We start from the raw sequence: 288,358 nt of genomic DNA, 5'->3' as shown, positions 1-288,358 counted from the left end.
TAAGTGCAAATATTTTCAGGGTTGGTAGAAATCCCTCTCCGTTTTTCAAGAAATCCAAAGTAACTGAGTTAAGCTTCATTCAGAACCTCGAAATCAGTGGAATAAATTAGTAGTTTCAATTAGTCGTAGAAGTTTGTTCACCTAATTTTAATGTAAGCATTCAGAACGTCATAATTAGTGGTAGTAATTTTCAATTAGTGGAAAAAGTTAACAAACTTTTAACTTTTCCACTAATTATACTTCAAAATTTGCGAGGAATGTCATTTTGGCCTTTGAGTATCACCCGTCAAGAAAAATTTTGGTTAGAAATAAAAAGTTTATTGTTTTATAAACTAAATATTATGCTCTCACAATATTATGCTTTCACAATTATATCTCACAAGCTGTTGCTTATAGTTTACGATCATTCACAATGTCTAAAAAACACAGTTAAAATTAATAAAATATTATAGCAACAGCTTGCGGTAGGTATCCATAGAGAAAGCATAATATTTAGCTTATAAAACAATAAACTTTTGATTTGCAACCACAATTTTTCTTGACAGGTGATAATCAAAGGCCAAAATAACATTCCTCGCAAATTTTGAAGTATAATTAGTGGAAAAGTCAAAAGTTTGTTAGCTTTTTCCACTAATTGAAAATTACTACCACTAATTATTACGTTCTGAATGCTTATATTAAAATTAGGTGAACAAACTTCTATGGCTAATTGAAACTACTATTTTATTCCACTAATTCTGAATGAAGCTTTTATTTTTTAAATGGATGCAACATTTTGGCTTTTGAGAAAATTTGTTTGCACTTACTCTTTTTATTTCAAATTTAAAAAAAAATACAGAATATATTACAGATATTCATTGTTAAATATTAGAATAGAGAAGTTTTAGGTTTTCTGACATTAGTAAAGATCTCTAAGAGATATTGTTCAACGATATGGATTCTACGTTAAATTAACTATCGACAATAATATTTTAGTTGCAATATGACTGCAATACATCCAACTTTGGATTTTTTTTAATATTTTGGATGTACGTTTGATACTAACCTACGCGTATTAGTATTTTTTTTTAAACTAGCGATATAAAAATAAGTGCAGAATATTAATAATATACGGCCTCCTCAGTATGGCGCACAGATGTAATTCTATATTGTTTTAGTGTTTTGGCTTCCTAGCGGCTGCAACTCCCAACAACTTTTCAAAAACAAAGCAGTTTCAAATTTAGTTCGTAAACTCTACCGCAGATTAACTGAACTCTTAAAGTTTTTGTGTCGAATGCTTGTTTGGTTCTATTTTGTGCTTTTAGCACCAACAGAATTTAGTATTTAGTTTTAATGTTGGAAAATTCGAAATAAATTTATATGAAATTTAGCCAGGAAATATTTAAAAGGTTTGAGGCTTAAAGTTTCTATAGTTTTTTGTTACGTTAATTTAGTATTTTCTAAATTTGAGCTGAAATATTTTGTGTAATGTATTAACTAATTTTTTTATAAAGGAAAAGAGAAAAAAACTGGTTTGTATTGAATATTTTATATACTGATGTCTATTTGTGGTAATAAAAGACGTAGTTATAAAAGAAACAATAATTTTCTTTCCAGAATAGCGATCTAATCTCAAAATAGTCAGAGCTAAGTTGCTGAACTCTCATTAGCGTTAAGTAATTTAGAGTATGTGGGTTGCAGTACTCTAGGAAATTACAAATATATATCAAAGAAAAGCAAAACATTTGTGCATAAAGTTTAAGCAAAGTAATTAACTCAATAGATATACAATAATAAAAACACATACCAAGGCAATTAAATTTTAGTAAAAATAGAGTAAATAGTAAGTAATAGAGTAAATAATAAGTAATTAGTAAATAGAGTATCCATCTTTTCCAAGAAATGATTACTTTATTAACGGATTTTATAAATCAAGAAGCAAAGTATAATTGTCGATACTGCCAATACCCTGCAAACCCTACACCCCTATAACATTTTTATTTTTTTCAGACAAAAAACAGATTTACTATGTTAGTATATGACATAAATTAGGATTGATTGGCGTATTCAGTTGTTTTTGGTCACTTCCTGTTTCACCGGAAATGACTAGAACTTTTTATTTTTTAATGGCACTCTCGGTATTTTTTGCTTTATTCGATAAAAAACGACACTCTGAATAGAATGTCATTTTGACATTTTTGCATATATGATTTATTTGAAATTGTAACATGCGGTTCATCACGACAATTTTACTCGAACTATATATACCAAGTGTGTGATACCAAATTATTCATAAAAAATATTTTTCCAAATATGCTAATGAGCCACCCTTGTTCCGTTAGAAAAAAAATAAGATATGATTATACAATTACATATTATATAAAAATTTTCTTAAGCTAAAATATAAAAAGTTGACATATGATATGTCACTCTATTCCAAGTGTCATTTGAATAAAGTAAAAATATACCAAGGGTACCATTTAAAAATCGAAAGTTCTAATTATTTCTGGTGAAACAGGAAGTGACCAAAAACAATTGAATACCTCAATCAATCCTAATATATGTCATATATACTATATAATAAAAAGTTACAGGGAGTGGCTCACCATTTTGAGACGCACCCGGTATATCTAATAATTATTTCACAACTTATAAATTATACCGATCATACAAATTGTAAAGTATTTTTCGAGGTATGTGAATTTTGCTTAGCTAAAAAAAAGTTAAGTATCTTTAGCCCATGAAGGAGAAAAAATAAAAATGAACTTTTTTACTAATTATCTCTTTCTTTAAATCAATAATTATTACCTATCAGCATTTATAGTAACAGTATCAAAGATTATACTTTACTATTTAAATGATCAATATTTGGATTTAGTTTAAGCGACATACAATACCACACTTAATTTATCATGTGGAAAATTGTAAATGGATATTGCTTATTCTCGTTTATAGACAACAAAAGGTATATTAAAAAGAAGTATATAAAAAACTTCAAGTCTCGGTCTCAAAGCTTATATTAAGTTAAACAGTGACACGTGTTTCGTTCATACGAGCATCATCAGACAAATACAATAAAAGTCAATCCACACACACGTTCATATTTTACATATTAAAACAACACGAGAGGAGTGTTGTTGAGGTCTCTTTGAGAAGAATGGACGCCTTCTTTAAAAGGTATTTTGTTCAATCATGAATTTACTGTTTTACATTATTAGTTTTTATTTACAATATTTGTTATAGTATTAATGTCGGTATATATTTATGAATTCAAAGTGTACTAATGAAAACTCCCGCTCTGTCGGTCTAGAAAAACTTATATAGGAATATCTTTAACCCTTGAGTACTAACACTCCGTCTCACAGACGCAACAGGCTAGCTGGACATATGACATCTCGCCTCCACTCCGCTTCTAATTATCACCCAACTATGTAATTTCAATACGTATCAAAATATGTTAAAAGCCGGCAGGGCATTTTGCGAAAATGTGTAGTTTTCGAAATATTTTAGATCAAACTGTCGATGCCGTCTGACAGACGGAGAGTTAGCGTTAACGTAAGTTTTTTTTGAATTGTGGAATGAATAAAGCACCTAGTAGTTCAAAACATGTGAAGTATGGCGAGCAAAATTACAAGGATACTGCTCGGGATACTGTTCTTAAGTGGTTTGAAGAGACTGGGGCAGTGATAATAGCAAAATAGTGACATAGAATCCGAATGTGGCGAAAATTTTGCCATAGAGAGCAATCATAATTCTGAATTCGAATTAGAATGTAAAAAAACGGTTTTTGGCTAATATCTAATGGTATGTAGCTGTGTATGTTTTGTTATAGATTATGAAAATATGGATGTTTACGATTATTGGACTAATATCGAAGAAAGTGAAGAGAACAATTTGTTTGGGATGCGCAAAAAAGTGTGTAGGGAACAAGCCCATTTTTTTTATTTATACTTTCTTTTGCTTTTTTGTGCTTAATAGATATGTTTTTATATGCTAAATATAATACTAAATATATTTTTTCATTTTCCTTTCGTTTTTTTTTCTATCGGTGAGAAGCAAAGATATATCAAAAATCCAAAACTGGTACTTTTATTTCAAAAATATAAAACATCTTCGCATAATATAAGCATTAGATATTTTTCCCTGTAGTTTTAATGCTAATCATTCACTCCACTTACAAAAAATCTGTTAGACACAAACAAAATATGTATTTTTTTAATGCGACTCTCAGACGGTCTGTTAGTATAGGCACGACTATTTCAATATGTTAGTACTTAAGGGTTTTAATATTCCGGACTATTTATTTGATTTATACGAATTTATAAACTATCTACAATATCTATAGCACATCATAAATCGATTGATGTTGCTGGGCGCTAACATCTCCATTCTTATATTGGGCTAATGCTCGATATCTAATGTTTCCTATATAGTATACGATAGGGAGGCTTGCCAAATAATGATAGCCTTAGAGTAGGAATAAGAATGAATGAGGGTAAAAGCAAATGAGGATGAACGTGGCAAAAAAGATAGCTATATATTGGAAAGGGATAAAGGATATGATAATATTATTATGATGTATATTAAAGCTGCAGTCGGATTATGTGATAAGACTAATATGAATTTGATTTCATAGAAATATAGATATGGTTTTATATACTTTCGCATGATTGATATGGTTTGATGTTTACATATTTTTATTTTTGAATAATATCTTTACTTTTACTAGCAGGTAATGATTCGTTTATATATATATTTAACCTAGTAAATAGTTTTTTACCGTTTGTCTATATGATTAACTCTATGGTTAACTTAAATTAAAAGAGAAGAATTAACTTAAATTAAAAGAGGACTAACAATAATGTAGCAATAATTTTATTCTATTCAATTGTGAAGAATATATGTATTTTCTTTTTGTTTTTTGCTTCTGGAGACAAGAAGAAATATATCCTGTGTAAATTGTATGGGAGTGTTATTGTGTCCCCCCTTCTTAAGTTATAATCATACAGTCTCAGGGCTTTAACAAAGGCCATTGACATCTGAGAATCTTTTACAGATGTTAATTCAATCTAATCAGTCTTACCAAAGTTTATAGCACGAATGGTTTTTGCATCGGCGCCTTCAATGATGAGGTGTTCTGGTGTTCACCCATTTTTCCCACATGATCTGCATTCGCCATTGTTTCTTAGCTTCAGTCTACTGATGTGTTCATTGAGGAGCCAGTGATTCCTCAAGAATCTTTTCTCGGTGGTAAGTCCTGAAAAAGGTCTATGAATGAGTGTCTTGGATCGTTGAACCTTGTGTGACCTGGAATGTGAAACCTTGCGTGACCTGGAATGGGAAGGGTCGTATATGGATGCCAGATTCTTGGGTTCTGTTTAAAGCTGGTTTCCACTTGGAAACTGGAACTGGAACGAGAATGGTTATGGTCCAGTTAATGGAGTGTTCGCTCCTTTTCTAGCTAGATCGTTTGCTCTTTCGTTATCTTCTATCCCTTGATGGGCTGGTACCCAGAGTTGGAGGGGGACTTTATTAAAATATCCCTTGGAACATAATTTTTTCGCTAGGCAAATTTGTTTATCAGTAAAAGTCACTAAGAAGCTACTTAATACCGTCTAATTTTGGACCTAATAGCATTTTTACATAAAATAACTTATACGAGTATTATATTATTAGGTATCTGTTTCAGGTGGTAACATTTTTGTTTCAAGATTTAATAGTATTTATTAATTCAGAAAATCTATTATGTACAAAGTTAAGTTTTTAGATATCTAGAAAAAAATATGCACAATTTTGTTAAAATATGAAAATAAAGTTGAAAAGGTTTGTGGACAACGAATTTTGTATGTTAATTTTGCTGTATGTTAATTTTGCTGTATATACAATTTTATAGCAGTTTATTTTTGATTTGTTCATTCTTCATTTCAGTTGATAATTCCTCTAATAATACCGAGTGCGTCTCAAAAGTGACTCACCCTCTATAACTTTTTTATTTTTTCAGTTAAAAAACGAGATTTGGTATGTTAGTATATGACATAAATTAGGATTGATTGACGCATTCTGTCACTTCCTGTTTCACCGGAAATGACTGCAACTTATGATTTTTAAATGGCACCCTCGGTATTTTTTAGTTTATTCGATAGAACATAACACTCTGAATAGAATGACACATCATATATCAATTTTGACATTTTTGCATATGGGGTTTATTTGAAATTATAATATAAAAAAATAAATTATTCGTAAAAAATGATTTTTCCAAATATGCTAATGACCTTCGTTCCATTTGAAAAAATTGAAATATGATTAAAAATACGAAAATACGATTTGTGTATTTTTTAGTCGGCCAGGACAATTGACATTAGACGGTCGATTCTATTTTTCCAAGGCTCCTTGATTAAGAATTAGTGTTTTTAACATAATCATGGTACTCTTTAGAGGGAATGTCAAAAGTCGAAATATGATATGTCATTCTATTCAGAATGTCATTTGCTATCAGCGCCATTTAAAAATCAAAAGTTGTAGTAATTCTCGGTGAAACAGGAAGTGAAGAAAAACAATTGAATACGTTAATCAATCCTAATTTAGGTATGTCATATGCTAACATACCAAATCTCGTTTTTTTATCTGAAAAAATAAGAAAGTTAAAGGGGTGAGCCACTTTTGAGACGCACCCAGTATATCATCCAATATTACATAATTTAACATGTTATTGGAATTCTTTACTATTTTTATTCTAGAAATTTTATGTTAGTCAATATTTGGTATATCACTCCATGAAAGCTATTAAATTCGACAACAGCAATTTAGCTTTAACCGCTTTAAATGCATATATGTGGACGGCAATTTTAATATTAACTCCAAAGTGTATATGGCTATACAGATATTCACGCTTATACTGCGTCATAAAATAAGTTTATGTTTATCAAATTGTCACTGTTTTATATGGAATTAAATAGAGTGCAAGTAAGATAAGGTAAGATAGTTGAGAACATTTACCAAAAAATAATCAAATTTTTGTTTTAATGGAATCAATCTGTGTTTAATTTTTGTCAGTATAATTTCTCAAAATAATACTTTAAAACTGTATAAAAAATATAAAATTAGAAGCTTTTAGTAAAATTTATTATATTTAAGATAACTTTACAATAAAATAGTGCCCACAATATTTTATTTTTTATAATTATTTATGATTTAAAAACCTAATTAAATAATAAATTATACAGAGTCTTAAATAAGTACAAATATTTTTAGGCGTATTATATTTTGGCCCCAGAAACGCGTTTATGAGTTTTTATTCGCGAAAAAAAGTTAAGTTAATTTTAGTTAAAAACTTAAATTTCTGTCGAAATACCAAGTGTGTAGTATTAGAAAAAATATAAAAGATGCGCGAATTATCAAAAACTTTTGTATAAAAAAAGACACCAATGCCTAATCTTTGCAGACGATTTAGTTATCTTAGAAATATATGATGAGGCTTGAAGATCAAGCGCAAAAAGCAGGCTTATTATTTTATGACAAGAAAACTAAGTTTATGAAGTGGTCATATAGGGATTTTAAGAAGGAAAGATCTACAAATAAATTCCCAGTGGGAAAATCGATACTAAGTTGGAGAAAGTAGATACATTTATATATCCAGAAACAGTATTTATAAGTAACCCAAATATAATCCAGCAAATTATGTCAATGACAAATGTAGGAAATATATGTACAAACTCATACAGAAAATTATTAAGAGCAAGAACATCTCCAGAAGTTTAAAAGTCACAATATATCAAACAAACAATGATACGACCAATAGTACTATATGCATGTTAAACATGGACGCGAAAGGAAAATACTGAGGAAGATTTTTGGAGGAAAGGAGATAGATAACATCTGGACCAGAAGAACAAACAAAGAAATTAAGCAATTATATCGTTCACCGAGTATAACGGGAGTAGCAAGAGCACAAAGAGACATATTGAAAGAATGGCTGAAACAAGAGTTCCTAAATTGATAATGAGATGTGAAATAGGCGGAAAGAGAAGGAGGATATACCGAGAACTAGATGGAAAAGGTTTGTGGAAGAAGACTTGAGAAGGATAAAAGCTAATGGGTGTAGAATAAAGGAGAATGAGAGAAATAAGTGGAAAATATAATGAATCAAGCCATGAGAATTTTAGGTTTTTAGTGTTATTTTATATACAGAGTGTTTCTTAATTGCATGCTAATATTTAAGAGGACCTACTTTAAGAATAAAACTTTATATGAATGTGTGTCCTAAACGTCTTAACTTTTGAGATACAGGGTGGCAAAATTTTCTAAAAAAAATCATTTTTTCCTAATAAATGTTCTTAGATGTTATTATGGATATCTTTATAATAATATGAATACACATCCTTTATGCATGAAAACGCCTATTTTGATGAACAAACAATTTTATTTATTTCAACCAGTGGCAACCATAGGGGTTTTGCATTGAACATTTTTGAAGGAAAAATGATACGCCACTGACTTCTCTTAGAATAAAAATTATTTTCAAAATCTTTATTTATTTCTAAATAATTTTATACTCTTGAATTTTTTTCGTCTGACGCATAGATTTTGTTTAAAAAAATATCATTTTACTTCAGTGTCATATCACTAAAAATGTGATGCGGTTAATGTCGTGTTAAAATCGTTTCTATATCGACTGAATGGAAATTAAGAGATACGACACAGTTTTCTTTTGTACACCAAACAAATCATTTTTAAGCATAGAAGACGTGTATGAAATTTGATAAAGATATCTACAATAACATCAGAGTTACTATGAAAAAAAAATTTTTTAGAAAATTTTACCATCGTCGATTTCATAAGTTAAGATGTTTATGACAAATATTGATATGAAGTTTTTTCCTACAATAAGTCAAAGAATCACCCCTTAAATATTGGCAGGGCATTAACGAACACCCTGCATAAATATGTATTATTTATGACCAACAGACCATTTTAAAGAATGTTTATCATAACCTATTATGTTATGTAAATTATTTAAGTAGAGAATAATTTCACTTTATTAATCACTTTTTTTCTCGTATATAGATATGATAGCTGGCTTCTCTAAATTACGTCAGCTTACGACACCTGATCTCCGAGACCGCCGCAGCGTGGCCCTTCTTCGAAAAACAAAGCTGGAGCAATATTGCGAATGTTGCATCATTCTTATAAGTTTAGTCAGTTAAGATCGACTTTCGAACTGTTTGGTTTGAACGTATTTCTAAGCGGAATAAAACGTATTTTGAGGAATATAGTGGTTTGATTTAAGTAAAAAGACTAATTATCTGTCCCTAATCTAACAGATATATCTGTAATGCTCTTGAACAAAAACAAAAATCAATATCGTAAACACGTCATTTATTTAGCGCGACAAAGAAATATTAGAAATACCCATTGAAAGTTTAAAACATTTTTCTTAATGAAACATCTCAGAAGGCACTTCAATTTGTATATTTATTTTGCACAGTAAAGACATATTTCTCCTCCGTTACGTGCTCCTATTTTGTTGGAAACAGAACTTTCCCCTAGTTTAATATGTTATTGATTTTTAACCGCCTGACATGGAGCTGTGTGTGTTAATTTTAGAATGAATGTCTTACATGAGACCCTAATTTATTTGATGTGTATTTTATGTCTTGTATGGGGTGGTAGATAGTAGATAGAGCCATAAAACTGCTATAATAATTACTATGGGAGGTAGATATGTTTTTTGTGCTTAGATCAGTAAATTTCTTTGACTTTATCAAAAAATAGATTAATTGTAAAATATGTCAATTCAATAAACAGAAAACAAACTGGTAGGTTGAAAAAAAAAACAAAATAAAAAACCGTTTTTAATCTTTAAACGGAAGTCAAACCAACTTTTTTAATATGAATCTATCTTGTGTGGCACATCGTTGAAAAATTTATTTTTTTTCTCTTCAGGATTATAGTAATAGATATTTACGTCCGGTAAATGACAGTTTATATAGTATGAGTGGGATGTTCATATATTATTAGAAATTTCAAAACGAATTCTGTATTAATAGCGGACGAATGATGTACAGTGTTTTATTACATACTGTTCGGATGAAAATATTTTTAAATTCGTCCTTGGGTATTTTTAATATGCTATGTAAGTTTTGGATATTATTGTATTTGCCGGTAGGTCGATAAAATTTTTAACTAGACGAGGCAATGGCGAATCAAACTGAACGAGACAAAATGTGTGCATGATAATTTTAAAGACAGAAGAGATCAATATATTCCAATTGGCATAAACAATACTCAAGTACCATATACTAATACCGCGAAATATTTAGGAATGACATTGGATGCGAAGCTGCGTTATGTAAGCCACATCAAAAAGGAATAGGGAGAAGTAAAACGCAAATTTAAAAAGATGTAGGTATGTGTTTCTTGGGAGCGAGAAAATTCAAAGTTATCAATACTTAATAAATTACTATTCTACCAACAGATTCTTAAATCTGTATGGACATAAATGGTATAAAATTGTGGAGTTTTATACCATACCAGTGCTAGCAAAAGCAATCAAGAAATTATTCAACGATTTCAAAACAAAATACTGAGGAGCATTGTTAACACCCTCTGGCATTTCCGAAACTGTGACCTTCACAGGGACTTACAGGGAGTAGACACAATTACCCAAACTATTTCCTCATTAGCCAAGAGCCGCAAAGAACGACTTTTCTACCATGTCAACGTTCAGCTTATATAGCTACTCAAGAAACACCACCCACATCAGAAGGCTTAAACGGATCAAACCCTTAGAATTAGTTAACATGTGTTAGTGGAAAGGCAAATAGTGCTTGTGTACGCGTTAATATTAGTGTAATTAAGTTAATAGTAAAAAATAAGGAACCTTAGTGAGTAAGTCCATAGTATAAGTTATTTAAATACCGTATGATCGAATAAAAACGGCGTTAGCGATGGCTATGAAATGACGATCGATGACATTTTCCATATAATTTTACATATAAAATGACAGCGATCTTCATTTCATAGCCATCACTGACGCCGTTTTTTTTTTCGATCATACGGTATTAGTCATTTAGGTTAGAAAAAATACTATATCTATAATAGATCAGATTGTAATTATAGTGAATTCCCTTCAGGGTAATTTCCTAAAAAAATAGGAAATCTAGTAATTTTAACTTTTTCTTAGACAAAGAATTCTATAATAAAAGTGTCAATTGTGCATTTCTAAAATGTATTTATAATTATTATATTGGGACAACTGATGCTTCCGTTTTACATCAGCAGTATGCATTTAAGTGCTTCTTGATAGCATATTTTTTTCGTACCTTTATGTTAGTAATTGACACCTTGTATGCTGGTTAAAATTTATTTATAGTATACTGATTTTTTCTACTATTCTTAAGCTGTAGTATTACAGTGTTTTTAATAGGACACTAGTTTCTCGACAGCGAATGCAGAATCTCTGGCGAAAATGGGGAAACATCTCATAACTGAGTGCACCGTGACGACAACGATTTGTACCATAAACTTTGGTACGACTGATATGCGAGATGGAGAACTAACCTCTTTAAAATCTCTGATACTGTCTTTTGTCAGAGGCATGACAATAAATGATTAATCTATAAAAATAATGATAATTCAAGAAATATATATGCAGCTCCGGTATGGTGTAAGGCAATGGACAAAATATAAACAAAGCGAAAGATAATCGCTCTGCGGCGTAAATTATGTATTAGAGTTTCTAGCGCTTATAGAACTATATCTACTGAGGAAGTTGGTGTCATTGCGAGTATCCCTCCTGTCCACTTATTAGCTCATGAACAAGCGGATAGATACAAGGGAGAGCTCAAACAAATAACTAGGAAAACTGTAATGGAGAAGTGGCAGGATCAGTGGGATAAATGAAAACATGGAAGATGGACCTGGAAACTTATACCCAATATTGAAAAATGGATTGACAGATCATATGGTGAAGTGGGATACCACCTGACACAAATGCTGTCTGGACACGGGTGCTTCCAAAAATTCCTCTATAAGATTCGGCGGGCATGCTCTGAGTCATGTTTATTTTGTTGCGAAATAGAAGATGTTGAGCATGTATTCTATTGTCCCAGATGGAAAGATAAGAGAGATAATTTTAAGGACAGTGGACTGGATTTTACTGAAACGAATATGATGAGAAGCCTTGAAGTAGGTGAATTATTATGGGAAACAGCAAACAGTTGTATAAATAATTTACTAAGTTGAAAAGAAGGGGAACAACTAGCGTAGGCAGCCCTCCACGTCGAAGTATTGCGTAAGCGGTTCCGGCGTGGTGTGCTTACTTGAACCACTACGAGGAGGGTTTTTTAGCCGGTAGGAATCCGGCACTACCCAACTTTGGGTGTCTTATGGAAGATTTTTTTCTCTCTTCATCAAAAGAAAAGAATATCTCAAGAAAGGGAGACACAATTGATCTATAAGGTGATTAACTTCTAAGCTATATTGTCTGTTGACAAGCTTAAATCTAATTGCATCATTATTTTTCTGAGAATAACAAATGTCGCAAAATTTAAATACACCAATAAAATAATACCAAACTCTGAATAAAAGTAACAAAGTAAATCTAGAAATATAAATCACAAAAGCGGATTGCATAATTAATGATATCACCAATAGAAAGTCATATTTTAACCGCATCTACACCAGCCTCATACATTATTCCATATCTGTTCTTACTTAAAGCAAAACTGACTGACGAGACTTGAAAATCTGGACGAAATTTATTTTATGGGGCATAAAGTTTTAAAGAATTGTTCTCTGGAGTCCCACTGATACAAACAGTTCTCGGTCAGGCTTCGGGGTAGATCTGCAACTTTACTTTAAGAGCATGACCTGCATCTTTACGAGGACCTCTGATATAGAGTGGCTTTTTGTTGGAAAAATTGGCTTGGAGTTTTTTAAAGCTAAAATAAACCTTTTTCTTCATACAACTTTATGTTAGAATAGTTAATTAGGTCCAAAGTTTTTTCATATACATGGTGGCCCATTAGTGCGAGGAAGTCCAATATCGTCGAAGATATGAAAAAAAGTTTTATAAAAATGTTGCATGGTTTATAAATGAGTATATCCTAAAAATATTTTGTTATACAGGGTTGTTCACCACATACGACACGGGGTATTGTAGCTAAACGATTAGATTTTTACAAATTGTAAGTTTTGGATTAGTTGAAGGACTATTAGAGCTACAATTTTAAAATATTTTTACAAGATACAGAGTGTCCCAAATAAATAAAAAATATCAATGTTGTATTTTTTTAAATGGAACACCCTGTATATTATTGCATTTTTAGTTTCTACGATTAAAATAAAGGTAAATTTGATTAAGGTTTATTACACTTAAACCTTACCGTTTTTGAAATATTTTCAATTTTGCGAAATTGCAGTATAAATTTTAAGGCTTCATTTCGCCGAGGATATCAAAGTTTTTAATACTAAATATTTACTGAACTTTATTTATTGATCAGCTATTGTGTTTAACGGCTTTAAACGGCAATAACTTATTTAATTTAAATAGAACACCCTGTATATTTTATGAGAATCAGATGCACAATTTAATTGTCTATCAAATTGTATTATACCACTTCTTACCTACTCCTTCAAGTTTTCGTAGAATATGCATTTTCTTATAATTTAGACCTCATTTATCAATATACCCATGGAAAATTGACATTTTAGATTGTTTTTAAAACAACAAATGTACAAAATGTACAGGCTAGTAATATTATCGTTTTTAGTAAAACGATAATATTACTAGCCTATTTGTATGCAAAAAGAAAACTATTTAAATCTTTATAAAAGAGTGTACCATTAATTAAATATACCACCAGTATTTCTGCCCATATACTAATTAACTACATACTTAATTGTGTTCGTTAATAAATTATTCTAAATAAATGTGGATTTGAATCAGAAATCAATATAATAATAAGTTATGAAAATGAACGTCTCTGTTGTTAGAAATAAGCATTTGTCAAAAAATTAAATATCATTTTTAAGGTGTTACTTATTACCACACTGTCTAATACACATACATAATTCAGTTTTTTAGTTTTTGGAGCAATTATTATTAATCAACGCAAACAGTCAATTAATGTAGTTTGAATACTGGAATCATATTAATTGGTCCTCTTTAACAAATATTTAAACAGTTTTTTTTTATTTTTTAATGAAATAAACGAACTATGTCGACAATATTAGTATTTGTACTCTTTAAAAATTTGGTACATCTTTAAAAATAATCTAAAATATCAGTATTCCATGGGTATATTGATAAATGAGTTCTAAATTACAAGAAAATGCATTTTCTACGGAAACTTGAAGAGATAGGTAAAAAATGGTATAATACAATTTGATAGACAATTAAATTGTGCATCTGATTCTCACAAAACATATAGGGTGTTCCATTTAAATTAAACAAGTTATTGCCATTTAAAGCTAGTAATTATTTAAAATAAATTTTTAGACACTCTGTATAAGGTAGTAAAGTTTTTATTATTGCAACACAATAACTGATCAATAAATAAACTTCAGTAAATATTTAGTATTAAAAACTTTGATACTCTCGGAGAAATGAAGCCTTAAAATTTATAATGCAATATCACAAAATTGAAAATATTTCATAAACGGTCAGGTTTAAGTGTAATAAACCTTAATCAAATTTACCTTTATTTTAATCGTAGAAACTAAAAATGTAATAATATATAGGGTGTTCCATTTAAAAAAATACAACTTTGATATTTTTTATTTGGGACACTCTGTATCTTGTAAAAATATTTTTAAATTGTAGCTCTAATAGTCCTTCAACGAACCCAAAATTTACAATTTGTAAAAATCTAGTCGTTTAGCTACAATACTCCGTGTCGTATGTGGTGAACAACCCTGTATACACGGTCTCACAAAAAAGTTATGATTAAGTTTTATTTATTTTTTTAAATTGCAATTTAATTTTTTTTTAAATTGCAATTTTCTGTAGATAATTGGATTCAGCATAAAATTCTGCATCTAGTAGACTATTTTTATTTGAAGCACTATGTCGTGTCGCCATTCTATTTCTCATTTTACTAAAACTTATAAAAACACTATATATAAGTGGTTAAAAACTGGAGTGAGTTTAATTTTTTAATACTTAGTTATATAGTTTCCTAAATACCAAGGATGACAGAATAAACCCGCATAGAAAAAATTACATTATCTAATACAGAGTAATTTTTATGGTGTCGCCCACATCGCAATATTTAAATTGCTATATCTAATTTTTTTTTAAATACAACACCCTGTATATTATTTTTCTTTAAGATGCAGAATTAAAAATTGAACTTTTTGATATTTAAAGTGGTCCCAAATTTTTAACGGTTTCGCAGATATTTGCTGTATTATATTACATATGGCTTTTCCAACAGTTAATTTTTATAAAAACCACCTAATATGTGCTAATATGATCTTTGTCTGGTATTTTACTCCTGAAAACCCCATATGTAATATAATACAACGAATATCTGCAAAACCGCTAAAAATGAAAAACACTTTAAATACAAAAAATGTTCATCATTTAAGTCTGCATCTAAATAAAAAATAATATACAGGGTGTCGCATCTAAAAAAATAGAGATATAGCATTTTTTAAAATATTCCGATTTTGACGATTTTGGATGTAAATTTTTCTTCTTGGATTTATTCTGTTATCCTTAGCGCTTAGGAAATTAATGCTAAGTATTAATAAAGTTATATTCAATCCAGTGTTTAACCACTTTTCGGATATAGTGCTTTTAACCAAATTTTTAGTAAATATGAAATAGAATGGCAGCACAACAGTGTACTATATGCAGAATTTTATGCTGAATCTAACTCTCTATAGAAAATTGGGAGGTGTAATTTAAAAAAAAACTAAAATTTTATCATAATTTTTTTGGGACACCCTGTATACAACAAAACATTTTTAGGATATGCATAATTATAAACAAAATAAGATTTGTATTAAACTTTTTTCATATCTTCGGAAACAACGACGATATTGGACTTACTCGCACTAATGGGCCACCCTGTATATATAATTAAGTAAATTGTATGTTTTTGATATTGGGTATTGTAGTTGTGAAATTCGTGATTTTTAAATAATATATATATATATATATATATATATATATATATATATATATATATATATATATATATATATATATATATATATATATATATATATATATATATATATATATATATATATATATATATATATATATATATATATATTATTAAAAGGTTTGCTGCAGTCAATTCTACATAAAATTAACTATCAGTAAGAATATTTTAGTTAACTCGACAGGGGGGCGCCGAGGAAATTTTTGGAAAATTTTTGGAAAATCGATTTTGCTTATTTGGTAATATGTTGTAGTCCTGTATAATGTACAAAACCGTTTCGTTTTTGAGATTTAAAATTTTTGTTCCAGAGATATTCGTCATTTTAGTTCGATATTAGAGTAGGTAGCAGTAAGGGCTTAACGTTAATAATGCATTTAAATTTTCTGCAATACCACCGCATTTGCTAAGTTTATTTAGCACTATTAAAAGAACAATTTAAATATATACTGCCTAAAAAATTAAAACGTATGCTTTGTTTAATTCGTTTGAATAAAGACCGGCTCTGCTGATGCAATTTATTTTTATTTAAAGGGTACTATTATTTTAGTTTTTTTACCTGTTGTGTTGCCAGCCATAATAAAAAAAGTTACACGAAAAAATTTCTTGGAAAATGCCCGTATATTTCCCTGTTGAAGTTTAAAAAAAATAAAAAAAATTATATTGTATTGCAATCCAAATGGAAACCAACCGGAGAGGCATTTTACACGTAAATAAATTTTTATAATGAAGAAATAATGCTTAGATTTTTAGGGGGTATACCGGGCGCGTCTGAAAAGTGGCTCACCCCTATAACTTTAATTTTTCAGATAAAAAAACGAAATTTGGTATTTTAGTATATGACATAAATTAGTTAGTTAATAGAATGACATATGATTTGTCAAGTGTTGACATTTTGGGTTTATGTGAAATTGTACCATGCGGTTTATAACGATAATTTGAATACCAAGTGTGTGGTACCAAATTATTCGTAAAAATGCGTTTTCTAAATATGCTAATGAGCTGGTTCCATTTGAAAAAAATTGAGATATGATTAAAAATACGATTTGGGCATCTTTTAACCGGCCAGGACAAGAAACTAGAAACATCGATCAAATAGATTTATCAAATGCTCCTTGATTAAAAATTAGTGCTTTTAACACAGTCATGGCACTCTATATTGAAATTTAAAATACGATTTTTTTCTAAACGAAAATGTCACAAGTTGACATATGGTATGTCATTCTATTCAGAGTGTCATTTTCTATTAAATAAAGTAAACAAATTCCGAGAGTGCTATTTAAAAATCAAAAGTTAGAGTGAAACAGGAAGTGACCGAAAACAATTGAATGTGTCAATCAATCCTAATTTATATAATATACAAACATACCAAATCTCGTTTTTTTATCTTCAAAAATAAAAACAGTTATAAGGGTGAGACGTACCCGGTATTTACCTGCATTGGTAGAAGCAAATTATAAGAAGAATAAAGAAAAACTGTTTAGAATGTCTAAATAAAATAAGAAATCAAAGCAAAACCTCTGAAGGCGGGTAAGGGGACAAATAACTCACAATCTTTAAGATGTTCCGGAAACATGTCGCCCCCTTGCTTTTTTTGAAGCATTAAAATTTAAATAAACATCTTAAAGATTGTGAGCTATTTGTCACCTTACCCGCCTTCAGAGGTTTTGCTTTGATAATATGTACTCACACTGGGTTAGAGAACGTTTAGTTTTTAAAATAAGAAATAATAAAAAAAATATAAAAAAAATAATAAGTAAAATAAATTATAGAAAAAATAACAATTAAATTGAAATCTATCCTAATTTATGTCATATACAAACATACCAAATCTTGTTTTTATCTCTAAAAAAATATAGGTGTAAGCGAATTTTGAGATGCACTCAGTATTTCCGTGCACTGGTAAAATTAAATCATAAGAACAATAAAGAAAAACTGTTTAGAATGTCCAAATCAAATAAGAAACAATAAAAAAATATAAAATAAAAATTATAGAAAAGAAAATAATTAAATTGAAATCTATCCTAATTTATGTCATATACAAACATACCAAATCTCGTTTTTTATCTCAAAAAAAGTTACAGGTGTGAGCCACTTTTGAGGTGCACCCGGTATTTCCCTGCACTGGTAGAAGCAAATCATAAGAACAATAAAGAAAAACTGTTTAGAATGTCTAAATAAAATAAGAAATAATAAAAAAAACAGAAAAAATAACAAATAAAATAATAAAATTAAAATAACAGAAAAAAACAATTGAAATAATAGATAAGTAAGGAAAGAAAAACTGGCAAAACTATAGTGGGTCTATTAAAAGGGTACTGTAAGCCGGATAGGCATTTAAATGTAATGAGATGGATGGACGAAGCTATATGTAGATTCAATCAGGAACAGGCATATAGCTGCATCAAAAAATCTAATCTAATCTAAGTTTTTATTTTAGTTAATTTAAAAATTTCCAGTTAGAACTAATATGTGTATATTTTGATAACGTAGTCAGATTTAATGCTTAAACAGCAGGTGTTGGTTTTTGCCCATTAAGATAATGAAACAATATTAAAATAAAAACTTCGTTCTACTATATCCTTACAAAACTTCATTACGTCCGTAATTATTTCCTCGCAGTTAAGCTAGAAAATTGTAGTTTTTATCTTAATACAAATACCTGCAGTTTTTCATTTGAGCGCCGTGCAAATGGATTTTACGACTCTCAATGCAAACAACTTTTAACAACCTCAGTTTATTACGACGTCGCATAAAAGAAATTTACAGTTTTTAATTGAAAATCATGCCGTGTTAGTGGAAATCGATAATTAACTTTATGGTGACCGCACTTTATTATAACCGTTTTACTTTTAACAAAGCAATACGTAGTGTGTATTAAAAATTTAATCAGATGTTGAGTTAAAGGTAATAATTCTTTTAATCTTTCTATTTTTATCTTTATTCTATTTTAGCACAGGCAAAGTGGTGAGATATTTTATATTTTTGTCACATTTTATTGAGTATGAATATAAAAATATATTGAAAAAAATTATTTGTTTCCTGATTTTGAGATTTGAAATGACACTTTTCATAATCATTTGAGGTTTTGAAAAATATTTCACATCGCAATTAGTTACGAAGTATTTTTCTTTTTACAACTATTGAGGGAAATGAATGACTCGTTCTAGTTGCGTAAAAAAAGAAATAATTTTTAAGGTCATTTATTACAACCTTACAGTTGAGGGTTGGAACCTTAGGTGTTACACAGCAAAATAAAACACTAAATCACCACAATACACCAAAACACTTTTACTTTTACACTGGACGCGCGTTTCGCTAACCATGTTAGCATCATCAGCAGATGATTGACAGATCAACAGTTTATAATCATCTGCTGATGATGCTAACTTGGTTAGCGAAACGCGCGTCCAGTGTAAAAGTAAAAGTGCTTTGGTGTATTGTGGTGATTTAGTGTTTTATTTTGCTTTTATTATACACCTGTTTAAGGCCACAAATAACTTTAAGGATAATGATTTACTTATAATTACTGATTTTCCATTAAATATTAGTCTTGAAGATCTTAAATTTATTTAAAAAAAATATATATTTACGAATAACGTAGCAAGTGGCAACACTGCAAGGTTTAGATACACGAGAAATATCAGGTGAATAAACAAGTGGCACTAAAAAGTTTTTTATAATGTCCCGGAAAATATCAAGAAAAATTTAGAATTTTGAACAATTTTTTTTCGAAAAAAAAAAAGCTCATAGGCATGTTTCTGGGGTCGAAATACAGGGTGTCCCAGGCTGAGCGTGCATTAGAAGTTTCTGGAGAACCAAAACATCTAGCTCGGAGATTTTTGCACATCATATTTTCACAACGAGATCTATCGATTAAAAATATTTTCAATATGGCAGCACTTCCGGAAATACCGGAAGTTGACAGCAACTTCCTTATTTTAAATGGATGCTCACATTTTTTATTATGTACTTAAATTCTCTGTAAAATTTTATGAATTTTGATATTAGACACTCTATACCTAACATTAATCGTTTTTGCCTCTCAAAAATATGTGTACAGCCTAAATGTCAAATTTAGTGGTTACCACAGCCACTGTGCCATAAAGAGAAAAGATGTAGCTATCTATTTCAAAAATAATAAATTGTTCGAATGTCATATAATAATGGCCGCAGCTGTCATAGAATTGAGCGATTAAAAAATTATCATAAATCATTTTTTTCAAATGGAACTCCACTTTTTTGATTTCACTAGTGACTAGTGGCCACTGGCCGGCTTTTCAGTTCGTTACTTTTTAACGATACATGTCTCTACATCTAAAATAAATCGTTTTTAAGTTATTTAAGATTTAGTTTTAAAGCGTATATTTTTCTTGATTTTAACTAGTAGTCTATGACTTTAAACGTCAAGTGATCAAGCGTATTGTGACGCTTTGTTCAAAAAGCGGCATCATTTTCGAGCCAACTTTGTGCTTTTTTTTTCGATCATACAGAATATTATTAATAATATCAACTACATATTAGATATCACTAAAGAGCGAAAATACGAGATATATTTTTATAAATACACTTTTTAAACTCTTAATTAAAAAAAATATTTATTTTAGGTATCGGAATATGTATTGTATAGTTAAAAAGTAACAAATTGGAAACCGGTTCATTAGTGAAATAAAAAAGTGGGTTTCCATTTGAAAAAAATGATTTATGATAATTTTTTAATCACTCAATTCCACGACAACTACCGCCGTTATTAAATGACATTTGAACAATTGAATTTTTGAAATAGAGAGCCACATGTCTTCTCTTTATGTCAGAGGGGCCGTGGTAATTACTAAATTTGACTTTTAGGCTATACAAATTTTTTTAAAAAAAGGTAGTTTTTTTCGTCCAAAAATGTTAAATAATTTATTTTATAAAAACAGTTAATGTTAGATATAGAGCGTTTAACATCAATATTTAAATAAACATTTAAATTAAGAAAGTTGCTGGCAACTTTCGGTATATCCGAAAGTACCGCCATATTGAAAATATTTTTAATCGATAGGTTTCCTTGTAAAACAATGTGCAAAAAATCTCCGATCTAGATATTGTGGTTCTCTAGAAACTTCTAATGCACGCTCAGCTTGGGACACCCTGTATACTACCAGTTAAAATATCTGCACTCATTTATAAGACACCCTGTATATAAAGAATATAAGAACATTATTGCATCTATTTGTTCACTCATAGTTATATCATTTCATACAGAAAATAAACTATTTATTATACCGTCCCTAAGACTGAGGCAAATAAAGATCCCCTTTCTTACGGTAGGAATTACGTCAGATATTTCCACAGACAGACGGTGATATATTATGAGTGAAGACACCCTCGATGCCTTAGAGAGGAATTATCCATACTTGTCCTACCCAGTTGTATTTTTGAGGTCGACCATGTTTTTCTCGGATTTTTTTCATGTTTTTCATAAGAAAGAACAAATGCGTGTCATTAATCAAAAGATTACTTTTGTGGCTGGTCGGAATTTATTTTTCCGCCAAAGGGAGAATAAATAGAAATATAAAAAATATATTTCTTTTGACGCTTCATTAGCCGTCAGTGATTTGTGTCGAAATCAGATATGTGGAAGTTGATGAACCGAGGGTGATAAACACTATACAGGGTGAGTTTTCTACGATGTTCTCTACGGTTATCTCGGAAACTACTGGAGATACAGAGTCGGTTAAATGGGGAAAGGATTGCAGTTTTGTGGGGTCATAAATATGCTTCTTTCAGATTTTTGAAAAAGTTAATGAGTCTGTGTTCTCCGATTTTTTCTAAAGCCTGTCATTTCTGACATATGACACAAACATATGTTTTTTTTAATGGAAACCATAGTTGACCGTGACTTCATAAAAAGCGCAATTTTTTAAGCTTTTCAGCGATACCTATAAAATTTGTTTTTTTTTTTAAATTACTGAGTTATAGCCATTCTGATCTTTCTTGACACTTAGTTGGTATAGGTTGGTTGGCATTCTTATTCTGTTATGATTTATATCTTATAAAAAGACAGAATAATTTAATAAACGGTTCTTTACAATTTAATAATATTAATAGCTCCCGTATATATCGTTTAACGGCTGGCGAGTAGCAAAGGCGCATATTTATGACCCCACAAAACTGCAATTCTTTCCCCATTTATCTCCAGTATAAATAAATAATAAATAAATGCCTTTATTTATTTTTTTTTCCTATTTTTGGCCACTTGTCTATTACGACATTCAGCCAGCTTATTTCTTATTATTTAATTAGCGTTTAAAATTGGACAAATACAGACTCACACACACATTTAACACCCATGTCCGAGGCTGGAATCGAACCGGCGCACAGTAGTTCCCTCCCTTATAAAAATTTGGCCAAAACTCAATATATCGAAAAAAATTATTTTGATCATATATGATCAAATATTTTATAATCTATATTTAAAAACATGAAAGGTTTGTTATAAAAATATATTTTGGAAAAATGCACTTTAGAGCACCTATGTAATAACATTTTATATACAATAGTCTAAAAAAGCATTTAACTATTTTTGTATCGACAATGAATAAATTACTCGCTTAGTGTTTTCAAAATAATATAAAATAGTGCATATTATAATAAGACTATACTGCACGTATACTTTCCTCATATAATATCAGTTTTTGATAAATAAAATGAAAAAAAAAATAATACTAACCATTTCAAAATATCAAAATATATTGTACCTTTGAAATATATTTTTATACATAACTAAATCAAGGATATCGAAGCTGAACTAAGTGATTGTTTTTAACTTAAATGAAACTTCATAATGTCTTTTTTAAGAACCATGTCAAATTAGCTGCTAATATCTGCTATTCAGCATAAATTGTCTTCGTAAACAAAAGTTTTATATAAATGTTGCATGGCTAAGAAATGTGCATTTAAAAAATTGAAATAGAGTATTTTAAATATTACATTGTTAGCCACGCCATAAAAAAATAACCGGCACACATTAATGTGAGTTTTTCTTCACAAATTTATTCTCGTTTCTTTGGTGTTAAGAAAATATTGGTAAAGTTCAGGGTATTAACATAGTATAGTACTAGATATTAACAAATATAAATTAACTTCAGGTTTTAACCAATTTTCGGATATATGTAGGTACCTACTATTATTAACCAAAATTTTAATAAAGAAGAAATAGCATGGCAACACCGCATAGTTTTCCAAATAAAAATAGTGTCCTATATGCACAATTTTATGCTGAATCGAATTATGTACAGAAAAATGGGAGCTGTGATTTAAAAAAGACAACGCTTTATCATTACTTTTTTTGATACCCTGTATATAACAAAATATTTTTAGGATATGCACTGTTATAAACCATGCAAATATCTATATAATACTTTTTTTCATATTTTCGTCTACAACGATGATATTGGACTTTCTCACACTAATAGGCCACTCTGTATCTATCTATTTATTAGCTTATGAACTATATACCGGTTATGTTCTAACCATTCTTCAATCTGTTTTTTTTTTCAATTTTTGTTAAATACCTTTATAAAGTAATACCCTTGTAATTATTGGTAAATAATAACACTTTTAAATTCTAATGAACCATCATCATTGAAAACGCCTAATGATAAAGAACTTTTTTTATATGTTAGGCAACTCCAAACGCCTAAATATTTATAGATTTACTAAAAAATATTAACTGATACATTCATTTTCACTGATATAATAAAATACAGGTTTTGGCCACGTACGTCCATAAGAGCGAACCAGTGTGCGGCGACCTTGCGTCTACTAGAATGCGGCGCAATCATTTCGACCACAAGGCCGACTAAATGCCTTTATTGTCAAAAAATTTTTCAATTTGTAGACAAAGGTAAACTAACAAACAAAGTAAAAAAAAACAAGGTACACAAACAAACAAACAAAAGATAATACAAAACATTATACAAATAATATTGTCAGTCTTATTGTTAAAATAAATATTTATAAATGTTTACAATGTCAAAGAACAAAAAAAAAATTAAAATAATATTCAAAAATATTTAGCCAATTTACAGCAAAATATAAATGACCTCCAAATAAATTAATTTCGATGTCATTAGTAAATATAGCAATAGCAAACATTAGACCAGACCAATAGCAGACATTAGACCAGTGTTTTCAAGATCAAATTCGATTTTCAATTCAAATATAATTCATTTACGGCGTAGAAAGCCTTGTCTAGTAAATAAGAGTTCAATGCTTTACGAAATGAAAAAAATGATGTTATGGATTTGATTTCAAATGGCAGGTGATTGTGCATTTTCTTCGAGTTGTATAATATTGAACTTTTAACTAACTCTGAGCGTGGGGTAGGTAGATAAAGATCTTGCTCCGCGTTCCTGAGTGGATAAGTGTGAGATGGCCTTTCTTGAGAAGCTGATACATGTTTACGTATTAGGCAAACAGATTCAAATATAAATAAGGAAGGAAGAGTCAATATTTTTAATTCTTTAAAAAAGCCCCGGCAATGAGTTCTGCTGTTTAGTCCCAGTGAATATCGAACAGCTCTCTTCTGGAGCTTGAAAATGCGGTCAAATTGAGCCGCACAACACGTACTCCAGAATGGAAGGGCATACCTGAGGTGCGACTCAAAAAGTGCATAATAAACAGTTCTAGCCACTGACAAGTTAAGCTCCTTAGAAACAGACCTTAATGCAAAACAGGCAGAGCTCAATTTTTTCGACAAAGCTTCGATATGTATGTTATAGTTTCCGAGATATCCGAACATCGTAGGAAACTCACCTTGTAGATGAATATAGTTAATAAAAATAAATAATTTAAGTATTACTATAAGAATATATTTTGTTTGAGTTAAATACACTTACATGCATTATAGTTTTTAACTGAGGTCATAGTTGGTTGGCGTGTGACCTTGAAGCTTTAATTACAAGCATTTATTTCTTGAAAATATAGCCCACACACAACTGAAATACCCCAGGAATGTTACAAACATAATATTTTATTTTTGCTTTCAATGTTCTGTGTATATTGCATAACTCTTACATTTATTGGCAAAAAATACATGTTTTTTCATATTCTTTTTACATAATAATGGAATATTTTTTTCATAACGTTAGGGGTAAAAAATAACTCATAATATGACCTTTAAAAAAATATAAGTTATAAAAAATATATTAGATATTTCTCTTTGTTCTGCTTTCATTTATCTCTTGTTTGGTGATTTATTAAATTTTATACTTACTGCTATATCACAGTATTTCACATTAAATTAAAGGAGGAAATATTTGCTTTAAATATATTTAACAATAAGATTTTATTTGATTTCTTTTAAACATAAATTTAATTTGCTGGTAGAACAAAACCTTAAATTTGTTAAACCAATAACGGGCTTCGTTTCTTTTTTGTATTATACAGGGTGGTCCGAACTGTATTCCGGAAACTTCGGCAGCATATTCTGCAGATAAAAAGGAGTAAAAAAGTTTGTATAAATGTATGTCCTAAAATGCTTAGTTTCAGAGATACAGGGTGTAGAAGTTTCATTTTTATTTCGATATTTTCCAAATAATTTCTGAAGTAACGTCAATATTTGAATGAGATTTGGTGTCTAGAAGTTTTTTGACATGAAAATTTTTATTTTGATGTCAGTATGGTAGAGGGCGCCACCTGCATGTGTTTTAACTGTTTTAAAGCGTAATAACTTTTTGTCCGGACTTGTATAAAACTACAGAAGGAAAAAATATACTTCTCTGTGACTTTTTACAAAAAAAATGTTTCTTTGTAAAAATTGCTACGAGTAACCGTTCTCAAGATATTTAGAATGGAAATAGTCAATACATGTCATTATTGACGAAGAATAAACACGTTGAGTAGATAGATATTTCACTTCAATAATAAATTTAGGAAATTTTTATTTTTTTTAAATTAATCATAAATTTTTCTGTAAAAAAATGATGATAAAACAGTTTCTGTTGAACTTTTGGCACAAATTTATGATGTCAGTCTAATAACTATTTAGTCAACATGTTTAATTATGTCAATGATGACAGGTATTGATAATTTCGATTCCAGCTATCTCGAAAACCAATATTCGTAGCGATTTTTACTAAGTGACATTTTTTACTTAAAAAACGTCGTAAATGTATATTTTTTTACTCAGTAGTTTTATACAGGTACGGACGAAAAGTTATTACTCTTCAAACCACTTAAAAATATGTAGGTGCCGCCCTCTACTAGTTGGAGTCATATTGACATCAAAATCGAATTTATCATGTCAAAAAACTTCCAGACACCAATTTTCATTCAAATATTGCCGTTACTGCAGAAATTATTTAGAAAAAATCGAAATAAAAATGAAACTTCTACACCCTGTATCTCCGAAACTAAGCATTTTAGGACATATATTTATACGAACTTTTTTACTTTTTTTATCTGCAGAATATGCTGCCAAAGTTCCCGGAATACAGTTCGGACCACCCTGTATATCAACTCAGAAGTAAATGCCACATTATACACAATTTTTGAAAATTAACAAAAAAAATCAAACTGAGATGTAAAGCATTTAAGCAAAAGATTCATCGAAAAATTTGCTTTGTTAAATTTTAATATTGAAACAAATTTTTTAAGGTAATTCATGGAAACACAGAAATTTATATAAAATGCTATATTCTAGGAATCATAAAAAATACTAGTTTGGGATAGATTTTAGAACTATCTATCACAAGCCTGTTATACTGCGACCTTTTACATGCATTGTGGTCCTCTTCTGATCTTCAGGTTACTTTCTCCAGTCCTATCATTTTCAAAAAGTCTAATATATTGGAGATTAATTTAATTTTTAATTAAAGTTAAATTTGCTAATATTGATTTACCAAGAGAAATCCAAGAGTGGACATTTCAAAAGAGAGGACACCCAAGAAACGGGTTAACCTACAGCTATAAACCTATCTGTTTTACTGGTTTAATAACCATTTTAAAATATCTTTTATACTATACTTTCATAATGTCAAATAATTTTTCTTGCAATATTAATATCCAACACGTCCTTTGACAAACTGTATATATGAAAAAGAACCATAAAAGGATACCGAGGAAACATCGGAAAATACTTAATAAATCAATTGCTGTCTGCAACATTGACACATTTATCTCTGACATAAAAGTTCCAACATACAGCGCTGTACAAAGCACACGTTCAAAAGATATTATATATCCCGGACAAGTTTATTTTTTTAAAAAATATTTTAAAATATTGCACTTTATATATTATAGTGAACTGTCAGTGAACCCGAGAAAAAATATATATTTTCTTTCTGATGATTTATCTTTCTGAACGAACAAACCTATAGGAACACTAAAAAAATAAAATATCTTTTTATAGAGTTTAATAAAAAGGCATCTATCATTTCTACGTTATAAAAAACGTAGTGTTATTCTCAGACTCTCGGCTAACTATAAATTATATTCCTCTGTTTTTGATTATTTCATCCACGTTGATTTATAGAAATCATGATAAGGTTTCAAATAAAAAACAGCTTACCAGTTTATTATCTTTTAAGTCATAAACGTCCCCTACACTATGTCCGAAATGCATTTCTCGAAATATTTTCTGCAGTAAACTCACTGCTTTTTTTGTGCTACGGGGAATATCGGCCGCAAACTCTGAATTAGATCGAAATAGATTGTGTGTTTGTTAATAATCCAAAAGAATCAATCAACCACGGCGTGTCTCGGTCTATTTCGGGAAACGTTTCAATCAGTTTTGGCAAAATTTGAAAGAACATGCGTTTATATTCTTCGTACCACCTCGCGAAGCAATAGCGAGTAACCACAACGTTTGACATTGTGGTGGCTTCAGAAAAATAAGTAAACATGGAGTATGAAAAAATGTCATCTATATTAAACTGATATGAAATGCCAAAAACAGTGCATTTAGAAAACAGTTACCAGTTAATGTTATTAATTACATTATAATAAGAAAAATATTTTTTCTAAACTTAAAATCGTAAATCAGCAAGCCTTTTATAGGTTATAGCCCACAGTGATAAAACATTTAAAAAAAATGTCTAATTATTTCTTAGTTTCAAATGGATTTATATCACACCATGTTATTATTATATACAAAAGTATCTTTAACAGTCTTCTCTTTTTAAAAATGCCTGTGGACCATACTTTTATTGAACATCGGGTCAATCAATAATTTTCCCAATCAGCTCGATTAATTACTGTTATTATAATCAATTAAAGCCGTAAACAAACATAACATAATATACAATTTTAAATGTTATATACTAACTCATTATAGTAAAACTAAATATTAAAAGTATTGTAATTATATTCCTGCAGATTATGCGAAAATATTTGTTCTTTAATATCTACTACCTTTACATATGAGGACGAGTGCTCAAATATTAATCTTGTGGAATATATACATCAACATAAAACGAGATGGAATTAACGAAATATCATCGTCTAGGTTTACTTATTTCACTGAGATTTATGAAAAAAAGTCCTTTGCCTCGAGTATAGATACCGACACTACATGGTTCGAAAGAGATCACCCTAGCTCCGTGGAGATAGTTCGAAATGAAACGAAACTGAACGAGACAAGAGGAAACATCAGAAGAAATCCCCCACGCCCATCTCCGCAATTTCACAAGTAGTTTTCAGGCGCTTTTAAAAATCGAATATAGGTCGCAACAAACCGAAATAAGTCAAGACGATTGGAAATAAACCTATATGCGACGAAGTTGGGCAACAAAACGCGACTTTGACCTGCTTCGTTCTATTCTCCGCATTGTGTAGGGCGCGTTTAAGAATGTTAAAATTTACATCATTTTTTATGCTTGCGCACGTTACGCCAAAGTAAAATCCTACTTATAAATAAAATAATCACGAAAAACAAAGTCTAGTTTAAATTTAAAATAGTTAAGCATTTCAAGCTCTAAAAAATAAAGTGAAAAAATTATCATTAAAAACATCTTCAACTAGGAAATTCGTCATTGTTTACAACGTCCGACGACAAAGTGAGTTTGTGTAACTTTTCGGCGTGCTCTGGTAATTAAATTACGTTTTAAATGGAAGCAGATAACTTGGAAATACATTGTTAAGGTAAAGGACTTTCCGACTAGTTTTAACAAGATGTTAGAAAGTTTTTAAATTAAGAGCAACGGTAATATTTTTAATTTTAAGAACTGCAAACTGGTGGAAAAGGCTTTTTTTCCGATTACGCCAACTGTCGTCTCTCACTTCTGCTTAACTATTTTTTCAAACTTTCTTCCAAGATGGCAGGAACAGAAATTTCGTGGAAAGATTAAGTGCTTTATTAAGTTTCAATTAAGATCTTGCAAATTAAGTTGTAATTAAATCGCGTGAAAATAGTTTGGTGTTAAAAGTTTAATTTCGTTTAGGTTAAAATTATTTCTCTCTGAGCTGATTTCTAATTAAGTATTAAAACCATTTCGGCTCTAAATAAAATGAATTTCAAGTATTTCTTTAATAAAATAGACGCTATTAAAAATGTACGTTGTTTTATTAATATAGCTTAAATTTATTAATATGTTTATGACTGTATATCATACTATTGTGCTAGAAGCAGTTTTACATTAAAAATTATAAGATATTTTTTCAAAAAGAATAACCATATAAGCATTATCATATTATCAAAATTTTGGTGGTTGTTTTATCACAAATTTAAGAACTGCCATTAAGTTTTTTTAATATCTGTTAACTTGCTATCAAAATATTCGTTTTTAAGGATATTTCTGACTTTTAGCCTAACAAAAATACTTTTTTTAATTTTTGCTTCAGTATTTTCTGACGCAGTTACCGGAAAACTGGACCATTTCTTGTTGTGCTTCAATTTCAAATCACAATTATTCATAGAGATATGTTGGCAATTTGGATTTTACAATTATACAAATAAAAACAAAGAAGTGAACAAGAAAACTACTGCCATTCTAATCCAGCCAGATCTACGAAACTGTGGCGTAACATGGTCAAATTTTCGGTCATTAAAAGAAAATTATAAACATGCATTCTGCAATAAGTGAATGCTGTTTTTATCTTTGCTGATTAACGGAGGCCAACAAATTATGTTACAATAAGAAACATAACAAATAGTCTTTGTGCATATAAAGACTTTAATTTATTATAACACTTTTGGGTTAGTCTATTTACATGTGTATTGTGTATGTAACCGCATATCAGTATCAAAATATGAGCCTAAATTTTTGCAGGACTCAAACGTATATTTACTAATGACATCGAAATGAACTTATTTAGAGGTCATTGATATTTTGTCATGCATGTCATCGGCATAATGAAAATCGATTTCATTTTGTATGCAACATTATACTTGTATTGGACAAGTTATTTTAGTAAGTAAGTCAACTGGGCGCCTTTTTTCGATGATATGTTATAACAGTGCAACAATTTTTTGAAGTGATATAAATGTATCTCTAAAAATAGGACTAATATTTAAAAATATATTTTTTTTCAGCTTCATAGATTACAGTTGAGGGTTGGAACCTTTGATGTTACACAGCAAAATAAAAACACTAGCTTCATACCCAAAACTGTAAGATTTTGTTGACCTTATTTAAGATACATTTTGGCTGGTGCCCAGTGTTATCTATAATCAAAAATATTTGCGTAATTTGCGTTACGCTTCAAAATATTGTATGTTTTCCCTAGTTTGTATGCATTTCCTAGTTTTTCCCATTGTTTGAAACTAATAATTATGATTACATATATATGGAATAATGAGCATTGTCAAATTCGTGATATTCATTTCTAAACATAATTTGGACTGTTATTACATAGATAGGTAGCATACAATAGTAGAATAATTATGCATGATATATATAATTACTATTACAAAATCTAGGAACTAGTGGGGTTGCAGTCGGAAGGGTTTGGACTAGAATTAATACACTTTGTTAATTGTCAAGCTTTTGGAATTTATTTATTCGATCCTCAGGACATCAACGTGGTAAAAAGACCTTCATAAAAACTATTTTAAAAAATAGGCTTGATGGATACATTGAAAACTCCACAGTATAAACATCGCTGACCAGTCAACCACAGTAAGGGCTTTTCATTTAAAACATTGGAAATAATTGAGAGATCTTGGAGCAAATTTCAAATTCGTATCAATCTAAGGCGTGGAGGCGCAAAGCTTAATGTCCTGAGAATGGAATAAATAAATTCCGAAAGCTTGACAATTAACAAGTGTATTAATTCTAATCCAAACCCTTCCGACTTCAACCCCCCTAGTTTCTAGATTTTCTTTCTCGCTAGTGAGTCGATACTACTGTCTGCTTTACTATTACATGTATGGTACAATAGCAATTACTATTCAAAAGAGTTCTTGTAATGAAAATACCTATTTCTGAAATATGATTTGATACATTTTTGGACTATCAATTTCTTATAGTACTTACGTTTCTTTCTCTAGAAGATGCAATACCTTGTCGTTTGTGGGGAAGCACCTAGCTCAGGTGTTAGGGGGAGTTTTCTCTCTGGCTAGGTCTAAGGTGCATCCCACTGTCTTGTCTCTGGCTCTAGTGTCATAACTAGGGAATTATGGGAACAAGTTCACACTTGATAATAGTAAGAGCCTGCGCACACGGATCGTCTAGAACTCGAAGAGGAAGCGTCTCGCACTTGGAACGAATCTCCCTCCAATCTACTTTCTACGTAAATAATAGTAGGCTCACGAAAGCGCCGTTTGGCGGTCGACGCGGAGTTGACGTGATTGATGCTATTATTTACCTACGAAGCTAGAATGGAGGAAGATTCGCTCCGAGTTCAAGACGCTTCCGCTTCGAGAGACAGACGACCCGTGTCACAACGCCCTAAGACCGTGCACACACGGGTCGCCTCAAACTCGAAGCGGAAGCTTATCGAACTCTACTTCGTGTGTAAATAATAGTAGGTCCACGAATGGGTCATTTGTCGGTCGATTGATAAGTGACACCTCTGAACCAAACATTTTGTATGTTAAAATAAATAAAGACAATGGATGTCCGAAATTTTTTTATTATCAATATAGAATAATTAAAAGACAATTTTAATGAGATAGGAATTACGAATTATTCAATCTTCAGAAAAATATTAAGTGATTTAATAGATAATAGCAATTTGAAAAATAAAAGAATTACTAATATCTTATAATTTTAAACCAGTCTCAAACACATTAGCGGATATGAATAATCAAGGCCTAGCTAAAGGATGAATGGAGATTATATTCCCTATAATCGTATCCTCTAATAATAGAACGACTGCAAAACCCCGAGAATTAGGATTTGTAGGCGGATGATGATGGAGGGGATTCCGCTACTATCTAACTATAATTAATGACATTTTGCCAATAGACGCCGAAGTCGGCTTGATTACTTTGCAGTTTCCCGCCCAGTCTTGCAGTTCGAAATTGCATTATCAATTTTACAGTTTTAAAGACGCCCATGTAGATTAAGATTAATATTCTCAGTACTTTGAATGTGAATTATTACGGTGGTACAATTAGTCATTCTTTCTATTTCTTTACTCTTATTTTATCTAGTTAAAGCTTGTTACTATTAGTTTAGAAATTCATATTAATATACACGGTGTTTCAAAAAATATGTACCATTCCTCATATAAAAATAAGATTTATTTTTATATCAACATAGGTCCGATTCTACTTTGTTTCTACAGTGGGTTAAAGTCTAAAAATTTTTTTTCGACTTTCTTAATCCTTTTTTCGACTTATTATAACTTTCTTCCCAGTACGGAAGATGTTTGCACCAAACGTTAGCTTTTAACTTTAGCTTTTAGACTCGCATCAAATGACCTTAGTACCTGCGAGTGAGGACCCACTAAACTAACAATAACCTCTTCCGTTTTGAATGTAATAAATGTGGCATATTTTTTAATGTATTGAACCTCAAACCTTGGTATGAGAGCCAGTGTTTGTATTGTTATTATTTCTCTTGCATTAAAGTTCAGAACAGCATAGTTGGATTCTTTGAAATAATTATCAAGGTTTTCTCTGCCGTGCTCTTTTACTTGTGAATTACTCCATTTCATAACTCCCAGTGGATGACATACCAAGAATTTACAACTTTGAGAAACTCACTGTAGTATTGGGTAATAAAAAGGATTGGAAGAAAGAAACGCTTACTCGGCATATAAAAGACCATACCATCACGTGGTATACTGATGCTTCCAAAACCAAAGCAGGGACAGGGATAGGAGTATTTGGGCCGAAAACTGAATACTCCTAACCACTGGGCACCTACCCCAGTATCCTTCAGGCAGAAATTTGCGCTATCGAAAGATGCGTACAATTTATCTTAGATAGGAACTATCGAAAACAGGAAATTGCCATCCTATCCGATAGTCAAGCAGCACTTAACGCGATCAACTCAGTAACCATCAATTCGAAGTTGGTCAAAGAATGCCTAGAGAAGCTCAACAAATTAGGCAAAGAAAATAAAGTTCTCCTACTCTGGGTGCCTGCTCACCAAGGGATAGAAGGCAATGAAAAAGCAAATGATCTAGCTAGAAAAGGAGCGAACATTCCACTAACTGGACCAGAACCGTTCTGTTTTCCAAACGGGAACCAACTGAAAGCGGAACTGAAGAATCTGGAAGACTCCATCCGTAACTTGGAATGGGTGTCCTCCAACGGTCTAAGACACTCGAAAAAGTTCCTTAGAACTTATGACCGAGAAAAATCAAAGGTTTTCCTTGATTTAAGTAAAAACAATCTTCGGATTGTCACGGGGTTTCTAACAGGACACTGTCTCCTCAACGAACACCTCAGTAAGCTGAAACTGAGAAACAACGGCGAATGCAGATTTTGTGGGGAAAATTGGGAAACGCCAAAACACCTTATCACTGAGTGCGCCGAGACGACGACCATTCGTGCCATGAACCTTGGTACGTCTGATGTCGAGGATGGAGAGCTGGCCTCTTTGGAGCCGTCTCAGATACTGGCTTTTCTTAAAGCCCTGAGACTGTATGGTGAGTTATAACTCGTTATAACTTAAGAAAGGGGAACACACAGTAGATCTATAAGGTCGCGGTGATTAACTCCCCTCCTAAACTTTCTACATTCTACTCCATTTCATTTACTCTATACTATATTACCTCTTCAACTTTGTTGGACGACTCTGGGTTGTTATGCTACAATTTTTGTTTATTGCTTTTGCAATTTTAAGAAGATGTGGATGGTGAAGTGTTAAGCATTTGTTGGTTAGGAAAATTAATCTCCCATTAAAAAACTAAGCTGGTTTCCATTTGGATTTTAACACAGTTACGTTTTACAAAGGTTACTTTTTTTCAAATTTCTATTTTAGCAGCGAAATCCAAAGGTATTTGTCAAGAAATAGTTATTCACATTTACTATTAGAGCAACAAATAAATTAAATCCTATTATATTTCTTGTTCGTATTGAAACAGACGAAATATTCCGTTTGGCACACGAATTTAATAAATTCGGCATTAATGCTGCATTTCTATAACACTCAAAACTAATACTTCCTTTAAAGCAAAACGTTTCATAACGTACTGTGAACAAGATATTTGAAATCTGACGGGAATACTTGAGAATGAGCTTATTGCGACTCTGGGCATATAAGGCTAATTAATTTAAAATCTTATAACATTAAGACCTTCAAAGGTTCTAGGGCATAGAAATTGCGCAATAGAATTAGGAAAATATACCTTTGCAATTTGTGTATGAATAGAATTGAAAAATAGACTATAAGTAAGCAATAAAGCTATAAAACTGAGATATTTAATAACATTGAAAATTATAGGTCATATACTTAAAAATATCTGTAAAGATATTTGAACACTATATTTAAAACATTTCATGGCCATCTACTATGTCGTCTTATTTTTTTTATTATTGGAAAATAAAACCCATATTATTTTATGTTGGCGGAAAATAGGTAGCTCCTAAAAATTAAAAGGCTTTTCTAGGGTAATACCTTCGTTTGCAGAGCAGTCAAAAATAGTTTGCTTTGGTTTGGTTTGGTATATATATATATATATATATAATGGTCCAACACATGCGCCTTAAGTCTAAAGCGTTTGCAGAACAAAAGTTTGGAGTTTCCAACTCATCTCTAATCGTAAGTATAGTCCGCGTACTAATTTTACTAAATCTAAGAAATTTTTAGTTTTACTCATGAGCATTATTATCTACGAATTGACGCATGAGCAAAAACAAAATATTTTTCTGTCGACACGAATAAAACTGTTAAATGGGACAAAAATATTTTTATTTGCTTGAAACATTTTGTACTTAAGGTGCTATAATTGAACTCTTCTAAAAAAGGAACAATTTTTGTACCTAGAATTTCTTAATTTAGACTTAATCAAGCTTAATAAGACATGAATGATTTATGACAACTCATGAAAAATATTTATTTTATTTTTATTTTTTTTCAATTCAATCCACAAAATAAATTTTACAACTGTCAAGATTTTTCAAGAATTTTAGAACATTGTCAAGGGTTAATTGTCACGTCATTACTCGTTGATATTTTATTTCGATTGATCGTTCGGACGAGTATGTATAATCCAAAACCAGGTTTTAGGCCATTTGAAAACCAACGATCCGTAGAAACAAACTAAACAAACGGTTGGATATTTCGCCATGCAAACAAAGCTCATAGCATTTCGATTTCATTCTTTGATAGATGGTTATTATCTATTTTGATTAACGTGATATTTTCTTGCTGTTGTTATTCCCTGTTGTATTACATTTTCCGATAACTATTATCACTCCTTTCGTAGCATTGAACTAAATAAAATTTGTGCTTTTTTAACATTTCAAAACAGAAAACGTTAATTAAAATTCTATCAATAACAATATATCAAAAATAAAATCGAAATTATATTATCATAACGAGTTTTGATTTTTAGAACTTTTAGGAAAAACATTAACTATATTTTCATGTTTTTTTATTTTCTCTAAAATGGTATGGCAATTTGGAAAAATATAAACTGGATTAACCATTTTAGAAGAAGCAACATTTTTAATGAAAATGCATTTTACTCAAAATATCAATAATAAAAAGGTTTTTCCTCTTGTAAAAACAATTCGTGGACATACTGTATATGTATATTGTTTCATATTATTGCTTCAATACCTAGTTGCTAGCGTATGCTGAATATCGCCAATTTTCTCTTATTGTATTCATTGTATATGTTACAGTAAAAGTTGGAAATCAGTGATTGTTAACAATAATTACTATTAAAAGCTAACATTCACTGATTTGCTAAGACTACGCCAGTAAAAGTTCAACAGCTATTTTTGAAACCAACTTTTACTAGTGAATGCTAGAATTCCCTGGACGATAGCAATGAGTTTGAAAGATTCAGTTAGAGCGGTTGCCATATGTTGTAAAATATAAGGATAAATAAGTTGAATAATAGGTAATATAAGGATAACATTAAATTGGGCTAAACGTTGGCAACGTTGATAGACATCTGACGTAAAGTAGCTTTGTTTTTTTTGTGGTTATGTATAATTGTTTTGTTTTTTGTTATTGTTATAAAAAGTCGTGTGCGGTTCCCTACGGAAGAAATTTTTGTGAAAAATTAAGGTAAAATAGGCACTCGCTAGAATGTAATATTGCTTGTTTTTCATTTTTCCAATATAATGAAGTCATAGCAAAAGCTAAGCGTGCAAGAGAAAAATATATTAAAAAACCTAGTGACTATGAACTTATTAATTGTTTTGATATGCTTGAAGTAGCGGGTTTGAAAAAACGTTGAAGCGTCCCGTTGAAGAAGAAAATTTGAGCATACTTTATTTTGTCCACGATGAAGAACTTTATTAATATTAAAAAAAGCCGTGTACCAATAAGTAATCTTATGTTTATGAATGTTTCATAATGGTTTTGTATGCTTTAAAATGTTTGCAATGCTTTTCCTTTTAATATTTAGAAGGTTATGTCGTTATTTTCTATAATTTTTAATAAATATACTAGAGAAGTTAATTGTAATTTTAAGAATGAAGTGATCCAATATTCTTAAAAGTTTTATTTGCTCTAACTTCCACCAACGTTCTTCCCCTTCACACTCGCCCTGTACAATAGAATAACTTTTACTGACAACCTTTAGTAAATGTTACTTTCACTAGTGAATGTTAGAAATTACTAGGAAAAGTCGACAAATATCTTTAAAATACCACATTTACTGGTCCAATGCGTATTTGCTAGCATTTCCTAGTGAATGTTAACAATCACTGAATTTCCAACTTTCACTGTAACATATACAACTTATAAATAAATAAAGGCACGTATCATTATTATTATTGTGATATAAATTTAATCAAACTTAAGTAATCTTATTAGCTTCGATTAATTTAAAACATTAATAATAAAATTACGGTCTTTACAAGAGAAAAAACATTTAAAAAATGTCTATACGTCTCTGGCGGATTCATATCTTCAACAAAGTCTCAAACAGTCTCTACACTAGGCGGAAAACTTTTTGAAACAGGTCAAGGTCCCGTTTCATCGCCCAACTTTGTCGCATTTCGGTTTATTTCCAGTTGTCTTGGCCCACTTCGGTTTGCCTCGACCTACTTTCGATTCTTAAAAGCGCATGAAAACTACACGTGGGGAGGGCGTGGGAGGATTTTTTTTGGCGTTTCTTGTTGCCTCGTTCAATTTTGTTTCGTTATTTTGTTTCGATATTTCGTTAATTACATCTCGTTTTATGTTGATGCATATTCCACAAAATTAATATTTGAGCACTCGCTTATAATATGTAACGGTAGTAGATATTAAAGAACAAAACTTTTCACTTAATCTGCAGGAATTTTTTAAACACGCGTTCAGTTGAACTGCAGGAGTATAATTAATTACAATATTTAATTGTATTATAATGAATTAGTATATAAAATTTTATATGGTATGTTTGTTTACGGTTATATGATTAATATAAGAGTAGTATTGCTTGATGAGTAATACTGGTAACATTATCAATATATCGAGCTGATTGGGAAAATCATTGACCCCTTGTCAACAAAAATATGGTCGATGGATATTTTTTAAAAGCAATGTTCCTTTATTGTTTTTAAGAGAAATCTCTGTAATCGATACTTTTATTAGCACCCAGCATGGTTTGATATAAATCCATTCAACTAGTATTTATTATGCAGGGATTTAGACAACTAAAACTTGGATAACAAAACCAAATTCGTGAATTAAACTTTGCTACAGTATAAATGTTACTTTATTATAACCAGAAATAAGAAATTATTAGACGATTTTTTAAATAATTTTGTATATATTGAGGTGCAATACCGTGGATTATAAGCCATTAAATGGTAGACCGCTAGTTAGCCACTGTTTTATTTAGTTTTACTATATAATAATATTAGACAATGATTAAAAATAAATATTCTTGTATAACCTTCGAGGAATAGCCAATTTAATCTACCATCGGTAACTGTTTTCATATCAGTTTTTCCATGTTTACTAATTTTTCTGAAGCCACCACAACGTTTGACCTTGATTTCTTCGTGCTATTTCACAAAATAGAACGATAAATATATGCCCGTGTTATAAAGATTAGTTTCCATGTTTCTTGAAATAGATAATAGCCGTGATTGATTATTATAAAAAAAAATCAGTGACATGTTAAATCCACTGACATTTAACCAAAATCAATCTTTAATATTTTTTGGATTTTTACTTCATTGACAAAATAACTAGCTGGTGTATAGTTATTAAAGCAAATAACACTACACATACCAATTTTAGAAATAATATCTGAAAACATTTTTTGCGATATTTTTTTCCGTTTGGTCATGCAATACTGCAATAGCGAATCCCAAGGCATTTCAGTTTGGATAAAAATTTAATTAAATCTATAGGACGTTAAGCTGATCCGACAACAAATTGGATCACCGGACATGCTTCAGTACTAATTTAAAAGTCCTATGAAAATTCTAAAATTGTTCGACCACTGCTTTAAGTGAATTCGCATGTAATTGTCAAATGGGAATGCAATGTCTACGTCAGAAGAGAATCGGATTATCGGCGGATAGAATTCTATCCAGGTCGGCCGAAACATTCGCGAGAGGGACTTTTTTTTGGCTTCGGGGTATTTATTGAACCCTTTTGCGTTGTTTTTCTAGGGCTAGACCGTAGTGGATTTTGATCCAGGCGGGTGAATTTTGGCATTTCCGTGTTACATATTATAATACGATTAGGCACTCCTATTAAAATAGAATATTCAGCAGTGTTTACAAACATAGGTAGATAGATACAGAGTGAGAGTCTCTAAAGTAATAATCAGGAATATCTTTTAAAACAAAATACACTGCTCAAAACAATTATCGCATATTTGAATAAAGATAATTATTACATATTTCTAAATGAAGCATTCATTTTCTGCCTTTCTCCCGTGTTTTTTACGATAATTAGGGTACGCACTGACTTGCAATTTTTCGTCGGCCGACTATTTATTTGCAAAAGTGAAAATAATACATTTACCCAACAGCAACTACTTATACGAGTACAGACATTACTCACATGTATACATGCATATAAAATAAAATAACACACGCGTGAGTTTCTGAAGTTATAACAAACTAGTGTGTTATGAATTCCCTATCATATTCGCCACGAAACTTTTCTGGCAGTATTTTGTACTGTAGCCGCCTCTGCCTGGTTAATAATTTCTTGCGGAAGATCTTCCTGAATAATTTTTCTTTAAAATCTGACTTGCTGGTTGATAATTAACTATTTTATTGTTAAAAAATCGCGATTTATCTAAATGACGTCTTTAATCTCAGTGCTATTTATTATGTACAAAAAAACGCACATCTATATTACATAGTAACATAAACGTACCCTGATAATTTAATTAATTCGCAACAATGAAAGTAGAACTGGTAGATCCTTTTAAATCAATTATTCTTTAGAGATTGGATATGAAACAGTTCTGCTGTTTGATAAAATTTTGTATGGCACTTGCGTGTTATAACATATAAGTCACTTAAGATAACTGCTTGCTGAAAACTGCACATAGGCTGTGGCAACACTGCTACTACCACTTTTCCCCTCGCCAGCTGGTGCGTCTCGGCCGTGTGTCACGGCCTTGAATTTTTACTCCCAAAGCGTGCAAAGAAGTTTCACTTCAAAAATTGGAGAGAAAATCAAATAAGATAATATTTAAGTCACTTCTATTCAATTTTTTATATAGCCCAAGATTTTTAGCATATCTTCCCAGACCATTAATCGCATTCATTTGATGAACGATAAATTAATAGCTTTATCTAGTATTAGCAACACGTAACTTAACACACGCACATACAATTATAAATTAATTACAATATTTATTTGGTAGGACAAGTGCAATCAATTTACTAAATTATTTCATTACAGTTATTATAATACAAATACAATTATAATATTTACCTCATTCCTCTTTATTTTTTATAGAGCGGGAAAGTAAATTAATAGCTTTATCTGGTGAATTTCGTGACACGATAAACGTACATGCAATTATAAATTAAAATATTTATTTTTTAGAGCAAGTGCTAGAAGTTTAGAATGTTATTTCATTACAGTTTGAATAATACAAGTACAAGACGTAATAGTTAACTTGCGAAACAGTAAAATTTTAATTTTGGACGACTTTGTCTTGTAATATAAACCGAGAAGGATACGAATAGTGTCTGGTAAAGTATAGATGAACAGCTACAAAAATTTGTCGTCTGGGGAGCTTACCAAACAAGATGAAACATAGATTAATTAAATACTTAACAAAGGGTTCCTGTTTGACAACACATTTTTTAATAGGCAATAAGAAGTTTACTCTGATGGTTAGATCAATCAGCCACATCCTTAGTAATTACTAACTAACTAACTAAATTAGAACATAATATTTTATTTCTTCTGGATTTAACTAAAATTGTTTTAAAGTTAATTTAAAACTTTGCTTATTAGTGTCAATTTATTAAAAAATTGTTTATTAAATTTCATGAAATAATAAATTAAATATGTCAACAGAGGTAATGTCAACTAACTAAACTGTTGAGACCAAATATGTCATTGAAATTATATTTTTTAAAAACAAAGTGTTAATTTACAAACAATTTCAACTTTATTTACTTTCTTGTCAAATGTTAATTAAAATTTCAATTATGTAGTTAGTATAAATTTGTTAATAATTCGAACTAAAATTTGATAACTTCGAAAACAAGCAGGTTTATAAAATTATAATTAATTTTGACCTTTTTAATACAGAAAATTTAACAGCTTGCAATACAAATTTGAGTGCAATATTTGAATATAATTATAGATTTAGGTGTAAACTAGGATTATTGTATATAATTACTGCAAACAAATACATTATACATTTTGCACGTTTATTTTAATGTTTATTTTATTGTCCACTCATTTTTAGTTTTCTAAAACAATTAAAACTGCAATTTATTTGTGGTGTTTAAAAATAGTGTTGTCATAACTTCATAGATTATGAGTATCATTTCTTTGTTATAATGTAACTTTAGCTGGTATTAAAAAAACTATTAGTAACTATTACATTTATGCACACACGTTCGTTTGTACAGTATGTCCCCGAATTATCTTTAGAAGAGGAAAAACTTTTTTATTATGGACATTTTGTGAAAAAAAAAATTAAATAAAATTTTTACAAATTTCCGTACCGTTTTAGAGATAATTTCATTTTGATTTCATTCATTAAAACAAACATGAAAACAGTTGAAATTTTTCTAATTCGTAAAAATCAAAAGGTGTTTCTACGGTAATTTCATTTTGATTTCATTCTTTGGCAGATTGGTGTTAATAGAATTTTAATTCATATTTTTTGCTGTTTTAAAATTTTAAAGAAGTACAGAATTTATTTAGAAATATGACGTTAATGGAAATTACTAATAACCATCTATCAAAGAATGACGTCTAAATGATATTACCATAGAAACGCTTTTGGATTTTTAGAATTTTCTTTTTTTTAGGAAAAAATTCAACTATGTTTTTATGATTTTTTTAAATGTTCTATGTTCTCCAAATGTTCTGGAATTTTGAAAAAGTATGAACTATTAGAACAAGCAAATTTTTTTATGAAACTGCATTTCGTAAAAAATGCTCTTGTAAAGACAATCCGGGGACATACTGTATATCAAATTATGAAATTATTGTAATACATAATTAAAATATCATAATCATAATACAAATTTTACCGACTTTCAGATTCAGAATTTTTTTAATCCAATTGTAGTAAATTCTAGTTATTTTAGTTGTTAGAAATTTAAGTTTAGGCTATACTTTCTTATATAATTAACTTAAAACATTATATTATTTGAACCAAGTTTTAGCTCAGGAGATATACAAATCTTTTTTTATTTAAATAAATACAACAAAGTCGGTTAGTTACATCATTTACTCAAGAACGGCTGGACAGATATTAATGATTCATGACCGGTTGGATTTGCCTCCGCCTCGAATAGTAGCCTAGAATAGTAGAATATTATTATAATATAATCCTCCAACGGTCTAGGACACTCGAAAAAAATCCTCAGAACTTACGGCCAAGGAAAATCAAATATTTTCCTTGATTTAAGTAAAAACAATCTTCGGATTCTCATGAGGTCAGGATTCTAACAGGACACTGTCTCCTCAACGAACACTTCAGTAGATTGACGCTGAGAAAAAAAAACGGCGAATGCAGATTCTGTGGGGAAAATGGGGAAACACCAGAACACCTTATCACTGAGTGTGCCGAGACGACAATGATGAGTTATAACTCAAGAAAGGGGGGACACACAATAGATATGTAAAGTCGCGGTGATTAACCCCCCTTTTAAACATTTTACATTGCCTATAATGTACCGAAAAAAAAATGAAAAGAATAAAAATAGAACTTTAAAAATTTTTAAAAATTAAAAAAGGCTATCATTTTGTCGCCTTCCAAGAAAATGTCGTAACTAATAGTTTGAAAATGTAGAGTAGAGCGAAAAAAAACTAAAAGACGTTTAATGTGATCTAAAAATTATTGTTTGTTATATACACCATTTATTTTTTTTTGCTACAGCATTAGAGCCCTTACTGTTACAGTTTCGATCCTGTAGAGACTGTTAGATCACACTAAAAGACGTTTTTTTTTTCTTGTACTGTAAATATTTAAAATATTAGTTTCGACACTTTATATGGTAGATAACGAGAAATTATTTGGCCAATCAATCATATGTTGACAAAAAAAATCAGGCGGGTCAGCTAGTTGAAAATAATCTCCAGTATTTATATACTTGCATTAATAACAACCACCTTGCTATTTCATCCCAGATACAATCATATAATCAGACGGGGTAATTAGTGTTACGACTTTGTACGTTGTTTGGGTCTCGCTAGACTGTAAACTTGATTTGAGACGACTTTGTCTTGTAACAGAGACCGAGAAGATGAGAATAGTGTCTGGTGGTGTATAGACGGACAGCTCAAAAGTTTGTCATCTTGGGAACGTACTAACCAAGATGGAATATAGTTTAATTAAATGCTGAACAAAGGCATATGATCTGTTAAGCGTAATTTTAATATGGCAGTTATTGTATTATCCATAAATTTCTTAATAGGCTGTAAGAAGTTGACTATGATATTTTAGCTGCCATCAGTTTTAGTAAATTAGTAATTAAAATTAAAATTAATAAAAAATAATTAAACATTTTAAATTATAAAAATCGGTAGTAAATATTGCGTAAAACACGTTGCAAAAGTAATTTTTTGTTGTTATTTGCGTAACCTCGCTACGCTCGTCCAGAATAGGTACCCTCGTTACAAAAAATGATACATGGCGCAACTTGTTACATAAATATCTATTGTTCCATGTATAATTGTCTAAATTTCCAATTAATTATTAAATCAAATATTTTATATAAAAAAATGTTATCGAAATTGTTAGCTAATACTCAATATTTTTGTTTGGGATATTGTATCTGGGAAGTCCAAACCACTAAATGTTTGAAATAAGTAACTTTTATTAAATAAGGGCGATTTTTGATTTTGAATGGTGACAAATTTTTGTAAACATTTGTCACCATGCATGGGATAAAAGGCGCAGAGTAGATTTTAACGCTGCAAAAATTTTAAGTAAAGATTAGCTGTGAAACATGACTAAAACATGATTACCCGACACTCAGTGTTTCTGTCTTCCGGCTTCATCAATATGGGAGGAATCAGCAACGATGATAGTGATCCTGAAAAAAGGGAAGCAAACGAGGCACAAGGCACCATTTGCAGCCTAGTTAGGCAGTAGCTCACAATTCGCAAGCGTTACCACCGAAAAACCGTTGCGGAGGCATTCCAACACACCTCGCCGCTATCACCTTGGCCCAGAGAAAACAATAAACAAAATATGTTATCGTGGAGATTATAATAAAAAAGAAGAAAGAATCCTCATCAAAAAATACAAAAAATTCCTATAAACATGGGTGCAAAAATGCTTGTTTTAAAGCTACAGGATGTTAAAACTTTTAAAAAATAGGCCTTTTGTAATTATCTTAAAGTGGTGGGAATTTGCTGTAGGTATGTATATTATTACTTCACTGTATATTATTTGTGTTATAAATTTTAATAAAATTGTGTATCTAATAAATTATATTAAATAAATAATTTATTAACTGTCATAAACGGATAAAATATCAAGAGACAACTTCTAATCATCATTAAAGGGCCTACATACTTTAGTTAATAGGGGTAAAAAGTCACAAGTTATTTTAGAAAAATATTTCAGTCGCTGGTGAATCTTTGGAATTTTTTTAGCACTTTAGCACCCTGCAAATTTCATGCAAATCGCTAAAAGCACTTATTATAATAAATCGAAAAAAATATGACTTCAACCTCTTGTAGCTACGAAACAAAGCAGAATCCGACTCATGTTGATATGGAAAACAAATCGCAATTATTTGACGTGAGGAATTTTCACCGTTTGGTGAATGGCACCGTTTTTTGAAACACCATGTATATCTGATTGCTCATTAAAACAAACATTAAATATCAGTTAAATTGAATTAAAATAATGTGAAAAAATCTTCACAGCAGTAATTTAATTTGGATCACAAAAGGAACGCTGCTTATTCCAAGGATTTTACAGCTTTTCTGAATAATTTTTGTCATTAGTGCTATATTCTGAATTAAATGCTTTGCTTTAAAATGCATCAGAAAGGTCTGTCTGTTTTGTAAGAACGAAAAGTTTCCTTCAGTTTGTTGAATTAATTATCTGCATAATTGTATAAAAGCCGCCACAATACAAAGTTTTTGAAATTCCTTTATGACTATGACAAAAACAGACTTAATTTAACTCCGTTAGTTTTGAGTTGCTGAAATTCTAATAAACTATTTTGCAGTTTTGGTAGAAATCGGTCGTTGAATAGAGGGAGTCAAGAAATTAAATTTAAAACTTAATGTAACTGAGAATGTTCAGCATTAAATAATTAACTTTAGTCATGCCGTCCATGTGAATAAATAAAAACCTTATATTTTATAGTGTAAATTACGAGGAAACAGAAAATATTGTTATTTTGGTGAAAGTTTGGAACACCCGGTGAAATATATCAAAAAAGAATTTAAAAATAATTCATCTAGGCGCATCTTTTCTCAATGGTCCATTTTCTCGTTCTTCTCAATAGATATTTTTTGAGATATTTGCTTTTGAAGAAGACACTAACGTTTTTTCGTAATTTTTACATTTTAACTTCGCCCTTGCTTTTGGTCCCAGTTAACAGTAATAGTGCCTATAACATAATAATAGCGCCCGTATATAGCAGTTAACGCCTTGGGAGTAGCAAGGTACAGCTTGCCATGCTAGAGCCGTTCGGTATACAAGGAAGATAATGTGGCTAGCACTACGCTTCAACCGCCTATTATTACATCAGGATTGTAAATCCCAAGTACCCAATTAAGGCTGAGTCGACCTAGGCACCTAAACTATTTTTATTTCATTAAAAGCTGGAACTGCCGGCTGTAGGATTCGAACCCCCAACCTTTAGATTGGTAGACGAGAGCTGTACCTTTACGCCACCGGGCACCTTAAATAATGCTTGTGATTTATGTAGTTTCAATCATATTATTATTGCCTGTGGTTATTGGGCAGTTACTCTAGCAGAGATGGTTTTAAGTCCAGAAATTGTATTTGCTATAGTTGTTTTAATTGATGATGATAAAGATCAAAATTGTGTCGCTAACAGATTTAGTCGCTTCTTTGAGACAAGCTCATATGCTATAGATGTCCAGGAACCTTCGTATGAGAACTTTGAATCGAAACGATCGACTTATTGTATGAAACCGGCGTTTGCCAACTTTTCAAATTTATAATGAATTGCACCTAAGGAACGGACTGTGAAAAGAAGATTAAACGAAGCAATTCAAATGATAAGAAAGCCTGCTCCGGGATTACAACTTACTAGATCTGTTGACATGATTTTACAGCTTTATATATATAACGCGCGTCCAGTGTAAAAGTAAATGTGTTTTGGTGTATTGTGGTGATTTAATATTTATATATCTTTAATATATTTATAGATAATAATTTTAATGTAAAAAGGCATGGCTTTAATGTAAAAACTACGAAAAAATGTTAATATCTTCTTCAAAAGCGAATATCCCCAACAAAATTAAAGCTATTGAAATGAACCGAACAAAAAACTATCGAGAAAGGATATCCTTAGATGATGAAATAATTTTTAATTTCCTTACTATCTTAAAACATTCCACAGGTTGTTTCAAACTTTCACCACAATATCAACTTTTTGTTTTTCCTCGTTTGACAGATGCCAACTTTCATTTTTAATTTAGAAAGAGATACTAAAAATTCAAATAATTTAACTACATATTGCTTAAAAAATCATCAAAACGCCAGTCCACTAGAACAACAATATAATAAACTTTAAAAACATCAAGATTTTAAGTTGCCAATTTTTCGTGCTTGTGAGTGTATATTTGAGTACAAAAAGAATATAAAACAGAATACACAGAGGAATAGAATATACAGAAGAGAACGCTTAAAGTAAAAATTGTTGTCCAGCAAATAAATACAAACCATTCAACATTTTGTTATACTCCACATATAAACAGAAAATGCGAAGTATACCAAAATGGGCAAAAATCGAATATTGTAAATATAGGTTTCTCTTTCAAGAGCATTATAAAAAGAGCATCTTTCAAGAGCATATTTAATCTATGTCAGTAGCAATTCCAATAGATTGCGTTACATTCAATAGAAATATCAAAGGTCAACTATTTAATTTCATTTTAAAGATGTTTCTTCTTGTTCAGAGTATTATAGTGATTGCATTGAGGCGTATTGCAAGTTGGTCGATATTAAACGGTGCATCGAGAAAATAAATGTTTTAAGGTTTTAAGCAAGGTCAAGTTCAAAATGTTATAACGTTACCGAGGAGTTTAAGGATTTTTGCTTTTTATCTATTTTTATTTAGCGTTTTAACTGTTCAATACATTTTTCAAAGAAATTGATTTAGGGCTTTAGTACTTAAACTAATAAGGAAATGGTAGAATACTGATTTGTATGCCACTTCACCGTATTGGTTACGAAGTATTATTATATTGCATTACTTAATATTCAATATTTTCATACAGTTGTAAGGATTTTCTAAGTAATTTTTTTAAGTGAATAATTTTTTTTATAGCTTTTAATACTGGGTGGCCCGAATTGTATTCAGGAAACATCGGGTTGTTGTTACAAACATGATAGTTAAATGACTGAAATTATTAATTAAGTTTTTACTTTTTTCAATTAATCACAAATTTTTCTTCGAAAAAAATTATAATAAAACAGTTGAGCTTTTGGCACAAAAACATTTCAAATTTTTATTACTTCACTTTAATAACTATCTAGTCAACATGTTATATTATTACAGTATTGATAATTTCGATTCTAAATATCTCGAGAACCATTACTCGTACCAATTTTTACCAAGAAACCTTTTTTACCTAAAAAACGTCTCTAATGTATATTTTCTTACTCAGTAGTTGTATACAGGTACGGACATGGTACCCTTCTAAGTAGGAGTCATTTATTGACATCAAAATCAAATTCCTCATGAAAAAAAAACTTCCAGACACCAATTTTTATCCCAATTTCGACTTTAGTTCAGAAATTATTTCGAAAAATTCGAAATAAAAAATGAAATTTCTACACCCTGATCTCCGAAACTAAGCATTTTAGGACATACATTTACAAAAACTTTTTTTATCTACAAAATATGTTGCCGAAGTTTCCCGAATACACTTTATTATTATTTATACAATTTAGATCTGAAAAATATATTGAAAGATTCAGTGGTAACAGTTTAGAAGTAAAATATTTTCGTCCCAAATAACCGTATGCTCGAGAAAAACGGCAGCAGCGATGGCTGTGAAATGAAGATCGCTGTTAATTTATATGGGAAATGTCATCGATCGTCATTTCCCAGCCAACTGGACGCCGTTTTTTTATCATACCGTACAATTTTGACATAGATAATACAATTGTGATTATTTTATCATCTATCAGGGCCTACTAATAAAAGGATAGTATCCTTTAAATGTCGCAGTAAATAGTAAAAATATTTTTGGAAAGCTCATGGTTAGCCTAATCAGATGTGTTATAAATATACAGTGTGTTATTATATACAGCGTAAAAAATTCTACAAGAAACAGTTTGCACCTTCTCGGTATCTTTCACAATATCAGTGATACGGGCGGTGTCACAAATTTCAAAATTTCCAAAAAGTCCTTGAACCTCAGAAACGAAGAGGGCTATGAAAATTTAGCTTACATGTGGAACAGGTTGGTGCAACCGCATCCTCCTATCTTCACTAATAACAGAGTATGATTTCAACCAAAATAGAATAGACACTCTGTACGTAGAAAATATATTAAATGAATAATTAATAGCGGTAGTAGTATTAGATTAACAGCTAAATTCAGTGTGTAGAAATTTCAAAAGTTAGAGTCAATACTTTTTATTACGATCTGTTTCGCAAAGAATCAATTTTGTTTAATTTAAATGATCTTTTCTGGCATAAACGTTTATTCCATTCCTTCCACTCTACGATGTTGAAAATACCAACAGGGGGAGAATATAATTTGCTATAATATTTTAGATATGATATTGTAGTTAGTACTTTTAAATAAGAAAATTTAATGTGAAATTATGTTTCTGGGTTAGATCTTCACCAAACAGAGGTGGAAGAAATAATACGATTTTCAAAATATAAGGATATATTGTTTTGGTCGATATCATCATCATCACTTTCAGCTTATTCAACCATTTCCAATTATGGTGTAGCCTCCATCACATATTTAGATAGTCTTTTTATAGTTGGTCTTATTGTTGTCTATTGTTGACCACGCGGGCCCAATTTATCCCTGCTATAATCATGGTCCACATCTCAGGTTGATCTTTTTCTAGGTCTCTTAATTCTTTGTGGATACTATGCTGTATTTTTTGTGGTCCATCTGTGGTCCGTCCTTCTTGCTAGGTGTCTTGCTAATTGCCACCTGAGGGAATTTATTGTGATGGACATCTATTACCTGGGCCTTTTGTCTTATCCACTCTATTATTTTTTGGTCTATTTTTACTGGTTACTCCCAGGATATTTCGTTCCATGCAGTTCAAATATCAGATGATCATACAATTCGGGTTCTTACAGCTCCAGGAAGACGAGCGAGACTCCAGGCTGCCAAATCTGTTCCAAAATATAAACGAGGAACTGTAATGTTCTGCGAAGGTATTATGCTGCGATCAACTAGCTTCAACAAACTTTAACGGGTCGGAGGTATATTGATTTAGTGCTAAAACTAAACGTCAGTCTTTGGAAAGCTGCAATTGGAGATAATTTTAACTTCATGCACGATAATATACGAAGGTGTTATAGTTTTAGACTGGCCTGCATGTTCACCAGACCTAAACCCTATCGAACACTTGTGGGACCAGCTTAAAAGAAGGGTTAGAGATTGTCGAAATAATCCAGGAAATCTAGCACAGCCTATTGATACAGCATTAGCAGAATGGGAAAATATACACCAAGACAACGTTGATAAAATTATCAAATCCAAATCAGAAGCATGTCAGCGAGGATAGAAGCTTGCATATGGGCTAGAGGTGGCAATACGGATCTCGGTTTTTAATGTCATCTTTGTTCAAATATTTTTTTCATTGATATTATTTTCTGTTTAACCCTCGGGCGGGCGCGTACTTTAGAGTCAGAAGACCGGGCGGCACGGAGTACCGCAACTTCTGTAGTTTCTAGGTTTACGACAGAACTGCTACTGAACCAAAACTGCTGGATACGCAACTACTATGGCTCAGGGTGTCAAATATCCCTAAACAAAAATATTCAATGGCACCATCGAAGTGCGTCCAATGGATATTTTGTTTTAACGAAATTCGTAAAATTGTGGTACCAAATTCCGGACGCGTCCGCTCGATGGTTAATTTTAAGTATGTTGTATTTTATTTTTTATTATGTGTTACCCACTCTATAACTAGCGTAAGCTGTCGAGTGTTGTAGAATAAATAAATAAATAAAAGTCCATTTGTTATATAAGATTTCAAATTTAAAAACACAATTTAACCAAAAAAGATTATTTTACTGAATAAAATTTATATTTTTAAGGGGAAAATATCTGTGGTTACCCAGGGACAAACTTTTCAGTCAATTTTGATGCGAAATCAATAACTTTGTTACGAATTTAATCGATGGGACCGGGATGGACCCTTAATGTTCCAACGTTAATTCGGTTAGGTGATGTCGAGACCTGGGTCTACCGCGATCCATCTTATAATTAAAAATTTTCTCGAAATTTATGATTAAATAATGCCGAAGTGGAGATATTTAAAGCGACGGAAAACGGTCTCCGGCCCAACTGACCCCAATTATATAAACTCCTCGGAAACGCAATTTTCGTAATCCCGTCACGCTGGAAGTCCTATTAACTAATTACCGGGTTATACAGATACCGCCGAAGGCTGTAATTTATGTCGCTAATTGATTTGAACTGTATTTCGTGATGTTAGATAATATGGGGTGCGCGCCGATACGCGCTTGTTATAAACACAGAATATTTTGGTTGGTGAATATTTGCCTCGGAATAATTTGACTAATTCGAAATATGTGTACCATGAATAAAATCAAAATTATACCGCGTATTCCAGCGAAAACTATTGCCGTTTATTAACTATCGTTGTATGTTAATTTTGAATATTGACCCTATAATAATTTTTAAGCAACAACTACAATTAGGTCAGTAAATATCCAAGAAGAAACTTTTCAGTACACCGAATTATGTGAATTTTGATATTTTGTTTTATATATTGGACAATATGGATGCATATATAAGCGATACCAATTAAACTTTTAGTTACGTAATCGATAACATTATTTTTAAATTCATTGTTGCCAGCCATGGACATATTCGGCACCGCGCCGGCTAACGGTTAAAACATTTATTTAGTTATTTCCTGATATTATCATTCGTTTTAATGCTTTATTTGTATTTGGTTTAAATGAACTGTGTTGTGATACTTTAAACTTAAAAATTTATACTAGCAGATCTTGCAGTCGAACGTTGTTCTTTTTAGACCCTCTTGAGTCTCTTTTAATGTGATGTGTACAAGATAGGTTAATAGCCGTTGTAAAAATATCATCGCGACCTTATTAGAATATTTTGAATGAACAAGTACTGGTAATGACCCTTTATGCCCCTTAAGTGGTGAATTTTGTTGATGTAAATAATAACTGTTTATATATTTATAATTAATTTATTTTTGTTTTTTAAAATATTTTGAATAAAAGAAAATATGTAAAAATGGGCAACACTGTGCCTGTCAAGCTTAATGAAACTAACTAAAAGTTTCTTTGGTATTATTCAATACATATAAATCATACTCAGCTGTCATTAACAATATATTCTGTAGTAAATCCGTTTTAATATTAGGTACCTAGTTCAGAATTAAGAGATTCTTGGTGAACGACAAGATATAGCAACATAGAAATCCTGGAAAGATTTTTGCACTCAAGCTATTATAACTATATGCAACATTCCAAAATGCATCCACGACAACTATATTTTGCATGATGTGATGCTCAACACTGCGAAACAAGAAAAATTACTGCCCGAAGCCTAAAGTACCAACAAAAATTTACAACACATCTTAATGCTCTGGATGCTAATCTAACGGATTTTGGAAGTATCATTTGCTCAAGATTCAGAAGAAACAGCGTACCAAATATAATTATCCGATTCTCTAAAGAATACTGAGAATGGTAATTGGACAATTCCACTTGAAACAACATTAATCGTTTAGACAAAAAAATATACACATCTATATCTATCCTACACACACGATATCTCCTATTGGTCTATCGACGATTTTCCCTCTATGCAATTGGGTGCTTCTTTTATAGGGTAAACCTCTGCTTATAGAGCATTACAACTATTTGATCCTGATGTCTGAAGCCTTAAAAATGGTCAGTTGTATACTTCCTCTTAGAACCTGTGCCACCCGAAGTCAGGGAAACATCTGTATAGACTTGCTGTCTCGTGAGTATTCATCCCCAAGTTGCTTTCCTATTCTTCACTTGTCGAGATGCGAATCCTTATCTTTTCTCAAAAATCGTGTTATATCGTTTGTCAGTGAGTCTATTCCGTTTTCTGCTCTAGAAAATGTGGTGTCGTTTTCCCCATGATTTCCATATCATTGGAAATATCCTCGAGTGACCGTAGTTAGTCTGGTTCCACAGATTGGATTCCGTTATTCTTAGAGCTCTCTTAGCGGCCAGATCCCTCACGACCCAGTCGATTGATTGCAGGTCCAGGATTGTCCCTAGCGAAGCTTGCGCTGTGTTTTTACTTGCTCCAGTTTTACCTTGAGCTGCTAATCGATGTACTTTTGTGAGGCTATTTCTATTAGTCTCTTTAAGTACCGCTGTCTACCATACTAGTGCTTCATAGGATGATTGGTCTAACTACAGAAGTGTATCTCCAGTGTATAATATACTGTTGCAGACTCCATCTTCTTCTATACATTTTCTTGTATGCATAAAATGCATTTTTCATCCTTTATTCCATGTTCATTGCTTCCTGGAAAGCTTCGAGTCCAGTATGATTTCCAAATATTTCGTTTCCTTAGCAAGTACGAGTCTTCTTTCTTCCTTTCCAGCTTTTTTTCTAAATCATTTTTATTCATAATAAAAACAAATTGCAACATTCTTAAGACTATCTACTGGCAGTTAAAAAATGAAGAAGAGTACGGGCCAAGTAAATGACGTCTAGGGCTTGACCTCGCCAAAATTTTCATCTATTGTCATTCCACAGCCGTCTTTGACGCCGTTTTTCCGATCGTATTGTATTTATATGTATATAAGGATAAAATATTATTTGAATTGGCTGCTTTTGGTGTTAAAAGTTGAACGCGGATTTTATTAAAATACTTTTTATTGCTAACTATTACACATGTTGTTTTAAACAGAACCGTTAGTTAATTAGAGCCTGTTTTTGTAAATATGAAATTCATTCTGTGTTGCTAGTTTATTACAAACAGAACGCTCTGTTCGTGTTTATCCGCTGTCGAATAATTTGACTAATTCGAGAAATGTCAATATGGGGATATAATGTTTTTTGCTTTTGTGCCTTTTCATTGTGATATTGTTTTTTGGTTCGATAATTATGCAACTATTACTTTAACAAAGCGAAAAACAGAAATTTTATTTGGGTTTCCAAGTAAACAAAATATACACAACATGTAATTTATTGCATGAAATATGTTAAAGGTAATTATTCGATTCCAAAAAATATTTGATAATAGAATATATATAGATTGAATCTTAAATAAGTGCCAATAGTTTTAAGGTTAGTACAATTCAACCCCAAAAGCACGTTTATGAGGGTTTATCGCAAAAAAATAAATTTTTTGATTTATTTTTAATTTTTAGTTAAAAACGTATTATTTTGATAATACGCATGTGTGGTAGATTGAGTTCACAAGAAAGAAACCCCATTTTTTCATTTTCAATGTAAAATGACTCGGTTATTTTGGACTAATTTGAAAAACGCTAAAGAGAAAATATGGGTATTTTATCGAGATCTATCAGCCTATTATTTGGACTTATTTAAGACTCTCCCTGTATTCGTCAAATATCTAAGTACTTGAGTAAAATGTAATTTTCCAATGGACCTTCAACAGATTCGAGCTTCGGAAGTTATTGGAAGAACATTGTACAAAAAGCTAATATAAGATTATTAAAGAGAAGCATTGTATAAAAACAACCTTAAGCATATTGGGCCAAATAAGTACATTATTTGCGTAAATATCGGAAATAATATGACTCAGTAAAGAAACAATAAGCATAAAAAGGCAGATTATTAAGAAAATTGAGTAAAAACTACGCAGCATTTTCAAGTGATTGTGCAGTACCTCTTAGATCAAGTAAGGGAACTATACATTTTGACACCCAAAAAATTGTATAACACCCTCTACACTATGCCTGAAATGTTTCACGAAATATTTTTGGAAATATTTTGTGAAATATTTTGCGAAGCATTTTTCGAAATACGAATATTTTCAGATGTGAGCTCAATGTTCTTCTGATGTTGCGGCCATAATATTTATCGTACTCATTCGCGAAGTTACCAACGTTGGTCAAAAAGTCAAACGTTGTGATGGCTTCAGAAAAATAAACAAACATAGAGCATGAATAAATATAATTAGTTTGTAATGAAGGGTAATGTAATACCACTATCGTTACTTTGAATGTTGTAGACAATGATTCAGTATTAAAACTAAAAGAGTTTCGAACTTCCATTGCCTTTATTTATTTTGCTTACACAACGTTGAATTTGTTAGGGGCCGTCAAGCACGAGGTTTTCCACTAAGGAAACCTGCATTGGAGCGTTTTATGAGTGGTTGCCATATTGTTGAAATTTACATACACATACTAGGATTACTAAAGATTTTATTATTGTTAGAAACGAATACGGCCTCTTTAAATTTGTGCTTTTTCCAATGGTTTCTTTGTGGACAACCCGGGCTTCCGACCATTTTTATGTTGTGGTGCTTGGACCAAACATGATCTGCAATACCCGACTTCATTGTTTCACCTCTTTGCGTATGTTTTTTATGTTCGTCAAGTCTTCGTACATCTAGAAAAATATAATTAGTGGAAAACCTTATGCTTGACTGCACCCAACAAATTCACGGGTGAATGCTCGGTGAATGTGATAAGCTCAGTAGTTTTAGGATTTAGTTTTAGTTGACATTTGATAACGGTCCGTGGTACTTTTGACCGAAACGTTGTGTAAGCACAATAAATAAAAACAATGGAAATCCGAAACTCTTTTAGTTTTAATAGTAATACCTCTATATGAAACATCAAAAACAGTGCATTTAGAAAACAGTTACCGATGGTAGATTAAATTGGCTATTCCTCTAAGGTTACACAAGAATATTTAGTTTTAATCATTGTCTAATATTATTTATTACAATATAGTAAAAACATATATTCCAAAACTTAACATCGTAAAACTACCGGGCAACAGTGACTAAGTGTTCTGGCGGTCGGCCTTTTATAGGTTATAATCTATGTTATTAAACTATTTAAAAAATCCTCTAGTTATTTCCTATTTTTAAATGGATTTATATCAAACCATGTTATTATTATATAGAAAAGTATATTTTACAGTCTTCTCTTAAAACAGTAAGAGAACATTGCTTTTTAAAAATGTCCGTGGACCATACTTTTATTGACATATACATCAATAATTTTCCCTATCATCTAAATATATTGTTGATGTTGCCAGTATTACTCATCAAGCAATATTACTATTATATTAATCAATTAGGGCCGCGTAAACAAACATAATATAATAAACAACTTTATACTAGGATTGGCATTTCTGGTTTTGGGGGCCGATTTTCGTGTGTACGAAGAGTACGGTCAACACGCTTAGCAAAATAAGACGTACTGAGTAAAGACAGAAGACAAGTATTTTCCCAAGCGCATGGAACCTAGCGTCAGATTAAATGGTTATGGAATAAATACTTCGTATTTTTGCTCTCTCCAGCTTTCTAGATTGCCATAGCGATTCACTCCTATACATGTAAACGCCTACCCAAGATTTCGCTTGCCAGCAGGGTATATTAATTAATTATAATAAAATTAAATAATAAAGATATTGTAATTATATTCCTGCAGATTAAGTGTGAAGAGTTTTGTGTGTTCTTCAATATCTACTCTACATATATTATAAACGCTTGATCAAATCTGAATCTTGTAGAATAATATATCAACATAAAACGAGATGTAATTAACGAAATATCATCGTAACAACAGATCTTTTACAAACGTCTAGGTTTATTTATTTTACTGAGATTTATGAAAAAAAGACCTTTGCCTCGGATATAGATACCGCCACATTTGGAACTGTTTTGAAAAACCGAAATAGGTCAAGACAACCGGAGATAAGTCGAAAGCGACAAAGTTGGCCTACGAAACGCGGTATTGACCTGCTTCGTTCCTCCGAATAATGTAGAGCGTGTATATGGTTTTGAGCAAGTTTTATATCAGTCTACCTTACTAAAATCGAAGATCGAAAAGCAGATCAACGAGGACGAATTAATAACGAGAAGCTAGAATATATATTTTATGTAAACTTTTCCACTGAAAACTTTGATTATATTTTTTGTCAAGTTATTAGTATATGACTGGTTAAAATTGAATTATTTTGATATTTTGACTATTTTATACGTATGCCTATATTTTTACGTGTAAATTATTTATATAGGGAAATTAAAATAATTTTGGTTGAACATCATAATACGACCACCAGTAAACTCCATAAGACGACGTAGGGTGTCATTGATGACATGCAACGAAAGTTGTTTTAAGCCGGCTACGGACGATGAGCGATAATAATTATTTGTATAATATATAGCTCACATATTTTAAAAATATCGCTTTGCATTAAAAAGTGCAGGTTGTCGCGCATTGATGCTATAATACATATCTATATCCGGGCTATATCGAGCGATATATTTCATAAATGAACGAATATGCTTTCCGAGCGATTTTTAGGATGCATATTTCCCTCCTCTTGCGTTGCGGTGCCACCGAAGAAGGCAAATCGGCGCATGGAGTGTATTTTGCGTGATTTGATATAATTTTTTAATAGATCATGAAGTTCATAAAATTTAGTTTTGTCCATTCGAAAATAATTTGTAAATTTTTCGTAACTTAATTCGTTAAAAAGTGAAAATTCTCCTCGTTCTGTTCGGTATTTGATATGATTAGATAACCAGAATCTTGGTGCTTGTTTTTGGTTACTAACCATAATTGCTAATAAATTGTCGCTTTCAGCATCTGATTCACCTTCTGATGAGCATACCATTGATAGCAAGTAATAAAAAGTCTTTTGTCATCGCCATTTTCTACACCATATAGTTCACTAAATCAGTCTACTATATTGAAAAATAAAAAAATATATATTCTAGTGCACTGCAGTAATAATATAATATAATATTATAGCTTACTGCCGAGCTATAATATATATTATACCGTATGATCGAATAAAAACGGCTTCAGCGATGGCTATGAAATGAAGATCGCTGTCATTCTATATATAAATTTATATGGGAAATATCATCGATCGTCATTTCCAAGCCAACTGGACGCCGTTTTTATTCGATCATACGGTATTATCGCTCATTGTCTGTAGCCGGCTTTAATTTCCTTCATATATAGTTTAATATTTATACTGTAATATTTTTCTTTTGTAGATATACATCTCCTTAAGATATGGGTTTACTTATTGTACTACTACTTCCACCGAACATTTTATGCATACTTTTTTTTGTTTTTATATTACTTAAAAGCAATTTAGTTAAGTGCGCGTTTGTCCTTACGGGAATTTCATATTTATTACTTCCTGCTACAGGAACTGAAGCCCAGTTCCTACATTTTAAGTAATGCACAGTTTTAGTGAAAATTGAAGTATCCTAGTCTCTTGAAGTGAATACATTCTTGAGAACGTCTAAACTGTGTTTCAGCCACATTCATACGCTACAATCCATGCAAAAAGTATACAGGGAGGCGCAACTCATTCGCCTCGGTTGATTATACGAAAACGAAAAGATGTAGAAACAGAATATTTTATGGGTGTATGTGGGGAGGCAATGTGCACAATTTAAAATTATTTTGAAATATACAGGATGTTTCAAAACTAAGATGCACACTAAATTTATACTTTTTCTTATTGAACAGCCGGTATTTTATTTCATTTTTGGATTCTTGGGCTCAAAATAGGGTATATATTATAAGGGTTAAATCTGTTTAAAATCTTTGGTTTTTGAGATATTTGAAGATATTTTAATATGCATGCTACAATAAAATAGATTAATAACACCCTGTACATTACTTTTCAGAATTAGTTCTTGTGCTGAGTTTAAAGATGGAGAAATACACTTTTATATAATAATAAATGTTAACCAAATGTTATTATAACGATAAATGTTATTGCTTCCTTAAATTTATACAAGGGCACCAAAAATTGCCGATCTATTTTAAGGATTTATTCTCGCATTTACTTTATATAAAAACTTCGTTATTACAATCAAACCAAACACCCCGTATTTTTTTAAATAAATCGAAGCAGATTCAAATGCTCTTTCAAACTTTGTTAGGGTTTCCTATACCTCTCTAGCTCAGATTTTGAATAAAAAGCGATTTTTCAATAAAATAGCAATCAAGATGGCTGGTGTCGCCATGGCAATTTTCTAGTGACAGTTGGTAACGATTTACAAAATCGACATTAGTTTATGGACATTATTATTTAGATTTATAATAGTTTACTTAAATTTACCTACGATAGTTTAATAAACAAGTATTCATTATTTTATGAAGAAAAATAGAGCAGTATCTGGAAGCGGAATGAATGTCACTAGTGATTGTATTTTGTGAGAAAAATTGCTTCTTACCTTCAAGGGCTTATGCACAAATATATACAAAGAGGAATCTTCCTGATAAGCGTTCCTTTGAAAAACTACTTGTCCTGTTTCCTATTTCGCAGAATTGATAGTGTAGTTTATAAAAACCCTACTAGGCAGAAACCTGTCGTTCAGGGGCGGCTCGTAGCACTGGAAGATGGTGAGGCACATTAGAAGAGAATTTTTATTAGTATGTATATAGGGTGACCATTAGTACGAGGAAGTCCAATATCTTCGTAGTTGACAAATATATGAAGAAAAAGTTCTATATAAAAAAAGTGCATATCCTAAAAAAAATATTTTCTTTAAAATTACAATCGCATTACCATTTTTCTGTACAGAATTGGGTTCAGCATAAAATTCAGCATACATCACACTATTGATTTATTTGAAGCACTATATATGCGGGATTTGCATGATAATTCGATTTGAAAAATTTAATTTTTTTAAAAGTGGTAAAAACCTGGAGTGAATTTAACTTATTGATATATTATTGCTTAAGTATGTATATAGCGAGGTATGTAGGACAAAAGAAGAAATCCGAGAAACATTTTCATTATTTTATACAGGGATTTTTTTATGGCACGGCCAACATTGCAATATTATAATGCTATATCTCAATTTTTTTTAAATGCAATACACACTGTATATTATTTTTAGTATTTTAGATACCTACAGACTTAAAAAGCGCACATTTTTGTATTTAAAATATTTCTAAATATTTAGCAGTTGCCTTAAGCCTTATGTAATATAATTCGCAGTATTATACCGTATGATCGAATAAAAACGGCGTCAGCGATGGCTATGAAATGAAGACCGCTGTCATTTTATATGTAAAATTATATGGAAAATGTCATCGATCGTCATTTTCAAGCCAACTGGACGCCGTTTTTTTTCGATCATACGGTACCTATTACATAGCGCTATTGCAACAGTAAATTTTTATCAAAGCGACCTCAGGATATTTTGTCTTATATTTTACTCTGTATGGTAAAATTTTGTTTTTCTACCCATCCTATAAAAATAAAACAAAATTAAATCTCTGTAACAGGTTGCTTTACTTTTTCACTATACGAGTACACAATTTATCTAGAAATGATTCGAATTCGAAAAACTTTGCCTGGGAAAGTCCTCTGATGATGCATGGTCCCTCTAAATCATCATATCAATCAACAAGTCACTGCCCAATTTTTAGGTATTTACTTAATATGTTGTAATCAGTAAGACGAGTAATTAAACATGCAATTCACATTAAAAAACGTATATATTAATTAATTAGAGACAAAACAGTGCAATAACCGGCAGAGTTAATTCAAACTGTGATTCAAACTAATACAAATTCCCAAATAATACAATTCTGCATTTTCAGCCTGTCGCCTAAAATCTCTCGGACTGATCGGGAAGTGGTACATATTTTTAACGAACGGCTTTTAAGGTTTAAATTTACATTTGAGGCTCGCCTCAATACGGTCTTTTTACGCGCTACTACTCCATACATTTTATCTCTCTTCAACTAAAGGTTTTGCCTTTGCTTTTTCTTTTCATTCTATAGATTTAAGATTCAGTGAACGCTGTCGCTCCGTCAATGCGATATACCACAATACGTTAGACAAGGAAAGGCGAGAGGCAAACCTCTGCACATATACTTCTTAAAGAATAAATGAGATGGATATATATATCGTCGAGTTTGTCGCATATGGGAAAGGAATACATTTTTAATTTCTGGCGGATAGGCCATTTTTCTTGACAGTATTATAGAATGACGGATAAAAAATACAATTATTATTGATGCAAATAGGGAAAAAAATATAAAATTGTAATTAAAGATGTATCGATTAATACGTGTAATTCTTCAAATGTATTGGTGAGGCACTGCCTCATCTGCCTCATAGGACAAGCCGCCCCTGCTGTCGTTGGAAGTGAATAAAATGAATTTGCCATAATTGGCTCTTTTATAAAAAATCCAATATCTACAAGTTATCGTAAAACAAATCAAAGAACCACTTCTTCGTTTTTCATGATAGAATAATAAATTCATATTTAATAAATATTATTTATTAAACTATTATAGGTAAATTAAATAAAAGTAAACTGGTATAAATTTAAATAAAGTGCATAAACTAATTTCGATTTTGTAACTGTCACTTGAAACTTGTCATGTCGCGTCGGCACTAGCCCATTTTATTGACAAATTGCTCTTTATTCAAAATCTGAGCTAGATAGGGATAGGAAACCCTAATATAGTTTGAAAGAGCATTTGAATCTGCTTCGATTTATTTAAAAAATATACACAGGGTGTTGTATTTGAAATAACGAAGTTTTTATGTAAAATAAATATTTAAAATAGAGCAGCAATTTTTGATACCCCTGTATATATTAAACGAAGCAATCAAATATTTCAGTAAAGTTTATTTCTTTGGCTTAAAAGTCATCATAATAATTAATACTGAAAAGCAATGTACAGGGTGTTGACAATCTTTTTTATAATAGCATGCATATTTAAATATCTTTAAATATCTCAAAAACCAAAGCTTGTAAACACATACCCTGTACATTTAAAAATAATTTAAAATTATGCACATTGCCTTCTCACATATACTCATAAAATATTTTCTTCCTACAGCTTTCCGTTTTCGTATAATCAACCGAGGCGAATTAGGTGCGCCCCCCGGTATATAATTTAATTTCTGGCGAAGGAAAAACACGTATTTTAGTGAAATAAATTGATCAGAAAATAGTTTTATTCTCTCGGTTCATAAAGCAGTAAGAGCAATAGTGCTCCCAACTACAATAGTGTAATCCCTCAACTAAGATAACGGAAACATCTATATATCAAAAAGACAATACGAAGTTACTTTGGAGGATTTCAAGTTTAATGCATCGCTGCAATTTATCTTTTATCTAACTGATAAGTTTAAACCTTAATAATTGCTGCAAATTTTATATTCTCCTGCAGATGCATTTTCAGCTTATCGGAAAAGCAGTTTATGTTATTTATGGAATATAAATCTATATTCCATAAAACATATAATATATTAATGTTATATAGTTAGTTAAAATAGAAACATTTAATACTATTAATAATGTTTTAATTTAATTCTATTAATATATTTGTTCAAATATATACAGGGTGCTACAAATTCGAGGTTACAAACCGTAAAAGATACCAAGATGGTTAAATTGGGACAAAGTTGCGCTTTAGGATGTTCACCAGGATGCCATCAAAAAAGTTTTAAAAATTTCAATGTTTGCTGAGTTTTTTGGAAAAAGCGGTTAAAAATATGTTCAAAGATATATTATCTTCTTATTATACTTCCGAATGCATTCTGTACTCTTTACTGTAAATGTTGAAATGTATTGATTTCACTTTTAAAAATTACGTCAAGTAATGCCCAATAATTTTATATTATTTTATTGCATTTGATTTTCCGTATTCAATGTTTTACCCCACGTCGTTGTTAAGTTTGAAAGATTATCAATATAGTAACGATGAATAGATTAAATATTTAAAAAAAAAACAGAGCCGGACTTGAAATTAGTTTAATTAAATTGTGTTCAAATGTCCGAAACAAAAAAAATACATTGTACTCAGGAGACCGAGTTCTTCCAAAATCTGAAATAAAACATGCAGGTCCGTATTTAAAAAAATTAAGTTGGTATCTGTATCTCACAAATTATCAGCTAATTTGAAAATCTAAAAATACTATCAGATAAAGTGACAATGAGAATGTGCAATTAGTTTTTTGATTTTCTAAAATGTAACGACAGGAAAAAATAAAATTAATTTTCAAAAAAATTCCTTTTTTCGAAAAAACTCAGCAATCCTTGAAATTTTTAAAATTTTTTTGATTGCATCTTAGTGAACAACCTAAAGCGCAACTTTGCCCTAATTTAACCATCTCCGTATCTCTTATGGTTTCTGAGATACCAATGCTCGTATCTCGAATTTGTAGCACCCTGTAGAATAATTTACAGCCATGGCAGGATTATTTTGAAAATTTGGATTTTTGCATAAAGGCACCTGTTCCATCTGTCTGAAGTATTTTCAACATTACAGTGTTCATACTAAAAGTGGTAGCATCTTTGTTATTTTAAGTAGAACACCCGGTATATTAGTATATTTTTCGAAACTACTTTCACATCCTAGCATTTTTCAATTATACTAACCTATACCAATCTCTATAGTTTTCATCTCACAGTTATTTAGATAAAAAATAAAACATGTGTAAAACTGATAAAAACTTGATCTAGAATAAGTGTTGGTTAAATCATAAATTCGGCAAATTGAAACCTGAAATTTGGGTTATAACTTAACGAAAGTCGATATATCGATCTGTCTCAATCAACCGATTGGATATTCCACAGGGAGAGTAAAATTCATATCTATTTATGTTTGTTATGGAATTGTTCAAATCATTGTTATTTGAAATTCAAGCCTATGTATATTATTCACAAAAATTGAAACGCAATTAAAATTACTTTTCAACGTTAGATCATGTTCCTATATCTAAACCTTCTGGTTTATTCAGTAAAGCCATTAAAAAAATAATATTTCTATTTCTAAACTTTCGTTACCATGACAAATTACAATTTTCGAAATTTAAACTTCATTCACAGCCTTGCAATTAGTGGAATAAATTAGTGATTTCAATTAGCGTAGAAGTTTGTTCTTGTAATTTAAATATAAGCATTCAGAAGTCAAAATTAGTAGTAGGAATTTTCAATTAGTGAAAAAAGTTAACAAACTTTTAACTTTTTCACTAATTATACTTCGAAAATTACTAATACTTCTCAAAATTTGCGACGAATGTCATTTTGGCCGTCTAAGTATTAGGTAATAGGGCTTCTCTATAGATACAATCGACTACTGGAAGCTTTTGTTAGGATATTCTATTAATTTTAAATGTGTTTTTTAGACATTGTTAATGATCGTAAACTAAAAAGTATAAAGTGCAATTCAAACCACTAATTTATTAAATTGACAGGTTCTGAATGAAGCTTTACCACGTAAAATCTAATTGATACTTATAAAGTTTGAATTTTGGTTATGGTAACAATTTTTTTAAACGACATAATTATAATTATTATCTTTTAAATGGCTTTATTAGAGAAACCAGAAGGTTTAGATACATAAACATGATATATCGTTGAAAAGCAATTTTATTTGTGTTTAGATTTTTAAATAATATACGTAGGCTTGCATTTAAAATTACAATTATTTGAGGCATTTGAGGCACAAGACGAAATATTTTTTTGTCTCCCTGTTTGATATCCAATCGGTTAATTTAGACAGATCGAACATGTCGACTTTCCTTAACCTAACCGTTTAAACCGTTTCATAAACCAAATTTCAGCTTGCAATATGCCGAATTTATTATTTAACCAATGAATTATGTCTAGATCAAGTGTTTATCAATTCTTTATGCATGTTATATTTTTTATCTCAAAAACTATTAGAGAATGGTATTAGAAAAATTTTGAGACATGGAAGTATGACTAGGACTGGAGAAAGTAACCTAGAGATCAGAAGAGAATAATAGATGAAAAGGTTGCAGTTGAACAGACCGATAACCATTTCAAAAATATAATCTAATCTAAAAATACTCGTAGATGTCGCTATTTTAGTGGTTCTTTTTTATTGGTTGTTAGATCGAGTGATTCAGCAAAGTCAGATGGCCTTATGAACTTCATGTAGAAATTCGCACATATGTAGGGTTTCAGGCTTTTTACTTTGACAAAATACAATTCACCATAGTAAACCATAACCCTTGAAGTAGTGAACGCACCATGCTAGCATCACCAGAAAATTATTAAACTGTGTTTATTGTTTAATAAAATGTTTTGGTGTATTACGGTAAATTAGTGTTTTTATTTGCTCTCCAACCCTCAGTTACTTCTCTGTAAAATATTTTATATAATAATATAATATTAACAGAATACTAAATTGTTGCGGACCCGTGTGAACTCGGCTTAAGATGCCCGGTGCCGTTCGAGAAGTGTTCGAGAACAAATAGAAGCTGATGAAACGAAGAACGCGGCTAAGAATTTTCGAGTCAAATCGGGACTGTCTGTTTCTCTCATATATAAGCCGAGGGCGACGCTCGATGCCTGGAGCCTGAACAGGACAGAGAAAAACAACCGGTCGACGCGGACAGTTAGAGTTGCCGCGCTAAATTCAAAATAAATACCTTTTAGATAAATTTATAAATAGTTCTTTAAGTAGTTTTATCGTTATTATTTTGTTACTTTGTGCTAAATAAATTGTGTTTAAATAAATTAGACTTTCTATCCACACGAAACCGACGAAAAACGTAACAATATAGATAAAAAGAGCATTTCTTGTCAAAGCATTGAATGTGGTATTTACTGATATATTTATTATACTTTTTCAACATAAACGGACAGAATCGGCTTATTAAAATAAAAGCCATACAAGCTCTTAAAAAATAATAGAGCCAAAAAGAGCGGTACATCAAAGAGACCACGTAGTATAAGAGAAACAGAGAAAAGCGAAATATTCTCTGTACCTAGAGGCGTTGTCGTTTCTCGGCTAAATACAAAGGTATCCATTTCTCCGCAGGTAATGCCGGTGTGTGTTATCAAATGGTCTCAAACCGTTCGTGAAACCGACTGATTAGAAGGAAAACTATCGGGTAACAGGAGAATGGGGTGAGTTTTGATAGTATTTTGGCCGAGTATCGAGTGGTTTCGTTATTTGTGTGAGCGATTCGTGCGGAAAATTGGACGTGGCGCCATAGAATTTAACGAAAGACACGACGTTAGATTGGTTTAATTTTCTGGCTTATCCGCGATTGGTGTGCCGTTAAATATAGGAATTTAAAGGGGTTGATGTAATTTTGCAGCACACTAAAATAAAACAAGTCTGAACGAAACTAATTTATACTTTTTTCTTATTAACAAATAGAATTTTGTTTTATTATGAGTGAAAAAGATACTTTTATTGACGAGGCAGTACGTTTGGCTGCCGAGAATCAGCGAGTCCGACGTTACAGGCGAGGTAGAAGAGGTACATTTTTACTCATTTTTTTTAAATGCACAAATAATTTTTAAAAAATTTCGAACGTCGCAAATAATGTAAAAATTAATACCGTAAAACGGGCTACTTTGTCACCCGGGGTAACTTTGTCACCTTGTCCGCGCTGTTGGTTTTAATTTTTTTTTTAATTTTTTTTAATTTCTGCTTCCAATAAGGCTTGTTTCTATTTTCAGTTCTAATTGACTAGAAAAAAAAATGCGAACGTATGAAAACCAAACCCCGGGTGGCCGGACCTACCGCAATTTCACTGAAGAACAGTTGGCGGAAGCGGTGCGCGCAGTGCAAAATGGTATGAGCAAAAAACAGGCGTCCATGGTTTATCAAATTCCACGGAGCACCCTTACTAACAGATGCCTTGGCAGGTATACAAAACCTAGAGGTCATCCAACCATCCTGAGTCAGGAGGAAGAAACCATCATTGCAAGAACACTTGGCGTCGTTGCAGATTGGGGATTCCCGCTCACTAAACCCGATATCAAGCAAATAGTGAACATTTTTTAAAAAAATATTATTTTAAGTTTTCTTATTAATGTTACAGAATGTTTTTAAGACTTATTACCGTTTGATAATATTATTTTCCTGTTGGAAATAATGTATTTTGTAAAATGATTTGTTTTTTTCGCAATTTTATTTTAAAAATTATTAAAAAATATATATAGGTATATACATTTTTTTCCAGGGGTTCAATATCTGGGGTTACTTTGTCATTCTAGCTATTTCTATGCATTTTGCAAGCATTTTTAATAAGGTTGTCTCATCCTATTTTTTTCTAATTCCCTATGGATGCTAAGCAGCTGGTTTTGTGGCTGCGCATACAAAATGATACCGTCGGTATTCTTGATTTTTTTCAGGCCGAAAATCGAAAAAATAAAAAAGTTACAGGGTAAAACATGTTCAAATGGTGACAAAGTAACCTCGTTTTACGGTATCTTGTAAGTAATTATATGTCGAGCAATAACGAGTACAATTAAAGAGATGGCTGCAATAACCAGGCAGCTCCATTTTAACAAATTTTGCTAGTCTAGAAGCTGCCTATTCTTGCTACAGCCAAAAGCAAGGCAGCTCCAAACAATGTTGTCATTTTGTATGTATTGTTGAATAAAGATACCTGATTATTGCAAAAATCGGTCGGACTGTTTTTTAAATGGCAATTCAATAAATATCTCATTTTCTTAAAAAAGCGGAGCTGCTTGGTTATTGCAGCCGCCCCTTCAATTGTTTATTTTGACACTTAATGTCAGTTTAATATATTTTTGTACCTTTGTGCTTAGGGCATAACAGTTTTTTACTTTTATTCCTAAGCGGTAGTAACCTTTTTAATTGGCAGTTACGTCGCCAAAATTAATACCTTTGTGACGTTTGAAAAAAAAAAATTTGAATGTTATTAAAGGAAACGTGAATAATTTCTCAATATTTAACTTGTGCAACTTAATCATATTGTTTTTTATTGTTGCAATATTTTGTGTTTAGGCTTTTCTTTATTTAATTTATCTGAAAATAATATTACATAACATGCGTATGCATTTAATGGAATAGACTTATGTCGTGAATACAGAAAATAATCGTTGATTTACATATTATGCTATCATTAGAACACACCCATCAATAATATAATAATTAGTAGAATATATGAAAAAATATGATAATATTTACTGATATATTTACTATACTTGTCTGGAATAAACGAATGAAACGATTTACTAAAATAAAAGCCAGACAAGGTCTTAAAACATAATAGAGCCGCAAAGAGCGGTACATCAAAGAGACCGCGTAGTATAAGAGAAACGGAGAAAAGCGAAATATTCTCTGTACCTGTAGGCGTTGTCGTTTCTCGGCTTAATTCAAAGGTATCTCTGTGGATAATGCCGGTGTGTATTATCAAATGGTCCCCGTTCGTGAAGCCGACTGATTAGAAGAAAAACTATCGGGTAACACGAGAACGGGGTGAGTTTTGATAGTATTTCGGCCGAGTATCGAGTAGTTTCGTTATTTGTGTGAGCGATTCGTGCGGAAAATTGGACGTGGCGCCAGCGAATTTAACGAAAGACACGACGTTAAATTGGTTTCATTTTCTGGCTTATTCGCGATTGGTGTGCCGTTAAATATGGGGATTTAAAGGGGTTGATGTAATTTCGTAGCGGACTAAAATAAAACAAGTCTGAATGAAACCAATTTGTACGTTTTGATATTAACAAAATATTTTTTTGGAATGTGGGAGACAATGGTGAATTGAGAAATTAAAAATAATGTATATACCTTTGTGGTTGGTTCATTTCTTAAAAAAAATAATACAAAGTTATAAAGAAAGAGATATTTTAATAGAACATCAACGGTTTAAGCCACATCCTCTTATATCCATCTTACGTCTCAAGTGATGTACGGTAGAGCTACTACTCTTTCTTCGGCCAATGCATAAAATACTCATTTCATCTAATTCGGGCAGCCAAGGCATATCGGAAAGGTGTGGAACTGAAAGTGATAGTGTCGCAATATTAAAATATGTAATATCTGTAATACGTTTGACAAAAATATCTTTAGATGAAAAATCGAAACGCGGAAAGTTTTTATTGAATTGGTTACAACTTCTATGTGGAGGGGTTTGATCTTTTTTTGATATAATATAACAAAAAAAAGATTAACCCCCTCCGCATAGAAGTTGTAACCAATGCAATCAAAACTCTTTGCGGAGGGGTTTAATATTTTTTTGATATAATATAACAAATAAAAATTAACCTCCTCCGCATAGAAGTTGTAACCAATGCAATCAAAACTCTTTCGTGCAACTTCGTGGTTATAAATAGTTAGATCTCGTTGGTAAAATAGCAGTTATGCCAGGAAGGAGCCGTTCGTCTGGCGACTGCCTTTCGTAATCCTAGAATAAGCGAAAAAAAAAGCGCTAAACTTAGGTTTAGCATTGGCAACGTTGCTTTAAATGTCAGAAACATATAACCCAACATTTTCAGATTGTTTACAAATTTATTTTAGCAAATTTTGATCTCTTATACATCGAATTGGTTAAAAAAGTAACAGAAAATAACAAAAACCTCATTGTTTATTGAATACCTAACAAAATATGTGCTAGAAAATCTTAAAAATGACAAATTAAGAAAAATTTGATGTTGTAATAATTTTGCGTTTTTTTTTCGACCTCCGGAAAAAAAGTTCAGATTCATTACGAATCTGAACTTTTTTTTCTGAAAAACGATAAGAGACCGCCAGGAAAAAGCAAGATTCGTAATCTACGACCTCAAAATAGGGTGTATACCAATTTTGGTGAAAATTGGACGATTTCCAGTTTTCCCAATAATAACCTTTTATTTTATATTTTAAAACCAATAAATATCCATTATTTGTAACAAACATGCTATTTTAAACGAAAAAGAACCAGATACCTAAACATTCTCAAGCGCGACCCCATAAATCAGGATTGCAATATGTGTCAAAATAGTAATCTATAAGACCACTCAATAACAGATGATGTTAAGTAACGAGATATCGCAACATCAAAGGATAGTCGGTATACTGTATTAAACCGAGTCGTTATTAAACTGGGGAAATTTTAAGAAAATCACTAAACAATCTATCAAGCCAAAGCAGCGGCACGCGGTAAGGCAGGGAAGTAATTTGTTTTGAGAAAAACGACCGGAAAATTGAAACACGGTTTTAAATTACCAGCATTTATTTCCCGGATTATCTTTTCAGAAGTTCGCTATTACAAAAAGCGACATTCGCTTCCCCTTGTCACTCATTTTTTTTTGTTTTTGGGGATTATTTGATTATTTACATCGATTACTAACACGTTAACACCAAGGTTTAGAATGGGTAAATTTATCCAAAAAATATATATAAAAAAACATGTTATATTACTTTCTTATAGCTTATAGGTACTGATGTCTATAACTTTGTGGTCATTTAAAAATTCTTTAAAAAATCTGAGCATTTTGCAAGTGAGAAAAAAAAATTGGATATGAATTACAGTACGTCTGCTGGATCTGTGTCTATGAAAGGAATGCGGACAAAAAATATTTAAATAAACAACAATTTATTTTATACGTCGACTTAACGAGTACGTCACCGCAAATCGCTCCGCCCACTCATTTTATTGGCTACTTGCAAATTTGTTGAATTTTTATTGATGGGACGCGTCGTCTATTTTTTTACGAAAAACATCGAGAGAATATCGTTTCCCCTCTCACGGATACCCCGTAGCTACAGAACGAACAGACGTACTGTACATTCACTTTTAAATAAAAAATTGACTTTTTGAATAAAAATATTAAGAAAAGAGCATACCAGAAAACTTAAGGTCGAGAGCAATGGGGCCCTAATAGCTAACCTAAATTCCGGTATTATCGTTTATATGGTTTTACTGAAGAAACTAGAATGTTCAGGTTCCCCTATATCATGATACATTGTTAAAAAGCAATTTTATTTTTGTTTCGATTTTCTAAATACACTCAGTTCCGAAAAAAAAAACGCAACAGAATTTTATGATTTTTTTTAGCAAGCTGTATATAATGATATCAACTTTAATTTGTAATCTCAGTATTTTATAAACTTTAGTATTTGGCATATTACACAGGGTTAATCGAGGGGTTGTTTTTTACCCCAACTTTGACACACCCTGTGCAAAAATTTTCCTGAAATATAATTTTAGGGTCAGAACCATATCTCCTGAGCATTTTGTTTATTGGATCATGTCAATACATGCCTTGGTTAATTTTTAAAAGCAAAATGAACTTGCCACCTGTTGGTGTGATTGAGTTTATTTGCAATTTTTTCAATTACAAATTATTATTGTTGAAGTTTTTTTTTTTCAATATGACAAGGCAGCTTTGGTGATTATTGTGAACTATATACTATTATGAACTGCCCATCATGTTCGATGTTTGGGAAATTCTTGGCAGGAGGGTTAGAGGTCGCGAAGCAGGTCGTTATCAGCTTAATTAAATGAACTTTGCTTCGTACTTAAAGAAGAATGGAAAAACATAACGTAATATGATATATGCAGCCTCAATGACAGTATGAACAAACGTATACAGTCAGTTATAGCAGCCAGGGGAGGCAATACAAAGTATTAGGGTATTTTTACAATTTTTTTTCTGTTTGTATGCTTCAGTTCGTTATCGATATTAATGTTTATTAAAACTAGGACTGTATCGTTAGTCTTTAACGTTTTTTTTTAAATTTAGTATAGAGTATTCGATGCAGCGTGATATGACGTTATGATAATAGTCACCAAAACTATCTGATCTTTTTAAAAAATTACATCAAAAGTAATGATGACTGAAAAAATTGCAAATTGATCGTGATCAGTTCATTCACAGTTTCATAAAAATTAACCAAAGCATGCATTAATGTGATCCAAAAAGCAAAATACTCAGGAGACATGGTTCTTACCGTAAAATTATATTTTAGGAAAATTTACATACGAAACTATGGCACAGGGTGTTTTATAGACAGGATAAAAAAACAACCCCTCGATTAACCCTGTATAATATGCCAATTACTAAAGTTTACAAAAAACTGAGTTTACAAATTCATGTTGATTAGTTAGTAGATAGTTATATACAGTTTGTGGAAAAAATCATACAAATAGAGCTAAAAATAACAAAAATATAATACTTTAAATTTGACCAAAATTTTCTCTGTTGCGTTTTTTTGCATCTGAGCGTACTATGCGCAGGCTTGCATTTAAAATAACAGAAATGTTTTTTTTGATATCCTTGTTTGATATCCAATCGGTTGATTTAGACAGGTCGAACATGTCGATTTTCATTAATCTCAAAACCACAAACAATTTCAGCTTTAAATATGCAGAATTTATAATTTAATCAATGCTTATTCAAGATCATGTTTATGTCAATTTTACACATGTTTTATTTTTTATCTTGAAAACTATTAAGAGAGTGGTATAGGTTAGTATAACAGAAAAATTATCAAATATGAAGGTAGTTTCGAAGAAATAATAATAAACCATTTGTTCCATGGTCCGTGAGACCATAAACGTCTAACAGCGCTTTCAGATGGAGCTGAATGTCCGCGAGGGTTCGCCCGCGTGTTTTTTCAAGATAGCTGTCGCGTCTGACGAAATCATCCGGACGGAGCATACGCGACTCATGGTACGAACTCATGGTACTTGCTCGAAGTCGTGGACGGTCCGCTCCATTTGAAAGCGCTTTAACGGAACATGGCCGTGTATCACCCTGTATACTACCAATTAATTATATACTACGAAAAGGAACGAAACAAGAAAACGAAGAAAAAATATTTTATATTTTAAAAAGTTTGGCGTAGAATTTTGAACACCCTGTATGATTACGATATTTATATCAAAGTAAGTATAGACCATGTCAAGTTAATATATCTAATATAATTTTGATTTCAGAACAGTTCTTGTATTTGTAATATTTTTTTAAGAAAGACTGAAAAATATAATTTTTTTTATTAATATCTTTCAAACTATCGAAATATATTTACTCATATCTTAGGACTATGTAAAATGTCCTAAAAGGAAGCCAAAAATGCAGTAATATATATGGTATTCCTTAAAAAAAAATGATCCCGATCCACCCGATAAGAAATCATCCCGATCCACTCACACTTTTTTGAGCCCTCTTATAGAAGTTAAAATATTTTCCTGAAATAAATTCTAGTACGTACTTTAGATTTGCACTTATACAGAAATTACAGTTTTTTTATTCTAGGAGCTATAGATACCCGACGCACTATTGCTGAACCCTGTATATATTTCCTAGGCTTGTAGATCTTGACAAAACAAATATATTTTCTCTTTACCGTCCTCAAAAATTTTTTTTTAATTAAAAGTTTTATTACGTCGCATACACCATTTGATACATTATCAAAATATTGTTTAGTATATTTTAAGTGAAAAGTAGAAACATTTCAAAACATTATTTTAAAAAATGCAGGATTTGCATTCTTTTACAAAAAATCTCATAGACGTGCTCCTGAGATCGAAATATTCCAATTATAAAAATATGCACACTTATTTAAGACTCATCCTGTGTATAGTGTGTATATTATCACTACGGATACTAAAATAAGTGTAAAGAGTTTAAAAAAGCCGATCAATAAAATATAATAAATATACAAATAATATAATATATGTAAAATAATACAATTTAATAAGAATTTATTCAGGTAATATTACGTAGTGGGATTAAACCAGATTTGTTCTAAAAAGTAAAGCATTTATTGAACACAGACGTAAATTACCATAATTAATTTCATGTATTACATTTCAAAAGGTAATAAAAAGAGGCCTTTGTTCTCCCTTTATTGCGTTAATCAAAACGCCTATTTTGTATCGCACCAGTTTATAGAGCTTTATCACCAACCAGTCCATTAGAGATCGTTTATTATTTACACACTTAATACTGACTTTGAATAAAGTCTGGAAAATAGCTTGATTTTCTTGCAAAAATTCTTTTTTCTCAGGTAACTTATGCTAGTTAACGTTGACTTATTAATAATATCATTTGGATTATAAAATAACATATTTGTTAAACAAAATATATAAAAAAGTGGCAAAAGGACTTTTTTTTAAAATTATATAGACTATGTATTAGGGTGGGTAAAAAAACGACTATTTTTATTCACTTTATGCTCTGAAAAAAAGGTTGATACACACCTCAAAAGAATTCTCTCCAAATGTAAGCTCTTAATTTTAATAGGAAGGTCCTCCACCTTTCAGTTTTCTATTTTTTCCTTTATTTTTTGAAAGAAAATTTCATATCTCGGTATATACTATTTGGAAAAAAATATCTCGTTTCATATATTTGTAGGAAATTGAATCGTCTACAAAAAAGGTCTTCTACAATTTTTTGTGAACCTCGCCGATCGAAAATTATTAAAGGTTGAAATTTGATTATTTTAGGGCAGTTTTCTTTTTTCTTATGAACTTTAGAACTCGTTAACAAAAAATTTTGATGCGCGCAGTTCATGGTTTTGTAGGAAATTCACAGCTCTACAAAAATGGTTTCTTATAATTTAGTCGATTAAATTAACCGTCTAAAAGATATTCATCGCCAAAGTTCAATGCACAATAATTTTAACAGTTTTTGTTTAATAATTCGAACAATTCTAATTTATTTTATGAGTTTCGGAAAAATTTGTACAAATTTGAGTTTCTATAAACAAATAAATGTTTTAAATTTTTTTCTATTTTTTAAGTCCTAATCATGTTTGGGTACATTGAAACAAAATAATTGCATTTTTTCTAACTTAGAGTCAATGATTTATTGAATTTCGAATAAATAACGTTTTTGTGATAAATTTAATATAAAAGTATTGATATGGAAAATAAATTTTTGTATGGATTTTTTTTTATTTAATTTTATCAACTGAGATATAATTGGATTAGAATTGTTCTAATTATTAATCAAAACTTGTTAAAATTATTGTGATTTGAAATTTGATGATTTATTTTTTAAATGGTTAATTTAATCGATTTATCATAAGAAACCGTTTTTGTAGAGCATTGAATTTACTACAAAAACAATGAGAATCATTGTCTACCACATTCAAAGTAATGATAGAAACTAATTAGATATGTCAATCAATCCTGATTTTTGTTATATGTCATATTACTTACACATTACATTGTTATTACCATCGATACATACTAAATCTATTTATTTTTATCTAAAATAACATAAAAGTTATAGGGCTGAGCTAATTTAAAATACCCGCTATAAGCTTGATGCACTGAATTGGTAAAGAGTTGTTTTTTTCGACAATTCCAATGATAATGAAATTTCCGAAAAAAAAAATCAACACAAAAAGAAGGTAGTAATTGCATGTTCGCTGGTTGCAATAACACTCAATACAACTCTCTGGGAATAACATTTTACAGTTTGCCAGCTTTATCACTGTTTTAATAAAAAACAAAAATAGATCCAGGCAGTTAGACGAGAAAGTAAATGAAGTGCCCATTACAGACTAAAAAAACTAATGGGCAGAAATCTACTTACGAGGATAATTGATCAATATTAATTAATTAAATTTTTAATAAACTAGTGCTTCATTTTTTAATGAACTCTTCTGAAATTCTAATTATGTAACGAAAAAAAAGTTTAATTAGCTTCAATAATAAGTTATAAAATATGTTAGGCTTCTGAAGATATAAAAAAATTACCTTTTTATCTGTTTTTAGATTTTCCAAGCCTATAGAAGTTCTAAATTAAAATCTAAAATTAAATTTATTCTTTAAAGAAGTGTTAGAGACAACATTTATGTTAGAAACTACACTTTATTTAAGGAATATACCTTTTATGCTCCATAATAGATTTTTCAGATCACTTTATGGGCCCTTAACATCAACACCAAAAGTAGGTACTTACAATTTAATTACGTATGAAATATTAGAAATCAAGTTCTATAATAATTTATCTTAAGTATTTTTACTAAATTTATATAAAATTCTCATAATTTATTATGTTATGATGGTTAAATTCTAAATTTTCGGTAGACCTTAATAAATAACGAGTAATGGAAAATAATGGAAAACTTTTTAGGGCATATTATAATTAAATTGAATTTCATAAACAAAATGTAAGTGCATTTTAAACATTGCACTTTAAACATTGCATTTATTAAAAATTATATTGAAATTGAAATTATGAAAATTGGTAATGGACAGAATTTAATGGTATACGAATATTTAAAATAAAATTTTTGCGAGATAAAATATAATAGTCTAGAATATACAGGATGAGTCTTAAATAAGTACAAATATTTTTAGGGGTAGTATATTTTGACCCCAGAAACGCGATTATAAGGTTTTTTCGCGATTTTGTTTTGAAAATTTGAGATTTTTTTTAAATGTTGAAAATTTTTTAATTTTTATTTAAAAAAAACATAATTTCTTGATAATATGGAATCATAGGTAGTGGATTAAATTTACAAGAAAGAAAATCCAGAAAAGGTCGAATGGTTTCCAAAATTAAAGCAAAAAATATATTTTTTTAAATTTTTACAGCTTCCCACGCTAGAGCCATTCGGTATACAAGGAAGGTAATGTGGCTAGCACTACGCTTCAAACTGGGTTCTATTATTACCTCCGGATTGTGAATTCCAAGCAAGTACTCATTTAAGGCTGAGTCGACCTATAGGTACCCAAACTATTTTTATTTTAATAAAAATATAAGGCAGGGAAGTAATTTGTTTTGAGAAAAACGACCGGAAAATTGAAACACGGTTTTAAATTACCAGCATTTATTTCCCGGATTATCTTTTCAGAAGTTCGCTATTACAAAAAGCGACATTCGCTTCCCCTTGTCACTCATTTTTTTTTTGTTTTTGGGGATTATTTAATTATTTACATCGATTACTAACACGTTAACACCAAGGTTTAGAATGGGTAAATTTATCCAAAAAATATATATAAAAAAACATGTTCTATTACTTTCTTATAGCTTATAGGTACTGATGTCTATAACTTTGTGGTCATTTAAAAATTCTTTAAAAAATCTGAGCATTTTGCAAGTGAGAGAAAAAAAATTGGGATATGAATTACATTCACTTTTAAAGAAAATTGACTTTTTGAATAAAAATATTAAGAAAAGAGCATACCAGGAAACTTAAGTCGAGAGCAATGGGGCCCTAATAGCTAACCTAAATTCCGGTATTATCGTTTATATGATTTTACTGAAGAAACTAGAATGTTCAGGTTCCCCTATATCATGATACATTGTTAAAAAACAATTTTATTTTTGTTTCGATTTTCTAAATACACTCAGTTGTGAAAAAAAACGCAACAGAATTTCATGATTTTTTTAGCAAGCGATATATAATTATATCAACTTTAATTTGTAATCTCAGTATTTTATAAACTTTAGGATTTGGCATATTACACAGGGTTAATCGAGGGGTTGTTTTTTACCCTAACTTTGACACACCCTGTGCAATAATTTCGTGTGAAAATTTTCCTGAAATATAATTTTAGGGTCAGAACCATGTCTCCTGAGCATTTTGTTTATTGGATCATGTCAATACATGCCCTGGTTAATTTTTAAGAGCAAAATGAACTTGCCACCTGTTGGTGGCAAGTTTTTTATTTGCAATTTTTTCAATTATAAATTATTATTGTTGAAGTTTTTTTTTCAATATGACAAGGCAGCTTTGGTGATTACTGTGAACTATATACTATTATGAACTGCCCATCATGTTCGATGTTTGGGAAATGCTTGGCAGGAAGGTTAGAGGTCGCGAAGCAGGTCGTTATCAGCTTCATTAAATGAACTTTGCTTGGTCCTTAAAGAAGAATGGAAAAACATAACGTAATATGATATATGCAGCCTCAATGACAGTATGAACAAACGTATACAGTCAGTTAGAGCAGCCAGGGGAGGCAATACAAAGTATTAGGGTATTTTTACAATTTTTTTTTCTGTTTGTATGCTTCAGTTGGTTATCGTTATTAATGTTTATTAAAACCAGGACTGTATCGTTAGTCTTTAACGTTTTTTTTTTTAAATTTAGTATAGAGTATTCGATGCAGCGTAATATGACGTTATGATAATAGTCACCAAAACTATCTGATCTTTTTAAAAAATTACATCAAAAGTAATGATGACTGAAAAAATTGCAAATGGATCGTGATCAGTTCATTCACAGTTTCATAAAAATTAACCAAAGCATGCATTGATGTGATCCAAAAAGCAAAATACTCAGGAGATATGGTTCTTACCGTAAAATTATATTTTAGGAAAATTTACATACGAAACTATGGCACAGGGTGTTTTATAGATAGGATAAAAAAACAACCCCTCGATTAACCCTGTATAATATGCCAATTACTAAAGTTTACAAATTCATGTTGATTAGTTAGTAGATAGTTATATACAGTTTGTGGAAAAATTCATACAAATAGAGCTAAAAATAACAAAAATATAATACTTTAAATTTGACCAAAATTTTCTCTGTTGCGTTTTTTTGCATCTAAGCGTACTATGCGCAGGCTTGCATTTAAAATAACAGAAATGTTTTTTTTGATATCTTTGTTTGATATCCAATCGGTTGATTTAGACAGATCGAACATGTCGATTTTCATTAATCTGAAAACCACAAACAATTTCAGCTTTATGCTTATTCAAGATCATGTTTATGTCAATTTTACACATGTTTTATTTTTTATCTTGAAAACTATTAAGAGAGTGGTATAGGTTAGTATAACAGAAAAATTATCAAATATGAAGGTAGTTTCGAAGAAATAATAATAAACCATGGTCCGTTAGACCATAAACGTCTAACAGCGCTTTCAGATGGAGCTGAACGTCCGCGAGGGTTCGTCTGCGTGTTTTTTTATGATAGCCGTGGCGTAGGACGAAATCATCCGGACGGAGCATACGCGACCCATGTGAAATGTTCATATAAACTCCTGGTACTTGCTCGAAGTCGCGGACGGTCCGCTCCATTTGAAAGCGCTGTCACGGACCATGGCCGTGAATCACCCTGTATCACCCTGTAAAAGGAACGAAACAAGAAAACAAAGAAAAAATATTTTATATTTTAAAAAGTTTGGCGTAGAACCCTGTATGATTTAACTTACGATTTAACTGTATGAATACGATATTTATATCAAAGTAAGTATAAACCATGTAAAGTTAATATATCTAATATAATTTTGATTTCAGAACAGTTCTTGTATTTGTAATATTTTTTTTAAGAAAGACTGAAAAATATAATTTTTTTATTAATATCTTTCAAACTATCGAAATATATTTACTCATATCTTAGGACTATGTAAAATGTCCTAAAAGGGAGCCAAAAATGCAATAATATATATGGTGTTCCTTTAAAAAAAATGATCCCGATCCACCCGATAAGAAATCATCCCGATCCACTCACACTTTTTTGAGCCATCTTATAGAAGTTAAAATATTTTCCTGAAATACATTCTAGTACGTACTTTAGATTTGCACTTATACAGAAATTACAGTTTTTTTATTCTAGGAGCTATAGATACCCGACGCACTATTGCTGAACCCTGTATATATTTCCTAGGCTTGTAGATCTTGACAAAACAAATATATTTTCTCTTTACCGTCCTCAAAAAGTTTTTTTAATTAAAAGTTTTATTACGTCGCATACAGCATTTGATACATTATCAAAATATTGTTTAGTATATTTTAAGTGAAAAGTAAAAACATTTCAAAACATTATTTTAAAAAATGCAGGATTTGCATTCTTTTGCAAAAAATCTCATAGACGTGCTCCTGAGATCGAAATATTCCAATTATAAAAATATGCACACTTATTTAAGACTCATCCTGTGTATAGTGTGTATATTATCACTACGGATACTAAAATAAGTGTAGAGAGTTTAAAAAAGCCGATCAATAAAATATAATAAATATACAAATAATATGATATATATAAAATAATACAATTTAATAAGAATTTATTCAGGTAATATTACGTAGTGGGATTAAACCAGATTTGTTCTACAAAGTAAAGTATTTATTGAACACAGACGTAAATTACCATAATTAATTTCATGTATTACATTTTAAAAGGTATTAAAAAGAGGCCTTTGTTCTCCCTTTATTGCGTTAATCAAAACGCCTATTTTGTATCGCACCAGTTTATAGAGCTTTATCACCAACCAGTCCATTAGAGATCGTTTATTATTTACACACTTAATACTGACTTTGAATAAAGTCTGGAAAATAGCTTGATTTTCTTGCAAAAATTCTTTTCTCTCAGGTAACTTATGCTAGTTAACGTTGACTTATTAATAATATCATTTGGATTATAAAATAACATATTTGTTAACCAAAATTGACAAAAAAGTGGCAAAAGGACTTTTTTTAAAAATTATATAGACTATGTATTAGGGTGGGTAAAAAAACGACTATTTTTATTTACTTTATGCTCTGAAAAAAAGGTTGATACACACCTCAAAAAAATTCTCTCCATATGTAAGCTCTTAATTTTAATAGGAAGGTCCTCCACCTTTCAGTTTTCTATTTTTTCCTTTATTTTTAGAAAGAAAAATTCATATCTCGGTATATACTATTTGGAAAAAATATCTCGTTTCACATATTTGTAGGAAATTGAATCCCCTACAAAAAAGGTCTTCTACAATTTTTTGTGAACCTCGCCGTTCGAAAATTATTAAAGGTTGAAATTTGATTATTTTAGGGCAGTTTTCTTTTTTCTTATGAATTTTAGAACTCGTTAACAAAAAATTGTGATGCGCGCAGTTCATGGTTTTGTAGGAAACTCACAGCTCTACAAAAATGGTTTCTTATTAGTCGATTAAATTAACCGTTTAAAAGATATTCATCGCCAAAGTTCAATGCACAATAATTTTAACAGTTTTTGTTTAATAATTCGAACAATTCTAATTTATTTTATGAGTTTCGGAAAAATTTGTACAAATTTGAGTTTCTATAAACAAATAAATGTTTTAAATTTTTTTCTATTTTTTAAGTCCTAATCATGTTTGGGTACATTGAAACAAAAATAATTGCATTTTTTCTAACTTAGAGTCAATGATTTATTAAATTTCGAATAAATAACGTTTTTGTGATAAATTTAATATAAAAGTATTGATATGGAAAATAAATTTTTGTATGGATTTTTTTTTATTTAATTTTATCAACTGAGATATAATTGGATTAGAATTGTTCTAATTATTAATCAAAACTTGTTAAAATTATTGTGATTTGAAATTTGACGATTTATTTTTTAAACGGTTAATTTAATCGATTTATCATAAGAAACAATTTTTGTAGAGCATTGAATTTACTTCAAAAACAATGAGAATCATTGTCTACCACATTCAAAGTAATGATAGAAACGAATTAAATATGTCAATCAATCCTGATTTTTGTTATATGTCATATTACTTACACATTACATTATTATTACCATCGATACATACTAAATCTATTTATTTTTATCTAAAATAACATAAAAGGGGCTGAGCTAATTTAAAAATACCCGCATAAGCCCAATGCATTGAATTGGGAAAGAGTTGTTTTTTTCGACAATTCCAATGATAATGAAATTTCCGAAAAAAAAATCAACACGAAAAGAAGGTAGTAATTGCATGTTCGCTGGTTGCAATAACACTCAATACAACTCTCTGGGAACAACATTTTACAGTTTGCCAGCTTTATCACTGTTTTATTCAAAAGCAAAAATAGATCCAGGCAGTTCGACGAAAAGTAAACGAAGTGCCCATTACAGACTAAAAAAAACTAATGGGCAGAAATCTACTTACGAGCATAATTGATCAATATTAATTAATTAAATTTTTAATAAACTAGTGCTTCATTTTTTAATGAACTCTTCTGAAATTCTAATTATGTAACGTAAAAAAAGTTTAATTAGCTTCAATAATAAGTTATAAAATATGTTAGGCTTCTGAAGATATAAAAAAATTTACCTTTATATTTGTTTTTAGATTTTCCAAGACTATAGAAGTTCTAAATTAAAATCTAAAATTAAATTTATCCTTTAAAGAAGTGTTAGAGGCAACATTTATGTTAGAAACTACACTTAATTTTAGGAATATACCTTTTATGCTCCATAATAGATTTTTCAGATCACTTTATGGACCCTTAACATCAACACCAAAAGTAGGTACTTATAATTTAATTACGTATGAAATATTAGAAATCAAGATCTATAATAATTTATCTTAAGTATTTTTACTAAATTTATATAAAATTCTCATAATTTATTATGTTATGATGGTTAAATTCTAAATTTTCGGTAGACCTTAATAAATAACGAGTAATATTATAATTAAATTGAATTTCATAAACAAAATGTAAGTGCATTTTAAACATTACACTTTAAACATTGCATTTATTAAAAATTATATTGAAATTGAAATTATGAAAATTGGTAATGGACAGAATTTAATGGTATACGAATATTTAAAATAAAATTTTTGCGAGATAAAATACCGTATGATCGAGAAAAAACGACGTCAGCGATGGCTATGAAATGAAGATCGCTGTCATTTTATATGTAAAATTATATGGGGAATGTCGTCGATGTTCATTTCCAAGCCAACTGGACGCCGTTTTTATTCGATCATACGGTATAATAGTCTAGAATATACAGGATGAGTCTTAAATAAGTACAAATATTTTTAGGGGTAGTATATTTTGACCCCAGAAACGCGATTATAAGGTTTTTTCGCGATTTTGTTTTGAAAATTTGAGATTTTTTTTAAATGTTGAAATTTTTTTAATTTTTATTTAAAAAAAACATAATTTCTTGATAATATGGAATCATAGGTAGTGGATTAATTTTACAAGAAAGAAAATCCAGAAAAGATCGAATGGTTTCCAAAATTAAAGCAAAAAATATATTTTTTTAAATTTTTACAGCTTCCCACGCTAGAGCCATTCGGTATACAAGGAAGGTAATGTGGCTAGCACTACGCTTCAACCGTCTATTATTACCTCCGGATTGTGAATTCCAAGTACTCATTTAAGGCTGAGTCGACCTAGGTACCCAAACTATTTTTATTTTAATAAAAATAGTCGGATAATGAAATGTAAGGATTCGAACCCTCAACTTTGAGATTGGTAGACGAGAGCTGTACCTCTATGCCACCGGGCACTTAATATTACTTGTAATATTTTAGTGTCGATGCTATTTATAAAGTTGGTTTAGAATATTTAGAGAAACACAATATGCTATTCTTATAATATGATAAATAGATGTAGCGGCTTAAAGAAAAAACCTTTTATATCCATACTACTGTATTAGTTTCTTTAGTTAGTACGGATTTACTGTATACGGATTACTGTGCAGACTTTAGTGCGTCACGTGTATTATATTATTTATTTATAGGTTTGTTTTCTTTTCTAGAACTTCTACAGGAATGTTATATATTTAATCCGGGTTATATTATCTTACTTGCGCTGTTCTTTTATCTGGCGATAAAAAATGTTTTTGTGTATGTCAAATCACATGTATACAGGGTGTTCTAGATACATGTATACAAGGTGTGAAGATAGAAGGATGCGATTTGCACAAACCTGTCCCACTTTTTTAGGCGTCCCAAGTTTTTTTGCAATTTAGGACGCCCCCGTATATCTCTTATTGTGAAAGCTAGAAGATATAAAATGTTTAGTCCTTTATCTTAACTAATAACGGAGATACCGTATTATTTCAACCAAAATAGTACTCCCTGTAGAGGGTGTCTCATTTTGGTTGAATCATAATATCCTATAATCTTGACCTTCCGTACTGGGTGTCCCATTTTCAAACTCAGGGTGTATTCAGTTGCTTACCTTGGTTATGGTTTTATGTTCCGTTTCTATCGGTTCCCTGAAAGTTTTCTTATTACGGAACACGGTTCCTGAAAAATTCGGTTGTCATTGTCACCAAACTAGCCAGCGCGAGAAGGCCGTTTTTTCTGGTTTTGTTTGTCAATCAATGTCATTTATGTGACAGAAATCAAACAAATATTGGTTCGAGTGAAATTTTCATTTAATTTCTAAAATTTGTAATAATATTTTGTATTTACATTCAAAAGCAAGGGAGGTAGGCAGTAAAGGTAAATAAATTTCATTAACTAAATAGAATGACTTTTTAGGACCAATTAAACTTATCATGCAATCATTGTCTCTTAGAGTCAGGAACATTTAAAGAAAACATGAAAAACAAGACAACAAGTAATAGTGAATGTTTTGTAAGTTATAAAAATATAAATATTGAATAGATTTGTTTATTTATTATTAATCTGTTTTAATATTGGACCTGCAAATCTTCACTTGAGCTGTCTAACGAGTTTAACAGTTTATTAATAAAGTACTTTGCAATATTAAACTCCATTGAAAAAAAGAAGCAAACGTAAAAGCAGAGAATGGGTACACTGAAAATGCATAAACGAGGTATTGAATAATAGAGGTATTGAAATTTAGAAAACGTCAACATTTGACGTTTCCAGTATTTTACCAAACCGTTCCGTATCAAACCGATGTTTTTTAGGAACCGCAGTTTACCGGTCTGGTGCACCTAGTTTTGCAACGGAATACAGCCTCAGTTTTTACATTTTAGATAAGTTATAAGATAAGGAACCTGAGAAATGCAAAATTTTCATTTCAAGATATACCTGTGTGTAGCATCTTCAATTTCATAAAAAAAGAATCACAGTGATGTTAAAACTGCGGATGTGAATCTGTGACACCCTGTACATAAAAATGAATATGAAATCGCTAATATTTCTTTCTATACAAAAATCTTCGAAATTTCTAAACTCTTTATGTGGCATTTTGAACAACGAAATCGTACAAATAAATTTGGACTTTTTAATGTTTAGAATTATAAACATATACAGGGTGAGTCAACAATAGAGTAAAGTCCATTATCTCATTTGTTTCGAGTTTTACAAAAAAAAATATAAAAATTATAGGGACGGTTAAGATACACATTTTGAAATTATTATAGAGTATACAGGGTGCTTCAAAAAAGTTTGGCGAACATAACATGTTTTTTTTAAATACAACGCCTATTTTTTATTTTATTTTTAGATTCTGCATAAAATTTTATAACTTTTGTATATATCATGTTATATACCTAAAATTAATAGTTTTTGTAATATTTGAATTTGTTTAATCAAATGTTATATTGCAGTGTGATAAAAAATTGTCGGTGATGCCCTTGTTTCTTAAGTTGGACAACTAAAATTTGATAGGAGAATTTTATAGAGATATAGAAAAAGACCTATGTAAAGATATTTTAGTTAGATGGTACAGGGTGTTCAAAATATACTTATGAATTTCAACTACTTAAAATTAAGACATTTCAAATTTTTTAAATGGTACACTCTATATATTATTATTTTTTCTGGTAGATTTTGCAAAACTCTTCAACTTTCATTAAGTATGTCATATACCTATTTTTAATAGTTTGCGATTTATTCCAATTTTTTTCTATTTTTACCCATATTTTTAATACAACTATGTATAACATCATAGTTGCCATGACAATAAGTAATAATTATCAAAATTTCATGTCTTTTAAGCAAGTTAAGAACAAAATTTGAATTTTAGTTTAACTTGTAATAAGTATAAATTGGTAGAGATAATAGTTACACATTTTCCTTAAATGAATTAGTCAATGTGATTGATATACACGAACAAGTCAAGAAAAACATATTTTTTAGTTTAGTACTATTTATTATATAGTACTTTGCTAAGTACTATAAGAATAGATGTAGATTATCTAGAAAATATATTCAGTGTGTAATGAGACGGTTTTCATAGTTGTATATTGGCTTTACGAAATGAATTATAAACCAGAATTACTAATAGAAAAAACTTTACTGTATGTCGAAGAAGAAAATTTAAATGATTCTAATCAGTAGTCTTCAACATTTAGGTAATCTAGTATTACCCTAATCTGTCGCTTTTCGCTCCGACGGAAAATCCAAGTGTCATCTTTCATAATATAGAAATATTCCAAGAAATAGAGGACTACGATTTTAGTTTATGTGAGCAAAGTTAATTAATTTTAACTAATACCTGCAATTGCAACTAATTATTAAGCTGCTTGTTAAAGATAAGTAATAAATAGTTTTGTTTTGCTATGGTAACTATGATTTTATAGCGTAATTGTATTAAAAATATGGAATATAAATAGAAAAATTTGGAATAAATCGCAAACTATTAAAAATAGGTATATGATATACTTAATAAAATTTGAAGAGTTTTGAAAAATCTACCAGAGAAAATGATAACATATAGGGTTTTTTACATTTAAAAAATTTGAGATTTTTTAATTTTAAATAGTTGAAGTTCATAAATATATTATGAACACCCTGTATCATTTAACTAAAATATCTTACATGCATCTTTTTTTTTCATCTCTATAAAACTGTCCTACCAAATTTTGGTTCTCCAACTTCAGAAACAATGGCACCACTGACAATTTTTCAAAACCAAACCACGCTGCAATTTAACATTTGTTTAAACAAATTGAAATATTACCAAAACTATTCATTTTAGGTATATAACATTATATATAAAAAAGTTATAGAATTTTACGCAGAATCTAAAAATAAAATAAAAAATAGGTTGTTGCATTTAAAAAAACATATGTTATATTTGCCACACTTTTTTGGAACACCCTGTATACTCTATAATAATTTTAAAATGTGTATCTTAACCGTCCCTATAACTTTTATACTAAACATTTTTTGTGAACCTCGAAACAAATGAGATAATGGACTTTACTCTATCGTTGACTCACCCTGTACAACATTTTGGGCGACTTCAATATGATAAATTGAATTTGTAAATAGTTTTAAAACAGTATTTATGAAAATTTCTTTTCAATAACGTCTATTAAAATAAAATTGAAACGATTTGTATTTTATTTGCAACCATAATTCCTATATAATTTCTATTTAATTATCGTTATAAATTGTGTACACTGATACTTTAAAAGTATTGTTTTAATAACAATATAACTATGTTTACATTTATAATAATAAATAGAGATTACACGAATTAATTCTGCCACTCAACATACAGTATACTCAAACTCTGTTCAATAATACTAAATATAAATAAAATTTAATATTCAGTGAATGCGAGCTAATAAATATTAGCGCGTTTACATGCATATTTGAATTTATAACTGCTGTCATATAAATATATATTATGTAACTCTTGATCAAATCTAGATATTTAAATGTGTACCCCTGTTAATATACAGGATAAAAGTAAATAAATGTGATTTCTAGGATTCCGTACTTGGGAGATATTGAAAGTTAAAATTATAAACACATACTCAGATCTACAGTTCCTTGAAGCTGCTGTAAAAAATCAAACTTCTAATTTAACGCAAAAAAAAAAAGATTCAGCCGTTTATGTCACAAAAACGTAGATTTTGACACTCTCAAAATTTATAGGGTATTTTCTGTTGACTTGGACTATGAAATTTGGCAACAAATACCTTCTTATGCTAAAAGTATAGGGAAAAATATGAAATTTATAAATTTGTACATGAGTTATAAAACATACAGTAGGTATGTTTCCGGATTGTCTTTACAAGTGAAAAAGCTTGTTTATTATTGACATTTTGAAAAAAATGCATCCTTTATAAAAAAATTCCTTGCTCTATAATGATTAATCCCGTTTATGCTTTTCCAAATTTCCATGCCGTTTTAGAGAAAATGAAATAAAAAACTTGTACATATACTGGGTGCGTTTGAAAAGTGGTTCACTCTTATAGATTTTTAATTTTTTCAGATAAAAAAACGAAATTTTGTATTTTAGTATATGACATAAATTAGGATTGATGAATGACATATTCAATTGTTTTTGGTCACTTCCTGTTTCACCGGAAATGACTACATCTTTTGATTTTTAAATGGTACTCTCGGTATATTTTTACTTTATTCGGTAGAAAATGACACTCTGAATGCAATGACATATCATATGTCAACTATTGACATTTCACTTTAAAAATATCGTATTTTAATTTCATTCTAGAGGGCCATGAGTGTGTTAAAAACACTAATTTTAAATCCAGGAGCCTTGGAAAAATAGATTTGATTGATCCCCCCAAATCGACAAGCCCAAATACTATTTTTAATCATATCTCTTTTCAAATGGAACAAGGGTGGCTCATTGGCATCTTTGGAAAAATCATTTTTTTACGAATAATTTGGTACCATACACTTGGTATTTCGAGTCAAATTGTCGTTATGAACCGCATGTTACAATTTCAAATAAACCATATTCAAAAATGTCAAAAGTTGACATATGATATGTCATTCTATTCAGAGTATCATTCTCTATCGAATAAAGTAGAAGTATACTGAGGGTGCCATTTAAAAATCAAAAGTTGCAGTACTTTCCGGTGAAACAGGAAATGACAAAAAAACAATTGAATATGTCAATTATTCCTAATTTATGTTATATACTAACAAACCAAATCTCGTTTTTCTATCTGAAAAAATAAAAAAGTTATAGGGGTTTGGAGACGCATCCGGTATATGATTTATTTTTTTTATAAGTCCTACAAATGAAAACGCGTTGCTATGTATGTGTAGGTAATATAATTTCGTTTTTATTATTTCATAGATTGTTACGGATAGAATTTTAATTATTGTCGTATTTTTTGCTCTTTTAAAATATTGAAGAAGCACAAATTTTATTTAGTTCAATGCTACGGAAACAGTGAACATAGTTATCTGAAAATATAATACTTTAACAACAGGAATAAAATAATAAACGTTTAATAATAAAAAAAAATGAAATCAAAGTTATATTACCATAGAAACGCTTTTGATTTTTAGGACTTTCATTACGAGGCGGAAATTTGAATTCAAGAGTGATATAAAAATGAATATATTTTCAATTTTATCTCATTAGATCTGCATTTTATTTATTAATACAGAAATGTCTTTATCTGTAAATCTAATTTATTATCTGAAATACGCCGATTCTGTGGGAACAAGAATTACATACAAATTAACGTGTGATGAAAATAAACGTGATAATAATAGTGGGCATTAGTGCCACCGGATCAGATAAGACGATGTATAATCAAGTGATTAATGTGATATATAGGGAAGAAAAGGTAATATCAAATAGAGATCTGGGGCGGTTTGAACAGGACACAATTATTCAGAATAATTAATCATTATTTAAATTAATTAACTGTATTTAAGGAATACTCTTCAACCAAAGTTTTGATAAGAACAAGGAATAAAATAAAATTAAAAGTTAAATTGTATGTTTGATTTGTTAGTTATTCGTACAGTGTTAAATATGGTTTTAGTTTTAACTGTTTTAGTTCTAAAGGACTGAACTTGTACATTTTGCAGAATGTACTTCTTTTTGTAAATTCATACATAAGTTCTATAATTAACCATAGTGCCCAATTTTACTCGATTCTTTTTATTACCTAATGTAAACCAGCCGTCTATGTCAAAATGTCAAATAATGCATTTTGTTACCTTGTTTATGAAAATAAGTACAGAAGTGATAGTCCTTAGGTCACTTTGGCTAGATAGACAGTCGATATAGATAAATGTAGAAAAAGAAGAATGTAGAATGTTTAGGAGGGGAGTTATCACCGCGACCTTACAGACTTATTGTGTGTTCCCCTTTCTTGAGTTATAACGAGTAATAACTCATTATACAGTCTCAAGGCTTTAACAAAAGCCAGTGGTCTCAGAAGACGGCTCCACAGAAGCCAGCTCTCCATCCTTGACACCAGCCGTACCAAAGTTCATTGCATGAATGGTCGTCGTCTCGGCGCACTCAGTGATAAGCTGTTCTGGTGTTTTCCCATTTTCCCCACAGAATATGCATTCGCCGTTTTTTTTTTCTCAGCTTCAGCCTACTGAGGTGTTCGTTGAGGAGACTTCATTACCTTTGATTTTTCTCGGTCGTAAGTCCTAAGGAACTTTTTCGAGTGTCTTAGACCGCTGGAGGACACCCATTCTGAACTACGGATGGAGTCTTCCAGATTCTTCAGTTCCGCTTGGAAAGCATAACGGTTCTGGTCCAGTTAGTGGAGTGTTCGCTCCTTTTCTAGCTAGATCATTTGCTTTTTCGTTGCCTTCTATCCCTTGGTGAGCAAGCACCCAGAGTAGGAGGACTTTATTATCTTTGCCTAATTTGTTGAGCTTCTCTTGGCATTCTTTGACCCACTTCGAATTTATGGTTACTGAGTTGATCGCCTTTAGTACTGCTTAACTATCGGATAGGATGGCAATTTCCTGTTTTCGATAGCTCCTACCTAAGATAAATTGTACGCATCTTTCGATAGCGTAAATTTCTGCCTGAAGGATACTGGCTTAGATCCCCATGAGTTCGGAGTATTTAGTTTTCGGCCCAAATACTCCTATCCCTATCCCTGTTTTGGTTTTGGAAGCTAGCAGTATACCACGTTAAGGTATAGTCTTTTACATGCTGAGTAAACGTTTCTTCCTTCCAATCCTCTTTATTACTCAATACTACAGTGAGGTGCTTCTCAAAGTTGTAAATACTTGGTATGTCATCCACTGGGAGCTGGAGAAGTGGAATATTCTCTTTAATGGTGTTAGCTAACCAAGCCCTTGACCTGAAAATTCGCCCAGTACTGTGTCCGTCAATGACCATTCTAGTCATTGTCGTATTGGCATATCTACATATAGATAAATAGGAGGGTGATGTAAAACAGTTAAAAATGCAAATAAATAAGAATAAACAGGTCTAAACAACAAATAACCGCTTAAAACAAAAAACAACCAAAATGTTTAAACTAACAGACCCGCTTTTTCTTGTTTAAACAGATAGTTTTCTGTTTTTATATAAAAGGCTTATACCAAGATACAAATAAATTAATGGGGTAATAATAAAACGAGATAAACCATTTAAAAACAAAGTTTGTATCATATTTATTTGGAATCGAAATTATCAATACCTGTCATCATTGACAGAAATTAAACATGTTGACTAAATAGTTATTAGACTAAAATCATAAATTTAAAATGTTTTTGTGCCAAAAGTTCAAGAGAAACTGTTTTATCATTATTTTTTCGAAGAAAAATTTATGATTAATTTAAAAAATAAAAAGTTCCCAAATTTATAATTTTAGTCAAATAACTATCTAGGTAGGTACTCAATATTTTAACTTTATTTTTTGCTAATAATGACATGTTTTGATTATTTCCATTCTAAATATCTTGAGAACGTAGCTATAAGTACGTTACGCTATAAGAACGTAAGCTCGTAGCGATTTTTACCAAGAGAAAAAGTAATGTAAGAATATATATATATTGTTGCAAGAAATGTATATTGTTTCACTCGGTAGTTTTATACAGGTACGGACGAAAAGTTATTACTCTTCATAACAGTTAAAACACATGTAGGTAGCGCTCCCTACAAACAGGAGTCATATTAGCATCAAAATCAAATTTCTCATGACAAAAAACTCCCAGACACCAATTTTCATCCAAATATTGATGGTACTTCAGAAATTATTTGGAAAAAATCGAAATAAAAATGAAACTTCTACACCGTCTCTCCGAAACTAAGCATTTTAGGACATACATTTATACGAACTTTTTTACTTATTTTTATCTGCAGAATATGCTGCCGAAGTTTCCGGAATACAGTTCGGACCACCCTGTATGATAAAATGACTCATACACAGATAAATAATAATTATGACATTGAATTAATTTAATTTAAATAAAAAAACGTTTGCCGAAGCTCTAGATAACAAAGTTGGAAGTAAGAGGTAGGGAGTCGGGAATAAGAAACAAAGTTATATTGAACTTATCAATTCGAAAGCTTATTTCCAATATACCAACCAATTAAAAAGCTGGCTTATCAGAACTTTGCCCGCGTGAAAACTTTTCCCAGTTAACTTTTTGAAGATGGAGTGAGGGATAACAAAAGCAAGGATGTGGGTGAAAACTGACTAAATTTCGAAAAAGTTATATTGATATTGCAAAAGAAACAAACCCATCTTTTCTTTAAAAACGTCTTTTACATTTTTGTAAACACCACTGTGTTGCATCCAAATCGAAACCAACTTGTGTTTTTTTACTGGCAAAATATATTAAATCATAAATAAAATATATAAAAATTAATCAAAACATCTGTTTAAAATATCTAAATACATCTTTTCAAGGTAACTTTAGGTTTTAGCAGATAAGTTTATTATAAACTATTTAGGTTCTCAACTTGACTGTTGTTGTAATATGACTGTTGAGAACTTTTCAAAAAGAAAAAAAAAACGACCGTTTTATAATGGACCTATCTGTTAAAATTTAAAGTGTTAGTTTTGCTTGAACGAAAGGTGATATTCTTTTTGAAACATTAAGCATTTTATCGGTTAGGCAAATTTGTTTTATAAGTAAAAATCCACCGACAAGGAAGAACAGGAAAGCTTCCAAAATAACGGACAAAACAAAAATGTCCGTTTATCTTCCAGTGGATCCAAATCTTCATATCTTTATTTCCAAGGCTAACTGATACTGTTCTTGATTAATAGTATGTAAAGTTTGTTCTACAGGGTGGTCCAAATTGTATTCGGGAAACTTCGGTGGTATATTGTGCAGATAAAATTAAGTAAAAAAGTTCGTATAAACTTTTAACCTCAAATTCTTTTTTTCGGAGATACAGGGTGTAGAATTTTTTTTATTTTTGTCAAATAATTTCTGGTCTAACAACGATATTTGTATGAAAATTGATGTGTGGGTGTTTTTTGACATGATAAACTCGGATTTCTATGTTAATATGACTCCTGCTTCCAGGGGGCACCGCCTATATGTTTTTTAACCGATTTGAAGAGCAAAAACTGTTTGTCTGTACCTGTTGAACATACTTTTTTCTAACGTATCTTCCAAGGCTGCAAAGTTCTAACTTATATACTTACTTGTTAATTAAACTTTGAAAAAAGTTTAATTAATATTGAGAAGGTATATGTTATTTCCGATACAACTATTTAAAATATTTCTTTCTATTGCCCAAGCTGTGTACAGTGTGTCCCATTTTGGTTGAAATCATATGGTATCTCCGTTAATAGTGAAGATAGAAGGGTGCGGTTTGCAAAAACCGGTTTCACTTTTTTGTCAAACGGAAGATGCCGTAAACAAAATGTTCATAGCCCTCTTCGTTTCTGAGCTACAGGGTCATTTTGAAAATTTTGCAATTTGGGACACCCCCTGTATCTCTGTTATTGTTAAAGCTATCGAGAAGGTGAAAACTGTTTATTGTAGAACTTTTTACGTAGAATACAGTGGCGTAGTCTGTCAGTCTACGAAAAGAATATTTTTAAAGATATGGACTAAAGTTATGTTTTCCTAAATGCAACACCCTGTATATTTATAAATTATATGATCTGACTTACCATATGCTTCTCAAAAATATATATCACTCTATATTTATTTTCACTATTTATTGCAATATTTAAAAGTTTTTATTAAAATATCATATTTATTAGTAGGCCATGATTGAAAAATGATGAAACTAAAGAATTATTAAAAATATACTGCTATCTGTCTCTTGTTTTATTTTGGAAGCCACTAATAAATTCTTTATATATTAGAGAAACTTAACTCTCTACCGCTATTTGTAAATCTTGGAAGCTACCGCACAGGAAATTTTAGATATTCCTTTAGCTAATTTACGTGAATTATACTTTCAGCAAGATGAGGTTCCAGCTCACAACTTTGAAAATATTAGAATTTTGCTGAATTATTATTTCTCAAATTAATGAATTAATCCCAACATATGGAACCAATGAACCCATATGATGGCCCCCCTGATTTCCAGATTTGTTCGTTCTCGATTTCTGATTTTGTTTGTTTTTTGAAATATGAAGTATATCCTGGCAACTACAACAATGTCGAACACCTGAAAAATGCTTTAATAATGCAAGCTTTTAGATAGTTGCAAACGCATCCCGTTATAATAAATATCGTTATAATAAAAAGAAAAATATATTCACAGATTCAGTGGTAACAGTAACACACAGTGTAATACATCAATCCCAAATAAAATTTGAATATGTGTATGACTATTTTAGTAAATACCTACCCCTACTAATAAAAAAATGATATATTTTAAATATTGCGGTAAATACTGAAAATAAATATAGAGTGATATACATTTTTGAGAAGCTCATAGCAAGACAGATCATATTATTTATAAATATACAGGGTGTTCCATTTGAAAAAACTTAACTTTAGTTCATACTTTCAAAAATATTTTTTTCGTAGAAAAGCAGTCTACGCCACTGTATTCTACGTAAAAAATTCTACAATAAACAGTCTTCACCTTCTCGATACCTTTAACAATAACAGAGATACAGGGGGCGTCCTAAATTGCAAAATTTTCAAAAAGACCCTGTAGCTCAGCAGAAACGAAGAAAGCTATGAAAATTTTGTTTGTAGCATCTTCCGTTTGACAAAAAAGTGTGACAGGTTTGTTCAAACTGCATCCTCCTATCTTTACTAATAACGGAGATACCGTATGATTTCAACCAAAATGGGACACCCTGTACAGAGCGTAGATAATGTTTTTGGTAGTGATAAATAGAATATCATACTAGCTGATATTCGAAACCGGTATCTTCACACATCGGTCGTTGAACCACTGGTCATTTTATTTTTTTGAACTTAAAATTTTTCATATAACAATACAATAATCAAGACACTCATGACATTTTAACAAATTTTATACAAATTAATTAGGTACTCAGAGATTTTCAAATGAAAATGTATTTTAAAAATTGTCTTTGTTTTAAAATACTAACGTTATGCATAAGATAGTATAACCAAAAATAACTTCTGTTATCAGAAGCAGCAACACACAATATTTACCAAGTAAAAGGTAAAAATACCAAAATACACTAAAATAAACACCAGCCTATAATACGAAATATATTTTAAAGTATTTAAACCTATAGACTCTCTGCTAGAGCCAATGTAGATCTTTTTGAGCATTCGATACTTTTTTTTTATAAGACACATATCCATAATGAGCTTTTTTTCATAACCTTGCTGGATATTTATAGCAGGTTGTTTATATTTTCCGATAATTTTCTATCTTTAACACCCAATATTATAGCACATATGGTTTTCAATTATTTTGTGCAATTCTAGTGTTTCTTTGTCTTTCTTTCATTGGAAACGAAGATTTATAATCAAATCTTGTGCCAAATTTTTGAAAAATATGATCTCAACTAGAATCCTCTCCATTCCTATCTAATCCAATTTTAAGTGTATCTTCTAATGCTTTATATTTTTGCTAAATCTTATACAGCCACTTTGATCTAGAAGATTTGAGGCCCACTCTTCAAGTGTCGGGTCATTAACTATTTTATTTACTTCTTGTCCATAACCGCTAAAGTACTCCCACATTGCACTTCGCAAGATGCTGTTGTTAACTTTCTAAGAAACTTTGTTATCACATCTCCGAGAGGTACCTAGCTCCCTACTATGTATTTATGCTAAATTGTCACGTTGTAAGATAAAATATACTTACCGGGGTCCCACAGGCCGCACGTTAGCGCTTGAAGCTTAATGAACCTAGTAGACCTTTTTTTCCAGAAAATAAACTGCTTTTCCAATTAAATCCGGCTGGAACAATTAAAATAAACAAACGAAAAAATTCTTGATTCTCTCAGCTACCCTCGGAGAACAAAGCTCATAAGTATGTTATTTATGGAGTAATAAAAGGTCGTTTAGCGGTCGGAAGAAGTAAATTGTTAAAATTTATTAATGGCCGAATAGTAAAACATCCGCGCTTGATAAATTACTAAAGAATATTAGCCATAAAATAACATTTAAGGGCAATTTGGGTTTCGCACAGTGCCATTAATATTAATTAAAAGTGAACAGGGGATGTTGGCTCGATTGTCCTTTCCGTACTCTCTTTCCAATCGATATTCTTAATTGAATAAGCTCTGGCTCATTTTCAACTTTTAGTATAAGAGATTTGTCCTAGCAGTTTTTTGTACTGGAAAATACAGTTTCCTTAAAGCGTTTTGAGTGAACGAATTAAACTTCTATGTCCACATTGAAATATGATGTTAAACCTATTTATATGTTTATGACTTTGAATAAATTCAAATGGAATGGATTTTTGTTTCAAAACCGATTTACAAAAGATGAATTATTTATTTCAGATTTACAGATGACGAATAATTTGTAATAGAGAAATATGATAAGAAAAATGGCTTCTGGGGGCAATACAGGGTGAGGCTTAAATAAGTGCAAATATTTTCACGGCTGGTAGATCTCGATAATAGAAACATATTTTCTTTTGGCCGTTTTCCAAATAAGTCCAAAATAACCGAGTTATTTTATTTTGAAAATTTGGAAAAAAGTATATTTTCCTTAAATTCCTTATTTTCCTTATGAGAACCACTTGATCATTTGTGGGTTTTCTTTCTTGCAAATTTAATGTATTACCTATCTTGCCATATATAAAAAAATAATGTTTTTTTTAACTAAAGAAAATACCAAAAATTTTTCAAAAAATTACAAGTTTTTTTTGTGTTCAATTATCGTGTTTTCTGTATTAACTTTTATGATAAAGAGTGGAATTTTTTTCTATTTTTTTTACATAGTAATTCTGCTATTATTATATATAATATACTTCTTTATGAAACTTGATACGTGTCTCTTATGCATGAAAATACCTTTTTTAATGTACAAACAATAATATTTATTTTACCAGTAGGCGCTCATGTGAGTTTTACTTACATTACAATTGCATATTTTTAAGGAAAAAATGGTATACCACGGACTCCTACTAAAATAAACATTGTCAAAATCTTCATTCATATCTAAACAATTTTAATATCTTCATTTTTTTTTCGCCCGACGGATAGTTTTTGCTTAAAAAAATTTAATCATTTTACTTTCAGATCAAATCGCAAAAAATCTGATAGGTGACTGTTGCGTGCAAATCTTTTCTACATCCGCTGATAGAAATTAAGAGGTACAACAAGTATTTTTCTTGTACATCAAAATATTCATTGTTATGCATAGAAGACGTGTATGAAACTTGATAAAGATTACCATCAGAGTAACTATTAAAAAAAAAGTTATTTTAAAGAAAATAATACCACTCTGTATCTCCAAAGTTAACTTGATTACGACATACATTATGAAAGGTTTTTCCTCCGTACGTATTAGGATGTCATTAACCAACACTCTATATATTTGTACAAAATTAGGAAGAAAGTTACTGTTAGCTATTCTCTTTTTTTGAACTATTAGCGTTCTTATACAGGGTGGGCCACTGAGAACTTACAATGGCTATAATTTTAAAACCAAAAAAGATATAAAAAAAATAAAAAATGCCGTTTCTATAATATCGAGGGGGAATACATATGACGTATTTTTTGAACCACCCCGACCTACCCCTAAGGCGGCACCCCTACTCACTTGAAAATCTTAAATGGCAACACCCCACTTGTGGCGCCTTTTTGAAAAGCCCATGAAAAATAAAAAAAATAAGCAATTATGGCTTTCGGCATGATTGTTAATTATATGCACTAGGTCCATGCTTTGGTCAAATTGCCTGCAATACGCCCCTGGTATATAAATAACTATTGCCTGCGTCCATATGTAAAACAGCCAAAATAAAGGATCTATCGTGAGGTAAATAGCGTTAGTACAAACGATAAACAAAATGCTCTGAAAAACATTTTGTTTGGCAATAATCGCCCGATAACAAAGCTGTCGTCATAGCCAGTCAAATTAAAAAATCCTTTGACAACCAAATAAATAAAACAAGGTCGAATTAGTTACACCATTTGTAATCCAAAAAAGGCTGAACCGATTTTAATAATCTCGTTTGCGTTCTTAATAATAACAAAAGAGAAAGATAATAGGAAGTAAGCTCGAAAGGCAAAAATTAATTATCTCAATGTTATACGATGTCAGTTCGTTGGAAAAACCTGATTTAATTGTAATTATAGTTCTGTTTTCTCTCTTTACAGAGTTCTTTATTATTGCAAGAGGTTTAACTTTTTCAATAAATTTAAATTTGATAGTTTATTACCACCCATAATGCGCTCTATAATTTTCATACATATTTTGTTTAACAGCGAATTCCTTCATTTGCAACTATACCTGTACTTATATTCACACATAATTTAAATATAATATATATATTTGATTTTTTTATTACCGGCGGTGATATAACAATTGTTGAAATTCGTGCTTCTCGAAGTCGGAGTTCGGCGACTCGATGTATCTCTCGACTCGACGACGAAACATGTGTCGCATCTCACATGTGTGGGTGGAAAGGCGAAGTCCCATCACGAGCGTTCGGTAGTTGACGAGCGCTCGAAGTTCGCTAAATGCCGCATGTGCGGTTGAGGCATAGGATTTGAATTCGGCACACTTAAAACAATATATTACAGGGTGTTTTAAACAACATGTGCTATCTCTCGTGGGGAATTCCTCACATATAAATAAGATTTATTTTTTATATCAACACAGGTCCGATTCTGCTTTGTTTCGTAGCTAAAGTGTTAGTCTCGTAGTTCGGATGTTAAAGTTTTAATACTTTTTCGATTTATTATAATTTTCTTCCAAGTGCTTTTAGCGTTTATTAATTAAATTTTGAGGGTAAAATTTACTATAAATGCAACATATTCATCAGAAACGTGCATATGGGTTATCACTCATCAAAAAATATGAAAAAAAAGTTCCTATAAACATGGGTATGGAAATTAAATGTAAAATTTTTAAAATTAGTTTTTTTGTAATTATCTTAAACACCATTATTTTTTTTTATTTGAAATTGCTATAGGTTGGACTAATAGTAATAATCTCTAATAGCAATAACATTTAATAATAAATTAGGTAAAATACAAAAATAATTAATTTTATTTTTATTTTAAATTTATTAATTGTGATTAATAAAATTGCGTTTATCTGATCAAGAAGGCCGAATTCGACAAAATATTAAGAGATAATTCTTAATTGGCATTAAACAGCCTACATAATTTTGATATCAACAGAAAAAAAGTCAGTGGCGCACTTTTTTTTTAAATATTCCAATGATAACCCATATGCACGTCCCTGATAAATGTATCGACACTTTTTTAGTATTAAAATATCTTAGACTTATAGTAACTTTTACCCTCAAAATTTCATTCGAATCACTAAAAGTACTTAACACCCTGCAGCTACGAAACAAAGCAGAATCGGATCTATGTTGATATGAAAAATTAAACTTATTTTTTGACGTGAAGGATCTCCCCACGAGAGATGGCATATTTTTTTAAACACCCTGTATGGAAGACATTAGAACTACCCAAAAACCTTCCCCGAAGTGGCTTTTTTGAGAGTACAATTTGACTAGACTAAAGCCCGTGGTTACATTGAATGCGTGGCCGTACGTTTTTTTGGTCGTTCGTGCACGGACATGCACGCAACAAAAAACAAACAAATGCAATCTACGCAGGCGGTTACATTGCGTCGGAGTTTGCGCGTCCGAGCACGTACGTCAATTTCCGTTGGTCGGATGAAAACAAACTGGTTTGTTTTTTTAATACGTGCACGTCCGAGCGTTCGAATATTTCTTCCCTGATCCCAATACATTTCTGAAAAATTTGAATGTTTTTGAATACCAGGTTTAATTTTATTTGGGATATATTAATGTTGATGGAGAGACACAAAATATTCAAAAAATTTGACCGGTTGCTGTCTTAATCCACGAAATGTTTTACATATTAACTTTCTTCTCTTCTTGCATATAAATAATTTAGCCAACATTTTCTTCTTTTTTCATGAGTAGTTATTTTAACATTATATCCTCACACAGCATCAAAGTAGTGGCGTTGACAAACTCGACCCACAGGACACCATAAACGCGCATCTAATGTAACCACTACAATAAGATAGTCGTGCGAGTAAATTCCGTCAGAGCTCGCACGTATAAAAAACGCACGGACCCGCGTCCAATGTAACCGCGGGCTAAAAGTGTACGCGCACTGAATCGGTACCAGTCCGGCGAGAAACGGCGAAGGCGGTGACTCGACTATCGTAGATAGGTAGAGGTAGGAATCTGGCCTCTACAGGCCGAAATGTTTTAGTTAGCGGCGCCGTCTATATGTACGATGGTCGCAGTCGCTTTTGCTGGTCGGTCCGATCCGATGCAGTGCGCGCGGAGCTTAATAGGTATCGACGCACGACATGGTGTGTTGTGACTATGTTTTTAACTGCACAACTTTCCATTCGTGCATAATATGCTTCTCTCGGGATATTTTAGGTAATAATATACTATGAAAACTCCCATATTAACAATATATTTTCTTACAGCAGACAATCAATTTAAAATTCAAATTAACTATCAGTTCTCTTTAAAGTTCTCTTTAAATTAAATTGGTTTTTTTATATGTTACTTTTAATAACGAAGTACATCATCTATTTTTTAATATTTCAGTGTCCAAATGGATTGACGTTTGCTCAGTATAAACGTGCAGTGGTATTGAGTTGAAGAAGAACTCTGATTCAAGAATATACTTGTCATTAGAACGTTGCAGAACCAAACGTAGAGGAAGAAAATAAGGTAAGAATTAATAAATTAAAATCTAATATATTATAAAATTTTCGTGTCACAGTTTTTGTTGCTTTATTCCTCCGAAACGGCTTAACCGATTTTGATGAAATTTTATAATATAATCAGTGGGTCTGAGAATAGGTTGTTAGCTCGGTTGTTAGCTCACCCCAATTTATATTTTTTATTTTTTGGACAACATTTTTTTTTAATTTTTTATTATTTGGCATTAAAAAATACATACAACCCTAAATTTTCACCCTTCTACCATCAATCCCTATTTTTTAATAGAGGTTGTTTTTTGAATCTTTTATTACCCTACTCCTCCCCAACGGCTTGAGCTAGTTTGATGAAATTTTATATCTTTAATCAGTGGATCTGAGAATAAGTTGTTGACTACTATTTATACCCTAAGTGATAAGGGTGGCCCACCCCAATTTTTTTTGGACAAAAATTTTATACAACCCTAAATTTGAGATAATAAATTAAATAGAGATATTAGTAATTGAATAATTTTAAATTAAAAATTCTGTTAAAAAATTATTAGAATACCTTAAATTAAAAAAGGCTGGTACGATTGGGTATACTAGTATACCGGGTATAATGATATTTACCAAAATTTAATATACCTATTGACCTTTTGAGTAGATACCAGGTGCAAAAACTTGCAAATTTCAACATACCGGGTATTTGTCCATTACTGAACTTAGCCACAGCAACGCGTGGCCGGGTCTGCTAGTTATTATACAGGGTCGCTGTTATGTTTGGAAAGGGTCGATTATTAGGTAAAATATAGGAGGTACCGCAAAAAGTTAAATACAAAAATTATATAGGATTTTTTCTATTGGCGAGTAATAAATTTAAATATCAGGGTCCGTAAAGTCGTGACACATACAAATTTTATTTTTTTTTAAATAGAACCCCTTGTATATTATTGCTTATTACAATTCTAAGCAAAAATCGAAATACACATAATGTACCTCAAACCAACCGTTTCCGAGTTATTGACTTTTGAAAATACCACTTAAACAATTTGATTTAATTAATATGTTCAGTTTCATTTAACGATGCCATTCTGTCGAAGCTGTGATACTTAATAATATTTGACATTAGTTCTCAAGTTAGCATTTATAGATGTATAAAATGAGATTATATCAAGTCTGGAAATTACAAAATTTTCATTTAACATTTCAATTCTTCAATTTATGTACAGGGTGGGTCAAATTAGACGCTTTTAAATGGAAACACCCTTTTCTATAGGAGATAGACGAAAACTAATATCGGTGTCTGGAGCTCAATTTTCATCAAAAACATGATGGTGAAAACCGCACATCAATATCTGTTACCGTTTACGAGTTACGGGGTGTTTCTCAAAAATGTGCATTTTTAACGAATCGCTGTAACTTTTTTACTATGGAAAATTTTGTATTTCTACGAAGACATTTCCAAAGCACCTTTTTACGTAGAATGTAATGGTTTAAGTATAATTTTTTTAAAATTAATAATTTAAGAGTTATCAATAGAAAAATTGATTTTTTTATTTGGGTCACCCTCTATATTTTTAATTAACTGAAAAGAATTTAAAATTACCTTTCCAAAAATATAGCACACTTGATATTTTGTTATAATCCCCTTCGAAATACAGAATTTTTAAAAGTTCGCCACTTTTAACTACTAGGCTTTGGACTTTGGACCCCTTATTGATGATATGCCCTTAATGGAACTCGAAAACATATTTTTCCAGCAAGACGACGCACCGCCTCTTAACGCTGAAGTTATCAGCAAATTTTTGCAGCCAATTTCAAGAATAATTGAATAGCTAACCAAGACCCTATCCGTTGGCCGTCGAGGCCGCCTGATTTAGTGCCCATGGACCTAATCCTATGGATATATTTGCGGAAGAATAAAGGTTCCTTATTCTTCCGTATAAGCTAGACAAGAATTAGAAATACTTAGCAGTTATGAAAGGGTATCTTTCACACCTACTGTGTTAATGAATTCAGCGAGAAATGTTCAAAAACTGCCCAGTCTGTCCATAACAGAAGACGGTCGATATGTCGAACACCTGTAGCAAAATCTTATGTCTTGGTTTGCTATTTTTATTGTTATTAGATATAGTTTAAATGTGTTGATGTTGGTTAAATATCTTTTAAATTGTTATAAAATTCTGCATCTCTCATAGAAAATATTATTTTCGTTTTAATTGATGCTCACAGCTAGAATTTTGTTGCATTACAGCCGGTGCCGTTCAAAGACTACTTATTTAAAGCCGGCGAATTTTTATATACTCTATGTCTCGAAGAGGAATCGAGAAAAATATCAAGTGTGTTATATTTTTGGAAAGGTAACTTTAAAGTATTTTTAATAAATTAAAAATATATGGGGTGTCCCATATAAAAAATCAAAATTTTTTTTTCTGTTGATAATCCTTAAATTATTAATTTAAAAAAAAATATACATAAACCATTAAATTCTACGTAAAAAGGTGCTTTGGAAATGTTTTCATAAAAATACAAAATTTTCCATAGCAAAAAAGTTACAGCGATTTGTTAAAAATGCATATTTTTGAAAAACACATTGTAACTCCGAAACGGTAACAGATGTCGATATGCGGTTTTCACCATCATGTTTTTGACAAAAATTGAGCTCCAGACACCGATATTAGTTTTTGTCTATCTCCTATAGAAAAGGGTGTTTCCATTTAAAAGCGTCGAATTTGACCTACCCTGTACATTGTGTATTACGATTATTGCTTAAAATTGAAGGAAGAATTGAAATATGCAATAATATACAGGGGGTTTCATTTAAAAAAAATAAAGTTGTAAGTTGCCACAACTTTATAACCTCGTTTATAACCGACCCTGTATACTTAAATTTACTAGTAGCTAATAGGCATTTAAAAACTTAATACAACAGTAGCACAGTTTTTGCAGAATGGCATGAAAAGTCAATAACTCGGAAACGATTGGTTTGAGGTACATTGTGTATTTTGGTTTTTGCTTAGAATTGAAGGAAGAATTGAAATATGCAATAATATACAGGGGGTTCTATTTAAAAAAAATGAAACTTTTATGTGCCACGACTTTATGACCTACCCTGTATACTTAAATTTATTACTTGCTAATGGATAGTTAAAAATCCTATAAATTTTGTATTTCATTTTTTGCGGTACGATAAAATAAATAATCGACCATTTCCATACATAACAGCGACCCTGTATAAACCAGGAATACGCATACCCCCATCAATTTTAAGGTGTGTTATAACAAAAATACTAGACCATGCACCATCCGGTATATGAAAAAAAAATATTTATTTACAAATTTGACATATTTCTAATTGATCACGTGTTTATATGAAATTATGTTTCAGTTTGCTAAAATGATTTAAGCATTGGCATTTATTAGCTAAAGCGTTCAAAATTAACTTTAACTGGAAACAAAACGAACGCGATCTACATACGGATTAGAATATTTATGATAAAATTTCGCCACCAACATCGGACTAAATGTGTGAGAAGTGTGGGGAGGGGGTGAGTTTAGAAACTACACGTTGGGCTTAAATTTGAAATATTGTTGATTAAATTCTCGTTTCGGAAACTTACGTTTCCAACTATTCTGGACCGGAAACGCGACCATTTTCTAGAAGTTTGCGGTTTTCACTCGCTTTGACTCTTTGAATATAATTGGCCCGACAAAGTTATAAACCTAATTTCGTTCAGCATTTAGAAAAATTATTATTTTTTTTATCTATGGATAAATCCGGAATTTTTGTGATTTATTAGGTACTTTTATTCAAATAGATCAAGATAATTGGATATATTTAAAAAAAATTGCGTGTGGACTATGTGCGCATATTTGAAGTGAAACTTCTTACTAACTGCTATTAAATTGAAGGATTTGAAGGACACGTTTGAAAAAGTGTAGTTTGAAATCTTGAAAAAAGTAATAATTTATTAAATAATTTGATTCACTTTCACAAAATTTGTATTAAAACGGTCTTCTGTCCATCTGAGGACTCCATTTCGGATACCTCTATCCACATGCCGAATTTTGTTACAATCGACCCATAATTCGGTGGTTTTATGGCAAAAAATGTCATATGTCGAAATCTCATTGCGATGTTATTGTAACACGAAAAACGTGTTTTGTACAAAATTTCGAATTCCATAAAAATAATATGGTTCCATTTGGCCTCAAATGCCAAACCAAATCAAACGCAATGGAACTTATTGCCATATTATAATATTATGTAACAAGAAAAACGGCAAAATTTTGATTAGTACCTTTTACCATAAAACCACGGAATTAAGAAAAATCCTCACGATTTCGTCCATTTAGACTGTCCGAACAAGGGTCGTTTTCAAAGCTGAAGCGTCTCGAACTCCAAGCGTATCTCCCTCCACTCTACCTTGGTATGTAAATAATAGTATGAAACATATTGACACCGCGTCGACCGCCAAACGACCCGTTTGAGGACCTACTATTATTTACGTAGGAAGTAGAGTTTGATACGCTTCTGCTTCGAGTTTGAGACGATCCGTATGTGTACGGTCTTAAAGGCATTCGTTCGAAACGTTGAGGGCGTCATCCTGTAGCCCGTCCCAAATTATGCCGAAATCGACCCACATTTTTCTTCAATATCAAATCCTTAGTCCCACACTGATGAAAATGTAAGCAAAACGGCGTTCTAACTGGACGGTCGCACACGTAGGCTACCCACCAAATTAGGTCGCGATCGGACAACATCAACTTTTGATGTTTCTTACTTACTTACTGTCACAGTGACATGTGTTAGTTGGCCAATTTGTCCAATCTATCTATCTATATATCTACGTGTCGAACACTACAGTCAAGTCGGCCTTGTCCAATCTATCAACATACCAAATTTCATTTAAATCGGACTGTTTTCTTGTCATTGATGATGGGGTTTTATAGTGCATGAAACATCATCAATATACAATGAAGAGATGAGGCCACTAGCTCACATAGAGTCCGAATTACGACACTCCAAAGACCCATCTCATCTTCCTCATTGGCTTACCACTTTTCGTCACACGTGTCGTCTCGCTGGCCACTCGTGTGTCACGGCCTTGAATTTTTTCTCCCAACTTGCTGACCCGTCTAATTTCGTACCGCCTTACAAGTGAAGTGAAGTTTGGAATGAGATTGATTCTACACTTCACAAATTTTTTTACTGATTTTGGAGACGACATTACGCTCATCAAATTGTTTGATCATTCATATGTCAAATTAAAGCTTTTTTTATTCTGTGCAAGATGTTATAAGGGTGCATATCAAATGGCTTTTATACAAAATTCTTAAGTTTCTTATTATAGGAGATACAGATTAACGAATCACTGTTGCTGAGCCATGCCAGTAGGAAAAATTTTAAAACGTACCAACATCTATTTGCGGCAACTTTTTGATTCTCTTTATAATTCAAAAAACTCAATTTAATTATTAATTTTAATTCAAAAAAACTCTTTTTTTATTTATTCTATAGCCCTAGAAGCTATAGAATAAAATGAGTTTGATTTAGAACAGACCGCTTCCCGATAATACAGGGTCCGGCAATAGTGCGTCGGACATCTGTAGCTCTTAGAATAAAAAAAAGTTGGAAATTTTGTTTAAGTGCTAACCTTAAGTATGTACTAGGATGTATTTCAGGAAAATATTTTAAATCCTACAGGCTGGCTCAAAAAAGTGTGAGTGGATCGGAATTATTCTTTATAAATAGATTACCCTGTATATTATTACATTTTTGGTTTCCTTTCAGATCACTTTACATAATTATTCTAAGATATGAGTAGGTAGATATATTTGGATAGTTTCAGAGATATTAATAAATAAATAAAATATATGTATATATATTTTTTAGCCTTTCTTAAAAAATACAAGAACTATCCTGAAATTAAAACTATATTATATATTTACGTTAGATGGTCAGTACTTAATAATAATAATAGCTCCCGTATATAGCGTTCAACGCCTTGGGAGTAGCAAGGTACAGCTTGCTATACTAGAGCCGTTCGGTATACAAGGAAGGTAATGTGGCTAGCACTACGCTTCAACCGCCTATTATTACCTCAGGATTGTGAATCCCAAGTACTCATTTAAGGCTGAGTCGACCTAGGTATCCAAACTAGTATCCAAACTAAATAAAAATAGTCGGCTGATGAAATGCCGGGTGTGGGAGTCGAACCTACACCTTGAGATTGGTAGACGAGGGCCTGTACCTTTACGCCACCGGGGACCTAATGTTGGTCTGTACTTACTGTGCTATAAATATCGCAATCTTAAATCTTACAGGGTGTTCAAAATTCTACGCCAAACTTTCTAAAATATATAATAAATATTCTTCGTTTTATTTTTTAAATGGAACACCCTGTATATTATTTTTATAGTAAATGGAGAATTAAAAAATGAACATTTTTTGTATTTAGAGTATTTCAAAATTTTTAACGGTTTCGCAGATATTCGCGGTTTTATATTTCATATAGCATTTCCCGAGCATTTTCCATAATAAACTTTTATCAAAGCTACCCAATGACTTTTCTCTCGTATTTTACCATTGAAAGCGCCATATGAAATAATACTGTGTGTATCTGCGAAACCATTAAAAATTTTGAAATACCCTAAATACAAAAAATTTTAATTTTTTAATTCTCCAGAATTCTCCAGTCTCCAAAATCAGTTATTATTATTATTTAAACATAGTTGCAGCAACCTTTTGATAGGCATCTTCTTTAAAGTGTATTTTCCTCTTCATAAATATACGTAAAAATTAGATTTTAATGAGAAATACGATGAGCGTAATAATCCTGCAGCCGGATCTTAATCTATAAGGTTTGCGGCATTTACTGGAAGCTGTAGGAAAGTTCTCTCAGTGGGTTCAGCTTTTTTTTCAGCGTTTCAATTTAGATTTTTCAACCCGTTCAATTTAGATTTTTCAACATCAGATACACACAGATACGTCTAAAAAAATTAAAAAAAAAAATTAAAATTAATTAAAATTATTTTTTGGCTGTTTTAAAAAGTAAAGTGTTCTCGAATAGTTCAATTTAAATATTTTAAATAGTTTTTTTCTTGATTCTTTATATTTTATCTTTATATAGAAAGAGAAAACTTTCCGAAACGTTAAGCATTTTTTTCTTTGTTAGGCAAATTTTTATAACTGTAAACACAACTTCTGACAAGCAGCGTCCGCTCAGGTTTAACGCCAGAAGTGTTTACCAAAAATAACTATTTTATTTTGTAGATTTTTCTTGCAGTGCAGTGGCGAAAAGCCCATAGAGGATTTTTTTTCGATAGATGAATCCGCCACATAGGTATAGACATTTATTACGAATTTTATTTGACATTTGTCGTAAGTCAAAGAGAAGCAGCCGTGGCAACATTGCAACGTCCATTTGTCAAATACTTTGATTACATGAGCCGTTGAAAACGTCTAAGTCAAAAAATGTAGTTTTGAGAAATGTGACTTCAAAGTTAACGGCTTATTGTAAAATACTCACATAAGATATTAATATTGTAACTTTGGTATTGTAACAAAATTGTACCAACTTAAATTTTCGCATAAATGTAAATAGTATTTTTTCTGTTTATTTTGTATTTTTTGAATTTTTGACTTGGACCCTCCTGACTTTCAATTGATTGAGACTATTAGTGCATAATCTAAAATATGTATCTCTATGTGAATAAAAAAATATTTTTAAAATAATTAATAATATTATCCGTAACTTACAAATTAATATTAGTATGATAATATAACAGTTTAATAAGTTAAGAAATATATCTGATTGTATCAGAATTATCAAAAACACCCTAGTTAAGCTCTTCATAGATTATTTTTTAAAAGTTCTGTCATATTTGTCCTGGTTTAGAAAAAGAAAAGGTATATTTATGTGCTTCTACACCTTTAGGTTCTTAAAAACTCTAGATGCATTGGTGGTATAAACTGAGATAGTGGTCAGTTATTTACTTTTTTGCATTACAGACAACCAAAATTCATAACGACAGGTAATTGAATAGTTTTAGTCTGCCTCTGCCTTATTTACCAGCTGGATGTGTGCTCAATATCTAAATAGAAATTCTATCGAAATTTTGTGTGGGTCAGATATTTTAAAATGTAACCATTGTATTGCGAGCCAAGACTCGTTTAGAGGCACAACTTTTTGTTATCATTATTATGATAAATGAATTTTTGACGAGTAACTGTCTTATCCAATCAACTTTTTGAAGTAAAATTTATTCTGTTAATCACTCCACACCATAAGAAATATACTAACAAAATGCCAGAGTGGTTAATATGTGGTAAAGACTTATAATACCACTTTAGCTTTCTGATGTAACTCGTTGCGTCTTTACGGTTACAATTATTTTGAGTGAGATATATTAAAGTTTTATAAACTAACATTTTTAACACCTCGTGAGTAGTTAGAAAACTACATCAGGAATTGTAATATATTGAAAATAGAAAATCCAAAAATAAATTTACTTAACCGCTCTGGTTTTTAACGGCTCACATGCACGTGAAATTTGACTTATTTTCCTATACATGATGTATATATTTTAAAATATGTGAAGTTCTGCTCCTCCTCCTCCAACCATAGAGAGAGGCTAATCACTAGTTTATAAAAGAATAAACTTTTCCACCAATTGAAAATTACTACTACTAATTTTGATGTTCTGAATACTTACATTGGCATTAAAGAAACACACTTCTATGCTAATTGGAACCAATAATTTATTCCACTAATTTCGAGGTTCTAAATGAAGCTTAAAGTTGCCCAATTTTCAAAAATTTGTCACATTATTATTTTAAAAGTTGTTTACTATGTAAACCAAATAGGGATTCACATTTAAAATCACACCACATATTTTTTTTTTCTTTTTTTATTTATAGAATAATGGAGGTTGTGTATTATTTTTAGAAAATATAACTTCAATATCATTCGTTAATTAAATCATAAAATTTGAATTCAAAACAATATCGGAGTTGTGGGTGTAAATTAAATACACAATGAAAATATTTTGTTTAATAAAAACCAAATAATATTATCTGAATTGTAGAGAACTAAATAAACTCTATTTTTAATCTTTCCAACTATCAACGAAACAATTTGTAATATGACGAAACAATTTGTGATATGACTTTTGTTCCTTTGTAAAACATCCCAAACACGTGCATGTGGGCTCCTACCCACAGAGAGGATCATTTTAACATTAGCAATTTGAAAACAATAGTAAAGTTTTGTGTGGATCAAGTGACACTTTTTCTGTTTATTAAATGTGAAAATCTACTATTATGTACGCAAGTTTTCCATTGGTGTATATACTATGTATTTTTATCGTTATGCCCATTAACAAAAATAAACATGTCATGTGTCTACTGTCAAACGTCGATTTAAATAAACCGCAATTAAAATTGTAAAGAATGGACCTAATCCTAATTTATTAATTAAAAGGAATATAATAATAATCGTTTCCTATCCAAGAAGCATTTTTAGACATAAAATCGAGACAAAATACAGTGATGGTGTTTGTGTCAAGACACAAAAGTTCTGAAATTAATTCGACACATTTTTGATACATATGTTTCGTAACATAAATCGCTTTTTGTTTCGAAACATTTTACCAAAATATGGTTTCGCTACATCAGCTTTAACAATAAAAATCTTAGTGTTTTTTACTTAGTACAAAATTTTCGAAACTTTTAAGAAAAATATATGGCTCATATTTACAAAGGTTTCGTACCACCTTTTTGTGCCTGAAAAGTATCCATAATATATTTGATATTCTGTCAAATATGAGAATCTAACTTACTTTATTGTTTGAATTTTGCTCTGCAGTTTTTGCAAAATGGGAAAAACTTAACAATTTAAGCATTCTTCAAAAAAAAAAGTTTTTATATAGATATAATTAAAAGCCGAAGAAAGGACATATTATAGGGTGAGTACAAACACATATGTTTTTCTTATGCGATTTTATAACTATTTGTTATACGCATTTCAGAGATTATTTTTTTTAGGAATAAATGTAATAACAGCCACTACCCATACCCAACAGGAGACCGAAGAAAAATGTTACCAGCAAATGTTTTTTTTATCTTTTTTTGTCTCCACAATGAAATACATGTTTTTATGTTTTAATTGTGTTATAATAAGTAGATAAAAACGTTTTAATTATTTTGACCAGAAGTTTAGATTGGCGTTGTTGAAAGGTGACTTGTTCGAAATTTCTGCACATATAGCGCTTTTTGTTTTCGCCCCATTTGCTGCCTTCAGCAAAATTAAATCGCAACATTTTGGAAACATATTTAAGATTTCCATTTATTGTCGATTCATTTTCGAAACACGAGTTTCTCTCTTTTTAGACACAAATATGATATAATGTAGATGATTTGTGTCCCACTCCATGTCAATTTATCAATTAAATAATGAATTAAAATTCCGCCATGTTGGCTAATGATAGCGTTTTTAACGAAAAATGTGTGTTAATATGGATTGTTAAACTCATAAGAACGCGTTCTACTGATATTAATTTACATAGTTTTATTTTTAGAATCATGATATCGAAATAAAAATCTATATTTCAAACAAAAAAAAAATATTTTGTATATAAGTGAGAAAACCTAAACACAAAGATCTTAAGACAAAAACAAAAATATGGTGGAAGTCGACATTGTTGTTATAGATTTTTATATTTTTTGTTTTTATTTTGAAATCCACACATATAGAGAATATTTTAATTTTGGTGTTTTGTCCCGTTCTTTAATTCAAACATTCAAAGGTCTATATGTTTTACACATATAAGATTTCTCTTTTCTTAGATAATTATTAAGTCTAGGTAGACAATTAAACTAATTAGTATCACTAAAATTTACTCTATATTTATTCTTCTGTGAATTTCGTTATTGAAGTAATATATATGTTTAGTTGTTTGATCAGAAATTAAATGTGTTTCTATGATCTTATCTTGTATTTCTCTTATTAGTTCTCTCTAACAATGGTTTTTATAACATCCTATTTCTAAGTGAATAAAAGATGTGGACTGCTTAGGCACAAGCAAATTACGTAATTAACAAGTTATAATTAGTTTGAAAAGTATATAGGGGTTTGGTAGTAATGTTTGTATTTATTTTCCACATGAATGGAAAAAATCAAAGCAAATATAAATATAAAAAGTATTTCCCAATTCAATTTGCTTTTATTTTGTTGTTATTCTTTATAATTAGTTCATTATCAACTTTTATAATTAGTTAAGAGACAGTTGAAGAGAAAATTTAAAATCCAGACATCTGCTTATCGAAACTCCGTGGTCTGGATTTTAACTTTTAAAACAGTGATGTCGACATCTTAATAAAAAATCAAACGTATTAAAAAGATATAAAAGTTGGGTTGATACATTTCTTCTATGCGGTATTGCCGGATGTTGCATCAAGATTTCAAACCGCATAAGTAGGCGTTTATGAAAAATATTGCACCTAGGGTTGGAGCTTTATTTTGAACAATTAGTTACACATTTTCCAACAGCTGTAATAGATTATATTTAGCTTAGACATATTATGTTCATTTCAGTAGTACAAATGAAAGTTTTTAAAATACTTTATTTTTTCTACGCATATTTTCCTTCAAACGTAAAAACTGGCAACACTGTATGCCGCTTTTTATTTTGTATCTCTGTCTGTTAACCGGTCATTTATATTTATCTCTGTAGCATGCATTAAAATACAGGCTACGTAGATGAAGTGACCAGGAGTACTATATTATTTTCGTTAAGGTGGACTCTGACGACTCGTGTACTTGTTAATTAAAAAACGTTTTTTTTATTTATAATCGACAACAAAATTCGAGTTCACGCGGCGCTATGAGTGACAAGCAATTGCACAAGTAAACTACTCACACAACATGGCAAGTATATGCCAATAATAAACCTTTGTCAAGTACACGGGTCGTCAGATGTACTTTGTTTTGTGTAATAATTTTAAAAATAGAAATATATATATATATATATATATATATATATATATATATATATATATATATATATATATATATATATATATAATATTTAAAAAAAAAATCTAAAAATATTTAAATCATTTATATTTTTTGATACTACTATACAGGGTGCGTCTCAAAAGTGGCTCACCTCTATATTTTTTTATTTTTTTTTAGAAAAAAAAACGAGATCTGGTATGTTAGTATATGATATAAATTGGGATTGATTGACGTATTCATTTGTTTTTAGTCACTTCCTGTTTTACCGGAAATGACTACAACTTTTGATTTTTAAATGGTATTTTCGGTATTTTTTTAATTTATTCGATAAAAAATGACACTTTGAATAGAATGGCATATCACATGTCAACTTTTGACATTTTCTCATATGGTTTATTAGAAATTGTAACATGCGGTTCATAACTATAATTTGACTCAAAATACGAAGTGGTACCAAATTATTCTTAAAAAAATCCTTTTTCGAAATATGCTAATGAGCCACACTCGTTCAATTTGAAAAAAATGAGATATGATTTAAAATACGACTTGTTCATCTTTTAACTGGCCAGGACAAGACACGCAAAGCATTAGACGATCAAATGTATTTTTCCAAGGCTCCTTGAATAAAAATTAGTGTTTTTAACACAACCATGGCACTCTAGACTGAAAGTGAAGTGTCATTTTCTTTCGAATAAAGTAAAAAAATACCGAGGGTGCCATTTAAAAATCAAAAGTTATAGTCATTTTCGGCGAAACAGGAAGTCACCAAAAACCACAGAATACGTCAATCAATCCCAATTTACGTCATATACTAACACAAAATCTCGTTTTTTATCTGAAAAAATAAAAAGTTATAGGGGTGAGCCACTTTTGAGACGCACCCGGTATAGTTTATATAGTTTTTTTTGCATTTTAGCGCTATATATATATTAGCAATAATAAATTAATATTTTATTAGTAATATTTCGTTGTTGCAATCTATGTAACACACTTGGTTTTAAGAAAAAGAAATATAGGTATTAATCAATGCGATATTGATTTAAAAAAATAACTAGTGTTATTTTTTTTTTCTAAAAATGTTACTGTTGGAAGAGAAATGTCAAGTAATATCACGAAGTTTTGCAATCAATACTAGTGCATCAAATTTAGTTTATCGCTTTTGGATGCTGCAATTTCCGACTGACATGTTCAAATCCACCCCAGCGTTATCCATAGACAAATTGCTTGTTAGAAATGATTTAGAAATAGTAAAATTCCCTTTCGAGCACCGCAAGTAGATTTAAGGTTTTGGATAGTGCAATTTTGAAATGCCTTTTTAATAATTCTGTTAGAGCTTGGTATTTGCCAATTGTGAATTAATCATATTTACAAATAGGTAACATAGTTAAGTTTGTGACTTGATCTTTGTGCGCGTTGATTATTTTTAAATGTATTAAAATGCTAGTAAATTATTATTATAATATTTAAGAAATATATGTCTTTTTCATGATAAAATTTAAAAAATCAACTTTTTCTTTATTCACGTAGCTGTAAAAAGTAAACCAAAATATTATTATCCTATAATTGGTGAGGTGGCTTTTTTGTCACACAACTGGTGACGTTAGGTTATAAATATCAAGATTTTTTTCAGGTCCTCCTATTCCACTAAGGGTGGCTGCAACGACATCCCGTAATCCTGCTGTTAAAATATAAGAATTGCTGTTATGTTTTAACCGCAGGATTACGGGACGTCCGTCGTTGCAGCCACCCTAAATAGGAAATAAAATATTTTCTCAATGGAAATCTCTAGTTATTTTTAATGAATGGTTTTATAACTTTTCATTACGAAAACTTAATATATATAGAGTAGCTCTAAAAGCCTAAAATGCTCATAGCTTGATTGATTATCTTTCTCCACTTATTTCTGTCTTTCGACTTTATTCTCCACCCATCCACTCTTATCCTTTTCAAGTCCTCTTCTACATCCATTCTCCATCTGGTTCTTTGAGTATATAATCATCCAACCTCACCAGTTACTGGTTAGTAGGACTAACAAAGGAAATACAAGCTAAAATCAAAGAGATATATTCAAATTCCTGATAGCGCACGAATAACCGAAAACTTTAAGAGGTAAAAATGGCAATAAAAATAATTAAAACTCTGACTCTATATCTAAAAGATCAATAAAAAGTTTTTGTAATTTGATCAAATATCCTTAATGACCTTTCAATTTTCCCCGGTGATAGTTGTCACATGACATACAGGGTGGTCCGAACTGTATTCCGGAAACTTCGGCAGCATATTATGTAGAGAAAAATAAGTAAAAATTTCATATGTCCGAAAATGTTTAGTTTCGGGGTGTAGAATACATAAATGGAGTGGTGAACGGGGTGTAGAAGGGTGTAGAAAGTATAGGGTATACAGGGTGTAGAAGTTTCATTTTTATTTCGATTTTTTCCAAATAATTTCTGAAGTAACGTCAAAATTTGGATGAAATTTGGTGTTTAAAAGTTTTTTGGTATGAAAAATTTGATTTTGATATCAATACGACTCCTAATGTAGGGGGCGCCACTTACATGTGTTTTAACTGTTTCGAAAAGTAACAATTTTTTGTCCGTAACCGTATAAAGCTACTGAGTGAAAAAAACATACATTTCCATGATTTTTTACGTAAAAATGTTTTTTGGTAAAAATTGCTACGAGCAACCGTTTTCAAGATATTTAGAATGGAAATAGTCACTACATATCATTATTGGCAAAAAATAAATATGTTGAGTAGGTAGTTATTTGACTAAAATGATAAATTTGGGAACTTTTATTTTTTTAATTAGTCATAAATTATTTTTCTTCGAAAAAATGATGATAAAACAGTCTCTGTTGAACTTTTGGCATAAAATAATTTCAAATTTATACTTTCAGTATAATAACTATTTAGTCAAGATATTTAATTTATGTCAATAATGACAGGTATTGATAATTCGATTCCAAATATCTCGAGCAAAAACCTCGTAAATGTATTTTTTACATAAAAGTTTTATACAGGTATGAACAAAAAGTTATTACTCTCCAAACTAGTTAAAAATCTCTAGGTAGCGCCCTGTACAAGTAGAGGTCATATTGACATCAAAAGCAAACTTCTCATGTCAAGAAAACTCTCCCAGCCACCAATTTTCATCCCAATATTGACGTTATTTGAAATAATTTGGAAAAAATCGAAATAAAATAAAATTTCTACACTCTGTCTCTCACTAACCAAGCATTTTAGGACATACATTTATACGACCTTTTTTACTTATTTTAATCTAAAGAATATGGAATCCAATATGGAAAATTCCGGAATACAGTTCGGACCACCCTGTATATCAAAATGTTTTTTGTTATTGGGCATGCTTAATAAATTCCATATGAAATTCTGTATAAAACGAATATTATGCTAAAAGTTATATTTCATTATTAACTACTTATTTTTAGATAAAGAATTAGTTAGATTATTTAAGTTTAATAGATGTATTTTAGCGAATTTTATATTTTTATTTTCATACGTTAATCTAATTTCCCGCCGCAGAGTTTTCCACACTATTTTAATATTTCAAAGCAAATTCTACATAACTTGCTATGTCGCAATATGCTTGTATATTTCCCTATTTTTCGCAAATTTTAATATCAACTTACGAGATTTTATAGCTCAAATTCTAGAGCGACATAAAATCCGTCCAGGTCCTGGAACGCCAGCACATATTCAAACGTAATACTTTTGAAATAAAATATACAACTTTATTGTTGCGTCATTTAAATAATTTTTTTTTTCAACTAAAATATATTTTTAGGGTAACTAATTTAATTAATAAAATATATTATTAAGATAATAATTAAGATTTATAATATTACTTTTTAATTAAAACAATAAAAGACTAATTAAAAGTCCATTAAGAAACTTCTTCGGAGACTTGATTAATGTAATAAAAACGCCCAAACAACAAAAAAAATGGTTTAAATTTTTAATGCTTATTTGCTTTCATCATAGAAAAGTCATAAATTATAAAAAATTGAGTATATACAGCGTTGTTGTTGTTCACCATATACGGCACGGAGTACCTATTGTAGCTAAATGATTAGATTTTTGCAAATAGTCAGTTTTGGGTTCGTTGAAGTACTATTAGAGCTATTTTTTAGTGTTTGGAACAATTATTATTAATCAACGTATGCAGTCAATTAATGTAGTTTGAATACTGGGATCATATTAATTGGTACAGCAGTATCAAGTTCATTATAATGCTTTTCTTAACTTCAAATCAAATGTGTTTTGGCGTTTGCGCAATCCTTTCCTTTTCTTACTAGCTCGTGCGTCAAGGCATGGTCAAGGCCGTGTCGTGTCAACTGCCTTGAAGTGTTACTTGCATCCGGTATGTAGAAGTTTCACTTCAATAAAAGAAAAAAGGAAACAAGTTAAAGATGAAAGAAAATTCGAAATTAAATTTATCATGTTTTATTTTCTAATTATATTGTCAAATTTTATATATTTTGATATTAATCAAGTGTGCATACTTAATAAAACACTAACTCACCACAATACATCAAAACACTTACACACACTTTTAAACATTTGACGCGCGTTTCGCTATCCATGTTATATTTATCAGCAGATTAAAACGTTTTAATCACAAATAGGACGATTTTTTCGCCATTGATGATGGTGTTTCATAGTGCACGAATCGTCAAAATATCATGAAAAGATGGGACTCGAAGAGTACTTACTCTGAGTGAATATATTCCGAGTTTCAGCCCCCATCTTAACTTCCTCATTGGCTTACCACTTTTTTGATTCTTACAACTTTTCTTCCCCCTTTTCGCAAATCGCTAGCTCGTGTGTCACAGCCTTGAATTTTTACTTGCAGCGTGCGTAATGATGTTTTACTTCAAAAATAATATGTGTTTTGATTGTTTAGATACTAAGACCTCTTTCAGACGAGGACGCTGTATCCCAGACGCGCGTATCTCAGATACAGAAAAAGCATGTAGTTAAATTGTACCTTACACATTGCATTCGGCGACGCATACAGGTATAGCGCGGCCGAATTTTTGAATGTGGAATTTTCAGCCTCCCGGCGACGAAGGAGTATCCGGGATACAGAATTATCATACTAGCTTATGGACCTGTTCAGACTAGCATACTTTTGCGATACAAAAAGTTCGATTTCATAGGCGAACAGAATATTTATTGTAGGTTTATTATAGTAAAATAATAATTCAGTAGTAAGAGTGAGTTCGAACAATAAATAAGAGAATCATGGATCGTGCCGCTTTCGATAATGAAAAATTTATAAGCTTTGTATTATTATATATATATTATGCCACAGCAGAACGCACTGTTCAATATTCATTTTATAATACAATAATACAACTGCACCGCACTGAACTTTGTTTTAAACTAGAATATTCTTTTGTACCTAAAAAAAGTATGCCAAAAGAGTATCTCGAAAATATTCGACTGTAATTCTGTATCCCGTATACAGAATCTCACATACAGTATCCTCGTCTGAAAGAGCTCTAAACGTTTATATTTGATATCAATTAAACTTTTAGTTACGTAATCGAGGGCGCGATTTTTAAATTCATTGTTGCCAACCATGGAAATATTCGGCACCGGGCAGACTAACTGGAATTCAAATTTTGAGCTAGGGATTCAGGTGGTAGCTCTGCTGTACAATGTCAAGTTGACGTATTTATTTATTTATTTCCTTACGTTTGTCATTCGTTTTGACACTTTAGATATGTATTACGAGTTTTTGGTTTAAATAAATAATGTTGTGATACTTTTGCAACGTTTTAATAAAACGATACCATTGGCAACCCAACATACAGCCTACCGAATTAGTTCTGACTAATTTCGGATACTCTGTTGATCGTACTTGCCCTTGTCGGCGCAGAACTAGAGCATCTTTTTGACTATCGGAAGTCACCATTTTTGATTCATATTTCGTGGCTTAAACATCAACCATACTTATCTGAAGTCATCGGAAAAAGTTTCAACCTTTTTATAATTTCAAACTTTGGAATGTAGTCCTAATGGTTCCTGGCATTTGGAGAAGGAATCAATTTTTAGTTTTCATGGATATTTTTGTGGGTAAGTTTGATCTTCATCACATTTTTATTCTTTTGGTTCAACCTTATTTCTTTACAGATTTTCTAAACGTGGTTTTGGTTGTCCTGTCATGAACTTAATTTTTGAGTAAACCCTCAGCATGGCGAGGTAAGTTCTAAAATTGCTAAAATGCATTTTGTGTATAAGTTGTGTCGTTTCCAGGGTTTTACCGTCTAGTTACATGGCGACTTATATGTCGTGATTGGTGGTTTGAGGTACGAGGGCCTGTATCTATGATCCATGTTTGATTTCCACTATGCCGTAAAAAACTAATCGCAACTTGATTAGAATATTTTGGACTGGAAATCGGTAGTAATGGCCCTTTATGTCCCTTAAGTGCTGTTAAGAAGGTCACTTTTGTTAACGTAAATAATAACTGTTTATATATTTATAATTAATTTATTTTTGTTTTTTAAAATATTTTGAAAACGAAAATATTTAAAAGTGGGCAATGCTGTGCCGGTCAGGCTTAATCACGTGACTAAAAGTTTATTTGGTATGATCTGTATATTTTATATCTACCTTACATGTTATTTGTGTCTTTACTTCATTTCATTATCTAAATGAACACGAGTTATAAATTGGTAAACATATTCTGTTTTATACATCGCATAGTCCCCTTACCCAAAATACTTGTTTAAAATTTAGGGCAGTAAGAAGAAAGGTATACGAGCAAGGGGAGAGCTGTTTCCATTAATAATAAAACAAGCATCGCCCTGTTAGGGAGTCTAATAAAGTCTAATTTAGAAGTGTTTTATCAGGCTTAAAGACTTAATTAGATTAACAATGTGTAAAACAAATTATTTATAAATTATTTTCATGTATTTATAATGAGAAATGAATTTTTATATGTAGTATTATTTTGCATATAAAATAAATATATCGAACATTTTATTTTACTTTTATAGCCAGTATTTGAAATAAGATTGGTTTTTAGTGTTTTCTGCATAAAATAAGGTTGTTACACATACAGTACATCTGCTGGATCTGTGTGTATGAAAGGAATGCGGACAAAGAACATTTAAATAAACAGCAATATATTTTATACGTCGACTTGACGAGTACGTCACCGCAAATCGCTCCGCCCACTCATTTTATTCGCCACTTGCAAATTTGTCGAATTTTTATTGATGGGACGCGTCGTCTAATTTTTACGAAAAACATCGGGAGAATATCGTTTCCCATCGTTTCCCTCTCACGGATACCGCGTAGCTACAGAACGGACAGACGTACTATAAGATTTACCTTATCTTAAATAAAAGTGTGAACCATGCTGTATTTTTTTTTCTTTACATATTATGTAGTTTTGAATTTAAATTAGACGTAAAAATTATAAAAACAAATTGTACGTAGTTACGTTATAATAAAAAATTAGCGCCGGGAGGCACGTATAGCCGCCCATACTAAAATATATTAAGTTATGTTAGGTTAGGTTGCTGGGGTTTGGGATCATGTTTGATCCCTCACTCGGAGGTCTTGGGCCCATTGCGATACCCCTGTATTGTTTTACCAAACCTTCCTCTCATTCTTACTTTGCGTTAAAGCACTTCCAGCTCTTTGCAAAGTTCCCGTTGGTATGGGCGGCTAAAAACCTAAACCTAAACAATAATATAAAAAACTAGTTTTGTAATTGTTAAAGAACATGTCAAATATATTATATTGCAGTTTTTTTTCTAAAAAATGTCTATGCCTGTCCACTATTTGCGCATATTTGAAGTGAAACTTCTTACTGACAGCTATTAAATTGAAGGATTTGAAGGTTATTTATTTTTTTATGAATAATTTTTAAAATCCTCAAAAAATTAGAGTTGATATAAAACCGTATACTATTTCAGCTTTATATTTTTTTTTAATTTTTATTAAAAGACGATAATTTTATCACCCGGCCGGATAGCTGTGGCCATTAACTCTTAACTGCTACTAACCAAGAATTTGTTCCCTGTGGTCTGTTTTTGTTTAAATGTTTTCTGCATTATTCATGTGGGGGATATATTTTTAAATTAATGTTAATCGTTAGACAACCATTCTTTTCTAGACATATGTTACTCATCATTATTCAATTCATTATTCCAATTCTCAGAATGTTGTTAACAAAAGTTTCACCTTTAAATAAAGTTTTAATCAATCACAACTGTTTATCTCCATCATTTACCAGATTAATAATACAGCATAATTTTACAGCTCAATTACAAACAATTCATTATTTATAGTTATTTACAGCAATTTTACGAAATTATACGAATATTCTCGTTGATTATTGGTTTGAAATAAATATGACAGTGTCCTCCAATGAAAATGCGAGTTACTGACTCTAAAGTCTAATTCTGAGCTGGCAAATGAGCTAGATGCTTTACCTAGACCGTTATTCAGAAGCTGCAAACCTATCGATGAAAATATGCATGAAATCAAGGTTGGTATAGTATCAAATCAAGTTTATTATAGTGATTTTCTTAGCCGCGTATTGCACAGATCGTTAGCCAGTGTTGCCACAAGCTTATTTTTCATCGAGATAGATTATCACGAGATAGTGGTGTTAAATAATTGTTTTACAAAGGGGTAGATCTATCCCGAATAGGATAGCAGTGGCGATACTGCTGCTATCACTTTTCCTCTAGATGGCTCGCGCGTCACGGCCGCCTCGCGGTCATTACGCCCGTCACACGGCCGTCATTCAAGGCCAGTGTGTTACGGCCTTGCATTTTTAGCTTTAACACGCGTAAAGAAGTTTTACTTCAAAAGTATGAACTTTTAATGTGTTTAAATATTATTGGTATCACTATAAACTCTGTTTAATATGTATAGATATATAAAACTAGGATATGAATTCGAATGATTTTTTAAACACCTATTATGACAAACAACTATTAAAAGTGAACAGAAATTTGTAGAGATCTTCTGTCTCGAAATACAATAATATTTTGTCATATTATATTTATTTTTGTAAAAGTTAATATGTTGAAGCTTACTGAAACAGATTTCACAATGCAAGTTCACCTCAAATATGCATCTAATTGGTCATTGGCAAGTAGATTTTCGTTATACATTGAAATAAACATTTACTGATATGGGAAAACATTTCCGGGGGTACTCTGCCAACTAAACATTGATATTCTATTCAACATGTGATCTTATATCTTCCATTTTATTCAAATATTATTCGGATCTATTGATTAATCACCTGAAATCAGTTGAGGCTTTCCCGGACGCATAACTGCTGCTAAACGGTTAGCATCCCAATCGATAGGCTAATTGTGTCAATAATTCTCTAGCAACTTACATGGCACAATTCGAAGGCATGATGCCCGTACTGCACAGAATACTGTTTTCTGTACCAACATGTAATAATCAATCAAGAAACGTAAGTTAAACGCAATTTTCAGTATTCAATAATATCTCATTATCATCTCATTATCATCAAAACTTATGTAACCACAAAATACAGTTACCACCCATACCTGTCTGTTCGTATGCTACTAATTACCGTTTTATACATATCCTAAATAAGTCTTAAATAAGGCCGAATGGTTAAATAAAAAAAAATATACAGGGTTGTTTACCACATACGACACGGAGTATTGTAGCTAAACGAATAGATTTTTACAAATTAAAAGTTTTGGGTTCGAAGAAGGACTATTAGAGCTATAATTTAAAAATATTTTAGAAGATACAAGAGTGTCCCAAATAAATAAAAAATTCAAAGTTGTATTTTTTTTAAATGGAACACCCTGTATATTATTACATTTTTAGTTTTTACGATTAAAATAAAAGTAAATTTGATTAAGGTTTATCACACTTAAACCTTACCGTTTTTGAAATATTTTCAATGTTGTGAAATTGCAGTAAAATTTTAAGGGTTCATAATTTCTTCAAGGGTATCAAATTTTTTAATACTAAATATTTACTGAAGTTTATTTGTTGATCAGTTATTGTGTTGCAATAACAACAATAATACTACCTCATATTGAGTGTCTAAAAATTTATTTTAAATAATTTCAAGCTTTAAACGGCAATAACTTGTTTAATTTAAATGGGATGCTTTGTATATTTTAGGAGAATCAGATGCACAATTTAATTGTCTATCAAATTGTATTATACGATTTTTTACCTATCCCTTCAAGTTTTCGTTGAAAATACATTTTCTTATAATTTAGATTTTATTTATCAATATACCCATGGAATATTGACATTTTAGATTGTTTTTAGAGCAATAAATGTACCAAATGTACAGGTGTTAAAAACGCTAATATTACTAGCCCATTTGTATACAAAAAGAAAACGATTTAAATCTTTAGAAAAGAGTACACCATTAAATAAATATACCACCATTATTTCCGCCGAAATATTAATTAATTACATACTTAATTGTGTTAGTTAATAAATTATTCTAAATAGATGTGAATTTGAATCAGAAATCAATATAATAATAAGTTATGAAAATGAACGTCTCTGTTGTTATAAATAAGCATTTGTCAAAAATTGAAATAAAATTTTCAAGGTGTTACTTTTTACCACACTGTCTAATACACATACAAAATTCAGTTTTTTTTGTATTTCGAGCATTTATTATAATCAACGCAAACAGTCAATTAATGTAGTTTGAATACTGGATATTATCATATTAATTTTTTCCGTTTAACAAAAAATATTTAAACAAATTTTTTTAATGAAATAAAAAACGAACTATATGGACAATATTAGTAACTGTTCTAAATTTTTGACATCTTTAAAAATAATCTAAAATGTCAATATTCCATGGGTATATTGATAAATGAGGCCTAAATTATAAGAAAATATGCATTTTGTACGAAAACTTGAAGAGATAGGTAAAAAATGTTATAATACAATTTGATAGACAATTAAATTGTGCATCTGATTCTCATAAAATGTACAGGGTGGTCCATTTAAATTAAACAAGTTATTGCCGTTTAAATCTAGTAATTATTTAAAATAAATTTTTAGACACTCTGTATAAGGTAGTATAATTTTTATTATTGCAACACAAAATTTAGTCAATAGAAATACTTAGTACATTCTTTGGTTTTAAAAACTTAAATACGCCTAGAGAAATGAAGCATTAAATTTATTACTGTATTTTGACAAAAACCTAAATATTTCAAAAACGGTAAGATTAAAATGCTTTGCGACGTGCAACTTTTGCAACTTTGATATTTTTTATTTATTTGGGACATTCTGTATCTTGTAAAAATATTTTTAAATTGTAGCTCTAATAGTCCTTCAACGAACCCAAAACCTACAATTTGTAAAAATCTAATCGTTCAGCTGCAATACTCCGTGTCGTATATGGTGAACAACCCTGTATAAGCACTATGTGCGCATATTTGAAGTAAATCTTCTTCTGAAGGATATGTTTGAAAAATCTAGTTTGAAATGTTCATTCAAATGTTGGATTCACTTTTGAGGCTCCTAAAATGCTGAGGCTCCTAAAATAACAGACAAACGTTAATTTAATTTTATTTAATAACATCCTGTATAGTAGGCCTCCATGAATACCTCTTCCACAAATTAGGGGTAAACAAAATACCACAATAGTAATACTGCATTTTCCGAATACGGCAATGGACTATGGCATTTGTAAAATTTAACCTCAATTAAACGTTACAAAATCCCGGAGCGGCTTTCAAGCATGCTCTAGCTCTTAAGCGTCCATCGAGAAAAGTCCACCAAAGATTTATAGCATGACAAAGCAACTAAACGGTTGGCGGGACACTTTCAAGTTAACGATGTCGAATTGGTGCCGTTACTCGTCCAGAACGGCACAAAGTCAAAGATTAAAATGGAAATTCTTAAGTCTGCATAAAATATGAGGCTACTTTGTCGAGCGCAATATTTTATTTGGTTGGGGTTTTGTTATAGTTTATCGCCATATAACATAAAACACATTAAATAAAACGTTTTAAATCATATAGCATCACATAGACAGATATTAAAACTATCGAGAAAATGCAACTTTGTTTTTTAAATATACCAGTTATTCTTTATCAGAAATTATCGAAAAGTTATAATAGTTTTTTGAAATAATATACTTTTTGATACTTTAAGTTAATTAATAGCGATATAAACATATATTTTTAAGTCTTTGTAAAACTTAGCTCTATTTTTTCAAACATGGTGGCTTATTGGAATATTATATTCCAATGGTTCTCGGATTTTTATAGCATTGTTTTGATCTTCTGGGGGAGTGCACATGATTTTAGTTTTATCGATGTTCAGCTAAAGGCCCAAAGCCTCGTATGCCCAGCTATACAGGGTACGGCAATAGTGCGTCGGGCATCTGTAGCTCATAAAATAAAAAACTTGGGAATTTTGTTTAAGTGCAAACCTAAATTATGTACTAGGATGTATTTCAGGAAAATATTTTAAGTTCGATAGGGTGGCTCAAAACATTGTGAGGGGATCGGAATGATTTTTTTTAAATGGAACACCCTGTATATTATTGCATTTTTGGCTTCCTTTCAGGTCACTTTACATAATTCTAAGACATGCGTAAATATATTTCGATAATTTCAGAGATATTAATAAATAAATAAAAATTATATATTTTTCAGCTTTTCTTAAAAAAAATAGCCATGGAATTCTAGATTGGATTTTAAAATACGATTTTTTATTAAGCGAGAATGTCAAAAGTTTACATATGATATGTCATTCTATTCAGAATGTCATTTTCTATCGAACAAAGTAAAAAAAAATACAGAGGATGCCATTTGAAAATCAAAAGTTCTAGTAATTTCCGGTGTAACAGAAAGTGACCAAAAATAATTGAATACGTCAATCAATTCAAATTTATGTCATATATTAACATTTCGTTATTTTATCTGAAGAAATAAAAAAGTAAAGTTATAGGGGTGAGTCACTTTTGAGACGCACCCGGATATATATATATATATATATATATATATATATATATATATATATATATATATATATATATATATATATATATATATATATATATATATATATATATATATATATATATATATATATATATATATATATATATATATATATATATATATATATATATATATATATATATATATATATATATATAAAATAAAATTATATAAGAGTTTCTTTGCCTTGAACTGCTAATATAAGAAATTAATTCCACGCTGTGTTCGACATAATGTGGATCAACCTGCTCTCACTACCGGTTTCAGGGCCCTACCCCATTATCAGGTGAGCTTGGGTATTTCCACAATATGTCGAGCACAGCGCAGAGTATATAAACACGACTTGTCGTAAAGTAGCGGTAAGATATTAAGTCCCGCATCGCGAGATAGCGGCCTGCGTGCAATGGTAGTACTTTCGTACCACCGAGGCACAACTATCGATAGTAAATAAAGGCTTTTTCGGCTAGCCCAAATCATATAATGGATATATGTATATATATATATATATATATATATATATATATATATATATATATATATATATATATATATATATATATATATAGAAAATTTAGTCAATTGTTTTGCGCCTCCACGCTTCGGATTGAGACGCAAAAATTCTTTAATTTAAAAATTTCTAACATCTCTTAATTATTCTAATGTTCTAACTTATATTTGGCTGCTTAACCGCCTTATAAGAGTCCTTGTGGTTGACTGGTCAGCGATGCTTTCACGGTGGAGTTATCAACACAAACCATGTTTAATGTAGTTTTTATGAAGGTATTTTCTGTACCACGTTAATGTCCTGAGGAAGGAATAAATAAATTCCGAAAGCTTGACAATTAACAAAGTGTATTAATTCTTTGTCAAACCCTTCCGACTGCAACCCCACTAAATCCTAGATTTTCTTTCTCACTAGTCAGTCGAGACTACTTTACTTTGCTTATATATATATATATATATATATATATATATATATATATATATATATATATATATATATATATATATATATATATATATATATATATATATATTTCTGGAATAAACCCGTCAGAAAAGTTAGAAAGGTATTTACAAAAATAAATATATGAAATAAAATCAGAAATCGAATAGATGTTGGCTGTCAGTGTCTTATTTCAAACCGAGACTTGTTTCGATTCTAGCCGTTTCTTGCTTCAATTATTCAGAAAATTTATTTTCGACCCAATTCTCGACCACGGCAAACATTAAGATTGCAACGATGCCACTTCGTTGCTAGAGGCCTCCTAGCTGCCAGCAGCGCAGTTAATCACGTGATGTCGCCAACAGAGGGGCGCAATACAATGGAAAAATAGCCACCGTAAAAATAGAGTCAAGTGACACACGTTTACATGTGCCACAGCCTGATGTAAACTAAAACTGAACGGAAAAACGACTAGCCTCTCAAATTTCCTCTAGCCTGGCGTTCCTCGCCGCTTTTGTTTGTGGCACTAACGGCGCACACTTGACTCCGAAATGTAATTTTATTGTTTTCTTAAAAGTACTGAAGACCAATTTAAGAGACGACATTACGTGCACGTTTCTGTGAGGAATGGGTTTTTCGTTCGCCATTGTTTTCAAATACGGTTTCAGCGTTTGCATTTGAAAAGGCTTGAAGGTACGAGTGCTTTTTAGGTTTCACGTTTATTGTTCTACGTTTATCTTTCAAAAATTAACATTTTTAACGCTCTAACTTAATATAATGTATATTATATGTATATTTGCGACTTAAACAAACCACATAAAAATTAAAATACAGTGTGACAAATAATGTAAAGAGTTTAATGAAATTCCTCATATGATTTATTTGCTGTTGAAGTAACTACACGTCTTAAGCTTCATTCAGAACCTCGTAATCAGTGGAATAAATTAGTAGTTTCAATTAGCCGTAGAAATTTGTTCATCTAATTTTAATATAAGCATTCAGAACGTCATAATTAGTTGTAGTAATTTTCAATTAGTGGAAAAAGTTAACAAATTTTTGACTTTTCCACTAATTATACTTCAAAATTTGCGAGAAATGTAATTTTGGCTTTTGAATATTGTGCTATCCTGTTGTGACAACCAAACCAAACACAAATGAAACGATAATATTATGCAGTAATTTCTATTCACTGATTAGTAACAAACACTATAATAATAACAGCAATATTACAAAGTACGAATAATACAACTGTCTGTCATGACAATGAACTGTCTGTCATTACAACAATCAATTCTAATTCTCCGGTTTCCACAATCCGTCCTTTTTTCTTAACTTCAAAGGTTTTACTTTGTTTTGTCCCCCGGTATCCTCTAGACGGTACTTCTCGCTATGTTCTACGGTTTCTTCTTGGGAGGTTGGTCTGCTATATGTCTGTTCCATCTTCTTGTTCGGTGGCTGTCACTGTTGTAGCTGAAATATTAAGGGTTTGAAGTAGATATAAATGAGTTAGAATATTTTCTGGTAGATGGGGAATTTTCTTTAAGTGTGTAACATGACGTTTTATTATTTTTAATACCATTTGGTTGCCTTGTATCTGCTATATTGTACCTCATATTCTCTCTCTTCTCTCTTTGCCAAATATAGTTGTAAATTTGTGTGGCAAGACTAGATTTTCAACAAGACCTTCATCTTCTGGTTTAATATTTATGTATTTCGCCTCTCTTGCTACATCTTCCATCATTTTGCCTTTATGTTTGTTTAGTATATCATTATCTTTAACTACTTCGTCATCATTTTCTCCCATTAGATCGGTTACTGTCGGAATCTTGTCCCTAATACTTCGATTAAGAAAGTAATTCAGATGGTGACTTTTCTGTTGTTCCATGGGGGTAGCGTTATACATATATTAACACGAACTTATAAGTTCAGATTTGTAATCCAGACCATTGACATATCTATAGACGCTTTAGAGTATAGATTTATTTATATATGTATATAATCAAAAACCTTTCTACCCGAAGGTGTAAGGTATACTAATACTACTACATTAATACTACTACATGCTACACTAACGCTACACTATACACAAATTGTTTCCATTTATTTTTTTGTCTCTTGCTAAACTTTTGGCTTCTGTTAATGTTAGTCCTCTATCCTGCACTATCTTCTCTATTGTGTCATTCCATGTTTTAGTTGATCTTCCCCTTGGTCTCTTTTCCTGCATTTTAGCTTCCCACAGGCCTTTTACTGGTATGTCGTTGTTCTTCTAATCAGATAATACCACCATACCACCTAAGCCGACATTGCTCAATTTTATTCAGGATCGAATCTACTTTTAGTTCCTCTCTTATAAAGCTGTTCCTTAGTCTATCTTTCCTTGTTACCCCAAGTACTCTTCGTAGATATAACATCTCCATTCTTTGGATCTTACTCTTCAATCTTTTAGTTAATACCCAATTTCACAGCCAAAAATCAACGTCGGTATTAATACTGTCTTGTATACACTCATCTTCACTGCTCTCAAGATTTCTTTTTTTATTTAAAAAAAACTGTTCTTAATGATAGAATTATTTATACTTTTATTAAACCGTTAGCTTGTGGCCAGTATGGCGGTGACTTACTAATCTCAATAATTTAATGAATTCTCTGCTTACGAATTGTTTTCACCATCCGATCTAATGGATTTTGGAATAACAAATCTGAAATAATAATCAATTATAACCAAGATCTGTTCTAAATTTGGTCAAGCCCCATTTGATCGATAGCCAGACAATGTCATAGTGCCTGTGGAAATTTATGTTTTGTCATGGGTGGATATTTATTGGGGAAATAAGTGTAGCATCATACATCAGTATATGTTCTCAAACATTATAAACATGTAGCTCTTCGTCTCTACCAAATGATGGTTCGATTTCCAACTTGGACAGAGAATCTGCAATATTTAGTTTTCCGGGTTTGTACCTTGAATTTGAGCACTTGTAATCTGAGAACCCCATCGTTCAATTCTTGCATCTATTCCTTTGTTGGATAACTTGTGTCCCAAAATTGAATTTTATGAACTCTTATTAAACACTTTCAATGGTTAAGCCAGGTATTTTTTTCTTCAAACGTGACTAGCACTTTTTAGACTATATTTATTGTATTCTTTTTCTGTACGTCCAAATACAGTTAGTTAAAACAATTCTTGCAGGATGAAAATATCTCTTTAAATACACTTGAAACATTTCCATTGTGGAGTTTACAAAATGAAACGTTTGTATCGAAACGTTTACTTGTGAGTAATGAAAACTGTAATTGGTCTACTATCAGTGTCCAATTCTAATTGATGATAGGCGTTCAGTAGATCTAATTTTGAGAATAACTGACCATTTATCGGCATTGTCTTGAACTATTTGAATGTAAGAATTGGATAATTTTCCCTTAGGTTTCCTCCATGGGCTCGACGCATGTCGATGCATATCTGATATCTCCATTCGGTTTGAAAACGATTATCATTGATGATATCCGCCACTTAGTCCGGTTACCTGTTCTATTATATAGCTTTCCAGTGCTTCTTTGAACTTCTGCTTTACTTTCGTAGACGACTTACAATTTTTTTTTTTGAAACTGATCTCTGAAACTGACTCTTTGGAAACTGGTTTCTTTTCACCTTGGTCTAAAACATAGAATATAGTAATTATTTCCCGATACCCTGGTAAAGAGATTGCGGCCTGAAATCGGTTCCTTGCTACAATCGAGTTTCCCGTTCCATATGGTTTTAAAACATCTCCTATTTGGATCTCAATGTCCCATATTACAGTGTTTTTTTTAAGGATATTCCAATCTGACCTACATATAATATTTGCCTTTGAGCCGGAATGAATTAGCAATGTAATATTTATTTCGCCAACGTTACATTGTACTCAACCATCATTACTGTTATTTTTGATGATATGTTCTCAACTAGAAAACAATCAAAATTATTAATATTGTTGTTACCAGTTTTCTAAACGTCGTCGCCGAGTTCGTTCTCAACAAGTTTACTCGTCTTCGCTTATTAGCCTGATAATTTGGTTTTGATACATGTTTCTCTAATGGAGTTTTGTGATAAGCTGCAAAATCTCCTTTAAGACCGTATTTGTAACATGTTGACCTTTTGGCTTGGCAAAATTTGGAGAAACTTGGGTGTCCAGTTCAACCGCAGCACCTGCATTTATTGGGGTCGTTTACATTTTGGAACGTCACTTTTTAAGTAAGTGATGTACTCGGTCTCGCTGTAATTTCCATTGCCTTTGATTGACTGGTTATTTGCTCGTGAATTTGACACATGTCGATTATTTAATTAAGTGAATTAAGTGAGTGAATTTTATAATATGTTTGTCTTTAACTCTTTCTCTTTTCTCTCTAACTAATTTCGGTTACTTCCTCTCGAGTATTTCCAAGAGAACATTTTGCAGCTTGGTGTCGAACTTTCATAAGAAACCTGTTAAAAGCCTCTTCGTGGTCAACGTTTAGATTTCTGAGTACATCTTTCGAATGACGAATTTTGTCTCGGGGAAAAATACTCACCTATTTTCTTTTTACAGTAAAAAAAAAATGTTCCTGGTATATTTCATGAAACTTCTTGTAACTTTACTCCACCAATATGAAGTAATTTGTTTCTCTTTTTTTTTACATAATTAGTACCTAATGTCTTTTGCGGCTAAAACAGTTCCAATGATCTCAACTATTGCTTCTATTCATTTCCAATTAATTCTCTGTCTATGCTCCCACAGAGAAACGGTTTGATTCCAGAGTCCGCCATCATCTAAGTTAAGTGGATGACTAATCTGTTAAAATAAAGTAAGTACTTAGTAATTTTAGATAAAGAAACGCTGTATTTGTCGTGTTTGAATATATTCATGAATTTGTGTGCTTACATTTTTTTTAACTAAAAAAACTATGATTGTTATTCTGATCTAGATTGGTTAAAAACATATATTATGCAAACATATATACATACTACACCTATACACACCTATTCTACACCTATAAGTAATTATTTATTACTTTTTTTGTTTTATATAAGTAAATTAAGTAAGTTTTAATTTAATAGGGTACATATTGATTCTCTCTGCTAACAAAAGTTAGCCCAAATAATAAATTGTTATTAAATAACTCTAAAAAAACTATATTTAATCTATTTAATTAATTAATTATACGATCAAACGAACTTACCTGAAGTGAAGTTCGATCGTAATTATATGAGGCGTCCAGTCCGAATGTATTATCTTGATTTTTCTATACGTAGTACCGTCCCTGCGTGCACAATTTTAAAGCTATAAGCTAAATTCCCTCCCGCTACCAGTCTAGGTGGCATGGCGGCGCCGGCCCTGGCGCGGCGGTCGGTATTCATTTTTCAAAGATTTATTCATTAATTCAAGCGACCATGGGACAAAACGGGAGGGGTGGGAAGATAATACATTCGGACTGGACGCCTCATATAATTACGATCGAACTTCACTTCAGGTAAGTTCGTTTGATCGTATAATTATATTCGCGTCCGGTCCGAATGTATTATCTTGATTTTTCTATACGTAGATGTTTAAAGAACTGATGGTTGCAAATTAATGAATGCCGTGCAGAAAGCATTTTTTTGAGACAAAAATAGCTGAAATTATAAATATGTTTATTGAATGCAACCAAAATGAAACCAATTTAACGGCCATCAATACATGGATTTATTAAATTGTGACTATTTAACATATACATATATGCATACTAAGCAGAGACAGAAACCCAAAAGATGACACTTCCATAAAGGATTCTGCCAAAATTGTTCAATTATACTTTATAAACCAGTTAACTCATCGTGTCGATAGAAATCCCTGTCTCAATGTAGAACTGCGTGGATAACTCGACTATAGTGAGGTTTAACCGATATATATATTTTTTAAGGTGTTTCTAACCCATTGCTTAATATTTAAAAGGCCTTACTTTTTAAGCCATTAATATTAGACAACATTTGAATGTTAGACTTTGGTAGTAAGAAATTAAGATTCTCAATAATTTATTTTCCAAAATACTTTAATTACGTCGATGAATTAAACCAGAGTCATCATATATATTAGGTTTCGAACCAGACATTGGTATGGATATTGTGGACATTGATATAAAGTAGACACAGATATTGATCTGTGTCAATTTTATACCAGAAGTTTTATTATTATTTGTATTATTTATTTATTTTTTTTTTGTTGATAATTTTCAGTAACTATGATATGCATATATAATTATATACTGACTAAAAACAAACTGACATCTGTCTCTGATAAATAAGGTTAAACGTGAAACCAATATATGATTTATTATTTTTCATAGCAGTTCACGGCAAGAATTATGTAATCTATTTATATACGTAAAACTGCAAGAAAACTATTTCTACTTTATGATTTAATTGATATGTCTATTCTTTCCGAAATTTCTAGATAAGAAAGTAGAACTGTTAGGGAACATTTATGGTAAAATTTTATTGCAGTAAACCTTAGACACATCCTATCTTACAAAAGCCTCTTTCAAAGAGAAACCATCCAGATATATTTAAGAAAAAATTCAAAGTCTGCGAAAGTTTACATTAATGTTATTATAATCATCTCTTTCGAAAGTGTATTGTAGAGGAGAAAATATATATTATATACTGTAAGCTGTAAGAAAAAACTAACTTTTTGTTTCGATAATTTGCAAAAAGTCTGTCACTTTGTCAAAACGTATAAAGTATTGGCCAAAACACAACACTGCTTTTATAGACCGAAATGGGTAAATATAAACTCTAAATGTAGATGGTGAGTATTCCAACATATGAAAGTCAAAGATTTACATAAACAAATTAGCATTTAACAGCCGTTATCATAAGGATCTCCTTTTGAAATGAGACACAGTTACGTGTTTCATAAGATTTAGAATAAAACTTACATTTCCATTACAATAGCTTTAGCCAAAATAGAGAAATTTCTTTAGCCAAAATAGAGAAAAATAGGAGACGTTTTTATATATATATATATATATATATATATATACACATATATATATATATATATATATATATATATATATATATATATATATATATATATATATACACACACATACACATATTATATATTAGCTATGAAAATCTAGGATATTAGCTATTTTATTAATATATACATATTTGAGTTATTATTATTAGCTGGTCAGCTAAGTTGATTACTTTTAATGACTTGGAGATCAACGTTAAGTTGGTTGTCGCCTATTTTATGGTAGGAGGCTGCCAAGGCAGCACACTGGAGGGTACCTAATGAATTGGCCGCTCGTGCCTCATGTATCACCCCTTCTTTTCAAAGAAAGAAGGTAAAGACATATTCGAATATCTGTCACAAATATCTGATACATTCCGTTGTTTGTATCTTTTCCTCTAAGCAAGGTTCAAACGTAAATTTATCCAGAGGTCCTTCTTCCTCATGATTTTCATTTGAAAATCCTTCAGAGGGAAAAATAGTTGATACCTTTTGTACAAGATACCGTCAACCACATTAGGACTATGAGTCCGGTATCTATAACAACCGTCCATATTTGTTCCATGATATATTTATGAATATTTTTCTCTTCCTTTAAAAGAATATTGAGTCTACGACGACTATTGTTAAATTTTATAACCCAGATTTTTTTTTTTTAAGAGTTTGATTTCGAAAAAAAATATGCTGGACTTCATCTTAACAATTATGACACAGGAGAGGATAGGCGACATGCCATGGCTCCTTGGTAAATTAGGGAGTTAAAATATTTTCTCAGATATAAAAGTTGGACCTTGTTCTGTGCTGAAGCCAGATCATTGGCTAAGACTGAATTCGTCTCCCGAAGAAGAATGTATCATCATCGAAGAGTCGAATGTTCTGTAGTCTCTTTGGATTGCCCTTCCCCCAACAAACTGCACAAATCGCTAGATTTGGTTATTTTCCTCTTCCTAGTTGCTGACCTTGTGTTCGATCTGTTATGAGATAGTGACACTTAAATAACGACTGTCCTGCTTTTTGAACGTACAGCCTTATAAATATAATGTGTGGGGGAGTTTTCCTGTTGAAATATATCGTTTTTTTTTTGAGGGTCTAAAATTTTTAGATTTATCACTTGAAATTCTTTTGTGAAATCTACTTCTACGATAACGAGACCGAGAACGTCATTTATAAAGGAATCCCTTTCACACGGAGAAGGGCATTCACTAAAATTAAAAAATTTTGTATCATTGAGACAACAACACTTCGGTTATTATAATATTATCTCGATAGCGAGCTCTGGAATATCTTAAAAAAGGAATCCCTCTCACACGGAGTAGAGGATTATCTAAAAGTACTAACCTTTGTCTCGCTATGAAAAGAACACTGGGAGAAGAACAGTCCGTGTTTATACAATATTCCTCATCCCTTTGTTTTCTCCTTTCCTCTAATCCCCACATTTCGGGATGTACTTCTATTTATTTCCATCCAATATTCGTCTAAAAATAAATATTCTAAAAGACTTACATGTAATACGTGTAATTAATTTTTCGATAAGGCTATCGATAACGTATAAAAGAAATCCCTCCCACACGGAGATGGGCATTCTCTAAAAGTACGAAATTTTGTCTCACTGGGAGATACAAATATTTGGCACCTAAATATATAAATAATATTCCCTTGAGAGTGAGATCTAAAATCTCATAAAAAAAGAAATCCATTCCAGAGATAGGCATTTTCTAAAAGTACAAAATTTTGTTTCATACCTTATTTCATTGCTGGGAGATAAAACACTTCGGCATTTATAGTACTCTGTTGATTGCGAGATCTAGAATCTCATATAATAGGAATCCCTCTCACGAAGAGAAGGGCATTCTCTGTAAGTACGAAACTTTGTCTCACGGAGAGGACAACAGTTCGATATATATATGTTATTCTCATTTTTTCTTTTTGTCTAATTCCATTGTTTCCTCCTTGCCTCTAATTTCCATATTTCGAAATTTGCTTTTACTTTAATTATTTCCATTCATTATTTAATTTCCTAAAAATAAGTATTATAAGATACTCACCGGTAATACGTGTAATTAATATCTCGATAGGGGATATCAACAATGACTTATAAAAGGAATCCCTCACACGGAGACGGCCATTCTCGAAAAATGAGAAATTTGACTCCCTGGGTGATACAACACTTCGGCACAACTTCGGTATTTATAATATTCTCTTGATAGAGAGATTTAGAACCTCATACAATAGGAATCCCCCTCACGAGGAGAAGGGCATTCTCTATAAATAGGAAACTTTGCGTCACTGGGAAAACAACAGTTCGATATTTATAATATTATTTGATAGCCAGATTTCTAACCTCATATAATAGGAATCCCTTTCACGAGGAGAAGGGCATTCTCTAAATAGGAAACTTTGTCTCACTGGGAGCACAACAGTTCGATATATACGATATTCTTATTGCTTTCTCCATTTGTCTACTTCCATTGTCTCCTCCTTGCCTCTAATTTCTACATTTAGAGATTTGCTTCCACTTCAATTATTTCCCTCCATTATTTAATTACCTGAAAATAAATATTATAAGATACTTACCTGTGATACCTGTAATTTATCTCTCGATAGTGGGATATCAATATTGACTTATAAAAGGAATCTCTCTCATATGGCCATCCTCTAAAAGTACGAAATTTGACTCACTCGGAGATGCAACACTTTGGCATTTATAATATTCTCTTGACTGCGAGATATAGAACCTTATATAAATGAGAATTCCTCTTACAAGGAGAAGGACATTCTTTACACGTACGAACTTTGTCTCACTGAGAGTACAACAGTCCGATATATATATATAATATTCTTATTGTTTTCTTCTTTTATCTAATTCTAATATTCCGTTATTTACGTCCACTTCGTTTTTCTCTAAAAATAAAAATTATACAATACTTACATATTGTTCCTTGTGTTCTCCCTAGCTGTAGAACACCGTATATTATATAGTAATATCCAAAATGAGTAGAGAATAAACAAAATGGCTTCATCGATCTACGACGAAGAAATCAGAGAGCTACGATCCGCACTGCACCGTGCACGAAAGACGAATGAATACCGACCGCCGCGCCAGGGCCGGCGCCGCCATGCCACCTAGACTGGTAGCGGGAGGGAATGCAGCTTATAGCTTTAAAATTGTGCACGCAGGGACGGTACTACGTATAGAAAAATCAAGATAATACATTCGGACTGGACGCGAATATAATACTTAATACTCCTGTCAGATTTTTTTTTCTGTCAGATAATCAAATTCCTGTCAGATGATCAAACGTGAATAGTTGGTATTTATTCTATTCAGCGTTAATTTAATTAATATGTCAATCGATACATTATGTTAAATTTATTTTAAATTTTAGGAATAACTTACAACATTTATAATTTTATTTTTATTTTTCTCTGTAGTTTACAAACTCGTAGGTACATTTTACCTATATGGCTTACAGCATAAAATAGTTATGTGGCTCACTGACTACACGTGGCTCACTGACTACACGTGGCTCACTCACTACACGTGGCTCACTCACTACACGTGGCTCACTCACTACACGTGGCTCACTCCCTACACGTGGCTCACTCATTACATGTGGCTCACTCATTACATGTGGCTCACTCATTACATGTGGCTCACTCTAGATTCCTGTGGCTCACAACTTAACGATGGCTCACACTAGATTCCTGTGGCTCACAACTTAACTATGGCTCATATTAAATACCCGTGGCTCACAACTTTACTATGGCTTACATTTTTCCTTTTTTTTTAAAGAAAGTAACAATATGCTATTACTTTTCTTTTTATACCTTTTCTGGGCAGATCTTTCATTGTCATTATTATCTGATAGAATTATTATTATCTAGTACTTACTGTGGTTGCTTTTATCCTCGTCGCCAATTGTGCTATCCTGTTGTGGTTAGTTAACACAAATGAAACGATAATATTATGCAGTAATTTCTATTCACTGATTAGTAACAAACACTATAATAATAACAGCAATATTACAAAGTACGAATAATACAACTGTCTGTCATGACAATCAACTGTCTGTCATTACAACAATCAATTCTAATTCTCCGGTTTCCACAAATATCAACCGTCGAGAAAAAAAATTGGTTAGGAATGAAAAGTTTATTGTTTTATAAGCTAAATATTAAGCTTTCTCTATGGATACAATAGACTACCGTAAGCGGTTGGTAGGATGTTTTATTAATTTTAATTGTGATTTTTAGACATTGTGAATGATCGTAAACTAAAAAGTATAAAGTGTAATTGAAACCACTAATTTGTTCCACTAATTGGGAGGTTCTGAATGAGGTTTTAATGTTTCGACAGTGCAGTCCAAACTTTCGTTGGAATCTATTCAAGATTAGCGACCTTAACTTACAAATTAAACTAAGACTACTTAAATGGTATATTTACCCTGTGCTCCGCATAATGTACTGAACATTGACGGAAGCATCCACAACGAAACTTGAAGCCTTTGTGATGTGGCTATACAGACGAATTCTTAGAATATCCTGAGAGGACCACGAATTTAACAAGACCTTTTATAAATGTTTTAAAGGGAGACTGAAATAGTGGACATTATTAAAGAATGAAAATTAGAATATCTCGGGCACATAATTAGAAACAAAAAGACTTGCTTCAGTTGATACTCCAGGGAGAGGTCTTAGAAATTATATCTCTTAGTCATTTCAGAAATTTCCTTACCATCAAAATTTTATAATTTTAGCAAGTAAAGTCTAATTAACACTGTCTAACTTAATATAATGTTAAATATATTTTATACTGTCTTTCTACTATTTTATACTTTTCACTCTTTTATACTGTCTTTACTGAAAACACAGTGATGAAATATGTGGTTGAACAGAAATTTTATTTGTGTTTGGATTTTTTAAATAATGTACAGAGGATTAAATTTAAAATAACAATGAACAAACAAATGGAAATACATATTTTATGTTCCTGTTTGATATTCTATACGTTGATTTAGAGAGGTCGAATATGTAGACTTTTCTTAACCTATAAACCAAATTCCAGTTTTTAGTATGCCGAATTTATAATTTAACCAATGCTTATTCAAGATCATGTTTTGCTAATTTTACACATGTTTTTTTATCTCGCAAACTATTAGAAATGTAATATGCAAACATACATATATACAAACTATTAGAATATGTTAGCATAATAGAAAAGTTATGAGATATGAAGGTAGTTTCGAAAAATATAATGAAATATCGGTTGTTCCATTTAAAGTAACAAAAGATGCTATCACTTTTAGTATAGTTAAAGCGGCAACACTGTAGTGCTGAAAATATCTATCTATCTATCTATCGTATGGCTAAACATCACAACAAAACACGGAATCATAATCATTGTACAAGTAAAGAGCAGGAAATAAGAGCTGAAAGTAATTTAGACAGATGAAGCAGATGTCTTTTATGCAAAAATACAAATTAAAACAAAATCATTAATAAAGAAAATTCATAAACGTCTAACGTACCATGGTCGTAAATCACCCTGTATACTCGTACTTAGTAAAATCTAAACCAAATTCAGAAGTTAAATTGTTTTTAAATTTAGCCAGAAAGGATTTGCGAACTGTATAGACTAGGTTACGTTTGTATTTGGAACTTTTCTAATAGAAACTTTTTAATGAATAAATAATATTAAATATATGGTATTAATATTATTTATTCATTAAAAAGTTTATTAGTTAAAATTTAAATATTATTATAAATAAAAAATATTATGCTGGGGTTTAAGAGTAAATCTAAATAAAATGTATATCTGCGATATTATTATGAAAACAAAAAAGCAATATAATCCTCAAAATATTTTTCTTGGTTTAGAGATTACAGGCAAGTTTAGCAGGAGTTTTCATAACATCTGCAACAATGAAACTTTGCCAATTACTAATGCTAAAACTTTTTTCTTTAGAAAACTTCGGATTTTTTAAAACAATGTCGTAGTGAGCGAGCATTTTTTTCTATTTTATTATTCATTCTCCAAGAGATGAAAACAATTTTGAGGAATATGACACAATTAAAATGTCTTGAAATACATGTATAATTAGATGCGATTATATTAAGGAAATATTTATTGAAGTCACATATCCATCATAATTTAGTGAATAAAAAGTAAAAATAAGAATCAAAGAAGTTGTTCTTTTGTTTCAATGGATTTGACATTTTTTATTTACATTTTAGATTTTTATTTAAAAAGTAAGAGAAATTTACAAAATGTACAGATGCTAAAAACAATAATATTGCTAGACTATTTGTTTACAAAAATAAAACTATTTAAATATTTGGAAAGGAGTGTACCAATTAAATATACCACCATTATATCCGCCCAAATATACATACCCAATTGTGTTAGTTAATAAATTATTCTAAATAAATGTAGATTTGATTATAAATTTAAATAATAAGTTATGAATGTGAACGTCTCTGTTATTAGGTTAGGTTAGGTTTGGTTAGGTCAAAAAATGAAACAAACATTAGGTGTTACTTTTTACCTTACTGTCTAGTACATATATACATTATTATTTATAATACACATACATAGTTTTAGTATATGGAGCAATTATGAATAAACGCAAATCGTCAGTTTATATGGTATGGATACTAGAATCACACATATTAATTGGTCGTCTCTTACAAATACTGAAACAGTTTTTTTAAAGAAATAATCTAATTTATATCAACAATATTAGTGTCTGTACTCTTTCAAAATTTGTTATATCTTTAAAAATAATCTAAAATATCAATATTCTATGGGTATATTCATAAATAAGGTCTAAATTATAAGAAAATGCATTTTCTACGAAAACTTGAATAAATGACTAAAGAATGGCATGATACAATTTGATAGACAATTAAAATTGATATCTGATTTATGTAAAATACACAGCGTGTTCCGTTTAAATCAAACAAAAAAAGTTATTGCCGTTTAAAGTTAGTAATAATTATTTAAAATAAATTTTTAGACACTCTTCGTTTTTAGTATTATTTCTATTACTGCAAAACAAAATTTAGTAAATAGAAAAACTTCAGTAATGGGTCTTGTGAATAAAAGTTAAGCAAATGCTTTTACTTAAATTTCTTGAAATTGATTTATACAATTTGTAAACAACGAACAAAGATAGTTCTTTATCATTTAGCTACAATACTGCGGCGTATTTCAATATTATAAGAATTGTAGAATACTTCGACAAATAATAATAGATTCTTTGTGTCAAGAAAATATGTTTAGATTTACTTAAAACTCTGCATTAACTTGATTTGATATTTTAATCATGTTTTGTGCGTATTTCAATATTATAAGAATTGTAAAATACTTCGTAAATACGACAAATAATAGATTGTTTGTGTCAAGAAAAAATGTTTAGATTTACTTAAAACTCTCTGCATTAATTTGATTTGATATTTTAATCATGTTTTGTATTACGATATTTGTATTACATTTTAATTTTATATACAGGGTGAACCTTAAGTAAGAGCAACTATTTTCAGAGCTGGTAGATATCTATGAAAGAAACCCATGTTCTCTTAATAAGTCTAAAAAAGAGTTATTTTACATCGGAAAAAAAATTGATTAAATTTTGAAAATCTCTGGATCTTTTCTGGGTTTCTTTCTTGTAAATTTAATCTAATACCTACCTTTTCAAAAAATTCCAAATTTTCAAATTTGATTTTTTGCAAAAAAACTCATAGACGCGTTTCTAGGATCAAAATATACTACCCCTAAAATATGTTCACTTATTTAAGACTCACGCTAAATTTTAGGGTCCTGATGAAGATCATATACTTATCTAAACTTTGACACAAAAAAACTAAGAAATTGAAAATCTTTTACTGTTCGATAAATATTAAAAGTAGATATATTATGTTCTTTAGTTAATAATACATCGTTGATAGTATGTGGTGTTGAGATACTTGTGTCTAGATATTTGCCAGATAAATATTCATTTTGTTAATAAATAACATTTTGGTGTGTAAATACATGCTTATCAAAACTAATTAAATTAAAATGAACCCCACCATAGTTCAAATATTGTTTGAACATTTCAAAATATTAATGTTTCAGTATTATATTTCATAATTGCATATGATATGATTCACATTTTATAATAGACGTATGGCTCAAATAATATCTATATTTTATTATAAATTAATAATTAATTACAACCCTGTTCGATATTTTAACTTGATCTATGTACAGAATATGCCACAAATGGTTACCCATATTTGAAAAATAGTTTATATTACAGAGAACTAACTAACTAGTTGATTAATGAATTTATTTTCAAATTATATTGTCAATTTCAAAAAAAAAAATACTAGATATTTTATGCAGTGATGTTTCATAAAAAATATCTTATTTGTCACGATGTAAACCAGCCACAGAGGTTTAAACAAACAGATATACAGTGTTAGCATTTTAAATAGAATGCAGTATATTTTTCTACATTGATATAGAAGGTTGCAAATTTATATTAAACAGATAATAATATCATAATATAATACTTCCTGTATCTAAAGGTCCTCACGTTTCAAAAGTTTCTATAATAAAATACATTATTTTACTTGAATTGTTCAGTGTTTTGAATTTTGTATAATAAATGAACAAAATTTGTATTTAAATTTAATATAGTAGTTTCCATATTACAAAGATATATTAATTGAGAAATGCATTTATTCTTAAAAGACTGTTATTTGATTGCAAATAAATTTAGTACGTTTTAATGAAAATCTCGTCTGTCGTGTGTCGTCTGTCATCAAATTAAAGGCGGCTTGAATTACGAACAAAGGGTTCAGTTCCGGGACACTTTAGTGCTTAGCGGATGTGACAATGGCGTTTACGTTCGAACGATTCTTAGATGATATACACAAATACGACTTCACGCTAGATTAACCATTTAAAATAATGTTATCTGGTTACTCACCGCTGAATACCTGTACAGTTGTAATAGATTGAACAAAAGATTTAAAAAATGTCTATTCCTATGTGGCGGATTTTTGTCAGCATTCATGGGACACAGGGCACAGAATAAATTTTAATAACGCTAACATTATAATGAAAGGAGCGATAGCCTCTCAAAGAAAAATTTAATAAAAAAATGTACTGCTCATGCATCTGTAGATGTTAGTAATGTATGGCAATCGCTTCTTTGATTTTAAAGAACATAACATAAATAAACATAACATACGTAAAAATTAAAAATAATCATACAAAAAGCTTTGGGTTTTTCGGTTTTACCTTATTAAGTAATTGTTATCAGGTACCTAGTAATTATTAATTTTGAAGTTTATCTTGATATAATGTCATTTTAACAGAACGTCAACGGTTTTTGTCGACGTATCTGTTTTAAAAAACTAAAGTGTTCTCGAATAGTTGAATTTAAATATTTTAAATTGTTTTTTTCCTTATTCTTTGTATTTTTTGCTTCCGACGACGGTAAGAGAAAAACTTTCCGAAACGTTAAGCAAGTTTTTTGTTTGTCAGGCAAATTTGTATATCTGTAAACCTAACTTCTGACAAACAGTTTCGGTTTGGATTAACGCCGAGGTGTTTACAAGAAATAACTATTTTATTTTGTAGATTTTCTTCCAGTGGCGATATACCCATATAGGATTTTTTGGACGAAAGCTTAATGTAATGCTACATGTTAATCGATAATTTACAGAAAGCAGGCACGGTATCATATATAAGAAAGCAAAATATAGGGATCTTGTAAGTTAGGAGAGATACAACGATGATTAAATTAGGGAAAAGTTGCGTTTTGTTGAATCCTATAACGTCATGTTTCGGAATCTAAAAATTCCTTTTACTCCGAAGATATTTGAAAAAGCGTTTTATATAAAATATTATTTATTTAATACATCCTTTCTCAATAATTTGTTTTTTGGTTCATCTCCATAGTTTTATTTTTGTTGGAGATTTTGAAGAAGACACAAAATTTTTTCGTAATTTTTATTCTGCTAATAAGATGTTACAGAGTTACCGATTAAATACAGGAATAAAAACAAAAACATATAAGAAAATTATTACTAATACCTAGTATTGCTCTCCCGAGCTTCAATCGCACCTAAATCTGTTAGCGACATAATTTTGATCTGTAGCATCTTTAGTTAAAGCAACTTAGCGAATAAAACTTCTAGACTTAAAACCATTTCTGCTAGAGTAACTGAACAATAGACTATAATAAGGTTTTAAAAATAAAATAAAAATTTACATTTAAAAGAAGTTGATGATTCGTTATCTCAGACATAATTGTCAAGTTGAAAATTTAATAACTTCAACTTATATTGGATGTCTTCTTCTAAAATAGGTATTTTGTAACGACTAGGTAGTCGTTTTACGTATTTTAGAGGATTTGAAAAGACGTCAGTAGTAATATTATACTTGTGTAGACAGCTTATGAAAAAATGCAGGATTTATAACAATAATGACAATGAAAAGCAAATGTAAGTTGATAAGACGGATTTTGCTGTAGTAACGTAATTTATAGTGAATTTTATATAGGAACAAGCGACATTCAGTATTAATATACATACGTCATTAGGCCATTTCTTTTTAAAAATTGATAAAACGGGTTTGGAAACTTGACGCCTCATATATTCATTTTATGTTTATACGCATTTTATGTGAAAATAGACATATCATCAAAGATCAAACTTATTTTACTAGAAAATAGATGGATATTATTTAAATAAAAATAAAATTTTCTTGGAACGTAGCAGAATTGAGGAATTAAATTTTTTAGGTTTTCAAACCTTGTCGCATTTAAAACGGCTTTTAACTTTTTTTATCATTTGATTTACCGAAAAATTAGTTTGCAAAAAAAACTAAACTAATATTATAGATTTATACTACAGCAAATTGTTTTATTTTTTAAAGACTGGCAGCTTTACGTCGCATCGGCGTCGGTACAAATACAATAAAAAATTGCTGACCGTATATTCTCGGACTTAATTACAAAAATTCTTTGATTTTTCAAACGTAAATAATTACTGACGCAATCCACTTTATTTCGAAGTAATCTATACCCTTTAAAAGAGAAACATAGCTTTGTAAATCCACGCACCGCTGCACATAATTTTGTGATTTTTTTTACGTTCTCTTCCAATGAGTTTTGAAAACAAATACTGAAATAGAACATCTTTTTATTAAAAAAGCAGAATAATAAATTTCGAACAAAAGTGCCAACATACTTTTTGTAATTGTTTTATAAGTTAAGACGAAACTATAATTATTTTGAATGATGTCTATACCTTTATTGCGGATTCAATTCCTTCAAAACAAACTGTGTATTTTACTAATAAAACGGAAATCTGCAACATTTAAATGTTATTATTTCTAAACACTACTGTACAATCCGAACGGAAACCAGTTTGAGGAGGTGGGTAAAAACTGTGTAAAATGCTTAAATATAACTATTTAGAAAATAATTTTATAACTAATAATATTTAATAATATTTAGTAAGCTTCATTCAGAACCACGCAATTAATAGTTTCAATTAGCGTAAAATAATGGCAAAAGAACACATTTTTCGAAGAAAATGAATATAACCGTTTTTAAAGTGCTTGAAAATACCTTTTAAATGCTTTTTTAAAAGGTCTTTTCAAGTTCGTAGCTCAAAAACTCGCGGAGTTATGATAAAAATAAAATGGTCACCTCATTTTTTCGAAAAAAAAAACAACAAAATCTATGACTAAAATCATAAAAATAAAAACTATCAATTTGTAGGAAATTAAACGAGCTACAAATTAACCTCTATAGTTCAACAGTCTTGAACTCTTCATTTTTTCGAGATTCTTGGGTTTTAAGGGCTCAAAGAGGGTGGTCCTTACACGCAAGTCGAAGTAAAAAAACGTAATATATACGAAATAAAGAGATCTACTAAAAAATTGAAAGATAGCAAAAATATTGAAAAAAAGACCTTCAATTTTACTCTGTTGCACTTTTTACGTATCTTGCTTAGTTTTTGAGATATGTCAAAAAAATTTAAATTTTTCAAAAAATAAAAAAAAAATGTTTTCATTATTATTCTTAATTACTTTTTTCCAAATTTAGGCATTCTAAACCGCTCGAACTTGCAAAGCCAATTGTTAGTACCTAAATATAGACAACTGTACATGCATTACGCTTTGTTTTTATTTTAATGATTTTAGTCATAGATTTTGTTGTTATTTTTTTTCCGAAAAAATGAGGTGATCATTTTATTTTTATCATAACTCGGCGAGTTTTTAAGCTACGAACTTTTTTAAAAATAATTTAAAAGGTCTTTTCAAGCACTTAATAAAAGGTCATATTCATTTTCTTCGAAAAAAAAAGAAATGTTGCAATTTAGTTTTCGAAAAATAAAAAATCATATTTACAGAGTGTTAACTTTGCTATTGTTACACCTACTGTAATCAACAAAAAATTAATCGTTTAGTTATTCCAAAATCTTCATTTTTGCTTTATATGAATTTTGCGATGAAACGCAAGGTTCTGGAGTAATTTATAAAAAATGGCAGAAAAATATGCAGTTTTTAGATAAAACATCAACATTTTCAATCCTAAATAACTCGGAAAATAATATTTATATATTTTCTGAAAAAATGTTATAGAACATTTTTTGCTTAGAATTCATCCCTTTATTGATTTTTGCAATTAAAATGGGTGATTTAGTTTTCACCCCCGAGAAGGGGTGGCACTCATCCCCAGGGTGAAAGCACATATCGCTACTATGCAACTTTTGTTTTTTACAAATATCTCTATTCACTGTTAAAATTTTACGTCAATCAGAATTCAGACCCTAAAACCCTCGCTTACTAGCCTAATTCTATTAATTTTAATTGTGTTTTTTAAACATTGTGAATGATCGTAAATTAATAAGTATAAAGTGTAATTAAAACCACTAACTTATTCCACTAATTGTGAGATTCTGAATGAAGAATTAATAAAAAAATTAATTTAAAAAAACCGTCAACGAATTTTAATAGAGATATCTGCTAAAAACTAAAATGTTACCTGAATAACTATATTTAGACAATAGTGATTTATCTTTTTTTTTGCTTCTGACGACGCCGACGGAAGGGAATATTATCACAGTTTAAAGAATATAAATATATATTTATATTCTTTAAACTGTGATATTATGTCCTGAAATATTTGGAATGCTTAGACACACACCGGCAAAATCTGTGCCGTTATTTTTGTCTCACACGTTCCGAAAGTTGTATTTAATTCTATAGTAGTTGCCGGCCTATGCTGCCGGACCGAATAATTTACAGGATTGAACTATATGTGAAGGTGCTAACTTATTTATATTGTAATTGATTCCAAAACCGGCACCGTTTGCATAAGCGCTCTAAAGGTGAACACCCTACTAATGGGTATCCGTAGTTTTTTTTAAAGTGCGTTATTTTTAAGTTGGTGATCGCCAGTAGCCCTACTTTCTACATTCCACAAAATAAATTAAAAGATTATAAGAAAAAAAAATACCGAACATTAAAAAGGTAAATCCTGATAGCAGGTCGATATAGTTTTCACATCATAAATTTACATAAATACAACAAAGCATCCTCAACTTTTGAACCTTTCTCGAACTATTTGAAAAAAAAATAAAACCAAAATTAGCGAAATCGGACAATAATTTTAGTGAGACTAACAAACGTCAATTCATTTTTGTAATAGATTTTTCGAATGCCTAATAACCAATACTTTATTGAACATCATCAATCAAAACCAAAACTTGTCTTGAAATTGAAATAGCGATTCTCCTAAAACCAGCTTCCAACTTTTAGCAGCTTTATTGTTAGAAGTTTTTATTCGAGGAAAATTCATTATCCCCAAGAGTTCATAAAAAATACGAAGTAGCAAAGCGTACTTTGTATCAAGTATATTTTTCTTCCAGACCTGTAGGTTACTTCAAAATTAACTAAATTAAGTTAGAAGTTATTTACGTTTGAAAAATCAAAGTATAATTTTTATAATTAAGTTCAAGAATAAGTCGTAAGCAATGTTAGCTTACCGGTGCAGACATGGCTTTGTCATAACCTTAAGATTTAGAACAAAAGCCTTATTGTTCTATCTACTTTTTTACAATTTCCTCTTTTTCTGGCAAGATTTTCAACAAAGAGGAATAAAAACACTTACGCCCTTTATTTAAACTGGAAGCAGCTGTAATTTTTCCCCTTAAAAGCTTTTTATTTAAAATTTGAATTATTTTTCTTTAAAAAGAACCGTATTGTCTATTTAACTTATATTTATTTGTATAATAATAAAAGTGGCATTCTACATCGGCGGTCATAATTATTATATATTGTTTTCTTTTTCATATATTTTCTCAATTGATTCTAAATAGGTTAGGCTATACAAGATAGCGAGTTAACGATGAAGTTCATTATCTCGTTTGTTTTCAGAATTACAAAGAAAATGTTAGATGGAAAAATATTAATTAAGGTTAAGATGCACATCTTAAAATTTCTGAGTGTACAGGATACTTCAGATGACAATATAATATGTATTTTTAAATGCAACATTTATATTTTATTTTTAGATTTTGCGTAAAATTTTTAATAATCTTTTTAATACAATAAGTTCCCATAATATTTCAATTTCTTTCAAAATATATAAATTTTGGTATGGTAAACATTTGTCAGTGATGCTATTGTTTTTGTTAATTATTTTCTCAGTATTTCTCGTTAAATTTCTATTATACAGGGTGAGTCTTAAATAAGTGCAAATATTTTCAGGGCTGGTAGATCTCGATAAAAGAAACATATTTTCTCTTTACCGTTTTTTAAATAAATCCGAAATAACCGAGTTATTTCTACAACGTGGTTTTATTTATTTAGATTAGTTGAGTAATATTCTTTTGAGAATATATCTTTATAGGAGTGTTATTTTTGACTGAGCCGCTATAGTAAGACGTTAGTAAGTATATACCATACAACTTTATCTCTCCCAATATTAACAATTGTTTTTTAAGAAATAACTTTTAACTCAGAAAACTCAATGATTTATTTACTATTTTTTTAGTTTAAAATATAATTTTACTTTTAAATTATTGAATTAATAATACAGAAAAAATCGATATGGTGATTCGTTCTGCACTGCTTTAATTCAAGTCTGTCTTCGCCATTTATAGTGGAAGGGTAGCATCGCATCAGCATTGTGGAACAATAAAAGCTGGATACATAACTACAATTGAAAATAAAACGGCATCACAGATGGCTTGGAAATGAAGATTGCTGTGATTTCTTATATAAAAGTTATATGGGAAATTTTGGTGGCGTTTTTTCGATCTTGCGATATCAATTCATAAACTAATTACATTTTTAATTTAACTCCCTATTATTCTAAGTGATTCTCATTTTAAATTTAATTTTTCTAAAATTCTCTATGTCTTTACAAAATATTATCATCTTAATATCATAGACAAGATAGAAATAATAAAAATTTATGCACCTTTTTGTTAGAGGATCCTCGCTGAAGGTAATGCCATTTTTTCAACATCAAAGCCACTTCAAAGTTGCTGTTATTTTTAAATTACCAGATTTTGTCAGCAATCCCTTCCTGCCTCTATCGCGTGACGAAAACTTAGCGAAGAATAGAAAGGAAAGTTTCTCAAAGGCTGTCTGATGCCTCTGTCTCATTCTGTCTGGCACTTATAAAGCGTTCAACTTAATTTCGTTACGTAAAGTATACTGTGCTGTTGCCGCTCAAATTTCATAAAAGGGACCGTGAAGAAAATAGGCCAGTAATTCTGAAGATAGATCGGAAAATAGCTTCAGAGAGTGAGCGGAAACTTAGTTTAAAAGTTTCGCGCTATACGGCGAAAAGCTATATAAGTTTTTTAAATGAGCTGAAATCTGAAATAATTTTTAGAAAACAAAGCAGCTTTAGCGATGACTTTGATAATCGTAGCGCATTCTATATATATATATATATATATATATATATATATATATATATATATATATAAGTTGGAAATTGGATAAGTGGAAATCACTGATTTGCTAAGACTATACGCCAGTAAAAGTTGAGCAGCTATTTTTGAAACCAACTTTTATGAGTGAATGCATTCCCTGGACGATAGCATTGAGTTTGAAAGATTCAGTAGCGCGGTTGCCATATGCTGTAAAATATAAGGATAAATAAGGATAAGTTGAATAACAGACAATATAAGGATAACATTAAATTGGGCTAAACGTTGGCAACGTTGACAGGCATCTGCCGTAAATTCGCTTTTTTTGTGGTTACATATAATTAGTTTGTTAAAGTTGTAAAAAGTGCTGTGCAGTCTTTTCCCGATGGAAGAAATTTTCTGTGAAAAATTAAGGTAAACTAGGCACTCACAAGAATGTAACAGTGCTTGTTTTTCATTTTTGCAATATAATGAAGTCATAGCAAAAGTTAAACATGCAAGAGAAAAAGATATTAAGGAATCTAGTGATTATATATGATAAGTATGCTTGAAGTAGCGGGTTTGAAAAAACGATTAACTCCCGTTGAAGTAAATTCGGGCGTACTCTATTTTGTCCACGATTAAGAACTTTATTAAAAAAAACCTTGTAACATATATACCGTATATACCACATAACTGTTATAAATAAAAGTGAGACGTTTATTTAAAATTTCGAACCTAATACAGTAAAAGTTAATTGCGGACGAATGCCATGCAGTTTTATTTCATACTGTTTGGGTACAATATATATTCTGAAATAATTGAATATACTCGTACTTTAATATATACCGCTCATGTATGTTTTCGATACTATTGTACTTACTGGTGGAAACATTGTCAGTACAAACATAAAATTTGAATTTGGTGCAAAATATCTGGGATATTCACGCAACGTAACTGTTCGGATTTTATTTGAGTCTAATTGGAGTTACGTAACAGTAAGTGCTATTAAAGGAATTTACTTATCTTAAGAAAGTTGATAAAATGGAGTTGATAAGCATTGAAAATCTAATTCTGGAAGAAGTTATAGATAAATCTAACGAGGCTACAGGGCAGTTGATACCAAGGAAATCATCAGGACGGGATGGTGAGATGAATCGCCTATTTTTAAAAAATAGATATATTTCTTTAAATCTAAAATATTCAGTTTTAAGACAATGTATTCTGTTCTAATACATAAATAAAATTATTGATATTTACAATATGAGTTGCAAACTAGGGAGAGTAACTAGCTGGTGTCACCTGAAATAAGTATAGGGGCTTTCCCCGGACGCAAATCTGCAGCTAAACAGATTCACATCCCTAATAGTCAAAAAGACTCGCATCCCTAATAAAAAGACTCGCATCCTTAATAGTCATAAAGACTCGCATCCTAGTACACAAAAGACTCGCATCCTTCGTATCCTTAATAGTCATAAAGACTCGCATCCTAATAGTCAAAAGACTCGCATCTTTAATAGTCTTAAATACTCGCATCCTAATAAGCTTAAAGACTCGCATCCTTAATAGTCTTAAATACTCGCATCCTAATAAGTTTAAAGACTCGCATCCTTAATAGTCTTAAATACTCGCATCCTAATAAGCTTAAAGACTCGCATCCTTAATAGTCTTAAATACTCGTACCCTTAATAGTCAAAAGGACTCTCAACCTTAGTCCAAAGACTCGCAACCTACAAATGTCAGCTCTGTGACAAAACACAACACAACACTACTTAACAGCCGGCCGTCCCGTCTACTACTGACTGACCTGCCGCGCGCCGGCAAGCTAAGCCTCCTCTTACATCACATTTTTACCTGATCACAAATATTTACATCGCTTGCCAATGAATCATACTATTTTCTCTAATCGACTTTCAAATTAATAGAGTGTTCTAGCATTGATAGATAAATAAATAGAGAGTTTCCGAATTATAAAACCATTATTATAACCAACTTATTTTCCAAAGTTTTACATAGGGCTATTTACAAATTTAGCGTTTGTGTTACATAAACTATTCTCCTCAAATTTTCTCCCAAGTATTGCTTCTGTCAGGCGCATCCGAGGTAATCACAATAAAAGATATTTTTAATACAACGTAGGTTCCTTTATTTCATTTAAACTGTTTGTTATATAGTTGGCCAAAATACTACCTCTTCAACTTTGTTGACGACCCTGGGTTGTTACACTACAACGGTATGAAAAAGAACTTGCTTTATATAACCAACGAAAACAGGATCCTCCAGCCCTACCTTAAAAGTAAAATTTTACCTCGTTCGTTAACAAAAATCAGAGATGACTTGGAAATCAAGACTGAAAGATCGCTCTCTTTCAGTATATAAAAATTAGGCATATGGGGAATGTTATCGATAGTTATCTCCAAGCGAACTAGACGCCGTTTTCTGATCTACAGTAATCCCTTTCTTCAAAAATATTTAATACTCTTAGTAATTCGCATCTTGAGAAGAGGATAACATAATTTGAATCCAATCTTTCTAAAATTCTGTCTCCTACAGACACTATTATCTTAATACCCTAGACAATATAGAAATAATAAAAATTTAGGCACCTGTTTCTTAGCGGATCCCCGCTGAAGGTAATATAATTTTCTGAACATCAAAGCCTCTTCAAAGTTGCTGTTATTTTTTAATCACCAGATTTTGTAAGCAATCCCTTCCTGCCTCTACCGCGGAAACTTAGCGAAGAATAGAAAGGAAAGTTTCTCAAAGGCTGTCTGATGCCTGTGTCTCATTCTGCCTGGCACTTATAAAGCGCTCAACTTAATTTCGTTACGTAAAGTATACTGTGCTGTTACTGTTCAAATTTTATAAAAGGGACCGTCCGGACCGTGAAGAAAATAGTTGCGCGATTCTGAAGATAGATCGGAAAATTGCTTTAGAGAGTGAGCGGAAACTTAGTTTAAAAGTTTCGCATTATACGGCAGAAAGCTCTACAGAGTGTCCCAGAAATAAGTGCAGATATTTAAAGGGGTGGTAGATCTTATCAGAAGAAACATGTTTTCTTTTTACCATTTTTAAAATAAATTGAAAATAACCGAGTTATGTAACTTTGAAAATAAAAAAAAAAATAATTGCAACATTTTGGCAACCGCCGGCAGATATTATCGCCAACACTATTCAATTTTTCGGATCGGTGCCCGGATTTCAGATAATTCGACGCCCTCTGTTGCTGCATAGTCAAGAAAGTATATGCTTAAAAATAAATAGGAAACTCACACCACCTGAGGAGTTTAGCAGAAAGTAAAGTAAAAATTTCAGTTAACGTCTCCTTTTTGCTGCCAGGGCTAATCTGGACGAGGCCTACTTTGCTTACGCGGAATCCGAACAGCGGTCCTCGGCCATATTATGGTCAATGGCCTACCGACTTAGGAAGTGTCTAAATCAACTCTTACTCACGAGATATCCGATTTCCTCCGGCCTCGAACCGGCGTGAATGAGCAGTGTGTATCAATAGATTTTACACTTTTCTCTTGAACAACAGCACGATACAGAGTTTAGAACCGGTCACCCGTCCATCCATCAGTATCGCCTTACGTCGCTTAACTTCGGTGTTCTAATGGGAACCGGTGTGCATTACATTTTTAACATGTAGTTTATAAATTTTCCCGGAAAATGGGTGAACTTCAACAATCTTTTTCTGCATAAATAGTTTGTAGTACTGATATACAATAGACCCTCGCGGCTATAGTGGAGGGTCCTACTTTAGACCCATTCTTAGTTAATACAAATACAATTCTGTTGAGATGGATCAAAAAACAAGCTATCGAAAAAGGATGCACCATGATTATAAAGTAATTTTAAATTTTAATGCAATGTGATGTTTTGTTAAATATATTAACAAAAAATATTTTTATTTCTTATCGAAGAAATACCAAAACTATCAAAAGAATCAATAGTCGAATTTTACTGATACTCCCAATGCAATTCTTTTGTGGATTTTTTCCGGAAAAATATAATACCTAATCCTAAGTTTTTCGCCTCTCCGGCTTTTAGCATAAACCATATAAACTGCTAGACCTTCCTGGAGGCGGTAACTTCTTCTAGACCTCGGAAAAGTCCTATAATGGCCGAAGAAATTACGCAATATCGCCGCACCGATAAGATGTATAAAGATACAGTTCGCAGTGATAAAAGGCGATATTATTACCCTTAGAACGTCTCATCAGAGCCGCTTCGGAGCAATATATTTAAAAGAAGTATACTTTTCCGACCTTTTTATAGAAGGCCGGTAGTCTTAAAGATACCAGCTCGAGGGTATGAATGATATTAAATTATTTTATACATTTTTTTATTAGCTATGATTGCTTTAGTACAGAAGGGCTACATCGAGAAAAATAATATACAACCTTTTGAAATTATGAAAGGTTTATTATAAAATATGATTTTATTTTCTACGATAGTTTGATTGCCTCAACGATGCGCTTTCATGGGTAACTGATCTATAATACCGACACGTTAAGTTACACTAATGAGTTTTGATTACTTTGGTTTCAACTTTTATTTGTGATTCTTTATTTTTTTTGTAATATTAATACATTAGCGTCTCCAACCTACTAATCTACTAGGGCACCCAACGATGTTGCCAAATACTAAATCTTCATTTTCACTACATTTTATTCAAAGTGCACGTTAGTCAAATCATCTAAAATATTTTAATTATTTTTTTAATTCAAATATTATATTTTGTTTATAAAAATATAAGATATATTAGTAATATATATCAATATATAAGATAGTAATATAGTAATATATAATAATTTTGATAAAGTATTAAATTTATATTTTCACTGAATTTCAGTCAAAATGGCAAACAAACCATCTATAAATGAAAGCTTCTTTATTAAGCTGCATACAACCAACGCTACAAGTAACATTTGAGAATCGTGCAAACTTAAATTATGCATTTTATACAGTATCATATTATATATGATAAGGCTCTACAAGATAAAGGCATTGGCATAAAAATACATGGCGTCCCAATTAACAACCTTAGGTATGCAGACGACGCGACACCGCGATTATCGCTGATAACCCTGAGGCTCTTCAAGAACTTCTAGACGACATAGTTCGGGCGGGAGATCCCTTAATCTTAACCTTAAAATAAACACGGCAAAAACTAAGATAATGGTCGTTAGTAGGAGAAATATTCCACCACGGTAAATAAGTTCAAATACCTGCGATCCTGGCTAACATCGGACCTTGACCCCGACTTAAAAGTTACATCGCGTGTAGAACAAGCTAGATCAATGTTTAACAAAATGAGAAACCTATTATGTAACCGATCACTCAATATCAACATACGTCTGCGTTTAGTCCATTGTTATCTATATTCAATCCTTTTATACGGCTGTGAGACATGGACGATTAAAATGAACAACATTAGACGGTTGGATGCTTTTGCTTTTGACGGTTGGAAGCACTGGACGGATCATGTAGGCAATGAAGAGCTTCTTGGGAGGCTTAACAAGGAAAGGGAATTAATTCCAAATATAAAAAAAACCTGAGACAGCGTACCTGGGCGATGTCATGCGCAGTAGCAGAGCAATGCTTTTGAAGTTGATTATAGAAGGAAAGGTAGAAGGCAGAAGAGGACTTGGGAGACGCAAGCACTCTTGGTTGAAAAACTTACGAGACCGGACTGGACTGAACTCACACGAATTGTTTCGAGCTGCATAGGACAGACAGTGTTTCGCCGCGATTGTTGACAGCCTTCATTAGAAGATAGTACTATAAGAAGAAGATACAGTATTACTGATAAAGCCTCCATTTTTTTATCAATTTTTAAGTCAAATTTGATTTTACGTTATTATTTATCGATTGATGTAGTTATGAAATGGATTAAAATCAACATAATAAAACTCAACTTGTTGCTCTGGAGTCAAATAGACATTTGTAGTAATAAATGGATTTAAATTGCCCGATTTATTAAAAAACATTTGAGAAAGTTCTTTCTTTTTTTAATTTTACATAAGCATTAAGCATACCAATTTTTAGCTATCAAGATTATTTTTAAAATAATTAATTGCAGTCGTTTTTCGAGGTAGTAGTAAAAATTCGTTTCCTAATCAAAAATGATTAAAATAGTTACTTTGTTTTGATTAAAGATAAAATTAAGAAATTTGAATAAAAACAAACCAAAAATTAAATAATATGACTAATTTTTTAACAATATTTATATCCGTTTTCCTTAATATTGTGATAGTGGAACAAAGAGATTTAAACTCCAGGTTTTCTAATTTAATTTTTTAATAAGTATATTAAAAAATAGAGGTTTGGTTTGGTTTGGCATACGCATACTACGGTATCAAAGACAAGTTTTATTTGAAAAAAAAAATATTATAAGGTATCCAATATACAGGGTGAGTGTTAAATAAGTGAAAATATTTTCAGAGCTAGTATTTCTCGATAAAAGAAACACATTTTCTCTTTACCGTTTTTCAGATAAGTCAAAAATAACCAAGTTATTTTACTTTGAAAATTGAAAATTTAAAAAAAAATCTTTAAATTTTGAGAACCACTGGATGATTTTTGAGTTTTATTTCTTGTTAATTTGATTTACTACCTATGGTGCCATATTATCAAGAAAATATGTTTTTTAACTAAGTACTAAAAAAATTCAATTTTTTTTTCAAAAACCTCTTTCGTAAAACATCATAATCGTATTTTTGGGGTCGAAATATACTAACTTTAAAAATATTTGCACTTATTTAAGACTCGCCCTGTATAACGAAATAGGTTTGAAATTTGAAGTAAAAGTTCTGCACATTTTTATAAAATCAAATTTTGCCTTTAAATATTTGGTAAAAATTACGATTTTGATTACGTTCAATTTATAACTTTGTTTTGAACGCCGCCGCGCCGCTGGATGAAAACAAACTGTGATTATGTTAGTATTTTCTTTTTCATGTTGAGTGAATAGGTGTATAGAAAAATAGTAATTTTTTACATTGAAATAAAATCGATTTCACAAATAACAAAATAAAAACTTTTAAATTTTCAAAAAGATAAAAATTGAAAACTATATGAGCTATGGTTTTTATTTAAAAGTAATTTAGTAAATGGAATAATAGCAACTTGCAAAGAAATATTATGTTGTAACCGACAAAAAAATAACCTTCGAATGATTATTATGATATTGATTATTTTTATTATATCGCTACAACACATTTAAAATTTTATATAGGTACTAAGTTTCCAAGAATTTCCAATTACATATTAGCTCACATGCAACTGCTCGTTGATCTCGACATAAAAATATAAGGGGCTTTAAAACTGATAAAAAATACTTACCATGACCCAGTTTTGAAAACATAATATGAACTTGTTTAACGAATTGCATTTACGACGCATTTGTTCATAATGGCATGCAAGCAGTTGTGTAAAATGTCGGTATAAGAAAAACAATTTGACGATGGTAAATATAAAATTTATGAGAAAATATGTGGTGTACTCTATTATTTTTCCCAGTTATATTATTAATATGCCTTTGTGGTTGGTTTATTTCTTCAAAAAAAAACTTCATACTTTAAAATTTAATTTTGTAATTTGTCTTCTTATAATGTCGTTTTAAAGGTCAACGGTTTATAATAGACGCATCTGCCTAAAAAAATTAAAGTGTTCTTGAATACTAAGTGCTGTTTCATATAGAGCGGACCGTCCGCGTTGATCGTCCGTTGGATAAACTAGTACCATGGGCTTATATATTTTCATATGGGCACGAATGATGCGTCTGGATTGCTACGACGGACCATCTGCACTCGGACGTACTGTACGAATGATTAAAAACGTTATGTCACATGCGCAGATTGACAGCACAGGCGAAAGTATTCCGTATTTTTTAGGTAATATTTTTGTATCCTATGTAATACACACAACCAAACTTATTGGAATCATTCTTTATTTCTGACTAAATTTCTTGCAAGGATAAAAATTGGTATATAACTTTAAGATAAGGCTTTTTGTTGTCAATAAACATGATAATAAAGAATAAATGACTCCCGCGATTTATTTTCTTTTGAATTTTGTGTTCAGTAGTAAAATCATGATTGTCCGGTAATTTTCATTCGATCCAAAAAAATAAAAAAAATGCCTTATGTTGGATTAACAGATGTACAGAAGGGAAGGATTATTGCGAAAAAGGATTATCGAAAACATATGCAAGTTACTTGGAATTAGGAACACACAAGGATAAGCCCAGACAAAGTCGCCAAAGAGTCACAACTGAACAACAAGACCGCCATGTGTGCCAAATTGCTAGAATAAATCCCAATGTTTCTCATCGAGAGCTAAAAAGACAACTTCCGGCAGGTACAGGTGTGAACGTTTCAGTTGAAACCATAAGAAAAAGGCTTCGTGCTCGAGGGTTTTGCAGTAGGAGAGAGTTAGGGATACAACTGTTATCTCGGCAAAATAAAATTGACCTGCTAAATTGCCTTCAACATCAAAACTGGATAACTGAGAATTGACAAAATGTTCTTTTTTCAGATGTGACCAGAATTGCCCTAAGATCAGATAACCATCGAATTCGAATTCTCAGAGCTACAGGACGAGCGAGACTTCAGGCTGCCAAATATGTATCAAGATATAAAGGAGGAACTGTAATGTTCTGGGGAGGTATTATACTGAGAGCAAAAACTCCATTGCTACCACTTCAAATTTTAACGGGTCGGAGATATGTTGATCTGGTGCTAGAACCAATTGTTAGGAGAGCTGCAATTGGGAATAATTTTAGCTTTTTGTACGATTGTGCACCTCCCCACACCAGCAGAGTGACTAGAGAATGTCTTGAAAGGGAAGATGGCATAGTTTTGGACTGGCCTACATGTTCACCAGATCTAAACCCTACCGAACACTTGTGGGACTAGCTCAAAAGAAGGGTTAGAGCTCGTCGAAACAATCTAGAAAATCTTGAACAGCTTATTGATGCAGCATTAGCAGAATGGGAAAATATACCCCAAGGCAACATTGACAATTTAATAACAAGCATGCCAGCGAGGATAGAAGCTTGCATAAGGGCTAGAGTTGGCAACAAGGAACATTAAAATTATGCTTTTTGGCTTTTGGCCATTAAATATTTAAATCTTAATTTCGTTTTAGAAAACAAAAAAATACCATTGTGTTTATTTTGGGAACTGATTAGTTTTTTTTATAGCTATATGGATTATTTTTCATTAAAACTGAGTTTTCATAAACTTTCATAAACACAAAATTTTCATACGTCTCAAAAATTATGAAAAATAATAGATGATTTCATATCAAGTTTGGTTGTGTGTATTTTTAAGCTGTTATATAAATAAATTTATGTATATTTATAAGAACAAACGACTTACCTGTAGGAAGTTCGTTCTGAATTATATGAGTATCCTCGTCCAAATAGATATACACCCGTAGTATCATTATCATACTTTATCGAGCACATTTTATTCCCAATTACGTAAAGAATGCATTTTTTGTTAGCCATAGACCTTAGTCATCCGTACCCGACCGTCAGCCTTCTCATAACATTATTTTGCTTTTAAATCCAAAAAAAAAAAGAATTTCTTGGGAGGGCTAGTATCAGTAGGGTCGGGACCTATCTATTTGGACGAGGATACTCATATAATTCAGAACGAACTTCCTACAGGTAAGTCGTTTGTTCTTATAATTATATTTCGTATCCTCGTCCAAATAGATATACACCCGTAGATGTTGAAAGAAAAGAAATTCTTTTGTGGCAGTTTATATTTTGCTATTTTTTCCAACAGGTGATGTAAAATATACATAATCGTATGACATTTAATTATTTGACATTTAACACATTTGATTAATTTAATACAATTTATAGTAACATAACTATAAACGTATATTTAAATATAATATGTCAAACCCACAAAACAAAAATATATATAATCTACTCCGATACATGTTATTATATTATATAACAAAATAGCAAAAAAAAATTTAATGTAATATAATATGCATCACATAATTATGATTCTAAATTAGTATAACACATAGTAGTAGTATAACACATACATATTATACTAAGGGTCGGCATTTTGGTCTTGGGTGCCGGTTTTCATGTGTACGGAAGGGTCCGGTCAACACGCTTAGTAAAATAAGATGTAATGAATAAAAACAGAAGGCGAGTATTTTCCCAAGCGCATGGAATCTAACGTCAGATTAAGTAGTTATGTAATAAATACTTCGTATTTTGATTTTGAAACATTTAATGTTTTTGTGTATCGGTTTTATTTTTATAAAAGCGCCACACAGTTCCTTTTATCTAATTTTTGCTTTTTTTTTTTTTTTAAATTGTATATTAATATTTAAAAAAAAGGTAAATAAACTATTTGAATTTGAATTTGAATTATAAGTAATTAGAAAAATATAAAACATACTTATTAACATTAACACAATAAAGAGCAACTTACTAGAGCAGTTTATAATGACTGCACTTGCTTCCTGCATGTTTCTATAAAGTTTTTTTTTTTTCCATTCAGTGGACGATTATAAATTGTTTGAAATACTTTTGATTTTGAGGTCCACCCTATGGTACTCTTTATTTGATCAATATTAAATCCCTTTCTGTAGGCCGCTGAAGACGTCGCGTATGTAATACTGTGAATACTAAACAATTTTGTGTTGATCCAGCGACTTATAGACTGGGATCTTGCCACTGTTTTTTTTTTTTTTTTTTTTTGAGTAAGAAAAAGATAATTCTCTTCGCCTCTTAATGATTCAGTTCTTTCTAGGTAAGATTCTAAAGTGCTGGCAAACATAAATCTTAATAGAAGAGTCGTCTACTTCAGCTATATATTTTTAGTGTCTGAACTCTCTGGCCAGTTGCAAGAATTAGGAGAGTAGCAAGCTTTTTGTGAGCAATTCTAATGAAAAATTTTCAGTGGACACCATCTTTTTATAAATTTAAGGACAAGTCAAGGACAATCGACCATTTCCAGATTTTAGTAGTGATAAAATTAAGGTGCAAATATTTTACACCTCCCATTTTATTAGTATATGATATTCTTGGTCTCAAAAACCTCTAGCGTTTAAATAATTACAATAGGTACCCTAACCCGGTTTTGATGCATCAATCACCTAGTAAGTAAGAGTATATTTAGGAGGCATGAAATTTTGACCTGCACTTTCTGTGTTTCTGAGCCACTAGCCGTAAACTTCTGAAAAAAAAACTTGTTGGCACAAAGAACGTGTTATAATTTTCATTATTTTCCTCAAGGGCTTTGTATTTAGCTCATTCAAATCTCTTAGTATCTATAAAACCAGCTGTATTTATCTGCGGGACAAAAAGAAATTAAAGTGCTTGTAAGTTGCGAAGAAACCATCTTATAGTTAGTATGGATACATACCATCTATATTTTCTGGAAAATTTCAGCACTAACTTTTTAATCTTACATTTCTTTGTGTCTGTAGGATACATTTCCATTAATTTTGTATTTAAAATAAAGTCTAAGTATGAAATTTCTTGAGTAGACGTGAACATACTTTTTTTTTATTTATTTATTTATTATTCTTTTTTTTTTATTTAATTTATATTTCCAGTAAATTCCGCTAAATGTTTGTATAATAAAAGAACATCGTCAAGATAACAGTTGTTAATTACCGGTGTTCAGGGTGTTGAAAAACATATGCATAGTGCAAATTCCAAGAAAAAGAGCTTAATTTTTTTTTTATTACTATTATTATTATTATTATTTATATTTTAAAAGTATAATTTAAATTCCAGTTTTCTGCAATGAGAACTTCTGGATAACTATATTGTTTAGGTTAGTCTTAAATTTTAGGTTTAGGTCTACTAGTTTAGGACCTAAAAGGTATCGTAATCGTAACCATATTTATTATAACCTTTTAAATAACTTAAAACAAGTTTGTTATGTGTTATTTTCAACCATTGGCTGTAAATAGTCAATTATACCAGCATATTTCTTTTTAGTTCTAACCTGAATTATTGTCTCCTCCAATATATTCTGCCTTCTTTGGAATTCTTGTTCCCCTCTCGTTCTTTTTAAAATGACTCTTCTAGGAATTTTCCCCTTCTTATCTTCTCATTATTCTGTCTGTGGACCTTCACCTGGATCTCAAAGCACTCATTTTTAAGTGTTTTGATTTCTGAGATGAGCCTGCTAGTATTTTCAAGATTCTTGGCTTCTTTGCATTTTTCACTAAAACTTTACTAAAAAGCATATCATCGCTTATTTGGCCAATCGCCACGCTTTTAATTTTCCTATTCAAGTGTGAATTTAATAAAAAAAGAAAACCTTACAATGGTTCGTACAGTAGGATGCTCCTAACATAACGATTTCTCTAAATCTATCAGATTTTAAGGGCAACTGCAACCTTGGTTATTTTCTTTGGAAATTTTCACTAACCTTGTAATTTTTTGGTTTAGTGGTGACATTGTTTTTCCTAAAATCGTGCTTTAGGTCTATCAAAAAATATATTTCTTACTTTCTGTTGGAGAAAACATGATTTGGACCTCCGGATTTAACCGCGGTCCTTAAAATATAGGTACTGCAATTGCTGGGGATGGGAAAAATATTCTAGACTGTCTTTCGTTTCTGTTACTAATTATAAGAAAGATAAGCATCCACCAAATTTCAAGTGTATCACGTATTTTAGGTCCTACTCCTACACAGATCTTTCTCTCTCTCGAATTTGAATTAATTGATTTTTTTTTTCTAGATTTGATTCCGAGGACAAATGGAATTAAATAAATATAAGTTTATTGTAAGCCATAATAATGTAAATACAATTTTTTAACCAATTTATGCTATATTGCAACCAAAAGATCTCTTAATTTGTAATGTAATTATATAACATGTAATTCTAAGACAAATCCTAATATAAACTCACTATCTGAATCTGTACCTTTAATAAAAGGCAAAAAAAACATTTTTGGAAAGCGTTTAAAATATTTTATAAACTCAGCCTAAGCCTTGTATATAAGAATATATAAACAAGGGCCTAAAGTACATTTGTGTAACTTCAGCAGTTCCCCGTCCCCATAGCAAGATGTTTAGTTTAAGCATTGGGTTAAGAATCGATAGCGGTCACCTAGGTACTCATTTTTGTAAACAAATAGCTTTGGGGTTTTTATTTTTTATTATTAAACAGATTCAGATTCGTTTTGACCTGTCTAAAAAAATAAAGTTCATTATTTTATCAAAAGTTATTAAAATGAATTTTAATTAAATTCATTATTTTATCAAAAGTTATTTCTAGAGCAAAAAACGCTCTAGAAAAAGGTAAACAAACAACAATGTTGCGTCACCAGCCCTGTAGAAAAGCACTCCGTTCGGCGTTTTGTGGCCGGGTATAACATAATATATAGTTACCTGTTGTTAGTTTGAGTACAAACTTTTATTTAATCAAAACTGCAAAGCAGATTTTTCAAATACAGTCACAGAATAAAGGATCTGATATCTAGATCATTTTAATAGTTTTCTGAGACATACTAGCGTGCATAAGTCAAGGACTATGCTGGGTTACAATATGTATATGAGCATATGTTTACATCCACAAGGTGGATTAACCCAAGCTAGTAAATATTAGACAGAATCATAATACTTGTCTTACCATTTTCCAATTCCAGCCGGAAAATACAGATCATGTTAATGTGATCCACGTGTATATAATTATATCCACAGGGTGGATTAGCCCAAGCTAGTAAATTGACTAAAGTAAATCTACTTCTACTCTTCTATCTCTAAAAATATATAATTACTTACTTATTACGCCCCCTGTTGGCAAAAAATAGCTTTAACAGTTATAGCTATTACCTGCAATTTGAGACTTAACAGTTATGTCTCTTTTTATACTTGGCTTTAACATTTATAGCCAGTAACTACGAAAGTATTTAGAACTCACTTTCGTTCTCATCACTAGTACTACTGTACACTCTTATACGCCGTTTTCGATCCAAAAAATCCAATTTTTTCAAGAGATGTCTTCTTTCCCTTTCCAGCCTTTCACTTTCATCACCACTAGCACTTAAGGTACGTTTCCTGTTACTATATTTCGGCATTTTTATTTTCACTTCTAACTATACTGTTTACTCGACAAAGCACAATAATGTTATGAGAAGGCTGACGGTCGGGTACGGATGACTAAGGTCTATGGCTAACAAAAAATGCATTCTTTACGTAATTGGGAATAAAATGTGCTCGATAAAGTATGATAATGATACTACGGGTGTATATCTATTTGGACGAGGATACGAAATATACTTAAATTATTAACATTCATTATCGATTATATTTTTTTCTTGCAAAGCAATGTGCGGGTATATGCCTACAGGTGGTGGAACTGAAAGCGACAGTGTTGCGATATTAAATTGTTTAATATATAATACGTTTGACGAAAATAACTTCGGACGAAAAATTCGCGTTTAGTATAAACAACAGAAATAAAAATTATTTTATAGGTCTTGAATATTTAGTATGATCGAAAAAAGTTGTTTAGTTGGCTTGGAATTGACGATTATTGATATTTACCTTAATATTTTACATATTAAATAACAGCGATCTGCATTTCCAAGCCAACTCTGAATCCGTTTTTGTTTAATCATATAATATTTATTGTTTAATGTTAGAAAATCCCTATTAATAACGTATTATACCCAAAATCTGTAAATCTACGGATTAATCCGTATTTCTGGCAACACTGTCTCCGGCAACCACCCACTCTATCGACTGAAATCAGAACTACGGTACATTATTCTTTATCCTCTGCGCTGTAAACGACTCATCAGGGCGCAACGGCGCAGAACTAAACTTCTCAGACATACTGACATAAGTTTGCGCATCTTCAAATTTCTTCAATCAACGCTATTACCTAACACCTATCATCTCTTCGGCTGTCCGATTTCCCGCTCTCTATTGCGTATAAATATATAAATATTTTAAAAATCAATAATATGTATACAGAGTGTCCAGAACTGAATGTTTTGGATTTAAACAAATATGTTTATTTTTAAATAGGCGGATCATCTCATGTTATAAAGTGTTTGTTTTTCCATAAAAATAGTATTTTAAAAAAATAGTCCATATATATTTTACTAATAATGAGTTTTAAATAAAAAACTGAAAATGCAATTCAGTGAACTATAGTTGTATTAATAAATCGTCCTTTATTGATATTTTAGGTTGGAATTAGAAGATACTGTTGAATTAAGTAAAGTAAGCCTACAAATATCTTTAACATGATTAACGAATATTTTGCCTCCTTGTATAAACAAAACTTACGACGATAAGGGGGGCATTAAATAACCGGTAACTAATTAGACCATTAAGTTTCCAGCTATAAAAATTTCTCGCAACTCTTCATAATCACGTTTCATTAGAGATTAATTAAAGTTGCTTAATAAATTCCAGTCTAACGCAGTTCGGAGGCGCAAACTTATCTTCTAAAAAAGTAATTAAGGAGTTTAAACTTTTACGTAGGTATTTATATCTCGAAAATGTTTAATCATAAGAACAACTTTTTTTTTTCGTCTCGCAGTAAAATATAAAAGTAAGCGTTCGAAATGAATGTTTTAACGTCATCATTACAAGGAAATCTGGAGTGAACTCTCGTTTCTTGTTCTAATGACTTTGGTCTGAATTGGATGTTTGATTAATACTACATTTTTTTATATTCTTAAATCTCAAATTAATTTGCTTTTCATAATAATTTTTTTCATACTATTATTACTATTATATTAACATCTATCAATGAAACTCATATAAGTCAAGTGTCATGTTCTTAGTGAACGTTGACGACTGCCATGTTAACAATATCTCTGTATCGCTCTCGATCTTGCGCTACATAGAGTAATTCATTCGCGTTCAAGCCTGTCCATTGCCGCAAGTTCCTCAACCACGAAAGCCTCTTGCGCCTAATCCACTTCCTTCCTTCGATTTTTCCGTTAAGGGTGAGTTGGAGAAACTCATATCAAGCTCCTCGGGTTATATAGCCAAGGTATTCAAGTTTTTGTCGCTTGATAATATTGAGAAGTAGTCTGTCGTCCTCCATTCTTCGAAGAACTTCTTTATTTTTGGTTCTGGTTGTCCGAGGTATTCTAATCATTCTTCTGTATGTTCACATTTCCAATGCTTCAATTTTATTTAACGTTTCTTTATTAAGTGTCCACGACTCACCTCCATACAAGAATTGACCACACATAACACTTTGTAAATTTCTCCCGAAAAAGAATAGACTATTAGCATCTAGCAAAATAGTGCGATAACTATTGCTATAACACTAGCAAAATAGTGCAGTTGGTTACATACTTACATTCATAAAACATGTTCAATGTTTGATGCGTGTACGAGGTTTTTACAGCGAAATATATAATTTTTGCCTGACTATATTAGAGGAATAATGTTATGTCTATGTTTGGCATCCCTAAGACGCGATGCGACAACGCACAGTGCTTCGTCCCATGGACAAAAATCGAAAAAAAAGTTAAAATTTATTAATATCTGAATATGTAATTTTATACTTATAGCAATGTTCAACCATCCTGTATATTATTTTTCATAAACAGCGTTTTTTGTTAGCAAATATTTTCACTAAAAATAAATTTTGCGATCATTATCCTATCAGTGAAAAGAATAACATTCATAGTAGTTCTGTATATTATGGAGTTAAACGGTACGTACTTAATTGAAAGCCACTATGGATATTGTTAAACAAGGCATGTAGTTTAAATTTATTTCTAAACAAGTTCGTGATTGTTTAATTTTTATTTAGTTTTTAAGATGATTCTTAAATGATTATAAAAAGTTTACGTTTTCAAACTTCAAAAAGGCATTTAAAAAAAACATATCAAAACATATCGTATTTATTGAATATTTTTGTTGTTATATTCATACACTTTTAATTTTTGTATAGTTCACCTGCGTCTGCTTGCGACAAACTTTATTTTATAATACTTTTCAAGATGGAGTAAAATTGATAAGCAATGCCGATCTGGTTAATACTTGGCTTGATTATAAGGACAAGAACTCAAAATTATTTGTATTTCAAAAAAGGTGTTCTTTATTAGATATTGATGAACCTTCCAGTGAAATGAGACACCACTTGTACCTGAAAAAGCCCACATGTTGGAGCGAAACGTCGCATAAAAAAAGTTTTCATCTTTCAATTTATTATAAAACCTCATAACCAAGGAAAGGAAAAAATAATATATGGATATGGTCTATTAAAGAGGTAACTATTAACATCCGAACCCCTCATACCAACAAAAAGAACAGTAACAACGCGAAAAAGTAACATATTAGAAAATTATGTACAGAAATATCTTATATGTGAGGATACTTCATCTACCTGTGATTTGGATACTATAAATTTGGAAGATTCTGTCAGCAGTGATTCTTCTGAATCAGAGTAGTTACGATCTATGCATTTTGTTGTCCTAAAGTAAATTTATAGTATCTTAAGTTTTTTTTAATTAAATATAACATTAATGTTTCTTTTTAATTAAAGAAAAACATTTTTATCTTATGTTAGGCTTATATTGTAGGATTCATGTTATAATGTTATTTCAATTCTTTTTTATCACAGGGATTTATTTAATACTTACACCGTTTTCATACTATAAATTATTATTTCCTTAGATGGAACACAGATCCTACATTTTTATTATTTATAAGATTTTTTTTCATAAACTTGGGACTAAGAACATCATCATTTAGTACAATGAGAGTACTCATCATTTGTGTCAAATAAACCTAGTTTGAATAAATTGCCTACAATAAAAGAGAAGTTTTGAATTTTTGTCCTCTAAAACCATATGTTCGAAGCACTGTGCAACGGGACCATCATGGGGCCAATTAGTGCATGTTCACATTGGTACCGCTTGAGGGGTGAGCTTTGCGCGTCGTGCATAGAACGATGCTGTCTCATTTTTTTAGATAAAAAAACGAGATTGGTATGTATTGTTTTCGCTCACTTCCTGTTTTACCGGAAAGTGCTATTAAAAGTTTTTATTTTTAAATGGCACCCTCGGAATTTATTTACTTTATTCGATAGAAAATGAGACTCTGATATCTAATATGTAAACTCTTATATATAATATGTAAACTTTTGAGATTCTCGCTTAAAAAATCGTATTTTAAATTTCAATGTAGAGTGCCATGACTGTGTTAAAATACTGTTGCGGGTCCGTGTGGACTCGGCCTAACCTGACTAATATGCCCCGCCCGCATTCGAGAGCGAGCGGAATAATTTGAAGAAACAGAGAACAGCGACCAGATGTAAACAGAAAATTGGAGTGAGATCTAGACTATCTGTTTCTCTCATACCTAAACCGACGCCTGGGGTCTGAGGAGGACAGAAACAACCAGATCGGCCGACACGTACAGTTGCCGCGCTAAATTCAAAATAAATTCCTTTTAGATAGATAGTTAAATAAATAGTAAATAAGTCATATACAGTTCTTTAAGTAGTTTTATCGTTATTGTTTTGTTATATAGTGTAAAATTTTTTATCAAGGAGACTCAGAAAAATCGATTTTATCGTCTAATGCTCGGTCTAATGTTTTTTGTGTCTTGTCCTGGCCTGTTAAAAGATGCCCAAATCTTATTTTTAATCATATCTCAATTTGTTCAAATGGAACAGGTGGCTCATTAGCATATTTGGAAAAAGCATTTATTACGAATAATTTGGTACCACACACGGTATTTGGAGTCAAATTGTCATTACATTTATGGCCATGGAAATCTAAATTAAAATTTAAAACGCTATTTTTTTTAATTGAATATGTCAAAAGCTGTGCCATTCCATTCAATGTATGTCATTTTATTCGAATGTCATTTTGTCAAATGAAATAAAAAAATACCAAGAGCGTCATTTAAAAATCAAAAGTTGTAATCATTTCCGGTAAAACAGGAAATGAACAAAACTAATTTCAATCAATCCTAATTTATATCATATTTTTTACCAAACTCCATTACATTACCAACATACCAAATATCGTGTTTTTATCTGAAAAATAAAAATGTTATAGGCGTGAGCCACTTTTGAGACGCACCCGGTATATGCTTTTTAGTTTAACAATTGATGCGTCGTTAAGTTGCAAAACCCGTCTTATCCCACAAATGTAGTTTCGAGATAATAAGCAAAAACTGTTTTAGCAAATTTACAAAAAAGTGTCCATTGGGTGGAATCATTGTTTTGTATCTCGTTTTTCAAGAAATAAAAATTAATATTTAATTTTTAAACAAAAAAAAACACAAAAATAATTCGGATAAGGCGGGTTTTGTTGCAGCATGATGCATATTGGCTGTGAAATGATGAACACTGTTATTTTACATGTAAATTTTTATGGGAAACGTCAGCGATCGTCATTTCCTGGCCAATCATACGGTATTTGCATCCTAACTTGATTTATTAAATATACTATTTTATTAAAATTAAGTAAGAGTGAAAAAACGACCGTAGTAGGACCTAGACAGTAGGACAGCTGTAGACGACCTAATATTATACTTGTGTAAAGAGCTTATGAAAAAAATGCGAGATTTGTAAAAATAATGACAGTAAAAAGCAAATATAAGTGGACAAGACGGATTTTGCCGCAGTAACGTAAATTGAAGTGAATTTTATATTAGAATAGAAGAATTTTACTGCAGTTTGCGATTATGTTTATGTAGACTATTAAGTCCAGTTAAGAGTCCACTATTAATATATGTCATTAGGCTATTTTATTAAAAAAATGGATAAAGGTTAATTCTCCCTAAACCTTTCGTTTCCGTTCCATATCCATTCCATATCCGTTCCGTATTTTCATTGTATTGATGCTATATGTAAGCTTCCATTCCGTATCAGTTCCATACTTTTTATTGTACAATTTATATCATTACGATTTTTTTTAATTTGTATCTTTTGAAAAAGGTAATAGATTTAATTATGAGGCAAAAGAATAAATAAACATCAGCAACATTTTAACAGAGCTGGTACAAATGTAAGAACTTGACAACGTTGTTTCCGATACGCTTCAGTCCGTTCGGCAAAAAATGTATGGATATAAAGAAAGGATATCGAACGGAAGGGAAACGGAACGGATAGTGTGCATTGTCCTATTCATTTACATCATATAATACTTTATGTAAACGGAAGGGAGCTGATATGGAAGGTGTAGTGAGAATCAACCTTAAGGTGCGTTTTTCAACTTGACGTCTCAATTGCTTAATTAGTGAGAGCATCCACCAAAGTAACGTAGCATCTGACGTGGCACATACATGGCAATGATTTAGCAATAGCGTTGCAGTACAATGCTACAACGACAAATGACACGTTTCTGAGAGCGCTACTTCAGTGTGCGCTGATTTAAGTGTGTCAGCGCACACTGAAGTAGCGCTGTTAGAAACGTGTCATTTGTCGTTGTAGCATGCCAAAAAAAGGTGCATGTTACTTGCCAGATCACGTGCCACGTCAGATGCTACGTCACTTTGGTGAGCTCTCTCACTTAAGTTGCACGATTACAATCAGATTTATCGATTGTATTTTTACTTTGCAGTATAAACATAGTATTATTCTTTCAATATTTCTTAAATAAACTCTATTGTTAAACTATATCGTCATTCTCCTCTCTCTCTCTCTCTCTCGCACTCTCTCTTCCGAATTTCCTCCAATTTGATTCGATTTCGCGCATCGTAACGTAACGGAGATAAAACGGATATCCGGCGTAATCCTTCAATAAAAAAGTTCGTTCCTCACAGATTTCTTATAGCGCGTGTAGCTTTAGTTTTAGATTACCTTTTCTGGCGCCCGCCCGCCGAAAGAATTCCCGTTCGTGGCTGATTGGCGGTCGATGCCGGGACCGACGGACGGCTAAAAAAGGTCGCAAGCGGGAGCATTGCTCGTGTTCAATTCTAATTCAATTAATCAATCGTTGCTATTTTTAGTCGGGGCTCACCGATAAGGTGCTTTCCAAAGGGCGGTCAATAAGGAATTTCGTTTTATAGCTGTGACGTAGATTGTTAGGGACATATAAATTTTATGTGTGGGCGTTCACCATTGAGTCTTCCTGAATGGCAAATTCATTTTTGCATAGGCTTAAAGGGAATGAATATAAAACAAAAACAGGATAAATATACGCGGATTTGAAAAATACCTGTTTGCATTTTTAATACCAGTGACTTTGACATAGTATAGACCAAAGAATATACCTAGCTAGAAAAAGAATGGACTCTGCCATACTGAAAAATGGTCCTACAGAAGTGGCGCCATCTATTGAGTAGGGCTTGTTTTAAATGGATCGATGCGCGGGCTTTTTAAATGAGCCCACGCTGAATGAATTTTATTCTAAAATAATTAAATTTGATTATTAAATCTTATTTTTTACACAAATTCAACAATATAATATTTAAACATCGTTTATTATAATAAAACAAGACTAACGTAATACGCCCAAAGTTTTGTAAATGGAGTAAATATAAATAGGTACTTAAATGATGGAAAAATAAAAGACTTACATTATATTTTTAGGGCTACAAACAAACGGAATTGTTTAATAAAAACACATATAACAAATTATAGTTTGAAAAACGTTTTGATAATCATTTTTGATAATATTATGATTGGCGCTATGACAACGACAATATTTTTTGAGAATTTGACAATAGTATAACAAGTTGGACCGTTGGAAACTATGGAAGCTACAAAAAAAATCTGATTGAACGCCATCTGGCAATAACTAGTAGCAACTTCTTAACCTAAAAATGAATTGCACTACTACCTAGCGCCCGAGGCTGGAACTATTTTATTTGAAATTTCCATGGAAACGGTGGAACCGCTTTTGCTATTTCACTTTCCGGCCCCTGGTATAGACTTCCTGCATGCCAATCGATTTTTACTGTCATTACTCGCTGACGAGTATTTGACACGCACCAGAAAATGGTTACGCAAGGCGTTTCCTGTCATGAGCTTTTCTTTGACCGAAAAGCCCGATACGTGATGTTATCTCTCGTCCGCACTCCGGACTTTCAAAAATCTCATTACTTTGTTGCCTATTTACTTTTTGGTTGTAGTTATTAACAGAATTTACAATTCTCCTCCATTGCGTTCTATTGTGCGCTGCTTCCTCCCACTTTTGGTGCATACTTATCCCCTTTAAGTTTTCATGAAAAACATCCTTCTATCTTTTGAGTTGTCCACCCGGTTTCCTCTAACGCTCTACAAGTTCACCGTAAAGAAGATATTTCGGTAGGCGGTTTTCTTGCATCCTGCATACGTGGTCGGCCCATCTTAAGCGAGATTTAGTAATCATGACTTCAGCACTTTCGCAGCTTGCTTTTTCAAGGACTGATACGTTTGAGACATGGTGGTACCATTTGATTCTTAACAGTTGTCTAAGGTGTCTCTGTTGCAACTTGTTTAATACGCTCGTGGTCCGGCGGTACGGCGCGGCACCCAGGTTTCGCTTTCATATAATATGGTGGGGATTATTACTGCCCGATACACTGCAAGTTTCGTTTTTCTGCTCAAGTCATGATTGTAGAAAACCCTGCCTGATTCTTTGCTGAATTTCAGAGTCGATATTTGCCTTTTCCGAAATCAAACTGCCAAGGTAATTAAATTACGATACATATTCCAATAGGTCTTCTCCGATTTTTATATATTTTATTAATTTATATAAAAATATATAAATTAATGTAAGCAGACAGTAGTATCGACTGACTGTGAGAAAAAAAGGAACTAATGGGGTTGCACTCGAAAGGGTTGGGACTAAAATTAATACACTTTGTTAATAGTCAAGTCTTAAATTAATGTAAGTAGAACGCGTTCTTATGAGATTAAAAGATCAACAGCCGTTAAAAACATATATCTTTAGTTAAATACGCTATCACTAGCCCCATGGCGGAATTTTAATTCGTTATTTTATAAAATTGAGATGGAGTCGGACACAAATCATCTAAATTATAAATATCATATTTGTGTCTAAAAAGAGAGAAACTCGAAAGTGTTTCGAAAATGAATCCACAATAAATGGAACCCTTGTTTCCAAAATGTTTGGATTTAGCGCTAACTGTGTAGAAACTTCAAATCAGTCACATGTCAACAACGCCGATCAAAACTTCTGGTCAAAATATTTAAAACATTTTTATTTACTTATTATAACACAATTAAACATAAAAACATGTATTCCATTGTGGAAAAAAAGAGAAAAAACGTTTGCTGGCAACATTTTTCTTCGGTCTTCTGTTAGGTATGGGTAGTGGCTTTTATTACATTTCTGCCTAAAGCAAATCATCTCGGTAATGCGTTTAATAAATTATTATAAAATAGCATAAGAAAAAATCTGTATTTATACTCCATATGTACCATATATGTCCTTCCTTCTGCTTTTTTAGTTATAGTACTATAAAAAACATGAAGAATGCTTAAGTGCAAAAACTGCAGAACAAAATCCAAACAATAAAGTAAGGTTATGTTCTCATATTTGATAGAATATCAAATACATTATAGAATTTCTTTAGGCATAAAACGGGTACGCAATCTGTAAATGTGAACCCACATCTGTTTCTTGAAAGTTTCGAAAAATTTGTGACACTAAGATTTTTATTGTTATAGCTTATGTAGCGAAACCATATTTTGGTAAAATGTTTCGAAACAAAAGGCGATTTATGTTACGAAACATATATGTATCAAAAATGTGACGAAACCGTTTCGCAATGTTTCTCAGCAGAGATTTTGTTTTGATTTTGGGTCTAAAAATGCTACTTGGTAGGAATCAGAACTGTCCGGCTTGCTTTATTTTCCCATCCTCCTCTGATGTTTATACTCCGAGGAGTAGGCATCTATCTCCTGCGAGAGAGGACCTCTATCTCTCTTCCATGGTTGGGGTTTAGTCCTCCGTGACCTTCAGAGTCGTGGAGTTTCTCCGGTTGAGGTACATGTGAGCTAAAGTGCTGGAGGCTCTTTTACTTGACCTCTCCTTAGGCCTGATACCGGTATTGTCCCGAATCTATAATAGAGGATATATCCCTCTTTCTCTATTGCCTCCTTGTATTTGAGGTCAATAACACCGCAAAGGTTAGTCGGTCCACTTCTACAGAGCCCCGCATGTAGAACGTAAAGGAGACGAGAATACAATGGGTTACCCCCTGGTGCTCCAAGTTTGAGGCTAGTAGAGGCTAATCAGGTATATAGCCACGCATCCCTTTGACCTGGTTCCGCCATCGTAGGATTTAGGTTTTTGGTGAGATTGTCTCTTCTTCGTCCTGGGCGGTTAAGCTAAGATCCTCCCATACCGTCTGCTCGTGATACATGACCACAGACAGTAGAGGGTGCCTGGTATGATGGATATGGTAGTCTCATGCGACATCGTTTTAGGCAATTCCCTGGCCACGACACTACAGTCAGGGACAAGAAAATGAGATGCTCCTTAGACTCAGCTAAAGTGTCAGTGGGGATTCCCCGTAGCACCTGACTAGGAGCTATCCCACCAACGACAACGTCTCGCATCTTCTAGAAGAAGATGCATTTAATATACAGGGAGAGGTTTTAAGTAAGTGCCAATATGGTCAGAGCTGGTTAGTAGTAGATGTCCTTAATAATTTTTTTTCAAAGATCACATTATTTAATATTCTGATTCTAATAATTGGTACATTACACATTTGTTTATAAACCAAACTTGTCAGTTATTAAACTGACGGATTAAAACAGCTCTATTTTTAGAGAGATACTTTAACTGAATTTTTATTCTCTAAAATATCGGTAGCAAGTGGAAATAAAGCCCCGATAAAATATCGGTTTCCATGTTCCAACCGTTCCGGAAACGCCATTATTTTGAATTGTAATTGGTCAATTTTAATAAAATCAAAAAACACTAGACTAGACCGTACCAAATTGGCACGGTAAAATCGAGTATGGCTCCAATTGAAACCACCTGAACAAGGCCATTCGATATTATTTAAATCCCAATTATTGCGATACCGTATAGGTATAGGCGGATAAATAAATGGAAAATAAAATTGTTTGCAGCGTGTAGCTAATGCACAAGCTTGAACAGTTAACGTTAAAATATTATTTTGTAATTTAGTGTTAATAGTTTACTGTGTTTATTAGTTGATTTTACGCTAGATAACTTGGTTTGAATGTTAAATTGGCTAATTACACTGGTCTGCATGAAAATCTGTTCTGACACCATTCTTGCCGAATCTTATCTAAAATCTTGAATCGAAATATTATCTTCCTTTTTCCCCACCACTTCCGTTTTTGATGGCGGTACCCCTACACCTTTTAGTTTCAGTTCGGCGATTTTTAAGCAATTTCTAGCTTAAGCTTCATTCGGAACCTCGCAATTAGTGGAATAAATTAGTGGTTTCAATTACATATTTGTATTTTGCCGTATTTTCTAAATTTTCAACACCTATGTCTAACAGCTGAGTGGGTCTTCACGGACAGTGTCTTCTTTCATAATTACGTGAAACTTTATAGAAAGGTTTATCGTAAGACTATGAAAGCTGCCAAGGACATTTATTATAATGCGGGGATAGCCAAAGCCGGTAATGTTGCTAAGGAGACTTGGGCTATTGTAAATGACTTAAGGAATAAGACTTCTTCGTCTGGCACAGTCTTTAATTCACCTGAAGATTTAAATACTTATTTTGTTAATGTGGCTAAAAATTTAGTGAACACCATAATTCCTTATCATGATTCATTTTCATATCTCCCTAAAACAAATGAGAATTTACACAGTTTCTTCTTCACGCCAGTAGCATCAGATGAGCTCCGTAGTACAATTAATAGTATTAAAAACAAATCCTCATCTGGGACTGAAGGCTTACTCTCAAAATGTTCTCTGAACTTTCTGAATACACATTAATCCATCTTACTACTTTAATTAACGAGTCATTCCAAAAAGGGGTTTTTCCAAACTGCCTTAAGACAGCAATAATTATTCCGCTGCATAAAGGAGGAGATAAAGATGAAGCTTCGAACTATCGCCCAATTGCACTCTTGCCCACATTATCTAAGATCATTGAAAGATTGGTTAAAAAAAGGTTTCTATTTTTTCTCCTTATATTTAAAATACTTATTACCCATCAATTTGGATTTCTAAGTAACAGTTGCACAAATTACTATCAATCACAACAATTAAGCACAATCACTATGTTCGACCTTTTTAATAATGTATATTCTAGCCTGAATAACCATCACTCTACAGCTACAATTTTCTGTGATTTCTCTAAGTCTTTTTGAGTGTGTAAATCAAAATATCTTAATTGACAAATTGCAATACTATGGATTCAGGGGAGTGCCGTTCGAATGGCTCAAGTCATATATTGGCAACAGAAGGCAGCTTGTGAGGATTGATACGTCTATGTCTTCTTGTAAGCCTATAGAATGTGGTGTACCTCAGGGTTCGGTACTTGGCCCTATTTTGTTTCTGGTGTTTATCAACGACATTGCAAATCTAGACATTAGCGGTAAAATCTGCCTCTTCGCGGACGATACTAGTTTCACTTTGAGCGGCCTAGATGTTGTGGCACTATATGATACTATATCCAGTGACTTACACCCGAGGGGTGTCTCACTTGGGCAAAAAATGTACATGTACTGCCAAAATATCATTCTATTTCCAAGCGACTGCCAAAGACTGCGTAGAAGACTGCCTATGACTGCCACGTAATTATTATAGGCGACAGCCATAAGACTGCCAATGACTGCCAGCGACTGCCAAGAAAATGTACATGTAATTCCAACAGTGAGACACCCCTCGCTTACACCATTAAATCTTGGTGCGATTCCTACCTATCAAAAACTAAAGTTTTTGTTTCAAAAACACAATTAAAATTGGTAGACTATCCTAGCAAAGCAACAGCTAGAGTTAGTCAGTTGTATCCATAGAGAAAGCCTAATATATAGCTTATAAAACAATCAACTTTTGATTTCTAACCACAATATCTCTTGACGGAAGATAATCAAAGGCCAAAATGACATTTTTCGCAAATTTTGAAATATAATTAGTGGAAAAGTTAAAAGTTTGACAACTTTTTCTACTAATTGAAAAAGTCTACCACTAATGTTGACGTTCTGAATGCTTACATTGAAATTAAAAAACAAACTTCTACGCTAATTAAAACCGCTAATTTATTCCACTAATTGCGAGGTTCTGAATGAAGCTCACAAGCTTTAAATTAAAAATGAAAATAATCATCTGTATATTATATAAGAGAAAACAAAATGTCCTTATTATAGCAAAAGTTTTAAACGCCCTATGGAGTGGTCCAATAAAAATAGGAATTCAAAGACCACTTTATCACTAAACTTATTTTTTTCCGTAATTAGATTTTCGGTTCATCTCAGTAGGTTGACATTTTTGTTGGATATACTCCTTTTTGATGAAGACAGTAACGATTTACAGCAGTCTTAACATTAAAAGAATATTGGTTGACAGTTACTCTATCAAAGATGGTTCTAAATACAGAAGTTGTAGCGGATATTGTTGTTTTAATTGAATAGAAATTAACTTCTGGATCTAAAGCCATTTCTGCTAGAGTAACTGCCAACAAGCATTAGTAATGATATGATTTTTCATTAAAAGGGTCATGAGAGAGAAAAATAAACACTATTTCATAGGTGTGTTGATTGTTTTTTATGACGATGTGCAAACGAGTAAAATTTCCTGTGCGCAAAAATAAACTCGCGTGAATAATAATAAACAGCGTAATAGAGAGATATCGCTAAACCGAATAGCGTGCATGGACATTAATAAGGCCAGGTGTTATTTCCTTTACGTGAGGTGGTATTAACTCTCTTCATTTATAGTTATCGGACCGGAAAGAATTCTGTTCGCGTCGCGTCCGCTATTTAAACTTAACCTAACTTTGAATTTAAAACTTTGAAATTGTTTTGTTTACTAGGTATTTTAAAACTAAAGGGCTAAAATGCTTATTTCCAGTGCTTTATTGTTCAACGTCTGCCAGTGGGTTTAGGTCAACAAGCAACAAATTCTCTTAGAAGGACTAAGTCGTCATCTGCTGTAAACCTAAGCCTCTTTATAGGTTCCTTAATATTGGAAGAGGTGGAATCCATATTTTGGGCCATATTTATTTAATTAAAACTAATCCCAGCTACCTAAATATCAAATTACCTAATAAAACTAAAGTAATAATTCAAAACAATTCAAACATAACCTAAAAAAAGGCCCCGGTTTTCTAATACCCGCACATGCCCATTTAAGCAATTTTTAAACGTTATTGAGAAATAGCGCTTGGTGTAATTGATCCGCAAATTTGCGGGCGTTGCGTTAAAAATTGACTCGCGCATTATGTAACCATGATACGGTACGCGTAAATACTGCATTACGCTATTCGGTTTTCCGATATCTCTCTAATAATTGTGCCGGTCAGGCGCTGTGCACAATTTTAGAGGCAATAAGTGGGCGTGCTATGTGCGCAAACTAGTTAACCTAACTAGTGCCCGTTTCCGAAAATTGGTACCACGAAAAACAATAAAGAAAAAACAATGTTTATAATCTGTATAATCTGTGGTAGAGACGATAACTGTTCGTGCCATAAACGTTGGCACGACTGATGTCGGAGATGGAGAGCTCGCCTCTATGGAGCCGTCTCGGATCCCTGAGACTGTCTGATGAGTTATAACTCGTTCTAACTCAAAAAAGGAGGACACACAATAAATCTGTAAGGTCGAGGTGACTAACCCCTCTCCCAAACATTCTACATTCTATAAAAAAATTCCACAGACTGTTTTGTCAAAATAATATCATTTTATTTTTACTCGCAAAATAAGAGCCAAATGGGGACTTTAATATATAATTTAAACATAGACTACGAAACCAAATAATTTAGTTATAAATTGCTTAAAAAACATCAAAATCATGAAAATGAAAATATGATGTCCGCTTTTAGTGTCGGTCAGTGTAGATTTTTTATTTCAAATATAAGTTTGAAGCAATACCAAAGACGCAATTCCGAGTTTTACCGTACTATACAGAGTTTGCTTTTTAAAAATTTCATTTCCTGTTTTTATGTTGTCAAACCTATCTTTTGCTTTTCTCCCCTAACCTAGATATAGCGATTTCCTTCCAGTTCAATACTGGCACTGCATCTGGCCGACAGCCGCAACGAACTAATTTCTATCAAACCTCAAGAAAACGAAAATTGCATTTTTCGAACATCTAATATATCGTTTATTGGAAATTGCTTACATTTTTGGATTAATTTATTTCGAAGAAAACAGAAATATTTTCGAAATTTTTTCTTTTTATACAAGTGATATGAAAGGAACTAAATATTTCATATTTTTGTATGTATTTTTCAAAACAACCCTTATATAAAAAGAAGGTTTAAAAATTTATATATGATTTATAGAAAAGGCAGAGCAATTTATCTATTTCCATTTGTTCTGCCGGAAGATTTTTGTCAGTTCTAGTCGTTTTTTTTTGTTTCTGAAATTTATGGTCAGTATACTTATAAATTTTATTCATAAGTACGGATGGGATCTGACAGTAACAACGAATAGGAAATTTCCCATAAGACTAATATAATTTATTTGCTTCCTTAGATTAGGAATATTAACAATTTTAAATAATTAATTACACAGTAGATAATTGTAGTGTAAATTAAATAATATACTAATTAACAGACATATTCAAATTATTTTTTGAGGTAACTAATATATTATGTTAAATGTTTGTATATAATACAGGGTGAGTCTTAAATAAGTACAAATATTTTTAGGGGTGGTATATTTCGATACCACGAAATACGAAGATAAAGCTTTTTCCCGAAAAAATATTTGAAAATTTTGTATTTTTCGATAATTACACAGGTCTGCGACCAAAAAGCTGTTTGGTTACTTTCAACTGATTTCCATGTATTTTGTTGTGTTAAACACGAAGAAAATCCTAGACGTCCGGAAATTTAACAAAATCCAAAATTCCTCTAGTAATGAGTGTATTTTTATTTTTTTAGATACTTTATTTATTAATGTAACGGTCTGTGCCAGATTCGTTTGCATTGCATGTTTAATTTTGTATTAATTAATTTAGCGATTGGTTACGCCACTGACTGGTTTGCAGTACCCGCTCGGATACCCGAGCACGTGGCTTCATTAATCGCCTTATTAATTCAATGTGATTCTTTGCAATGGCGTCTTTTTATAGATTCATCAAAAAGAAGTCTTAAAGCCGTTTTGTTTCACAATGGCGGCTGTTATGCCTCCACTCCTGTAGGTCATTGCGTACACTTCAAGGAAACCTATGAGAACTTGGAATTAGTTCTTCGCAAACTGAAATACGAAGACTATGGTTGGTAAGTGTGTGGATTTTAAAGTCTTCTGTATGTTACTTGGACAACAAGTTGGTTTTACCAAATACCCTTGTTTTTCTTTGTTTATGGGATAGTCGAGACAGACAAAATCACTGGACTAAGAACAGTTGGCCGCCGAGGGAGCTCAAAGTTGGTGAAAAGAATGTTTTCCGCGAAATATTGGTACCAAGCCAAAAAGTTATTTTACCACCTCTTCACATAAAGTTGGGATTAATGAAGCAATTCATAAAATCACTTCCACGAGATGGAGATTGTTTCAAATACTTGCTCCCCAAGTTTCCAGGCCTCTCGGAGGCAAAAATAAAGGAAGGTGTGTTTGTCGGACCAGACATTAGAAGGCTTATACCACAGAATATCTAGCTACGCAACAGAAAAATACTCGAAATGAAAGAGCTAAAATTGCACAAATAGAATACTAGATGGCGCGACAATATCATAATCAGAATATAATTAGAAATTTTGAACTTTCGGTTTTGGATCGACGGCTCGTCGACGGCCTTATAGCTCGGCTAAATATGCACAGTTGCCAGATTCAAAAAGACTTGAATTGGCATCCCATTCTTTTTATTGTGTATAATGCAGTATGTGTTTCTTTCTATTCTTCTTTTCTTGTCAGATACACATATTAATTATTCCTTTGGCTATTAAAATAATTTTAAGTATATTATTAAAAAAAACATATACATTTTTAATATACACTACCTTATAATGTTAACTAAGAAAATACATTTAATTACCTTTAAAATTAATAATATACAGGGCGATTGATAGTGATATTTATTAATGCTGGAACGTTAGTAATGAAATATAAGTTTAATAATAATGGAAATAATTTATTAAAATGCAGTACAAAAAATGTTAACTGACTAAAAAATACTATAATAACAAATTTCTTCCGTTTGCCACGTTATTTATATAGACCTAGGTAGATTTTAAAAAGTGACACAGGTACAATTAATAATATATTAGTTCGGCATAAAAGTTGCTGTCACGACATCGAACAATAAATTAAAATTATTAATTAAACAAATCTTTATAAAGAAACGCAAGTATACCAAATTTAGGCCCAATCGAACTCCAGGAAATGATATCATAATAGTGTACTATATTATGGTACCACTCGATATACTTTAAGGTACCATAATATTGCAATGTCACCGAAGATCCGTAGTATACCAAATTTAAGAACAATCGAACGCCATGAAATGGTATCGTAATATGGTACTATATTAAGGTACCACTTTATATACATCATAGTTCAATCATATTACAATGTAACCGAAGATACGTAGTATACCAAGTTTGAGCCCAATCGAACGCCAGGAAATGGTATCGTAATAAGGTACTATATTAAGGTACCACTTTATATGCATCATAGTACCATCATATTACAATGTCACCGAAAATACGTAGTATCCCAAGTTTAAGCCCAATTGAACGCCATGTACGTAATATAGTACTATATTATGGTACCAGTTGATATGCTTCATGGTACCATAATAATGCATTGTCATCAAAAATACGCAAGTATATATCAAATATGAGCTCAATCGAACACCAGGAAATGGTATTGAAATATGGTACTATATTAAGGTACAACTTTATATGCATCATAGTACCATCATATTACAATGTAACCGAAGATACGTAGTATAACAAATTTAAGTCCAATCGAACGCCAGGAAATGGTATCATAATATAGTACTATATTATGGTACCTCTTATTATGCTCCTTGGTACCATAATATTACAATATCACCGAAGGTACGTAGTATTCCAAATTTAAGCCCAATCGAACGCCATGTATCGTAATATAGTACTATATTATGGTATCACTTGATATGCTTCTGAAAAAAACGGCGTCCAGTTGGCTGGAAAAGGACGATCGATGACATTTCCCATATAAATTTACATATAAAATGATAGTGATATTCATTTCATAGCTATCGCTAACGCCGTTTTTTCCCGATTATACAATATGAACTTGGTATGAACACAATCGAACGTCAGGAAGTGGTATCATAATACATACATATACAGTAGAACAATACTTATTATATTGTCGCCGAATTACAATGAAAATTCGGATTCAATTATACAATCAAACGTCAGGAAGTGATTGTAATTTAGCTCATAAGATTTAATTCCAACTAACATGGCAAAAAGAAAAAAACAGCTCTGATCTATTTTAATATGTTTAAATGATGTAGCAAATTTGAAGGTAGGCTTTATCAGGAAGTATTACGATATGAATTACACAATGGCAACACTGCACAAAATTCTTTTAAATTTTGTTTGTAGAAAACTGTTTTCTTTTAAATTTATTGCCCTCTATTATGTAGTAGCGAAACTACCACATCAAAATATCTGATTTGGAGACAGACTTTTAAAGCCTGTCTCCTTTTGCTACCTACAATTTTGTAAACGAGGCTTCAGTTGCGTAGCTAGATATTCTGTGCTTATACTGATCAACTGTTTATTAATACTATGACGGATCCTAAAAAAGAACGGTGGATTGCATTTTGGATTGCATTTAAGGAAGTTATTGAGAAATTATTATTTGTTATTGCACAAAGATCCAAACTACAAGCAAATCGTCGACAGAAAGCTAGAAGCATTTAAATCTTTAGGATGCTTGATGAGTCTTAAAGTGCATTTTCTCCAATTCCACCTTGACTACTTTCCGGAAAACTTTGGAGCTGTAAGTGAAGAGCAAGGCGAACGATTCCACCAGGATATCAAAGAGATGGAAAAAAGATACTGCTATCTATAAAAGATAAAAGTTTCACTTCAAATATGCAGCCATAGTGCACACACAATTTTTTTTATCGAGATCTACTAGTCCTAAAAAGAGTTAGCACTTATTTAAGACTCACTCTGTACATAAACAACTCTTTTCTAAAGTACTGAAATATTTATACTCTATCTATATCAGTTACCTTGGCAACTCGTAGTTCAAATGAACTTTTATGAACCGTATTTTTTATATATTGTGTTGGGGCTAGATAGGAACGAATGTAATATTAATGGCAAATAATGGGCTGCACGTTTGATATGATAGCATAGCCTACAGCTTTAGGTTATTAAGCGCTTAACTGTTATAGAGCACCGAGTTCTAACTCAGCTAGCTCAGCGTGTTATTATGCTCTTTATTGTCATTTATCCCATTGCGTCCTGCTCAGATTTGTTATAAATGTGTTGTAAAATTTCAAATACTTTTTTTACTCTAAAATGAGACTGAGGAAAATGTTTTACTCTAAAAGGAGGACAAGAATATCCTAAAAAATCTTTTGCTACTTGTGGTAAAACTTCCTCGAGACGTCTATTTTCATGAGCCGATATCAGTTTTGATTTGAGTAGGTATACATTTATCTATAAATAATAGCTAAACAAAAACTATATATACACCGATTATACATCTGTTGATGATGCTATCATGGTTAGCAAAACACGCGCCCAGTATTAAAAGTGTTTTGGTGTCTTGTGGTGAACTAGTGTTTTATTTGTTGTTTTAATACCGAATATTCCGAGCCTCGGCTGTAATATATAGATAAAAAATACTTATTATTAATTTTTTATTACCCTTTTTATTAAAAAGTTAGGTTTTTCCATACTAACATTATTTTTTCAGCTTAATACGTACAGAGCGACTCATTAGTGCGAGGAAGTCCAATAACGTCGTTGTTATCGAAGTATGTTGTTACATCCTGAAAATATTTTGTTGTATACAGGGTGTCATAATAAAATTATGATAAAGCTTAATGTTTTTTAAATTGCCCTCCCCCCCCCATTTCTCTCTAAATAATTGGATTCAGCCTAAAATTCTGCATATAGTAGACTATTTTAATTTGAAGCATTAGGCGGTTATACCATTCTATTTATTATTTACTGGTTAAAAACACTATATCCGAAAAGTGGCAAAAAGCTGGAGTGAATATAAGTTTAATTAATACTTCGCAATAATTTCTTAAACACTCATGATTACAATATCTTATATAGGGTATTTTTATAGCATCACCAAAATCGGAATATCTAAAATGTTATATCTCTGTTTTTTTTTTAAATGCAACACCTTGTATATTATTTTCCATTTAGATGCAGACTTAAAATAAATGTGCATTTTTTGTGTTTAAAGTGTTCACAAATTTTTAGCGCGTTCGAAGATTTTCAGTGTATTATATTACATATGGGGTTTTCAACGGTAAAATACCAGACCAAGATCATATTAGGTATTATAGCTTCGATAAAAATGTACTTTTGGAACAGCCATATGTAATATAATACCGCGAATATATGCGAAACCATTAAAAATTTAGGAACACTTTAAATACAAAAATGTTTAATTTTTAGTTCTGCAACTAAAATAAAACAATATACAGAATGTTACATTTAAAAAAAAATGGGATATAGCATATTAAATATTGCAATGTTTGCGTCATCATAAAAATTACCCTGTATAAGAAAATGAAAATTTTTCCTGGCGGGTTTATTCTGTTATCCTATATCCTGTTCTATATTAAGAAAGTTTAATTCACTCCAGTTTTTAACCCCTTTTTTCGATATAATTTTTTTAACCAATGTTTATGTAAATCGAAATAGAATGGCAACACCGCATAATGCTTTAAATTATAATAGTTTACTATATGCAGAATTTTATGCTGAATCTAATCATCTACAGAAAAATGGGAGATACAATTTAAAAAGAAATTAAAACTTAATCATAACTTTTTTTGTGACATCATACAACAAAATATTTTCAGTATATGCGTAATTATAACCCATACAGATTTTTTTCATATCTTTGTCAACAACGACCATATTGTACTGCCTCGCAATAATGAGGTACCCTTATTTATAACAGTATTCAAAAACCGTCAATCTAGACATTTTAGTTTTTTTATACCAGAAACGCGAGCCTAACTACTACTACTACTACTACTACTACTACTACTGCCATTACTCGCTGACGAGTACTAGACACGCATAAGAAAAATTTCTTTTTACAAAAAGCCATAAAAGCCCGATAAGTGTTATCTCTCTTCCGCCTTCTCCTTAGTTGTCCTAGCCGGTTAAAAAATCCTTAAATTGTATGTTTAATGATATCTCAATTTTTTCAAATGGAACATGAGTGGCTCATTCGCACATTTGGAAAAAGCATTTTTTTGCTAATAATTTGATACCACACACTTGGTATTTCGAGTCAAATTGTCGTTATGAACCGCATTTTACAATTTTAAATGAACCATATCCGAAAATCTATCCAGAGTTTCTATTGAATAAAATAGAAATATACCGATGGTACCATTTAAAAATCAACAGTTCAAGTAATTTCCGGCTAAACAGAAAGGGACGAAAACAATTGAGTACGTTAATTAATCCTAATTTATGTCGTATACTAACATATCAAATAAAAAAAAGTAATAAGGATGGTAATGGCCCCTTTTGAGACGCACCCGGTATACTCACAATAGAAAACAAGTAGTTTGCAATTCAAACTGCACTTAATCCCTACCTGCGTTTCGAATATCTTCACATATATTGAGGCTTGAACAATACACGGGTATTTAACAGCAATCGGTAAAGAGCTTGTTTCTTGTTTCAAATTATCAGCAAAAATTTCGGTTGCAAGCAATAGTCAATTTTGACTGAACAATTGCTAAGCTGCTGAGGTATGTCGATTTTAATCTTTTATTTACATGATTTCAATCGTAAATTTCGTCATTAGTTTTTCTCTCTTTGTCGACATCAACTTCTAATCAATCGAAAAATATCCTAATTGAAAACATAGGAAAGGAATGCTATTAAATTTGAATAGTGACCTGTTAAATAGACAATGATGCGGAAGCAATAAACGGAAGTTAATACATCATCGTATTTTCAATAAACCTCCCCTATAAATGTATGATTATTTTTTTTTGTGTGGCCGGCCGTGGCTCCATCAATAGTATGTCGACTGCTGTGCGGGAAGTACTGTGGTCGATCCCCCAAAAAGTACGGTCGCTTTATTTATTTATTTTTTATTAAATCTATTTACTTATCTAAATAGAACAATAATGCCTTTGGTGTCCCATTCTAGCTTTTTGAATGCCTCTTCTAGAGCTAGAATAAATAGTTTAGGTGACATGGTGCCTTCCTATTTCACACCTCTCACTAATAATATCCTGTTGGTCGTAGTTGTTGCATCTAATCCAATATACATTGCTTCCTGGTAAATATTTTCAATGATTTGAGTATATCTTGAGTCTATTATTGCATTTTGTAGAGCTGCTAATATTGACCATATTATTTCAACGGTGTCGAAAGTCTTTTGAAAGTCAACGAATGCTAAATTTATAGTTCTAATATTTCTATAAGCCCGCGGTTACATTGGACGCGGATCCGTGCGTTTTTTATACGTGCGAGCTCGGACGGAATTTACTCGTACGACTATTTTGTAGCCCGCGGTTACATTAGATGCGGGTCCGTGCGTTTTTTTAAACGTGCGAGCTCTGACGGAATTTACTCGCACGACTATTTTATTTTAGTAGTTACATTAGATGCGCGTTCATTGTGTCCTGTATGTCGAGTTGGTCAAAACGGACGTCACTATTTTGAGGCTGTCTGAGGATTTAATGTTAAAATAATTACTTATAAACAGAAGAAAATGTTAGGTAAATAATTTATATGCAAGGAAAGGCGAAGAAAATAAATGTGTAAAATATTTGGTGAATTATCGTCCACAAGTCAAATTTGAATATTAATTTTAAAAATCTAATTTGTAAAATGCATATATTCGAACAATAAATTATTGAATGTTTACTGTCTCAAAAAATTAAATTATAAAAAAATACTGATCTAAGGTAAAGATAGCAAATGAGGTGTTGTTTACGGTCTTATTATTTCTTCTTTGCAATAATGAATTTCCGGTATTTTGGACTGGAAAATTGTGAAGTACTTTGGATAGACGGAAAAATGTATTCCTTGTTCCAGATCCTACGCCTTCAGACGTCCTGGTGAATGAGAAAGTTAAATATTTTTCCATTCACTGATAAAAAAGATAGATTTGAACTAAAGTCGTCATCGTTCTTGAAAAAAAAATTAGTGGCAAGAGAATTTATTTTAGCGTAAAAGAAAATATGTTCCCTGAAGAAAAACTCTCTTAACTCAAGAAAATTGTTCTCTTGAAAAATTCGAAAATTTCTCTTGAATCTATTTTCATTCAACCAAGTGCAAGTTACTTTGTTTTAAGATAATAACAAAAATACGCTAGGAAGTACTTCATTCAAGAAACATGGCCATTTTTCCAATAGCTAAATACTCTTTTGATGAAAAATAATAACGACACGCAAAGACGATGACGAAGGATGGTATATAAAATCAGTCGGCAGTCCGATCAGTCTCACGTCGCATTTAATAGGTCGCACATCATATTACGCACGGGTTTTGTTGCTTGGAATTTTCCACTTGGAATTTTGCATAATTTGCTTTTTAAACACATATCATATAACAAATTAGTGATCGTTATTAACATGTATTTGTCATTTTTTATGGACAAATTTTAGGATATATGGATTATTTAAAGGAGTTTCTGAAAAAATGGAAATTAGAGCATTTATTTGCTTTATTTGAAGGTAAGAGACATTTACCTAGTGCACCTGTTTAGATAATGCATGCCTGACTATAGATAGAATAAGAATATAGGTATCGATTTTTTATGCAAATAATTACAAAAATTTTAGAATTTCAAGTCGTCGCGCGTCGTATTAAAAAAATCAAAATGTGACCAAAGCTTATAATTTTAATAATTTGTTTGCTTTACTTTGATTAATCGTGATGTAACTTTTTTTTTTGTAATTTGTAGAGTGATGAACCACCCCAAAAAATACCAAGGAGTGAAGAAGCAGAAATAACTACCTACTATCGAGGAAAATAATATCACTTTACTTACTACAGACTAAGAAAACCTAAATTTATCAGAAAATAATATACCTCGTAATATGCCTGTATATGATGTATAGACTTCTCTTAGATCAAAATAAATTTTAGTTGAGTCAATGGTATTCGCTATTGGTTTAAGAAAAGTGTATCTTTAATCAAGAAATGTCCCTTTTCAATCAAGAATTTTTGCATGAATCAAAGAGACTATTGTACTTGTAGCAAGAACTTCTTTGCATATTAATTTTGGGTCAAGAGTGAATTACTTTGGACAGATAGATTCTTCTATTTTCTAAAGTAATTTTTTAAAGCTTAAAAAAAGAGAGTTAATACTCAATACTCATAGGGCAAAGAAACGTCGTTCTTGGCCCTATTGAAAAGCGCCAATCTTTTGGGTCAAAGTCATATTCATTTCGACCGAGAGATCCTTTTTTTCGGTGTTACATTAGAAAAATATTTTGTTTTACTGCTAACTTTAACAGTTCGTTCAAAACGAAGTCCAAAATAGAACCGAACGTTCACCTGAAATAGGTTTCATCCAAACAATGCCGTTGAATATTATTTAATCCCCATTTAATGCGGACCTATCCTAAAGGCGAATTTATAGAGAACTATATCAGGGGAACCTAAACGGAAATAAATATCCGCAATAATCCAATGGGGAGAGGCAGTGCTCTATCCTGCCGACGCGACGGACGCGGTCTAACGAGTTTCCTGGCGGGCGAAATCGCGACACGATATAGGCGGAACCGTTGCAAATATTCCTTAAAGCCCATTACTCGAGATTCATGGGCTGCGGCTATTCGGCTCCTCTTTAAGCGACTCATTAAGAAGAATCGGTCGCTCATATAGGATTTTTTGTCTATTTGGCTAGCGTTTTTGTGGATTTCCGATGATTTATTGCCTAGGGTATTTTATTTTAGCTGACGAAGACAAATAAGCTAAGTAATGTTGGTGAAATAATAGCTTGAAAATAACACCAGGAAGATTTAATTTATATCTTTGAATATGGTATAGAATTATTCAGTGCTGAAACTAAAAGTATTCCTAACTTCCATTTTCTTTAGTTATTTTTGGGCCAAAGTTTCGATCAAATGTATCACTAACCGTTATTAAGTGTGAACTAATCTAAATCCAAAATCTGTTGACGATACCTTTAGAATGTCGAATGGAACAGATAGACAGTTGGATTCTTTTCACATTCATCTCTATGAAGTGTCCTAACAAAAACAAAACCGGAATCATCAAAACAAGAGAAAGGCAGCATCTATTTGCGAGTGCAGTGAGTCGTGTTTTGGAGAGACAAACGTCCTCTACATCTTGACGAACATAAAAAACATACGCAAAGAGATGAAATAATGAAGGCGGGCATTGCAGATCTTGTGTGGTCCAAGCACTACAACATAAAATAGTCGGAAGCCCGCGTTGTCCACAAAGAACCTCATTGGAAAAAACGCAAATTTATAGAGGTCGTAGATATTCAATATCTACAAGAACTTTGGTACGACTCAGATACTGGCTTTTGTTAAAGTCCTGAGACTGTATGATGAGTTATAACTCGTTATAACTCAAGAAAGGGGAACACACAATAGATCTGTAAGGTCGCGGTGATTTTCTCCCATCCTAAACATTCTACATTCAATATCTAGCAATAATAAAATCTTTAGCAATCCAAGTATGGAAATTTCCACAATATGGCAACCACTCATAAAATGCTCCAATGCAGTTATTCTCGCTGGACAACCTCATGCTTGACTGCACCCAACTTTGTCACGGTTGAATGCTCGGTTGTAATATGTACGGTTGAAGCTCATTAGTTTTAGGATTTAGATTAGTTCATACATTCATACTTGATAACGGTCAGTGATATTTCTGATGGAAACGTTGTGTGTAAGCAAAATAAATAGAGATAATGAAGGTCCAAAATTATTTTAGTTTCAATACTAAATCATTGTCTAAAATATATCTAACATTTAAAGTTATACGTATTGTTGTAAGTATGCAAAAAGTAAAATATACACAAATTTAAAACAAACGCTTACTTATATTTCAATGAAACTGCCACTTTTAGTTTCGCAATACAAACGTAACATTTACTATTCACAAATAAAATGTCAGACAAAACTAAAACCACAGAAACTTCCGCGGACGCAAACGAAAACTGAAAAATATAACATCACTTTTGGTTTTGAAGCATATCAAAATTACGCGATTATTTTCTTGTTCTTGAAATAGTTCTTGAGTTTTTTAATTACAATTTGCGAATTTTAATATGTTATCTAACAGTTTCTGACAATAATTATTAAGTTTTTATCAGGATGACATTTTAAACGGCAACTGACGTACATATATGTCATAATATTTTAATTTAAATATATATGCAATATAATTTATATTAATATACTGCAACTTTATACTAATAAAGTACTTTAACATTCACAAAATGAAATAATATAGTTTGAAAACAATGAAAATTGAATGCAAATCCTACATCGTACAGTACGTCTGTCCGTTCTATAGCTAAGGGGTATCCGTGAGAGGGGAAACGATATTATCTCGATATTTTTCGTAAAAAATTAGACGACGCGTCCCATCAATAAAAATTCGACAAATTTGCAAGTAGCCAATAAAATGAGTGGGCGGAGCGATTTGTGGTAACGTACTCGTCAAGTCGACGTATAAAATATATTGCTGTTTATTTAAAGGTTTTTTATCCGCATTCCATTCATAGACACAGATCCAGCAGACGTACTGTATATACTTACGCGGATACATAAATCACTATAGAAACTGTCTCAAACATATCAACGACTTACATTTATTTTCTTTCTTTGTTGTACCATCGGTGCTTTTGCTATATTTATCCTTGTCGAGGACCTATCGTCCACGCGCCAAATTTGAATATTAATTTTATAAATTTAATTTGTAAAATGCATATAGGTACATATTTGAACAATTGAATGTTTACTAATGTCACTAATTGAATGTTTACTGACATAATTAATATATAATATATATAAATTAAATTATATAAAAAATAATACATTTAGCCACTCCTAACGAATATCAATATTCTTAGGAAATCTAACCAGAAAGTATGCGTGTGGTTTAATATAAATAAATGAACAACTGAATACTTTACTTGCCTACGAAAAGATAATTCGAGAACCTTTGGGGATTTCGATCTCCTCGAAAATAAGGGCAATTTTATTAATGTGAAATAGTGCAGCAGTTTAATGCCGATTAAAAGTTGTCTCTTAACATTTTGTCGATTTCGACCTCCTTGATGAGATAAAATGCAATTTTATTAATAACAATTAATAAAATTGAAATAAAACTAAAATTAATAAATCATATATTTTGTCTAATTTATTAAGTATTATTACTATTAGTCTAACCCACAGCAATTTTAAATAAAAAAATAATGGTATATAAGATAATTACAAAAAATCTAATTTTAAAAAGTTTTAACATACTGTAACTCTAAAACTATGCATTTCCATATCCATGTTTGTAGGAACTTTTTTCTATATTTTTTGATGAGGAATCAATGAGTACTTATTTGAAACTTTCGCAAGTAAATGATATTAAATTTTTTAAAGGTTGCATTAGCCTTGGAACAAGGCAAATTAATAAAATTACGTTTATCTCATCAAGGAGGCCGAATTTGATAAAATTTCAAGAGATAACTTGACATTAAACGGCCTACACAATTTTGATATCAAAAGAAAGAAAGTCAGTGGCGCACATGTTTTTTTTGAAAAATATTGTGAGTGATAACCACTATAACCAGTGATGTGATAATCCATAATATGCACGTCCCTGATGAATTTATCGACATTTTTTAGCACTAAAATATGTAGCACTTATAGTAACTTTTATCCTCAAAATTTTATTCGAAACGCTAAAAGAACTTGGAAGAAAATTATAATAAATCGAAAGATTATTAAGACTTTAACACCCTGTAGCTACGAAACAAAGCAGAGTCGGACCTATGTTGATATTAGAAACAAATCTTGTTTTTCCTTACGAATCTCCTAAAAAGAGATGGTAGGTACATGTTTTTTTAACACCCTGTATTATTATAGTTATTTTATTTTACATTATACTCTAATTGAGTATTCTTCTTAATTCAAAAATTCATTCATTTTAATTCGGCGACAGGAAAAAAATATTCGGAAAAAACCTATAATTTATTCTGGGCCTTTTGCTGATAATGTCAAACCGTTCAGCGCGCTGATAAATATGTATGCGTGTATATATCGTTCGAACATCGATATAATTCTGTCTGGGGAGAAAACATGGAAATGAAAACGAGAGATTAATGGAGAGGATTAAAGAGAGTTAGTTAATATCGGGATAGATTCGCTTTGCATGGTGATATTTATCGGGATTTTTCCCCTGCGATTGAGCTCACTAAGAAATAACTTTGTTAAATTACTTTAGCGAATTATAGCTGGTTTTGTGGACTAAGATAATGAAGTTAGTTTTAAATTTGTTTAGTTCCAATTTTGTGGTGATAGCAAAAAGCAAAATAATTGGGAATGATCTATGAATTATATTCGTTCCGTATAATATGATTGTATTCACACTATAAAACGTAATCATGGAAACAGTACGGAAACGGAACCGATAGTGTGCATTGTCCTATTCATTTACATAATATAATATTTTACGTCAGCGGAAATCTGTGGGGTCCGTGAGCATGTAACCTTTGGGTTGACTACCTCACAAGGCTCTACAACAAAAGAGGAACATGCAATCGAGCAGAATGATATACCAGAGATAACCACTAAAGAAAACATACTAATAGACGCTCCGACAATTAAAAAACAGAAAAAGTCCTGGACAAGACAACATCCCGAATGAACTACTTAAGAATGGACGACAATATCTAATCCAGCAACTAACTAAACTAATTAAACATATCTTTCTCTGCCAAAGAATACCCGACGAATGGCGAACAAGCACCACTATCCTTGTGTTTAAGAAGGGGGATAAAGAAAGGCCAGAAAACAATAGAGGCATAAATCTACTCAGCACAACATTAAAACTAACAACAAGATTAATAACAGACAAATTAAACAGCAATATATCTCTATCAGATGAGCAACAAGGATTTGAAACGGGTAGATCATGTACTGATGCGGGTCTTTGTTATAAGACAGATTGCAGAGAAATCGATTGAGTACAACAGACCAGCTTACATGTGTTTCATAGACCTGCAGAAAGCATTTGATCGGGTTCAATTAGAAGATGTTGTACATTTACTTTACGACAGACAAATACCCCATAACTTAATTAAAGTCATAGAAAATATATACATTGCTAACAAAATCCAAGCTAATATCCACGGGAATCTTACTGAAGCAATGAGAGTGGCTGGATGTCTAAACAACATCGTATGGAACAATAAATACATCAAATAGGTCAGAAGGCGCGAATAGTAGAGTAGCAAGGTCAGCTCGAGACAAATCACCACTGGGAAGAAGAAGTACGGGAAGGCCAAGAAAAAGATAGTGTAATAACCTTACCATCGATTGAAACTGTAGGCATGATGTGAAGAATGAACAGGCAATCTGTATATATTACAGGCAATCTGTATATAAACAGGCAATCTGTCTATATTAGTATAGAGTAGGAAGAAGAAGAAGAAGAAGACGTAAGCGGAAAGGGAACGGAAAGCAGCGGAATGTATAGTCAGATCAACCTTTAAGTGGCGGTTCTATGCTGGATATACTGCGCTCTGTCTATGTTTGCATGCAGTGTCCCAAGGGGTGTCTCACTTGGGTAAAAAATGTACAAAATATAATTTTACTACCAGGCAACTGCCAATGACTGCGTAGAAGATTACCTATGTGTGTCATATAATTATAGTATGCTGATGCCAACGACTGTCAGTGACTGCCAGGGAAATTTAAATGTAATTCCAAAAGTGAGACACCCTTTTTTACACCAGATCTTTTCAGTGGTATAGTATGTGCTCTGCTTCTTCGGAACCTTTAGAGCAGAGTCACTGAGCAGAGCAAACACTTCATTAACACAGGTTTGAGTTTGATCAGATAGCACCTAACAGTCACATATTCCGTCCCGAGACCTGTTGTAATCCTCGCGTTATTTCTGATAAGAATTAGCAGTTATTTTTGTAGTTTTATTGCTATGTCTGTGTCCCTGCCTGCTCCAGTAGACCTTCGGGTTTTCTTCCAGAATTTAACTGCACTTGTGGGCAACATCAACAATAAATGGTTTCGATACCAATAGCGTATGTTACGGACAATATGGGGAATCCAAAAAAGTCCTATATGGGTGTTTCACCACTGCAAAAAAATCTACAAAATAGTTTAGTTATTTCCTGTAAACACTACTGCGTTAAACCAACGGAGACTAATTGTAATCACCGTCTACCAATTATCAAATTTGCCTAACGGATAAAAAATGTTTAACGTTTCGGCAAGATTATCTCTTTCTGGAAACAAAAAAATATCTCGTCGTCGGAAGCAAAAAAATACAAAGAACAAAAAAACTATTTAAAATATTTAAATGCAACTATTCGAGAACACTATTTTTTAAAAACAGATAAGTCAACAAAAACCGTTGACGTTCTGTTAAAATGACATTATATCAAGTTAAACTTCAAAATTAACAGTTACTACCTGATAACAATTACTTAATAAAGTAAAACCAAAAAGCTTCAAACTTTCGGTATGATGATTTTTAATTTGTTAATTTTTACGTATGTTATGTTTATTTATGTTATGTTCTTTAAAATCAAAGAAGCGATTGCCATACATTACTAACATCTAGAGATGCACGAGAAATATATTTATTTTTATTAGATTGTATTAAAAAAGCTTCTTTTATTTTTCTTTCAGAGGTTATTGCTTCTTACATTATTATTTTTGCGTCGTTAAAATCTATTCTGTGCCCTGTGTCCCATGAATGCTGACAAATCTTAGATTTGTGAAAGTCGCCCTCTCATAATAATCTTGCAGTGGATTAACGCAGCAGTGTTTACGAAAAATAACTTTTTTCTTGAAGTGGTGAAATACCCATACCCATATAGGACATTTTTGGAGAGATGAATCCGCCACATAGGTATAGACATTATTTACTATAATATTCAGCCAATAATGTAAGTAACTAATTTAATAGGCTAATATCGTTAGAGACCGGATATTTGCGAAAATTGCCATAAATTATGGTCAATTTAGAAAATCTCTCTTTTGTTTACTTTTGTCAGTCATTGTATGGATGACATAATATAGGAAAGTATTAAAAATGCAACACCTAAGAATATAACAGATCCTTCCAGTGATATAACTCTGCTACTCCGGTATCTTTATCGCAGAGTTTGCAGCAGAGTTTATCAGTTCCTGTTGTAGTTTTATTATATATTATTATAAATTCTATTTATTCATATTGCTATTAATACGATAGTATCGTCATAGCTCGAATATTTACGAAAATAGCGATGAATTATGGTCAATATAGACAATCTCCCTTTTGTCGGCTTTTGCCAGTCATTGTTCGGGTAGTAACGTGATGGACCACATAATATTGGAAAGCGTTAAAATACAGTTATCAGCAGCAAAAATATAACAGTCAAGAGTTTCCCATGTTAGCCCTTTAGAATGAATACGAACTTTGACATGCATTTTTAAAATCAAGACATTCAAAGAAATCAAATTCTTAAAGAATATATTTTCACATGAAAATAACGATTGTTTCTCTAAGTCTAAAGGGCAACAGCCTAGCTACGTCGAATCACTGGTTCCCATTAGAACACCAAAGTTAAGCGTCGTAAGACGATACTAGTGGATGGACGGGTGACCGGTTCGAAACTCTGTATCGTGCAGTTGTCCAAAAAAAGGCAAAAGTGTAAAATCTATTGACACACAGTGCTCATTCACGCCGGTTCGAGGCCGGATAAGATCGGATATCTCGTGAGTAAGAGTCGATTTAGACACTTGCCAAGTCGGTAGGCCATTGACCATGATATGGCCGAGGACCGCGGTTCGGATTCCGCGTAAACAAATTAGACCCCGTCCATATTAGCCCTGGCAGCAAAAAGGAGACGTTAACTGAAATCTTTACTTTTCTAAGTCTAAAACAGAAGTTATCCGTTTAAATAAATATGATTGTTTACTCTCATAACTTCAGCTCTCCAGATTTCTGTAGAAATCTGATTATTTAGTTAATTTTACGTTTTAGAACAGCAGATGAAAATAACTGTGATGAAAAATATCGTATTTATTAGCAAGAATCCTGCACTGGAATGCAAAAAATATTTCATCTATTTCGTTTTCTGTTTTGCTAACCTTTTCTTTAAATCATGGAATTTCCTGAAATTATATTGTATTACATTTTTGAGATAGTTTATACCTAGGTTTCATTAAAACATAAAAATAATTGAAGGAAAAATAAACTTGTTTTCTACCTGAATAGCACCTGAATATTGCATTCATGTCTCAAATAATTCTTTTCATAATTTCAACAGTATAAAAATATCTTAAGGAATTTGCTACTTAGATAATTAATTTTTAAAAAATAATATAATACGGCAGTAGGTATGTGCGTAGATGGTCTATAATAGCGAAAAATATTTTTATTAATTTTTAAGAAAAGTGCTTTCTTTCATGAAAAGATTTTATTTCTTACAAAATAATTAATACCTTACATATTTTTCCATTTCAGAAAATAAATTAAAAAATTCACAGTCCTTTACAAAGATGCAACCGGGGGGGCATTGAAAATGATGAATAAAAACGTAAAAATATGATTAGTGTTAATATGAGTGTATTACATACATATGTTTAAATAACCAACTTAACAAAAAACAACAGATTTAAAGATTCACTGAAAAAGTAGTAGTTTTTCGGGTTATTAGGCCGTCGTCGGTTAGAATTGCTTCCTAACGTTTCGCTAGCACGAGTGGCTAGCATCTTCAGAGGTGTGTTTGCTCCGATTGCTCACACTAGACTGATGCCTCCGCGTCGGCGTAGCGCGTATTTATGCGTCGGCGGAGGGGCGTGAAGCTTGTTCGGGTGGTAGTTCTTCCGGAACTGGTCTACTTCTCTGTGCTGCTACTTTGGTCCTAGATATAGCTGGATGCCAAATTCTGTTAAGGTAGAAAGTTTCTTCCTTCCTGTTGAAATTATTTGGATGTTTGTGAATTTCAACAGCTTCCCCTGACTCAGACGAGGATGATATCCAGATGTTGTGGCAATGACTTGGGTGTCTTCGAATTGGATTTGTGGTCACCATCTCTTAGAGCATGTTCTGCTACGGCTGACTTCTCTGTTTGCCCCTAATCTGCAGTTTCTCTTGTGTTCCGTAAGTCTCGTTCCTACTGAGCGTTTGGTAGTTCCAATATACACACTACCTACCCAGGAACAAGGTATACAGTAGATCCACTGCAGAGGATAATGGTTCTCTTTTTGTCTTTTGCTGGTCTTAAGCAGTCCCTTATTTTCGGGTAGGTTTGTATATGGTTTTGATGTTTAATAGCTTCTTGGAACTTTACCAATCCTATCGGTGACCTGGGAAACATATGGAAGGAAGGCCTTATTAATGATGTTTTCCTGTTCATTGGCGTCAGGTCTCCTCTGCCCTAGGTGCCAGCGCCGCCTTTATTTCTCTTTCATTATAGCCATTGGCAAAGAAAGGCTTTATTTAAATGACTTAGTTCACTCTTGGATGTGTTCATTAGCACAGATACGTCTTGCCCTATTTGCTAATGTTCCGATAATCCCCTGTTTTGGCTTGGATGGTGATTTGATAGTTTGTGTAAGTACCGGTCTGTATGAGTGGGTTTTCGATACACGGTGTGATCCAAAAAAGGTCGCCATTTCTCTTGACAGAGCACATCGAGGAAGGCCAGTTGGTTGTTTACTTCGGTTTCCATGGTAGAATTTATGCTCGGGCTCTGCAATTAAGGTGATGAAGGAAGTCATCTAGGCTGTCACGTCCATGTTTCCAAACCACAAATGCTTGGCATCGTCCACATAACGAAACCATACAGCGGGCTTCAGAACGGATGACTCTAGCGCTTTTTCTTCAAATCTCTCCATAAAAGAAATTAGCAATTATTGGGCTGATTGGGCTACCCATTGCGACACCTTCTGTTTGTTCGTAGTAATTGCCGTTCCGCAAGAAATAGCTACCAGTCAGACACACTCGGAAGAGCTCCGCGATGTCGAGGTGGGAATGATTCCTTGATTAGATCCATTGACTCGCCTAGGGGTACTCTCGTGAATAGAGATACCACATCGAAGCTTACCATGATGTCAGATGGTTCCAGTTTTATATCTTTTAGCTTTTGGACGAAATGCGTTGAGTCCTTCACATAAGAGTTTGTGTTGCCGACTTTCGGTTGTAGGATCGTAGTCAAGTATTTAGTTAGTAGTAAGTTTCCCAGGTCACCGATAGGATTGGTAAAGTTCTCAAGAAGCATAACATCAAAACCATATACAAACCTACCCGAAAAATAAGGGACTGCTTAAGACCAGCAAAAGACAAAAGAGAACCATTATCCTCTGCAGGGATCTACCGTATACCTTGTTCCTGCGGTAGTGTATATATTGGAACTACCAAACGCTCAGTAGGAACGAGACTTACGGAACACAAGAGGAAACTGCAGATTAAGGGCAAACAGAGAAGTCAGCCGTAGCCAGGAGAACATGCTCTAAGAGATGGTGACCACAAAATCAATTCGAAGACTTTTAAGTCATTGCCTACAACATCTATGATATCATCCTCTCTCTTCTCTCTGAAACTGCAGATCAGGGAAGCTGTTGAAATTCAGCAAAACATCTGAAATATGGTTTCAACAGGAAGGAAGGCGCAACTCTCGCCTTAACAGAATGGCATCAAGACTATATCTAGGACCAATTAGCAGCAGGGAGAAGTAAACCAGTTCCGGAGAGGCGGACTACCAGCCGAACAAGCCACGCCCCTCCGCCGACGCAGTTCGAACGCGCTACGCCAGCGCGGGCACGCCCCGTCTAGTGTGAGCAATCGGACAAACACACCTCTGAAGATGCTACCTCGTGCTAGCCAAACGTTAGGAAGCTTAATTCTAACCAGACGACGGCCTTGGCTCTTGAAAAACCAAATTCTTCAAACGATGGCCGCGAAAGCTAAACTACTACAAAGTAGTAGTGTTAACGATAAATAAAACATTATCAATAATAATTATGCGATCGCACTTATCCATAAAACAAGCAAGCACAAAAACCTCGAAAAAACAAAATAACATACAAAACATCAGGTTAACATGATGACAGATCATGATCAATGACAGATAAAGAATTCTTACGGAAAGTTACACTTTACGATATAATTTTAACTGTTAAAGGCAAACCCCATTTAAACACAAAACTTTTTAATACCTACTACTGTATCTAAAAGACTTTTTTTAAATTACTAAATTCTTAGCCACGCTTCTGTTTTTCTTGGCTGTTGTGCGTCACGTCACAGATTAACAGGCCCACGTTTGCACCACAAGGCGATGCTGCAGACCACTAGTTAGACCGGTCGTAGAAATTTATGTTATACAACTTGTAGTCAATCTACACAAATATTATCAAAAACTTTTTTTCTTTTAAAATGTGTTCAGATTTTGTAAGAAGTATAAGTCAACATCGCAAAACTTAAATTTGATATGAGTTTCTTAGTTTTTAACTAATATAGTGGCGAATTAGAAAAATTCCTTTTCAATGAAAATTAATGAGTTAAATAAAATAATTTAATAAATTACTAGCTTTTTCTCGCGACTACGTTCGCGTTACACCTCGAATCGTTCATGCATTGATTTAAATGATTTTTACTTCTTTATAGAGAGCTAGTGAGCATAGATGTTTTTATTTTTCATCTTTTTTTTATTTATTAAGAGCACTAATACTCTCTTTATAGGTTATTTTTTATTCTTTGAAGGATAATTGAGGAAGATATATTTCGTTATGATATCACTAAATAAACCCTTGTATCAAATTTTATACTGTCTGGTTTATAATGTTATAGTATTGCATTTTCGTACAGCAAACTTTCATTCCCTATTCTACTCCCTAAGGGTATAAATTTCATAAATTCGCTTTACCTTTGTGCCAATTTTTATGTGTATAATCCAGAGGTCACCAAGTTTTATATAAATTTTCACTAACTTTACCCATTTGGTTGATGAATTTCAAAAATTTCTTCTAATTCTTTTTGTAGGATTTCATTCTTCTAGACCAAATAGTAAGGAATTTTCATACAACAAACTGTTCCGAGATAATTTTACTCTCTAAGAGGATGAATTTCCTAAAATCGCTTTGTATAGCTAATTCACTAATGTCGTTTAAACGAACCTTTGTGCTAATATTTATGTATCTAAAGCTGGCGGCATGAACTCACTCTAAACTATCTAAAAACGTAATATATAATCTAAACTGACACACCACTGACAATGACAAATAATTTATTTCTGGAGGTATTGTGTGTAGGTGTTTTTCAGGTATGTTTTAGTATTTAGTCGTTTTACAGAAAGAAATAGCCATTAAGCACTATAAAAATACTTCATAACAAATCTACACATATATACCTTTCATTTAAAAAAAGAATCATCAAGATTGGTAAAGCGGTTTCGGCGGGATGGATGCAACAAAAAACCCTTTGAGCTTTTATATATATATGGATTAATTATTTTTTCCAACATATTTTACTTTTGCAAATTTTATAAATATTCAGACTCGCCAATATCGTACTCCACCGTGTCCAGCCTGTTTAGCCAAACGTAGGCCGATTCCTCTTCGGTGGCGTCGTGACCCTGGCCGAAGGAAGAGTCTTGAAGACGCTCATCCGCGCATAGGAATAAGTTGACTTGCGTATTAATCGATTCTGAAACTTTCTATCTCGTGTATAACATGTTACGCAAGTTTATTATTTTAATCTCGATTTTAATGGATAAATGGGTGAAATCCCACCTGAATATCTTCCGCCATGACATGTTTTTACTTTTTTGTTATGGTAAAGTGATTTGTATAAACTTTATTCAATAACGTATATTTTCCTCCATTTGTGATTTTTTAATTTTAAGCGAAAATTAAGTATAACATTTTAGGAGAAAGAAACACTGTAATATTTAAAAGAATAAGAAGAAATTAGTCTTATTTTGAAAGGAAAATATAAATAATCCGGTGATATATACGCGGTCTCACCGGAAACATTACTTATTACTTCGCATAACTTGAAGAATATCTACTTTTAATAATGAACACTTCAGAAATACACCAGTAAAAACATTTATTATTTGAGATTAAAACTCGAATTAAATTATAAATATTAGTTACCTATGTTGTTATAGCTTTTATAGGCCTGTTTAACGACTTAATAAGTTACCTAGCGAAAAAATATGTGCGCGTACCTACCACTATTGCTACAGGTTAATTCGTTAAAGAAATATGTTACAAAAGTTAAAAACGCTAAAATTTTAATGGTATTACTTGTGCATTATGGGCCTTATAATGTAATTTGTTGGAGTTATATCTTCTTTAAATATAATTAGACTTTTTAACGACTTTTAAGTTACCTAGGAAAAAATCTGTGCACGTACCTACCAGTATTGTTACAGGTTAATTCGTGAAACAAATGTGTTACATATTATTCGTGGTATTAGTTGTATTATATTGGAATCAGCTTGGCATTAGTGGGGCATTATATGAGAAATTTTGGTATTTAATTTGTATTTTTGGCATTACTTTGGCATTAGTATACAGACATTTGTCAGCGGTTTATTCCTTGTAGATAATCAAAAAGTTTTTTGATAAAATTTGCTTTTTATGTCAGATCATTTCTATGAAAAATTACATTAGATTTTTATTAAAGACGCTGGGTAATTAAAACATTGATTAATAAAGCTTGTCCACTTTAAATATGGGGACACGAAATATCCTCCTTGGAGTATTTGGGTTAAGGGGTGTATAATAAATTAATCGTTGTTTTATAATAAAAACCCTAAAACATCTATTTGTGAGTAAAATAATGCAATGGTTGGATATCTCTCCTTTATAATTAGGTGACTAAAAATACACTAAAATAATTAGAAAAAAAATCTTGTACTTATTTAGTAATTACGTCAATATTAATTAATTGACTTTCTAATCTATTCTATTTTATGTACAAATATATTATTAAATTTTAAGCATTAAGTAATAAAACACTTTGTGGCCCTCTTATATCGTAAGAGGTTACGAAATATACTCCTGGTTACACCCCTTACAGAAAACAGTGTAAGGGGTGTAAATAAATTGTATAATCACTGTTTTTTTAAATAAAAACTATAAAACATTTCTTATTTGTGAGATTAAAAAAAAAAAACAATGCATTGGTTAAAATAAGTACATTCAATACATATGTATGTATGTGTTATAACATAATATAGCCATTACTATTATACTATTATTATTAAAATAATATCTGTGTCACATATTTCTTTAATGAATTAACCTGTAACAGACATTTATATGCCCAGTATATTTTTGTTTAACAAACCAATCAGGAAAAATCCAAAACCTACCGTTATAGGAGGTATAAGATGATTAAACTTATATAATGACAACTACTTATCGGATAACAAATTAATTACTACTGTCAGCTAGTTCAGCTACTGTCTACAGGTAGAATATACCTAGAGTACCTACACCTACCTATGATGTAGGTAGATTAAAGCTTATTTTGACGTTACCTCTCACTTCGGTGTCACAAGCTGAATTTTTCAGGGATGGAAGTACAGTACATGATATGGGGACCCTTATTTCGAAAGTAGTACAAAATTCGACCGGGTAAAAGGGCACTATCATCAAAAATCGATATATTAATACCACCGTATAGAGAAAACAAATACTTATTTTTTGATCCAGTATACAATAAAGTCTTCGTAGGGGTAATTTTTATAATTATTTACAAAAAAACATTTCCATTAGCGCTTATGACCAAAAGAACTTTAAACATGAGTAATCATTTCAATCATGCGAAAATTTGGTTTAAAAAATAGATTTTTTTAATATAACTTTCATTTAACGAAAAACGAGAAGGCCTAAATGAAAAAAAGAAACAATTTAAAAGTTTCGCTTATGTCTTGACAAGGTATCAAAGCACACCCCATATTTTTTGCTTTTAAACTAATAAAGATATATCAATAAACAATTAGCGATGTAATGGTTTTTGCGCGCGCTGGCCGACTGCCGCCGCTGCGCCGAGACTTCCTATACTCTTGTATATATGACGTCATGGTGTGCAAATGTAGCATTCTAATTCGATTTGGGCTCCCTTATATAGGATAACTGAATTTTTTTGGTTAATCAAGCATTTTAATATTTTTTTTTATAAAACGATACGAAGATTTAGAATTACAGGATTAACCGAGATTAACCGTTTAAAACAATTAGAAACTCTTATGTTTTAACAATTTTTTACATTACATTTTTATTTTTTTAAAACTTGTCAAAAAATATTTTATTTATTACTATCAAAACGAATTTAATAATATCCTAGAATAATGTAAAGTCGTCAAATACGAATATATTAATCGCTTTTTATTCAAAATCTGAGCGAAGTAGGTAGTTTGAAAGAGCATTTAAATCTGCTTCTATTTACTTAAAAAAATACATAGTGTTGCTTCTGAAATAATGAAGTTTTTATGTAAAATAAATATTTAAAATAGACCACAGCAATTTTGGATACCATATTATACATTTAAGAAAACAATAAAAAAAATTAGTAAAGTTTATTTCTCTGGCTTAAAAGTCAGCACAAGAATTAATTCTGAAAAGTAATGTACAAGGTGTTGACAAACTTTTTTATTAAGCGGCCCAAACATTATCAAACAAATTGCAGAAAACAGGCTGTTGCGCAACGAGTTGCCAGTGTATGGAAACGTTTGATGCGTTGCGCAATTGTTTGATAAGTTTCAAGAATGTGTGAATTCTTTTGTGAAACAGGACTGTTTGCGCAACACGTTGTGCAGTGTATGTGTGTGCTGCGCTTTGTTGTGCAATATTTTAGTTCTTTTAAGCGGCCCATACATTATCAAACAAATTGCGCAACAAAGTGATGCGCAACGTTGCGTTGCACAACTGATTCGGCGGCCCATACATTATCAAACAAGTTGCGCAACAAAGCGATGCGCAACGTTGTGTTGCACAAATGCATTACCCATGCATTTGTTAAAATTTTGATCAAACTTTTTATTAAAAGTTGTGCATTGTTCGAGAAACAATCATGTCCTCAATTGCCATTGCGTTAATTATTATCGTATATACCCTAGATGATGTCGATGATACCAAAAAACGAAAAAGAAACCATAGAATTTGGATAAAAGAACTAAAATATAGCGCAAAAGCTCAACACGCACATACACTACACAACGCGTTGCGCAGAGTCCTGTTGCACAAAAGAATTCAAACGTTCTTGAAACTTATCAAACAATTGCGCAACGCATCAAACGTTACCATACATTGGCAACTCGTTGCGCAACAGCCTGTTTTGCGCAATTTGTTTGATAATGGGCTTTAGTTCTTTCATCTAAATTCTTTGTTTTCTTTTTCGTTTTTTGGTATCATCGACATCATCTAATGTATATACGATAATAATTGACGCAATAGCAATTGAGCACATGATTGTTTCTAAAACAATGCACAACTCTTTGCGCAACAAAACGCAACGTTGCGCAGCGTTTTGTTGCGCAATTTGTTTGATAATGTATGGGCCGCTTTAGAGCATGCATATTTAAATATCTTTAAATATCTCAAAAACCAAAGCTTTTAAACATATTAAACCCTTATAATAAATGCCTTATTTTATGTCCAAGAATCCAAAAATGAAATAAAATACCGGGTTTTCCATAAGAAAAAATATAACTTTGGTATGGCTCTTAGTTCTGACACACCCTGTATATTTCAAAATAATTTTAAATTGTGCACATTGCACAATATACCCATAAAATATTTTTATATATCTTTCCGTTTTTCGTATAATCAACCGAGGTGAATTAGGTGCGCCACCTTGTATAATTTCTATAAAGTAAAACAATATCGAGGATACCAACTAAAAATCAAAAATAATAATTTCCGGCGAAACAGAAAGTGGCCGAAACTAACTGAATACGTCAATCAATCTCGATTTATGTCATACTAACATACCAAATATCGTTATTTTTATCCAAAAAAAAATAAAAAGTTGTAGGAGTGAGCCAATTTCGGAAAACACCCGGTCTACATGCCCCAGGCACTCTTACAGAGAATGTTAATGATAGAAGCCTAATTTTTAAAGAATATTAATTTCCCTAAAAATTTAATATTAGATTTTTATTAAGTGAAATATTTGCGGCTTCTCTCCACTAGAATAAGTTGTTTACTACCTAGATCGAAATATTTTAATTTTCTTTTCTCTTAAAATTAATTTGAGTCATTATAGAAAATACCTTATTAGATTTCAGATTATCATAAAAACGAGTTTAGTAGAACTTTTCCATTAAAAATGTTCTTGCTTGTTTTGAAATAAGAGTCACATAAAAGGCTGTAGGTAACTTGTTTAGTTGGCTCGAGAAATTACGGCAGTATAAAGTCGTAAGGTTTCAAAAGTGGGGCTTAAAGTTAATTTTAATTTTCGCAGAAAAGAAAAGTTTAAAGCTCGTTTATAACCATATTTTACAACTTGAATTTTAAAACTGCACACGGCTATAAACAACGAATTTTTATTCTCGAATCTTTACTAAAATATAGTTAGATGATTAATGAATTAGATGATTATGCGTAGATGCGTGGATGCGTCGATTTTATGAGTCGGTGGATTAATTGGCTAGCTAACATGCATAGTGAGTGTCGGGTGCTCACGGGCGGTTGTAAGTGGTCGGGATACTCAGATAATTAACTTTGCGTTTAAATTTTGAGTTATTCAATACAACGATTTTTTTATAAGAACTTGTTTACCCCTTTTTATCGGTAGAATATGCTGAAGAAATATCACAAATACAATTCGGATTACCCTGTATATTATCAAAATAATCTTTAAAACAGTATTATGTATGTGATTATTTTTTTAATTTTATTTAAACTTTCCAGACATTCCACCCAATTTCGCATATAATTTTGTTAAGGTTTGAATGTAGTTTTTTGTGTGACAAACCCTTTTCTATATAAAAAACACCCTCCCATTCGATTTGTACCTGAAATTTGCGAATTTGTATTCTGTCCTGCAGATGCTCTTTGATATTGCCTTGGCCATGGGTCTCGGCCTTATCTTATATATTTTTTCTTTTCGTTTTTTTCCTTCGTCGAAACGATATTGCTCCTAGATAAACCCCTATCCCGCTGCTTATTTGTTATATGATATACGTTCTAGCAGCTTACTCTTTGTGTCATCCTATCGTCCGTCGCCTTTCATGGGGACGGTTATTGTACTAGATTAATATTCCTCGGTGATTTAGTTTATATGCTTCAGAGGGAATAGGATTTGTATGTGATATTTATATTTCTGATATTTCGTAGCCTTATATAATATAAATCAAATGTAATTGACATTGCAAAATGTATGCTTTTTCTTTTTCACACTTTTATTTCAATATATTTAAAACAAGTGTTATGGTGTTAAATAATTGTGTAGTAATAAATAATGTTTACTTTGTGATTCACGGCCATTTCGACGTTTATGGGGAACCGGTGATACGACAATCTGGATTTTTGCATAAAGGCACCTGCTCCATCTGTCTAAATTATTTTCAGCGTTACACTAATGCATCCTACGCGCACTTACTCGCTACTAGGCGAGCATCCTACCTAGACACTATTACTTTTCATCCAAATTTTGTCATTACTTCCGAAATTATCTGGAAAAATCGGAAAAAAATCGACATAAAAAAATGGAATTTCTACACCCTGTATCTCCGAAAGTAAGCTTTTTAAGATATACATTTTTACGAACATTTTTATTTATTTTTATCTGCCGAATATATTGCCGAAGTTTACAGAATATTGTTGGAACCACCTTGTAGAGTGTAGATATACATCCTAAGGATTTAACTGTTTAGCGAAGTTGTTTAAGACTTACTTAAGTAAAATAAATATGAATAAAAGGGATTACCTTGTGCTCCTTCTATTCTAAGGCCAGTGAAAGTTCACAAAATATTATTTACTTTTTATTTACTTTGAACATGTGGGAGGATAATATGCTCTTTTCGAATATTAAACGATTTTCTTCGTTCTCAAAATTGTATTTAAGACGCCTTCTTTTTTACGTGGGAAACATTTTTTTCGTAAAATAAATATTTGGATTATTAAGCACTTTCTTTTAGAGACTATATTCCCAAAAGAAATATATAAAATGTCTCTCATACATCGATAAGTGATGAAGGAATTATAAAATATGTAAAAAAATGCATATACCTCTGTGGCGGATTCTTCTCTTTAAAAAAGTGCTATCAGTATTTCGATATTTGCACTGAAAGAAAATCTACAAAATAGAATAGTTATTTTTTGTAAACACTGCTGCATTAATCCAACGTAGACCAACTTCTCAGCAGTGATTTACTAGCCAAACGGACAAAACATGCTTAACGTTTTGGGAAGTATATCTATTCCCGTCTTGGGAAGCAAAAAAACACAAAGAACAAAGAAAAAAATATATCTAAATACAAGTTTTCGAGAACACATTAGTTTTTTTCACAAATAGGTATATAAAAATCGTTGACGTTCTGTTAAGATGTCAGATTAACAAAGACAGTTTACACGACCACTTCTTTAATGGGACATTCAATTTTATTTTTATTTAATGATCAATGATTGTTTCCAGTAATTAAAATATAATAATATACAGTGAAGTAAAAAGGCCTTAACACCGAAGGAAAATTAATTAAAAAATTATACTTAAACCAATAATTTAATGGTTTAAGTATAATTTTTTTAATTAATAATTTAAGAGTTATTAACAGAAAAAAAAATATTTAGGACACCTTGTATATTTTTAATTAGCTGAAAAGAACTTAAAATTACTTTTCTAAAAATATAGCACACTTGATATTTTGTTATAATCCCCTTCGAAATACAGAATTTAAAAAAATTCGCCACGTTTCACTAGTAAGTTTTGGACTCCTTATTGATGATCTGTCCCTAATGGAACTCAAAAATATTTTTCTAAGAAGACGCTTTAAAGAAGATTGAAGTGCCCTGAAGAGGCACCGCCTTACAATGCTGAAGTTATCAAAATTCTTTCTGCAGCCTATTTCGAGAATAATTGAATAGCCAACCAAGATCCCAACAGTTTGCTGTCGAGGCCGACGGACTTGGCGCCTATGGATTTTTATCTTCGCGGAAGACTAAAGGTTCCTATTGTTAAATTGACCGTATCATTTAGAGAATTAAAAGTACTTAGCAGTAATGCGAGGGTATCTTTCACTCCCGCTAAGTTAATGCTTTCCACGGGATATGTTCAGAAACGAACCCGTCTCTGCATAACAAAAGACGACATTCGAACACCCCTTATAGCAAAATAACATGTCTTGGTTTGCTATTTATTATTATTATTATTAGATATAGTTTAAATATGTTATTGTTAAACATAGTTTAAATTGTTATAAAATTATGCATCTTTCATTGCAAATATTACTTTCGTTTTAATTGCTGCTCACAGCTAGCATTTTTCTGCATTAGGAATCGAGAAAAATATCAATGTGCTATATTTTCTAAATAGACTTACTTAAACCTTTTAAAAGACTTAAATTTTTTTTATTGGCTTAAATCTTTTTCTATTTCGGAATAAAGACTTAAATCACAAGTCATTTTAAAAATGACTTAAATTTTAAGACTTAAGTCAGCTTTCGAAATATGACTTAAAATCAAATGAGTTAAGTCATTAAAAATATTTAAGTCAAAAAAATACTTAAGTTTTCTGTGAGTTTGCAGCTCTGGTTTCCTTTTAAATGTGCCCAATTTGGCACACCCTGAATATTAGATCGTCGTGCAAAATTAAAATTGATGGAAAAGACACTTTTTATATACTCCTCTGTATTTATTTACAACAGAATATTTGGCAATATCAACAACAAGCGTAGGTAGCGGACGGAAATCAATTTATACCGAACAACTTTTTTGCCCCAGTCTTGCAAATTGAAATCGCTGTGCCGTGTACCAACGTAATATGTTTTTTTTGTTCTTCGGTCTCATTTATTGACTATTTTTTCCTCTTTTACGCCAACCCGCTATTTGCAAATTTAATTTGAGGAATGAATAGAAAAGTTCATATATAAAACATAGCGAGCGTGCACGCTGTGATGGAAATATGTTTCGAGTGGTGCGAGAATCTAAATTAACTCCGGTATGAGGGGTAGGAATGCAATGTTTAATTGAAAGATACGGTGCGTTTATATTGTCCTTATTGTTTGAGTTTTGCCATATTCAATATTTTCGAAAACTTTAAAGTACCACTTGTATATCATCTATGCGTTCTTGAGATATTTAAATTTAATTAACTTTTTCTAATTTTTGTTTTGAAAAATATTTTATCTACAGCCGTTTAGTTATAACGTTTTTACATCACTATTTTTTTAGTATTTCAGTTACGTTATGAGATTCATAACACAACTAGTGGTGTTATGAATCTATAACACAACTATAACAGGGTCCAGCAATAGTGTGTCGGGCATCTGTAACTCATAGAATAAAAAACTTGACAATTTTGTTTTAAGTGCAAACCTAAAGTATGTATGAGGATGTATTTCCGGAAAATATTTTAACTTCTATAGGGTGGCTCAAAAAAGTGTGAGTGGATCTGGATTATTTTTTTTAAATGGAACACCCTGTATATTATTGTATTTTTGGCTTCCTTTCAGATCACTTTACATAATCCTAAGATATGAGTAAATATATTTCGATAGTTTCAGAGATATTAAAAAACTAAATCAAAAATGTATATTTTTCAACGCTTCTTAAAAAACATTAAAAATACAAGAACTGTTCTGAAATCAAAACTATATTAGATATTTACTTTAGATAGTCTGTTTTTACTTTGTAGAAAATATAGTAATCGTAAATTATACAGGATGTTCAATATTTTACGCCAAACTTTCAAAAATATAAAATAATCTTTCTTCGTTTTTTTAAGTGGAACACCCTGTATATTATTTTTTTATTTGATGGAGAATTAAAAAATTAACATTTTTTGTATTTAAAGTATTTCAAAACTTTTAATAGTTTTCCGGATACACGCAGTATTATTACATATGGCGCTTTCAATCTACGAGAGAAAATTCAATTTACGAGAGAAAAATCATAGGGTGGGGCTTTGATAAAAATTTACTGTGGAAAATGCCATATGAAATATAAAACCGGGAATATCTGCGAAACCGTAAAAAATTTTGAATACACTAAGTGCAAAAAATGTTCATTTTTTAATTCTCCGTCTATTGAAAAAATTATATACAGGGTGTTCTATTTAAAAAAAATCAAGAAAAATTATTTTATATTTTAGAAAGTTTGCCGTAGAATTTTGAACATCCTGTATGCTTTACGATTTCCATATTTATAGCAAAGTAAGTTCAGACCATCTAAAGTAAATATCTAATATAGTTTTGATTTCAGGACAGTTCTTGTATTATTAATAATTGTTTTAAGAAAGGCTGAAAAATATATAATTTATATTTATTTATTAATATCTCTGAAATTATCGAAATATATTTACTCATGTCTTAGGATTATGTAAAGTGATCTGAAAGGAAGCCAAAAATGCAATAATATACATGGTGTTCCATTTAAAAAAAATCATCCCGATTCACTCACACTTTTTTGAGCCACCCTATAGAAGTTAAAATATTTTCTTGAAATACATCCTAGTACATACTTTAGGTTTGCACTTGAACAAAATTCCCAAGTTTTTTATTTTAGGAGCTAGAGATGCCCGACGCACTATTGCCGGACCCTGTATAATTGAAATATAAAAAAAAAATCTTGTGTAGTCAGGACGCTGTGCCATTTTTGAGTAGAGTCCCAGAAGTAAGTGCAAGTATTTTAACTGGTAGTATAGTTCAACCACAGAAACAGGCCTATGAGGTTTTTTTCGCAAAAAAAAAATTTGAGAATTCAAAATTTTTTGAAAAAAGTTTTGGAATTTTTTTTTAGTTTTTAGTTAAAAAACATAATTTGTTGATAATATGGCAACATAGGTATTAGATTAAATTTACAAGAAAGAAAATCAAGAAACAAAACAATATTTTAGCAAAAAATCATTTCTTTTTGGAAATTTTCAAAGTAAAATAACTCCATTATTTTGGACTTATTTGAAAAACGACAAAGAGAAAATATGTTTCTTTTATCGAGAACTACCACGCCTTAAAATACTTGCCCTCATTTCTGGGACACCCTGTATAACAATTTGAATATATCAAGCATATCATGTTGAAAATGCAATATTCAAACCTCCCACCCAGTGTTCTGATTTATTTGATCATAATTGATAATTTGTGTGTACTGACCGGCAAATTCCTCAGATCAATTTGTTGTAATATGTCTTTGAAACAAGATAGAACCAATTTCTTTTGGTGAAAGTTTGAAACATCTTATGGAATGGTTTAACAAGTAGGAAATGTAAAAAGCAATTTGTCATCTATTTGTTACTTGGTTCATCTCAAAAGCTATATTTCTGTTGAAGATAATCGCTTTGGCAAGATATAGTATGCATTTATATCAATTTTAGGCTTAAATTCATATCTTTTCTTTCAAGATTTACCCTAGCAGTGTGATGCTTTTAAGGCTAGAAGTTGATCTCTACCGTGTCCAATTAAACCAACAGTGCCCGATTATAGACGTAACTGCTAACAGACAATAGTAATGTGACTTTTTAATTACAATAGCATTATAAAAACCAAAAAATACTATTTCATTAGGTTTACTCGTGAGGACCAAAACAAAATGCATTTAATTGTAAGAAAAAAAAAGAAGGGGCGGTTAGTACGAACTCATCTAGAATCTTAAACGCGCCTGGCGATGTACCAAGCGATGAAAAAAGATTTTCGCCTCGGCAAATTCATATAAGAAGGCGACAGTTGGTGACGAAGTTGAAATTGTAGCATGTGGCGCGCCGTTCAAGTTAGATTGGGTTTTTGTGTTATCCAGAGTCTTATCCTTGTTATTTCAATATTGGAGATTTCGCAGATCCTTACATATTGATAGAAATTGCGGTTTAGTTTGCATCCAGGCTTTCCCGCTATTATTTCTTTCTTATCTTCTCCTCCTTTAAATGACTTCTTTGGTTCAGTTGGTTTTATATTATAATTTGGAGAGAATGCTCAAGTGGAAATCGATAATACTCACCCTTTTGTTTTACTTTCTGATAATTAAGGTGCGTTTACACGAGTCAAGTAAGTGAATTGATGAAGTCACTTGAATTTAATTCGCATGAATATAATAACAGTCTAAACTAGACACATATGTAATATCAATTGATCATACGAGTTCATTCAAGTCTCAGTTGAAAACGGTTTAACTTTTGGCTTCCAAGTGGAGTTTTTAAAATGGTGGCAAGCAGATAGCCAGAAGAAAATGCTGTTAAGCTTATTAATATTTATGAAAATATGATTGTATATGGAACACACAGAATCAGAAATACAAACTTAGTGAAAGAAGACTAATTTCTAGCTTAAGCTGAGTACAAATAGCGTCACGCTATAACTTTTCAACAATAAATTATTTTTTTTTTGGTTTGCATCCACCATTTTTTAAGTTAATCCTATAGGCTTGGTGCATTTCATTCCGATCGCAGCGCTTCAACGGCAAAAATCAGAAATTATCAGTATATATAGTTCACTCCGCCGGCGCCGTCATGTTGATTAGGTGTTGAAATCGTGGTTTTGTCATAATATTTAAGTATTTTAGTTTTTTGCTAGTGCAACTAAGCGTCGTGTTTTGTTTTGAGAATTTCAAATGTTAATAAAATTGCCGAAATAATGGTAACGCGCAAAGGAGAGCATAATTAAGGCATTGTTAGGTGCAATAACAATTAATAACTCAACTTTCCAGGATATTCAACTCTCCCGAAACAACATTTTATAGCTTCAAAGTTTCTCACACCGATTTGATCAATAGCAAAAATGGATTCAAGCAGTTCGACGAAACAAGTGATTAAACAAAGTGCTCGTGACATAATCAGAAAATTAAATAGACATATATACTATGAGAGGATAAAATATAATTTGCAATATTAATGGTATACTTTTTTTAATAAACTATGTTTTATGAATATCTTCTAAAATAATAATTGTATACCTTCAAAAAATTTCGTTATAGCCGAAATAGCCCCAATTATGCCCCACTAGCAAAACCAGTGATTAAAACTATGCTCGCTACCGTAGTTGAACTTATCTAAAATGTTTTTTTTTTGTGGAATAATAATGGAATAATAAATTATAATACAAGTTATACTTTCTGAAGATATCAAAATATTTACTTTTTTATTTTTATTTTTAGAATTTCTACAAATTATACTCCCTAACACTTTTAGAATAATTGTATAATAAATTTTTCGCATAGTCGCTCTTTAAACCCGTGTATTTTTATATGCTAGTTTTTTACGATATTCTCCGATGGTGGCAGCACCGGCGGAGAATGCACCAAGCCTATTGCCATAATTTTGGTACTTTGAAATAGAGCCTTACGCAATTTCGCCATTTTTAATCAACTGACAGAAGCCTTTTGACATAAAATGTGTACACTAGGAATATGCTTTCAAGTCAGTTTAATTGAAGTGACTTGATCAATTCGATTGACTCGTGTAAACACATGGTAGTGATAATAATTTTCAAATTTTAAAGGTTCGTTTACACGAATCAAATCAACTGATCTTGAATTTATTTCGTATGAATTGAACAACTTATGTCAATTGATCAAATGAGTTGTTTCATGTCTCAGTTGTATACGGTTTAACTTTTGGCGGTCAAGTGGTATTTTTAAAATAGCGACAAGTAGATGGTCAGAAGAAACTTCTGTGCAGTTTATTAATATTGATAAAAAATATGAAACACACTGAATCCGAAGAGTAATATCTAAACCGAAACCAGCTGTTTTATAATACATCTTTTCTAAGCTCATTTAAATAATATTTTTTTTGAAAATCCTCAAAAATTAATGCTCGTTATTCAGTAAGATTTTACGTACTCATAAAAATTCCTTTAGCATTGGTATCAATACATTTTTTTCTTATATTTGTACATGAAAGAAGGCTGTTATGACTATAATTTATTCTAGGAAGTACCTACTTTAATAGTATTAGGCCCGCGTTTGAATTTAAGTTTTAATGGATTTTTTGTTCATTGGTATAAAATACTTGAAAATTTAAATACTAAAAGTTTGAAAGACCTTGTAGAATTATTTAAGAAAGTAAAAAACTTGAAAACCACGTTATCATCAAAGTTAATTTTTCGATAGTTTGTTTTTCGATTCATCTCAATAGCTTAATAGAGATATTTGCTTTTGAAGAAGAGACTAACCATTTACAGTATTTTAGCATTGAAAGCTTTATTTTACTTTTGATCTACATCAATATACCTAGAAATGAGTCTAGAAAAGTGTGTTTATTTTTTTGTAATGTCACTGTTATTGAAAAGTCATATTAGTTTTCTTTGTTGGCAGGTAGTCTAGCAGAGATTGTTCGAATGTGCAATTAAACCAACAATAGACACAACTTTTCTAAGCTGAAAACCATCTCTGCTGCGATCAACAAACAATAATAATTTGATTTTTCAAAAAAAAAACTTCGAAAAAACAATTAACGCTATTCATATCTGATTTGCAATCTCTGATTTAATTTTATTTTGAATAAAAAATTGTTAACTGTTTTCATGGTATATAAGCAGTAATCTCAGTAAAAAATTAACAAGAACTGGCCGAATATTAAGATGTAATTGTCATTTGATCGGGCGTGTATGTAACTGGAAACTTAGCCCTCGCACGCATATACATTTGCAAGCTACCATGTTCAGTTAAATTATTAACGAAAATTGCTTTAATAGTAGGGAAGCGAGTTTGCTTGAGTGACACGTACCGTCGACCCAGAGGAATCCATTAGACAGATAGAAAGCTGTAATGTTGAAGGCCACAGGTGCTCTGTACTCATTAGAAACCAATTAGAAACTACCAAAATAATTACTATGTAAATTCCTCTTTAAATAACCTCTGAACGGTATTACTTAATGGTTTCATAAGCATATCATGCGAAGAGTGAAATTTGAAATTAATAAATATAACTATTAGGATTGTAAGAAATGGGAACAAGAACCCATAGTACACAATAGAAATAGGAATAAGTTTTCCTCATTTTATTTTACAGAAAAATGTATTGGAAAATTTTTTAAGATCTCCTTAAAATAAAGTAAATTGTTTATTTTGAATGGTTTATACGAATTCGTTCTTGAGTTATGAGAGATACAAAAATACTAAATTAGGCGAAAATTTAAAATAATGCAGACCTGATCAAACAAACATAACAATCACAAGTTATGTCACATTATGACAAATTTATTATGATTTTCGTCTATAGTGATTTATCAAAAATATTATTAAGTTATTTAATTCTAAAGTTCTAATTCTATTCTAAAGTTATATTGTCTTATGAGAAATTACAAAATGTACACCGTAAACAAACGAGAATCTTGTAAAAATAAAACGTATTTCGTTGACACGTAAACACACTGCTTCAAAAGTAAATTTATTTATTGAACACTAAACAATTCACAAAATTAAGTACTTGTTAAAAATTAAAACATGTTATAAAATTTGTCCTGTATTATAGTTTTGATTAATTTGGTAATTTTGTATCTCTCATAACTCAAGAACGAATTCGTGTAAATGTTTCAAAATTAACAATTTGCTTCATTTTAAGGACTTCTTTAAAAAGTTTCAAATAAAGTTTTCTGTAAAATAAAATGGGGAAAACTTATTCAGCATTTTTAAAATTTACATGGGATTTCCTATGTCCATATCGGCGATGCAATAGACTGTATTATAGAATATCATATTATACAGGGTGAGTTTTCTACGATGTTCTCTGTGGGTATCTCAGAAACTACTGGAGATAGAAAGTCGGTTAAATGAGGAATGAATTGCAGTTTTGAGGGGTCATAAATATGCGCCTTTTAGATTTTTGAAAAAGTTCATGGCTTACTAGATATTTCGAAAAAACAAATTTTGGCTATTTTAAAAATGGTCCCTAATTCCATTATAATACATTTTAGACAAAAAAAAATCAAATAAAAGTTGTAGATAATCACATTCTTAATGAGATTGTGTTCTCCGTTTTTTCTAAAGCCTATGATTTTTGAAATATGATACAAACTTATTTTTTTTAAATGGGAACCATACTTGGCCATAACTTCATAAAAATCGCCATTTTTTAAGCTTGCTATATATAGATAAGCTTGCTTTTAAAATTGCTGAGATATGGCCAATTCTTATCATATTTAAACAATTTCACTTAGTCATGGAAACAAGTTCAATCGTCTTTGCTCTCAAGGAATGGTTTTCAAGACATGTTAGAAGTTGAAAATTAAATTTAGAGACTCGCGCATCAATAGAGTGGTTCAACATGACTTTCATTATAACACTCCCCCCTCCCCATAATGAAAGAAATGTTAAAAAAATATATTTATGTATATCATAATTATTCAAACTCAGGGATAGGAAGTGTTGGTCTAAATGCATGGGCCTCCTCGATCACCAGACTTATCCATTTTAGATTTTATGCGGTATATTTTTTGAACATTTTTTAAAATAACTTAAAGTGTATGTAGTGATATTATTTTTTTTTAAGTTTTAGTTTGTGTAATGCAAATTGTAAAGAACCGTTTAATAAAATATTCTGTCTTTTTATAACTTATAAATTATAATAATTAAATAAGTAACAGAATAAGAATACCATGCCAACTCAGTAAAATTAGCCAAGAAGGATAATAATTGGCTATAACTCAGTAATTTTTCGAAAAAATCATATTATAGCTTATATCGCTGAAAAGCTTAAAGAATGGCGCTTTTTATGACATCATGACCAACTATGGTTTCCATTTAAAAAAACATAAGTTTGTGTCATATATGTCAAAAATGACAGGCTTTAGAAAAAAAACGGAGAATACAATTTCATTAAGGATGTGATTATCTACAACTTTTATCTGAAAACTTTTGTCTAAAATAAATTATAATGGAATTAGGGACCATTTTTAAAATAGCCAAAAGTTTATTTTCAGATATCTAGTAAGCCATGAACTTTTTAAAAAATCTGAAAGGCGCATATTTATGACCCCACGAAACTGCAATTCTTTCTCCAATTAACCGACTCTCTATCTCCAGTAGTCTCCGAGATACCCATAGAGAACATTGTAGAAAACTCAACCTGTATACCCGAATTTGATGATCGCTTACGATAGTATACGATTTAAACTTAATGATTAGAACACATTTTTTGTACAGAATAGGACAAATAATTTTATGTTACACTCCTCATAAATATCATAAAATTTAAAAGGTCTATATACACGTCAACTTTCAATATAAAATAAGACTTTTCGAATAATAATATTCAGTAGAGTAGATGGAGAAGTTCGATTTCACTGCTATAACCGTATATATATTCCGCAATAACTGACTTTGATATGAAGTGCAAAACAAGTAAAAGACAGCGGCATATATTTATATTTAGTTCCTTCACAAATGGGATGTGTGTGGATATATGCAAAAGAAATATACTGAAAAATTTGAAAGAAATTTATGATGGCTATATATTATACCGTATGGTCGAAAAAATACGGCGTCAGCGATGGCTATGAAATGAAGATGGCTGTGATTTTATATGTAAATCGAAGAATATTTTAGTTGAGATGCAGACACACAAATAATGCCAATTTTCCTGAATTGTAATACATCATAAAATTTGAAGGGACGTACTTTGGAAATAGGTTTAAAAATATTATTAAAAACTAATAAAACTTTTTATTTGTAAATATATATCAGAAAATGTCGTTTTATATAATGTTATTTTCAAACATTATATGGGATCGTCATTTCCCAGCCAATTGGGCGCCGTTTTTTTTCTGAACCGGGTGCATCTCACCCCTGAAAGTAGCGAACCCCTATAACTGTTTTATTTTTTTAGATAAAAAAACAAGATTTGGTATGTCAGTATATGACAAAAATTAGGATTGATTGAAGTTACATCCTGTACATTAGGTTTAGTACACATAAAAATGTACTTGCTTTGTAATCAATGTAATCTTATAAATATGACTCAAACAGTACATTAGTTTGAGTCCAATGTAGATCTTAGAGCTGTTAACTTCGGTTTTTATTAAATAAAACATTTTTTAAAAACAACTTGTCTCGAGTTTCTCATTTAACTGGCGCAGTCGGTAGGATATTCCGGAACGCGGAGTGTTAAATAGTACCGATTTAAGGTGAATATTCGCGCGTTCGCTTCCAAGTGTTAATCCGGAATACGCCTTCTTCCCGGGACCTGAAGAAAATAGCACCGATTTAAGGTATCTTCAGGGTTCCAACGTTACTTGGTCACGAGAGGCAAGAAAGAAGAAAACACCGAAGACTTCGTTGGCTCCACAAAACAGTAGGTCTTCAAGGGAATATTGGGGATCTTCTGTCTGGCTGTCTGGAAGGACAAACATCGCCGTCCAACAGTACGTCTGGTGAGGACAAACATCGCCAACCCAGACATAGTTAAGAACTAGGTTAAGAAGAAACAACAAACAAAGAAAAAAAGAAACCCACAGCAGGAATGTCTACAAGCATCACCCTGTAAGTAGAAGTTTAGAAGTTTAGAATTTTTGAAGATTTTGTGAAGTTTTGTGCTATACGAAATTTCGTGACTTTTCGTGATTTTCGCGAAGCTGCTTGATAAAAAATTAAAAAATACGCCTTTCGGATCTAATCAAGTGAGAGAGTTTGTGACAGTAAATTTAGTTTTAAGATAATCTCTCTTTAAATTTTTGTCACTTTTATTTAATTTTAAGGATACATATCGTTTTTTCTCTCTTCTAAGAGTATTTCGAAAGAAAGCAAGATTGACGAAATAATAAACGATATTATCAATAATTTAACCGATCTTTCTATTGATAATATTGCAAATCAGATAATAATGCTAGAAACAAATTACAATTTATTACGTTTTCAGTCAGATAATATTCCTAAATTTGACGGGAATCCAAAATTATTACAAAGATATTTAAATTCATGTGAAAACTTAATAAAAGCTTTTCAAGATATAGCAAATCCCAACGCACAAATTAACATATGTCTCACAGACACTGTCTTAGGAAAACTAACTGGTAGAGCAGCCGATCTTATTGTCTCTCGCTCAGAACTAAAAACATGGACTGATATTAAAAATACATTAATAAATTGTTTTGCTGATCAAAGATCAATTGATTGCTTAATACAAGATTTAATTAATTTAAAACCATTCAAAAATGAATCTCCTATAAATTTTGGAATGCGTATCCAAGATTCACGCAGTTTATTATTTTCAAAATTAAATGCAACAAATGAACTTGCAACTGAAAAATTAATGAAAATTAGACATTTGAAGAATTTGCTTTAAAACTTTTATAAATGGATTGCCTTATAATCTCCAACTAATTGTAAGATTAAAAATCAGATTGTCTAGAAAAAAAGCCATGTCTTTCGTTCGAGAAGAAGAAAATTTCCTATATTTCAAAAATCACTCGTATAATAATACACATACACAACAATCATTAAGACACCCAACACCTCAAACGAAACCACAACATAATTTTAAATCAAATATTCCTGTTTATAAACCAAATGCATCTAATACATCAAATTTGATGATGCCAAACTTTGTTTCTCAACCTCAATATAGTCAATTTAATACAAATAATCACCGAAATTATCCTAATTATCCAGTGATATATCCATATATGCCAAGGCAAAATCAATTTAGTAATCAACCAAGTACATCTAATCAATTTCAAAGAAATTTGCCAAATAATAATCAACAATTTGGAAGACCTAATTTTGGACAAAGACCAAATTCAAACACTTTTAGACAAAATAAACCAAGTTCGTCTAATAGTAGACTAAATAGAGTTGAACCAATGGACACAAGTTCAGGAAACACTGTTTTACACCAAAATATTATAACACGTTCAGATACAGAACAAGCTAACACACAAAATAACACTCAAAATACAAATAATGATTTTGAAAACACTAATAATGACTTTGAATATAATAACACAAACGAATGTTCTTATAATTATCCAAATATGACTAATTTTAATGATCAATTTTATGATGAACAATATAATCAATATGACTTAGAAAATTTTAATCAAGAAGAAGTTTTAGAATCTCCTGAAGATCAAAATTTTCAGATGATTTCGACTACACAACCATCGATATAGCATATCCAAATAATTATTGTATTGAATTACCTTTTATTATTTTACCTGAGTTGAATGCAAAATTTTTAATTGACACAGGTAGTACAAAAAGTTTCATAAATCCAGAAATTGCTTATAATTATTTTCAAGATTTTATTAAAGAAGAAATTTTTCAAGTTCAAACTGCACATGCTGTTTCATTTCATAATGAAGTTGCTATTTTACCTATATTTCCAAGTTTTAATTCACCTGGTATACATAAATTTTATTTATTTAATTTTTCAAATAAATTTGACGGTCTCATAGGACTAGACCTCTTAATGCAATTAAATGCTAACTTAGATTTTAATTCTCTCTCTTTAAAACGCCCAACACGCAAATTCCAATTGAATATCAGACTAAAATGAATAAACCTATTATAAATAATAATATACAGAGTTGTACTCATGTAATTTCTCCTAGAAGTATACAAAAAATTAAAATACCTGTAAAATTAAATAATGGATACGGAATTTTAAAATATCAAAAAGCAAATGAAATTGAAATACCTGAATGTCTAGTAAAAATCGAAAATAACTTTGCATTTACTACTATTTTAAATAATTCTTCAAATTCTGTAAATGTATCATTTATTGAACCTTTTGACATTGAACCAGTAAATATAAATGAATTAAATTTTATTAATTCTGACAATAATATTGAACAAGTAAATAAAAATCAAGATAATTTATTAAAATCTAATTTAAAAAATTTAGACTTGATCATTGTAATTCTGAAGAAAAACAAGCTATCAGAAAATTATGTTTAGAATTTCGAGATATTTTTCATCATGAAGATATACCTTTATCTTTTACTAATGCCATTAAACATGACATAAAATTAAAAAATGAAACACCTCTTTATACTAAAAGTTATAGATATCCAGAAGTACATAAAAATGAAGTAAAAAGTCAAATTAATAAATTACTTTCTCAAAATATTATAAGACCTTCAAATTCACCTTGGTCTTCACCAATTTGGATAGTACCTAAAAAACTAGACGCATCAAATAAACAAAAATGGCGTATGGTCATTGATTATCGAAAATTAAATGAACAAACTATCGACGATAAATTTCCTTTACCAAATATAACTGAAATTCTAGATAAATTAGGCAAAGCTAACTATTTTACAACATTAGATCTTGCTAATGGTTTTCACCAAATTGAAATAAATTCTAATGATATTTCTAAAACTGCCTTTGCACAGATACAGGACATTTTGAATTTTTAAGAATGCCCTTTGGTTTAAAAAATGCTCCAGCAACATTTCAAAGAGTAATGAATAATATTTTAAGAGGTTTACAAAATGAAATTTGTTTTGTTTACTTAGATGATATAATTATTTTCAGTACTAGTTTACAAGAGCATATCGAAAAGTTAAGAAAAATATTTTCAAGATTAAGAACTTATCGTTTTAAAATACAATTAGATAAATCTGAATTCTTAAGAAAAGAAGTTCAATATTTAGGACACATAGTTTCTCAAGAAGGTATTAAACCTAACCCTAATAAAATAAATGCTGTAAAAATTTTCCAATACCTAGAAGCCAAAAAAGAAATTAAATCATTTCTTGGTTTAGTAGGCTATTATCGCAGATTTATTAAAGATTTTGCAAAAATTACAAAACCTTTAACTAAATGTTTAAAGAAAAATGCTAAAATAATTCATTCTAAAGAATTTGTTGATTCTTTTGAACATTGTAAATCTTTATTAATAAATTCACCAATTTTACAATATCCTGATTTTAATAAACCTTTTATTTTAACTACTGACGCAAGCAATTATGCTTTAGGCGCAATTCTTTCTCAAGGAACTGTTTCTAATGATAAACCGATACCTTTTGCTTCGAGAACTTTAAACGAATCTGAAACTAAATATTCAACAATAGAAAAAGAACTTTTAGCTATTGTTTGGGCATGTAAGTATTTTCGTCCTTATCTTTTTGGAAGAAAATTTTATATTTATACAGATCATAGACCATTAACTTGGCTTTTCAATTTAAAAGAACCTAATTCAAAATTAGTTCGATGGCGATTACGTTTAGAAGAATTTGATTATCAGATAATTTATAAAAAAGGAACTAAAAATTCAAATGCTGACGCACTGTCTAGAATACAACTTAATATGTATGAAAATGAATCAATGATAAACAATCCAGGCGACTCAGATTTCAACGTCGTAGATTATATGAAAAATTTAGCTGACAATTTATCGCTAGACGAACAAAGCTCTAGTTCAAAAATAAATGTTATCTCAGACATACAAATTAAACCTCCAGATTCTGATGCAACTGCACACTCTAATGCAAATGATAATGATAATACAACAATGACTATTATTGATGAAATTATAAACAATAAGTCTATTCAATACATTGTGTCAAAGTCACCTCACCACACAATAAAAGTAAAGTTTGAAATGATCTTTAAAAATAACGTTAATTACGTCACTGTGCCTAACAATGAACAAATAATAAAACAATTTCTTAAAGAATATTTAATAGGTGATAAAACTTCTTATATTTATTTTGTTGATAAAGAACTTGTCAATACTTTTTCTAAAGTTTATTTAGCTCATTTTAATAAACCAAAATTAATACAATGTATGAAACTTGTCAATAATATTATTGAAAAAGAAGAACAAAATTTATTAATTAAACAGCAACATGAAAGTAAAACTAATCATCGAGGTATTAATGAAACTTATGATCGATTAAAAAACAATTATTATTGGCCTAAATTAAAGAATTCTGTCGAAGAATACATTAATGATTGCATTACTTGTCAAACACAAAAATATAGTCGATTAAAATCTTACATTCCTTTAGTCAAGACTGACACACCCTGTAAGCCATTTCAAGTTATACACCTAGACACTTTTATATTTGAAAAACAAAACTTTTTAACTATATTTGACAAATTTTCTAAATTTGGTCAAAAAGCTTATATTTATGATAAAAATGCAAAATCAGTTTGTGATAAATTGATTAACTATTTTTCATTTTTGGTTGTCAGAAAATATTGTTACTGATAATGGTTCTGAATTTAACAATGATTTAGTAAAGAATTTTAAAAGCTCATAAAATTAATGTTCATTTTGGAACTAGTGGACATCATGAATCTAATTCACCAATTGAAAGATTTCATTCAACCTTAATTGAACATTTAAGAATTTTAAAATCAAAAGATAAAGATAAAAGTTTAAATGAACTAATGACTTTTGCTATAATTGCATATAACAGTACTACACACACAGTTACAAAGTTTACACCCTTTGAACTTGTTTTTGGACACACAAATTCGAGAGATCCTTTAGATTTAATCTCGAATACATTTTACTCTGAATACATTATGAATACACATAAAACAAAAATTAATGATATGTATAATCAAGTTGTACAAAAAACTGACGAACAAAAAGAAAAAGTTATCTCAAAAACTAATATTAAAGGTAACGAAAATTTAGAATTTAAAGTTAATCAGAAAGTTTACAAAAAACTATCTGAAAGAAGTAAATCAAAATCTAAATTTAGTGGTCCTTACATAATTAAGGAATTACTTGAACATAATAAAGTAAAAATTGCTAACGCAAGTAAACCTTCAAAAACTGAGGTTATACATATTAAAGAACTAAAAAAGCCCCTTATTACAGATTCCTCGGAATAGGGTTATTACTACAATGTTACACACAACACACTAACATTCGAACATAAATCTTGAAAACCTTGATTAATTTAATGCTGAAAAAATGATCTAAAGATTAATAAAAAATATGTATGAATTTTACTTAATCGATATTTAATAAATACATAAACATCAAATTTTTAAATAATCAAACCAATGATGACTTATTACATGATCATTTATTGTCTGAATGCAATTAAAAAACAAACATTTATATAAAGAAAAAACTACCCTTTAAACATACAAAAGAAAATATGTTAAATATTAAAATTTGTTTAGAAATTAAGAACTATATGAAAAACCAACATGTATTTTACTATTGAGTTACCCCTCGTAATTCACATTCCATATTAACTGAATGTATTGTTTTATTTATCTGCTTTAAAAGATAATAAATATCAAATAACGACATCTACTTTAATTAATTAATGACTATCTTTGTTACTTTTATAACTGTAAAAAATATATATGTATAATAATATTGTTTCTCATTTTTTTTGTAATTTTATTATAAATTAACATTTCTTAATATTGATTTTGACATTCAATATATTGATAAAAATAAATATGTTTTAATAATAAATTGTATAATTATTGTTATATAATATTAATATTGTCATAATATAATATTGATTTTTATATAAATTATTATATAATGAACTTTTACTAATAATAAACATTCAAGTGAATTAAATATTGTAATAAATGAATTTAATGAATTAAAAAATAAATATACTGTTTTAAAGTTATATACAAATTTTATGACGTCATTTTACTAATGAATTTACCTAATATTGTCTTAAAATGTAACAGAAACGGTTTATGTTTTACCTATTTATGACAATGTAAAATTGTTCAATTTAAATAATATCCATTTAAATAAAATCGATGATTTGCAAAAACAAATCAATATTCAAAAAGAAAATAATGATTTATTTCTTAAACCAATACATTTTAATACTATAAGTATTTGGACAATTTTACTATATATAATCCTTATTATTATATTTTTATATATTTGTAAAAGGTATTTATGGCCAAAAATAAGTAATTATTTTATTAAAAATAAGAAAAATCAAAATATTCATTTAAATAATGAAATTACTATATAGGGCCATAAAAACTTTAAAAAGTTTATATGTCCATCTTAGGGTGGAGGAGTTACATCCTGTACATTAGGTTTAGTACACATAAAAATGTACTTGCTTTGTAATCAATGTAATCTTATAAATATGACTCAAACAGTACATTAGTTTGAGTCCAATGTAGATCTTAGAGCTGTTAACTTCGGTTTTTATTAAATAAAACATTTTTTAAAAACAACTTGTCTCGAGTTTCTCATTTAACTTTGACGTATTCAATTGTTTTTAGTCACTTCCTGTTTTACCGGAAATATCTAACCTTTTTAATTTTTAAATGGCACCCTCGGAATATTTCTATTTTATGCGATAGAAAATGACACTCTGAGCAGAATGACTTATCATATTATGAGATATCATAATCTTAATCATCACTTATCATAATCTAAATCACCTTTTGACATTTTCGCTCAAAAAAATCGTATTTTAAATTTCAATCTAGAGTTCCATGGCTGTTTTAAAAACACTAAGGGTGTATTCCGTTGCAAAATCGTACCAGACCGGTAAACTACGGTAAAGAGCGGTTCCTGAAAAACATCGGTTTGATACGGACCGGTTTGGTAAAATACTGGAAATGTCAAATGTTGACGTTTTCTAAATTTCAATACCTTTACTTTAAAATTTATCTTTTATGCATTTTTAATGTACCTACTCTCTGCTTTTACGTTTGCTTCTTCTTTTCAATGGAGTTTAATATTGAAAAGTACTTTATTAATAAATTGTTAAACTCGTTAGACAGCTCAAGTGAAGATTTGCAGGTCCAATATTAAAACAGATCAATAAAAAATAAACAAATCTAATCAATATTTATATTTTTATAGCTTACAAAACATTCACGATTACTTGTTGTCTTGTTTTTCGTGTGTCATGTGTTCTTTAAATGTTCCTGACTTTAAGAAACAATGGCTGCATGATAAGTTTAAATGGCCCTAAAAAGACATTTTATTTAGTTAATGACATTTATTAACCTTTACTGCCTACCTCCATTGCTTTTGGATGTAAATACAAAATATTATAACAAATTTTAGAAATTAAATGAGAATTTCACTTGAACTTCCAATATTTGTTTGATTTCTCTCACATAAATGACTTTGATTGACAAACAAAACCAAAAAAACCACCCTTCTGGCGCTGGTTAGTTTGATGACAGTCATGTGACAGTTTTAACCGAATTTTGCAGGAACCGTGTTCCGTAATAGGAAAACTTTCAGGAAAGCGATAGAAACGGAACATAAAACCATAACCAAGGTAAGCAACGGCATACACCCTAATTTTTAAAAAAAGAGTCTTTGGAAAAAGTATAGATGATTCTTAAAATTAAAATTATATTTAAATTCTTCAGTGCGTCAATATAATAAATAATAATAATATAATAAATAATCTTTTCATTATTACTAGATACAAGTCATAATGATGATGTACGGAATACTTGCAGCATATCGTGTTGTGGCCTTGGCTATAATCCTCAACGTACCATATTCCATAATTATAATTGATTAGGTTTACTCGTGTAACACGAAATTAGGCATTAATTGGCCACTGTTAACCAGACAAACCTACCATATCGTTAGCAAGTTAAATTGTGAATGAAATCAACTATGAAAGTCTTTTACATAATATAAAACCATCACAACACTTTTCTAATATTATCCATAAACCATGAAGTTCCTTGTGAAAGTTTTAGTCAGATATTTTATAATAAAATAATAGCAACAAAATAAAACTCTAATTCACCAAAACGCACTAAAAATCGAGCCATTGATCTCTGGATGTGATTTTTTTTAACTGTATCGTCAACAAATAATTAAAGCTAGAACTATGACTTACAAATACATTTATATAGGCATTTATATTGCTACAAAGATTTTTACGCTTGGTAAAAATACCAATGAACTAAATAGGACAGAGATTATCTAGCAGAAGTTGCCAAAGTAGAGTAATGGAACAGAAAATTAAAATCGATATAGCTGTGATTTATGTTTATTTATTTTGATTTTCTCCTAAACGTTTTTTTTTCAATAATAAGGGGCCAAGGGTCCGTCCTCTGCCGGAAACACTGCGAACTGTCAGGCCTATTGTGTTTGTCCTCTGTCTATGTCTGCACCCATTCTCCTATCCTTGAACCTTGCACCAATTTATACAAATCCTTGATAGGATTGAAGCATAGTTCCTCCGGTTCTAGCCTTACTTTTTCAAAAAAAAGTCTCGCTTGCGATCCAGAGCTGTTAATATGTGCTCCGCTGTTTCAGGATCATTATTGTATGAGTCTGCAGCAAATATTTTCTTGTAGAGCTTGTTTAGATGTTTCGTATTGAGCTTGTTCAGATAAAACTTGACAGCTATATTTCCTGTCAAGAGACCTGTTGTAATCCGCAGTTCTTTTGTGCTTTTAGAGCTAGATCCTTGGATAAAGGCCTTGCTATGCCTGAGCCCTTGTCTGTTTCTCCAGTGGATATTCTGATTTCTCCTGATTCAGAGTTGCTGCACCACAGGCCATATATTTTTCTCCAGAGCCAGATAGGATGAAGACGATTCTTACCTAGCTAGTTCATCGGCTTTTTGTTGCCTTGGAGGCTGCTGTGGCCCGGCAAGCAAAATAATTTAATTCTGTTCCTTCGTGCCAGAGCTCCCAGTTCACTCCAGTCCAGAGCTCTCAGTTCACTCTCAGTTCAGAAGAGTTTGGACGATACCTTTGTGTTCATAAGCGCCGCATGACTGAGCATACATTGATGAGCTTACTTGAGTAATCTCTTCTGTCTGGAATACGATTGGACCCAAGGAAAAAGATAAGCTTTCACTTGGTCTTTCCCAAAATAAACGTTTATTATCCTGTAATTTCAGACCATTAAGTTTATACTATTAACATCTATGCAATGATCTATATCAAAAATATGTTCAGCACCGCATGATTAATCTGCACTACCATTTCTTAATTATTGTGCTATACGTTGTTCTACACGTTCTAATTTCTAGTCTGTGATATATACAGGGTATAATAATATAATAATAGCTCCCGTATATAGCGTTTAACGCCTTGGGAGTAGCAAGGTACAGCTTGCTGTACTAGAGCCGTTCGGTATACAAAGAAGGTAATGTGGCTAGCACTACGCTTCAACCGCCTATTATTACCTCAGGATTGTGAATCCCAAGTCCTAATTTAAGGCTGAGTCTACCTAGGTACCCAAACTATTTTTATTTTAATAAAAATAGTCGGCAGATCAAATGCCGGGTGTGGGAATCGAACCCACACCTTGAGATTGGTAGACGAGAGCCTCTACCTCTACGCCACCAGGCACATATACAGGGTAAGTCTTAAATAAGGGAGGAAAATTTTTGAAGATTCGTAGATCTTACTAAAAGAAACATATTTAATATAATAATAAGTCCAAAATAACCGAGTTATTTTACTTTGAAAATTAAAAAAATGATTTTTTGCTCAAAGTTTGTAAACCACTGGATATTTTTTGTTTTTTTCTTTCTTGTATATTCAATCTACTACCTATATCACCATCAAGATATGTTTTTAACTAAAAATTAAAAAATCATAGTTTCCAAAAAAAAATTGCGAAAAATCTCCGATAGACGTGTTTCTTGGATCGAAAGATATTACTCCTAAAAATATTTGCACTTATTTAAAACTCACCCTATAATGGTGTCCCATTATTCCCTGAATATAGAGCTACTACGTATTTTTAGAATCAAAATAAGTTAATTGCACATAATTTACCTTTATACAAAAGTGCTTCATGTGTCTGTTACAGGACATCAATCAGTAATAAACCCGAACATTAATAATTTAAAATTTATTAATTTTTTGAAACTTTTTATTATTGTCAAATATAATTTGTGATACTAACATAAAATTCCATATTTTCGCCAATTAGATTATTAGAGCATAATAAATTTTACGCGTCTCCATGGCTTGCGCAGTGGCGTTTTTTTACTAGTGACAAGAAATGTAGTAGAAGGACCATTTTACGAAAAAAAAATTATCTCACCAAAAAAATTGACGGATTAATGATTCTGGGCAATTTTACAACGTTACTCTTATAAATAAAAGTTGCACAGAAATCCTAAAAATCCTTTCAATTTTCCTGCTTTGTCTCTCTAAATATGATCTTATTAATCACGTTCATCAATTGCAGTTCCCAAATACTTCACATTAGTATGAAAGCTGGCAAAACATTCTGTGTTATTTTTAGCCCACTGCATTTTCGTTTGTGAAGTTCTAAACAGAAACTGCAATGAATTTAGCTTTGCCATAGTTCAAAGTTAATTTCTTGCTAATAAAGGGCATAACTAATTTTCCGAAAATAACATTCCCATAATATTTTCCAGTTTACCATTGATTAGATATAAAGCATACTTGTCCCTACCAGCCCTACAGTCGAATAATTCTGTTCATTCTAATTTATGCAGATATACCCCTCACGTACTACAAACAAATCATATTATTTTGTTATGAAATATTGATATTACTATAGTAAACTATAAAAAGAATGTTTATTTACTTTATTTGTCTTATATGTCTTCAATAATCATCATTATCAGATTTAGTTATCCCTCAGTATATTTCTAGTTTATTCGATAGAAAATGACACTCTGAATAGAATGACATATCACATGTCAACTTTTGATATTTCGCATATGGCTTATTTGAAATTGTAACATGCGGTTCATAACGACAATTTGACTCGAAATACCAAATGTGTGTTACTAAATTATTCGTAAAAAAAATCTTTTTCCAAATATGCTAATGAGCCACCCTTTTTCCATTAAAAACGATTGAGATATGATTAAAATACGATTTGGGTTGCAGGCCAGGGCAAGACACATGACATATGAAAAACATTACGCCATTCTACTGAAAGTGTCATTTTCTATCGAATAAAGGAAAAATATACCGGAGGTGCCATTTAAAAATCAAAAGTTGTAGTCATTTCCGGTGAAATAGGAAGTGACCAAAAACAAATGAATACGTCAGTTAATCCTAATTTATGTTATATACTAACATGTCAAATCTCTTTTTTTATCTGAAAAAATAAAAAAGTTATGGGGGGTGAGCCACTTTCGAGACACACCCGGTATAGGCCAATACAACCTGGTATACTGATGCTTCTAAAACCAAAGTAGGAACCCGGATCAAGGATACTATAGAGATAAGGATAGTTCGATTCCTATCTTCCTGCACTGTCAGTTTTTTTACGTCATCTACTGACCGAGTTGAAAAGTTGGCGCTAAAGATTTTAGACAGTGACAGTTATTTTTGCATTTGACGGACGAGCGCACAGTGCGTTGGAAGATAAATTTAGCGGGACAAAAGCGTTTGGTTAGAAATAAGCCAAAAAATGTGTACTGATAAGAATAAATAGTAGACATTCCAATTGATACAAAAATGCATGAATATTCTTTGTATTTTGATACATTTTTATCAACCAAATTTGGTCGTTTTCTGCTAAGCAAGGCAGAGATCATACGAAAACAAAATATTTACAAGTGTTTATACATTTTATTAGAAAGCCAAATTATGTTGAAGATTGCCAAAGGTATGTACTTTTCTACTGTACGTATATTATTTGTTAAAATCCTTTGTGCCTTTGTTCTGCAGATATCACACTTTCACTTTTTTTCAAATATCGATATATTGAATGATGTAGATCTCTTGAGTTACTAATAGTTACCAACACAGGTAGTCACAGTCACAGGGAGTTCAAGTTTAACAGGTGAATGCCCAAAAAGATTCATTTCAATCAGATAGTATAAAAACAAAACAACTCCATCAAAAGGCACTGAGTTTAAAAAATTGTCTTAGATATTTACTATATATGAATTTACAATTACCGTGTGTTAAAATTAAAATTAAAATATATATCTTATTTATTATTTTCAAAATAAAATATATATTTTTTTAAATAAATTATAGAGGATGTCACAAGATTACAAATTAATTAAAAAAAACTGCTAAAGAGTTTTTTCATATCATAATTTTATGTATTTGGCAATAGTTTACAATACGGTTTTTGTTTGTCATGTACGAATAATATCATAGTTTTATTATCTTGTATTTATTTATTAATAAATAAATAAATTTAACCATATAGTTGCTATATATCAGACCATTTGCTACGTTCTTAGATTTTAAGTCCCAAACATTGCTCTTGAGATTTTGTCCCGCTAGAATAACCATCCGGCGCACTGTGGAGCGCTGGTCAGCGCGTGACGTAGCATTCCACGGCGACTACGACAGCGGCGATTTGACGCGATCGAACAGCCCTTTACAATATATACAGTCCATGAACCCGGATAGCATTTGGGGAGAAAACTAAATACTCCGAACCAATAGGTACCTACCCGAGCATCCTTCTGTCAGAAATTTACGCTATCGAGAGAGGCGTATAACTTATATTAGATAGGTACTATAGGACACATAGTACTATCTCAACACATAGTCAAACGTACTTAAGCGCGATCAATTCGAAGTTGGTCAAACTTTCTTTATGCATTCATAAAGAAGCTGAACAAATTAGGCAAAGAAAATAAAGTTCTTCTACTCTGGATGCCAGCCCACTAGGAGATAGAAAATAATGAAAAACCAAATGATCTAGCTAGAATTCAATTCTTTTTTTTTTTAAAAGTCGTATGGGTATTTTTACAAAATATTATTATTTGCAGCAGTGTTTGTAGAATGTAGAATGAGTAAGAGGGGAAACACTGCGACCTTAAAGATCTATTGAGCCTCTCTTCCTTGAGTTATCGCACAATCTATAACCCATCATACCCCTGTTGTAGAGGGGACAGGGTATTTCCCATTCTCCTCTGACAACAGTTCTTCCTCCGGGGGTACACACCTTTCCACGGTTGGAGTTTGGCAACCGTGTTGCCCTTCACAGTTGAGGAGCTTGCCTCCGGCTGAGGAACCCGTGAGGTGGAGGCTGGAGGATCTGTCTCCATTTTCTCCACCTCTTTAACTTGGTCTCTCCTTAGACCTGATACCAGTGTTGTCCCGTATCTATAATAAAGGATATGTTTCTCTTTCTCTATTGCCTCCTTGGATTTGAGGTGAATTCCTATTGTGAGGACCATGGCCCTTCTCCCTCAAGTTGATGACTCACCATCTCGATGTCTCTACATTGAAGTTCTGAGCATGGATAAGGCTCAGCAGGTAGGTGGTGTCTTTCCTCTTGCTCCTCGGCAGAAAGACCGTGATGGCCGCCCCTTTAGAGATGTTTTCTCTCTTCACTGCGATTAGGTGCGATAGGTACGATTTCCACCAACCAATTCGCCGATTCTTCAGACACACAATCTATGAGGATCATGCCCACCCGAAAGTGTATCCCCGCAAAACGCAGCTGACCCACATTTTGTAGATCGTTGTGTTGTGATCCGATCGCCACTACTTCGTCCAGTATAGCCTCTTCTAGAGACGTTTGCTGGTCAGTGGTCAGAGCAGCCTCTGGGAAATCCTTTGGCAGCACTGCCATTTTTACTTGTCCAGCAATAGCGGCAAAGCTGGCTTGCCTCCCGGTGTTGGTCCCTGCTTGCCTCCCGGTGTTGGACGGCTTTCCAGCCTGGCTTTTTTCTCTCCCTGTCGGAGAAAAGGTAAGAGGTTCTCTCTCTCTCTCTCTCTCTCTCTCTTGCCTTTTGATGGAGATGAGTAAGGTTGTTTTTTGGTTTCTTTACACGCCCCTTTTCGGAGGAGTGTTTTCGCTTTTGCTTCCTCTGGAGCAAGTCCTTCGTGGAGCAGTCGGAGGGAACTCCGTGCTTCTGCTCCGCTAAGACCTACTCTCAGAGGATCGTCTGGCCCGCCTGGTTGACCCAGGTCGGGTAGACGAAACGGTAGCTTGTGTCGTTTATTGGATCTAGAGGTAGGCTCCCAACCCTTGCTGGAGAAGGTGGCAACTTGTGTGCCACTTGTGGAGGATGATCCCAAGCAACCGTCAGCTCTTGTAATTTCCTTTGGATTTGGTTCCCTAGATCTCATAGGGTTCCCATGATGAGTCGCTAGGGATAGTCGGTCCACTTCTACAGAGCCCCGCATGTAGAAGTAAGGGGTAAATACAATGGGGTGCCCCCTGATGCCCCAAGGTTGAGGCCAGAAATGGCTAGTCCTCTATCTAGCCACGCATCCCTTTGGCCTGGTCCCGCCATTGTAGGATTTAGATTTTTGGTGAGGGGTGTCTGATTATGTCTGGGTGCAATTCCCTGGCCACGACGCTACAGCCAGGGACAAAACGATGAGTGAAATGCTTGTTAGACCAAGCTAGGCGCTAGGGGGATTCCCCACCAGCACCTGACCAGGAGCTTCCCTACCAACGACAAGGTCTTGTATCATAGTCCTAGGGGAAGTGCAGCAGTGTTTACAAAATATAACTATTTTATTTTACATTTTCTTGCAGTGGCAAAATACCCATAGGTCTATAAAAGAAAATTGTATCATTTAAATTTGAAATATTCATTGCAGCAATCAAGATAACAACTAAGTTGTGGCGATGCACCGACCTCTTGCACTCTAATTCAATTCCAAAACAAACGTCTCGAAACAGATCGAATATTAGTTTTTCGTCACGTCCCACGGCGACGTGACATGGCAGCCACGTTGCCGCATTCGCTTTACCTTATTGATAGGCGAGTCGTGTAAAACAGCTTCTTCTAATATGCATCCATTCGCTCTGGATCAATGCAATACTTTGAGACATTAGGCTAATACTCTGTCTGCGGTTAAAGGGATTAATGGAGGAATTAAGGCACGTTGAGCAACGTACGCTTTTTGAATAAGTAAAACTTGTAGTTTTGGAGGTGCGTAAAGAAAGGGTTAATTGGGGATATAGATGGAAAAATCCAAATAAAATGCTATTTTTTCGGTCAATTTTTTTAAAATTTGCCAAAGAATGGCGTTAAGAAAATAATGTACCTACTTAGATTAAATTAAGTTTTAATTAGTTTTATCCACTTATAAAGAAGTTTTGTTTAATTCCAGGGGAACGGAAAATATAACGCCTTTATATGAATAAAAATATAGGAAGAAAATGATATTATATTTTCATACATTCTGCTACTGTCATTATGGTGTACCTATAGAAATTTTGGCTGGTATTTTATAGAAAAATAAAACCACTAGTTTATCACAAAACAACAAAAACACTTTACTTTTAACAATGGATGAGTGTTCCGCTAACCATGTTAGCATAATCATCAGATTGATGGTTAAGACTAGTTATAAAACTAGTAGTTTTGGGAACAAAGGCAACAAATTTGTTAGCAAAAACTACAGTAATACACTAATCAATTGTGTCACCGAGAGAAGACTAAAGAAGACTAAAGATTTAGATGAAGACTAAACATTTAGATGATAGTTTCATCTTCTTCCAGTAGTGAAAAATACGTATTTTTGAACATTTAAAAGGTTCTTTTTGGTTTATTATTTTATAATGTGTTCGGTATGATTTAATTTTTGAGAGTGGGCAAAGTTATATTTTTTTTATTTTGAATACCCAAAGGGTAAAAACGGGAACCCTATTACTAAGACTTCGCTGTCCGTCCGTCCGTCCGTCTGTCACAAAGGTCTATCTTATTAACCGTTATAGCTAGACAGTTGAAATTTTTACAGATAATGTATCTATGTTGCCGCTATAAGAACAAATACTAAAAACAGAATTAAATAAATGTTTATAAATAAAAAAGTACGTTAATCGTTTTTTTTTAATTTTTACATATTTTTACGTATTTATTTTTACTTTTTACATATTTATTATTGATTAATACAATTTTTAGTAGTGTGTTTCTTCATTTTTTTAATTACTTATACGCGCATTCAAATTTTCTGCTAAATCGGAAAAAAAGTTTATAATAATATAGTGTCTAATGTCGTATAGATAATGAGTGGTACCCTTCGTGCGCGAGTCCGACTCGTACTTGACCAATTTTTTATAAAACCTTTATTTTTTTTATATGCTAATAAAGTAAACATGTATTAAAAATGTTCCTTGTTTTAAAATTTTATAATAAAATATTTCAAAAATACTTAAAAATAAAATACGTAAAGAATATAAATGCGGTACGCAATACTGCTAAGCGCCCGGTCGTGTGATTCTAAAGTACGCACCTGCCCGGCGGTTAACGTAAAATGTGTTTGTGTCGATGAGATATCTGTATGCGTGGATATCTGTCTATATAGACCATAGACTTAAAATAAAATATAGACTGAGCATCTCATTCATAAATAGCTGGAACAGGCGGTCAGACAATGTCTTGTTATTGTTTTAGGTTATAACGAGTGCGACACGAGCGATAGATAGGTTGTCTCTGTCGTAACGGTCGTTCCCTGATGACTCTGACGAGAAACGCAACACTGTCTTTCGTTTCTCAGGTACACCTGAACTCTCCGTATCATAGCCGGGTATTTTTTTTAATTTTAATGAAGCTATAATTAAATTAAAAATATATCGTATTTAAACTTTTTTTTATATTTTATTAAGATTTAGGAGAGTTTTTTTTTAAATAAAAGTTTAGGAAAAACGTCTTAGAGTCCAAAAAGGATAAAAATAATAAAATACATGTTATAGATGAAATTTTATAATCGAAATTACGTAATTTTTGAAATTGATAATAAATTATTAATTTTAGTCAAACATTTACAACCCCTAATATTAATCAAAACAGGATCTATTCTACAGATATAATAGAATCGGCGACAGGGAGAGAAAAAAAAATTATGATTGTTGTAATTTTTTTCTGGTTAAGTGATATCGTATTATGTAAATTAGAGAAAACATAAATCTGTTCCATTAAAGCAAAGATGGTGATAGGAAGTGGATAAAATGAAAACTACATTTATTTAACTCGGTACTGTCTTTATTATACCGGGTGCGTCCCAAAAGTGGCTCGTCCCCATAATTTTTTTATTTTTTCAAATATAAAAACAATATTTAGTATGTTGGTATATGACATAAATTAGGATTGATTGACGCATTCAATTGTTTTTGGTCACTTCCTGTTTCACCGGAAATGACTATCACTTTTAATTTTTAAATGGCACCCTCGGTATATTTCTACTTTATTCGATAGAAAATGACACTCTGAATAGAATGACATATCATATGTCAACTTTTGACATTTTCGCATATGGTTTATTTGTAATTGTAACACGCGGTTTATAACGACAATTTGACTCGAAATACCAAGTGTGTGGTATCAATATATTCATAAAAAAATGCTTTTTCCAAATATGCTAATGAGCCATCCTTGTTTCATTTGAAAAAAATGACATATGATTAAAAATACAATTTGTACATCTTTTAACCGGCCTAGACAAGACACGAAACCCATGCTCCTTGATTAAAACTTAGTGTTTTTAACAACACCATGGCACCCTGGATTGAAATTTAAAATACGATTTGTTTTTAAGCAACAATGTCAAAAGTTGACATATGATATGTCATTGTATTCAGAGTGTCATTTTTTATCGAAGCAATATACCGAGGGTCCCTTTAAAATCAAAAGATGTAATCATTTCCGGTGAAACAGGAAGAGACCAAAAACAAATGAATACGTCCAGTCAATCCTAATTTATATCATATACCTACTAACATACAAATCTGTTTTTTTTTATCTGAAAAAATAAAAAAGTTATAGGAGGTGAGCCACTTTTGAGACGAACCCGGTATATTAAAAAATATTTTTTCATAATGTAATATCATTTTAAAATTCTTGTATGTTATTTTAGATTCTGAAGACAATTTTAGAATAAACCGGAATATATTTTTAATAAAAATATTATTAATTATTAACAGGGTTATAATTACGATTTTGTTACAAAAACCTTTATATAAATGATTATGTAAGAGAAAAAATTCAGATTTTACATTTTACTAAAATATTATCTAAATAAGCGCCTTTCTACAACAACGCCACTGACTTCCATTTGGTAAATTGAGAGTTGCCTACCGGTCGAAAGTCGTTTCAAGACTTAAATGGATTATTTAAGTCAAATTTCTTGCAAATTTGGCACTGGCGAACCATATTTTATATTTCTTGAACAGAAAAAGTAAATAAAATAAACACTTAAGGACTACAAGCTAAGAAAATGCGTTAATACAGCCGGGGACATAGCGGCAACAAAGCTTTACCGCACACTTGCGACGCGTACTACAGGGTAATAAATGAATGAATAGGCGACCTCGCCTCTAATCGGTGTTGCCATATTGTAAAGCACTTATCCTTTTTAAATAGTATCCGACTTATAATTTAGTAGTATAAGGACTATTTAATACATCTATGGAATATTAAAACCTACTTTATTAAAATGCTCTATTAATATCTCAATATATGTGTATAACAAGAAAAAAATATTGATAATATATAGAATATAATATAATAAATAATAGACGTGATAACATAGGCTGGATGAAGAAGGCTTGGTCGACTGTACCCAGAAGTAAACATGTGTACAAAAAAGATTGTTTGACCGCGCTTAGATGTAAATAGTGCAGTCTATATTTTATTTTAAGTCTATGATATAGACCCAGTAGTATTTTGCAAAAGATTTTCAATTTTTGTTTCAGTGGGAAAACATTTCGGTGTTTCCAGTAGTAGCATATTATTTTTATAAACTTATAAACATACACGTAATTTATGTATACCGTGACTCCTTTAACGTCAACGTGAAACTAATAGACACGTAATAGTTTCACACGAATACGTCATACTTTGATGTGACGCCGTTCACGTATGCTAAAATTTCTATGGTAGTGTCACGCGAACGTGTATAAAATATTCGAAATATTCATTTATATTCAAAGCGGATAATCGTGGAAACGAAGTATGGAAATAGTTACCTAAACTGGTGACTCAAATTATATCACATTTCTACACGTCTTAATATGTGTTAGTTAATAAACAAGAATAGACGCGTTTAGAGAAATTATTAGAAGTCGGATTAATTACACCATCACTCAAGAACGTTTGGACCGAGGTCAATGTTATCTTATTTGCTGGTTTCCTCTGTTTCCCGTATAGCAGAATATCTTTTAAAATATCGGAAATATTTGCGGAAAAAAAGTATATAGAAAATTAATTTCCAAATAAATTAGGTTTGGAACCCAGCGAAATTTGTAATTTTTCCCAAATTAGTAATAGCTCGCACCACGTATGCTTTTATTTATAACTATTTGAAGCCTGGCGAATCCGCCACATCAGGAAAAAAAATACTTTATTTTTTTTTAATTAAATGAAAAACAAAAAAATCCGGCGATGACAGTTTTTAGAAGAGCCAATTAGCCATCTTTTAGTAAAAAAAGCAACTTTCTAGAGCAAGTCGTTACTTCAGTAGAGACGACACAGATAAACATTAGCATTTTATATATATGTAGATACTTGATGTTCACTGCAAATCCGTGACATAGTAGTCATTATACCGGGTGTTTCAAAAAACGTGTGCCATCTCTCGTGGGAAGATTCCTCAAGTAAAAATAAGGTTTATTTTTCATATTAACACATAGGTCCGATTCAGCTTTGTTTCTTAGCTACAGAGTGTTAGTCTTAATAATGTTTGGATTTTTTATCATTTTCTTCCTAGTGCTTTTAGTGATTCTAATTAAATTTTGAGGCTAAAAGTTACTATAAGTGCTACATATCTTAATACTAAAAAAGTGTCGAGAAATTCATCAGAGACGTGTATAATATGAGTTATCACTGGAATATTTTTCATTAAAAAAACATACGCGCCACAGACACTTTTTCTTTTGATATCAAAATTGTGTAGGCCGTTTAATGCCAATTAAAAGTTATTTCTTGATATTTTGTCGAATTCGGCGTCCTTCATGAGATAAACACAATTTTATTAATCACAATATTATTACTATTAGTCCAACCTACAACAATTTCAAATAAAACATACTAGGTATTTTAGATAATTAAAAAACCTAATTTTAAAAAGTTAACATCCTGTAACTCTAAAACTATGCATGTCCATACACATATTTATAAGAACTTTTTTTGTATATTTTGATGAGGAATCAATGAGTACTTATTTAAAACTTTCACAAGGTTGCTGTTAGACTTGGATCAAGACAAATTAATAAAAATTGAAATTGACAAAATATCAAGAGACAACTTTTAATCGGCATTAAATTGCTAACACTATTTTGGCAAGAAGAGAAGAAAAAATCAGTGGCGCAGTGGCGTACATGTTTTTTTTAGAAAAATATTCCAGTGATAACCCAGATGCATATTCCTGGTGAATATGTCGACACTTTTTTAGCTTAAAATATGTCACATTTATAGTAACTTTTACCTTCAAAATTTCATTCGAGACGCTAAAAGTACTTGGAAGAAAATTATAATAAATCGAAGAAATATTAGAACTTTAACACCCTGTAGCTACAAAACAAAGCAGAATCTTACCTATGTTGGTATGAAAAATAAATCTTTAATTTTTACGTGAGGAATCTCCACGAGACATGGCACATGTTTTTTTAAACACCCTGTATAAAACATTAAAAAAAACTTAAAATTTAAGTAAGGATGCAGTCAAAAATCACCACACAGGCTAAATAATAAAACTACTTTTTCAAATTTGTTAAGCTTTTGAGAATTTTATTCCCATCATTAGCAAAAAAAACATCATCTGCACAAAAAGGCCTTAAAACTAGCATCATATGACATTGGAATACAAGAATATTTCCTTTATAAAATATTAAAATACATATCCAACGACATTACTTTTCTTTGAACAAAAAACAAAAAAAAATAAAATTTACTAAACTAATTTTTACATTGTTGTTTCGACCTTCGAAATTTGTGTAGTAAATTAAAAAAAAAGGTTTTTTGTTTCAAGAAAAGTAATGTCGTTGGATATGTATTTTAATATTTTATAAAGGAAATGTCCTTGTATTTCGATGTCATATGATGCTAGTTTTAAGGCCTTTTTGTGCAGAGGATATTTTTTTTGCTAATTGACTCAGTCAAACTGTCCTATGATTCTCGAAATCTTAACAAATTTGAAAAAGTAATTTTATTAGCCTGTGTGGTGATTATTGACTGCAGCCTTACTTAAATTTTGAGTTTTTTCTTAACTTAGTCAGTCACAAGTAACCTACTATTTTTTTAAACATTAAGTATCATTAAAATCGGTTCAGTCGTTCTTGCGTTCTAAATATTGTAACTAATCGCACTAATCGCAAGCAAAAGTTAGGTTTATTTTATAATTAAACTCATTTATTTCTTACGAAGCATATTATTAAGGGATCAAAAGTGAAGCCGTTTCATTCTTTCATTCTACTTTTGTACCAGACCGATTTCCTTTCTCGAGCACAAAGATTCCGTGTCGTTTTCGCTGGTCGCACTTGGAAAATCGTTAAAAAGGACTTCGGTGCATATTTATGGGCCACTTCCTTCGTCTCTATTTTTGCTTAATGGCCCGAACGTCTCTTGGTCTAATATTCTAACAATTTCCTTTTCTAACACATCAACATAAAACCAATCTCCCGCGATATCTATCTCTGTCACACGACCGCGCTCAGTTTGTCCGACCGATACCAGGAAAATTCATCTAATTCTTCTCCAGAGGCGTCTGGATTTTTCGTCGGTCGCTCCAGGCGTCCGCCTTCATTTATTGTTAAGTTGAAATTTATTTCCCACTTTTCCTTCGAATTCTAATCGACCCAACACTGTTCTAAAAACGTATTTTTCCTTCGCGAATTTCGTATTCCGATTCTTACAATAATTTATGAAATTTAATTTAGCAAAAATAAAGAAAAAATAATCTAAAACGCCCTCTGGATACACTATCAAAGGGTGGTAGATTATACACTTAGATGCAAAAAAAACGCAACGGATAAAATTTTTGGTCAAATTTAACCTTTAAAGTCAAACACTAAATCACCACAATACACCAAAACACTTATACTTTTACACTGGACGCGCGTTTCGCTAACCATGTTAGCATCATCAGCAGATGATTATAAACTAAAATACAATCTACAATTGGAGCGTTTATATACTCGCTCAGTGGGCACAGAGTGGGCGTGGCAAGATCTAGCCAACCGAGTCAGAACCCACCGAGCGTAACAGTTAGATTTCCGCCACTAGAGTAATAGGAACAAATAACTTGAAGGAATTGGACCGTTGTCTCTGTTCATACCATCTTTACATTTATTAATTCTGATGCTTTTATATGCATCTAATTGCCTGTAATTTGAGACTAGTTTAAGTAATTTTAAGTTATTAAGATCTAGACAATGTTCTTTATCAACAATATGTTCGGCAACGCAAGATTTATCTGGTCTACTATATCTTATCTGAGCTAAATGTTCTTTAAATTTAGTTAATATTGATCTTCTAGTTTGCTCAACATATTTCTGATTACAATCTTTACAAGAAATTTCATAAATACCCGACCTTTCCAGTAAAGGTGTTTTATCCTTTGGATAACCTAATAATTGTTGTAATTTATTATTAGCACTATACACAAGTTTATAATTGACATTCTTAAAAGTTCCGTTTACACCACGGGATAACTGTCTATCAAACGGTATTGAAAAATATTTTGACGTATCTTTCTCCACTTGAAAAGTCGAATTTTCAGAAATCCTTAACCTATACCTACGTTTTCTAATTATTTTATCAACTAGTGAAGGAGAATATCCATTACACTCAGCTACATTCCTAATGCAATCTCTTTCTATTTCATATCTTTCGTTGGAAAGTGGAAAACTAGGTAATCTATGAACTAAGAAATTTAAACTAGCCATTTTATGTTCAATGCTATGATATGATTCATTAGGAATATATCTGCGTGTAGTGGTATTTTTCCTATAGATATCAAATTCCCGGCAATTTTTAGTATTTCTAATAACTAATACATCTAGAAACGGTAATCTGTCGTTATTCTCAATTTCATGTGTAAATTTAATGGAAGGAAAACGATTATTTAACTTTGAAATAAAATTATCTATGGTGTCTGAATGTGTGTCAAAAGCAGCAAAAATATCATCCACATACCTAAACCATACTCTTGGGAAATACTGAAACTGATTCTTAGCCTCCACTTCAAACCTGCTCATGAATAAATTAGCCAAAAATGGAGACAATGGATTACCCATTACTGTACCTTCCCGCTGTTCAAAAAAGTTGTTACTAAATTGAAAAAAAATTTGTTTTATACATAATGATAAGCTCAATATATTCAATCACAGTTTTGTTGTCGAGACCATTTGCGTTCAGTATTTCCTTCAAGTAGCCTAAAGTATGTCGAATTGGAACACTTGGAAACAACGAAGATACATCAAAGGAGACCAAAACTTCACCTCCATGCAATGTTATATTTTTAATTTTGTTAATGAATTCAATATTATTTGAAAAAAGGTTCATGATTAGGTAAATTTTCGAACTACCTTGATAACCATTTTGCCAAATTATAAGTCGGAGAACCTACAGCCGAAAGCTAGGTAAATCGAGGGATTGTTTTATTACCTTAACTTTAAAACACCGGATGCAATAATTTCGTGTGTAAATTTTCCTAAAATATAATTTTACAGTCCGAACCATGTCTCCTGAGCATTTTAGTTTTTGGATAATGTCAATACTTGCCTTGGTTAATTTTTAAGAGCGAAATGAGCTTGCCACCAACAAAATGCAATTTTTTCAATTATCATTTCTTTTTTGATGTTATTTTTCAGCATGACAAAGCGGCTTTGGTGATTATTGTGAACTATATTCTACTGTGAACTGCCCATCGTGTTCGACGTTAGGCAAATGCTTGGCAGGAGGGTAAGGGCTCGCGGAGCAGTACCAGCTTTATTAAATGAATTTCGCTTGGGCCTTAAAGAAGAATGGGAAAACATAAGGCAATGTGATATATGCAGCCCCAATCACAGTATGAACGGACATATACGTAAACGTCCGTTCATACGATATATACGTTATACCACCTAAGGACGGCAAGACAAAGTATTAGGGTATTTTTTACATTTTTTTTTCAGTTAGTATACGAGTACTAAACTTGAGTATCACAGATGTTTTAATATCTCGAGTTATAACTCATCACACAGTCTGAGGGCCAGTATCTGAGACGGTTTTACAGAGGTTAGTTCTCCATCTCCGATATCAGTCGTACCAGAGTTTGTGGCACGAATGGTTGTTGTCTCGGCGCAATCAGTGATAAGGTGTTCCGGTGTTTTCCAATTTTCTGCACTGAATCTGCATTCGCCGTTATTTTTAAGGTTCATTCTACTGAGGTGTCATTGAAGAGGCTACATCCTGTTAAAACCACTTGAAAATCTCAAGATTTTTCTTACTTAAATCTAGTAAAATCTACAGAAATTTTCTCGTGTGTCTTGGACCGTTAGAGGATTCTCATTTAATATTACGGATGATGTCTTCCAAGATCTTGAGTTCTGCTTTAATTTGGTTTTCACTTTAGAAGCAATTCTAAGATCGAGTTGCTCTGGTCTAGTTTTTCCTAGTGCACAGAATGTGAATAAGAAGCTGGCCTCTACGGAGCCGTCTCAAATACTGGCATTTGTCAACGCTTTGAGACTGTGTGATGAGTTATAACTCGTGATAACTCAAGAAAGGGGAACACAGAATAAGTAATGTCGCTGTGATTAACGTTAACTTATTTACTTTTACACTGTAATAATATTTCGAAAGAAAATAAAGTCTACTATTAAGTAACTTTTGGCTAAAATATTTAAAATTTATTAGGTACTACTAATTATTGTTATGGAATAAAGAAATAAAAATGTTAATGTTAACGTGGGACAAAGTAAGTTGTATCACAGTGCAGAAATATCCGCAATAATGAGCAACTTTAATATTTTAGAGCTAGCTAACTTATTTTAAACGAATTTTTCCGTTCTTCTAATTTCATATGATCTTTCTATCTATGATAGATTGCCTTTCGGATATCTGAACCCAAGGGAATTTATATTTTATTCAAGGCCGTGACACCCGAGCAAGTGAAACGAACAGCCTCCGGCTTAGAAATATGTACCTACTGATGCGGCGGCGACGTGTATTTGTGAGCAGTCCACGTGTTTCTCAAAAATATTGATATTTTAATACAACTTTTGTGAAACTGAATAAAATTATTTATTAATGTCTAATTTATTGGTTTTTCAACATTTCAATTTACACTTTATCAAACATGTCCTTCAAATTCTTCGATTTAACAGCTGCTAGTAAGACTTCCACTTCAAATATGCGCACGTAGTGCACACACATTTTTTAAATTATTTTCTTACTCACTTTTACACAAGAACACAAATCTAAAATTAATTATGAGTCCTGAAAGTCCTGAAAGCAATTCCCTTTTCGACATACAACTTTAACAGAGTTTTTTTTGTTGGAATATTTTGGATTTTCTATTCTAGCTAAAAAAACATACTACGTGCAAAGGTCAAAAACTCTAGATAAAGTTTTATAGAGACCCTCGACGACTCTCAATAAGATTACTTTTTATCCAACTTTACTTTCATCAATATTTTTCTTAAGTTACTGAACTAGTGAAAAGTAAAATGCGTAATAGTACGCTATTAAATTATTATTTTAATAATATATATTTTTTATAAATTAATCGGCATACTATGGATGTTAACTATTATTACTAAGTATAAAATACCAGTTTCATCTGATGTATAAAATGATATATTTGAATAATCCTTTTAATCCTTATTCTTTCTTTTTATTTATTAATTAAAAAATAAATAATTTAAAAGGATTATAACAATATACAACTAAACTTATATGGACAACATTTATAAAATAATTCAGCATACTCTTATCACAACTGATATGAGATTCTACATATATTTTCAAATAAAATTCAACTTTTTGCGACTATATCATTTTAAAGTAAAATTTCTAAACGGCAAATACATATTAACATTATTTTCATTTCATTTTAGTCCTTACAAACACATATTGAGATAGCTACATGTAAAGGCCTAAAGAAAACAAATACAATTACGATACACTTAAAACTAGACCAATCAACATGAATTACAAAAATATACATAACCTTTAATTTATAAAATATGCAATAATAAAACAATTAAATCTATCACACCAGGTTTGTCTTCTAATGCAACAACAGGATGCGCCTAACTTAAAGCTAAACATATCAAGAATTATGTTCCGGGACAACATATGTGGTTGGAATTTTTGAAAACAACTGAAATTCATAACGTCCCATATATAGAATTACTATAAATGTATAATATATTACAGAGTTGTATGTATATTTGTGTATATAACCAAACTGCAAATTCATAAATAAACATAAAACGCAGTCCCAGTTAAGCATGTACCGATCAATCCGATTTTTTTTTGACCCAATAAATCCGAAATATATGGGTTACATAAGAACGTGCGCTGCATTTTAAATAAACATTTCGCGTGAAAGTGGAACGGTCAGGTAAAAGTAAGTGTATGCGGAAACGGAACACCGTTTATTCTCTATTTGTAACGATCATTCTTAAGGAACGGCTTCCCTGAACCGAATCAATCAAAGGATGCATAAAGTAAGGGCTTTTCGGCGGCTAGCATACTGATAAGCCGACTACGGTGACAGCGAAAACTTCTCGGTGGAAAATTGTATGTTATCACGTTTGGGACTGCACAATGAAAATCAATAAAGGACATACTTAGTCAGAGTGAAAGGGAAGAATATTATACCGGATTCATGTCTCACTAATATTGCAATAACCAGTATTTTTGATAAAACATTCGTTTAGTATAGTAAGGCAGAAATTCGAGGTGTCCGACTTAGGTATTTTAGCCACAATAGGCCCTTGCGGCCGCAGTGAAGGGGGACCCTTCCCATGGGACCCACTCTTATTCAATACAATAGGTATTTTACGCAGTCCTGTTACCGTTCATGTCGAATGCATTAAAATAATATTGAAATCGTGGCTTTGTCATAATATTTAAGTATTTTACTTTTTTTTTCTGGTGCAGTTATTGAAATTATAAAACACTAAAAACCGGCTACACGTACAAGCTTTACCACGAGCTTACCTGCACAAACCTGTTTGTATCGGGAACTCGCTGTGTGTAGACGGTAAAACGGTAGTACGCACAAACCAACAAGCGCGGCCTGCGTAAACGTCGCGCTGCTTAAGATTTTAGTTTGCGCAAACCAGTTTGTGCGGTGATGTGACGTGTAGACGGTATCAGCGAGTTCAAGGTACAGTTTTGTGACTTTTGTGGGTTTTGTGTTATTAGTTATCAACTCTTAGAAAATGTCTGATATTCGTACTTATTCCAATAAGGAGTTAATGACGAGTTTTATTGAAATGTATTGATCGTTGCCATGTCTATGGAAGATAAAATTGAAAGATTGTATCGATAGAAACAGAAAAAATGATGCGTACAAAAAAATGGTTTTCTATTTAAGTCAGTTTTTACTTCACTTCGATCTATACTGTTTATTTTGCTGTTTTTTCTTTAACCATAAGCAATAAAAAACAATAATTCGTCACTTGACATTTCCATGAACGGAACCACAAATTCAGAATAAAAATAATGATGAATGTACGCTTTTACTTGCATTGTGTGGACACCGCACAGTGTTCCTTCTAGTTTGCGCAAACTATACCGTGCAGGCAAGTCGCTGTCGTGTAGCCGCCGCTTAAGGTTTGGTTGTAACACCAAGCTAGTGTGATGTAACGTTGTTTCGGGTAGTAAAATTTAAGTGATAAAGAACCAGAATTCAGGCGTCATTTAGGCGAATTTTTGTTGGGTGCAATATCATTCAATAACTCAGCTTTCTTAGATGTTTGATCAAAAGCAAAAATGAATTCAAGCAGTCCGACGAAACAAGTGAGTAGAGAAAATACCCATTGTATAATCAAAAAACTAAATAGGCACATAATATGAGGATAAAATATAATTTGCAAAATTAATGGTATACTTTATTTTAATCAACTAGTAGCTTAAATTTTTATGAATAACTTCTAAAATTATAATAATTATGTATCTTAAAGGATTTCGTTATTCGCAAAACCGGTGCTATATTCCGATGCTCGCTACCGTAGTTGAACTCATCTAAAAAGTTTTATTGGCTTCAATAATAAATAAATATCTAATTAAAGTTAGGCCCTTTTGAAAATATCGAAATATTTACTGTTTCATTTTTATTTTTAGAAGTTTCAGAAATGATACTTCATAAAACTTTTAGAATAATTATATTACAAATGTTTCGTGTATTCACTAATTAAATCAGTGTATTTGTTTAGTTCGCTGTGCAAAATATTCTCCAATGGTGACAGCTACGGCGAAGAATGGCACCAAGCCCATGTCGAATATCTACATTTGAAAGTCTATTATTATGTGAAAGAAATAAAACATATTTTTATAAAAATTTATGATGAAAAATGAAAACTGGATGGTAGCCAAACCCATAAATTTTGTTAAACTCAACAAGTTATTGTGAAATCCAATGGCAGATAAAAGAATGGATTACCGAAAATGTGTTGCTCGTCAATGGATAAAAACTTAAACGAAATGTAAACAGATCCGATATACGTAGACTAGTAAATCAAATCGATGAATTTTTCTAACGGTATATGAATATGTTTATAGCAAAAATTCGTTACCACCAAATACATTTTATGGAACATTTGTATTTAAATAACTTTTTAAAAGAATTTAAAGTTTTGAAAAATGTATCATTTTTACACCCCTTGACATTACACCTACATTAAAGTAATATGTCAAATAAGAATAGCAAATATAATAGGAGAGAAAAATATTATAGGAGAAACAAGATAACTGAAATTTTTAATTACGTAGAAGTTAGGTTGATATTTGATAATCAATAAATACCGACCGAGAAAAATCAAAGATTTTTCTTGATTTAAGTGAAAACAATCTTCGGATTGTCACGGGGTTGCTAATATGATGAAAATATTCTACTCCTCAACGAACAGCTCAGTAGACTGAATATGAGAAACAACGGTGAATGCAGATTCTGTGGGGAAACACCAGAACACTTTATCACTGAGTGCGGCAAGACGTTTGTGCCATAAACTTTGGTATGGCTGATGTCAAAGATGGAGAACTGGCCTCTATGAAGCCGTCTCAGATACCAGCTTTTGTCTAAGCATTGAGACTGTATGATGAGTTAAAACTTGTTATAACTCAAAAAAAGAAAATACACAATAGATCTATAAGATCGAATAGAAACTATTGAAAACAGGAAATAGCCATCTTATCCGATACTCAAGCAGCACTAAAAGAAAAAAGATAGAAGGCAGTGAAAAAGCAAATGATCTAGCTAGAAAAGGAGCGATCACTCCACTAACTGGACCAGAACCGTTCTGTTTTCCAAGCGGAAACCAACTAAAAGCGGAACTGAAGAACCTGGAAGACTCCATCCGCAACCTGGAATAGGAGTTCTCCATCGGTCTAAGACACTCGAAAAAGTTTCTCAGAACTTGTGACTGAGAAAAATCAAAAATTTTCTTTGATTTAAGTAAACACAATCTTCGGATTGTCACGGGGTTTATAACAAGGCACTGTCTCTTCAACGAACGCCTCAGTAGGCTGAAGCTGAGAAACAACGGAGAATGCAGATTCTGTGGGGAAAATGGAGAAACACCAGAACACTCTACCACTGAGTGCGCCGAGACGGTCATCGTTCGCACCATAAACTTTAGGGAGAGCTCTGGTCTCTGTAGAGCCGTCTCAGATACTGGCTTTTGTCAAAGCCTTCAGATTATATAATGAGTCATAACTCGTTATAACTCAAGAAAGGGGAACACACAATAGATCTATAAGGTCGCGGTGATAAGCTATAAGGTTGCGCCCCCCCCCCTCTAAATATTCTATATTTTAGGTTGATATTTTCATATTTTGTGTTTTTTAAGTTATTGGCGATTTAGAGTAAGTAACATAGCTACAGTTGGGTTTGCTTAAGCATCTATCAAATATCCAGCTTTCTCCTCAATCGACACAACAAATTCTTTTTTTTTTCACTTTTGCTCCTGCAGTTAATGCCTGGCTGCCAATTTAATGGTTAACAAGTAGGATAGGATATGCGACCGATGCGACATAACGGCAAACGTTGATATAATGGGAGAAGTAAATTAAATTTGGTCGAGTGGCTACTAGAATGAGACAACGTGTGTGCTCTGTATGCAAAGGGCTTTAATTTTACATTCAAATAAGGCCCTTTATGCAGGAAAATACTCAACAATTTGTCTACCTCAATCCATTTTTATCGTTACAACACGTTGATGATTTTTTTTATTCGGTACATTATAATTTAATAAAGACATTTTATTGGCTTGCTAATTTATCAACATATAAAAATGAAATGACGTTTGTTGATCTCGCTAAAATTTCGAGAAAACGGCTGGACCGATTTGGCTAATTTTGGTCTTGAAATGTTTGTAGAAGCCCAAGGAAGGTTTCAGTTGTGAAACAATATGAAGAAATTGCAAGAAAAGCAGTAAAAATAGAACATAAATCACGCACTTAACACTGGTAACGAAGTTGTATATTTAAATTGCAATGAGTTTGCTTTTTATTAGTATTAAACCTATTTTAGTTTAACTGATGTACCACTAAATTTAGCAAATATTTTTGAAAAAAAACTTATTTTCTAAAAGAGAAATTTAATAGTTGAAGGAGTGCAGAAAAGTCAGAAAGCTGAAGGAGACTGCTGGCATATATGAGAAAATGAGATCAACTGTGACAGTCAATAATAACAACCAGATAGTCCTCGAAAGCACAGAGAAGAACAATGTTTGGGAAAAGTATGTAGAAGAACTTTTTCACGATGACAGACCCCCAGCTGATATCAATAATTCGCTAACCGGCCCATCGATCCCTAAAGACGAGATTGAAAAAGCCATATTTAATTCTAAAAATAACAAAGCGGCTGGCCCAGATGAAATTCCTGCAGAAATCCTTAAACTCCTAGATGAAACAGGTATAACAGCACTACATAAAGTATTTATATGAGACAGGTCACTACCCCAAACAGTGGTTGCGTTCTGCTTTTATCCCGCTGCCTAAGAAGACCAATGCCAGAAAATGTGAAGATCATAGACTTATCAGCCTGATGAGCCATACCTTAAAAATATTTCTGAAAATCATACACCAGAGAATTTACAAAAAAATGTGAAACGAACATTAGCGATTCACAAATGGGGTTCAGGCAAGGGTTAAGGGAAGCGATCGTTGCAACACAGGTGCTTGTCCAGAACTGCTACGATCAGAGAAAGGATGTGTGCATGTGTTTCATAGACTACGAAAAGGCATTTGATAGCGTGCAACACCACAAATTAATGCAGCTGCTCAAAAGGCTTGATATAGACCAAAAAGACATACAATGCATCGAAAACTTGTACTCGAACCAAACAGTACAAACAAAATTGGCCAATACCATATCCAATCCCATACAAGTTAGAAGGGGGGTGCGGCAGGGTTGCTTGCTGTCTCCACTCCTATTCAATTTGTACTCAGAAGCTATTTTCCAAGAGGCTCTAGAGGACGTGGAAATGGGAATCAAAGTTAACGGAGTGTGGATTAATAACATCCGCTACGCCGACGATACGGTCTTGATTGCAGATAATCTACACGATCTACAACAACTGGTCAACAAGGTAGGAGAACAGAGTAAAGCAATGGGTTTAAACATAAACATCAAGAAAACTAAATTTATAATAATATCCAGAAATCCAGATATGTTTAAAAACTCCATTATAATATTTAATACAAGGCCAGGCAAGGAAATTAAATGTCGCATCGAACAAGCTCGACAGGCATTCTTGAGGTTCCGAAAAGTACTTGTCTGTTCTGATTTTGACCTTAAGCTCAGATTAAGATTCATATCAAGCTAATAAAATTACTTTTTCAATTTGTCAACTTTCGAGAATACTTTGTCAACTTTCGAGGAATACAAGGAAATTTCTTTTATAAAATATTAAAATACATATACATCTAACGGCGTTCTTCTTTAAAAAGAATACTAAAAATAATTGCTACATTGTTTCAAGCTCGATTAGTCACTGTTGGATCAAGATGTATTTTAATATTTTATAAAGGAAATTTCCTTGTGGTTTCAATGTCCTATGATGTTAGTTTTTAAGGCCTCATTGTGCAGAGGATGTTGTTTTGTTAATTGACTCATTCAAACTGTCCTGATGAAGGGAATAAATTTCTCGAAATCTTGACAAATTGAAAAAAGCAATTTTATTAGCCTGTGTGGTGATTAATGACTGCGCATCCTCACTTAAGTTTTGAGTTTTTACCTACATAAATATAAAATCAGTTTGTACAAATTCAATCCGGAAAGTATTTAAATTAATTATTTAAGTCCAATCAGCTTCAAATGTTATAAGTTTTTATTTTTTATTCATTTATTTATTAGTATATATTTTTCTTTTTTGCTAGTGTATAAGTAGTAAAAAATTTTATTATACCTATAAAACTAAATAATGCTATTTTCGGAGATACTGATGATAAAAATACACTAATACACGTTTATTACATTATAATATCTAAATATTACTAACCATTAAAAAAATAAAATGTTAGACATCTACACAATCTGATAATAGTCTGATACGATCTGAAACAAAAATCAAGATCGCAAAAAGAAGCAAAAAGCAAAATCCTGCCGACCCTTTAAATATCTTTCAGATTGTCGCACACAATACTCATGCTTGGATGCATCCAGAACTCGCATGTTCCATCTGGCAAGAATTTAATAATTCACAGAGACAGAAGTTTGGCTAAAAAGATTCCACATTGAACGTCACGTTAAATATATTAGTTTTTAGATAGTCATTTAAAAACTCTTAGCAGATAAACAATTTCATAATTATTAGTCTTTGAAATAGTATAGTGTGTCCAACAACAAGGTCGTTGACAGTGGTAGATCTGTCTGCCGTTTTAATTTCAAAGTAGTTTATTTCATTTTACAAAAAAATAAGTTGATACAATTGGAATGCATAGCAGGAAGTTAATATATTTAAAATTTGAGTGACAAGTGATTACTTCCAAATATTGCAAAAAATGTATAAAACTGAAAAAATCTAATCGACTTATTTTATTTAAAAAAAACGGTATGTGTTAATTCAAAACAAACAAGAACAAAACAGCATATACAAAAAAAATATAGAAAAGAACTATTTTTTACTTTCAAGACTCCCGCATTTATTATTATATTTATATACAGGGTGGCCTATACCCTTCCCATTTGAAAAAAGTTAGAGGATGACACCCCCGCTTAGAGGGTTAAAGATTTTGCAATCATTTTTGGGGCAAAAGTTGTCCCCCTCACAAACAAAATTGACGTGTTTTTGGATTTTTTGAAAAAAAATTACCCTGGCCGGTATGCCTTGCGGTACGTTTTCGATGGGCCACCCTGTAATTTATGTACAAATACAAATTTGTAATATTCCACTAGAATAAAAAAAACAACATAAATGAAACAATCTATTGAAACACTTACCGAATTTTATACCCTAAAGGTTGATTAATTAACTTTAATCTTAATTTTTTTAAACCAGTACCTTTTGACATTATTTTTCTGCAGTACTAAAATCCATTATTTACCTATCTTGTGATGTCGTTATTTTACAGCTACTCCAGTTTTTAGAATATATTTAGTACGATTCTTGTACCATATACGAGATGCACTTATCTACGACGAGATGGTATACAAACTTTATTGATGGTAGCTTATTTATTGGTGTGTACGACTTTCTGCCTGGTTACCGAATATTAACTATAAACTGTGCTCTGGGTCTACAGTTAATTTTCCCTCGATTTTTCCTCCACTTCACTTCAAAAGACTCAAACACACGTAAAAACACAAATCGAAATGCATCATCTTCCAAAACGCAGGGTATTTGACATAAGTTAACACAAAATTATAATCTATAATTTGGCAAGACTTTGACAAGCCTCAAAAATATAAAGGCGAGTTCTTACGCATCGGCGTCCGTTTGTCGTTCATCGTTCTGTCATTTTTGAAATAAACCAATAAAACTGGTTTAAAACAACAAGAGACGACGCGTGACGGATTTATATTTAAACCCATCTATAGATAACTTAAAAAATATTAGAAACATTTTTTAGTAAAATAAATAGAGTGGTATGGACGTCATCTGTTTTTCTTCTGTCATCGTTTGTCGAAATCTTACCTGAGAAAACAGAGTATATTTAGTTTAAGGTACACACTGAATAATTTCAATATCAAATAAAATTTAATAAACCCATTTTTAATCCATTTATTATACAGGGTGCCTATTATATAAGGGTGGTATATTTCGAGCCCAAAAACACGTCTACGAGATGTTTTCACAAAAAAAACTGCGACATACAGATCTATTGTGTTCCCCTTTCATGAGTTATAACTCATCTCTCAGTTTCAGGGTTTTGACAAGAGCTAGTATCTGAGAAGGCTTTACAGAGGCTTGTTGTCCATCTCCGATATCAGTCTTACCAATGTTTACGGCACGAATGGTTGTCGTCTCGGCAAGAAATTTCTTAAAAATTTTGATACTTTTCATCAATACCCTTGTACATATCGACCAGAAAAAAATCAAGAGAGTAAATTGAGAAACAAGAAATAAGTAAAATCCTGCCGAATAAACTTTCAGATTGTCACACGCGATACACACGCCTGAATGCATCCAAAACCCCGATGTTCAGTCTGGCATGAATTTAATAATTCACTTTGAGAAGAGTTTGAGTAACAAGATTCTATATTCAACGTCACTTGTAAGGTTTCTTTCATCTTTTATCACATTAAGGAACTTTGTTATTAAGTATTTTACAGGATTAAATAATTACAACTTAGTTTTAGAATCTATGTCAAAAAGATATATGTCAAAAATTCCAATAGTCATTAATTATTTATTAAAACTTTTGAGATTGGTACTGACAACGGGCGTCTAATTGATTGAATAAACTCAATTACTAACATAGACTAAATTTTATTATAGGTCTCTTATAACATGCACAAAATATGCTTAAATTTGTACAGTTTGTATAACTTAATACATTATTTTAATTTATCGCACGCTCTTATGTTCATAATAGGTTAGTACATGATGACCTGTTTCTATTTTCAAAATATAAAAATATCCAAATTCTTATGTCAAAAAACATCCAGGCGCCAATTTTTATCCAAATATCGACTACAGTTCAGAAATTATTTGGAGAAAACCGAAATAAGTATAAAACTTACAGCCTGTATCTCAAAAACGAAGCATTTTAGGACAGAAATGCTTCGTTTGCTATTTTTTTCTAATTGTTATTTGCAAAACATGTTGCCGAAGTTTTCTGAATATAATTCGGTCTACCTTGTATTATAAACAGAAGGGAAGGATATTATTATAATTTAAATTGTTTCTCGCAAAAAAAGAACCGAATAGTATTGCTGTAATTATTATATTATTTTATCTAGTAATTATACAGGGTGGTCTAAACTGTATTCCGGAAACTTCGGCAGCATGTTCTGCATATAAAAATAAGTAAATAACTTCGTATAAATGTATGTCCTAAAATGCTTAGTTTTGGAGATACAGAGTGTAGTTTCATTTTTATTTCAATTCTTTTCAAATAGTTTCTGAAGTAACGTCAATATTTAGATGAAAATTATTGGTGACTCTGGAAGTTTTTTGACATGAGAAATTCGATTTTGATGTCAATATGACTCCTACTTGTAGAAGGCGCCACTATATATATTTTAACTGGTTTGAAGAGTAATAACTTTTTGTCCATACCTGTATAAAACTCCTGATTAAAAAACTTACATTCACAACGTTTTTAACATTGAAAATGTTTCTGTTATCCTATATAAGGTAGCCCAAATCGAATTAAAATGCTACATTTGCCACAACATGACGTCATATATACAAGGGTATAGGAAATCTCGGCGCAGCGGCGGCAGTCGGCCAGCGCGCGCAAAAACCATTACATCGCTAATTGTTTATTGATATATCTTTATTAGTTTAAAAGCAAAAAATATGGGGTTTGCTTTGATACCTTGTCAAGACATAAGCAAACTTTTAAATTGTTTCTTTTTTTCATTTAGGCCTTCGTTTTTCGTTAAATGAAAGTTATATTAAAAAAAAATCTCTATTTTTAAACCAAATTTTCGCATGATTGAAATGATTATTCATGTTTAAAGTTTTTTTTTGGTCATAAGCGCTAATGGAAATGTTTTTTTGTAAATAATTATAAAAAATTACTCCCTACGAAGACTTTATTCTGTACTGGATCAAAAAATAAGTATTTGTTTTCTCTATACGGTGGTATTAATATATCGATTTTTGATGATAGTGCCTTTTTACCCTGTTTAATTTTGTACTACTTTCGGAATAAGGGTCCCCATATCATGTACTGTGATGTACTGTACTTCCATCCCTGAAAAATTCAGCTTGTGACACCGAAGTGAGAGGTAACGTCAAAATAAGCTTTAATCTACCTACATCATCATAGGTAGGTGTAGGTACTCTAGGTAAATTCTACCTAGACAGTAGCTGAACTAGCTGACAGTAGTAATTAATTTGTTATCCGATAAGTAGTTGTCATTATATAAGTTTAATCGTCTTATACCTCCTATAACGGTAGGTTTTGGATTTTTCCTGATTGGTTTGTTAAACAAAAATATACTGGGCATATAAATGTCTGTTACAGGTTAATTCGTTAAAGAAATATGTTACACACATATTATTTTAATAATAATAGTATAATAGTAATGGCTATATTATGTTATAACACATTATTGAATTAACAATTGAAAACAGTATTGAATGTACTTATTTTAACCAATGCATTGTTTTGTTTTTTTAATCTCACAAATAAGAAATATTTTATAGTTTTTATTATAAAAAACAGTGATTATACAATTTATTTACACCCCTTACACTGTTTTCTGTAAGGGGTGTAACCAGGAGTATATTTCGTAACCTTTTACGATATAAGAGGGCACAAAGTGTTTTATTACTTAATGCTTAAAATTTAATAATATATTTGTACATAAAATAAAATAGACTAGAAAGTCAATTAATTAATATTGACGTAATTACTAAATAAGTACAAGATTTTTTTTCTAATTATTTTAGTGTATTTTTAGTCACCGAATTATAAAGGAGAGATATCCAACCATTGCATTATTTTACTCACAAATAAATGTTTTATGGTTTTTATTATAAAACAACGATTAATTTATTATACACCCCTTAACCCAAACACTCCAAGGAGGATATTTCGTGACCCCGTATTTAAAGTGGACAAGGTTTATTAGTCAATGTTTTAATTACCCAGCGTCTTTAATAAAAATCTAATGTAATTTTTCATAGAAATGATCTGACATGAAAAGCAAATTTTATCAAAAAACTTTTTGATTATCTACAAGGAGTAAACCGCTGACAAATGTCTGTATACTAATGCCAAAGTAATGCCAAAAATACAAATTAAATACCAAAATTTCTCATATAATGCCCCACTAATGCCAAGCTGATTCCAATATAATACCACTAATACCACGAATAATATGTAACACATTTGTTTCACGAATTAACCTGTAACAATACTGGTAGGTACGTGCACAGATTTTTTCCTAGGTAACTTAAAAGTCGTTAAAAAGTCTAATTATATTTAAAGAAGATATAATTCCAACAAATTACATTATAAGGCCAATAATGCACAAGTAATACCATTAAAATTTTAGCGTTTTTAACTTGTGTAACATATTTCTTTAACGAATTAACCTGTAACAATAGTGGTAGGTACGCGCACAGATTTTTTCGCTAGGTAACTTATTAAGTCGTTAAACAGGCCTATAAAAGCTATAACAACATAGGTAACTAATATTTATAATTTAATTCGAGTTTTAATCTCAAATAATAAATGTTTTTACTGGTGTATTTCTGAAGTGTTCATTATTAAAAGTAGATATTCTTCAAGTTATGCGAAGTAATAAGTAATGTTTCCGGTGAGACCGCGTATATGTCACCGGATTCTGGTTAGTATAAAGACTTTTTCTATAGAAAGAGTTTTTTCTATATTTTCCTTTCAAAATAAGACTAATTTCTTCTTATTCTTTTAAATATTACAGTGTTTCTTTTTCCTAAAATGTTATACTTAATTTTCGCTTAAAATTAAAAAATCACAAATGGAGGAAAATATACGTTATTGAATAAAGTTTATACAAATCACTTTACCATAACAAAAAAGTAAAAACATGTCATGGCGGAAGATATTCAGGTGGCATTTCACACATTTATCTATTAAAATCGAGATTAAAATAATAAACTTGCGTAACATGTTATACACGAGATAGAAAGTTTCAGAATCGATTAATACGCAATACGCTACGCAGTCAACTTATTCCTATGCGCGGATGAGCGTCTTCAAGACTCTTCCTTCGGCCAGGGTCACGACGCCGCCGAAGAGGAATCGGCCTACGTTTGGCTAAACAGGCTGGACACGGTGGAGTACGATATTGGCGAGTCTGAATATTTATAAAAATTTGCAAAGTAAAATATGTTGGAAAAATAATTAACAGTTTCTTTGTTGCATCCATCCCGCCGAAACCGCTTTACCAATCTTGATGATTCTTTTTTTAAATGAAAGGTATATATGTGTAGATTTGTTATGAAGTATTTTTATAGTGCTTAATGGCTATTTCTTTGTGTAAAACGACTAAATACTAAAACATACCTGAAAAACACCTAAAAATACCTCCAGAAATAATTTATTTGTCATTGTCAGTGGTGTGTCAGTTAGATTATATATTACGTTTTTAGATATTTTAGAGTGAGTTCATGCCGCCAGCTTTAGATACATAAATATTAGCACAAAGGTTCGTTTAAACGACATTAGTGAATTAGCTACACAACGCGATTTTAGGAAATTCATCCTCTTAGAGAGTAAAATTATCTCGGAACAGTTTGTTGTATGAAAATTCCTTACTATTTGGTCTAGAAGAATGAAATCCTACAAAAAGAATTAGAAGAAATTTTTGAAATTCATCAACCAAATGGGTAAAGTTAGTAAAAGTTTATATAAAACTTCGTGACCTCTGGATTATACACATAAAAATTGGCACAAAGGTAAAGCGAATTTATGAAATTTATACCCTTAGGAAGTAGAATAGGGAATGAAAGTTTGCTGTACGAAAATGCAATACTATAACATTATAAACCAGACAGTACAAAATTTTATACAAGGGTTTATTTAGTGACATCATAACGAAATATATCTTCCTCAGTTATCCTTCAAAGAATAAAAAATAACCTATAAAGAGAGTATTAGTACTCTTAATAAATAAAAAAAAGATGAAAAATAAAAAACATCTATGCTCACTAGCTCTCTATAAAGAAGTAAAAAATCATTTAAATCAATGCATAACCGATTCGAGGTGTAACGCGAACGTAGTCGCGAGAAAAAGCTAGTAATTTATTAAATTATTTTATTTAACTCATTAATTTTCATTGAAAAGGATTTTTTGTAATTCGCCACTATATTAGTTAAAAACTAAGAAACTCATATCAAATTTAAGTTTTGCGATTTTGACTTATACTTTTTACAAAATCTGAACACATTTTAAAAGAAAAAAAGTTTGCAGAAGCGTGGCTAAGAATTTAGTAATTTAAAAAAAGTCTTTTAGATACAGTAGTAGGTATTAAAAAGTTTTGTGTTTAAATGGGGTTTACCTTTAACAGTTAAAAAATTATATCGTAAAGTGTAACTTTCCGTAAGAATTCTTTATCTGTCATTGATCATGATCTGTCATCATGTTAACCTGATGTTTTGTATGTTATTTTGTTTTTTTCGAGGTTTTTTTGTTTCCTTGTTTTACGGATAGGTGCGATCGCATGATTATTATTGATAATGTTTTATTTAATGTTAACACTACTACTTTTTCAGTGAATCTTTAAATCTGTTGTTTTTTGTTAAGTTCGTTATTTAAACATATGTATGTAATACACTCATATTAACACTAATCATATTTTTACGTTTTTATTCATCATTTTCAATGCCCCCCCGGTTGCATCTTTGTAAAGGACTGTGAATTTTTTGCGTAAAAATTGTCTCTTGGTAAAAATTGCTACGAGTAATAGTTCTCGAGATATTTGGAATCGAAATTATCAATACCGCTTATCATTGACATAAATTAAACATATTGACTAAATAGTTATTATATTGAAATCAGAAATTTGAAATGTTTTTGTACTAAAAGTTCAACAGAAACTGTTTTTTCATCATTTTTGCGAAAAAAAATTATAATTAATTTAGACAAATAAAAGTTCCTAAATTTATTATTTCAGTCAAATAACTATCTACTCAACGTGTGTTTATTTTTTGTTAATACTGACATGGTATTAACTATTTCCATTCTAAATATCTCGAGAACGGTTGCTCGTAGGGATTTTTACTAAGGAAAATGTTTTATGTAAAAAATCACGGAAATGTATATTTTTTTACCCGGTAGTGTTATACAGGTACGGTCCAAAAGTTATTACTCTTCAAAACAGTTAAAACACATGTAGGTAGCGCCCCCTACAAATAGAAGTCATGTTGACACCAGAATCAAATTTTTCATAACAAAAAACGCCCAGACACCAATTTTCATCCAAATATTCACGTTACTTCAGAAATTATTTGGAAAAAATCGAAATAAATATGAAACTTCTACACCCTGTATCTCCGAAACTAAGCATTTTAGGGCATACATTTATACAAAGTTATTTACTTATTTTTATCTGCAGAATATGCTGCCGAAGCTTCCGGAATACAGTTTAGACCACCCTGTATTAAAATATTTTTCCTTTAACTATTAGCTTGGTGTAATTCTTTTTTCAAAGTTTTCATTTTGTTTGTAAATTCTCGAAACTACTGAGTTAGAACAATGCACAACAATTATAATTACTGCTGTTTCTTTTTCTATATAAAACACTTAGTTATTACGCTAAAGGTGTAGTATTTGTAGTGGCGAAAGTTCAGGTCCCCAAACTGAAACTCTAATACTATATTTGCATATTAAGGAACATACGTCTGTGTTTGGGTCTTAAGGAAATACGAGAAGAAAGGACGGTTAGACAAGATAAACTTATCCATAAACTAACGGTGTTCCCCCCAAAAGGCATAAATTTATGTCCAAGAATATCCAGGATTTTCCAACAACTGTAGTAAATTACACAATTTCCAGTAGTGGCTCCTGTGGGTATGACCTCAAAGCATTTGGGCTAATTGGCTAGGACGAAGGACTCAATGTTATAAATAGAAATTCTCAAAGGCATAAGAAATGCTCTCAAGTTTTTTTGCAACCTACTTTCAGTGAGGTACTGTGTTGACATTTATACAAAAAAAAGTTGTTGTAGTAAATTATTTTAAGTTAAAGTTTCATTTTTTCTACTAAAGCTAATCTAGAAGCGGCCTACTTTTTGCGCGGAATCTGAACCGCGGTCATTGGTCATGGCCTACCGACTTGGCGAGTGTCTAAATCTATTCTTTCTTAAGACATATTGGTCCCCCCCGCGGCGCGGCTTGAATAAGCAGTCTGTAATAATAATAATAATAGCTCCAGTGTATAGCGGTTAACGCCTTGGGAGTAGCAACGAACAGCCTGCCATACTAGAGCCGTTCGGTATACAAGGAAGGTAATGTGGCTAGCATTACGCTTCAATCGCCTATTATAAAAAAATTATTATTTTATATATATATTTGGGATTAATCTTATAAAAACACAATTACTGTACTATACAGATTACACAACTAAATGTTGCCTTCCCAGTCTCAATCGCCAGCCATCCTTGTCGTACACGAGATCTTCTTCGATATTCCGATCTCTCATTGCCTCTCGTATACCATCGTTCCAGGACTGACGCGGGCGTCCCCTTTTGTTCCTTCCAGGGGGTAACCATTTGAACACACGTTTTGGCCATCTTGTGTCCTCCATCCTCATTAGATGTCCAAACCATCTCAAACTTCTTTTCTCTATTCGTTGAATTACTGTTTCTTGTGCTGATGTTCTGTTTCTAATTTCCTCGTTTCTTACTCTTTGTAATCTGGACACTCTAGCGCTTCTACGTCAGTAATCCATTTCTACAGCCAATACTCTCCGTTTATCTTCTTCTCTTAGGGCCCATATCTCACTCCCATAGCATAAGGCCGATTCTACCATTGTTTGGCCAATATGTTTCTTATTCTTTATATTAATATATTTGTCCCACCAGATTGAGTTGAGTGCCCCTACCAAATTATTATTATTATTAAATTATATTATTATTGCAGTCTGTAATAAATTTTACAATCTTATCATGAAAGAACAGCACGACAGGTTTTCCTGCCGGTCACCCGTCCATCTACTCGCATCGCCTAAGGCCGCTTAAGTTAGGTAATATATCGGGAACCGATGTTTTGACGTACCTGGGTTATCGCCAGAAATAGTATTTATTTAAACTTTTTACTAGAATCAACTGAATCATTTTCTTTATTGATATTACCTTTTTCTACAGGTTTTATAGATTCATTTTGTTTTATTTAAATACATAATATAACGTGCAAATAAACTTGGAATTAAAAATACCTATTGCAACTTGCTTGTTCGATACGTCTTTTGCCCTTTTAATGTTATTGAGTTCTTCGATAACGAAGTTGTAAAGCGATGTTCCTTTGTTGAAAAGAAATTCGGGCACGCATGATTGTTCCTCTAAAGATAAGAGCATACATTCCTTTCTAGCGTACTGTGGCATAGTTTTTAATACTTTTTCTTTTGAGATCAAAAGCACTATTTTCTTTGTTAGTATTCTTATCGAAGCAGAATCTCTATTACCTTGTTACCTCTACTACTTTTTAGTAGAAAAAAAATGTCTATAATTAATTTACTACTGCTCTTGTAATCCGATTTTCTATTTTGCTGTTCCTCTATTGAGGAACACTTTGGTATATATCCTATTTTCTTAAAGTCAAGGAGCCTTAAAAGCGATAAAATCAGTAACCATCAATTAGAAGTCAAAAAATGCCTAGAGAAACTGAACAAATTAGTCAAAGAAAATAATGACCTCCTACTCTGAGCGCCTGGGTTATCCCCGCCTAGGGATATATGGAAAAACGAACGAGCTAGCCAACTTAAAATAGAACTCAAGAACCTTGAAAACTCCACCGGTAACCTGGAATCGGAATCCTCTAGCGGTCTAAGACACACGAACAAATTTCTATGGACTTACCAAGGCAAGTCAAAGAATCTATTTGATTTAAGTAACAACAATCTCCAGGGTTTTTTAACAGAATACTGTCTTCTCAATGACTACCCGATAGAATATACCTCAGAAGCTAAGAAATAAGGGCGAATGCAGATTCTGTGGGAAAATTGAGAAACCAGAACACCTCATCACAGAGTGCACCGAGATGACAACCATTCATGCCAATCTTTGAAGACTGCTATTGAATATGGAGAACTCACCTCTGTAAAACTGGCTTTTGTCTTATAACTGAACTAAACCTTATAACTGAAGAAAGGAGCACACAATAGATTTATACGGTCATTGTGATAACTTCCTGCCCCCCCCCCGCCGTATACAATCTACAATCTCCAATCAATAATATAATATCTTACTTTCAAAGTACGTACTTCATTAACTCGAAAAAAAATGTGTTTTAGGAAATAATAGAAAATATGTTAAAGGTATTATCAGCTTAATATAGACTTTATATAAAAGAGAAACGCGTAATATTTTAACTTAAACCATTAAACATTACGTAGAAATTCTCAAAGGCGGGATAAAATTCACTTTCTGCGAACGCCTCTCTATTAAGGCCGCTTAAAATATTCATATTCTTTATCCTTTGCGTAGCGGACTCGCCAGTTTTGGCCTAAATGGTGCCTTAATTGGCCTACTAAATTATTTGTCATTATAAACAAGAGAAAATTTAAAAATCTAAACCCAGAATCGCAAAAGTATTTTTTGATTTAGATTTTGGATGGCATTGTTTAATTGGTTTAATAATTAACAACAGTTTTTCTGTTTTAATGTGAAAGAATTCTCTTACTACGATTGTTAGGGAGTACGTTTTTCTAAAGATTTCGAGTTTCTTTGTACAACTTTTAGTATTGCGACTAAAAGCACTTTTTTTTTGTTAGAACTACTATCGAGGTAAAATTTATTTTCCTCTTTACTATTGACTCTATTTTTGTCTATACTGTGCACGTTTTTTATCTAAAATAAAATTAAGATACTGTAAAATAATAATAATACAGTTATTAGCAAATTTATAACATTAAATTAACTAGAAATATTTTATTTGTTATAAAAATATTTTTTACATTGAGGTTCAAACTTACTAATTAATTTGTTTTATCTTGTCTTCTTTTTGTTTATCTTTTAAATGTGTTTTAATAAAAACTGAAGGGTTTTTTAAAAGTTAGTAAGAATATTTCTTAAATCGTAAATTTGTTAATAAGTAAATAATACAGGGTGGTCCGAATTGTATTCGAGAAACTCCGGTAGCTATTCTGCAGATAAAAATAAAGTAAAAAAGTTCGTATAAATATATGTCCTAAAATTATTGGTTTCAGAGATACAGAGTGTAGAAGTTTAATTTTTATTTCATTTCTTTCCAAATAATTTCCGAACTATATTGTTGATATTTGGATAAGAATTTGTGTCTGCGTATTTTTTAATATGACACATTTCATTTCGATGTTAATAACTCCTACTTGTAGAGAAAAAATATACATTTCAGTAATTGTTTACCTTATTTTATTTATTTATCGTACGGCTCATATACATACAAGAAAACCAGACATTTAAACATAGACATAAAATAAACTACAATGTAAATGAAAACATTACAATGTAAATATAAAAAAAAACAAGTATATTATAAAAAGACAACATAAAAAAAGTATTTACGAACACTATATATTAACATCTAGATGCTCTATCCATTCCAAAGCTGATGGAGAAGCCTCCAGAAAGTCCCTCCAGTCTTCACCATAAGCGCGTAGGTTGCACTCTCTAGTTATGTGATGGATGGTTTGGTGAGGGGATCCGCAATCACATTCTGGGGAAGGTATTTTTCCCCACTTATAGAGGGAATCCGCACATCTTCCATGGCCAGAGCGTATCCTATTCAAAGTTGACCATGTTTTCCCGTTTAGATCGGTACCCGGTGTCTGGCAATAGTTATTTTTGAACCAGGAGTATATGTGCGCATCGGCCATTTCTCTCCATAACTGAAGCCACTGTTCTCGAGAATTGTAGTTACTGCTTTTTAGTTGTTCAGCTGTTCGCAAAGGTGGATTCCTCGACTTAAGTGTTTCATGAACAGGTAGCGTTGGGGTAGCTATTATTTTATCAAATTCTCTAAGAAGAGCCTCGTTTCTGCGTAGATTTGGAGGTAGGATGTTACTCAGAACTGAAAGCCAGTAATTAGGTGTGCATCGGATTGTCCCTGTAATCAGCCGCATGGTGTTGTTCAGCTGTCTGTCTACGAGATTTGTGTGGTGGCTGTTCAACCACACGGGTGCACAATACTCTGCCACACTGAATACCAGACCAAGCGCGGAGATCCGAAGTGTTGTTGCTTTTGCACCCCATAATGTTGTTTCGTTTTCTGATTTTCCCAGCAACATTTTCTAGGTGTTTTTGAAATGAGAGTGTACGTTCTAGAGTAATCCCCAGATATTTTGGATATTTGTTATTACGCAGAGTGGTGTTACCAAACTGGACGCTTATTTCAGTATTCGCCAGCTTGTTATTGGAAGGTAGCCACTTCTGTTTTGTTTGCATTGGGTTGAAGTCTCCATTTTATAAAATAGGCATTCAAGGATGCGAGATCCTTTGTAAGCGTTTCTTGGGTTTGATATAGCGATTCATGTTCCGTTGCTATGGCTATATCGTCTGCGTAACAAAATTTTCTAGATTGCGTATCTGGTAGGTCAGAGATGTATAAGTTGAATAAGAGAGGGGCGACAACGGAACCTTGGGGTAAGCCGTTGTTAAGTTTTTAGGTTTACTTGTGCTCTCTCCCTGAAATACTTGGATATATCGGTTACTTAGCATGTTGTTGATAACTCGAGCTATAGTTTGACAAGGAAGTGCTTTAAGTAATTTATAAACCATACCATCTCTCCAGACTGTGTCGTAAGCGGCTGTTAAATCGACAAAAGCTATGGAGGTTTTAAGCTTAAGTTGGAAATTGTTTACCTAAAAACGGTTTCTTGGTAAAATTCGCTACTCAAGATATTTACATTGTCATTATTCATAAAGAATGTCGGGTTGATAATTATTTGACTCAAATTATAAATTTAGGAAATTTTTTTATATTAATTATAAGTTTTTCTTCGAAAAAATTGTGATAAAACAGTTTCTGATCAACTTTTGGCAGAAAAACATTTTTAATAATAATAGCTCCCGTATATTGCATATAAGGTACAGCTTGCAATGCTAGAACCATTCGGTATACAAGGAAGGTAATTTGACTACCATTTTTTACGCGTCAACCGCCTATTATTACCTCAGGATTGTGAATCCCAAGTACTCATTTAAGGCTGAGTCGACCTAGGTACTTAAACTATTTTTATTTTAATAAACGTGCGTCAGCTGACGGTGAATTGCCGGGTGTAGGATACAAAAATATTTAATATGTTTAATTTATGTGAATATTGACATTTATTGATTATTTTCATATAATTTTTGATAACCTTTATCTATTACTTAATAATTTATTTAAAAAAAAATAAAAATAAAATTACAATTTGAAATTATTAACATTAGCGAATTCTTGTATTATATTTAAAAGTTTATTAAATATTATTAGCCCAGAATGTTTTATAGACAAACATTTGCTCTACTAAAGAGTATTTGAGATTTTAGGTAAAGTAATCCTAGGTTTTACCGCGCTTATCCTAGGTTTTACCGCATTTCGGACATTTACATATAAAAATGTAAAAAAATGAAAGAGAGTAGGAGTCTTCCATTTTGGTCTTACAGTCTCGCTCATCACTACATTAACACGTTGCTACTTCTGATTTTAAATTTTAAATTAAAAAATCCATTTCATAGCCTCGGTTTTAGGGTAGTTCTTACTTTCTTATTTATTTTGGGAATTAATTTCTAATATTTTATTACTTACATTGTACCATACGATAAAAAACGCGTTTTATATGGTTTGGAAAATGTCTGTTAATATGTATGTAAAATTATGTTGTAGCGAATGTCATCGTTTTTTACCGATGATATCGTATTACGTTCATTAAAAAAGATAATGAAGCTCGTGCTTTGAAAATAAGTTAAAAAGCAAATTGATAAAAGATCAGTCGGTAAAATAAGCTGCAAAAACAGCATTATGGACTACTACGTAAACAGTAAACATTTAGCAGAAACAGAAAAAAAAACAGCATAAAATTTACTATTCTGTTCATACCGTTTGATTTTGATCTAGATATCATATCGTTGGTGAAACGTGATAACCTGCTAACTCCATTTTTTATGTTAATACGCTTTTTATTCCATTAGAAAGAGAAAAAAATACTCTATAAATAGGAAAAGCAAATACATTTTTTCCCATTAAAAAAAATGTTATTTTAACTCAATAATATCTGCTAACTCCCAGTGATCTAAAATAGCCACCGAAATGCTGCTATCTCCGTATTTTCCGTTACGATCACGCTAATGCAAACACACGGATTCTTACTAGTATGTTTCTTTAGTACAGTACGTCGGTCCAGGATCGCACTAGGCCAAAGGGGCCCGGGTGGCAATGTAAGGAGAGGCCCGTGTGGATTTTTTTTGCGTATTTATTCGCCTTACGTTTTGGTCAATTTTTCCCTATTATATACAGGGTGAGTCTTAAATAAGTGCAAATATTTTTAGGGACAGTACATTTCGATCCAAGAAACACGATTATGAGGTATTTTGCGCGAAATTTTTTTTCTTAAAAATTTGGAATTTTTTTAAAAAAAATGTTGGATTTTTTTTTTATTTTTAGTTTAAAAACATACTTTGTAATATGGCAACATAGGTAGTAGATTAAATTTACAAGAAAAAAAAAGTGAAAAAACGGTAAAGAGAAAATATTATGTTTCTTTTATCGAGATTTACCAGCCCTGAAAATATTTGCACTTATTTATGACTCACTCTGTATAGAAATCAGGGAACTACCCTAATGCAAGGTAAACCAATGCAATGCAAATGCCATAATGCAATGCAAAAGCAAATAATGTTAAGAATAAATAATGTAATATAAAGGGGGCCCACGAAGGCTGGGCCCTCACTAATAGTTTTATATATATATATATATATATATATATATATATATATATATATATATATATATATATATATATATATATATATATATATATATATATATATATATATATATATATATATATATATATATATATATATATATATATATATATATACATATATATATATATATATATATATATATATATATATATATATATATATATATATATATATATATATACATATATATATATAGTTGCTAATATATATATATATAGAGTTAATATATATATATATATATATATATATATATATATATATATATATATATATAAGTTATATATATATATATATATATATGAAACAAAGGAAGTTATCGTGGAAACTATAAAAAACGAAAGAATTTATTGCGCAGAGTCCACAGAAAGACCAGTCATGACACATGACTAAAACATGACTTATCGTAGGACACTCAGTGTTTCTGCCTTCCGGCTTCATCAATACGGGAGGAATCAGCAACGATGAACTAGCGATCCTGAAAAGAAAGAAAGGAGAAGCAAACGAGGCACAAAGGCGCCATTCGCAGCTGGTCCGGCAGTAGCTTACAATTTGAAGCGTTACTACCGAAACCGCCGCGGAGGCGTTCCAACACACCTCGCCGCTATCACCCTGGCCCAGAGAAAACAATAAACAAAGGAATTTCCTTTGTTTATTGTTATGTTCAAAGGAATTTCCTTTGTTTATTGTTTTCTCTGGGCCAGGGTGATAGCGGCGAGGTGTGTTGGAACGCCTCCGCGGCGGTTTCGGTAGTAACGCTTCAAATTGTAAGCTACTGCCGGACCAGCTGCGAATGGCGCCTTTGTGCCTCGTTTGCTTCTCTCCTTTTCTTTCTCTTTTTTTCAGGATCGCTAGTTCATCGTTGCTGATTGATGAAGCCGGAAGGCAGAAACACTGAGTGTCTACGGTAGTCATGTTTTAGTCATGTGTCATGACTGGTCTTTCTGTGGACTGTGCCCAATAAATTCTTTTCTTCGTTTTTTTATAGTTTCCACGATAACTTCTTTGTTATTGTTTTCTCTGGGCCAGGGTGATAGCGGCGAGGTGTGTTGGAACGCCTCCGCGGCGGTTTCGGTAGTAACGCTTCAAATTGTAAGCTACTGCCGGACCAGCTGCGAATGGCGCCTTTGTGCCTCGTTTGCTTCTCCTTTTCTTTCTCTTTTTTCAGGATCGCTAGTTCATCGTTGCTGATTTCTCCCGTATTGATGAAGCAGGAAGGCAGAAACACTGAGTGTCTACGGGTAGTCATGTTTTAGTCATGTGTCATGACTAATCTTACTGTAGGCTTGCCCAATAAATTATTTCTTATTCTTTTTCTTTCTGTGGACTTTCTGTGGACTTGCCCTATATATATATATATATATATATATATATATATATATATATATATATATATATATATATATATATATATATATATATATATATATATATATATATATATATATATATATATATATATATATATATATATATATATATATATATATATATATATATATATATATATATATATATATATATATATATATATATATATATATATATATATATATATATATATATATATATATATATAAGATTTAAGAAAGATTTAAGAAATTGCTTTATTGTCATAAAAAATTAAACAATTTTGTTGACAAAGCTTAAAAAAAAGAATATAAAAACATACAAAACTTCACTTAACAATAAAAAACATATAAAACTAACAGCAAACATACAAAACTAAAACAATACTTTATACAATTATAGAAATTGTACATTGTCAAAAATTTATTTAATTAAATATAAATAAAATATAAACATACATGTAAATAAACAACTGTATATAATGTCAATACTAAATTTAAATGGATAGAAAACAAAATCATAAATTTAGTGAATGTGTGTTAAATTTAGAACCCTAGATATTAATAAAAAAATCGTTAACCGCGTAAAAGGCTTTCTCCAGTAAGTATGATCTCAAGGCTCTGCGAAATGCAGGAAAGGATGAAATGGAATTAATTTCAGATGGCAGATGATAGTGCATTTTTTTTTGCATTGTACAATTGGGAACTCTTTACTAACTCAGAGTGAGGGGTTGGCAGATACATGTTATGCTCTGCGTTCCTAATTGGATAGCCATGAACTGGCTCTAGAGAAATACTCGATACGTGCTTGCGAACTAGGCAGACGGATTCGAGTATGAATAGGGAAGGAAGAGTTAATATTTTATATCTTCTAAACAAGTCCCGGCAGTGAGCACAACTGGTTAGCCTCAGTGAATATCGCACAGCTCTCTTTTGTAATTTGAAGATACGCTCAAATTGAGTCGCACAACACGCACCCCAGAATGGAAGTGCGTATCGGAGATGCGACTCATAAAGGGCATAATAGACTGTCCTAGATGTTGACAAATTAAGCACATTAGCAACTGATCTAAGTGCGAAACAGGCAGAACTTAATTTTTTAGCTAAAGCATCGATGTGCAAATCCCATTTTAAAAAGTTGTCCACAACAAGGCCTAAAAATTTCACAGAATCAACGACGTCAATGGTGGTATTATCAAGTTGAAAAGGTAGCAACGTACTTTTATATGATAAGACTTTAGTTTTAGAGACGTTGAGACACAGATAATTAGAATCGCACCATGTTTTTATGTTGATTAAGTCACTGGAAATGGTTCTATGAAGTGCCGTGGTGTCCGGGCTGCTCCATGTGAAACAAGTATCATCCGCGAAGAGACAGATTTTACCACTGATGTCCAGACTAGCAATATCGTTGATAAACAACAGAAACAAAATAAGACCTAGCACTGAGCCCTGAGGTACTCCGCATTCTATTGGCTTGCAAGAAGACACAGTCTTATCAACCCTCACACGCTGGTTTCTGTTGTTAAGGTAGAACTTAAACCATTCAAGAGGCGTTCCCCTGATACCATAGTACTGCAATTTGTTAGTTAGGATGTTATGATTAACACAATCGAAAGCTTTCGAGAATAATATGGCCAGTCCGACCCTGCGTCGATCCGTTCTGTTAATACGGGGTATCCGTAAAGGGTAAGGGGAAAACAAAATTCTCTATATACGAGCAATTCATCGGCGTGCTATAAATAGTTTAAATAAGCATTACTTACTTAAACAAGAATTTCCATAATACCTAATCAGTTTTATTTTTTTTAACGTTTTTCAACGTAAATGATACATAATCTTTATAAAAATTAAAAAATAAAGAGAAAAGTAATAAAAATTTAATAGAATCATGCTGTTTTCATCCTATAATGACCGCACTGTTTTCCAAGCTCGGTTTACTACCGTTGTAAAAAATTGGATAAGCATGGAAGGATTCTACCATATCTTCTAAGAATTATAAGTTTAATTTTTAAATGATTTTCATATGTATTAAGTCCAAAATGCTTCTACTTCAGTTCTTTAAAAATGCATTAAAAATTTATTAGTTTTTGGACCTGTATGTTTTGCTTCTAGACCGACGATATTATAAATATATGGTTATGAATATCATTTTTTAAATTTAATTGATTATATTTCTAAATCTGTTTGGGTAATATTCAATTCTATTTTCAAAATTTCAACAAATAAAGGTTGCTATCTCCAGGAACATAATTTTATTTCTTATTTCTGCAAGACGAATATCTGCTATCTCCCTATTGTGTCTGAAAAAAATTAAGTAACAGGAAATATTGAGTTTTATTGTTCCCCAGCAATTAAAATTCCTATCTCTTTATCATATTAACAAATTAGTATACTTCCTACATGTGTACATATTTTTTTGTACCGTTTTTTTGCTCTCCTGTAAAATTAGGAATAATGGAGTTAACAGTTTATCACATTTCACCGACGAATATTGACAGAGTTTATAATACCTTTTTAGTGCATCAACTTATTAAGTAATTGAGATTATAAAAATAATTTTGAATTATCAAAATTAGTTAATTCCCGTATTACATATATTTAAATATATTATAATATATCTCGCATATATTTAAATTGTTCCTCAAATAATAACCAAAGAAAATTATTACAGACAAGAGGAATAGACATTTTACATCAGTAATAATAGTGACAAAGAAATCAATGTTTTAACTGCAATACAACAAAATCTTATAAAGTAAGAATATGAGGCTAGGAAGGAATGGCGGCTTTTAACTGTAGAATTTTAATGCATGCCAGTGTTTCCTTTTAACAAAGGTCTATCGTTTTACCAATCTCAATCAAACAACGCAGCTACATTAAAAGAGCAAAGGAAGTATCAAATAGGTCAGTTAAATATAGGGTAATAATTTAGTAGGTCAATTAAAGTACCATTTAGGCCAAAACCGACGAGCCTGCTACGCAAAGGATAAATAATATAAATATTTTAAGCGGGCTTAGATAAGCGGGATATAGAGGCGTTCGCAGAAACTGAATTTCATCTTCCCTTTAAAAATTTCTATATGATCTTAACGTTTAATAACGTTTTGAATTAAAATATTACGTAATTTTATTTTACTTAAAGTATGTAATAATGAATAAACTCGTTATAACACATATTAACATATTTTTTTTTAAATAATTACGTGCATGGAAAATCAAATATACACCAAATTGTTTCTCTATAGATAGAAGAGCGATAGATAGGTGAAAATAGACAACAAAATCAGACAAATGGTTTAAGAAGAGCCATAAAGGCAATTAACAAATATTTGATTTTGATCTAGAGAGCATGTATTGACATTTTTAAGAATAAAAAACAATTTCGAATTATGAACAATTCCTAATTTCTGTATTACATTTAAAAATTTACTTAAATATTATTATCCCAAATATTTTTTATAGGCAGAAGTTTCTCTATTTAAGACGAATTGAGATTTAACTTCAATAGTAATAGTAACAAAGAAACTAATGCTTCCAACTGAAATACAAAACAATCTTAAAAAGTACGCTACAAAAGTCTTTCAAAGGAATGTGTGGTTTTAACTTTAGAGAAACTGTGTTTCTAACTTTAGAGAAACAAACATGCATGCCGGCATTTACCCTCAATAAAAGTAAGAATAATCTTCTTTTTATTTATCTATCTCTCTTTCTATTTATCTTTATTCTAATCAAAGAACATGAAAGCTGCATTAAAAGGGCAAAAGAAGCATCAAATACGTCAGTTCCGATGGTGGTTGTTAAGTCTAAAACTAATTATGCTTAGTGATTCAGCGCTTAGAAATTTCACATCAAAAAATGCTTTTAGGGCCTCGGTTTTAGTGAGTACAGTACTCACCCAGACAATTATGCTACGTAGAGGTTAAAAAATATAAAAAAGGTATAGAAACAAAGTCATTAAAAAATTTAAATAAAAATAACTGCATATTTCAACCAAAAATAAACTATATAAACAAAAATAAATAGTAATATTAAAATTAAATAACTTATGAAAATATTAATAATAATGATTCAAATGTATGTATATGACTACAAGAACATAAAATTATACTTACAATAAATAACAAATTTAGATGAAATGATACAAAAAAACGTTATTTTTACAATAATATACAATCGAATGTGAATGAATATGTATATTATTTATATATGTGTATGGTATTTTAATAGAATCAATTTATGCTGTGAATAATTTCAATTATATTATTATAATTATCAGATGAAATAAAAGCTTCATCAAAAAATACCAATAACAGATATATAATATAGACACTAGTTAAATAACGAGGAAACATTTACTTTACAACTTAACAAGTATAGCTAGAGACGTGAGAAATATAAAATAACACGGCGACCGGTGCTATGCCCAAGTCTCTTCCTATATTTGTACAACTGTACCTTTCATTAATTTTATGCCACAATAACCAAAACTTACAAACCAAAAATACCATCGAATACTGAATGAAATATTATCTCACTCCTATTATCCTCTGTTCATGGTTTGATTTCCCTATCCTTAGTGTGCGAATAATATTTTAAAAATCAACAATGATTTATGTATACAGAGTGTATTAAAACTAAATGATTTGAATTTAAAAAAATATGTTTATTTTTAAATCGATGGTTATCTCAAGTTATTTAATTATTATCTATTTACTCATTTTACTAAAAACAACCGTAAAATTATAAAAATATCAGGGTGAGCCTTAAATAAGTGCAAACATTTTTAGAGCTGATATATCTCAATAAAAAACAAATTTTCTCTTTACCGTTTTTGAATAAATTCAACCGAGTTACTTTTCTTTAAAAATTTCGAAAATAAAAGTATTTTTAGCTAAAATTTTGAGAACCACTGGATATTTTCTAGATGTTCTTTCTTGTAAATTTAATTTATCACCTATATTGTCATATTATCAAAAAATATGTTTTTAACTAAAAAATAAAAAAAAATCCAAAAAATATTTCAAAAAATTCCAAATTTTAGCGAAAAGAACATCATAATCGTGTTACTGGGGTTGAAATATACTATCTCTAATAATATTTGCACTAATTTAAGATTCACCCTTTATATCTAATTATATAAAATATTTATTAACTTATGAAGCACAATATGATAAAAAACGGCGTCAGTGATGGTTGTGAAATGAAGATCGCTGTCATTTTATATGTAAAATTATATAAGGAATGTCATAGATCGTCACTTTCGAGCCAATTGGACGCCGTTTTTTTATCATACGGTATTTGGATATCGATATATTAAAAAAGTTATTATTTTGTTTCTTTTTAGGTTAATACGATCATAAATCGACACCGTGAGCGCAAAATGGAAACCGAAGAGGAGGAAAACGAAAACAAGCTACTACATTGTCACCATCGATAACAACACAAGTGGATACCCCAGGATGACTCACGTCACCTTGTACTATACTTGCGCTGTCATGGTAAGCATGCTAATCCCGATCCTGGCAGAATGTCCCCGGCTCTGCGAATGCAAATGGAAGAGCGGCAAAGAATCCGTTGTCTGCTTGAACGCAAATCTAACCGTCGTTCCGCTACATCTGGATAGCGGAACGCAAATCCTGGACCTGACGGGCAACGGTATCGTAACGTTGAGAAACGAGGAGTTTAGCAAAGCCGGCTTACTCAATCTGCAGAAGATTTATCTGGCTAAGTGCAAATTGAAAACCATAGAGAGATTTACTTTTAAAAATTTGATTAATCTCGTCGAGCTGGATTTAAGTTACAACGTCCTTTCTTTCGTGCCCTCGCACGCTTTCGACACCATTCCAGAAATAAGGGAATTGAAGCTGAACGGCAACCCCATCCAGAAAATAGCGAACAGCGCCTTCTCCAGTACACATGACTTGATTCGACTAGAGTTATCACACTGTCGTATTAATTTCATAGAACAGGGAGCTTTTTTAGAACAGGCAGATAAACTAGAGTGGCTGAAGCTAGATTCGAACAGGCTTACCGAAATAGACGTTTCTGTTTTGCAGAGGCTTCGGAATTTGCACGGATTAGAACTAGCAGGAAATCCGTGGAATTGCTCGTGTAAATTATTAAACCTGCGGGAGTGGATGATTCGTCGGAATGTTCCTTATGACATCCCACCCACTTGTCAATATCCGAAACGAATCTTTCAGAGATCGTGGAGAGTTCTAGAACTGGACGAGTTCGCTTGCGCGCCTAAAATCGTACCTACAGAGCACAAAGCCAAAGGCGTCGAAGGTAGAAACGTAACTTTAACATGTAATATAGACGGTGTTCCTAATCCAACCATAAAATGGTCATTTCGAAACAGGGTAATAGCTAATTTAAGTGGAGTAGCTCAATGGAGCGGTAAGAAAATGTATATATTAAATTTAAGGAATAATTCTAGCGAACTCACTATCTACTCGGCCGAGATGCACGACGCCGGTTTGTATACGTGTTCAGCGGAAAACAAAGCCGGTAAATCTGAAGCTATGGTGACGTTGACTATGGGAAAAAAGATTCAGGAATCGACAATCTCCGACAAAACTTTAGTTGTCAGCGTGCTTCTGGGTCTGACCGTGACATTTCTGTGTTGCGCGGTTGCCGTTTATTTCGCGAGTGTGAGGAAAAAACGGATTTTGAACTGGCACTCGAACGAGTGCCGCAGAGACGACAATTACGAAAAGATCGAAATGAAGGAGCGCGCATCGCGTAACGTGAACGGTGGAGTGGCTAGAGATGGTACGGGTTTAGTGGCTGTTTCTCGGAAAAATGGTGATTACAGTGTCGTTCCTGGAACCGATACGGATCACGAGGTAGACGAAGAAGAGGAAAGCACCTTAGAAATTACGACACCGGGGACATCGGCTGACAAAAGGTCGAACAATGGTGCGGATAGTAACCGTGTAAATAAAGCTGCGTGCACAGTAGAGGCTGACAATGACAATACAAGAGAATCTAGGTAAAGTTTAGTTTAATTAGATATTTATTATTTTGTAGTATATACTCTAAATATTGTCTACATCTTGGCGCCGGGCTCTTTTCTTGAAAAAGTCTAGGTTGTTCTAGATACTGGAAGGGAAATATGTAAATCTGTAACAAAGAGATGCACGAAGATCATTGTCGTCAACTGTCGACTTTTCCTTTGGCATATTATGAATAGAATAAAGTATTCTAGATATTGCCATATTGTTCTTATTATTAAGTATTGCATTTTTTGTAGAAATAAAGAACCTGTTTATTTAAATATACAAAATAAAACTTTCTTTTTTAAACACCACTGCGTAGACCCAATCGGACATCGGAAACTAGCTTGTTAGTGGTTTTTTACTGGTGAATCAAATTTGCCTAACCAACAAAACGTTCTTAACGTTTCAGGAAGTATATCTCAGTTTTAAATTATATTATGTAGGGAACCTTAACTGTTCTAATGTATTTAAGCTAAGAATTCTTTATTATATGTATGTAATAATCTGGACATCAAGGTAATTGATATTCGAATGATTTTAAAAGTATAATGTGATAATTTAAAATCATTAAATAGCTCTCTTTATTCCTGATAACTAATTCCAAAAAAAATACTCTTGTGTAATAATATTACAGAAATATTTCTGAGATTAGTGTTTGTCATCGGTTCAGTCAACACTAAAAAACTATTTTAGAAGAAATATACAAGAATTTCAATTTCATAAAACTTTAGTTATATTGATGTAACTAAAACAAAAAATTATATCATATATTCGATATAAATGTACAGTAAAGGTGGAAAGTATGTCACGTAAGAACAACTCAAGTATTACTATAACTATTATTATATTAATAGATTGGGGTCGTGGTTATAAAATTCCAAGTAGTTATTAAAATTAATTTGTTGAAAATATTTTTTATTTGAAAAATTAGTTACCTAGATAGAGTTTACAGAAACTACTATATATTTTTTAATAAATACATTACACCTATGTACACAATCTCAAATTTAGTATCTACAAAAAATGAAAAGGTAGGATTTTTTCCCATTAAACACATTGCAAGTTTTCTGTTAATACAAAATACAGTTTTTTTCTTTTTTATTACTTGAAAGAGCTTGTTTTAAATTTTTATTTGTAAAATGATCAAGCGCTGTATTAAGTTACTTTGTATACAGTAATACTACAGTAATACTAAAACACACAAATATTTTTTATCTATAAACTTGACAGTTATTATAGCTACATACTAAGCGTAAATAATATAAAATATTTTTGCTTTTTATAGCAAATGGGTTTAAACTATAAATATTTGTCCGAATATTTACTTAATTCATATGCTTTCAAAATAACTTCTTTTTAACTATTTGGTATGTTCTTTAATTTCAGCACTGACATTTTATTATTTTCCTTTAAGATGCTGTATGTTATTTTTTTTATTTTACAAATATTATGCGCTGGTATATTTCTTTAAAGCAATAGTAATGTTTTAATGGGAAACTCCTACCCATCTGTATTTATATTTAGTATTGCTACTTTTTTCTAGAGACAATATCAAGAGAACCTACAATTCGACGTTTGGTACATATAAAATTTCACCGGCCCCTTCAGCATCTGTAAGACTCAGTCCGCCATCGCTTAGCGCCACCTACACGGCGACGACCTCCAGACAGGTACCCGACGTTATAGGACACTCTCCATTCCGCAACGTCAGCAGCCGGACCCAAAGCGAAAGAGGCAGTGCCAGCGACATCAACGAACTGTTTTGCACACTTCCCAGAAAACGGGATCTTCCCAAGTACAGAAGCAGCGACAGCCAGTCGTTGCTTCTACCGGAAAGTCGCTATGGGAGTGAAAGCGGAAGCAGTTCCGACAGTTTTGCCAGGAGGATGTCCATCGAGACCCGACGGTTTCACGACTCTAACTTAACTAAGCATCGAGGAAACAGGACATCGGGAGGTAGTTTACTTAATCTGTCACGCGATGAGAGATGTATAGATCCCACTTCGACTCCGCTCCTCGACGTCAAGAGTCTCGAAACCAGAATGCGGCGTAAACCATCACAGTCTGAGTTTGCTTCACCTGGTAATCCTTACGATTGTCATGCAGCTCAACTTGAAAAATTTCTCGAAGAGTATAGAGTTTTGCAGAAACAACTAACGAAAATGAAGGAAACTTGCGACAGTTTATGTCAAGAGCGGACGCGAGGAGATGAGTCGATAGTTGCCTCATCGTCGGCCAATACTGGCGCAAATTTAAATAATCGAATTATCTTACCTAATACCAATCAGTCAATTCAAGATTCCGTCGAATTTAAACATTTCGAAAACCAATTGACGAAATATTTGATGACGAGGAGTTTGTCGACCAGAAATTTCAGTTCCGATATTTTGCATAATTAGTTATGACAGGATTGACGTTTCTTTGAAAATACAAAAATATATAATGAGATTCAATATTTGTCTTAATTAAAGACTGTGTTCTGTTCGAAAACCAGTTAGATAAATTTCATTAAGTATCGGTTCCTGTGAAATATTGGTAAAATACGGAATTTTGATAAAATATTAAATATATCGAGATTTTTTTTGTAAATTTCGATATTCCTATTATAGTTTAGAATACAATTTTTTTTCAACAAAAAATAAATTGACAAACAAACTAGAAAACCTTGTTTCTTTAACTTAGCTAGTTAATTTGGTGATAATATTGATAGATATTTTTCAGGAACTGTGTTCCTTAAAAATATAAACTTCAGACAAAATATAGAAATGGAACAGAAAATCATAATCAAGATAAAAAACGAAATTCAACCAATAATGAAAATTGTAAATCTACGTTTGGGGTGTCAATTTTGCCACTGTATTTTTTCATTTCTCAGAAAATGGTTCACTTTATAAGCAGGAATATAACTTATATTTGTTTCTTTCGAAGAAATATGAAAATTACTCTACATTTTAATATACTAATTAGGTATATTAAAATTCAAAAATTAAAATTCAAAAAAATACCAATCAGCCAATTCAAGATTCCGTCGAATTTAAACATTTCGAAAAGCAATTGATGAAATATTTGATGACGAGGAGTTTGTCGACCAGAAATTTCAGTTCCGATATTTTGCATAATTACTTATGACAGGATTAAAATTTCTTTGAAAATACAAAAATATATAAAATTCAATATTTGTCTTACTTAAAGACTGTGTTCTGTTGTAAAACCAGTTAGGTAAATTTCAGTAAGTATCGGTTCTTGAGAAATATCGGTAAAATAGGGAATTTTGATAAAATATTAAAAATATCGAGAACTATTTTTTTTGTAAATTTATTCCTATTATAGTTTAGAGTACGTAGTAAGTTTTTTTCAACAAAAAATAAATTGAATGGCATATTATTGAGAAACGAATTAGAAAAACTACTTTCTTTTACTTACGTGGTTAATTTGGGAATAATATTGACAGATATTTTTCAGGAATCGTGTTCCATAATAACATAAACTTCAGACAAAATATAAAAACGGAAGTACGTAAGAAACAAGGTAAGAAACAGAATTCAGCCAAAGATGAAAATTGGAAATCTCCGTTTAGGATGTCAAGGTTTTTCAATTTGTAGTACTTCATTTTTTTTTCATGTTCAGAAGATTGTTCACTTTATATGGAGGAATATAAGTTTTGTTTTTTTTTGAAAAAGAAGAAAACTACTCAAAACGAATTAAAATTCTGAAAACATAAAAACTACTAAAATTAAAAAAATATTTATTATGTGAAAAAAAAAATATTTTTTTAGGGGTGGTATATTTCGATTCCAGAAACAATTTTATTTCACAATGTTTTTCTTTGAACATTTTGTATTTTTCCAATAAATATTATTTGCTTTTATTGAATTTTTAGTAAAAAAAATATTATCTTATAACACATTAAATTTAAAAGACAGAAACCCCAGAAAAAAATCAGTTTTCAAAATTTAAGCAAAAAATATTTATTTTTTAATTTTTAAAGTAAAATAAATCGAATATTTTGCCTTTATTTGAAAAATGGTACAGAGAAAACGTAAAGTTTCTTTTATCGACATCTACGTGAGAATATTTGTACATATTTGAGAGTCACCCTCTATAACTAGATGTTGTTAAACCAGTTAGTAAACTATGGTAAGGATCGGTTCCTATCAAATATCGGTAAATACGAAACTATTTGATAAAATAGTAGAAATATCTAATGCCGATTTTTTTTTAAATCGGTATTTTAAATTTTAATATTTTTACTGTTACTATCTATGTTAATATATTGTCAAAAAATTTTGTTTTTTTAACTAAAAACATAATTCCAATATTAAGAAAATCTACCCCTAAAAATATTTGCGCTTATTTAAAACTCAACCTTTAGAACTTTTTAATTAATGCTTTATTCATCTTCTCAATGGAGTTTAGTGTCCAAAAATAATTTGTAATTGGGCCCATAAACTCGCCAGAGAGTTTAAGTATTTTTTCAGCAAAAAATAGATTGTATGGAATATAATGACATACAGTTAGCTGGTAAATTTGTTATATTGACAGATTTTTAAAAGGTATTCCATAATAATAATAATAATTTCAGACAAAACATAGAAACAGAAAACCATAACCAAAGTAAGAAAAGGGAGTATATCCAAAAACAAAAATTTGAACTCTTTGCTTAGGGTGTCGATTTTACGATTGTATTTGTTATGCTGACAAAAATTCAAATTTTCTTTTTTCATTTTTCAGAAGATCAATCACTTTTTATGCACAACTATATCTTATATTTGATTATTTCAAAAAATATCAAAAGCACTCTGATAAATAATTTTCCTGTACTAATAACAAGCGAGTATATTAAAATTAAAAATAAAAGATATAAAAAATTATTTTTTTCGGTGTAAAATAAATCTGGTAAATATAAGTAGTAAGTGATTTTTTTTTCGCAATTAGAATCCACATCGCTTAGCAATTTCTACGTCTGTAACTCAGCGCTGTTCAAAAAGTTCTTAAAAAAGTACGGAATGTTAAATAAAAAATAGAGGTTTGCGACGGTAACTCAACACGCACATCATTATGATTCAACATTGGCGCGAATTTAAATAATCAAATTATCTCTCTCAAATCAAATAAGGCGCTGCGGGATTCGATAAATTTAAAATTTTTGAAAACAACTGATTTGATTTCTGATGAGCAAAAAGAATAAAATTTAATTTGGAAATTTTGCATAATTTGTCTTGACATGACTACGATTTCTGTAAAAATGTTTAATATGATTAGAGATTTTTGTCCTTTTTTCCAGTGGAGATTGGAAAATCTACCTCCAGACGATATTTTATAATTAATTTTGTTTTATATTGACATAAAATAAAATAATATTTTGATATAATATTAATTCTTTAATATTTGTACTTCAGTAGCAAGCCACAAAACATGCTTTTGAGAAAAACAGTTTTTTTAGTTATTTCCTAATTACTCGGTAGTAGATAGGCAAGGGGAATTCGGCAGCAAAATCCCATGCTTTTTCTTATGAAGGTCCATTCTGTCGTTTTTTGACCAATTCAAGGTCACAGCAGTTTGGAGCATCTCGGACTCATATTGCGCAGTCACTTCCGGTCCAGACACCAAATTCCAGGAATTCTGGCGCCAGACGTATGACGCCACCAACCGTGACGCATGAGTCATCACCTCTGAACCTTAATAAGTCAATTTATACGCATGACGTCATCCGCCTAACGTCATACAGTTTAATTTATTTTTAATAAAAAAGTTCGGTGTAGGGATTGAACCACGGACCTGTCGATCGCCAAGCTAACGCCTTAATCAACATAACCACAAACGCATTTAAAATTAATTGTAGGTATGCCTATATGAGGGCCCCAATTTAAAGTTGTCTCAAAGGTATAGATCACGTAATGAACGACGTTCGTACACAAGTCAAATACCATATACGAGCGCTATTCACCAAATGCCATATACCTGGTGGGGGCCCCCCAAATTTATTATTATTAGCACCATTGATTTATCAAAAATAAAATAATAGCGTAGATTAAAAATATTATTTACTTACCACAATAGCTATTCCGTCTACATCAGCTTTGTTTAGGAGGAGGAGGATACGGCGGCTGTAGCGGCGGCGGCGGCGCACGGTAAGTACCTATAGATATTAACAATAAGAACTAATAAGCGCAAAGTAATTAGATGCAATTCAAAAGGAAAAAGTTTAGGTAAACAAAGTTGACTTCGGCAAACATCGGTTGTTATCGTAAGCGCGCTGGGGTGTGGCACTGTCCTTTGTCGCGCGCGCGCAAGCCCCACTAATTAATAGTTTATAGGATAGTTTAGCAAAAATGGTAATAAAATATATACGTATAGCTCAATGATTTATTATAAAAACATAACGATTAATTAATTTAAGAGTATTGGGAATCAAAACAAAGATTAAATGTCAAACGTCAACTATGTCATAAGTGGTACGCCAAAACCGAACATCGCGCAAGCTCCAAAGTAAACAGAAAAAAATTAAAAATATGTACATATTATAATGCAAAACATAACGATTGTGAGGGGTATTGAAATTAATTTAAGAGCATTAAACCAAAAGACATTTCTTTACTAAAAGATTAAAAGTATTAAGTCAAACGTCAAATGTCAACTAGGTGTGGCGCGCAAGCTCCGAAATAAACAGAAAAATTTTTAAAATATACAAGGACAATAGCCCATCGTTTAACTTCGGTAAACATTGTCAAAATCGACGCTAGGTGTGGCTCTCGGCGCAAGCTCCAACAGAAAAATTTTAAAAATATATATACAAGGACAATAGCCCATCGTTTAACTTCGGTAAACATCGTTATCAAACGTCAAAATCAGCACGCCAAAAAAAAAACTAGGTGTGGCGGCGGCAGAAATAATCAGAAAAATTACAGCAAGAGTATACCCGCAAAAACCCTTTGTAATGTAAAAAACTTTAATATTTATCGAAACGAAAATAAATTTAAGAGTATTAAATCAAAAAACAAAGCGTATTACTAAAAATACGTACTTACGAGGTTTATATGTATTATTATTATCCATTCACTCAACACATACACTTACACCCTTTTTCTTCTTCAATAGTCCTTTTCACTAAACGCACTGAAAATACACAATAAATTTCTTGATGCAGTACCGTTAAAAGTTAGAAACAAACTGATGATTTTGTAGCTAAAAATATAATGTGAAGGCCGAATGATAAACAGGAAACAACACCATAACACCAGTTCTTGGAATATACGAGGTGTGTAGAATAAGGTTAATATACGGTGTGTAGAATAAGGTTAATATACGAGGTGTGTAGCTAATTTAGTTGATTGCTTTTATAACCAATAATTTACTACAAAAACAATCTTAAGCCCCAACGCCGCGTCAAAGGCATAGCTACATTGTTGGGGACACATTCACACACCCATTCACTCCAAACAAATTACTAGAGTAGGCAGTAGCGGCACGAGCACAGATCTAAAAATTAATCCAGACGGCTCTTTAATTCGCCAATAATTTTTTTATTTTTTTATTTTTTTATTTTTTTATTTTTTTTTTTTTTTTTTTTTTTTTTTTTTTATTTTTTTATTTATTTGTTATTTATACCATTTATTTTTTTCATATTTTTTTTTATATTTTTTAACTAATAATAATTTGTTTTTTATTATACACATGCACACGAACTCATTCATACATACAAACATACATATATAATAAACTAAGTATCCATTATGGAGCAATGTCCATGCGGTAAAGTCTGAACAGAGCCCTTAATTAGATGTCTCTTATCGTCATGGGGACTTAACCCAATTTTCGACTGCTTTATGGTATAAATATTATGCTTACTAGATCGTATTAACGTTTGCAAAATTTTTTTTCATTACAACTCTTCAAACAGTCAACGTAATCATCAAATGTAATACAATTTTTAATAACAGATTTTTTAACCCCCTTAATCTTTTTTGTTAAACCAATGTTTTTCAGATAATTTTCAATTTCTTGTCGTTCTTCCCCCTTTTTTTCAAATGCGATTTCTTTCTGTTCTAGCTCCATAGGTGTATAATATAATTTTGTTGCATACATTTTAGATCGAAGGCCAACAAAATGAGTCATAATACGTCCGCTATTTTCATCCTTCATCATACCGAGAATTTTTTTATTTACTAGAGGAATACTATAAATATTATCTGGAGAGTAGTCGCTGGTGTCAAAGTACAGCGAACAATCTCGTTTTATTACATCATAGACGTCTTGATTTTTAATTTCATAAATCAGCGAATCGGTATCAGTATACAGAACGGTACAATCGGAAAAAGTTTTTTTCATATAATTATAATGGAAATCGTAAATTGTGGTTTTCGCTAAATCCAAAATACACATTCCCACATAAATTGGTTTATTAAAATATATTTCAGATTTAGATAATTCAATTATTATAAGGTTTTCATTAATTATGGTGCTGCTTTTAAATTCAGGTCTTGAAATTAACGATTCTGCCCCGTATCGACCTTCCCACATTGTTATAAGTTTAACAGAAGAATGCTTACGGATATTTTCCATGGTTTTACCGAAAACCGCGTTGTTCATCAATTTAAACAAATTCTTTTCAAAATCATTTTTTGAAGCTTGCCTGAGCCGTGTGTTTAAATCAATATACGATTTTAACCAGGGAGACTGATTAAATTCTAAAACACGATGAATTTTTCTTACTCTAACGCCTAAAGCTAAAGCTTGTTGTAAATTTTTATAGTGAACAACATATTCTTTTTTATCATATAACGTGGCTAATAATTTAGAATTTTTAGACCCTTTAGGTATATCATGTTCAGGACAAGGGGGTAGATCAGAAAAGAAATCATGCACCTCGGATGGAATATACAGGTCGACTTCTAATATATATCCCTTATTTGACTCATTGCTAATATTCTGAATATTTAAATTTGAAATTTCATTTTCGTTAAGCCATTTAAAACCGCCATATGGAAGGTATTGTGACATGGCCCACCCGTATTGATTATTAATATCGAAATACATAAGATAGGTTTCGTCTTTAGAGGAGTCGTACGATGGAATGTACTTATTGTTCGCTTCAGCGTACCTTTTCGAGCATTGACTCAGACCGCCCCGAATTCCCTTTTCAATGAAGAGTACCATATCCAAATCTGTAAGGAGTTCAAGTTTTTTAATATCAGATTTCCTCATTTGAAATAACATACATTGCCAAGCGTATCCGGGAAGAGTATAAGTGTGAGCTGGATCCAAACAATAAGTTTTATGGGACGTAGTTCTAAACTGCTCAAAGATATCAGCCAGTAAAAGAATATCTACTTTCATATACAGTTCTGAATAATCACGCATATTTTGACAATTAAAAATATTCCAAACTGTTTTAGCATGCGCATAATCTTTATCATTGATATATGAATCATTTAATTTATTGTAAAAGGCGGGTTTAGGAGGTAGTTGAGTTTCATTCAGTTTATTCCAATCATCCATGAAATCATATGGGAAAATACCTTTTCGAGTAAGCAAATTGAAATGTTCTTCGTTTAAGTGTGGAAATTCCGACTTTAGAATTGGATATTCCGATAGATTAGAAGCTAAAGTATCCAGGCTTGATGCCATGAATCTAAAACTATCTAGAAACCTAAATTGAACAAAATTTCCGGGCACATGTTTAGTTACTGATATATATTTTTCTTTATTGACGGGCAATACATCAATAGATCCTTCTACTTCTGCCAGGGCCTTAATCAGCAGATGTCCGTCGTACGAACTAAAGTTGTGAAATAAAACGGGGACTATATGTTTATCTTGAAAATTTAAATTGCATTTTTCATGGGCCGCACCTCGATATCTCCCCGTTAGATGGCAGTGATCTCTAACTTTTTTATCATCGGTATTAAAAGGAGATTCACATATATGACATAATTTAGAATTTAAAAAAGCTCGCGTTTGTTCAGGAGTAAGCATATCCATTGGTAGATCACAAAGGAAAACCGTTTCCACATTTTCGGCGAAATCAAACAGTTCTTTAACAAACCATTCAATACAGTCCGGTCCTGTGTACGATTTATAAAACGAGAGCGAATCATCGTAATCACATTTAACATAGTATCCTACGCTAAACGGTATATGTGATTGATATTTTTGAGTGTTTTTAGTTTTGTTATCTTCGGTGGGTATTAAAAGGCATTCAGAGTCGGCATAAATTGTGAAAGGAACTTTAGTTTTAAATGAAAAATCTTTAATTCAATCCACTTTTTATCGTTTTGTGGAAGTTTTGGAAGAGGGCCACTATTATGGTTTATACAGTCTTTTAAATGTAAATTTAATTTGTCTTCATCATAGAAATAGTGAAGACACCTGTCACATATAATTTTTTTTCCATGTTTCTTGTTTATCTGGCTTGAAACTAAACGCGATAAATTTTTGATCCATACATAATGAAATTTAACGGGAGTAAATATTTGCTCCTCGTTATCTGAACTGAAATAATTGTCTTGTATCATAAGGAGATTGATATGCCGTTCTAGTTTATTTTTAGTTAGATGAGTAGGAATAACGTTGAAAGATTTATTTAATTGTTCCAACCTGTATACATTAATCGATAAATTATTTTGTTTTTCAAATCGCGGAATTTGTTTAAGAGTCATAGGAAATTGAATGCCTTTTAAATTTAATACTTTCTGAGGATCTGGATAAGAAGAAGTTCTTTTTGCAACTTCTGAAGAGACAGGATACAGATATGATAGTACGGCCCACGCAAAACACATATCATCGGAATTTTGGACATTTACACAAGCCTCTTTTCTTTTTATTTGTGTGGGAAGATCGATAAAGGTACCTGCTCTTAAAGGATTATATTTATTTATATTTACTGTTAAATTTTTAATTTCAGATAACGCCCAACCGCTATCTTTTTCTTGAAATTCTTCCAATTCAACTAGCAAAGAATTTTGAATATGATTAACAAACCAATTATCTAAATTGTAATCTTTATAAATTATTCCGTTTTTAGTATTTAAATATTTTAATTCGGTCTTTACCTGATCTGCTTTATTGATAGTAAACTCTCCAGAAAACACACCATTGACCTTCAAGGCATCAACCTTTTTCAGCATATTCTGAATTCGTCTTTTGAACAAGGCCTTACAGTCATTCAAAAACAGTTTCGGATCCGTATGGTGAAGGTTGATAATAACGCCCGTTCTAACGCGAGAATCGAAAGCAGAGTGCAAATCTTCCCATTTGACGCGAGAACAGGCAGTCGCTTTCTTTTTATTGAGACCCGCCCCTTTCTTTTGTTTTAATTTAAATTGCTGCCTTAGAGTTTTCACATTAATGAGAGCCGCTTGTAATTGTTGCTTTTCGGCAACACTCGAAGCATTTTTTAATGCATAATTTATATGCCTAGTAGCCTTAGTACACTCATGAAGTCCTTCCCGAAGAAGTTCATCGTTACCTTTCTCCCGAAAAATTCCGAGTAAGGCAGCGATATGCTTAATAAGGTCAACGACAAAAGACATCACACTAAAAAAGAGAGACACACTTTAAACACGTCTTAACTCTTCAAGAGCCAAATCAAAACTAAAACTTTTCAATCGCCAACGCTTTATTTATATGTTTTGTATGGTTTCCGTTTCCTCTAAAAATCTCCAATAAATATTTAAGCAAAATTAAACTTTGTGCATAGGTCTTATCTACATCCGCCGGATGCCGGATGTAGATAATTATATCAGAAATTTTTGATGCGGTTTTGAAAGGAAATGATGATTCTGCCCACTAATGAATAGTTTGTGGGATGACAATTAGTCGCCTAACGGATGTTATTGTTAAAATTGAGAATATTCCAAGAAAATATGATATCATACCGGAAACTACAAAGTCCGATTAAAAATAATACCGACTGCAAACTCTGATAAGGAATAAATGTTGCACAATGTGTTTTTCACCGTCATACCGGAAACCGCAAAGACTGATTACTTCTTTTTTTATTCTACATGTATTACCACCAAGTTTGATTTATTTTATTTTACTTAAATATTTATCGCTAAAACCGGGCGGTGATTTCATCACGTATTACTTTTACACCATATATTTTACAGTTTATTTTTTCACACCGTATATATTCAAAAAATATTTTTATGTAATTATTAATTTTTCTACACTATATTTTCTGTTAAGTTACCCAATACCATCGTTAATAATTTTTTCAACGATATTTTGATGGACCATCAGGCTAATACAATTTCAAATGTGTGTTCCTGTAAGTCCAAAATTATTTCTATAGAAAAATAGATCGAACAAAAACAATATATTATGAGTATATGAGTATAGAAGATAATTAGAATAAAATAGGGTAGATAATTTGAATAAATGTGTAATGTGAGGGGCCCATTTAAAGAAATTCAAACCAATGATATATGTAAAAGTCTAAAAAGATTACAATTATGTTACACGGTAATCAAGAGCTATATTATATGGGTAAACGTTTTTCTTTGTAATAGCTATACCAAAAAAATATTGAGAAAATTTCAAACTAATTGGTTTACATTTTGATCTGTCGCAATCGGGTCTGTCGCAATCGGGTCTGTTGGAAACCACCCTGTTGGACCAGCTCGATCGGGTCAACAGGTCTGATAGAGCGGTTAGCCCTACATCGGCTAAAGCTTAGGTCTTTGAATGTTTCACATATTTTTAATCGAATCTATAGCGGATCAAACCTAATAGCTGTCGTTAAGAAAGATTTTTCAAAATGTAAACCAATTAGTTTGAAATTTTCTCAATATTTTTTTGGTATAGCTACTACAAAGAAAAACGTTTACCCATATAATATAGCTCTTGATTACCGTGTAACATAATTGTAATCTTTTTAGACTTTTACATATATCATTAGTTTGAATTTCTTTAAATGGGCCCCTCACATTACACATTTATTCAAATTATCTACCCTATTTTATTCTAATTATCTTCT

The 288,358-nt window shown here is 31.3% G+C and overlaps 2 protein-coding genes across 2 annotated transcripts; one reads left to right on the top strand and one right to left on the bottom strand.

The window, feature by feature from the left end:
* The first annotated feature begins 100,188 nt into the window (after positions 1-100,188).
* LOC115879025 lies at positions 100,189-277,886 on the top strand. Its single transcript, XM_030895653.1, has 3 exons — positions 100,189-100,289; positions 273,723-275,372; positions 276,923-277,886. Exons 2-3 carry the CDS (start codon positions 273,838-273,840, stop codon positions 277,776-277,778), a joined length of 2,391 nt encoding a protein of 796 aa, XP_030751513.1. The 5' UTR covers positions 100,189-100,289; positions 273,723-273,837; the 3' UTR covers positions 277,779-277,886.
* Positions 277,887-281,453: 3,567 nt separating this feature from the next.
* On the bottom strand, positions 281,454-286,910 carry LOC115879024. The gene is made up of 3 exons (XM_030895652.1): positions 285,695-286,910; positions 283,500-285,626; positions 281,454-281,518 (listed from the first exon to the last, which is right to left on the bottom strand). Exons 1-3 carry the CDS (start codon positions 286,908-286,910, stop codon positions 281,454-281,456), a joined length of 3,408 nt encoding a protein of 1,135 aa, XP_030751512.1.
* Between the last annotated feature and the right edge of the window lie 1,448 nt (positions 286,911-288,358).

This window comes from Sitophilus oryzae, unplaced genomic scaffold, assembly GCF_002938485.1.
Source record: "Sitophilus oryzae breed Bouriz unplaced genomic scaffold, Soryzae_2.0 scaffold_1559_pilon_pilon, whole genome shotgun sequence".
Classification (NCBI taxonomy): Eukaryota; Metazoa; Arthropoda; class Insecta; order Coleoptera; family Curculionidae; genus Sitophilus; species Sitophilus oryzae.
Note: the sequence above shows the minus strand (reverse complement) of the source record. Positions and strands in the feature narration are given on the sequence as shown.

Bases quoted from the DNA above. Each gene is read 5' to 3' on its own strand.
- LOC115879025 (XM_030895653.1), top strand. From the start codon at position 273,838: ATGACTCACGTCACCTTGTACTATACTTGCGCTGTCATGGTAAGCATG. The intron at 275,373-276,922 runs GTAAAGTTTAGT...ACTTTTTTCTAG, and splicing joins GACAATACAAGAGAATCTAG to AGACAATATCAAGAGAACCT.
- LOC115879024 (XM_030895652.1), bottom strand. From the start codon at position 286,910: ATGTCTTTTGTCGTTGACCTTATTAAGCATATCGCTGCCTTACTCGGA. The intron at 285,627-285,694 runs GTATAAACCATA...ATTGAATTAAAG, and splicing joins AAATTTACATTTAAAAGACT to ATTTTTCATTTAAAACTAAA. The intron at 281,519-283,499 runs GTATTATGACTC...TAATATCTATAG, and splicing joins GAAGGATGAAAATAGCGGAC to GTACTTACCGTGCGCCGCCG.